This window comes from Carettochelys insculpta, chromosome 4, assembly GCF_033958435.1.
Source record: "Carettochelys insculpta isolate YL-2023 chromosome 4, ASM3395843v1, whole genome shotgun sequence".
NCBI lineage: Eukaryota > Metazoa > Chordata > Testudines > Carettochelyidae > Carettochelys > Carettochelys insculpta.
This window is the reverse complement of record NC_134140.1, coordinates 26552809-26841166: the sequence shown is the minus strand read 5'-3', so window position 1 is coordinate 26841166 and position 288358 is coordinate 26552809. Positions and strand designations below refer to the sequence as shown.

General features: G+C 44.0%; 1 protein-coding gene across 1 annotated transcript; it reads left to right on the top strand.

Moving 5' to 3' along the window:
• The first annotated feature begins 71204 nt into the window (after positions 1 to 71204).
• On the top strand, positions 71205 to 225471 carry SLC2A9 (solute carrier family 2 member 9). Its single transcript, XM_074992496.1, has 12 exons — positions 71205 to 71335; positions 76924 to 77022; positions 85948 to 86108; positions 93915 to 94039; positions 95622 to 95767; positions 119094 to 119226; positions 132604 to 132791; positions 140035 to 140145; positions 156795 to 156896; positions 160216 to 160291; positions 202643 to 202770; positions 221440 to 225471. Exons 1-12 carry the CDS (start codon positions 71285 to 71287, stop codon positions 221695 to 221697), a joined length of 1578 nt encoding a protein of 525 aa, XP_074848597.1. The 5' UTR covers positions 71205 to 71284; the 3' UTR covers positions 221698 to 225471.
• Positions 225472 to 288358: the final 62887 nt, after the last annotated feature.

The following is a 288358-nucleotide window of genomic DNA, read 5'->3' as shown; positions in this document are numbered from 1 at the left end:
CCTCTTTGCTTCCCAGCATGCCCTCAGCAAAACCTCAGGCAATGCCCAGGGAAACTTCTGGGTCATTGTGCTGAATAATTCATTGACTTCTTGCTGCTAGTTGAGGTTGAGATAAGAATGAGAGCTAGCATTGTTAAATTTTACATAGGCTCCTGTCTCATGGAATAACAAACAGAAAAGATCTCCTCTCAAGCCCAGCTCTGCATCCTGTCACAAAAGGAAAAGATCACAAGGGATTCAAGGCTGCCTTTGCAGATGCGAAAGAGCAGCATATATCCTATGTTCCTAAACTGCATGCTGCAGGGTTTCAGCAGCCCATGTGCAGGGACTAGGATGGGATTATTTTCTTCCCAATGTATGTTGGTTTTGAAGCCTCAGGAGAAAGCTCTGGCTGGCGATGACATGGAGCTTGTGGGGTGGGGCAGCAAAGCTGAGGTGGCAATGAGAATTCTCCCATTCAGTTCTTGTTCACATGCTCAGGATCAAACTCATTAGCATGAGTGGGGTTGGTAAGGAATTTGCCCCTCAGGACAGACTCAGATAATTTATTTCCCTTAATCCTTTCTCTGTTTCGTTAATGGTGCACCTCTGTTTCTCCCATTCTCTGCCTGTGGCACCAAATTGTCAACTTCCTTGTGGGTTGTAATATTTTCAGTCTGTTTTGGTCTTGGTCTCTAACGCCTGGAGGCTGATTTGGCCACAGCAACACTATCTGAAAATAACTAAAGTATTTGTAATGTCTTAACTTTTGGGGAAAAACTGATGATCTCATAACAAAAATCAGAGAGTGAGGTAATATCTTTGACTAGGCCAACTCCTGTTGATAAGAGGGAAGCTTTTGAGCTTTTACAGAGCTCTTCAGGTACATTTACTGCATATACACTCAATCTCTCGCCTGTATGCTAGAGCTTCACATCCCTTGTCAATAATGCTGAAGGCTTATTGGGCTTCATTAGTAGGAGCATTGCCAGCAGGTCTAGGGAAGGGATTATTCCCCTTCATTTGGCACTGACAAGGTCACATCTGGAGTACTAAGTCCAGTTCTTGACCCCCTCATGACAGAAAGGATGAGGATGCATTGAAAAGAGTACAGCAGAGGGAAACAAATGGTTAGGGAGCACATGACTTACAAGAGGCCTGTACATAAGGCCAAGAGTGAGGGTGGCATTTGATAGCAGCCTCCAACTACCTGAAGAGGGCCCCTAAAGAGGATAGAGAGTGACCGTTCTCAGTGGGAGATGACAGTGAGGAGCAATGGTTTCAAGATGCAGTTCGGGAGGCCTAAGTAGGCTATTAGAAAAACTAGTTCACTAGGAGAGTGGTAGTGACCTACTTGAATGGGTACCCAAGAGACAGGGTGGAATCTTCACCTCTGGAGATTGTCCAATTTTGACAAAGCCCTGCCTGGGATGATTTAATTGAAGTTGGCCCTGCGTTTAGCAGGGGGTTGGACTCAACGACCTTCTGAGGTATCTTCTAGCCCTCTGATTCTATAATCCAGCAGAAGTGTCCCTTCCCCCATCCCTATAATAACATTAGTGAGCATCAAACAAATCTTGGAAGCTAGGGTTACACTACAGGGGTCCTTCAAAAGAAGTTCTTTTGAAAGATCTCACACACACACAAGCAGATTGAAAAATCAATCCGCTGTTTTGATAGAGCAAACACTCTTCCAAAAGAACAGGCCAGGAAATGCAGCGGATTGAAAAATCCAGTGCCATGGAGGACTGCTCTTTTGAAGAAAGGGTCCCAGGGAGTCTACATGTGTTTTTTCAGAAAATCTTTTGGAAAAGGGGCTGTTGCTCATCTGGGAGCAGAAGAGGTGCTGCATTTTTCCAATTTAACATTGAAATTGCATTTAGTATGTGGACCCTCATGGACTTCTGAAAAGAGCCACAGCTTTACGGGGGGAGGGGGGAACTCTGTGTAAATGTAGCCTTAATGTATTCCTGGTTCAAAGGGCCAAGACTTGCTGGATATTGTCAGACAGGTACACAAGACCTCACCATTGGCTATTTTGTGATTCTGTGGCCAATGTGAACCTTACACTATAGAATGGTGGATCAGAATCTGTGGATTTGTTTGTTTCTGTAGCACTCAGGGAATGACATTTCAGAGGGTGGGAATGGGAGGTGGGGAGGTGTCTGAATTTAAATCTTGCTTACTGCAGATTGCACAGATCCTTGGCCAGAAGATCGCTCAAATGAATGACAACACAAGAATTTGGCTCAAAATGGCCAACTTTCATTTACAAGGTGTCTTTTTCACTAAAGTGATGTGCATCTCAAAATAAGCTATAGGTGTACAAGAACTGCCATTACATTTCTGTATCTGCACTCCTTCATCCCTGGTTAATGTGACTCAATTTGTTTTCACAGAATTTAATTGAGAAAATTTACCAATTGTAACTTTCTCTGTATTGTTGCTGTAGAGTCTTTTCAAGGATCTCTGCAGCTACATTATAAGTTCATCGGATCAGTCATGCTGATCTAAACAGATTGTTCTCCAGATATATCTATTATTTATGTAATTATGGTTCCATCTTTACAGTATGGATGATTAAGTCTCATCTGCATTCAAATTGTTAGATTTTCAATTCACTTTGTAGACACTGAGTTTATAAAGTGTTCTCTTTTAGTATATGGAGCATTGGCTTAAGGCCTGCTGAGAGCTCACTGGCCATATGGTACTGACACCTCCAATCTAGCTGTTTACTCATATAAGTGACCAAGAAAGCCATTCTATATTTAATGACTTTCATATGTAACCCTTCTGTTAACGCCAGATGCCTGCCAGAAGGGCCGGGTTCAACTCTTGTGGGGTTTTCCTATCAAGGATACAATCAACCGGCTCGAGCCCCCACCCAGTGGCCTGGGACAATTTCACCCCCGTGCTGGGTGCCTGTAAGGCAGTTCTCCCCCACCTCGCAAGCACAGAGTCTGAGATAGAAATGGCTTGTTTAATGACCGTAACCTACCCCAAGGTTACAGCGACAGATGCAGTATATCTCAGCACAGAAGAGACAAAACCCCTTTTACCCAGATACCATCCCCATATGCAGTAGAACCCAGTCTCTTGCTGGGGCTCTTGGCCCTTTTCCACACACACACAGTTACAGGGTGTACCCTCTGCGGTACATTCCCAAACTCAAAGCCCACATATACGTCACCAGGGCAATACTAGCTGTCCACTTGTCTGTAGCCTCCCCTTGCTGTCACCAGCCGCCCGCCGGTCGCTGTCGTCTGCCGCCGCCGCCGCTCCTACCGGCCGCCCGCCGTCGTCTGCCGCCGCCGCTCCTACCGGCTGCCTGCCGTCTACCGCCGCCGCTCCTACCGGCCGCCCGCTGGTCCTGCTGTTGTCCGCCAGTCCTAACCCCACTGCTTGGGACTGCCCTAAGGCAGAACCCAGTGATTTCAGCTCTGTGTGGCCTCAGCTGCCACTCTGTGATTTCAGCTCTTGGTATCTCTAGTGTGGGGTTTCACAAACACCCTAGTATCCAGCTCTATCTTTTAACAGGTGGGGAGGGTTAGTCAAGCCAGGCTTATAGCTATATGGCCAAGGCATAGGCAGGGCCAAGGCACTCAGCAAGCTGGCTCAACCCATACCCCTCCCCTGCTCTCTCACAATGCTTTAAACCAGGGAGCCCTGTGTAATCAATGTCTTACACAGCTAAGGCGACTGCCCTGTCCCCCCACAACAACCCAGAGCATTGGTGAGATCTCACAACTCCCACCTTAAGTGTCAGCTTAAATTGTGATTTTACAACTACATGTTTACAATAGACCAAATCTCATGGCTTACTTGCTACCCATTAGGCTTTGCCTGAAAAGGTATCACACATGCACACCTTTTGCATTCTCATGGAGATGACCTCTGGGAGACTCATTCCTCCCAGCCTTCAGCAGCACTGCATTCCTTCTGCCACATTCCCTACACATATATACTACCATCATGGCCACAAGGCTGGTCTGTGGTCATGAATAGGAGGGGAGGTTGCTTACAGCCCAGTGTATTGAGATACAATCCATGCTATGAGATGTTTGAGCCCCTCTAGATTATGGTGTTTAAGAAAGTGTATGATTGCACAAAGCTGCTAATGGAAGGTTGTGCATTTAGCTTCTGCAGATGCTAATATTTGACTGTTTTTGTTGAGCAACCTTAGGTAGTTCTATCAATTTTATATGAAAGTTAAATGTTTGATCACTTGACCAGCAACTCCTTTCCTTACTTGGCATGACATCACCAGGCCACAACATTGATTATCAATTAATATATTAACCCTCCACCAACATTCATAAGCAGAAAGATTCAATATCCTTCCTAGGGATGATGTCGGTAAGGGTTAATAAAATCTGAGACTAACTCTCAACATGAACTATGGAGGGCGCCACTTGACCAGGAAGAGTCTTGACACCAACATGGTTGATACAAACACACTTTTTACAAGGTCAGTATGGTTCATACAGTGCCACTTCCATTGTTCAGCCAAAATTGTGTGGCTTCATGTCCCAGATCTGAAAGTGTTTGCATAGAATCTACAAGAAATCCTAACAGGCTTGAGTTCTATTCCTCAATGTGAAATTGAGGAGTGGAAAGCAATGGGATTCTTCACTCAGGCTGGCCAACAATCCCAACCTGACTTCAGTTTTCCTGGCAGGGGAGACATAAGGTGAATGGCAAACAACCTTGCCAGTCCAGATGCTTCATTCGTACTTCAGTAGCTCATGCTTTCTTGTAGGCTCTTTGAGAGGAGGCATCTAGTATGGGTCACTACCCTCAAATCATCATTGCCTCTTCAGTAGAAAGGGGATCAGCAAGATGTGTTAGGTCTTTCTCCAAATCCAGTGTTTATATCAAGTCAATGTACCCTGTTTATACTACCAGCTTAAGGCTCTCTAGGCCGATAGCACGGCCATCCCATGCTCTAGTATGTGGGTCCCCTGTGGGTACCATATGTGTACCCAGCCTATCAATGTAATAAGTTTGTATTTAGCACACTTCCTGGCTGTTTTGGAGGGTGCAGCCTAATTACTCATAACAACAAAATGATCAGTAATTAAGAGCAGCAAACCTATCTCTATAGCCTTTCTGTAAATGACCAGGGTGACTAAGCAATGCCATTTGCAACAGGAAGTGGATACTGCTGTTGAGGTGTGTGCTTCCAATATGCCCTGATTCCAATGACCACGTTTTTAATTGGGGCAAAGCAAATAATCACCTATAGGTCCTGGCTAAAATTTGTCTGTAAGCATAGAGGTTATCTAGGCTGGATGGGTCACAGCCCTTCAGAGCCTAGAATATAGGTAAAGATTAGAATTAGCCCATAACTTAACAGAGGCTAAAAAAAGGACATACAAGCCTAATTTGCTCAAACAAGAAAGTGCTAGTGAAGATATGGCTGAATTTTGAACAAGCTGCCTCCGTGATTAACATGGAATCCTGCAAACAGAACTGAAACCATCTGCTCTTAGAAAAGAAAAGCACCTCTCAGTTGTCCTGTACTAGCACAAGCTGTTCCCTTGCCTGGAGGCAGGAAGGTTTCTCTGCTCCTACACTTCAACTAGGGGTAGAAAGGATGTACATCCTAGTCCTCGGAAGAGTTCACATGGCTAAAAAGGCGGTGGAAGCCCATATCATGCTGCCCTGTTATGCTCTGTCTTGCAGAAGTCTAATCTTTGTCCCTAAATAATGCAAAGGGATGAGACACCTGCATTTCAGAGGAGCCTAGCTGGAGGAGAGTAGCCTCAGGGCACTAGGGCATCCTTGAAAACCCCTTAAGGTAAGGAATCCTGAAGATCTGAGAGAGAGGAGTGGGGTGTTTTCTTGGAAGCCCAGGGCTGCATAGCTCCCAAGCATTCATGCAAACCTGCCAAGATCAACTCATTGCCAACCCCTGCACATGGACCACAAGGAATCCAGTTCGTTACGGACATGAATGGGATCAGACAGGCATTGGCATAGATCCATAACTTGGAGCCGTTACTGGCATTTCAACGATGCATTGGAAGGCAATGATGCACTGTTCGCATGCCATCTTTAGGATGGGCAAGGCTTTTAGCCAGAGTGTCTTTGCCAGTCTCAGATAATTATCTAGGTACAAGAGAGAGACTCCTGGCCCTCTGAAGAGCAGTGAGAGACTGTTTTGGCAGCCTGGCCAACCATCTTCACACATCTTAGTATAACAAATTATTTAAATGTACAAGATAAGTGTCAAGCATGCCCTGTTTTCCCTATTTAGTCATTCTCTGGCCTTTACCTAATATATTACCTCTTAAAAGCACTGTGCTTTGGGCTTGAGGGGGCAGCTTGACTTAAGCATGAATAGTGCTCAGAAGAACCTGTCTGTTCTAGTCACACACACCAAAGGCACCATACAGTGGTGAATGGTTCGTGAGTTAGGACTCCTGGATTTTGCTCCTAACACTGCACCTTCCTGACTGCATCACTTGCAGCAGGATCTTGAGACCAACATTTTTAGATTTATCCATCAAATTTTGAGTACCAAACTTTAAACGTGTTGACTTCAGTTGGAATCTTTGAGCCACACATCTGAAAATTGTGCTTTAAATTGAGACATCCCAAATTAGTGGACACTTAAACTTGGGTTTTTAATTGTTGTTGGGCCTCAATTTTCGCAGGTATAAAACAGGATGAGAAAGCTAACATGATGTGCATGAGTAATGCCATGTGTAAACAAACCTTTAAATCAGTGATGCAATCTCACCATCTGCATGCTAAGGGAGGCCTTTTGTAAAAGGCCCATGAAAGTCCATCTTTAGGAATGGTCAACAGGAAGCCGTGCCCCCTTACTATAACCCTCCCACATGCCCAATGCATGCAGACACAGCGGTCAGAGCACTCACTCAACATGTATGGGTGAATGCTAAACTCACTGCCTAAATTTTTCAGGGTAAAAATTGGTTAGGCCTCTGTTTCATCCCTCTGTACATACACTGCTGCCTCACTCTAGCAGACTCAGTGGGGTAGCCATGTTAGTTTGTAGCTTCAAACAATCAGTCCTGTAGCACATTAAAGACCAAATAAATTTATTAGGTAATGAGATCAACTTGTTAATCTTTAAGGTGCTACAGAACTGCTTGTATGTCTAGATATTTACACTGCTCACTTCCATCTATGTCCTAGAGCAAGTCACAAATGAGGGAAGGACAGTTTGCTACCTAAGTCACGTGTGGCCAGGCCCACTGATGGGTAGGGGGACAGTTGCCCCCAGGCTGTCATCTCAAAGGGGCCTGGAGTTCTGGTCACCACCACAGCGGAAGCTCTGGGCCCATTCAAAGGCTGTGGAGCACTATGTGTCGCTCCATGGGGGGCCCAGGACTGACTGCCCGTTCTGGGGTAGAGAGCTGGGCCTGCAGCACCAGTCGGTACTGCTCATGGCTGGAGCCATCCCATCCATTGGATGGCTTGGGGCAGCTGCCCCAGGCCCCTGTGCTTTTGGGAGAGCTACGTGGTGGCCACCGCGATCATTCTATGAGCAGGTCCCAGGAGATTACCAATGTGCGCCAGGCCAGGAAAAGTCAGCGGAACAGGCTGCCAGGCCACTTCAGCTCCTGCCGCTGAGATGAGGTGAAGGCAACTCCTACTGCCTCTGCACCAGACCCCCTGGTAATCCTGCAGGCTGTATTGCTTGGGGAGCAGGGAGCCACCTTGGGGTGGTGCAGGGGCAGGATGGGGTGTGGTGTCAGTGGAGCCAGAAGAAGGGTGGGGCTATGGGAGGGTTGCCCCTGGTGCCTTAGGGGGTGGCCCTGTAAGTGGAATATCACCTGACAGATGTGCTCAGAGCAGTGTTTAATTTGTGCCAGGGCTTGCCAAGGCTGAGCCCCAGCACTTCTTGGCTCGGAAACGCATTGCTGAGACCTCTGGATTTGCTGCACCAGTTACAAGTGTAATATAATTGCTTGAGCCACAGGACATAATTGCTTTACAGTTGGCACCTCTTCTATTAAAATTAAGCACTGGTTCAGAGTTCCCATTTGTAGATTGCTAAGCAGCAATTGGCACCTCCTTGCAGTCTGGGTACAGGTATCTACCTGCAAGTGAGGGTGGGGCTGTAGATACATCTGACATCTACCATTGACTAGTTTAGGTGCCCTCACCCATGGGGCTAATTTTTGTGTACTGTGCCATCTGTAAGGGGCCTGTCTCCTCCCATTTGTTCCAGGGAGCTAGGTTCATAACTCATCTGTATGATGGCAGTGTTGGTGCTAGATTTCACAGGTGCTGTAAAATCGATGCCATGATGTTCAGCATTGCAACACCTAAATCTCTTAGAGTCTCATCTTCGTGTCTCAAGAAAAGGAAACTTTTCCTCATAACTTAGATTTAAGTTGCTTTAAATTAATTCAAAAACCCAGGAGCAGGGCTGTGTGGATTGAATTATTGGTTGCGGGGTGGGTAGAAGTGAGGTAGAAATTCACACATGTGAAAGCACACAGGTAGAGCCTCACTGTGTGGGCTCTGCTACTGACTGACCCTCGAAAACTGGGACTGACAATAAGAGGCCTGAGGAAGGGCACAAGGGCTACGTCTACACGTGCAGCCAACATCGAAATAGCTTATTTCGATGTTGCGACATCGAAATAGTCTATTTCGATGAATAACGTCTACACGTCCTCCAGGGCCGGCAACGTCGATGTTCAACTTCGACGTTGCTCAGCCCAACATCGAAATAGGCGCAGCGAGGGAACGTCTACACGTCAAAGTAGCACACATCGAAATAGGGATGCCAGGCACAGCTGCAGACAGGGTCAACGGGCGGACTAGCGCTTCCGGGGCAACAGCTAGCCGCTCCCTTAAAGGGCCCCTCCCACATACACTCAGCCTGCACAGCACGCAGTCTGAGGAGCCATATAGGCACACAGACCCCGAGCGCCGCAGTCATGGACCCCCAGCAGCAGCAGCAGCAGCAGCAGCAGCAGCAGCTAGAGGTCCACCCAGCCCTCCCGGCAGGAGCAGGGCTTGCCCTGGCTCATGCCATGTTGGGGGCAGCTGAGCACCTTCTTGCCCCAGGGGAGGAGATGCCCCCAGGGCAGCAGGGCTCCGCCCCTACCGCTGCTGCACCCCGCTCCATCCCCCGCCTCACACGCCGGCGGCTGTGGAGCTACCCCACCAGCACCGACTGGTGGGAGCGGCTGGTGCTTGGGGAGTGGGACGACAACCACTGGCTCCGGAACTTCAGGATGACCCGCCAAACATTCCTGGAGCTCTGCCAGTGGCTCACCCCCGCATTCAGGCACCGGGACACTGCCATGCGGCGTGCCCTCCCTGTGGAGAAACGGGTCGGCATCGCTGTCTGGAAGCTGGCCACTCCGGACAGCTACCGATCCGTGGAGCAGCAGTTTGGTGTTGGAAAGGCCACCGTCGGGGCTGTCTTCATGGAGGTAAGAGAACCCACAGGGGGAGGCCAGGCCAGGGCAGGGGACCAGAGCAGGGCAGGGTAGGGCAGGGCAGGGCAGGGGGGCCAGGGCAGGGCAGGGTAGGGCAGGGCAGGGCAGGGGGGACAGGGCAGAGCAGGGCAGGGCAGGGTAGGGCAGGGCAGGGCAGGGGGGCCAGGGCAGGCCAGGGCAGGGGGGCCAGAGCAGGGCAGGGCAGGGCAGGGGGGCCAGGGCAGGCCAGGGCAGGGGGGCCAGAGCAGGGCAGGGCAGGGCAGAGCAGGTCAGGGCAGGGTAGGGCAGGGCAGGGCAGTGGGGCCAGAGCAGGGCAGGGGGGCCAGGGCAGGGCAGGGCAGGGCAGGGCAGGGCAGAGCAGGGCAGGGCAGGGCAGGGGGGCCAGAGCAGGGCAGGGCAGGGCAGGGCAGGGCAGGGCAGGGCAGGGCAGGGGGGCCAGGGCAGGTCAGGGCCACGCACACCCTGCTCACCCCTCATTGGGGCTGTCCCATGTGCTTTCTCTGCAGGTCGTGCGTGCCATCAACTCCATGCTCCTGCACAGGCTCGTGAGGCTGGGGGACCCACAGGCCACTGTCGCCGCCTTTGCCACCCTGGGCTTCCCCAAGTGCTTTGGGGCTCTGGATGGGACTCACATCCCCATCCGCGCCCCGGACCACAGTGGCGGCCGATACCTCAATCGGAAAGGCTACCATTCAGTCGTCCTGCAGGCCTTGGTGGACAGCCGGGGATGGTTCCAGGACATTTACGTGGGCTGGCCTGGCAGCACCCACGACGCCCGGGTTTTCCGCAACTTGGGCCTGTGCCGCCGGCTGGAGGCGGGGACCTACATCCCCCAGCGGGAGATCCCTCTGGGGGACACCACCATGCCCTTCTGCATCCTCGCGGATGTGGCCTACCTCCTCCGGCCGTGGCTCATGCGCCCCTACACGGGCCACTTCTCCGCCAGCCAGGAGCGCTTCAACGAGCGCCTGAACCGTGCGCGCCAGGTGGTGGAGCGCTCATTTGGCCGCCTCAAGGGATGCTGGCGATGTCTCCTGACCCGCCTGGATGCCAGCCCCAACAACATCCCCCAGACTGTGGGTGCCTGCTGCGCCCTGCACAACCTCGTGGAGAGCAAGGGGGAGAGCTTTCTTCAGGGCTGGGCCGCGGAGGCCGCCAGGGCACACGTACAGCCACCTGCTGCCCCCAGTCGGCAGGTGGACCCAGAGGGGACCCGGGTCCGGGAGGCCCTGCGGGCCCACTTCGACCAACAGGCCGCGGGGTGAACTCTGCCCAGGCCCCCTACTGCCCACCCCTTCCTCCCCCACACTCCTGCCCCAACGCCAACACCATGGAGCACCCCACCGCGCCCCCCCCACTTGTCCAGGAGAAATGACAGCACGAACTTGTGGGTGAACGTAAACGTTTTTTTTGTCTTAACGAATTTTTTTTTTTAAATAAATAAATATCTGACACAGAAACCAAAAAGAAGGAGGGACAAACGTTCAAGCAAATCAAGATGGGCACAAATAAAACAATACAACCACAAAGCAAATAAAAAAGTGTGCAACATCAACAAAAAAGCAAAGCAGGGAGGAGAACGGGGCGAACTATTTACAGAGGGGGGACGGGGCAAACAGGGGCACCAAAATAAAGCAGTCCAACAAAAGTATGTCCAACAAGGGGGGGGGCCACGTCCCGGGCCCCTCGCCCCTACAGCCCAGCACTGGGCGTGCCCGGCCGGGAGCTCCGCCGGGCCTGCAGTCTGGTCCGCGGCTGGGTGGGAGCGGGCTCCACTGGAAGGTAGCGGCGCCGGCGAGTCTCGGGTGGCTCCAGGGGTCCCTCGGCGCGGTGGCCCTCGCGGGGAGGTGGTGGGGCGACGGCGGACGGCCCGGCGACGGCTGGAGCAGCTGGTGGTGGGGCTGCAGGAGCGGGCATGGCGGGCGGTGGCTTGGCCGGCTCGGCATGGGGGGCCAGGTAGTCAACCAGCCGGTTGATGGTCTCCATATAGGCCCCCCATGCCTCCCTGCGCCAGGCCAGCGCCTGCTCCTGCAGCTGGAGGTGCTGCTCCGACACCTCCAGCTGCTGGCGGAGGATGGCCAGCAGCTGGGGGTCCGTGGCCGCTGCCGGTAGCAGGCGCGAGGTCCGCCGTCTGGCCCTCCGCAGGGCCGGTCGTTCCTCAGCCGAGGGGCTGCCCTGGAGCGAGGGTCCCGGAGGGCTCTCCGGGACAACCAAGGCCTCGCCGGCGCTCTCTTCCGGTCCTTCGGATGGTGCAGGTGCAGGTGCAGGACACAGGAGAGGAGGGGGGAAAGAAGAATGGAGACAGGCGTTAGTGTGGGCCCCGAGCCGTGGCCTTTGTCCCCCCCGCCCTATGCTGCAGGTTCCCCATCCCCGTCCCTGGGAGATGCTGCTGTGATGGATGGGGTTCAGGGGTCCCCCTGCCCTGCACCCCGTCCCCTGGTGGGAGCGACTCTCACTTCACCCCGCAGGGTCTGAGAGCAGGAGAGCTTTCTTAGGCCACAGATGGCCAGTTTCTGGCAGGAGTGACAGCACCAGCTGTCAGAAGAGACAGTCCTTCCAACCCATTGTGGGGAGAAGACCCCAAGGGGGGCCCCTCTGGGATGCAGCTTTCCCCCTCCTCTGGCTGGCTGCCTACCAGCTCTCTCTTCCCCTAGCCTCTACCTGTGGCCCCCGCCCTCGCCCCCCAATTCCAAGCCAGCTCGGCTCCTCCCTCCTGTTTGCTCAGGGCAGAGGTGTCACCTGCCAGCTGTAGCGCCAGGATCCTCCTTTGGCCCTGGGAGCTCCTCGGCTCTGGTGGCTCATATGTAGCCTGAGTCTCCCTTTGGCACTCCCCCCACTCCATCACATGCTGCTGCTGCGGGGTGTCCCACCCCCTCCGCCCGGGGGCCCCTCGAGGTTCCACTCCCCCCTGGCCCGGGGATGGGGCATGGCACTGTTATGCAGGGTGGCGGGGGGCAGGGGCTGATGGCTGCAGTGCTGTGAGGGCCATGGCCCTAGTGTCCTTGGGGCCATGGCCATGTGAGCGTGTGGGGGGCCCTGGACACATCTCTGTTCCCCCCGCCCCTCAAGCCCCGGGGTGTCCACCAGAGAGGGGTACCTACCTGTGGGTCTGCTTCCATGGTCCGGAGATCCCCGGGGGTCGGAGGCCCTGCTGCTGCTCCGGGATGGCAGGAGGAGGATCTGCAGGCTGGATTCTGCGGAGGAGGAGCCCCCCTCCTCCTCCTCCTCCTCCTCCTGCCGCGATGTCCCGGGGATGGCCTCCGGGGGGGGCCCCCGGGGTGCGGGGCTTGCCTCCGGGGCAGAGTCTGTCTGCAGGGCCTGCTCGGGCTCGTCAGCCGAGGTGTCAAGGGTGGCCGGAGGGGAGGAGGTGTGCCGGGAGCCCAGGATGTCCCTGAGCTCCCTGTAAAAGGGGCAAGTGACGGGGGCGGCCCCAGATCGGCTGGCCGCATCCCGGGCCCGGGCATAACCCTGCCGCAGCTCCTTGACCTTACTGCGGACATGGTCAGGAGTGCGGGCAGGGTGACCCCGGGCAGCCAGGCCGTCGGCCAGCCGAGCGAACGCATCTGCGTTCCGCCTCTTGCTCCCCATTACCTGGAGCACCTCCTCCTCGCTCCAGAGCCCCAGCAGGTCCCGCATCTCGGCCTCCGTCCAAGAGGGGCCCCGCTGCCGCTTCCCAGACTGCGTGGCCCTCTGGCTGCCCTGGCTGCTCTGGCTGCCCTTGGGGGGGGGTCCCCTGGGGGCACTGGGGGGGGCTGCTGGGCAGCCATGGCCGGTGTCAGGGGCTGAGGGCTGTGCAGGCTCGCCGCGGGTGCAGGCAGGAGCCTGCACGTTGCCTCAGCCTCCTGCAGTCAGGGCGGGGGAGGGGACCTTTAAAGGGCCGCTCCACGCAGCCACCAGTGAGCTGAGGGGCTGGAGAGAGCGTCTCTCAACCCCCCAGCTGATGGCCGCCATGGAGGACCCGGCAATTTCGACGTTGCGGGACGCGGATCGTCTACACTGTCCCTACTTCGACGTTGAACGTCGAAGTAGGGCGCTATTCCTATCTCCTCATGAGGTTAGCGACTTCGACGTCTCGCCGCCTAACGTCGAAGTTAACTTCGAAATAGCGCCCGACGCGTGTAGACGTAACGGGCGCTATTTCGAAGTTGGTGCCGCTACTTCGAAGTAGCGTGCACGTGTAGACGCAGCCAAGATGAGTCAGACATGGAAAGGAAGATGCAATAAGGGACGAATGGAATAAGTTATGAGAACTACAGGGAAACAAATGTCAGGACAAGGAATAGCAATTAAAGGTAACTCCTAAACTAGAAGTGAAATAGGTGGCAGGAAATAAGCTAGTTAACTTCAGGATGGGAATTGTTCTTGAGCTTCTGTTTACTAATCACAGTCACTATCTGACACCTCTAATTGGCTGCATAGTCAAAATGTCAAAAAATAAAAGCTTCTCAGCCTATATTTTTTTTAAACTGTAACTCCAACCCAATTTGAAATGCTGGGTTTAAATTTGTAGTATGAGCCATGCTTAAACTCTTCCACCAACATGGTTCTATATAGGGCAGATTAAGTGAAACATCTTACTAAAGGTGGTCCAATCTGTGTGGCACTCAAGCTAGAACACAGTTCTCAAATGCCAAAAATCTATTGTGACTGTATCCCCTTTTAACTCTGAATACCTTAATATATCTGGACCTGAGCATCAATCAACATTAGGAAGCTAAAGAGCTTTGTGGACCTGGGCTTCAATCCACGTATACAGTAGACTCCACTGAGATAAGTGCACTGATGCATTGATCAGTTTCCCAGCTACTGTCAGTAGCTCCAGTCAAGAGTCAGACTCTCAGCTGCCACCTCTGACAGGAGCAGGGAAACTGACAAGGGCACAAGCCCTGATCATTTTCCCAGCTCTGCAAGCAGAGGGAATCCAGGAGCCAGGCTGCTGCCTGGTCCCCGGCTCCCCTCCAATTGCTGGAGCCAGGAAACTGACGAGGGCTGGTGCCCTCATCAATTTCCTGGCTCCCCCAAGTTGCATGGGAAACTTATGTGGGGACTGTGGGAACACAACCCCCCCATAAGTACCAAAAACTCTTACAGTCAATTTCTCACAAGAGGGACAACCTCAAAATATATTTTCTGTACTTACATGATGACCAGATATTCATTACTTCTAAATGAGTAGAAGCTGCTTACCGTGATAAGACACCCATATTTTAGAGAGTGCCCCAGTTAGGGAATCTATCAGAGAACCAGCATGGCCTGGAATCATTTCATGAACTGAGGATTTAAGCATTTAGCATTAATACATTAACTTATTCCCATGGAATGTGAGACAGTTAAAAAGAACGCTTAAGTTATCAGTTCTACTAATTTTGAGGCTTAAATAGGAAAGATTGGAATGCAAAATAAGTTGTACATTTCTGAAGAAATTAAAGAAAAACCTATCTCAGTGATTTTTTTTAAATTTGACTTGTGTTAGACATGCCATGTATGAAAACAATCTGATTTTAGGGTCCATCTATCCCATGAAAATCTATCGCAAATCTGACTTGAGTCCTTGGGTGTCTTCAACAGCTGAGCTTTGCACATAGTCTGGACAGGGCTGGTGAAGTTCTTATTGTACACAATCATTTGGAACTGGACCCAAAAGAAAAAATACATGTGTCAGCCTATGGCCATGGCGTGAAATATTAGTCTCTTCCAAACATTCTGTCTGAAATATTATGTGGCTACAGATGTGTCCTCTCACTGTAATCTTGGTATTTGGTCTGAATAAATAGTCAGATTTGTTCTGTTTTTAATATGTGTGCCACAGTTTTAGGCCTCAGTAAAGTCTTGGCAGGACTCATCTGCTTAAACTTTGTGCAGTGAGTTTAGTCCCACTGAAGTCAATGAAAGCATTTAGTCTATAAATTTAAATACATATGTAAGTCTTTTCAGAAGCTGGGTCTTAAAGAGCTTCCGTCACCTTTGAGACTACTTCCACTTTACAAAAGGATTTTAGATTCGTAGATGCAGATTACTGATAATACCCCACCGTAGTTGGTCTTATCAGCCAGGTCTGTGCTAGAAATTTTGCTGGTACAGTAGTTGGTGTCAGTAGGGTTTTGTGTATGTTTCTAAACAATATTTCTATACTTGCAAAAACTCTAGTGCAGATGAATTTATATCCTCAAACTGCTTATCTCATTCAGGGAATGGTTTATTGGCATAGACCTACCTTTTCTAGTGTGGAACGTGCCTGAAATGTGCAAGTTTTTCTGGAAGTGTTCAGACTTCTGGTAAATGCTTAGTGTTGATCTTACTCTGCTGCTACTGAAATCAGTGATCATTTTACCATTGACTTCACCAGGACCAGTACTAAAGCAAGATGCTTTAGAGCAGTGGTTCCCAAACTTTCTGGCATCATGCCCCGCTTTTGATTTTTGAAAAACTCATGGCCCCCCACCTCTTAAACAAATTCAATTCATAATTTAAACACAAACTTGATATAAAAATGTTAGTTCAAATTAAAAATAAGCACAAATAGTTTTTCTTGGCCCCTTGCAGGTGCCTGGTGCAGCCCCAGTTGGCCAGCTGCCTGAGCCCCATGCCAGCCACTAGAACTGCCTGCACATGCCAGCCAGCCACCCACCTGCCTCAGACCTGCACTGCCAGAGCTGCCTGCCTGAGCCCCGCACCACCAGGGCCAGCCACCTGCCCACCCGAGCCACCTGCCCAAGCCCCACAATGCCTGGTCCAGCCACCCACCCACCAGTTTGAGCTGCCCAAGCCCCATGCTGCTCGGGCCAGCTGCCCATGATGCCCACCTGAGCCCTGTGAGTCCTGCAAGCTGACCAGCCTCCTGAGCCCTGAGAGCCACCCACACAAGCCCCTGCCCTCCCACAAAGCCAGGCATCACCAGCCCCCTGCACTTATCCCATCCCCCTTACCTGAGCCAGGCACCCCCAACCCCCATCTAACTCCATCCTCCTCCTCCCCTACAACCCACACTCACTCACCTTTGCATGTGGGTCTTTGCCAGCTGCCTGTTTTTTATAGCAGCTGCACCAGGTCACCCATATAAAATGGCAGGGCCTGAGAGCCAGAAGCAAGTGGTGGGAGGAATACTGGGTGGGGCAGGTTTGCCTCATGCCTCCCCTGGAATTTCTTCATGCCCCCAGTTTGGGGAACCATGCTTTAGAGAGTCCCAGAACAAATTGAATAAACCAATAATAAACCTGATAGTTCAATGTTGCTCCATTGAACTACTTTAAACTCCATTTGTTATTTTTATTCATTATAAACAGTTCATGTATTGAATTAATTTCAGATGGGAGCATATACTGATGGACTGGTAACCAGCATTTACATTTATCATGAGGAAAACTACCAGAGATTAAAGGTGCATGCCATGATTTGACTTGTTTTTTATGGCTGCAAAATACATGGGAGAAACTATTCTGGCTTGTGATAGAGCAGCTGAGCTCTTTGAGGCTTGACCATCCTGTCTCAGGTCTAATCCTACCATGAAAGCTACTTGGGTAGGCAAAGACCTAAGAGCAGCACCCCAAGGTTACATCACCTGCTTCCCAGGAAACTGAAGGGGCGAGTGAATTCCGTAAGTTATTACAAGCGGAAACAGTAGCCAGCAAGGAGTTTTCTTTTTCACCCGCCCTTTGGAAGAGGGACTGCAGCTGCATTGCATTGTTTAGTGTCACAGAAGGTCTCCCCCGCCCCCGCCGTTCACGGCCTCTGCACTATTGTAATGTTTGTACGAGGTGTGCCTGGTGAAGTCATTTAACAACCCTTAATTGGCCAATCATTACTGCCACAGCAAAATGTATGCAGCAGTTTTAGAGGTAAAATTATAAACGCAAAATGAGCTCACAACTAAAAATGTGTTAAATTTCCAGAGGCGTTTGGGGAGTGGTGGAACCAGTTCCTCAGAGGCAGAGGACAAACTGACACCTGATGCAAGTTTGAGGCTGAAGGGTCATGACCTGCTAATGGCCATGCTGAGCAGCCATACGTCAACAGGAAAGGCAACGGCGCAAAAATTTACATCTTGGCAAAGAAAGATCATTGTTTCCATCCACGCACCCAGTCTCTTACCTTGTTCCCATCAGGAAATGTTCCTCAGAGGCAGACACCAACACTCCCTCCACCCCTCACTGCCCAGCATATTTCCGGCATCTAGAAAAAGGAGGAAGCAGCTGGACTCTGGGGAGGGATCCTGACCTGAATGCTTTGGTTCATGAAACTGTTGAAAGCCTGTGGTGAGAACTTTGCTTTGAATCTAACATAGTTGGGAAAGTTAGACAGCAGTAAGTGTTCTCTTTTGCTCGTAGGCCTGCCAACCAGGAATGGAGGGGGCAAAGGGGCAGTTACCCCAGGGCTTGGTGATTCAAAAGGGCCTGGGCTCCTGAGCATCACTGCTACAACAGGAGTGATGGCAGCCAGAGCCCTGGACCCTTGAATTGCCATTGCAGTGCCATGCAGCACACTCCAGTCAGCTCTGAGAGAGGGGGTGTGGTGCTCTCTAGGCAGTGTGGAGGGCTGGTTGTCCCCGCCCCTTCTGGGAGAGTGGAGCCCCCCACTTCCCAGCAAGTGTCTGCCCTCACTGCCTGTAATCATTTCTGACACCTATGCCTCATTACTTCTACTCACCAAGAGTGTGTTCCTTGTCCATTCCATAAACACCTTTTACTACTTTATCTAAGCCTTGTGTTTATGCTGAACTGTTTGGATAACTAAGAAAATAAGGTGAGATTATTTCTCTAAAGGAACAACACCTAATATACATTTGTACTTTCCAGGACAGGACAGGACATAAAATTCTGGGGAGAGATCTAGGGCAAAAAGTGTGTTGGGGTCACCAGGCGACATAGCCAAGGCTGGTAAGAGCCAAGATATGACTGGCTGGCTGAAACCCACACTGACAGCTGGGTGTAAGAATGTCTAGAGGAATAACGTAATCCCTTTTGGAAGGGCATGTTCTCTGCTTCCACCGTGACACTAGGGCCAGAGGAGCTGTCAGCTTCTTCAGTTGCTCTGGGAACAGAGGAGCTCACTCCTGGCACAGCCATGGGGCCGGAGGTGCTCTGCACCACTGATTTCTTGGGGCAGGAGGAAGGGACATGACACTGCTTGCCCACCCTTGGCTGGAAATGACTGTAGGTGCTGGAGGCTGCTTTTTGAGGTATACACCATGAAGGCTACAGCAACAAAGTGTTATAAAGTACAACCTAGGTTACGAGACAGGGAGGACACTGCCTTACGCTGGTCTGGACCATACCTTCTGGTATATCAGGTCACCTGAATTTGATTCTCTAGTACCCTTAGAGAAGTATAAAAGAAGCATGGCATCTCTCAGCCATGTGTATTTGTCAGTAGATGCTACAAGGAGCTATGCTTGGTAAACACAATTAGGATGTAAACACAAACTATGAGAAGCGAGATTTTGTCATGTTGGTTTCTATTTCTCCAACAAACCCATGAGCTGGCAAGTCTATTGAGATGGTATGGTCTGGCTGACAGGGTAACAAACTGGAAATCCGGTCCTTCTGAACTCTGAACCTATGTCTGCAAGGATTTGTTGTGTGACTGAAGGAAAATGACTCATCCTTCTCTCACAAGCCCTGTTCCCAAAACTGGGGCAGTAATTTGGCTAGAAAGGAACAAAGTTTGAGTGCTTTGAGATCCATCAATGAATAAAACCTATATAGTCGCTAAATTACTGCATTAATATCCAATGACACTGATCTTAAACACAAAGGTCTATTCAGATCACACACATCTCCTTGATAATTCTGGAAAAATGCATTGCTTGGTAACCCCATAGGGACACACTTCTATCTGAGGAGGTATACTTTCTATTTCTCTTCCCCATGGGAGCCACCAAAACAAGGCCTTTTCTGGCTCTTATAAGTTTCTATTTCCAAAGTGATCTGAAGGAACAACACTAAGCTTTTTTAAACAAAAGTTGAAAGCTGTTGTTTTTCACCCAAACACAAAATCAGACAAGCCCTCCTTTTTTTTTTCTGTTTACTTTAGAACTTGTTCTGTGAAGCTTAACTTATTCTATGGTATCTGGAGAACTAGTAAAATATTTGTGGGACCTACGCTCCAGCCATTCTCTGTATTGGGGGATTGGTTGGCCCTTTATGCCACACCAACCTTTTCAGAACGGATCAACTTGATGCTCTTTTCCTTATCTGTTCCTCATATTGGTTTAGAGCAGGCGTGTCCAACCTGCGGCCTGCGGGCTGCATGCGGCCCTGGACAGCTAGTAATGCGTCCCCACAAGATCATAAACTTTTAACATTATTATGTGATTTATATACATTAACTATATTATATATTTTGTATGTGGCCCAAGACTATCTTCACTCAGTGCGGCCCAGGCAAGCCAAAAGGTTGGATACCCATGGTTTAGATAAATAGATAGACAGGAAGTAGGAGGCATTCAATTTCTTATGGAAAGTTAGTGCTCTATATGTTTAAGTACATATCATCAGACTGCTTCACAACTTTCTTTGTTTCATTCTAGCCAAGTTACTTATCTGGATGCACACTTTTTAAAGTAAACTAGAATGTCCTAGCATGTGGTTGCCTTCTCTAGTAAAGCAAAGTGTAATAGTTGATATCAGTATTTAATATTTCTCTTAATCCCGCACGACAAGTGAAGCAATTTATAAATTAAAGGAACTAACTCCTCTGGTCTGGCTATGGTCTGAAGAAGTGAGTCTGTCCCACGAAAGCTCACCTAATAAAATATTTTGCTAGTCTTTAAAGTGCTACTTGACTGCTTTTTGTTTTAACTCCTCTCTGATGTGGACAAAGGCTGCTGAAGGAATCCGAGAAAGATAATAGAAAACTTAATATCACTGCTGCAATATGTGCACACAGCAAAGGAGTCTTTCTCCTGAAACTGCTAGAAACAGTCCCAAGCAGCATGATTCAAAGGCTACATACATAGCAGGTCCAGCCTGTCAATTAGTCAGCCTGCATTCTGCTATCAGCAGAAGTAGTCAAGCTTCTCTTTCTCAAAGGAACTGTGAAGAGTCACCCAGCAGCAGATTGCAAAAACTTGTCCTGACCCTACAAGATGGCTTTGTTTATTGTGCTACATACAATATTGCAACATCCTGTAACCCTCACCTCCACCCAGTCGTTTGCAAAGCAGCTGTAGATAAATATTGGCAGTAACCTGAGTTCGGATAATTTTTTTCATTGCCTAGTTAAATGTCTCTTTTGAACATGAGATTCCAAGTCAACACTCTCTTGGTTTCATATCAAAACTTAATAGCACTTTCTTATTGCAAGTTCCAAGAAGCTGTCTTCACATTCCCCATACATAAACGTTTTTTTCCCCTCAACAGTATTTTCAGTTAGTCCAGTGGACTGTCAGGTCCTAAGGACCACCCTAGGGCTAACAAAATATTGCCCCAAACTATTGATGAAATACGATCTTTGTTACCATAACATTCAGTTTGTTTGTGTTCTACCCTCTTCTCCCACACTGAGTCTAGCTTGTCTAGATAGACAATATTGTTTCATTGTGCTTCCATCTGCCTATAGCCATCTCTTTTCTCTTATACTTTGACCCTACCTGAAAGAGCTTAAATTTTCTTTTTGCTCTAAGCTGGTATAGCACCTAGCACAATGGGATCCTGATCTGGGACTGGAGCCCCTTGATGCTACTTCAACACACAATATATACCAATCAGCTGTTGAAGCTAGTGTATTTACACAGGGTTATCTACCTAATGGCACACAGCATCATCCTGTAACAAAGCAGGAACAAGTAGTTAAAGTGTTTATGTAAAAATAATTGTTCAAGCCTCAGTTTTCTCAAATCACTTTTTGTTACCTTTAATTCCAAGTTAGCTTCCCTATGTTTAGTCAATATACAATCTTCAGACTCTCCCATAATGTTAATATGTTTTACATTTGGAGGACATAACTCACTATGGGTTAATAACTGTTGCAGCAGTTAATGTTTCAGAGTTGCTAGCTAGAGAGACCTGCTTCTATTTGCTCCATGTTTCCCATTCTTCGTGCTGTTCTTAAAAGCTTAGGGCTTGTCTACACTAGCTCCCTACTTCGAAGGGAACATGGTAAGTAGGGTGTCGGGAGATTATTAATGAAGTGCTGCACTGCATGTGCAGTACTTCTTTAAGCTAGTTCTCCCTGTGGCAACTTCAAAGTGTTAAACTTCAAAGTACCAGTGGATTAGCCACAGCTACTCATGAGCCAGCAGGGATGGTCTAGAAAGTGCTTGGTCCTGCCATGAGGGCAGGGGGCTGGACTCGATGGCCTCTCGAGGTCCCTTCCAGTCCTACTCTTCTATGATTCTATGAAGCTTAACACTTCGAAGTTGCTGCGGGGAGAATTAGCTTAAAGAAGTACTGCACATGCAGCACAGCACTTTATAAATAATCTCCCGGCACCCTACTTACCATCCTCCCTTTAAAGTAGGGAGCTGGTGTAGACAAGCCCTTAATGTTCCTTCTTCTAAAATCTTCTTGCGGGCTTCAATCAGGAAATAGACTTAGGTACAGTTACAGTTTTAGGTTGAGCCAGGTTCCCTCCTCCCCATTAATTGTGCCAAATCCATCCCTGTATAAGTGTACAACCTTAGCTGACTGAAACTGGACAGTCTCTACGTAAAAGAATAAACGCACACAAATCAGACAGCAGAAATGGCAATATACAAAAACCCATAGGAGAGCACTTCAATCTCCCAGGCCACACAGTAGCAGACTTAAAAGTAGCTATCCTACAGCAAAGAAATTTCAGGACCAGACTCCAAAGAGAAATTTCTGAGCTACAATTCATCTGCAAATTCGACGCCCTCAGCTCTGGCTTAAACAAAGACTGCAAATGGCTGGCTAAATACAGAAGCAGCTTCCCCTCCCTTGGTGTTCATACCTCCAGATCAACTGCTGGTAGTAAGCCTCACCCTTGCTGACTGAGCTAACCTTGTTATCCCCACCCTTGCTCTGGCTTATTTATACCTGGCCCTGCAGATTTCCAAGACCAGCATCTGATGAAGTGAGTCTGTGCTCACGAAAGCTCACGCTCAAAACTTTTCTGTTAGTCTATAAGGTGCCACAGGACCCTTTGTTGCTGTTACAACTGGGGTGTGAAGATTTTATTCCCCTGGTTAGGTTGCATGTTTCTGTATGTCCTGTCATAAGCTGAGGATGCCGCCTCAGTTTCTCCCTAGGCACAGCATCAGTGCATAGTTGTAATGGGCGTTTACGTGTGGTGACTTCTCACACCTAGACGATGGCCCTCCAGGTTCTTTGTAACCTAAGCAACCAGGTGACACATTTATTCCCCAGGAAATGGGACAAAGGAGGGAGGAGGGGTGTGGCTGGTTTGAATTGGAACTGGGCTGTTGAGTGGGACAGTCCTTTCTGGCTGGAGAGGGAAGAAGGAGGGCCAAGCCCCCATTTCAGGGACCCCCCTCTGGCCCTCTTCTCCGCAAAATGGATTATGCTGCCTGCTTGTGGTTTCTGTGCTGACAAGTCTGTTCTATACTGTTCTCATTGATTACGAAAACTTTCCCGCACAATGAGAGTCACACCTGACTGAGGATGGGGTGCAGGGTCTGGTGAACCCCACACTCTCTGACAAACAGCAACTGAAGCAAGGACTGCATTACTAATAAAGAAACTTAATTCAATGCCATCATCATGCTGGAGTATTCTCTGCGCCAGTAGTTCTCAGTCAGGGTACGTGTGTTGTTGGATGTATGCTGAGATCTTCCAGGGTGCTACAACACATCTACATATTTGTATAGTTTTACAATGGACTAGATAAAAAGCTCTAGTGAGGTCTGTACAAACTAAAATTTCATACAGACAAAACGAGCGTCCTTAGTTTTTGAGTAATACTGTGCTGTGAAACTTGTCTGATTTCCTAAGCAAGAATTCTTTTAAAGGAGGTGAAACTGAGTGTGGAAGACAAATCAAACTTCTGAGGGGGCTCCAGTAGCCTCAAAAGGTTGGTTCAGAGCCCCTCCTCTATGAAACACAAGTTCTCATCAAACGCTTCAGCAGAATACTAAGTGATTAGCATTATATCAACAACACAAACTCTAACTGGCTGGTCAATCTTGAAGATCAATCAAATTGTTGTACTTTCTACATTAAGCCATCTTTCTAAGGATTGAACATTTGGGATTGATCATGAAAATCATTACTGTGGCAAATTTGGAACTATCAGGCTGTTGCATAGGTACCCCGCATGCCCTTACTTCAATTTACCTCGACCTCACTTCCTCCTTTTGTTTATCACACTCCTTACTGTGCCTTGTTCTCAAAAGGGAATCTGAACTTCTCTGGGCAGGGACTCTGAGGCAATGTCTACATGGCACCCTAACCGTGAAATAAGCTACATGAAATAAACTATTTCGGTGTGTGGCACTGTAAATGGCACCACATGTCAAAATAAAGCACTATTTCAAGGCATCCCTGTACTCCTTGTGCAATGAGGTGGAATAGCAGGCCCATTATCTCAAACTGTTTTGAGTCAAGGCGTGTATTTTTTTAGACAGGCAGCCATCTCAGCATGCTGCTGCATCCCAAAACAGCACCTGCCATGTACACCTAGCATGACTGTTCATCTGTGTCTATATACATGTAGCACAGTGGGATTCAGTCCTGACTGGGGCCACTAGGCAAAACTGCAATGCAAATAATGGGGCATAAGGAACTTAGGTGTGTCACCTGTACTGGAGTTAATAGCAATTCCATTAAAGTCCCTGGGCTCTTAGCTTGCAAAGTTGCGGATGTTGGAGGCAATTTACTTGTGCTATTAAGAAAGGCATTGATGGGTCTAATGCAGTGTGCCCTCTGTTCCAGTGCCCAATTCAAAACCTGTAGACAGTCCTTCTAGCTGGATAGTGCTGCCTCAGTGGGAAGTGGCAAGGAACTTGCAGGTCTAGGCTTATGGTTTTGTGAAGTTTGTACACAAGAAGAAATAGTCAAAAAGACTCCTGAAAACCAGGAAGCAAAGAGAACCTACTAGGAAATACCATCACCTGATTCATGTTGTTAGTATCGCTCATGTGATTGGCATTATAAAAGTCAGGCTTTCACAGATGTATTTAATCCTGAAGACCAGTTCAGCTCTGGACCTTAAGGTAGGAATAATCAGAAATTTGAAAAAAAAACAAAACAAAACAAAAAACTTTAAATATGGGAACTACACTTTTTTCCTAATGTGACTACTGAGAATTTAAAATCTTTTTCATTTAAAAAATGAAGTTAGTTTAATCTTCTATCTATCTTGGCCCTGAATTCTCCAGCCAATTTTTTTGTGGTTATATAGTTCAGTTTCTTTCTATGTGGCAGACCCAGAAACAGGGAAGTCCGATTAGGCTGGTAATTTCAATAGGCCGGTAATTTCAATGTAATAAGTGAAATAAATAACTTTCTTTCTAAACAAAGCAGCAGCAATGTAGCACTTTAACAACTAACAATGATTTATTTGGTGATGAGCTTTCGTAGGATAGACCTCGTCTGTTTGTTAGTCTGTCAAGTCCTACATTTCTGCTGCTTTGTTCTGTTGGAGTACAGACTAACAGCTACCTCTCTGACTCTTTTTCTGTAATCCTATGCAGTTACAATAATTGTGCTGCCCCTATACTTTCAAATGTAGTAATCATAACTATTTGTTACACTGGCTACTTTAACTTTTAAGGGGAGTAGTTTAATATGGTGGGTTTTGCATTCCTTTTAACCCCTTTCCTGCCACTTGATTTTAGTTTCAGCTCCCAAATAGTTAATGAAGGATCCCGGGGAAATGCAAGTGGCTTTCTTCATTCATATTCTATTTCTGGTCATGTCCAGAAGACATAGGTCTATATCCTGCCGTGTCCCCTGAAGGAGCATGGATGTGGTAGTGGGGGCAAGACTACTCATGGTGGCTCAGATGTGTGCAGTGCTGCACATTTAGCCTGTTGGCAGGAGCAGAGGAGCACACTACTTAATGATTATTAGTTAGCTGGGGCATGGGACACACCTCCTCATCCATAGGTAATATGTGGCTTGAAATTTAGTTTGCAGAGTCTGGCTGTCTCAAAGGTTTTCTGTTCTGCTGTCTGTTAGACGTTTGAGGAACAGAAGCAGCTCCCCACGTATCTCCCCTTAGGTGCCAGAGGATTTTAACCCTTCCCCTGCAACGGCCCTTCCATTCATGGTCGGCAAAAGGTTTGTTTAGTTTAAAGAATTCTGTGGTCCAGAGATGCATGTTTACATTTGGAGATAAATATCTTTAAGTGTGAAGTTACCAGCCAGCTTGGGGAAGAATCAAATTCTTTCTTCTGTGGACAGAGGGACTGATTAATGGCATCACCACTCTCAGAGAAATCGCATGCTTTCTTAGAGAATAGCTTCTTTCTAAACTGTCTGAAAATAGAATATTTTACATAACAGCCACGTGCTCCTTGTTTGTAAGGGAAGAAGAAGAAAAAAATCCAGTGCATGCAGCATGAACTGAAACCTCTTTTCAGGCCAAAGTTTGTGTGTTTTTTTATATCCTAATTGTGTATTGACTAATGAAGTTAAGCTGTAAAGAAAGGATGGGATGATATCTGTGGGTATTCAAAAGGAGCACTGAGCCTTAAGATGAGTGCTACCAGGCAGGCAAAACTGGTGCCTGGATGTCTCTACACCAGCTGTAGACCGTGGCTCCAATCCCGTGCTTTACTGGGCACTACAGCCAACCCTAAATCCACCTAAGGATTCTGAAGGTTGATTCTGCAATGTAGAACTAAGGCTGGATCTACGCTCATCGCTGAACATCAAATGTTTGTTTGATCTTCCGGAGTGCTGTTTCATGTATGCAAGCAGCATGAATTAAAGAATGCCACTGGGAGGAACGCTCCAGTGGGGACAGAGACAAATATGGATGGCTGCAAAATAGATTTTGATATGCAATTGGCATACCTAAAATTGTATGGCAGCTGTTTATTTCAGGTAAGTGTAGACCCAGGCTAAGTAGTTACTTTCTGCAGGAGTTTCTTCCTACTCCTCTGGATGACAAGCAGGGAAAGTAGAAATAATCTGATTTGGTGGAGGAATACATAGGATGCAATAATTTTATTTAAAAAAACCCTCTAAGCTTTTATTCTCTGCTGATGTGCTGATGGTTCAGTCAAAGGTGGACTAACATTTTGGAGACAATCAGAAATATGAATGTAAACTTCATCTGGTTTTAAAGGTGAACCAAATAGTTTAAGATCTAAATTAAGGATTTGTTCTGAAAATTAGTTTTACTTTTTTACAACCATATCAAGGATTATTTTGAATTTTAAATAAAAAGGATGAAAAGTAAACCATACAGATTAAAGCATCTCTACAGTGCATAAAAGTAGCTGAAAAGGTGCAAAGTAAACTACACCGCCATAAATCTTTTTTAATCTGTGGTATTCATCTGTCTAGTTTTAGCATTTCTTCTAGAAACCACTTCTTTCTCAGTGTGGACTTCCCAGCGTTTAGCAACCCTTTCTACAGGTTGTCTATTAGGCAAATGGTAAAGCCTTATCATAATGTTGACGGACACAACTAAATGTAGATTCAGCAAGTTTGATTCCCAGGAGAGTACATGGAGACAATTTGAATTGTTATCCTTTTATTTTTAGGACATTACATAGCATTTTAATTCCAAGGTTGCCTCAGGTCATTTCCTGCAAATATATAACACAAAAACACTATATTAAAAGCACATTCAGGTAGCACAGCAGAGAGCTCAAAAATTAGGCAGCCTTACTTCTGCCGTTAACCCACAAACATTAGTTCAGTCCCTTTGTGTGCTGTGTTGTAACTAAAACTTGTGTCATCTGTGATCAGATTACTTTCAGACACACACACACACACACACACACACATCTCTCACAGGGCACAGACTGGCTGGCGCTAATTAACAAGTAGTTGTTCAGCATTTTGTGTTTTCCTTATAGTTTTTTGTGTAGCCCTGAGTCTTGTATATGGCACATGATGCAAATCTGACTGTGGTGACAGAATTAGTAAGTGCCTCGAGGACTTTTATGTGCTGTTCATCAGATAGGATCTAATGTTTGGAATACAGCACATTTTTTTCCACCGACTCCTTTCAGAGGGATGGTATATTAGTGCCATTGTTCAGCTAAGGAATAGAGGCATATACATTCAGATCAAAAGTAGCTGCTCACTTCAGGAACCCAATTTGTGATACTTAAACCCTTCTGCCACTAGCTGTTGAGAGCGTGAAGGCCTGGGTTCAGTATCTGGGGGTTGTTTTAATAAGACCAAATTGGCTCCAGTGCCTCCCAGTAACCTAGGAAAAACTTAACCTTCCCACTTAGAGGCAGTTCTTCCCTTCATTCAAGCATAGAATGTGAAGTAGAAATAGTTTAATAAAACAACCTAGCATTAGTCTAAGAAAACACATGCAGTATCCATAAATGAAGAAAACACCATGAGCAAGGCACCCTCCTTAGAGTCTGCTGAGCATCAAATTGAGTCCAGCTCCAAGTCACCTGGTGACTTTCCCTACACTTCCACCCTTCATTCACAGATGTATCTGACCAGCACAGACCCAGAGTTCATAGGTACATTAGCATGATGTCTACCTGCATTGTGCAAGCATGGGAGGAGAGGTGAGAGAGTGGTGCTCATTTCTCCTTCTGGGCACCTGCTCACACTGGCTGCCCTGCTGGCAACTTGCTCGTGGCTCCTGCCAGCCACCTCAGCATCCACCCACCTACTCACTTGCTTTTCCCGGCAGCCACCAGCCTGCTTGTTGTGGATTTGGCTCTGGACAAAAATCCAGTCCTGTTATGTGGTTTCAGCACTTGGCCAAAACATAGCCCAGCCATGAGATACCAACATCCACTGGAGTAAATTTAAAATAAGACTCCGTACCAAGCCTATTTTTAGCTCTACTCCCCACACTGGGGAGAAACCAGATGAACCAGAGACCCAGTGCCTTGAGGGCATGTAGCCTGCTGTTTTCAGAGTCCTCCCCTCACCTCTAAACCTCACAGACCCCTGGCCATGGAGCCTTGTCCACCCAAGGTTCTTCAAACACACAGTGTTTTCCCTCCTTTGCAAAAGTCATTTTTCTATATCTCCTGATAATTGCAACCCTCAGTGATCATATTTCACAAAGCCTGTATGTCATATTAACATAATTTGACTAGTGTTCTCTCTAATTTTTCTATCCATGGGCAAAATAAATTTTGCTGTGTGCACCAAGATTTGTGGATATGCACCACCAATAGAAACTCATACTGCCCAGTGTGGGTTGCTGTCAGCATTCTGCGAATCATCTGGGCAGTATCTGAATCTCTCCTGGGCAGCTCCCCAAGCACGCAGCTACAGGGACCACTGACCACACCACAGTCAAATTGAGCAAAATGCCACTGCTTCTCTGGAATCGGTTGAAAATCTGAGTGAACTCTATTTACATAGGCACATGTAGGATCTCTCCTCCACCCCAGCTAGCTCTAACACAAGCATTCCTTAAGATTCTGCTTACACCTGGAACCAGGCCCACTGATGGGCGATAGAGGGGCAAAGGGGGTAATTTCCCAAGGGCTTAGCAATTCAAAAGGGCCCAGAGCTCCTAGACACTCTCACTATTGGAGTCACAAGCCCCTTTTGAATTGCTGCTGCAGCACTGCTCTGTGTAGCTCTGAGGGCTGGGTGGGGAAGTCTGAGTGGTCCTAAGGAGCTGACTGCCTTAAGCTCCAGCCCTTCTGGGGGTACAGAGGCACCCCTTCCCCCAGAGACTGTAGTGTCTGTTAACCCCACTGCCTAGAAAGCTAACTTCTCAGAGCATATAGCAAAACACAGCCTATTAATTTCATTTGCAGCGACCAGGGCCCATTTCTGTAAATCACACTCCTAGATCTCAAGTTGAACACCGAGAAAACAAAATACACACAATCAGCAGCCGCCTGTGAAAAGTTTGGTTTCAGTGATTTGCCCAGCATTAGGTGGGAACTTGGCAGCAGAGGTAGGAACAGAATTCAATTCTCCAGGGCAGCATTCAACTATGCTAACCATGAAATAATCCCCTCTCCCTTCAACCCCTTGCATGCGCACACACTTGAACTATCTGAAACAAATAAATTAGAGATCAGGCAACCTCTTTCAGCAGGACAACCCTGATTTAGCCCCAGAATCAATCCATTCTGTGCATTAATGAAACGGGAATCCTGGGGAGAAAGTTTTCATTTCTATGATCACATGCTATCATAATGTGCATGCACAATGTGCTGATTTAAGGTTGCTCAGGAAATACCAGAATTAAGATTGCCTAACTGAGTGTGTTTTGATTTTTGCAGACTTAATGCTGTTTTAAGTGTGTGTGTAATTTCCTAGGTGGCTTTATATATTAAAAAAATTTGTGTGGCACCACACTGACATTCCTGGGGTTAGAACCTGTAGATTCTCTGCCAATTATTAGAATAACTGTAGGTTGTCATGTATGCCTGTAAAGGGTTAAATCCAGGGCTAGTAGGTTCAGTGTGGCAAGCAGCCAGGTGAGCCAACGAGAAGAGTAACCTGCTCAGCGTCTTTTTGTATGGACAGAGGGGAGAGACAGAAATGATTTACGTCTCAACCAAGCTTGGAATTTTCTGTAACATCCAGGCCTTGAGAGTAGGCTTAGAATAACAGATGTGAGTAGAAAGTCAGAGGAGATCAGGTTACAGTACTTTATCTTGGATTTGGTGTGGGACTTCTCAGCTGGCTGATATGCCCACCGTACCTTGTAACTTTTAAACTGAATTCCATGGAAGTAGTTCTCTTAGCTGTAATCTACCTTTCTTTTTTTTTCAGTTCTGTATCACCTAGCAACCAAGTATGCTTTATGAAGTATATCTTCTGTGTTTTTATTAAATCACCTTGCTAAGGCAATGATTTGATTCCTGTGTCCTGGAGAAGGTTCTGTGTGTATGAGTGCCTAAGACTGAAGGATCAGTTATCAGAGATTGCAGTTTATTTTTTTCCTGTCTGTTTTCAAGCCCTTTCCTAAAGGAGGGTTAAGAGTGGTGGTAGGGAAATATCCTAAGTGTGTTTTCCTGGGTTCTAAAGAGGTGGTTTCTTGAGTGGTGGCAGCTGTGATGTTGGGAAACTTTTAAGGAGAAGCCTGTAGAGGTGAGGTGTGTTAAGGTCATTTTGTGTGCTCCCACCTTCTGCACTCAGAGTGGAGAACAGCCTTGGCAATGAACCAACACTAGAGGTGATGAGTGAGACACCTTGCCACTGTCAAAACAAAAAGGCAGTCAAGTAGGACTTTAAAGGCTAACAAAATAATGTATTAGGTGAGCTTTTGTGGGACAGACCCACTTCTTCAGACCATAGCCATACCAGAACAGACTCAATATTTAAGGCACAGAGAACCAAAAACAGTAATCAAGGAGGACAAATCAGAAAAAAATGATCAAGGTGAGCAAATCAGAGAGTAAAGGAGTAGAAGGCCTGGGGGGGAGGTCAAGAAATAGATTAAGCCAAGTATGCAAATGAGCCCCTATAGTGACTCAGAAAATTCCCATCCCAGTTCAAACCATGTGTTAATGTGCTGAATTTGAATATAAAAGACAGCTCGGCTGTCTCCCTTTCCATAGTGGTGTGAAAGCTTTTCTTCAGTAACACGCAAACTCAAGTCACTAACAGAATGGCCCACTCCATTAAAATGTTGACTCACCAGTTTGTGGAGCTGGAGTGTTTTTGTGTCTGTTTTGTGCCCATTAACTCTTTGTCTAAGGGAGTTTGAAGTCAGTCCAATGTACAAAGCATCTGGGCATTTTTGGCACATGATGGTATATATGATGTTAGTTGAGGAACTTGAGAATGTGCCCAAGATTCTATAAATAACCTGGTTAGGTCCAGTGATGGTATTACCAGAAGAGATATGTGGACAAAGCTGGCAGCGGGCTTTGTTGCAAGGAAAGGTTCCAGGACTGGTAGCTGTTTGAGTCTTGCCATTCCCTTTGTACTGGCAATCTTAGGTTCCATTGCAGGCTGTGGAGGGAAGTGTGGTGTAGTATACAGACCTTCCAGCTGAGCACTCAATTTCAGTGTCCTTCCCTCCCCACTCCTCCGACATCAGCTAACTGGCTCCCAGTCTCCACATAGCCAATGGGGAACTGGCTCCTATTTTCCTGCAGCTTTGTGTCCTAGTCATATTTCCCTGGACTCTAAGTTCCAGTATTCTTGCCCAGCTAGTCTCATTGAGTGCCTCCACTCCATCCTCCAGACCCACCAAACTGTTCATCCCAGTACACTACTTTATTCTTCTGGGGTTCAGATTTTGTTCTCCTGGTGTCTGAATCTGACACTTCCCCCTCCATGCTGCCCGGATGCCATGGTTCAGGGGAAGGGGCAGAGATGGTTAGGGTCAGTGAAAACACAAGAGAAATAGCACCCTGCTCTCAGTTCCAGTGACCTAGTGCCAGCCAGGTCCAGCAATGATTACAGGCAAATTCCAGCTACACTCCTTGGTGGTGTCTACACAGCAGCATTATTTCACAGAAGATCTTATCTTATTTCAAAATAACGCTTCTAGTCACAAAATGCATCTTGAAATAGCTGAGCACGATTTTGAAATACTCATTGGACACACTAGCCGTGTCTACACGTGCACGATACTTCAAAGTAGCGGCACTAACTTCGAAATAGCACCCGTCACGGCTACATGCACCGGGCGCTATTTCGAAGTTAACTTCGACATTAGGCGGCGAGACGTCGAAGTTGCTAACCCCATGAGGGGATAGGAATAGCGCCCTACTTCGACGTTCAAAGTCGAAGTAGGGACCATGTAGTCGTTGCGCGTCCCGCAACTTCGAAATAGCGGGGTCTGCCATGGCGACCATCAGCTGAGGGGTTGAGAGACGCTCTCTCTCCAGCCCCTGCGGGGCTCTATGGTCACCGTGGGCAGCAGCCCTTAGCCCAGGGCTTCTGGCTGCTGCTGCGACAGCTGGGGATCCATGCTGCAGGCACAGGGTCTGCAACCAGTTGTCAGCTCTGTGTATCTTGTGTTGTTTAGTGCAACTGTGTCTGGGAGGGGCTCTTTAAGGGAGTGGCTTGCTGTTGAGTCCGCCCTGTGACCCTGTCTGCAGCTGTGCCTGGCACCCTTATTTCGATGTGTGCTACTTTGGCATGTAGACGTTCCCTCGCAGCGCCTATTTCGATGTGGTGCCGCGCAACGTCGAAGTTGAACATCGACGTTGCCAGCCCTGGAGGACGTGTAGACGTTACTCACTATTTCGATGTAGGCTTCACGTGTAGACGTAGCCACTATGGCTTAGTTTGAAATAGGGGCAGTGTAGACTGGGAATAGCAGCTTTTTCAAAATAGGCACTATTCCTCATAGAATGAGGTTTACAATTTCAAACTAAACAGTCCACTATTTTGAAATTGTTTTGAATAACTGTTGCATTGTATAGATGTATAGATGCTCACAAAGTTATTTCAAAATAGTGGCAGTTATTCCAAAATAACTTTGCTGTGTAGACATCTCTTCAGTCCTGGGCTGGAGCATGCTGAGTTGCTTTGTTGAAATAACACACATGCAATCTGGTCAGCTCTGGTAGTTCTCTGGGCTCATCTTTGGAAATGGATAAGCTGCTTAGGATGAAACTGAACAGTCCTAAGGCAGACACCACCACAGATTTCAGCCTCTGATAGGTCTGGGAAAGTAACAGAGCTGAACAACAAGAAGCATTGTGCAACTTTAAAGATTAATTCCAGTAGACTCCAGGTCAGTCCTGGAGGTTTGGCAACTTTTCTAAAAAAACCTCATTTGATTAAATCTCCAGGAACACATCCAACCAAAACTGGTGACCCTAAGCATGACCACCCTCCAACATAAGCAGAAGCTACCATATGTCCTCCGATAGACAATATGGAATACTTAGTTGTGGGTAGCATTTCACTGTTTCTCCATATAAAAGCAACATTTTTATTACAGTGACAGAAGTAGAAAGGGCACACTTTGTTAAACAAACTAGAACTGGCCATGGGATGGCAGTTCCATGTTAGAATACCTTCTTGAGGTTTCAGAAGTTGTATTTGAACCAAAGCAAAACCTTTTGACAACTCTTGCAAAACATTTAATTGTGTCAAGTAAGGTGGGAGAGGGTATGTGTGTGTGACTCCCCAACCCGAGTTACAGTAGAGGAATGAGACCCACATGCCAGTACAGTGCCCTAACCATCTAGCTATTTTGTTTCTCCTCTATGCCCCAGACCTCCCCCTGAAGCCCCCACTCAAAATAAAAACTTCCCCAACAAAAGTTTTGTGAAAAGAAATAGGTCTCTACTAACTGTTGGCATTGATAAAACAGCATATTTCTGTAAAAATATCCTTCAACTAGTTCTATGTTAAATCACTGAAAATGAGATAGTATTCTTCCCTCTTTTATTCTGAAAACAATCCCACATATGAAACAGGAGGTATATGCCATCTTCCCCCACATCTTAGGGGACTTCCAGCATCAAGTACATATTTCTTACTCTGCTCCCAAATTTCCCTTCCCACTAAACCTTTTATATAACTCACCTTCCCACTGCTGGTTCCCACCCCAACAGTCTAGTTAGGAAAACCATGTTCAGAGAGCAACTCAAGGACAAAGGATCTTTGTCCTTAGTATGAGGGAGAGTAATTCCACTGAGACCCCCTTGGTGATCTGCCCTACTTTAAAGTCTAAAATCTCTTCCTTCTCCCCAGCACTGTACCTGTCATTAATCCTGAGGTTCTATTGGGGTTGACTATCTCGTTTGCTAATCCCAAATTTAGACTGGGGAGAAGATATTCTATTTAATCAGAATAACTATTAGTAAGGATCAAAAATCTAATACCTGAGATCGGTTTAAACAGAGTTCTCGAAACATCTTATACAATTGCAAGAGTGTATCCAACTGCACCATGCAGTCAAGTAAAACAGTGTCTATGGGTATAATAGCATTTTACCATTCCTACTTGCTTTCTCCATATCCAAGACAAGAGAGGTTGTTATAGTGGCTTCAGTAGTTAAGGCCTACTAATGCTGACTGTGCTTTATTAAATGGCCTCAAGAGGCATGGATAATATTTTTACAAGAAACTGAAAGCGATAAATTGAGAGAGGATGCTGTTGGCTTTGTAGTTTCCCTGCAGGAAAAAAAAATCAGATTCAATTTCTACAATTTGAAGTTATTCCAATCTTTTAAACTAAGTCTTAAAGAGAATTGTTAACTGTGACTTTTGCTGGACTTTTTGGGCAAATGAAGACATTATTACAAATGAATTATGATCTCATCATAAATTCAGAATGTTCTGGCAACACGTGGAAGAGGACTGATATCAGTTCTGTATTGAGATGTAAAATATGCTGAAACAGATTTCACGCAGCAAATGGAAAAGTCTTGCAACAGTCTGTGTGACAAATGCCTCTAATTATCTGTATATTTAAATAGTTTTCACAAATAAACCTTCCTATAGGAGTTAATAAGCACCAGATGGGGGAGAGGACAGTTAAAGACCAAGGAAATGTGGTTGTGAAATTTCCTTAATATGGCAACGTAAGAAAAAAAACCAACTGTACTTAGGGAGTGTTCTTTACTGAAATTCTAGTTCCTGATCTGGGCTGTATGCAGGCTCATGAAGTTGTAATGTGTTCACCATTTTGTAATGCCCCCATACAACCAGCATAGGCAGGAAAAAACATTTAGTCGTATTCCTGATCCGATAAATACATAATGCATTATACAAAGAGGGGTGTTGGAACTATTTTCATAGTGGGGCTGCTGAGTACCTCTGTACCAAACTGTAAACCCTATGTATAATGGAAACCACTACAAGTTAGGGGGTGCTGTAGCACTCTCTATACTCTTAGGCTGTGTCTACACGTGCCCCAAACTTCGAAATGGCCATGCAAATGGCCATTTCGAAGTTTACTAATGAAGCGCTGAAATGCATATTCAGCGCTTCATTAGCATGCGGGCGGCAGCGGCGCTTCGAAATTGACGAGCCTTGCCGCCGCGCGGCACGTCCAGACGGGGCTCCTTTTCGAAAGGGCCCCGCCTACTTCGAAGTCCCCTTATTCCCATGAGCTCATGGGAATAAGGGGACTTCGAAGAAGGTGGCGTCCTTTCGAAAAGGAGCCCCGTCTGGACGCGCCGCGCGGTGGCAAGGCTCATCAATTTCGAAGCGCCGCTGCCGCCCGCATCCTAATGAAGCGCTGAATATGCATTTCAGCACTTCATTAGTAAACTTCGAAATGGCCATTTGCATGGCCATTTCGAAGTTTGGGGCACGTGTAGACACAGCCTTAGTGTTAGCACCTATGGGAACAGATCTGAGTGAGCAAGGCCCATGGTCAGGAGAGCTTAGGTGTGGGAGACCCAGGTTCAACAACCTACTTTGAATTGAGGAGCACTGATGAAGAACGAGGGCAGGCAGGAAAATCTTTCAAACTGTGAAAGTTTTCATGGGATATGAAAGCATTTGCTGACCAGGTCTAGAGCAAACCTCAATACCCTGCACTACACATGGAAGGAATAGTTCTTTCACCTTGCCTCTGCTAAGGTGAAAACTAGAGCAGTGGTTATATGACCAAACATTAGAACATTACTGTGCACACACTATTTAACTGGGGTGAGGATGAGAGAGAAGGAACCACATGTCGGATATTAGTCACAGCCCCTAATGCACAACTGGAATGTGGTCAGATTTTTCCACTGAAGTGAGAAGTGTACAGGCCTGTACAGGTCAACTCATAGTACAGACAGTCTTCATGTTTGTTTGTAGGTTGGACATGCCAAATCTTAAAGATTTAACCACCATCCATCAGCAGCAGTCACATTCTGTTTTCATTATTATGTTGAAGCAGAAATTGTGTTATGGTCTCTTGTATGCCAGGATCACAAGGGGAGCAGGCAGATTTGCCAGGCTTTTAGGAAGGGGGGCAGTATATGGTTGAAGGTGGGGGGGTTGGCCAGGAGAAGTGGCAGCTCCAAGCTCCTGGAAGGGGCAGGCTAGGGCTCCCTGCAGGAGCAATGGTGGTGGGCCAGAGCCTTGGGCCCTTTTGGCTAGTTGGTCCTGTAGAAATTCCCACCTCCAGCTGGCAGGCCTGGAATACTGGCATAGCTCCAGTAGAACCTCAGGATGATATCAGATTTACTGAGGACCTGAACCACCACTTTAGCCAGTTTTGGGCTCTGGCAATCCAAGCTCATGTATTAATCTGGTGAATTACCAGTCTATGTTCTAAACTTAATGCTTGAAAAGAATAGAGGGGCACTAGGCTAAGCTGGGAAACTTGGTCTTTGTTTCAGTATTGCCTTTGACTTACTGAATGGCCTTGTCTCTGAACCTCAGTTCCCTCATATTACTGAAATTGAGACCTCCCCATATGAACATACTTTGAGATCTATCAGATAAAGCCACTGGCCCTTTGCAGGTGGCTCTTTGGAATCCCACTGAAATCAGTGGGAACCTACATGGAGCTAGTTGCAAGCTTGAGGCCTGAGGTTTTTCACTGTCACTAATATTATATTGCTACTACTTATAAGACCAGAGCATTTTTAAGACTACTTAGCTCCAGCCTACTTAATATCTTGTAGTCTGACAGGCTAATGATAGACAGTAGGGTAATAAGTATAGCTTTTATAAGTAGCTGTTTCACTGAGTCACTCCTCTGTGGCACAGGCTTCCCCATTCAAAAGATCGGCATTTGCTAAGAGCAACCACAATTATTTCCTGTTCTACATATAAACTACCAGGTTAAATACTACATGCAGTAGCTGTTGAATATGGATTTACAAAGATAACTACTTGCTCACCCATATTTTGGAAACGGGTTGACCTATGAAGTGCTATGCAATCTCCCTTCCTGTTTCTTACTGGAATTAGATGGGTTCCAACAGCAGCTGTGTAGCTAATTAGATACTATAATGCAGGCAGTAAGTGCTTTACCAGAATTCATATTAGGTAAACAAAATCAGTTATGCTAAAACCTAACCTCATTCCTTAGGAAAATAACAGTTGGTGCCTCTAGTGGAAGGTGTGTGAATGCCTCCTGTTATGCTTAAAAGAAGCATGCAGGATCTTTTTCAGGGGGATAAGGCACCATGCCACATCTATTAAACAATCTCAGCAAAGCAGCGTATGCTTTCACACCCACCCGCACACACACACACACACATTCACACAGAGACCCTGCTGATATTATAGTTACCAGTTTGTTGCCCACCCTGATCTACTGGCCAGATAGATCAGGAATGGGATGGTGGGGGGTGTTGCGCCAAGTTTTCTGTCAGGACTGGTGCTCCACGTTGTACCAGGACAGAACCAAAGACTAAGGGTAGACACCCCATTCTTTATAGGGTTTTTCCCTCATAAGTCTGTTTCACTTTATCAGGCTTTACTCAGTCACTCAGCATTTCAAACACAGTTCCCAGCATTTCCAGCTGTCCTTCTGGGTGTTGCCTTGCATGCTGATAGCCCAAAGGTGTTGGTATCCTGGGAAAGTCCTTATCCATTTTTCATCAGAAAGGTGTGCCTGCCTCCAACTTTGAGGCAGTCAATCTGTCTTGTTTTCGTTTGTCCCAATTCCTGGTCTGCACCTCTGATACTCTAGATCAGTAATTCCCAAACTTTTCAGCATCACGCCTCTGTTTTGATTTTTGGGAAACTCTCATCCCCCCCACCTCTTCTTTACCATCATCCAACCCCCACTTTAACAAAAATTTCAATTTGTAATTTAAAATAAACACACAAGCTTGCTTTATAAAAATGTTTAAAATTAAAGCACAAATAATTTTTCTTGGCCCCTTGTGGTTGCCTGGTGCAGCCCCAGCTGGCCAGCTACCTGAACCCTGTGCCAGCCACCTGCTCGCCCGAGCCCCATGCTGCCACAGGGCAGCCACCCGCTCACCCACCAGTCACCAGGGCCAGCCGTCCACCTGCCCGCTGGCTTCTGGAGCCCTGCACTTCTGGGAACTGCCACCTGCCCTCTAGCCACTCACCTCAGCCACAGGCCAGCCATCCAAGCTGCCTGCCCAAGTCCCACACTGCCAAGGCCAGCTGCCCACCCACCATCCTGAGCTGCCCAATCCCCAAGCTGCCAGGGCCAGCCACCCATTTCCCGTGCTGCTGGGACCAGCCACCAGCCCCAGACGCCCAAGTCCTGCTCTGTTGGGACCAGCCATCTGAGCCCCACGAGTCCCACAAGCTGGCCGGCCACCCAAGCCTTATAAGCCCTATAAGCTGCCCACCCAAGCCCCTCCCCTCCCCTGCTACAAAGCCAGGCACCCCCAGCCTTCCGTCTAACCCTATCCTCCTCCCCCCCCCCCACAACCCACACTCACTCGTTTGCAGAAGGCCGGTAGCTCCATGTGAGTCTTTGCTGGCTGCCTGCTTTTTATAGCAGCTGCACCTGGTCACCCACATTAAATGGCAGGGGCTCAGAGCCAGAAGCAAAGGCCGGAACTTTCTTCAGGTGGGGGGGAGTGATGGGGGGAGGGGCTGGGTCACCTCACACCTGCCCCTGGAATTTTGGGAAACCATGAGCTAGGTATTTAAGGTCCTTTCATGTCCATTCTCGCTCACATGCCCAGGCACACATTTATATAATTGCAGCATGGTAAGAACAAAGAATGTGTTACACTTTAACATGTTACAGGTAATAAAGAATGTAGGTTCCCCAGCAGAAAGTCTGAAGAGTCCATAACAGTATAACAAAATCTACACAACTATAAGTCTATATTATCTATTACAAGTCTACACTCCTAGCCTAGTCTAGTCAAGGAGCTGGCTCAGCCATTAGCAACTGTCTTCCAAAACTCCTGGAAGGCAGGAGCTATTCCAGAGGAATAGAAGAGGGCAAATGTAGTGCCAGACTGTAAACAGGTAGTGTCCTGGGCTGCACGCTCCGCAAAAAGCATGTCACTCTGGGCATTCCAGAACTGCTTCTGGGTGCTGCACACTCCTCTGGCCGCCTCCCCACTCATCTCAGAGGGGTAGCTGTGTTTAGTCTGTAGCTCCACAAAACACAAGCAGTCCAGTAGCACCTTCAAAACTAACACCCACTTCAGACTGGAGTACATAATAATCCACGGTTTATGAGGGGCGAGGGAGAGTCACCTGTCATGAATAGAGCAGTGGGCGAAGTAAATTAAGTGGGATGGGTACCATTCTTGCAAATATCAAAGGTGGGGGAATTGCCTTTGTAATGCATAAGATAATTGACACATTTAACCTGGGACTGAACAAAGTTCAAACTTTAAGAAGAAACTTAACTGTCAGGATAGCTAAGAGCTAGAACAAATTGCCTGGGGAGGTTGTTTAATCTCCTTCACTGGAGGTCTTTAATTGCAGGTTAGATAAGCACCTGTGAGGAATGATCTGATTATTTGGTCCTGCCTGGAACTCAGGGGATTGGAATAGATGACCTATTGAGATTCCTTCCAGTCCTACCTGCACTCCTATCATTCTGTGGGGGATTTAAGGATACTGTAAGATACAGGTCAGAGAGATGTTAGAAACAGTTGCCATGTTTCTCCATAGTCCACAAGGTCGAACAAAATGAGGGGTGAATAAGAAAACCCTTATGTATTAGATGGTGGGTGTAGAATTCCTGGCTGTGTAAAACATGCTCTAGAAAACTGATGTCTCCACTGAGAGCATACTTTTCAATTTTGTAGTTCATTGACACTCAGGTCAGAAAACTGGTCCAGTTGAGACAATGCAGACAAATTTGCAGCCAAAGGCTTATTCCCCACCCCTGCTTCCCCCCAGCCAGCTATAGAACCCATAATTTCAGTGTAATGTTTGCTGCTCATGTTTTCTTACTGCTTTGTGTAGAAAATGAGCTGCGTCCTGTGGAGAGATCTCCGTGGTGATACTGGAAACTGGATCCCCTTCAATAACAATCGTTTTTCCCAGAAATGAAGCCTTTACTGGAGCATGCTGCATTTTTTTAAACATGTTTAATAGGAAATTTCCATCCACTATTCCCTGAACTCATTTGTCAGTCACGTGTTCTAAGCCCCAGCGCCATCCTCTCCAAAGGACAGGACCTACAGGATCACCTGGGGCACAGGGATCTGGAGCAGTGGCAACAGTGGTCAACCACCTTCACTTGCCATGGTGGTGGGAGCCTGCTCTGCTGTGCCTCACCAGCCTCTCCCAGCCCACTGTGAAAGTCTTCTGTATGGCAACAGGAAGCAGAGCACCACAGCCCCAGGGCACTCTTCTTCCTGCTGCTTCAGAGAAGCAGGCCACAAGGGGTCAGAAGGATGGAGATGGTCTCTGAGATTTCTGAAGTTTATTGATCTCAAGAACAAACTTGTGAATGTGGAAGAGATGGACCATCTCAGTAACAGGACCAAGGCACTGGACTTCATTGTTGTCAGAACAACCAACATCTCACAACTTTCAGAACAAAGGGCAAAATACTTTACTTCAGCAGAACCCTCCCCCCACGCACACGCACACGCACACACACACACAAAGGATTCAGGGGAGATGCCCCGAGGTAGAGAGAGGAAGACTAGGTAAACTGTCTGGGGAAGGAGAAAATATTTCTTAAATGAAGGTTAAAAAAATTACAATCAAATTTTCTGTACCTCATAATGCACAGAGAAGAAAAAAATTAGACCACTCATCTGGTTTTTGGTTAACTACTTTTGTGAGGTGCTAAGTTGTTTAGTCCAGTGATACCCAGTTTTCATACACTGTTTAGGTAAACTACAATTGTCCTTACTTCTACAAAAAGACTGAGGACGATGGAAATACTATCTTAATGTAGCACAAATGACTTCGTATGTGTGTAAACAAATTAGTAACTAAAATGAAGCCATGTATAAGGGGAGATGGTCAAAATCTGTCAGCATTTTTCAGTGAAGTGAAAATTCCAAAATGTCAAGAATCAAAGTTAATTTTATTGGAGGTTGGAGGGACTGGGAATAGGAACATTTGATGAAAAGCTTTTACACAGAATTTCTGAAAATCTTCATGGAAAGATCTGTTTTCTGCAACCAACTCTATGTATTACACATACACACTCCCAATTATACCCATCTAAAATGAAAGCAGAGAGGTATGGCACAAGCTAGAAGTGCATGAAATTTTTAGGCAAAAGTGTAGTGGATGGTGTGTACTTGTATGCATAGTTCATAAATTCAGAGGCTTATAGTCAGCAGAGGGACCATTAGATCATCTACTTTGAGTTCCTGTATAACTTGGAATTTCACTCAGCTGTTCTTGTACTGAGACCAATAATGTGTTTGATTAAAGTACATCTTCCCACAAGGCATTCAGTCTCAATATGAAAACAATAAATTGAGAGAGAGGCATTTTAAAAGCAATGAAGTGCAATGTGGCTTACTAATTTGGAGCAGTCAATCTCTGTGATTCTCTAAAATAAATCTATCACGTTTATCATCTTTTACTTTAGAGATATCTTATCCAAATAGGAGGTAATATTGTCTATTTAAAAAGCTAATATTGTATCCATAGCATGATGCTGAATGGAGAGAACATGGTCCCTGTCCAGAGAAACTTATCTAAGGGACTCAACTGTCAAGGACCTGAATACACTACCCACAGTTCAGCAAAGGTCTCGTATTTGAGTGGAATAGTGCACTCATCACCTTAGGGAGCCATTCCCCAGGGTTCTTTTGCAAACTTTGTACTGCTGGGTGAAGTCCTTTCTACCAAGAGCTGATTTCAATGTCTTGGGATCTCTACAGAAGCATGCCCCAGGTTAGACTTAAGGTGATGCAAAAAGACAAAATAGCCAGGGGCAGGGAGGGACATTCCTGACTTAACACATGACACTGTGTTGGCTCTGTTATTGCATGTTTATGTTTAATGTTAGTAGGGTGAGTGAGTAAGTCATAAACCCTTTACTGTTTTTCAAAGTAATATAAATTACTAAGCTATGGTCTGGTGTGGGCAGCCTTCAGCCAGAGAGTTTAAAAAAAGAAAATGGATCAGGGACCAAGTGTTAACAGGCTCATCAGCATAGCTGCAACTGTAAGGGGTGCTGAGATGCCAGCCATAACTGACTAGCTGGGAGTCACCATAGCAGAGCAGGAACTGTGAACTGGTACACCGCTCCCTAACAGACAGTCTCTGAAGGAGAAAGGGTACGTTTACACTACGGTTAAACACCCACAAAAGGCTTAGGCCAGCTGGCTCAGACTATGGGGCTATTTAATTGTATGGTGTAGACATCTGGCTCAGACTGGAGTCTTAGCACTAGAACCCTGTGATTGAGCCGTCCCGTCCATAGAATGAGGTGGATCGGCTGCCCGGGGCTGCACAGCATCTGGCCCAACCCTCCTATGGATGGGATGGTTACCTGGAGCAGGGCACAGGTGGTGAGGGCACCAACAACAGAGGATTGCCTCCCCTTGCCCCCGGACTCACCACATGGGCAGTGCAGTGGCATCCTGCTCTCCTGTGCCACAGCCTACTGAGCCCTGCTTCTCCATGGCAGTGGGAAGTGGCCTCCTCTCCCAGCTGCCCGTGGAGAAGCAGGGCTCAGCAGGCGGGGAAGATGTGGCAGAGTGGAACAGGCTGCCACTCAAGTCACTTGCCATCATGTCCTGCCCCAGGTATTCGCTGGCCAGGCTGGTCAGGGAGGGGGTAAGGAGGCAGGATGAGGGTGGAGTGGAGAAGGAGAGGGGCCTGTGGCATGGAATGAAGTTGCCCCAGGCCCTGTCCCACCTCAGGATGGCCCTGCTGTGAGGAAGGAGGGGCCTAGAGATTTGAGCTGCAGCCCAAGCTTAAACATCTATGATGCAATTAAACAGACCCTTAGCCTGAGTCAGCTGGCATATAAGCCAGCCCATTGGCACCTACTTTTAATGTAGACATTAGAGCATCCTAAAAGATGCTCTAACTCAGGCCAGTGCAGATTACCCCTCAGAATCAGGGAACTATAGCCCTCCTCTGTGCCAACTGGACCTCAGAGAGAGGAGAGAAGCTGGCCCACACAGCTTTTACACTTAATTCCAGTTGCCTGGTTAAATCAGAGGGAGTTCCCTCAAATAAGTCATTTGGGAAATAATTCCTTCTGGGGTCATCTGCCATTGGGGTGCAGGGGTGGTTGGGGGAAGGAAGCCTGGAGAGCAGCTCTCGCTTGCTAGCTGCCCTTCAGTAATTCCCATATTTCAGTAACTTGTGAATAAACCAGCAGGTGGAAATCAGATGTGAAGGAGGCATTTCAAATGAAAGTGTCTGTTGCTCCTGCCAAGAGCAATGTGAAAGGCTCCTTTAGAGAGCAAGGTTATATTCATCTTTTATCTACATTGGCAACAACATAATCCCCAAATGTGTAGGAGAATTACAGGGGCAGTTGCTAGGATTTTTCCTGGTAATGACACCTTTGTGTGTGTAAATGAAGAGGGAAATGATTAAGCAAAACTAATTGCCAAAGTAATGAAGGTAATCTATTAACCATGCCTGTTCAGAAGAAACAGGCTATGAAAATACATTGTACTAGCTTTTTCACAGAGGACAGACTAGGCCAATCTCTGAGCAGTACTATTTTTGTCCCTGTCATTACTACATTTGGCTGAAAAGATGAATGGAAAACAAAAAATATTTAGTTTTAAAATACTTCATGATTCTTTATTTACTGATCAACTCCACTCACTTTTTTACAATGAATATGCTGTATGTAAAAAGGCTGAGCATCTAGGAGCAAACTTGACCCTCTGAAATGAAAAGGTGAAGGTCCTCAACACCTTGCAGGACTAGAGCTTTACTATTTTCCTCCTCTTCCATCAGCATTTCTGGCCTGTTGTAGTAGGGACAAGGACACAAAGAACACTGTTCAGACACAAAGCTATTCTGGCTGCTGTGGGAAAACCTTGCAGTATATAGTCAGTGTTTTCACAGCTTGTTTCTTACAAATAGCCGTGATTACAGGGTGAATAGGAAATGTGATGGGCCAGATCACACTGGACAAAGGGATCCCTTGGATGCAGTACTATTGTCATTTTTCTATACTCACTATTCTAAACATTTAACACAGCAAATTTAAAGTGCACTTCCCAGGATTTCTTGTTCCCAGGTTGCTGTCAGGGAAGACTCAGTGGTGAGTTTTAAGGGCTCAGTCTATCAAGGTGCTGAGTGCTCTGGCATTGATCTAGTAAAGCATTTAAGCAGGGGTGAAAGTAACTGATGGTTACAGAAACCACAGTTCCTGTAAGAAATTTCAGTGTGGGATGGAGTGTGGGGGCGGTTCAGGCCAGGAGCCTGGGGCATGTGGAGAGCTCAGAGCAGAGGATGGCTGTGGGTCAGGGGATTCAGGGAAGGGGATAAGGATGTGGGGAGGGTGAATGTCAGGGCAGAGGGATGGCAGGTGGGGCTTGGACCTGGCTGGGCAGTGATGATGCTGCATGGCCTCCCAGTCGCCAGGGCTGGAGCCTGGTTGTGTCGTGGCCATGCTGCTTGGGGCAGTGAGTGATGGCTTGGGCCCAAGAGTGTATTGTGGCTGGCAGCATCCAGGACTCTGCCCCCAGCTGGCCACTCTTACATGTGTGCTACACAGGGGTGCACCAGCTTACTTGCCCTTGGCATTTGAGCATGTTTAATTTTAAACAAGTGAGTAGTTCCATTGACTTCCACAGGACTACTGTTCACCTTAAAAGCTAAGTACAGTACATGCTTAAATGCTGGGCTGTGTAAAGGAATTTTTCACACCAACCGCTGCATGTGGACCGGAGTGCATAGCACCTTACAGGCTCAAGTCCTAAAGACTGGATTTATCACTGAGGCCATTTTGCCAAATAGCAACAGCAAGTACTAAATGTGCACTTGGATAACTAGCTTCCCAGGTATCTGATTTATAGTCAGACATTCTGTGCAGCAAGAGATGGATTCTGCTCCCACTGATGTCAACAGCAAACTCTACAAACTATAGTGATGCTGGATCAGCAGTTCACTAATCTTCAGTTATAGATTTATGAGACAAGTTGTCCCTTTTGGTTTTCTCATTTGCATGCTGCCTAGGAGGCTGCACATCACTACAGCACTTTAAATAACTATCCAAGAGATCAATAGAGAGTATTGAATGCAGAAACTGAAGAGCTTTTTAAAGGCACAAAGGGGACTTAGCATCCCAACTTCTGCTCAAAACCCAGGAACCCCTGAGAGCTCACCCAGGGTTTCTGCCAGTTCATGCCTTTATTACTTTCACTTTCTCAATCTAGCTCACAAAAAAAGTTACTTTTGCTTTATTTGTTTGGTGTATCCTATTTCTTAGCAACAGCTGTGTTAATCAGGCACTGAGTTTTTTCATATTGCAACAAGGTGTGCTTTACTGCATCGTATCTCTTGTTTGAGATGGTTGTCATGTCCTCTAAACAAAACTACAATTTATCAACTTGACCTGTCAAACTCAAATACAAGGAATAAACTGTAGTAAAGCAGTGAAACTGTTACATAACCATTAAAAATGCCATTTTTAATGATGTGCGGTTTCCTATAGCTCTTCAACAGCAGCATGCTTGATCACACAAATTAATCTTTTCAGACTAAACAAAATGATTTAATCTGAGTAAGATGTATATAACGCAACCTCTGAAGACACTAGACCAGGGGTGAGTAAAGTGGGGGGCAGGTCCCTGTGGGGGTTGTGAAATTTTGTAAGGGGGGAGAGCAGCACAATCAGTTGCTGGGTCTCAGAATCCTCCATGTCATTAAAATGTTGAAATGTTACTGTTTTTTATGTCTAGGTATTCACACCTATCTTCTTACACATGCCAAGAGGTTTTTTTATATGCACATAACAGAACTTTCCACCATTTTGGATTAGACCACTTGGGGGAGCCCCTACTAACTGCAGGGATGAAAACTTGGGCCTGACAAAGTTTGCTCATCCCCTGCTCTCGATTGTAATATGCCTGGGTTGATAAGGCCAATAAAAGTACATGATGGGAGCCAAATGCTGTATGATATCAGGCAGAGAATGACTTGAGACTGTTTTTCCCTTTGAATTGCTAAACTGGCATCAACTCATTATCTTTGTAATTTTGATTAGTACAGTATTGACACTGACAGGAGCCTGCCGTTAAATTTAGGTGGCCCATGATAGATAGATTGACGATGCCTTTATTGTATTCCCTTTCATCTGAAACAGCTCTCCCCCAATGGATTGAAATTTTTACCAAAAGGAAAACAATTGATGGCTGGTTCATTGCTATTTCAAAGTCACTGGACTCTTGGGACTCTCAAACCTTTGCAAGATTATTCAGCAGTTTTTTAAATATTGCATAATACAATCCCTACCACCAGCAGCAAACTAAAACTGAGGTATTTGCATATGCTAATAGGTTCAGCTTACAAATAAACATGGGCTAAGTAATGGGGTTAAAATTAACTCCATAATATGACCATGGTAATACACCATAAAATTATAGCCATCGGCTTAATTTTAAAAAAACTAACAGCTGTCCCCTTTTTTAGATCTCATCAAATGATTGTAAATTTAATGTGGGGGGAAGAAACGGGGCAAAGGGGTAATCTTCCTCTGCTGAGGTAAAACCCACAAATCAGGCAGTCTTTCTCAGAATAAAATGTTCTTAAAGTGTGCTTAAAATGTGTTCCCTTGAGGAATCCACCTGGGCCTCCAGGAGAGACTGAAAATCTCCCTAGAAAAGGGATGAAAGAAATGGTTAACAAAAGTACAAATCTCAGTCTTTGACTTATTTCACAAACTTAAATGAAATTTTTTATTTTTATTTTGGACAAATGGTTAGATGTAGGGGCCATATTCCTGCTTGCTTTACTTACATGATTAACACCCCCTACTTCCCCATTCACATCAACCAGGCCAGGTCAAGTAACTCTGGGTACTGTCCTGTAGGAGTTCAGGTTAGGGAATGCATAGGAAACTTCCAGTATCCTGTTTCATAGAATGGCAGAGGCTTCATTTTTAGGTACAGGAATCCCTCAAAAGGCACAATTTTGAGTTGTGTTTAACTCGCATTAACACAAGTTAAGCACAATTCGAAATCCTGCTTCCCTCCCACCCCCAGTCCTGTGCAGCACTGGTTCAACTCCCCTGCCTCCCATAGTGTCAGGTCAACACCCGCCCCCCTGCCTGACTCCAGCTCACCACCCCCACGCATGCATGGCTCCAGCTCAACCCCCCACAGGGCCATGTGGCCTTGGTTCAACTCCACTCCCCAGCCCCCTTGCATGCCTAACCCACCACCAGGCTTAACCCTCCCCACCAGCCCTTCCCCCTGAACCCCAGGACCTACATTTCAAAACAAGCTCTAGTTGCTCCTGCTGCTTCCTTGACTGCAGAATGTGTGTTCCACCAGGGAAAAAAGCCATCACCCTCCCAACTTATGCAAAATTTGAGTTATGTGAAGGTGCATGGGAACGTAACCCTCACATAACTCAAGGGACTACAGTACTGGGGGGAAACGCCCATTGATTCCCTTTCTAACCGTGGGTGCTCAAGCCCTTTTAGATGTCCAAGAAGGACACAGCCCACTATGGCTGTGTCTACACAGCAGCTACACATTTCAGCTACATAGAAAACTGCAAGTCGAAAGAGCATGTCCAGACCCATAATGCCTATTTTGAAATAGTGCCATTGGATGCCATTATGGCTTATTTTGAAATAACGCTAGTCTGTGTCTTAACAGCACCTATTTCAAAATAGCTATTTTGTAATCAGTGTTATTCCTCCTGCAATGAGGTTTATAAAATTCAAAATAACGTGCCTGCTATTTTAAATTTATTTTGAAATAGCATGTGGATAGTGTCGATGCTTGCAAAGTTATTTCAAAATAATGACTTATTTTGGAATAACTTTACTGTGTAGACATAGCCTATGTGTGCACATAGGTTGTTTGTTTGAAAAAGCAGCTAACAAGAAAGAAAGGTTGTGACATAAGTGGAAAATTCCTACCTTGGTAATATTCTTCTCATGTAGATTGTGTAGGATTCCATGTTAGCAACAATTCACTTTAGCCAATGATTGATCATCATAACACTTTTGCATATTCTGGAATGTGCCTGCCAACCAAAGTCTAAGTTAAAATCTCAGGGGTAATTAAATTTGTCTGAAGCATAGTCATAAAGATCTAACTTTGTCACACTACACGCTTCCCATTAGATTGTAAATGTCATGCTTTGCTTAGCAGAGATACAGACTAACGTGGCTACCCCTCTTAGATGAAGTCCTATCAGGCTGATTTTTTTTAATGTGTTTGTGAACGTGGATGACCATTTGACCCTGGGATCAATAAAGACAATTCTAATTTCAATGAAGACAATTCTAGTTTTTTTTAATATTTAAACAAGTCTGTTTTACAGGTGTAAATCCCAGGGAAACCATATACAGAGGTTTTAGAGCCTTTTTAAAAGACTCCCAAAATGTTTTTGGGGATGGGAGTGAGGAAGTGATTTGTTTGTTTCTACTAGCAACAGCAGCATTCTAATACAGAGGGATAAAGTAAATGGACTTGGAGGAAAGAAAAGTAGAGGGGAACAATGGTACTTATTTTTGGCTTTTGGTGCTATGATGTCTGCACCACTTTGAGTTTCATTCTTGAGTTTTGTGATTTGGTGAATTCAAACCCTTAGATTGAAATCCTGACCCCACTGAAAGCAAAACTCCCATAGATTTCAATGGACAGGACAGTCATCCTTGAAGTAGGGCAGCTCCAGCTATGGTTTATGAAGGACTAGAGGTGAAAGTGAGCTAGTGCAAGCCAGAGAGATGCACCGGTAACACCAGGCTGCCAGCACCAGCCCATACCTGGCAGTGCTTTAACCTTGCTGCCCCTTTTCCTCCCTCCCTCTCTGCACTGCCCCCATTGTTGGCCCTGGCTTTGCTGCCCCTTTTGCCTGGTAGAGGGGGGAAAAAGGGGCAGCAAGGTGCAGCTGTGGTAGTGCTAGCAGATCTTACAGCAGAGCCATTAACAGATGAAGTAAAAAGGGCAGCTGGCCTTAGGCCCAGAGGTGGCTGGGAATCCCAGGCCCTTCAGATTGCTCCAGAAAGCCTGGGGCACCTGACTGCCAGCCATATAGGACAGGGGAGTGTGTGCGTGTGTGTGTGTGCGCGCACACACACACACACACATCTTCCCCTTCCAGGGCCTCCCCTCTTCTCAAACGCAGAGAGCACCAGTGAGGCCTGGCATCTACTTTCACCACAGTGAAGGACTTATTTCAGACTGCAATTTGTTTAAGCTCCGCTGCGGCTGATCCTGTGCCAAACTGCAATAAACGTGGGCTAAATTTAACAAGGAATGACTCACAACTGAGTTAGGTTCTATAGACTTGCAAGAGTTTAAATCTTTACAGTGCTGGAGTTGGCAACCATAAGTATGACAAGCACTTATGTGGTCCTATTGCTGCTGTACCTGTGCACCTTGCAAGCTGTTAGGAATGCTGCAAGAATACCCACCTGTGAGATGGGGAAGTGCTGGTTTCCCCACTTTACCAATGAGGAGCAGGCAGACTGAGTGACTTAGGGCTAATTTTCACTACAGTGCTGCAATTGATTTAGTGGGTCTGAAGACACAGTTTGTTGATGGGAGAGCATCTTCCACCAATATATACAACTCCGTAAGACAATCTAAGCTACCTTGACATTCGTTATGTAACTTACATAATTTACCTATCAAAATTTACATCAATTTACCTTGTTACCATAGACAAGACCTTACTTGAGATTGAACAAAAGTCCTGTGGGAGAGCAAAAAATTTAATCTGGGGTTTCCTGAATCCCTGGAACATCCTTAACCACTGGGTCATTCTTCTCTAAAACTCTCTCTTCCAATTGTTATCTGGCAAATAAACAGTAGCTAAAACATGTAACATTTAAAACCAAAAATGATTGGGAATCTCAAACCTAGACCATCACTTACTTAATATTCTTCCCTTTCTGTCAGTTTTGATCTAACACCCCAGCATGGTGTTATCAGGCACTGCTACTGGAGTTAGTGTATACTCAATAAGCCAGATAGTGGAGATAAGTGATTTGCAGTGAAACACTAAGCCTAGTGTCCTGGCTACAATCCAACACTGAGTTGCAATTACATCTGGCTACCTAAATTCCTCCTGTGAATTCATTGGGTAGTCTGTCTGGAAATCCTGCAATGTCCTTTGCTGTGCATTATTAAACAGCTGCATTCTAGTCCAGAAGTGGATGAAATGATCCTTGTCTACCTCTTTTACGTTAGGGCCTGCCCCCCACAACTCCTGTTGCTGCTCTTTATTTTTCAATAGTAGTGCCTAGAGGTCCCAACTAGACCAAAATCCCCTTGCACCAGGTGCTCTGTGAACATAAAGTAAAACACAGTCCCTGCCCTTGCAATTTTAAATGAGAAGGACCCAGAGTCAGAAAATCACTTAATCCCGTGCTCACATCCATCCTATTTAGCGCACAACGTAAGCATGCATCTTTAATTTTAAGTACATGCTCAACTTCAGTCAATTCAGTACTGCATTCAGTAGGGCTGTTTTCCTGAGATGGTTTGCGATGGGGAATTCAAGGCAGTAGACTACTCTCAGGAGTAGTTTAATAAATTCTAAGGGCAGAAGGTGTTAGGGGAGACCAGAGCAGCATTGCAAAATGTCCAGGTCAATGCCACTGACTGAAATACAAGCAAACTGTAATTATTCCATTTTATCTGACATGAATATAGGAACTTTTAAAAATCATAGAATACTAGGACTGGAAGGGACCTCAAGAGGCGTCGAGTCCAGCCCCCTGCCTCTATGGCAGGACCAAGTACTGCCTAAACCATCCCTGACAGACATCTATCTAACATGTTCTTAAATATCTCCAGCGATGGAGATTCCACAACCTCCCTTGGCAATTTATTCCACTGTTTGACCACCCTGACAGTTAGGAACTTTTTCCTAATGTCCAACCTAAACCTCCCTGGCTTCAGTTTAAATCCATTGCCTCTTTTTCTATCCTCAGAGGTCAAAAAGAACAAGTTTTCTCCCTCCTTCTTATGACACCCTTTTAGATACCTGAAAACTGCTATCGTCACCCCTCAATCTTCTCTTTTCCAAACTAAAGAAGCCCAGTTCTTTCAGCCTTTCTTCATAGGTCACAGTCTCTAGACCTTTAGTCATTCTTGTCTCTCTTTTCTGGACCCTCTCTAATTTCTCCACATCTTTCTTAAACTGCGGTGCCCAGAACTGGACACAATACTCCAGCTGAGGCCTAACCAGCGCAGAGTAGAGCAGAAGAATGACTTCTCGTGTCTTGTTCACAACATACCTGTTAACGCATCCCAGAATCATGTTTGCTTTTTTTGCAACAGCATCACACTCTTAACTCATATTTAGCTTGTGGTCCACTATAACCCCTAGATCCCTTTCTGCTGTAGTCATTCCTAGACAGTCTCTCCCCATTCTGTATGTGTGAAACTGATTGTTCCTTCCCAAGTGGAGCACTTTGCATTTGTCCTTATTAAACTTCATCCTGTTTATCCAGATCATTTTGAAATATGACCCTATCCTCCAAAGCAGTTGCAACTCCTCCCAGCTTGGTATCATCTGCAAACATAATAAGTGTACTTTCTATGCCAATATCTAAACCATTGATGAAGATATTGAAGAGAACCGGTCCTAACACAGGCCCTGGCGGAACCCCACTTGTTATACTTTTCCAGCAGGATTCAGAAACATTAAGAACTACTCTGTGAGTATGGTTAGCCAGACAGTTATGCACCCACCTTATTGTAGCCTCATCTAAATTGTATTTGCCTAGTTTTTTTGTAAGAATATCATGTGAGACCATTTCAAATGCTTTACTAAAGTCTAGGTATACCACATCTACCACTTCTTTCCTATCCACAAGGCTCATTATCCAATCAAAGAAAGCCATCCGATTAGTTTGACATGATTTGTTCTTTACAAATCCATGCTGGCTTTTCCCTATCACCTTACCACCCTCCAAGTGCTTGCAGATGATTTCCTTAATTACCTGTTCCATTATCTTTCCTGGCACAGAAGTTAAGCTGACTGGCCTGTAGTTTCCTGGGTTATTCTTATTCCCCTTTTTATAGATGGGCACTATATTTGCCCTTTTCCAGTCTTCTATTTTGCTGGTTTCCCTTCTTCCCTTCCTTAGAAGTGTGAACTCTATGATTTCATGATCACTTTCACCCAAGCTGCCTTCCACTTTCAAGTTCTCTACCAATTCCTCCCTATTTGTTAAAATCAAATCTAGAACAGCTTTCCGCCTGGTAGCTTTTTCAATGTTTTGGAATAAAAGATTGTCTCTAATGCAATCCAAGAATTTACTGGAAACTACAAGCCAGTCAGCCCTGCTGTATTAGTTTCCCAACATACCTCTGGATAGTTGAAGTCCCCCATCACCACCAAATCCAATAATTGGAGATGCACATCTCCTAGAGCTGGACGGGACCTTGGGAGGTCATCTAGTCCAGTCTCCTGCCCTCTTGGCAGGACCAAGTACCATCCCTGACATCCATTTGTCCCCATCCCTTAATGGCCTCCTTAAGGGTTGAGCTCACAGCCCTGGGTTTAGTAGGCCAATGATCAAACCACTGAGCTATATGTCCCCCTGTTGAAGAAAATACAATCAGTAATAAAACTGAGTTTATATATTGGTACCTGATTTTTTTCATTAGTATTCCATGTTATCAAATATTTCCATTGTCCAACCATCCTTCAGTCCCGTTTAGGTCGGATAAGGGTTCTACTGTACCAATTATCATTCTTATTGCCAAAATCAGCTAACAGACCTTTGTAACAGACTTAGCATAACTAGGCAGGCCAGGAAGGGAAGAGGGTGACCGCAAGAAGTGAGCATGATCTTGTTGCCTTACCTCTTGAAAGGGTTTTTTGAAACTGCTAAAGTTAAAAGAACAGGAAGTCTCGCTGTAGCTGTAGAGTGCTATGTGGAAATACAGCTGCAGGACTAACAGCTTAGAAGTGTTTGCTTAAGGGCTTTTCTTTGATATGTTCATGTAATTATAGGAGTTATTACCATAAAAGATGCAGATAGGTCTGAGACATTTGGATTTGTCCTTCTGGATATCTCTTGGCATCCCCAGTGACAAGTAGAAAACTGGCCACTTAAATCTCGTTGAATAATAACAGAGATAGCCATGTTCGTCTATATACTATCAAAACAAAAAAGCAGTCTAGTAGCACTTTAAAGACTAACAAAACAATGTATTAGGTGATGAGCTTTCCTAGGACAGACCTACTTCTTGGTGTCCAACACACTAGCCATTAGCCACAAGTGGCTATTTGGGCATTTTGAGTGTGGTTAGTTGGTTTGAACAATAAATATATATTCAGATTAATGTGGCTAGTTCTATAGCGGCTATTGCTTCACAACCACTTGGACACCATGGATCCAGTATGACCTACTGTCTAACAGACACCACAGAACTTCCCCTGAATTGCTCTTTGACCTAGAGCATAGCTTTTGAAAAAGGCATCTAAACAGAATTAAAAATTTCTAGAGAAAGAGAATTAACCCTTACCTTGGTAAATTGTTTGTGACTAATTACTCTTGCTGCTTAAACTATGCCTGAGACAAATTCAGACTGGATATAACTTCACCTTCCAGACACTGGATCTCATATCAAACCAAAAAGCAGTCAAGTAGCACTTTAAAGACTAACAAAATAATTTATTAGGTGATGAGCTTTCGTGGGACAGACCCACTTCTTCAGACCATAGTCATTCCAGAACAGACTCAATATTTAAGGCATAGAGAACCAAAAATAGTAATCAAGGTTGACAAATCAGAAAAAAAAATTATCAAGGTGACCAAAAACACAGACTAAAAACTACAAGACCTTTACCAAATATTCATAAACCTGAATTACCCACCAGGAGAAATAAAAAAACAAATCAACAGGGCCAGATGACTACCCAGAGACCAACTACTCCAAGATAGGCCCAAAAAAGCCAAGAACAGAGCACCACTAGTCATTACCTACAGCCCCCAACTCAAATCACTGCAATGCATTTTAAAGACCTACAATCTATCCTTAATCAGGATGCCACGCTCCAGAAGGCCGTAGGTGACAGGCCTGTTCTCTCCTACAGGCACCCTCTCAACCTTATGAGGATTCTGACCAACAGCCACAGTCTGTACCGCAGGAACACCAGTCCTGGGACTTTTCCTTGCAACAAAGCCCACTGCAAGCTTTGTCCACATATCTGTTCTGGAGATAACATCACTGGACCTAACTAGGTTAGTCACAGAATCTCGGGCACATTCTCATGTTCCTCAACTAACACCATATATGCCATCATGTGCCAATAATGCCCAGTTGCTTTGTATATTGGAAAGACTTCAAACTCCCTTAGACAAAGAGTTAATGGGCGCAAAACAGACATAAAAATACTCCTGATCCACAAACTGGTCAACTGACATTTTAATGGAGTGGGCCATTCTGTAATGACTTAAGAATTTGCATCTTACTGAAGAGGAATTTTCACACTACTGGAAAGAGAGGCTGCTGAACTCTTTTATATTCAAATTTGACATATTAACACATGGTTTGAACCAGGATTCGAATTTTCTGGGTCTTTATAGGGGCTCTTTTGCATACTTGCCTTAATCTAATTCTTGACTCCCCACCCCCACCCCTCTACTCTCTGATTTGCTCACCTTGATCATTTTTTTTCTGATTTGTCAACCTTGATTACTATTTTCGGTTCTCTGTGCCTTAAATATTGAGACTGTTCTGGTATAGCCATGGTCTAAAGAAGTGGGTCTGTCCCGCGAAAGCTCACCTAATAAATTATTTTGTTAGTCTTTAAAGTGCTACTTTACTGCTTTTTTGTTTTGATAGCATATAGACTAGCATGGCTTTCTCTCTGGATCTCATATGTTTGTCTGCTACACTTAAAAGCCTACTAACAAATATTTGTTCTCACCTAAGTAGATAGACTGTAATGAAGCCATTCCCTCCTTAACCGTTATTTAAGTGAAACACACTGAGTTGCTTGTATCAAATATAAGACTTTTGTTTTTTTTCCAACCCTTCAATAAGTCTCATTGCTCTTCTTAGAGCTCTCCCCACTTTATCAACTTCGTGGAGTCAGTGCTTGGTGGATCAGGCATGTTTGCCAAAAAAAAAAAAAAAGAGGCAGAGGGGCTTTAGATGAAAGATGCCACAATATGTAAACGGCCGATCAGTAATTTTTTTAAAAAATCTTCTCCCCTCCCACCCCGCTGTTAACAGACCATCAAGACAACAACAGAATGGAGAATAAAGAGAACAATGCTGGTGATATTAAAGAGAAACAGGCAGTGAAAAAGAAAGTGGTGAGTTTGGATTTTTTTGCATCTTGGCCTTCAAAATCTTTTATCATGACAACATTCACTTCTGGCATAAAGATACAGAAGATAATTGAAAATGAGCAGAACCATATCACTAATGCTCAGATCTGTAAAGGAATTTAGGCACTGCAGTGCTCAGCGTTGCAACACTTGATTATTTAGGAGCCTAAATCTCATTTTCAGAAAGGGATTTAGTCGCTTTGTAGCCAAGATGCTATTGACAGCCTGTCTCAAGAGCCTCAATCCCTTTCTTATAGGGAGATTTAGGTGCTTAAGGAGCTTAATTTGGGCCTAACTTCTTTACTTCTTTGGAGTGGAAGAGTCTTGTGATTCAGGCACAGTTGCAGGATTTGTGAGGGTGGCATTCAGTTTTTAGGCTATCTTGCACCCTTTACTGGTCTTGGCCATTTAGACTATAAACTTCCTGAGACTGGGATTATTTCTTACTGTGTATCTGTCCAGTATCTAACTTGCTGAGGCCCTGAACTGAGTTGTTACCATTATAGAGATTTTGGAGCAACCTGAATGCTGCATGGGGCAAATTGAATATTTCAGCATGTTTGATGTGGAGTTGCTGATACGACCCTTCAGCTGTATCTACACTAGCTATTTATTTTGAAAATAACTTTGAAATAAAGGCTCCTTTCAAAAAGCCCTACAGAGCATCTGCACACACTATGCACTACTTGGAAATCAGGATCTAAATATTAGGGCCGCATTTTGAAGTCGTCCTTCCATTCCTGTATTGGGAATAGCACCCTATTTTGAAGCGTATCTTTGAAATAGAATGTGCATAGCGGCTCCATGTTCTTCTCTTTCAAAATAGCAGGTCCACTATGGTGGCAGCCCACAGGAACATGGAGATGCTCTGCCTCTCCCAGGCGAGGCTCTATGGTCACTGCCGGCCACGTTTAAGTAAACATATTCCCAGCAACCTGTGGCAGGAAGCTGAGAGAATGCTAGTACCAGCGAGAACACGAGCTTTCAGCTGCATGCCTCCCCCCTGCCCCCCAATGATAGGGCAGAGACTGCCACCTCCTGCTGTGCCAGTGGCAAGTAGCCAGGAGCCCCATGCCCCCAGGGGCCCCCTGGTGAGTCCTCCAAAGACTCCCAGGATCTGAGCCAGATGGGGGCCCTCCTGGTCTGAAGACGAGCTCAAGGACCTCCTCAGCCTCTGCGGCGGAAGAGTAGGTCCTCCAGACTGGTGTGCACTGCTGCAATGTGCATGCATTCGACCAGCTCTCCAGGGGCCTCAGTGCTAGGAGGCACCAGAGCTGCATAAGGGACCAGGTGCAGCCCAAGGTCAAACAGCTGAGGTGAGCATACTTCCGCAGCCGAGATGCCACCAGCTGCTTGAGAGCACCTCCCACCTGGTGCCCACACTATGAAGACCTGGACTGCCTCCTGGAGCCCAAGCAGGTGCCACCCCCGGAGCATGTCCTGGACACAGCCACCCACCCCAACTGACACAGACTGCCACAGAGGAGGAGCGGGGACCCTCAGGTGCTACCACTCCACTGCCTGAGGGACCAGGATCAAGAGGCTGGGAGCAATTATGAGCATTCCAACAATGGGACCCTTGTCATCGCAATGCTCTCCAGATGGGCATCTCCAGACTTCATGGAGGGAGCAGCAGGTAGTTACTCTATGTTTGGGATGCCTCAGGGGCTGGGGAAGAGGCCCCATCCCTGTCATAGCTGGCAGGCAGCCACTCACCCACAGGACACCCAGCGCCCACCCCACTGCACAGCTCCACATTCTGCATGGCCGGGGAGGGAAGGGGTGGGTGGCCGACCAACCTCAAGGTGAGCCCCACCATGTGGGGCCCCATCCACATCCAGGATCCCATGGGGCCCCTAGGCCATCAGGGAGTGGAAGGGCAGGGTGGGGGTCTTAGGAGTGGGGGTCCCATCCCCCTGGAGTTAGGATGCAGGGCTAATGGGCCATGCCTCTGTCCTCTTCTGTCTCCACAGGTCTGCTGCCCCCAGCAGCTGACGGACAGGAGGCTGGCACTCCACACCATCCCGAGGCAATGCGGAATTGCCACTGGGCCAGATGCTGTCGCTGCCAGGGGATGAGGAGGCGGCAGCAAACCAGGCTGTCATGCGGAATATGATGGCCATGCTCCAAAACTGTCTGGCAATGGAGCAGGAGGTGTGGGTGCAGGTGGCCGCAGCCTGTGTGTTTCCAGGCAGTGGCCACCTGCCTCATCCCACCTCCCCTTCCTTCGCCAGCTCCCCCTGCAGCACTCTGGTGGTCCCCAATCCCACCAGACTTCTCCCCAGCTGACAAGCTGGAACTGGTGCGGTGGCTGGTGGTCAGTGGCCCTCCCCCTAGTACCAACCTTTGCAGCTCCCTCCTGACCTCCCCCACACATCCTGGTGAGGCCAAGACCACAACACCCTCCCCCTACCTTCTTGTGGTTCCAGCCCCACAGGGGGCCCAGGACCCAGGGCAGCAGAAGCAACTGCAGCCACCACAACTGCCAGCCCCCACACCCCAGTAGATGATTGAGTCCCACACCTCGGTGCCCTCCCCCCAGTGCCACTCCTGGATCCCTGTTTGTATATAGTTTGCCCCTTGTATATAGTTAACTGCACATTTGGAAGTTTATAATCTAAAGTTTATTTTTAGTTTAGTTTTCTATAGTAAAAGTTCAACTCCTATTCCCATGTCCCTATCGTGTGGTGTGGGAGCAGTGAGGAGTGGGGGAGTGCAGGAGGGGGTGTGTTTGGGAAGGGGGTCTTGGGGGAAGGGTCACTGTGGGCCCCGGGTGAAGGTCTCGGGTAGAGCCTCCCTGACCTGCACCCCATCCCTTTGCAGCTGGTGGCACAGGGCAGCAGGTGGCTGCTCATAGCCGGTGCTGGTCTGTGCAAACCAGTCCTGGAGGAAGGGTTCCTGTTTGCTCTTCATAATATTGTGGAGAGCACAGCAGGCCATGACAACTGTGGGCCCATTAGGGAGGCTGATCTGCAACCTTGTACGGAGGCACCAAAAGTGCCCTTTGAGATGCCTGAACGCCCACTCAGCTGTGTTCCTGGCCTGGTTCAGGCATGCATTGAACATGTCCTGGGATGGTTCGGTGCGGCTTGTGTAGGGCCTCATGAGCCACAGGCGTGGGGGGTATGTGGCATCAGCCCCAATGCAAGGGGACATATCTCCCAGCAGGAACTCTGCAGGGGGAGGTAGGTGTCCTCCTGCATCTGGCGCCCCAGCCACGAGTTCCTAAACACCCGGGTTTCATGGGCCCTGCCCGACCACCCATGCATACATCTATGAACCAGTCCCAGGCATCAACAATGGCCTGCAGGACCATGAAGTGGTACCCCTTTCTGTTCACAAAAGCATCTGTGCTGTGCTCTGGGGCACGGGTGGCTAAGTGTGTGCTGTCCAGCATGCCAAAACAGTTCGGGAAGCCCAGCTCCACAAAGCCAGTAAAGGAGACATCCAGGTCCCTGATGGCGACAGTCGTGCACCGGAGGATGATGTTTATCACCTGGATGGCCTGCATGGGGCAAGACAGGCACATCTGTGAGTGCATGGCTGTGTGCCCCTTGCTCAGTGGCCCCCTCCCCATGGCAGGTGTGTGGCCCATGCCAGGCTTACCTCAAGCCGGATTGCCCAGACAGTGGCCTTCCCTACCCAAAACTGATGGCCAACAGACCAGTGGCTGTCTGGGGTAGCCAGTTTTCAGACTGTGATCACTACCGTCTTCTGCAAAGGGAGCAGGGGCCGCATCTTCATGTCATGGTGCTGAAGGGCTGGGGCGAGCCAGCAGAACAGCTCCTCGCAGGTCTCCCTGGTCATTTGGAAGTTTTGCAGCCACTGGTGGTTGCTCCATTCCCGCAGCATGAAGCAGTCCCACCACTTGGTGCTGGTGGGGTACACCCAGCATCACAGAGTTGCAGGGTCAGGGTGCACTGAAGTAGCCCCTGGCAGACAGCCTGAAGGAGGGTGCCTATGTGAGTGAGCCTCCAGTGCTGCTGTAGAAGAGCTGCAAGCAGTGTGGCCATCAGGCTGGCCATGGCCCGCATGAGATCCCCCTCAGGGAGCTGCTGGGGAGGCATGGCATCCCTGGTGCAGCTCAGGTCCTGGCACAGGGTCTGCAGGGCTATGGCAAGCCTTGCAGCCTGGAGTACACGCAGGGTGTGTGTTGAGAGGGGCCCTTTAAGGCAGTGGCTGGCTGCTGGCTCCGGAAGGAATTAGCAGCCATGGCTGTGTAGACTCTCCCTTTCTAAATGCTGGGCCACCCTTTCAGAATAGGGGATCATGGCTTTCTGTGTATGGATGTGCTATTTTGAAGGATGATCTTTCAAAAAGTGCATTTCGAAACAAGTCCTTTCAAAATTGCAGGGTAGTGTAGACCTAGCCCTCAGTTTTGCTCCTCCCTTCCCTTTGTGCCATAGCCTAGGTTTCTCAATCTTCTAGAAATGCTGCATAACCCTTTTCTGACAGTATTTAAGAAGGAAGCATCCTGACCTGTCCTTGAATAAGGATGACAGGGGATTGTGTGAGGGAATGATTTAATGGCTTTGCATTTTTGAGGTATGGTAGTGTATTTTGCTGGGTTGCTGTTAATCTACTATGAATGGTAAGAGGCCAAAAATATTTCACGTGTCTGGGAAAGGCTTGTACAAAAACTCAGGCATGTGATCACAGTTTCAGGACAGCTGCACCTGTTTTTCCCACTCTGTGGTCCTCCAAGGGCACAGACTTTAATGTTTATAGCTCCCAGCCATCACCTGTCCTGTGCAGAGACCTTGTCACGTTCTCTGTGGACTGAGGGTTTAAGGCTGCACAGCTTCTTGGATTTTACATTTATATCCCCAACAAGGCAGGCTGCTTAGCACCAGCTCTGCACTGGGCTTTCTGAGGCCTATGACCAACGTATTGCCTACAGTTATGGGTTACGACACAGCTCCTTCTAAGCAAGCACTTTCACTTAAGGTAAAAGCCTTACAAAAAATTACTAAAACAGAGTTCCTATACCCATACTAAAAAGTCTACCATAAGTTATCTCCAACTGCAAGCAAGGGCTCTATAGTAGTTTTAGTCCTTCAAAACCCATTGCAGGGTTTTCCCTGTGGTAACAAGTTTGTATCCATCTCAGAACCATAACAAAAGAGGGAGCATCAGCTGATTCTTTATACACTTTGGCTGGGTCTACATGTGCCCCTTCCTTTCGAAAGGCTCATGTTAATGAGCAGGTTTGAAAGACGCTAATGAGGCACTGCAATGAATATGCAGCACCTTATTAGCATAATGGCAGCCATGGCGATTCGAAAGTGTGGCTTTTCAAATCGCGCACCGCCCGTGGAGATGGAACCTTCTGAAAGGACCCCCCCAGTTTTCAAAAGTCCTTCTTCCCATTACCTGATGATGATGATAGAAAGAAGGGCTTTTGAAAACTGGGGGGATCCTTTCAGAAGATCCCGTCTCCACGGGCGGCGCGCGATTCGAAAAGCCACACTTCGAATCGCCGTGGCCACCATTATGCTAATGAGGCATTGCATATTCCTTGCAGTGCCTCATTAGCATTGTTCGAACCCTCTCATTAACATGCCCCTTTCAAAAGGAAGGGGCATGTGGTGACACAGGGTTTGAGTCTTTGATTTTGGCCATCTGTAACAGAGAATCAGCAGAAAATAACCTCCTCCTCACAGTAGCTTCAAACGGTTGTGGGTTTTTCTCTGTTTTTTTTTTTTCATTAATGCAGCTGAGTAATTTTCATTAACTTCTACCTAGTGATTCCTCAGGAAATCCACTTAACACTTGTTGTCCCCAAAGTCCATACTGGTCTAGCCCACTTTCAGTATAGCCTTTTTGAATTTATAGGTTTTACATCCAGTTGCATCTCTCTCCAGAAAGATCACATACAATCCTGGCCCACAATAATACATAAGCTTTAAACTTTAATACTGTCTTTCAGGATATTGCAGGAAGTGTTCTCTCCTGTTCCCTTCAAAGTGGAGGAGAGTGTCTGGAGGGGAGAGAGAGGAGAGAAATGAGGCAGGAAGGAGTGCTCAAGTCAGAAATACCCACCCATCCACACCCTACATATATCAGACTGCACCAAAACTGTTGCTTTGCCACTAAGAATGTAAAACGTACGAATAAAGTGCACCAAAATAATCAGGGTGTTTGCTCACTTCTTTCAATCCTAAAACGGAATTCTTCTACTCCAGAGGCCAGATTCTCCACTGATGTGAATTTTGCATAGTCACTAATCCCTGTGCAAAGCAATTGTATTCATTTATACCTGAGTAGAAATGTATAAAAGACACATTAATGGAACAATCAAATTCCAGAAGTCCAAACCCTTCTTAGATTGTTCTAAAATCAGGACACTTCAAAAGTTGCCTTTCATACTTTATTCCCACCAACAAACTAAGAGTTTTGGTACTTATGGGATAAAGACTGCCAGTGTCAGAAGTGGAAACAGTACAAACTCATGGCAATAATTGTACATGGCTGGGAACAGCTCCAAAACCTATTTTTAATGATTGCCATGGAAACATCATTGTTGACTAGAAGGTGAATTACATAAAATTCTCCCTAATTCATAATCAACTAATTTAGGGTGGATATATTACAAAAGCATTTGTCCTAACTTGACTTTTTCCTTGATCACGTCTAACAACTATTTGTGATATTCTACTAATACATGCCTGTCACATTTGTTTGCCTGTTGGCCTGTGAACATATATGAATGCAGCATAGATCAAAAATCTCAGCACAACTGAAGCATGTTTCCATGTCACACTTTCAGGCAACTGGAAATTTATTGCACTGGATAAAATCCTGTTGGTCTTATCTGAGCAGAACTCCCACTTTGTTCTAACAGGGGATCTTTTCCATATGAGAGCAGAGTCTGAACAACAGGATTGTACCTGAGATGAACCCCATAGCCCCTCCACACAGCTTTATGGAAAAGGGGCTATGAATACAAATATGCATAACCTAGGGATAACTCAGGAATGCTTGGGCCAAGATACGTCTTGTAACCTATTGTATTCAATGATATCTGCTGGAGCTGTAAATCCTATTTTTTGTGCATGTTGATCTATGTGAAGTTGGAAATATGAGGTGTCTTTTCGTAGTTTTTTAAAGGTGCTAATAATAGCCGTTACTGGAGTTCCCCCAACAACCCAGAGGGCAGGATTATCTTAAAGACTGAGAAATCAATAGGATGACCTATAAATTGCTTTATTTTTCCTATGGGGGGGTGGTGGGGAGGAGGCTTAAACAAAAGATTCCTGCTGGGGGGAAAAGCCTATTTAAACCATAAGAATCTGATATCCAGGAAGAGAGTTTCTTGGCTGTGAGTATTCATTGCAGCTTGATGAGTACGCTTAGGTGACCATTTGCATTGCTCTTGTGTTTGTCCATTACAAGTTTGATAAAATAATTTGAGGACTTGCTAATATGCAAATCCTTGCAGAGCAATATGACTAGTGAAGAGATCTTCATATCAACAACTTTATTACAAGACATGAAATCAGTTGAGAAAAATATGGACAGCACCAGGGCAATGGCTGAGAACAGCTGGAGCTGTATCCTGAATCAAGGATATGGCTCCAGACTGCTCCTGCAGTCACTGTGTTTTTCACAGACAAGTTCCTGCCATTAAGAAGATGCTGGTGGTATTCTGAATGAGGCAAAAAACACCCCACCGCCGGAAAAAAAAAAACCAAAACCAGTCCTGTAGCACCTAAAGACTAATGGTTTTATTGGGTAATGAGCTTTCATGGGTAAGATCCATTTCATCAATCTTCATCAAATTATTTACCTAATAAATAAAATGGTTACTCTTTAAGGTGCTACAGGACTGCTTTTTTTTAGGTGAAGCTACAGACTAACATGGCTAACCCTCTGATATTGGATGAGGCAGTGCAAATTAATTGTATTAAAAACTTGACCACTACAATCCTGATTGATACAAAATTCTGTGCAAAGTAGGCAGTGTGCACACCATGCTCTTTCTACGTTCGGAAGTGACGTGGCAATCATGAGGGAAAGTGCTCGTAAAGCTTCTTTGTGACAAAGCTCAAACATTAGTTTACTTTGTCGATCACAAGCATCGCCTGTCTGGTGGTCTGACAAATTACTTGTGGCTGCCGAGACTTTCACACCTTGCAACTATATTCACCAAACTGAATGAAGCTAATTTGCCTTTACAAGGAAGAAATGTGAATGTTTTCACCATAGAAGATAAACATTTGGTCACTATTGCTGAAACTGGAATTTTGAGCATCACCTGAGGAAGTAAAGAATTTTGATGGCTTTCCTATGTTGACTGACTTTTTGACTGAAGCCAGTTCTATTCCTGATGAGGATATTTGCAGTGATCTTTGTACAGCTCTTATGTGACTTATGCTCCTCTCTTTAGAATACTTTCTTCCCACAAATGACTAATTATTAGGTGAGAAATCCATTTTTAACAGCCAAGCCAGTTGTCTTAACTGCTCAAGATTATGAGAATCTGATCAACATGAATTCTGATTAGCAGCTCAAAGAATTTCAACAAACTTCTAATTAATTTTCAGAGCAACGTCATTCAAGAATATCCAAATGTTGTGAAACATGCCGTTCACAAGCTCCTTCTCTTTGCTATAATTTGTGAAATTGAATTATTGTGTTACAACAAAAACAGAAAATAGGAACAGACTTAATGCTGCACCTAATGTAAAAATCCAGTTTTCCAGCATTATTCCTGCTACTAAATTGATTTGTAAATAAAACAAACATATTCTTCCCACGCATTTTTTTCATAATTTAATCCAGTAACAGTGTCAGTTTATTTTACTTATTTTCCAATAGCTTTCTAAAAAAAATTAGACACATACAAAAAATTTCAAAAATTATTTGGGTACCTACTGAATTAAACCACAATATTTTAAGGCAGGACAATTTTTAGGACAAGGGTGAGCAAGGGTGAGTAAACTTTCTAGGTCAGGTCCCACTTTCCATCCCTGCAATAAGCAGAGGTCCCTAACCTGTCTAACCAAAATTTCCATCAGTTTGGATTATGTTCACAAAAGAAATCCCTTTCAGCATGTGTAAGGAAATATGCAGAATGTAAAAACTTTAATTGGCATATAATGTGAATCAACAGCAAACAGTAACATTTCCACATTTTTTAGGTTAATGAGCCTGAGACCCAGCTGCCCCCCTCAGCAGGAGCCCACCCTCCACTTTGTGCACCCCTGTTCTGGGAAACTCTGGTCTGGAGTGTCTGGATTTTAACTTTTGGCAGTCTCATGATAGAAGTAGGACATCTTCAAGTCACCCTCCTATTTGTGAATCCATTGACAGTTGATTAGCCCAATTCTGGATCCACAGCACTTATCGGAGAAGAGGTAGGTGTTAGTAGCTGTTGGAGTGGCATGGGGCAGTTTGATACTCTGCCTCTCCTCATCCACACTGCAGCAGGACCTCTCAAATTGTGCCACTGGTCTTCAGTGGGGATGGTCTTCGGCAAGGCTCTCCCAAGTGTCAACACTGATGCTGCACTTTCATATGTGCCTTCTTCATCACTTTGTATTGCATCAGCTGGCCCCCAAATGCTCCTCTGTCCTTCAATTTGGAAAACAAATCTGTTTTGGGAGGTGCTCATCAGACATCTGAACCACATGAGAGGTCCAACGAAGTTGTTAATAAATAATGGCTTCCCTGCTGGTCATGTTCAACTCTTCCAGCACACTAGTGTTTGTGCAGCTATCCTCCCAAGAAACATTTAGGATTCTCCTGAGGCAGCACTGATATTGTTCAAGTGCCTTCAAATTATGCTTGTATATTGTCCAGGTTTCACATGCGTATAGTAGCATTGAACCAACCACTGCATGGTATACAAGGAGCTTTGTCCTGAGACGTCCCAGTTCTTGAAGACTCTTTGTCTCAGGCAGGTGAAAGTGGAGCTTGCATGTCTCCGAGGATGCTGGATTTCTGCATCAACACTGACTTTAGTGGAAAGATGACTTCCAACGTGTGGGAGGTGCTCCACATTTTCCAGCAGTACTCCACTGATTTTTGTCCTGTTGGTGGCTCCGAGCACCTTGGACTTCTTGATGTTCAGTGTGAGGACAAGATTCTCATATTCTTCAGTGAAGACATTTAAGGGCTGTGGGAGAGACAGAAACAATCATATTGTCAGCCATGTACTGGAGCTCCATCACTGAGGTTGTATAAGGCTTGCTTTTAGCCTCCAGGCTCCTGCGATCGTCTATAAAATGAATGGGAAGCTTTTCAATATTCATACCATCTGGAGGCTTGCCATCAATGAGGTGAAGGGTCATGCCTATGAAGATACAGAACAGTGATGGGGCAATGACACAGCCTTGCTTGACTCCTGTTTTGACCTCCAAGGGTCACTTTGGGAACCTGTTGTTGCTCAATACTGTGGCAGTCATGTTGTCGTGACACAGCCTTAAAATGCTAACAGATTTTTTGGGGCAGCCCATCTTTGAGAGGATGGTCCCACAGGGTGCTACAACTGAATCAAATGCTTTGGTTAGGTCAATGAAACTCTTAAGTCTTGGCTGTGTTCACAACATTTTTCTTGCCGTTCCTGGGCAGTGAAGATTGTGTCTGCTATTCCTCGGAATGATCAGAAGCCACATTGGGATTCTGGGAGAATTTCTTGTGAGAGGCAGGAGTCAGTTTGTAAAAATTTGAACTAAGATTTTCCCCGATGTTGCCAGAAGCGAGAAGCCATGATAGTTTCCACAGTCTGACTCGTCTCCCTTCTTGAAAAGACTGACAATCGGTGTGTCTCTGAAATCTTGTGGCATCTGCTTTAACTAAAGCACTTGTAAATATCTAACAAAGTTAATTTGCTCAACAATGGTAGTTTCTTATGTAGATAGCAGGGATTTACAGTTTATAAAACTATGGGAACACACTGACTTGATATTAAGATTTAAAAAAGCTGGACATGCAATTGAGGGCTAATTTTCATATAGTCAGGTATAAAACTATCTAGTGTACCCAAACCAGTCCATTGATGTGAACCTGCAATCATTTTAGCAGTGAACCACAGAATCACAAAAATGTAGGGTTCAAGAAGCCATATAGTCACTCCCTTCCCCCATGCTGAGGCTATCTGAGAGATACCTCGACCAGGAGTCAGCAACTTGCAGCTCTGGAGCCAAATGTGGCTCTTTAAGGACTCCTCTGTGGCTCCTGCCACTATAATTGCAAAGAAAAAAAAAACCCTTCTGCTTAGCTTCAATAAATGGTGAACATCTAAAAGGCCAACAATGAACAACTCACTCTAAATAGCAAGGCTACGTCTACACTAGCACACTACATCAAAGTAGCCTATCTCGACGTAAGAACATGGAAATAGGCTACCTCGACGCGTATCATCTACACATCCTCCAGAGTTGGTGCCATTGACGTTCAACGTCAAAGTAGCAATGGAAAACGTCGAAAGGAGCCGCCCTGGAAGGAAATGCTGAGCTTCCACACACACAAGCTCTCCCTGTCAAAATAAGGGGCCAGCAAAGCCCCAAGCCGCTCCCTTAAAGGGCCCCTCCCAGACACACTTGCCCTGCACAGCACGAGCTCCACAGAGCCAACAACTGGTTGCAGACCCCATGCACACAGCATGGACCCCCCAGCTGCAGCTGCAGCAGCAGCAGCAGCAGCAGCAGCCAGAAGCCCTGGACTAAGGGCTGCTGCACGTGGCGACCACAGAGCCCCGCAGGAGCTGAACAGAGCATCTCTCAACCCCTCAGCTGATGGCTGCCATGGAGGACCCTGCTATTTCGACGTAGCGGGACGCAGATCGTCTACCCACGCCCTACTTTGATGTTGAACGTCGAAGTGGGGCACTAGTCTCATCTTCAGAAAGGAATAGCAATTTTGACATCTCACTGCCTAATGTCGATTTCAACATCGAAATAGCTCATGGCACGTATAGACGCGACGCGTACTATTTTGTCATTATGCCAACTACTTCGAAGTAGCCGGCTAGTGTAGACGCACCCCAAATGTTAGATAATGCCCCCTTCTATGTGCAGTGCATCGGGGGACATCATACTGCATCTGTGTTTTGAGGGTGGTGCTAGTAAAGTCTTGATTTTGAAAAAGAAGCTTGTGGTGTTCCTGCTGGGAAGGGCAACATGCATTTTAAGAAAAAATAAATTATGCCAATTGAATTATGCCAATTGTGCCAATTATGCCAATTGAAGCCAGTGGTACAAACACACAGCTGGAGCATGAGGACATACTGTATAAAAAAGTTTGAACGTATTACAGTAAACATGAACTGATTTACAAATCTTTGTGTGGGTAGTAGTAGTAGTAGTAGCATCCTTCAGCCAATGTAGAATATGGATCGCGCCCTTCGTTGTTCCATTTGGGATCATCATTTGCAGAGTCGACTGTGACTGTGAAGGCCCACACGAGAGTGACAGTCCTTGCTGCATCTGTTGCATGTGTAATGGGTGTCTGGCAGGTCCTTACTGTGCTTTCTGTGGGCTCGCTTCTCCTCTGCTAGCTGTCTGATCCTCATCTCACCCTTCTGAAGGCCCTTGTGTAGTTCCTGCCTCCATCTGCTGCGATTGTCTGCCAGCTCCTACCAACTGTCCGGCTTGATGTCTACCTCCCTGAAGTCCCTCTTGCAAACATCTTTGTAGCACAACTCGGGGCATCCGGGAGGTCTTTTGCCAGAGGCTAGCTCGCCATACAGGATGTCTTTTGGGATCCTTCCATCATTCATCCTGTGGACGTGGCCAAGCCAGCGGAGCCGCCGCTGCCTGAGGAGGGTGTGCATGGTTGGGATTCCAACTTGCTCAAGGACAGCGGTGTTGGACACTCTGTCCTTCCATGATATTCCAAGGATGTGCCTGAGGCAGCGCAAGTGGAAGACGTTCAGCCTCTTTTCCTGGCGGGTGTACAGGATCCAAGACTCGCTGCTGTAAAGGAGGGTGCTGAGGATGCAGGCTCTGTAGACTTGCATTTTGGCGTGGGTGTACAACTTGATGTTATTCCACACTCTCTCGCTGAGTCTGGACAGAGTTGTGGCTGCTTTTCCAATCCTATTTTGCTCAGAATCCAACGACAGGGTGTCAGTGATGGTGGACCCGAAGTACACGAACTTGTGGATGACCTCTAACGAATAGTTGTGTGGGTACTGTTCTTAAAATAGCGGCTACAAAAAGTATTGTTTGATATTACTTATTGAAGACTCTCTTGTATTCACATGCATCACAGCTTTTCAATTACTGAGATTTTACTAACTTTTTTTTTTTTAAAAGGTGGTTCTTGCCATTTTGGTTGTTGACCCCTGACCTAGATCATTACTGACTGAGGTTTGTCTAATCTTTACAAAGTTCAGTGATGGCAGTTTCACAAGCCCTTCTGATAACCAATTTCAATACACCTATTTTCATCAGTAGACGGCTTTCCCCATTTTGTAGCCTAAATCTGTTTGCAGTTTAACAAGCCAAAGTGCACCCTGTTCCCCTTGTAAAGTGCAGTGCTAATCAAAAATACAGCAGTTAAAATAGAGCCTTAAAGGCCACAGACTAATAGCCCAAAGTTTTGACTTCACAGAGGGGGAAAACACCTATTGGTACCTGGTGGTACAATATCATCTTTGATTCTTCATGTTTTAAGCCCTCTGATGACCACCAAACACTGTACCACTACCAAACATCAGGGCTCTATCTATACTTACCAAAATTTTCAAAATGGCCATGCTAATGGCCAGATTGAAGAATATCAATAAGGTGCTTAAATCCACATTCAGTGCCTCCTAGCATGCCACCAGCCACGGCACTTTGAAATTGCTGAGTTTTTCTCCTGCGCAGCTTGTCTACATGGAGGGGTGGGGGTCCTTTGAGGAATAAGGGGATTTCAGTGTTGATGGGGTCCTTTTGAAAAGGACCCCCATGTAGACAAGCCACATGGGAGCAAAATGCGGCAATTTCAAAGTGCCGTGGCTGGTGGCATGCTAACAAGGTGCTGAATATGCATTTCAGTGCCTCATTTGTATGCTTCAACCTGGCCATTCACATGGCCATTTTGAAGTTTTTGGTGAGTGTTGATGTGGCCCAGGGGTTCTCTCTCTCAAGGTTAAGCTGCTTGTACGTTTAACAAGGCAGCAATTCAGTACCTCCCCCTACATCATGGCTGTGTCTACACGTGCCCCAAACTTCGAAATGGCCATGCAAATGGCCATTTTGAAGTTTACTAATGAAGCGCTGAAATGCATATTCAGCGCTTCATTAGCATGCGGGCGGCAGCGGCGCTTCGAAATTGACGAGCCTTGCAGCCGCGCGGCGCATCCAGACGGGGCTCCTTTTCGAAAGGACGCCACCTTCTTCGAAGTCCCCTTATTCCCATGAGCTCATGAATATGCATGTCAGCGCTTCATTAGTAAACTTCGAAATGGCCATTTGCATGGCCATTTCGAAGTTTGGGGCACGTGTAGACACAGCCCATTACTGCAGTGACTCTAGAGCTAACAATAATGGAACACGCACATGTATCAGAACAGCTGCTTTTATGTTTTGGCATGTGCTAATGTTGGTCCTTGCCAGGACTGATACTCAAGAACAACTGCATGGTCACGCTTCACCCCCAACAACCTCTAAAAAAAACAGACAAAGTTAAGCTCCACTTCTGCAGCTGCCCCATTCAGACTGTTGCACAAGGGAGAGGCTGACAATGGTGAAACTGCAGGAGCTGATTTCAAGGAGGTGTAGTTGCCCCTTGAACTCTCCTAGATTTCTTCTCCCCACCACCACCCTGGGGCACAAGGTGTCCCCTCCTCAACTGCATCTTGTCAGGACACTTCCTCTATGCCGAGCGGCGGGGTAGCAGGGTTAGTCTGGATCTGCCCTCCCAAGGAGGAGTGCTGGGGCCCTTCAGGACCTGGCTATTTGCTCACACTAGCTTATGCCCCTATAAATCCGTTGGGCTTGAAGCGGCCCCAGGGCTCCTCCTTGTTTCATCCTCGACAGTGGTCACCGCTCGCAGAAACCACCAGGCAGCCCAGTGTGATCCGGGCCCTCCCCTGCCATCCTCTCCGCCGCTGCGGGGGCACCGGCGCGTGGAGTCCCCCCCGTCCCTGCGCCACACGCTTGGCACCGCGGCCTTGCCACTGCCCTGCGGCGGGGGCGGCGGCCATGAGCTGCGGGTGGCCCCGGCTGGAAGGGCCAAGGCCGCGCTGAACTCCCCGCGGCTCCCGCCGCCTAACACAGCCGGCTAGGGCTGCCCAGGGGGTGCCGCCGCCGCGCTCCGCGGGCTAACGCCAAGGGGCCGCCTCGCAGCCGGCGGCGCAAAGGCAGCGGCCCCGGGCCCAAGCGCCTCCCGCCGCGGAGAGAGCCCAGCCCACGCAGCGCCACGTGGCCGCTAGCGGGACTGTCTGCCCGCCTGGGGGGAAATGAAACAAGCCAGCGAGCGGCGCCTGCCCTATCACCCGGCGGGGGGCTCCGGCGCCAGCGCACCCTGCTCGGTGCGGAGTTTGCGCGTCGCCTCCCGCGCTTGGCGCAGGTGGGGCGCACGGAGCGGCCGCAGCCTCCGTGCTCAGTGCGGCGCTGAGGCGGCGCCCCCCGCTGGGCCCGAACGCCCCCGGAAATGGCCAATGCGGTGCCCCTGCTACCCGGCGCCGGCAGGAGAGAGAAGAACGTAAGTCGCTCCACGTGGCTGCTGGCGGAATCGGGGCTGGGCTGGGAGTGTGAGAGGACGCAGTGATTCTGCCCCTCCCAGAGGAGCTGCGCTGTGTCCTGGCAAGATGATGTAAGATTTTCATGGACTTCCTCTGCCAACGGCACTGGGACCAGAGGGCAGCTGCTGGCACAAAGTCTCTTAGGTATTAAAGAAAAACAAAGGGTGGGGTGGGGTGGCCTTGACTTCTATCTTAGCGGAACAAGAAGAAGTCCTGTGGCACCTTATAAACTATCAGATATTTTGGATAATAAGCTTCCGTGGGCAAACACCCACATCGGGTCTTTGCCCGTGAAAGCTTATGCTCCAAAATATCTGTTAGTCTGTAAGGTGCCACAGGACTTCTTGTTTTTGAAGATACAGACTAACTCAGCTACCCCTCTGGTACTTAATAAGTAGGATGCACAGAGCCTGGCACAGGTAACTATCTCCACTTGGAGTTAAAAAACAAACCAAACCAAGCAACAAAAATTAAGCTTAGCTCTTCCTGTAGGAAGGTTGTGTTCCTGTTTTCATAGGGAGGCTGGTCTGCTACGCAGCTGTGAGACTAGAGAGCTCAGCCTTCTGTCCTTACCAGAGCAGTCCACTGAGCAGAAATCAGAGGCACCTGGGGAAGGGCGTGAAAGGCTGTCGCTATTACGGAGTATCAGAGCTCAGAGCAAGAGGAGGAGAATTACTTTTATGGCTTCAGGACAAAGATGGCAACTTAAGCACTTTGGAATAGGCTTTGGAGGGAGGTTGTGAAATCCTCATCATTGGAAGTTTCTGAGAACAGGTTGGACACTCACCTGATATGGATGGTCTAGGTCAGGGGTCAGCAGCCCCCATCATGAGTGCCAAGAATGGCACGTGAGCAGATTTTCATCCACCCAAGGGGCAGGAGCTCAGCCTCTCCTCCCACTCTTACTCCCACCCTCCACAGCTGGGAGGTTGCTCAAAGCCTGTGAATTAATAACATTATGCTACCAACCACCACCACCTAAATGGTAAAGCTCTGCATCTTAATATACTTATAAATGAAGCTGTTGTAAGTGGGACTGTTGGTGGCCTTTAAAAGTACCACCCACACTGGGACCATACAGAGAGGTCAACAGGCCAAATTTTGGCACTCTGCCTCAGAAAGGAGGTTGACCCTGGCCTGGGTGTACATGGGATCTTATGCCATCAGATAGTCAAGGGACATATACATGAAACATGTCACAGGACACTGACAGCACCAAAACACATGAACAGGACTACCAACAAGGGACACAGTCAGGAAAGTAGCCCAAATCCTTAAGTGGCAGAGGGTATCTTCAGTAGAAAGCCTACCCAGACTCTGGGGGGCAATCCCTACCCATGTACATAGCTGCTGTACCACAACTGACTGCATAACTTCCCATGGGCATACCCAAACACTTATTCTGTACTGCTTAAAAACTCACTCACCTAAATCTGGGTCAGTGCTGGTTATATACCATGTTTATCTTGTGACTTTCTAACAAAACCTGTAATTTTTGAGAATCCAATGTGACCCCAGATGTGCAAAACCTTTCCTTTCAGCCTGTGCACTGTGAATTTTGATTTCACCAGTTAGCTTTAGTAAGCACAAGAGGGTTGGACTAGATGAATTACATTTTATTTCTTACTAAGATTGCTTGTATTAAAAGGATAAACCCATCAGAGCAAGAATAGGAGCAGAAAGCAGTTGAAATTCTTAGTTCTGTTTACTTCTGTTTCTTGCTTTCCTGAAATTTGAACAAATCAGTAATAGATGAAGTGGAGAGGCAGATCACAGAAAAAGTGGAGCCTGCTGCTTTAAAATTGTGGAGTAAGCCATTTTGAGTTTTGGGGAACTTCCTACAGTGGTTTGTATGCTTGGTAAGAGATGCAGCTGGGGACACAAAATGACACACAAACCTTGTGCAGAAGTGACCATTCTCATGTAAAAAGGATGAAGTAGTGGTGTTTTCAGAATTGGCAGCATTTCTGTGACTTGTATGCTGGGGTCTTCCACTTACGTGGGGTTAAAAAGTATCTAGTCTCTTGCTGCAAACCTCATCCATTCACAGAGTTTTGGAATACACTACCTAGATCAGAGAGTCCAATAATCATTCAAAGATTGGCACACTTGTGGTTATGAGCCTTGGATATTGGCTACAGCCCCCCGCCCGACCTCAAATGAATGCCTCCCCTTCCTCCAGAGACAGGTGCCCCCAGGCCACCCTCCATGCCCCATTCTAACTGGATATGTCAGCAACTCACCAGAACCACTGCCAGTGGAGTCAGGCCTCCAGGTCTGAAGGAGCGACGTGGCTCCATGCAGGAGCTGCAGGAACAGCAAAGCTGTGCAGGGGCAGAAGGAGTGTCATAGCTGCGCTGGGACAGAAGGAGCCACATGGCTTCCAGGTGGAGCTGCAGGAGCCACACCGGGGAAACTGCTCCAGGGGCCACCTCTGCCCCCGCTGCTGCTAACTTCTCATCCCACCTAGTGGTGGAGCACATGCGTAGAGTGGGTGGAGAGGCACTCCATGTGTTATGTCCCCCAGTGCCCCATTCACCACATCTGGTAAATGGGGAGTGTATTGGACACCATGGACCTGTGCTCAGGATGAGGGGAATGTCCAGCTGGCTCTGCTCTGTCAATGTTTTCTTTGCTACTTGCCCTCTAGTCTGCCTTTCTCAATATTTGAAGCAGATTGAGTGGTTCAGTAGCACTGGTATGAAAGGTGGCAAGCAGAAGGTATTCAGGTGTTTCTGCTGATGGCTATAAAGAGCCTGTATTTCCAAAATTGTCCCTTCTGATTAAAACTGAATAACGTGCTTTTCTTTTGATGTTTTCTTCCAGAAAATTTTGCCCTGCCATCTGACTCTCCCACAGTTTGTAAGACCCCACCTCTCTGCTGTACCCCCTCATGGTCAGATCCCAACCTGCGGCCAGCTTCTGCACCCACTCCAGCCCCGACTCTCCAGTTGCCAGCCTGCTCATGCACCCTCCCTCCCACCTGACAAGATGCCACATCCCAAACCCACTTTCTGGCAGCCCCTTTGCACACTTTGCCTCATTTTTGACCCTACTCCAGAGTCTAGAGGGGCCCACGAAATGTACTTGCCTTGACTCCCTTAGACTCTGGGGCTGAGTTGTGAAGGGAATGTCTCTTTGTTTTGTTTGTTTATTTGTTTGTTTGTTTGTTTTTGTGCGAGGGCCAGATCAGTGAGGTTGTTTTTGTTGTTTTTTGTTTTGATTTTTGTTTTTTTCCTTTTTGCTTCTCAATTGTGTGACCCCAGCCTGATTTATCTATTGGTCAGTGGCTACCTCTAAAAGGTTCTGAACCCCTCCAGGACATTATTTCTAAACTAGCTCCATTTTCAGGTGCCCATCCATTTCTGGGAGGAATAGAGACTATAATGATGATTGTCTTTAGTAAATAATATACAAATGAGTCAGCTTCAGGAATGAAAATACAGGATAAAAAGGTTCCCAAGTCCCATTTTCAACAGGACTCAAACATTTTGGAGACTAAAGCCTGTTGAGTTTCCATTACCATAAGTACTCAGGACAAATTTTTGAGGTATCCACATTCCACAAATGTAAGGGGCAATGAAGATGAGCTGTCATTCAGCATTCCAAAGTGACTCTCCCATCAAGCCTTGGATTTCCATGGGAAATTCTATGGAGCATAGACTCATGTAAGGTGCACGTCGCTTCTCTGATTCCACCCTGGTACCCATGCAGAGTGCATGTTCCATGCTAGTTATCTTTGACACAGAGATGGACAAAATGGATGATGTTGGGGAAATAGGGAAAACCTTTAAATCTCAAACCTACCACTGTCCTTAAAAGGTCAGATTTCACAGGCTTAATTGGAGCAATTTGAGATGTTTTTTGTGGTGTCTGTCTCAACTTGTGAATATGAGAACATATGAATGTACTAGGTGCAAACTATTCACTGGGATGCAAAACTTTGAAGTCTGGCAGAAATTCTAACTGCAGAAGTACACTACCCTCTGCACAGCTGTTGGGAGGGCAAATGTGAAACGGCAAATTGCTAACACAAGTAGTGAATGGAAAGACAAAGTATTGGCATGAGTTGACAATTACTGGCAGGGACATAATGGGAGATATAATAGACTGTCCGGCTAACAGCAAGTGATGTGTTTGTAACTAATATCAGTAACTAGAATATTACTCTCAGGCCTTCAAAATCCAGTTGATATTAGAAATTAGGAAGCGGTACTAAAAGGTCCCCTGTTCATGGGGTCTTTCAGAGTAATTGCTGGGCTGGTCATGTATGTGATGTAGATCTGACCTATAATTAAGACCTTACCTGATCTTCAAATAATTGCAATTGTGTCGCAGAAAAGTAATCATGGGCCTTTACTAATAGTGTTAATTTGGAAAAGCCACAGTGGAGCTATTTGTTTAAGAAAAATTGCTAGAACAATATCAATGCCCAACTATTATGCCTGCAAACTTTTTGATGACCAGATAATTTGGTACAAATATAGGCCTGTAACCAGGGCAGGGTGAGTAGGGTTGCAGCCCAGGGTGCAAAGCTCTTGTGATGGGGAAGCAGAATAATGACTTTACCTATAGTCTAGAACAGGGTCAGCAACCCCCAGCATGGGTTTCTAGGAGTGGCATGCGAGCCATTTTTACCCTCACATGTGGCAAGAGCTCAGCCCCACCACTCCTTCTCCATGTAGCCGGGAGCTTGCTCAAAGCCGTGGTGCCTGTGGATTAGCCAGAGACCAATTTATGCTACCAATCATCACCTAATTTGTTAGTTATTAATATCCTGTCTAATAAATAGTAGAAAACTTGTACCTTGCATGGATTTTGAATTAATCTGATTTAAAAATACAGGTACAAATGTGACAACTTCATATCAATTTTAGGGATGTAAAATCCTGTTTAATGAGTTACCAGGTGGAACACTAGATTTAACCAATTAACCATTAAATGGGTTGTGCGGGGGGAAGACTGGGTAGGGTGCTCCAGCCACCCTTGCCTGCAGCATGCTGGAGACCACGGATGCTTCAGCCTGGCTGGAGTGTCCCTAACCGCAGTGCTTCTCTGGGTGGGAGCTGCTCCAGAGCAGCTGGCACAGCCCCCCATCTGAAGTGGCCTGGCCTGGCCTGGGGTAGGAGCTTTCCAGCCTGGCTCATGCAGCACCCGTCCACAGCAGTCCCGGGTGTCCTGCAGGCAGGGATGCTCCAGCTGGGCCAGAGTGGCCTGGGTCCCCTGTGTGCTGCTCCAGCCTGGCTGAGCTGGAGCAGCCTCCCCAGCGTGTCTTCCCTCTTCTCCTGGCCCCACTGCAGTGGCCCCATGGGGCTGAAGCAACACCCTGCAACCCCTGTAACCGGTAAGTCTTATCCACTTAGGATCAGGCTTACCAGTTAACACCCCTAATCAACATTACTTTTGGTCGAATTACAAGAGAATGTTTCCAAGCTGTGAGCTTTTGTCTTGAGGCTGTACTTGATCATCTGCAGGACCCTGTCATTAATTACAGCGGTATCTTAAAAAAATACACCCATGATTCCTACTTTTTTTTTTGTCCCCCCAGGACTGGTCTGGAAGCCTTATTATTGCGTCTTTAGCTGGAGCATTTGGATCTTCATTTCTTTATGGTTATAATCTCTCAGTAGTGAATGCACCAACCGTGGTAAGTGATTGAATGCTTTTAAACTATAATTCCAGTAGAGGGTGGTGTTGCCCAAAAATTATGCAAACTATTTGAAATACTTGTTTGTAAGACTGTATAGTGGGAGAGAAAAGAGAGAACTTTTGAAAGGCTTTTGTTCCCCATAACTAATTTTTTTCTTTACAAAATTTAATTTGTGTCCTGAAATGAGTAAATTCATTTCATATGAGTTTGTTCTGTGTGGTAAAATAATCCCAGGAACACGCTGTGTATTTGCAGCTATTGATTATGTACCAACTTTTGATCACATTTTTTTAAGAATTGTAGAGAATTCTGGTCTCAGAGGCAGATAACAGATTTTTTTTTTCTTGCTTTGCTTTTAACTAGTGGGGGCATTCTATTGTTTTCCTTACTGATACCTTGTTTACAGTCCATGCAGTAAAACTTCTGCGTTGGCCATTTATAATCTGTGACAGGAAGTTCTGCTGATGGAATATATGAAATGACTCATAGTATTTTTTTAATTTTGTTGTGAATACTATTACCGATTAAGATTTAAATGTTTTGTTCAAAGTACACACATAATTAATTGTTCTCTGCTCTTATTCTTTTTTTACTATCACAAAATAATAAGAGATCAGTCAGTGAAATTGAGAGTGACATATTCTAAAGACCTTTTTTATAATCTATAATTAAGCAATGGAATTCATTGCTGGAAGAGATTGTTGACGCCATTGGCCTGATCTTGCCAATAGTAAGGGGAGATTTTCCACTAAATTCAGTTGGCCAGGGTTTTACCCCACCAGCTTAGTCAGATTCAGTATTTATGATATTTATAACAGCAACGAAGGGTCCTGTGGCACCTTATAGACTAACAGAAAAGTTTTGAGCATGAGTTTTCGTGAGCACAGACTCACTTCATCAGATGCTGGTCTTGGAAATCTGCAGGGCCAGGTATAAATAAGCCAGAGCAAGGGTGGGGATAACAAGGTTAGCTCAGTCAGCAAGGGTGAGGCTTACTACCAGCAGTTGATCTGGAGATGTGAACACCAAGGGAGGGGAAGCTGCTTCTGTATTTAGCCAGCCATTCACAGTCTTTATTTAAGCCTGAGCTGAGGGCGTCGAGTTTGCAGATGAATTGTAGCTCAGAAATTTCTCTTTGGAGTCTTGTCTTGAAATTTCTTTGCTGCAGGATAGCTACTTTTAAGTCTGCTACTGTGTGGCCCGGGAGATTGAAGTGCTCTCCTACGGGTTTTTGTATATTGCCATTTCTGATATCTGATTTGTGTGCGTTTATTCTTTTATGTAGAGACTGTCCAGTTTCTCCAATGTATATAGCAGAGGGGCATTGCTGGCACATGATGGCATAAATTATATTGGTAGATGTGCAGCTGAATGAACTCACGATGGTGTGGGTGATCTGGTTAGGTCCTGTAATGGTGTTGCTGGTGTAGATATGTGGCCAGCTCATATAATGGCAATTCTTCTGTGGTAAAAGTGTGGGGACCTATAGGAAGCTGAATAATGTCTTCCCTTTTTCTTTCCAGCCCACTCCACTGTTCCTTTCTATGCTGCCTCCATCCTTTCCTAGATACAGCCCCTCTGTATTTGAGAAAGTGTCTTAACTAACTCCTATGCTGTGTCCAGCTTGTGTCTTTTTTTTTTTTTTGTACATGCTATGCTTGTATCTGCTGAGAAACAGAAAACTGAAAGCCCAGAACTTTCAAGAAGAAGGAGCTGGTAGCTAGGCTGGACAGACTGCAGCCCTTAACTCATTTTTGAGTAAGGCCAGGTCTACAATAGGAAACTTAAGTTGATTTCAGATACACAATTCTAGCTATGGCAATTGAGTAGCTAGAATATACTTGTCTGAAATTCATTTACCTGTCCATCCTCACTGAGGAAGGTCAACAGGAGAGTTTGTCCCATCCACCTCCCGTGGTCCTCATGTGTCACAAGGAGTACAGGGGTCAATGTGGACCCCTGATAGGTTGGTTTAACACATCCCTACCAGATATCATAATCATAAACATAGCTTTAATGCATGTGTAGCATATTTGCAATGAGAAGTAATTGTAACTGTTATTTTTAAATGAAAACTTAAGTATTGATGATTTTAAAAAACTAAGGTTTAAATTAAAATGATTTTTTAATTTGATTTTTATCCATTCTGATCACTTTGCTAAATGAGCAGGGACTCATAAATGAATTTTAGAGATAAGCAATAATGCATTTAAATTTTTTCTGTAGGACTCTGCTACTGTATCATACAAGTATGATTGTGTTTTGTGGCATTTGAAACATATGCGTAGAGTTTAGCAACTTACTATGATTTTAAAAAGTAGTAAGCATTCTTCTGTCATGAAATATGCTTTTTCCAGACAGGTAGGGTTGATGAATATTATGGGCTGCTATTACTGATGCAATTCAGGGACCAGAAAGTTGCAAACTGCACAATTGATCAGAGGAGTTGTGTGTAACTTGTTAGTAAGCACCGCGTCACTTTAAAAATGTGATCCTTGAGGACATGAAAATAGTCTGACTTGCACTGCAAAGATCCTTCTTGGGAAAAGACACAGGTTGGGGCCTGTGTGTGACAAGAACAGTGAATGTCAGAACGGAAATGAGTCAAGAGGTGTCACTGATTCATGCACAGTGAGAAAAAAAATCACATCAGCTCTTGCCAGTCGGTTAGCAAGGAGAAAGACTAGGAAGTAAGCAGTAAAACGCGAAATAGCCTGAAACTGTCCTTGTGTAAGCCAGTTCAGTTTTGGAAATATCACACAGTTTAGTCAAACCAAAGTTAGTTCAGTCTCAGAGGTCTCCATTAAGATAAAACTAAACAGAGGATCTAGTTTTAAAGTTTGCCACATCTCAAAGGATTTTCTACCACCTTGGACAGGAGTAAAAACGTCCTGAGCAAATGCCCGTCCTGGTTTAAATAATGTTATGACAGAGTGTGTGGAAGCAGCCAATGGTAAGGAGTGTTAAAGTGATGACTCATATGGCAAGTTAGGTAATCAGAAAGCACACACTTTCTCAACTTAAACATTCTAATCATTATGTCTATAAATTTTGTTTTTCCTTCTGAGAACGGGGCTTATTACTTCAGTCAAGCAGAGCAGAAGAAAGTGGTGGCAGGACCCATAGATTGCTAGCATGTGTTATACTATTATTTATTTGTAATAATGAAACAAAGTGACAACACTGCTGTCCTGAAATTCCTCCTATTCAGGACATGGGCCCAGAGCAAAAAGAAAGGAGTGGGGGAACCAGCTCTAGAAAACAAAGATAGAAAACGGGGGATGCATTAGAGAGGAGCAGGGAGCCAAGCATTAGAGATGTCTGAAACAAGATATTGAAGATACAGGAGACAGGAAGGAAGCGGGTAATAATCCTAAATAGTTGGGAGTAAAAGACAAGATATTATCAGCTAGGTACAGGCGGTGGCCACACTTGGCCAAAACTTTGAAATGGCCAAATTGAAGAATACTAATGAGGCACTGAACTGAATATCCAGCACCTCATTAGCATGAGGATTCTTCTGGCCGCAGCACTTGGAAAGCGTTGCTTTTGAACCCTCGTGACTCAGCGTGGCTACACGTAGGTCCTTTTTGAAAGGACCCCGCACATTTTGAAATCCCCTTATTCCCCTCAGCTGAGAGGAATAAGGGGATTTCAAAACGTGCGGGGTCCTTTCGAACAGGACCCCTGTGTAGCTGTGCCAAGCCGCACGTGTTCAAAAGCAGCGCTTTTGAATTGCTGTGGCCAGAAGCGCACAAATGCTAATGAGGTGCTGAATATTCTATTCAGCACCTCATTAGTATTCTTTGATTTGGCCATTAACATCATTTGGCCATTTCAAAGTTTTGGCCAAGTGTGGCCACAGCGTCAGTGTCTAGAGCTGGAAGTCTATTGCATTGTTTGTAGAACGGGTTATTTGGGAGGAGTCAGGTTTTTTCAATAGATAGGAGATTTTCATCCTTAAACTAAAGTGAACCTGTTTACTTGACTGTTAACCTTTCTATAAAATTACTGCTTTTTAAATAGAGGTTGCACCTCTCTGGTCTGGTGTGGTCAGGATCTGGTCCATCCTGAATGAGAGAATTTGCTGGATCAGGGGAGGTTTCCTGCCATGGCCCCAAAACATCGGTTTGGTTTTCACCCACCGCCACCTCTTTGCTCACCTGGTGTGGGGCTCTGGCTTCAGCCCCTGCACTGCTGCCATGGGGCTTCAGCTCTGGCCAAGGCTCCTTGGCACTTCAAAGGGGTTCTCGCTGATCCTGTGTCTGGAGCTCCAGGCTCAGCCAGGGCTCCATGGGTCAGCCGTGGGGTTCTCTCCAGTCGTGGGGTTCTCTCCATTTCTCTCAGGCTGCAGTTGGGCTCAGATCTGCCTCCTGCATGGGGCTCCAGCCCTGGTCCTGGGCTTCAGGAGGGCTCCAGCTGTCTGGCGCTGCTACAGTGCTCCAGCCACAGACTGGACTCCCCCAGTCTGCAGCAGGGCTCCAGCCTCTGGCCCTGTGCTGCTTTAGGCTGCTACAGAGCTCTGGCAGCCTGCTCTTCCTTTCCTGGCTCTCTTGTCCATGATCATCCATGGTTCCGCTTGACAACGGATGTTGCTGGATGAGAGAGGTCCATTGTTTGGAGGTACATCCTGTAGAGGCGCTTAGAAGCTGCTGTTCAGGGTGGATAATAATGAATGAGTTTTTAAAAAATTAAAAATCAAATTAATGCATAATGTATTATACCTATTTGTTGGTGCATGGTATTAGAACCGCATCCCAGCTTTTTTATTTATTTAATTTTAAAGGAAGATTTAAGGTCACAGGGTTTGTGGAGAAAAGCTAGAAAAGGTTCCCTGAGTCCAGCCAAAGACCTCAAATCACCAGATCCCAAATACAGAAATCCCTGAGTGTATTTTTATTTGTGACTTTGAGAAGCCATTCTCTTTTTATGGGTAGGCAGCTGATTCTTCAGTTTTGAATTCTTGCAAATTGATAGGGTTTCCCCCTAGAGCCCAGACAGAGATCAGGATCCCACAAAAGACATGACACTGAGTCTTCTCTCTGACACCCCCATGTCCTCATGCTCACCCTGACACCCTCACACTGGGATCCCTCACCACACCCAGGATAACCAAAAGCAAAACCCAGTGGCCCCACACTTCTGACTGCAGAAGCACATCAGTTTGGCTGGCTCCCTGGCCAGCCCAGGTCATGTGGTAGTGGAAGCAGCCAGCATAGCTTCCTGGACTGAGCAGAGCCTTCTGTGGGTCCCCGTCAGCTGCACAGGCCTGATTTAATAACTGTTGCAAAATATGTCAGGAGCGGGTTTGGGAAAGTGCTCAGGCCATTGATGTCCCATGTGCTCAGAGTCTGAGACCCCTACTGTAGAGTCAGTGTGATGAATACTGCTACAAACGTGATTGAGAGCTCTTTTTTGTTTAGCATATCAGCAGATTAAATCATCACTGGGATTTGTAGCCTATTACTATCTATTTTTTAAATTCTTGACCAGTTTGACTTTATGAATTATATCTGGTATACAGCTACATTATGACATGTGTCCATGCCATGAACAGTGGTAGAACACTGTGATATTAGACTTTGCCAATCACCACACTTAGTCTATGACTAATTTGCATGCAGCAGTTTTATTGGTTGTGTGAGGGAGACTGCACACATGGTGGATTACTTGATTCAAATGCCAAATTTCTTTCCATTCCATCTGATTAGCTTGTGCTGCCCCTGCAGTATTTGCCCCATGCATGGCAACTGCCACTTACCCTCATAGGAAGATCTGTCGATCTATTATTCTTCAGATATTTACAACCATTTTCATTTGTTGTATCTGTGGCATACCCTACTAAAGTCAGTGTAAAGATTCCCATTCACATCAGTGGGTTTTGGTCCATGTTCATCATACACTTCTTTTGAAATGCAACAAGAACACAGTAATAGCTTGGCCCTGGGAGACGATGGGCCCTCTGTGTGTTACGCCATGGCACAGTCCAGACTAGTGCATGGCTTTGTCCCCTCTGGTTAGCAGTTTGGGTGCTTTACTATGCTTTCGATTGGCTCATAGCGTTTCAATGTGCAAGCCGCACCTTGCATTTCTATGGCTACGTCTACACGAGCACACTACGTCGAAGTAGCCTATTTCGAAGTTAGGACATCGAAATAGGCTACTTCGACGCGTATCGTCTACACGTCCTCCAGGGCTGGTGCCGTTGACGTTCAGCGTCGAAGTAGCGACGGGGTACATTGAAAGGAGCCACCCCGGAAGGACATGCAGAGCTTCCACACACACAAGCTCTCCCTGTCGAAATAAGGGGCCAGCAAAGCCCCAAGCCGCTCCCTTAAAGGGCCCCTCCCAGACACACTTGCCCTGCACAGCACAAGATCCACAGAGCTGACAACTGGTTGCAGACCCTGTGCATGCAGCACGGACCCCCAGCTGCAGCAGCAGCAGCCAGAAGCCTTGGGCTAAGGGCTGCTGTACGCGGTGACCATAGAGTCCCACAGGGACTGGACAGAGCATCTCTCAACCCCTCAGCTGATGGCTGCCATGGAGGACCCTGCTATTTCGAAGTAGCAAGACACGGATCATCTACACATGCCCTACTTCGACGTTAAATGTCGAAGTGGGGCGCTATTCCCATCTTTGGATGGGAATAGCGATTTCGACGTCTCACCACCTAACGTTGATTTTAATGTCGAAATAGCACATGGCGTGTGTAGACGCAATGCGTGCTATTTCAACATGGTGCTGGCTACTTCGAAGTAGCCGGCTAGTGTCGACGGACCCTATGTGTAACTGCAGCTCACCGGTCACACCTGGATTACGATTTGGCTTTCACAAGCATCGGTTATTCTTCAGGCTGACCCCCAACATATCCTTAATTCTAGATTTCCCCCACAAAATGTATGTCTTATACTACCCAGCTTTTGTCTGGACAATCAAAATATATGAAATCTATATGTGTTACACACCCAACTTGCCACTCCAAATGTGGCACTCTAGACTTGATTAGGTAAAACAACAAAACAAGTTTATTAACCACAAAGAAAGACTTAAGTGAGTACAAGTTACAATTCATGAAAGTCAGAAATGGGAATAAGAAAAAATGAAGGCAAAACACAACTGGTGCCTAACTTAACCTGTGTTAAATTCAAATTAAAGTTTTCTCACCATGTGCTTTCAGCAAAGTCAACGAATGAACTTCCTAGTTCAGGATCTCATCTTCAGTCCAGCACCACCTGATTTTGTGCTTTTGGGTACAGTGAATTGATGGACAGAGAGAGAGAGGAGTACCTTGAGGTGTTCATCTCTTCTTTTAATAGTTTCAGTTCCCATCTTGGAAAACCTTTCCAACTGAGAATCAGGAATCAAAGAGTCAAAGTGGAAGGATATTCCCTGATGTGTTTTTTCACCTATTTGAACTTCCTTTGTCTTCTCTTCTTGCTTGATGACTCTGTTTACTACTTGATGCAGATTTAAGTAGAACATACATTACTTTTTTAGGACAGACCAGTTTGCCAGCTTCTGGTTGGGCAACATTTAGAACTTACGTTAATAACACCATACAGAGGAATCTTTTAACTTGACACACGTGTTTCACCAGGGCAAGGCTAAGCAGCAAATTATGCGTTTTCAAATGATACCTCACAAGGTGCACTTTGTACAGAAATTATTACAGTAGTGTGTTTGGTTATGGACATGGGTACGTTTGGTTACACCTATAGATCTTTTTTTATTCCATTGGGACTTAATGATGCTTAGCGACTCTTAGGATCAGGTCTACAGTATATTAAAAATCCCTTTTGCCTCTGAAATAAATTGATATTGCTGGATAGTTTGCATGGACAGGAAGGACAAGGTGTAATTTTTTGTACAATAAAAATTATTACTAGAGCTGGTCTAAAAGCTTTTTTTTTGTCATTTTTTGTCAGAAAATGTAGTTCAATGAAAGTTGAAATACTTCACAAAATTATATTGATTTTGGGAAAAAAACTTCATTTTGGAGCAAAAACCTGGAGTGGTGGGTTTAGAATTCAAGTAATACTGAAAAGTCCCACTTTGAAATTTTTCAGAATAAAATATTTTGATTTGTACTGAAAATTTTAAATTCTGTTTTTGATGCTAGACATAGTTATACATATATATCTACCTACCTACATACAATGTTATATAATATAAAATATTGTAAACGTTTGTTATAATTAGAATTCCAATTAAAAATGAAATATTTCAGATGAGCAGAAACAAATTTTCTTTCATGGAGAATTTGAAATATCATGGTTTAATTCTGAAGTGTTCATCAGATATGCTGATCCTCGGCCACTGTCTCCCAGTGTATGATGTCAGTATCAAGTCTCTTTAAAAACACCTGCAAGATAAACATAGGCATTTCTTTTGGGCTCCCTGTTTTGCTTCTCCTTTGGTGAGTTAGGCCTTTAGCAGTTGTTTTGGTAGGCATATATCTGGCATGTGTGCACAGGACCCACGCCACCTGAGTTGAGTGGGTCCTTAATTCTGAAGAGGTTGGCTTCTGTGAGAACATTGATTTCAGTGCAACAATCCTTCCACTTTGTGTTAAGGATCTGCCAAAGAAAGTACTGGTGCTGGCACTCCAGATTTTTCAGGTGTGTTTTTATAGCTTATCCAAGTCTCATGGTCCAGCAGCTACACTTGACTCATAACAGTGTATAAGTCAACCTGTTTCAAAAACTGAAACTGCATATTTTTAATTTTATTACAAATCTTTTAGGATTAAGGTGAAAAAAATACTGATGGGTGTTGCAGAGGTCTGTTCAAGAAGCTGCTGTACAGAAAGCTACTATTTTGTTATTTAGTATGATTGTTTAAATCCTGTTTATTACAGTGTCCTTACTTGTCAAGTAAGCTGCTTGCACATATACCATTGTTGTATCTTTTTACTTTCAGTACATCAAGAAGTTTTACAATGAAAGTTGGGAACGAAGATATGGCCACACAATAGATGGAGGAAATCTTACACTCCTCTGGTCTGTAACTGTGTCTATTTTCTCCATTGGTGGACTGGTGGGTGCAGTAATTACCACACCAATTGTGAAGTTCTTTGGCCGGTAGGTATATTACAAAACTCTGAGTCTGACATCTTATTTATCCATTTTATGTAAAAGATTTTTATTGATGTCAACTTAATAAATTCACTTCTCAACTTAAAGACCTTCAAATTAGGAAAATCACATTGAATAGCTTCTAAATTTTATGTGATGTGTTGGTGTTGCCTCATAGGATACAAAGAGATGTTTACTGTGGTTAGCATTCATAACTCCAAATTAGTAGCTTTCACCAAAGGTGGTAGTTGAATCACAGGGATTGTCTCCTTTGGTGTAACATGCACAGATTCTGCTTCATAGGACCATTGCTGAGTGTTTGTCCCTGGGTAAACACTGACAAAAGGGTAGCATATTCCTAAATTCCATGGCTACTGTAAAGTGGAATACTTCATTCTTTTCTGGGTCTATTTCAGGGGAGAATGGAGACCCAAAACTCAGATAATTTATTACAAGAGTTGTTTAAAAAAATTCCTTTGAGGTTTTGGGCTGTCTCAAATAAAAAAAAAAAATCTGGGTATTCGTTGTTTTTAATGAAGCCCCTCCCCCAAAATGTAGAAAATGTTTGTTTAAAAATATGCAAAAAAAAGCTGCAAGATAGTTTCCCTATTTCTTTTTTTTTTCTTTTTTTTTATCCTGGAAGTATTGCAGTTTGAGCTAATTACCTTTTAGCCATAAATAAAAAGTATATTTCTTCATTTTAAAATGCCTTTTATATTTGTGGGTTCCAACTTGAGGCTCCTTGCTCTCTTCTCTATAAAATAGTGGTTTCCAATCTGTTGTCCAGGGACCCAGGGGATCTGTAGACAAAGTCTAAGATTTCCAGAGGGGTATCCACTGTCATTCAATATTTTAGGGATCTGAAAGTGAAAAAAGATTGGAAACCACTGCAATAGACTAAGCAAGGATATTGTTGGGCTACTGGATGAGACTGCAGTGGTAAATATTCGCCACACCTGTGTAATGATGAAAGCTGATGTCCTGGAACAGAATCTGATGCTTACCAGTTTTAAGAGGACATGGACTAGGGAGAGAAAGTGGTTTGTCTCATGATCTGGTCATGAAGCTGAAGCTGTTGAAAAATAGCCAAGAATGTGAAGCCTTGTGGTTTTGTAGGATCTACCTTTGTAGTGTATTGGCAGAGTTGTGCTCTGCTGTGCAGCTCACAACACAATCCTACTCAATGTGGCTTCAGGTGTAAGGTTAGCGTCATAAAGAAGTGGGGAACTTGAAAAACTGGGAGGAAGGCAGTAAATTCTGAAATGAGAGGGGTTGGGGGCAGGGGTGTCCTTATACCAGAATGCTATTTTTTCGTATTTAGGAGGGGTTTTAAAGCTTGAGGATTAACTCTAAAATACTTTAAAAAATAGAAAGAACATCTGAGTATTTCTTTAAATGCTTTAAGATGGCTCCCAGATTACTTGCTACTGGCAAATTATATTCTACTAAATGTCACCACAGAGGCTGTAATATAGTGATATGTGTAAAAAAAGTTACCCCCATTGTTCTGCTTCGTCTTGTCTTTTAACTTTTATTTTCCTCCATTTTTTACCATCTCTCCTTGATTCTAGCTTTCTCCCTTGACTTACTCTACCCCTTACACCCCTACAATCCAATTTCCCACTTGCCTCAAATCATCTGTCTTCTACACTTTTCTACAGTCTGTCAGTTTTTCTCCTTTTTCTTTTCCATTTTTCACCTCACTCAGTATGTCCTGTGATTATTCCAACATTCATGCAGGAATACCTGTTCTCCGGCCCTCCAAATCCTGTGTCCACTGTTTTTCTTTCCCACCTCCAGTAATACATTAATTCTTTGCCTCTCCCCACAAATCAATTCACCAATCTCATTTTTTTCAACATCCTTTTCCCTCAGTTTAGCTATTCCTTAGCTTCCTGTCTAACTTATCAGTTCTCACCATTACCATATTCTCCATGTGAGAGTCAGAAACTTCGTATGTAATGGCTGCATCTACACTTCCCTCCCTTTCAGAATGGGCATGTAAATGTGGCTGATTGAAAATGCAAATGTGTGAATTTGCATATTCAGTGATTCATTTGCATAATGACAACCACTTGCTGTTGAAATGCAAAATGGCTGTGTAGATGGGGTTCCCTTGAAAGGAAGCCCCACTTGCAAAGCATACTGCTTCCTAATATTTTTCAGCCATTATGCAAATAACATTGAATATGCAAATTAGTACATGTTTGTTTGCATTTTTATCAGCTACATTTACATGCCCTTCCAAAAAGGAGGGGTAGTGTAGACGCAGCCTCCGTGTCATTGAATGTTCTACTCTGTATTTTTATAAATATGAAATATGAGAATTCACCTCAGCACAAGCTTACAATTGGTTGAGAAGTGGAGAGACATTTTTGTGATTAGCAAATGTGCACCCACTAAGGTTTACAGTATTGAAAAGTTGTGGATATTATATAAGCATTTGCACAAATGCCATTTTCATAGAAGCAGATACATTTCTAGGCTCTGGGCTTAAAACCTAAATGGTTTTACCCTTCTGTCCGTAGAATATGGAAATGAAAGTAATGAAAATAGTTATGCCATGAAGCTGCTGCATGAGCACAGAATAAAGATTTGCAGGTAAAAGAAACTGTACCTTCAACAACTGCTGAAGGATCAAGACTGTTTATCACAATGAGTCTCAGAGAGGTAGCCTTGTAACTTCAAAAATAACAAGTATTCCCGTGGCACCTTAGAGACTAACAAATGTATTGAGTCATGAGCTTTTGTGGATAAAACCCACTTCATTCTATCACAGTCCTTTTGGATAGTTGACATTCAGGATAGGTCTGAAACTTAAGTATTCAATTACAGTACTTAAAAAGGGCAACAAACCAGTGACAAAGCAAAAAAAAGCCCTGTCTGCATAGTACAGTGTGTACATGTGTTGGTGTAGATAGTTAAACTGACTTTAATTTACACTGAATTGGAACAGTGAGAGAGAGGGAACCAAAATATTGTCCAGAAATAATGTCCATGTTTTAAAATAGCTTACATTTCTCCGAAGCAGAAAAAAACTCTCCAAAAGTATCTAAAAGACTTAAGAGCGTAAGTCATATTCACAGGGCTCTAAAGTGCCTTGCGTGTAAATGATCATGCAATGATAGAGTTCCTGATTGAGTAATGATGGGAAGGGAAACAGCAGAATAAAGACTATGGATTTCAAGAAGGCAGACTTAACAAAGTCAGGGAGTTGACAGATAAGACCCCATGGGAAACAAACCCGAAGGAAAAAGCAGTTCAAGAGACTACAAATTTTCAGACATTGTTGAGGTCACAAGAGCAAACAATTCCACTGATAGGGTGGTGTCTTGCAATATTTCTAGTTTTCCTATCTTAACCAATACATCTTCAATTATCTTCAGAAAAGAGCCCTATAGGGAAATTCAAGCAATAAACCAACACAGGCTTATGGATGCAAAATTAGGCCAAGGCACAAAATGATATTAAATCCTGGCAATTATAGACCGATAAGTTTAACATCAGTACCAGGTAAATTAGTAGAAACACTAGTAAAGAGTAAAATTGCAAGGCACATAGAAGAGCACGAATTGTTGGGCAAAAGTCAGCATGGTTTCTGCAGAGGGAAGTCGTGTCTGTCTAATCTATTAGAATTCTTTGAAGGGGTTAATAAACATGCGGACAAGGGGCACCCAGTGGACATAATATACCTAGATTTCCAGAAAGCCTTTGACACGGTCCCACACCAAAGGCTTTTATGTAAATTAGGTGGTCATGGGATAGGAGGAAAGGTCCTTTCATGGATCGGGAATTGGTTAAAAGACAGAAAACAAAGGGTTGGAATAAATGGTAAATTTTCACAATGGAGGAGGGTAACTAGTGGTGTTCCCCAGGGCTCAGTCCTGGGACCGATCCTGTTCAACTTGTTCATCAATGATCTAGAAAATGAGGTAAGCAGTGAGGTGGCAAAGTTTGCAGATGACACCAAGTTGTTCAGGACAGTCAAAAGCAAAAGGGATTGTGAAGAACTACAAAAAGATCTCAGCAAACTGAGTGATTGGGCAGCAAAATGGCAAATGAAATTTAATGTGGGTAAGTGTAAGGTAATGCATGTTGGAAAAAATAACCCAAATTACACGTACTACATGATGGGGTCAAATTTAGCTACGACAGATCAGGAAAGGGATCTTGGAGTTATAGTGGATAGTTCTCTGAAGACATCCACGCAGTGTGCAGCGGCAGTTAGTAAGGCAAATAGGATGTTAGGAATTATTAAAAAAGGGATCGATAATAAGACAAAAGATATCATACTTCCCCTATATAAAACTATGGTACGCCCACATCTCGAGTACTGCGTGCAGATGTGGTCTCCTCACCTCAAAAAATATATATTGGCATTAGAAAAGGTTCAGAAAAGGGCGACTAAGATGATTAGGGGCTTGGAAAGGGTCCCATATGGGGAGAGGCTAGAGAGACTGGGACTTTTCAGTTTGGAAAAGAGGCGATTGAGGGGCGATATGATAGAGGTATATAAAATCATGAATGGTGTGGAGAAAGTGAATATAGAAAAATTATTTACCTTTTCCCATAATACAAGAACTAGGGGACACCAAATGAAATTGATGGGTAGTAGGTTCAAAACTAATAAAAGGAAATTTTTCTTCACACAGCGCACAGTCAACCTGTGGAACTCCTTGCCCGAGGAGGCTGTGAAGGCCAGGACTCTATTAGGGTTTAAAAAAGAGCTTGATAAATTTTTGCAGGTCAGGTCCATAAATGGCTATTAGCCAGGGATAAAGTATGGTGCCCTAGCCTTCATAACAAGGGCAGGAGATGGATGGCAGGAGATAAATCACTTGTCTTCTGTTCTCCTTCTCTGGGGCACCTGGCATTGGCCACCGTCGGCAGATGGGATGCTGGGCTTGATGGACCTTTGGTCTGACCCAGTATGGCCATTCTTATGTTCTTATGTTATGTTCTTATCAGCTAAAGCCATAAAGGGTAGCACGTAGGAAGAACAAGGAGAGGTAGTTTCTTACTCAGTGGGGAGGGAAATATCATAACAGAAAATGTTGAAATGGCAAAAGTGCTAAATTTCTCTTTTGTTTAAGTTTGAACGAAAACGTTTGTAGCACTCAGACATATTACATAGTTAATACCAGTGGAAATGAAGTAGAATCTGAGTCTAGAACAGGGACAGAACAAGTAAAATATTAGCCAAGTTATATGTCTTCAATTCACCAAGACCCCAAATACTTATGGAGCTGACTGAGAAGATGTGAGCCATTAGGTATTATCCTCAAAAAGTCATGACATACTGGAGAAATTCCAGACGACTGGAAGAGAGCAAGTATACATCCACAAAAGGGGAGATGAGGACATGATGGGCAATTACAGGCCAATCAGCTTAATTTAAGTAACCAGGCAGATAATGGAGCAAACAATCAAGCAATCAGTTTGCAAACACCTACAAGATAATAAGATGATAAATAACTATTACATGATTTATTCTTGACAAATCGTGTCAAACCAGCCTACTAGCTTTCTTTGACAGGGTGACAAATCTAGATGATATATATCTTGACTACAGAAAGGTTTGTATTACTCTTCCTCATAACCTTCACAGAAGCAAACTAGGAAAACAGTAACTCCACTTTGACTATATCATGGAAGAGTGCGGCCCTTGACCTCTTACCAAATTCTTAGTGTCCTTACCTCCCTTAAATGTTCTTGCCCATCCCTACTCTGAGAGTGTCTACACTACAAAGTGCTATGTCTACACTACCGTATTGGGTCTCAGAGCCTGGGTCAGTTAACCTAGGTATGTGGGACTCAGGCAGCAGGGCTAAAAATATCAGGATAGGCATTTGGGTTCTAAGCCTTTTGCTGGATTTCAAAACCTGTGCTCCAGCTGAAGCCAGAACTCCTTACTGCTACTTTTAGTCTTTAAGAATCTGTATATGTCTTTAAGGAAAAGAAGCCATTTGCAGCCTTTTTTCTTGAGACAGTCGGTGATGGAGACATCCGGTCAAGTGGTAGTGATTATCTCAGGGTTGGGAGTCCTTTTTTATTTAATTCTTCAGCAGGGAATAATCACTGTAGAATTCTCTCAGTAGAGCTATTGATTTCAAGTCTTTAACGTTCTTATTATGCATACTTGGCAAAATCTGCCTTTATACATCTTACAGAAGTAAGTGAAGCAAAGAATCAAAGGATCCAAGACATTCTTCATGGTGCCATTTCTATAGGCTGAGAGAGATCAACAGTGTTTTGATCCAGTACTCAAAAGATATAGAAAGAGGGAGCATGGGCTGCAAAGAATAATATGGATAAAACTATATTAAAACAATAGAGAGAGATGGCTTTTATAGTTGTGCGAGTGGAAAGACAGATTTTTTATTTTCAGATTTGGTTTGGAAATATGGAAATGCAGTTTCTTGCATTTTAACAGCTCCAGGTGAAAGCTCCCAAATCTGGCATTCCTTCATCCGTCAACATCTGTTGTCCAGTAGGGCCATGGGTCTTGCAGGACCAGAGAGTCCTGGGACTGGGAGAATGAAGGGCCAGCCACATCAGCAGCAGGAGCCCAGAGCAGGGCAGATGCAGCTGGTCTGGCAGCAAGGCGGGGTGGGGAGGGAGAGGGGAAGCAGCCAGGAAGCCTAGGCTGGGAGCAGAAGCAGCAGCAGGGAGCAGTGGTCCAGGCTGGTAAGCTGGAAGCCCAGGCTCACATCAGCTCATTACAGGAAAACAGTGGCCTGCAGAAGCCGTGGCTGGGGCTGTGTGCAAAGCCCCTGGCCAGGGAGCAGTGACTCATTACTGGGGCCCATCAGGAAGCTACAGCCAGGGCTGCTTTGTGAAGCTTCAATTGGGGCTGGACAGGAAGCTGCAGCCCAGGGAGGTTGGGGGTGGGAGCCAGGAGCTGGGAAGCCTGCAGGAGTGAGAGGGGACCAGGAAGCCATGTCAACAGCAGGGAGGGGAGCCCAGGAACAGGAGCTGAGGCCAGGGCAGGGGAGGGGCAGAACCGACCACTGCTGGTCCAGCAAAATCCCTGGTCTGGTGCTGGACCAGGGAGGTTGAATCTGTACTTAATTATTTCATCTAGTGATAGTGAATTTGGGGCAGGGAGGATGAAAGTGGGTAACAAATTTTAAATGATAGAGGATTCCCACATTTTTTTATGAAAAGAGGTTGATCTTACAAATGAACTAAAACCTAGATGATTTGCCCAGCTATGCATGAGGTTACTCTCCTTTTATATACCTGTAATACCATGACCTAGGGACAAAATTTGTAAACCTGGTGACATCCATGACGTTTTTCTAGATTTTCCATTCTGTAGTCAAGAACTGAGTTTGTCCACGTTGCATACCACTACATGCTGAGGTTTTGCAAACACAGACCTTTTGAAAACTTTGTAAATTTTACCATCTCTGCTAACTTTCAACCTGTTCACATTTGAAGTATATCCTGTTTCTTTTGTGATTCATAATAGTTACCCTGCTACATATGTCCAACTATCCAGAACATGGTAATCTTAAGGATATATTGTGTTGCTCTCGGGAAGCATAAGAAAGAAAATCTTAATGCCTTTGAGATTTGAACCTTTATTTTATGTCCAGGTCTGTATTTTATCAGATGTCTTTAGCTGCAGTGTTTTGAAACTGTAATGCTTAATGTGTATGACCCTGTAGTGGTTAAGTGCTGTGTTTTTAATGATTTTCAATTTTATATACAATTTACGTATTTTTAATAAATGTCTATTAATACAATTAATTAAAATGGTATGTACAAATTTAATATGCATACAACTCATACATTTTTTCCTTTCAGAAAACATACATTGCTGATCAATAATGTATTTGCAGTAATGGCTGCATTGTTAATGGCTCTCGGTCAGTTAGCAGGATCATTTGAAATGCTCATTTTGGGCCGCATTGTGATGGGTATTCATGCAGGTGAGCTTTACATTATGCTGTATATACATAGTCCATACTGTGCATCCTTTGCCATCCTAACATCAAGGAGCAATTTCTATGCATAACACCATAGAATTCAATGGGAACAATCAGTATGACTAAGGATGGCAGAATCTAACCCTTAATGGAAAAAACATGATCTGTCTATTCAAGCTGGTTACTATTTTTCATTTTGGTGTTGTTAGTTGCAATGTCAGTGTGAATAAAGTAAAACTAAAGGCATAGAACATTACTATCCATTTTGAATAAAATGTTAGTCTGCTGGCTGCTGACATTTGTCTTGAAAGATCAAAGCGTAGTCAGTGTTGAGTGACTTTTTTTTTTTTGCCCCCACATTTTGTAGTGTTTTTTCCTCTAAGTCATGCATGCTCTTAAAAGTCCATCAGAATTGTGAGCATGTTTAAGGGGAACATATTTCTCTTTTGACACAGCAAAGATACATTCTATAGAGTGAAAAAGTTATATTTAATATTCTCTAGTTGAAGAACTGCTAACCAGGTTGGTTGGGTACTTTTATTTATCTGGTCCATGCTATTGATAAAATGACAAGAGACTGGTACGGTGCATGGTTACACATTCCTCCTTCCTTCTCCCATGCTGCTGGTGATGGTTTCCTCTGGTGGTGCTGGTGATGTTGTTGTCTTTCAGACATCAGAATTTCTAATTGTGCAACCCATTAATACTACTAACAGAATTGCTATGAGAGACATAGCAGCATGTGGGGTTTCCACTGTTAAATCTAGTTTTGCGGTTTCAGTTTCTTGCTACATTGCATGCACATCTCCTTCACCACACACACTTCTGCAATAAACATAACATGAAGGAAGGGTGGAACCAGTGCAGCATTAGCATCCTTTCCTTTGCTTTTCTTTGGCATGGAGCAAACAATGACCCCTTGATGCCCAGAGAATTGAGTGAGGGAAAACTCAGGCCAGGCAATCATCCCATGATTACTGTTCCATGCTGCCCCCACCTGTAGCTGCCTTTTTGAAAGGGAGGTCAGTGCTATTTTAACTCACTCTTTCTGAGCATGTATGTATCCCATCATAGCATCAAACAACCAGATGGAACCTCAAGAGGATATCTAGTCCAGTCTTCTACACTCACGGCAGGACCAAGCACTATCTAGACCAGCTTAGTTCTTTCCTTCTTACCAGTTCTTTTGGGGGGCAGTCAAAAGGACAGTTTCTACATCCTGCCTGCTTTGGATGTCTGGTTGAGTAAGACAGTCTCCCTCCACCTTTCCTCCCCACATGACCATTTGTGGTAATTTCTGTAGAATGGACATTGCAGCAGTAGACCTATGACCTACATGCTTAATTTCAGATACGTAATTGAAGTTATTAGCTCCCTTGGTGATGTGAAGTTACAAGGATACTAATGCATGTGTATGCGTGTGCATGCACACTCACACACTCACACACACACACACACTGCATGCATAGATTCTGTTCTGTTCCATATTGGCTTTTATGCTACCCTCCTCATCCTGGTGCCTGAGATTCAGTGTAAAATCCATTGTAGTTACAGCGATTTCTCTGCTGTTCCCCTTCTTTCACAGGCGTCTCTCTCAGTGCACTTCCCATCTACTTGAGTGAAATCTCACCTAAGGCGATTCGGGGTTCTCTGGGCCAGGTTACCTCAATCTTCATCTGTATTGGAGTTTTCACCGGTCAGGTTTTGGGGCTGCCAGAAATACTTGGAAATGTGAGTATGTGGTGGATGTTGTCCTATTGTGTAGTGCATTTAAAAAGTGACATTGAGGATTGTGACTGTTCCTTCTGTAGGTAGAAAACCACACTACTGTGGTGTGCAGAGGACCATTTTAGAATACAATGACTTCAGTGTCTTCTTTCTTGAAAGTTTGTGTGTGTGTCATGTGTATGTACTTCATTGTCATGAGAGAAGCAAGTAAGGGAGCTGTGGTAGCCAGAGTTTTTATATTGCCACCATTGCAATTAGCAAAGGTATTTGAACTGCATCTCCCTTGCTATAAAAAAGAGACAGCTGCCCTAGCATCCTTTGAGAGGACTTCAGGACTTGGGAACATGTTCCCTGTGTTGATCCAAAACAGCCCAGTTTTGGTGATTTAGCCACCATGCTACAAAAGAAGGTTTGATAGGCTTTTAAGAGAGGGCTGAAGAAATCCTTCACAGGGTAATGAAGGGGTGAGAGTAGTTTTTGTTGGAGGCTGCCTAGCTGGGTTGCTGTTGGAATATTTATTATAATACTGCTGGGTTTTTGTTGCACTACTAATTTGTATGCGAGTGCCATAGAGCCTTGTGTAGGTTCCTTTTTGTTTAAACCTAAAAAAATAATTCTCCTCAGAACAGTTACAGCATGGGCAGCAGCAGGAGATCTCTGTGGCCTCACTTATGTCTCCCAGTGGTGATTTGGAGGGCCTGCATTTAAAACAGTTGTTAATGAGGTAGAAGAAGAATGTGGCCTGAAGTAGTCAGTCATTTTGGGTATGCAGGAATCATTTTCAAGAAAATAATTACAAGAGAAATCTCCAGTCTGACAACAGCAGATTAAACAGCACAAAGTGACTGGAGTTAAGGGTTCCTTCTCTTCCTTTTCTCGACTAGAAATTGCTGGATTTTCCTAGAATTGTTTACATGTTTGTATTTCTTAAGATACAATAAAGGTGCCTGGAGTTTTTCAATAGGGGCTTCTTAACTGACTTCAGAAAATTAGATAAGTAAGTGACAAAGAGGATATCCGGTGACACTAAACAGCATGCAAATGTTTCTAAAATAAATCTTCGTACTGGGTAGTGGTAACATTGTCATACAGTCCTCATCATGGATTACTAGGAGAAAAGGTATGGCTACTTCTGGCGGACTACTGAAATGAGAGTGTCCACTCCATCCTGTTAGAGCCAGGATAACTCCTTGAATAGCTGAGATTATCCTAGTGGCCACTGGATGTCTCCATTACACTGGAGACAGGAAACTGATGCTTATTCTGATTGGTACTTAGCAGCGCTTTTCATGCAGAGATTCACTTTCAAAGTAGTGTGTAGCAAATGCACACACTAATCCTATTACAGTGATACCTGAACTAAGAACTCTCTCTGACGGACAGATCCATCGCCATAATCTTGAGGCGTGAGGGGAATGTGTCCTCCACATACAAAAATATCAAGTGCCCTGTAATGTCTGCTTTTATCCACTGCAGGACTCCTATACCATTTTCTTACGTGGTAGCACTTCTGGGAAGTACTGTCCTTTGCCCCATTCTTCATCCTGATCTTAAATGATCATTTAAACAGCTCCTAAGGATAATACTATGATTCAGTTTGCCCACTGGTTAAAGATCAAATTTATTAGTCAGCACATTGTGGGTGTTCTCCAAAAACTGATGTCAGACTCTCCATAGACCCAACCTGTGGGGAGCCCAAGCTTTTGCTGTTTCATGAGGTCCACACTGCTATTTTTAGTGCACTAGTTCACATGGACCTGGCACAAGTCCATCTGTGTGTCGAACCTGAAGGGCATGCTACCCTCTATAACACAGATGTACCCACTGAGGTCTGTGTCAACACTTGTACTGACTTCAGTGGGGCTGTGATTTTACTCTCCTTCAGCTTTTACATGCTGTTTCTGTTGAAGTCAGTGGGCGTTCCACATCTCTAAAGGCTGCTGAACTAGGGTAGCTATAGAATAGCTGCATACACTATAGCTGTGTCTACACTAGCCGGCTATTTCGAAATAGCCACTCTAGCTTCGGAATAGCGCCCAGCATGACTACACACGCTGGATGCTATTTCAAAGTTGAAATCGACATAAGATGGCGAGACGTCAAAATCGCTATCCCCATCAGAAGGGCTGGAGGGGGTAGGCCGCATCCGCCACGAGGCAGAGGGGCACGGTGGTGTCCCCCAGAAGAGTGATCTCCCGCTGGGGGATGTAGGTCCCTGCCTCTAGCTGGCGGCACAGGCCCAAGTTCCTAAAAACCCGGGAGTTGTGGGTGCTGCCAGGCCAGCCAACATATATGTCCAAGAAGCGGCCTCAGCTGTCCTGGAGGACCAACGAGTGGTAGTCCTTCCTATTCATGAAGTGTCCTCCACTGTGCTCCAGGGCGTGGATGGGGATGTGGGTCCCATCCAGTGCCCCGAAACAGTTAGGGAACCCCATGCTGGCAAACCCCATGATGGCCGCATCCAGGTCCCTGAGCTGCACGAGCCTGTGGAGCAGCAGAGCATTCAGCGTATGGACCACCTGCAGGGGGAAGACGTGAGCACCCATGAGGGGTGTGCAGCATGTGCTTGGCCCTCCCCTAGGGTTTCCCGTTCCCCCCAGGCTCCCCTCCAGGGTCCCCCCTCCCCCCATGGTTCCCCCCCTCCCTCCAGGTTCCCCTTACCTCCATGACGACAGCCCCAACGGTGGCCTTGCCCACACCAAACTGCTGTCCTGTGGATCGGTAGCTGTCTGGAGTGGCCAGCTTCCAGACAGTGATGCCGACCCGTTTCTGGACAGTGAGGGCACGCCGCATAGGAATGCCGGCTCATCCGGAAATTCCAGAGCTTGCGGTCGTCATCCCACTCCCCAAGCACCAGCCGCTCTCACCACTCTGTGCTGGTGAGGTACTTCCATAGCCGGCAGCATGCCCGGTGGGGGGAGGCTGGGAGGGCTACATGGTGGTCTGCGGTGGCTCCTTCATCCCCTGAGGACAGCTCATCTTCTAGGAGATGCTGGGTGGCCTCCCACATGGCACCAAGCAGGGCAGCTACTGCCCCAGGGGCGGCCTTGTGGGCTTCTGGCTGCTGCTGCTTGGGGTCTATGATGTGTGCACGGTGTCTGCGAGTGGTTGTGGGCTCTGCGGACCAGTGCTGTGCAAGCTGAGTGTGCCTGGGAGGGGCCCTTTAAGGAAGCGGCTTGCTGTTGCCCTGGAAGGGCTAGTCCGCCCTGTGACCCTGTCCGCCCCCTTATTCTGATTGGTTGGGCCTGCTTTCGTGTGTAGACGCTCCCCTGTGGGGCCTATTTTGGTTTAGTGCTTTCCTACATCGACATTGAACGTCGACGGCACCAGCCCTGGAGGATGCATGGACACTACGCATCGAAATAGTTTATTTCAATTTTGTTATGTTGAATAAGCTATTTCGATGTAGCGTCCCAGTGTAGATGTAGCTTAAGTGTTATGAATGCATAGCTTCTAAAGAAGAGAGGTGTCAAGCTTGTTAATGCGTGACATCCTGTGGCACCTTAAAGACCAATACGTTTATTTGGGCTGAAGCTTTTGTGGACAAAACCCCACTTTGTCAGATGCATCTGATGAAGTGGGTTTTTGCCCATGCCCAGATAAATCTGTTAGTCTTTCAGGTCCCCAGGACTCCTCATTGTTTTGGCGGATACAGACTAACACTGCTATCCCTCTGATATATATTACTGTGTTCTCCTTTTGAGTCTTTGAAAAATATAGAAGGTGGTCCACATCCATTTACCTAAAGCAATGTCTTAAAGCATAAAGCCTCATAAACATAGTGCTCAGAGTACTGTTTTTTGATCAAGTTGCCTCTCAAAAACGGGTGCAAGATATTTGCAAGTCAACTCTGGTTTAGATACCCATTTCCCAATGTGTTCACATTAAGAGTTCTGTTTGTTTATCACGTGACATATGCCTATCATATGGTTGCCACCTTGCTTTCTTTTTTTCCCTTAAATTTGAGTGTGATGTATTTTACACAGAATTTGAAAAGTGTTCAATTTTTCCCACAGACTATACAATGAGTTTTGGAGAAAATCATGGTGGTTGTGAATGGATTTTACTGGCACTGAAGGGAAATTCTGGAACGTACGAATGTCTTAATTTAAAAACATCCTAGTAGATAGTGCCATTGATTGTAAAGTAGGGAAAACTTAAATGTATAGGAATTTGCAAGTACAAGATCTACAAGCAATTTATAAACCAGAAAAAGAAACCCAATTAATAGTATCTTGATGAAACCTGCAAATCTCATCAAGGGTCATGTCCCTTGTGCTGGTTGTCCTAAATTATGGAAAACTAAATTCTTTATTCAGTTAATCTATGATAAATTGGCTTTGTTTACTCTTATAATTTGTTTAAAAACTGACATACGACTTTTTATTTTTGTTTCTATCAGGGATGGTTGAAAGTTATATTTGTTATGAATTTGGTTTCTTTTTCTATTCATGAATATCTTAATAGTTGAACCTTGACTTCTTTGCATGCATTTGTTATTCATAAGCATTCTCTGAACAGATTGAAAAAATAACCTTTTAAACTATAGTATTATACGTTGTTCTGTCTGTTATTCGTTTGTGTTCACAGTTAGTAAGCTACATCAGATGACATTGTTTCTGTTTCTTGAAAACAGTATTAGAACTTTTTAAAATAATAAAAGAGTAGAGAACAAATAAGACATCCAGTATAACCTTTCAGCTCCATAATAATTTGTATGGCTTTGAGACTGTGCTTATGAAGTTTTGCAGATGATACCAAGCTGGGAGAGGTTGTAAGTTCTTTGGAGGATAGGGTCAGACTCCAAAATGATCTAGATAAACTGGAGAAATGGTCTGAGTAAAATAGGATGAAGTTCAATGAGGACAAATGGAAACTGACTGTTCCTCTCTGAGTACTTTACAAGTGACTCACTAGCATGGAGTACTGCAGAAAGTGATCTAGGGGTCATAGTGGGCCATAAGATCAGTATGAGTCAACAGTGTAACATTGCAAAAAAATCAGAGATGATTCTGGGATGCAGGAGTGTTGTGAGCAAGAAACAAAGAGTAATTCTTTGCTCTACTCTACACTGATTAGGCTTCAGTTGTAGGACTGTGTCCAGTTTTGAGCACCACATGTTAGGAAAGAAGCGGAGAAATTAACTATAGCATCTGCTCAAGACACTCCCTACAAAAGCACAAGAAGAAATCTACACAGACACACTCCTAAAGCCCCAACAAGGTTTATTCTATCTATTGCCTAAGGTCCATAAACCTGGAAATCCCGGACACCCCATTATCTCAGGCATTGGCTCTCTCGCTACTGGACTGCCTGCATATATGGACTCTCTACTCAGACCCTACGCTACCAGCACTCCCAGTTACCTTCAAGACATCACCGACTTCCTGAGAAATTGGTGAGGCTCCAGAGAAGATCAAGTAAAATCATTAGAGGTCTAGAAAATACGACCTATGAAGGAAGATTAATAGAAATGGGTTTGTTTAGTTTGGAAAAGAAAAGGCTGAGAGGGGACATGATAGAAGTACCTATAAGGAGGAGAGAGAAAAATTGTTCTCCTTAGTTTCTGATGATACGGCAAGAATCAATGGGGTTAAATTGTACCAAGGGAGATGTAGGTTGGACATTTAGGAAAAAATTCAACTGTCAAGGTGGTTAAGTACTGGAATAAATTGCCTAAGGTGGTTGTAGACCCTCCATTATTGGAGATGTTTAAGAACAGGTTAGATACATATCTTAGAGGGATGATGTAGATGGTGCTTGGTCCTGCCATAATGGAAGAGGACTGGACTTGATGACCTCATGAGGTCCCTTCCAGTTCTAGTATTCTATGATTCTATATTAAAATGTGTAAATATTTCAGGCATTTTAATGACATCAGTGGTTGTCTGAACGCTTGTTATTATGAATAAGACTCCTATACAAACGAGTGAGTAGAATAAAGGCTTAGATTTGCCAATCAGATATTTCAGTATTCCCAGTAACTCAGTGTATGTCGACTTGATCCACAACCCATTAAAATGAAAATGTTGCCAATCTCCTTTGTGGCAGAGTATGACACTGTCTTTTAAGTGTGGAAATGCCAATGGATGCTGGAACAGTGAAGGTGCAATACTTGTAACTAATGGAGCTATAACTCTCCCTGATAAAACATTTTCATCTCATTGGATTCACATTCTCTGGGTTCTGTGGGTTCAGACGTGGGGAAATGCCAGGTTAGAGTTAGGGCAGGAGAGAGTGAGTCCTCACCTCAAAATAAAAATAACATGCAGCTAGGATTTTTCTGTTTCCTGTATTCATGTTGGGTTATGTGAATTCTTGTTTGGGGACATACTAGCCATACTTCAGACATACATATATATGTATGTATTTTATTTTTTTCTCTTGCGTATTGCCTAGAGCAGGGTTGGCAGCCTGCAGCTCTGAAGCCACATGTGGCTCTTGAAGGAGTCATTTGCAGCTCCCTGCCCTGCCACACCACCACTGAAATAGTAGAACTAAATGTAATTGGTTTAATGGCCGGCAAGGTGATAGGAGGGATCCATCCATTAAACCAATTAAATTTAGTTCCATTATCTCAGCGGTGGCAGGGCAGGGAGCTGCGCATGCTGCAGGTGGGGGAAGTGCTAAGCCTGCGAGAGAGCTCGGGGGTCATGCAGACCCCTGCTTGAGTCACACAGCCATGCTGGAAAGGAGGGAGAGGAGGAGGCAGCAGTGGCGGGAGCTGTGGAAGAGCAGCAGCATCATCGCATGGAGCTGACCAAGCGTATGTGCCACTGCAACAAGCACCTGCAGTTCAAGCTGTATGAGATCTTCTGCAAGAAGGGTGAGGAGCTGCCCCAAGTGCAGCTCGAGGAGCTCATAATCTGTAGGGGGTTAATTCTGGGGATGGGGTGGGTTTGGGGCTGAAGGGAGTTAATCTTGGGGATGAGGGAGAGGGTTTGTGGGCCAAGGGGAATAGAGTCTGAGAATGGGGGGATGGACGTGGAGGGTTGATGCAAACGTTTCTTCTTCCAGTTTAAGAGCTATCCCCAGGCACAGCATTTTCCTTGTCCTGATTTGCTGTCCAGTCCAGGGGTGAAAGTAACTTAAACTTTCTAACCGTACAAGTCATTATGTGTGCTTTTCTTAAAGTAGGTGTTACAGGTCATATAGTTTGACATTATTTATTAAGGACTGTCTCGTATTCACATGCATTGCAGCTCTTGAACTATTGGTTTTGTAACTGAATTTGAAAAAATGGCTTTTCTTGCTAATTTGATTGCAGACTCCTGGACTAGAGTGTCCTGGTGCAAATATTATTTACATGGAATGTAGAATCTCTGTAGGTTCTGCATAGCTTTCGCCACTAGTACAGAGGCAATACTGTTTCTGTTATTTTGTCCTTGTTATATAGGAGAGGAGCTGATGTATCAGCATATTGCTGATACTATTACAACATCTTGCAGAAGGATTCTTAGCTATTTCTGTGTCTTATCTTGCAATACAGACCTTGTAGTGTGTGAATGGAACGTATTAGAAGGAATGTGAAGGACACTGTGATGGCAGATTGTTGAGATTAAATAGAGGTATCTTTGGATTCTGAGATGTTTTCATTGCTTTTAACTCTAAAGCTAGCTAAAAATAGTATGGAATCTGTAGATAGCATCCTCTTTGAGTATAATATTTTTAAAAAGATTAACAGATCTCTGGATACCAAGATCAACAGTCATAATGCTGGTTCTCTACCGTACCTGTTGTGCCAATATTCCCCAATTATTCCAAGTCCTCTTCCCTCCCTTAATTTTGGATAAACATTCGTTTGAACTTCAAGGCTCTGATTCTGACTTCCCTTACACTAGTACAGGTGTAAATAATAGTCTGTTATAGGTCCATGCAAGCCAGTGGAGGTACCTTGGAGCAAAACTGGTTAGAGACCAGAACTGGGCACAGAATATAAGTTACTTTAAAGATATGTACACTAGTGATGTGCTTCTCTGTATCATCCTGGTTGCTATGTTGTAATGTGCTAATAAATCCAACATCATGCTTCAGTCTTCTGTAACCTGAAGCCATTACTTCTTTAGGAAGCCATAGCAACTGTAAATGTCAATTTATACTGTCCCACGAGAATGTAATTGTATTATTGTCAGTAACATGGGAGATATAATATTGCCACTGGCTCCAAAATTATTTAATTTTGTGCATTCTTGGCTTTTTAGCATGTGCAACTTTTAATATGTTATTTTGTGGATAAGGATATTTTGTATAGGAAAGAATATTTCAGATCTGTCACTTCTTCCTAAAGCACTGCCTATCAGATCTTTTTATCCTCTAGTTCCTATGATTTTGTCATTAGATCATGTAGTTCATTTTCCTGTCATGACTGTTCTATGCAGAATATCTGGTAGTGTTTTATCAAGTCTGTTTTTAAAAGTCCAAGTTTACACACCACTTCTTTTGGGAGATTTTCCAACATCTCACATTGGTACATCCCATTGTCAGATGGATTTATCAAATGTTTCCCTCTTCTTTATTTTGTCCCATTGATCCCAGATATAGCTCTATGAGCAAACCTTTCACATTCCTGGGGTATGCATGAGATTTGTGAATTGTCTCTATCACATGTCTGCAGCATTTCTTTTTCATGATTTGCCATGAAATTTTGCGTGCCAGGTGTCTGCCTCAAGACATGTTTTCATAAAAAATTTCAGCCATTTAAGAGAACAACGCTGGGGGGAAATCCATTGTTTTTTCCACATAAAAAAGTTCTGATAACTTTTTTTTTCTTTTTAATCCCTGATCAGCTTTTGATCCCATACTTGGAAGCAGGGGCATGAAATTGACATGAAGGTGGCCTTTGTGACAGGGATGTGCTTTATGCCATCCTTGTAAAAATCTGTCCAACTTATGTCTTTTTTTTTCTTCAAATCACAGATTGCATATGCTCAAGAGAAACCTCTTTGATTTTAGCATTAGAGTCCATCCTCCCTGAGCATTTTGGTGGTAGTAATACGGGCATTGTAGTGCTAAGAGAAGCGCAAGAGGAAATTAATTATTGTAATTCTCACATCAGAGCACAGGCTGCATAATAACCATGGTTTGGAGCTGCACACTGAACAATGAGGGGAAAAACAAAATATCGAATAGCTGCTTTTTTTCCAGCAAAACTGGGCTTGTGTCAGAAAAACCTGCAGAGCATCTACATGCAGCATGTGCTTTGTTGACAGTCTGTCAAAAAACTTGGCACATCGTCCGGCAGCGTTCTAGCTTTCCATGTTGAGGTACAGCTCCTTTCTTGTGTAGATGCTCCAGGGCCCTTTTGTCAACAGACAGGTTTTCCAGTTCACTGGGCATACCTGTTTGCAGAGCTTCCGGTCAGCCATCTGTCAAGAGAGGGCTGGGTAGTCTGACTGCTCTCTGTCAACAGAGCGAATTGCTCTTTCAATCTGCTTCTATATGTAGATGCAATCTGTCAACAGGAATTCTGCCAGGAAATCCCTTCCAACAGTAACTTCTGTCAACAGATGCTTCTCATGTAGAGAGAGCCTGTGAGTCTCTCCCAGTCACAGTTGTAATCCAAGTTACATGTATGTATTCCTCTGCATAGATGGGTTAGACTCCAAGGCATTTAAAGTAGAAACATGTATGCATGTTTGCACTTGCAGCTGGGGTGGTCCATTCTTTGACAACTGTGTAAATAAGGAGTAACTCCATTTTGGGAAACGGAATTACACCAGCACAAAACCGAAATAAATAGGATCTGCCTTGGACCTGAGTTTCAAATTCATTTTTAGATATTAACATGGTAAATTTGCCATGGCTATGTTGTGCTTTGAAGCTGTCACTGAAGCAGTGGGAGCAAGTGCAATTTTTGTTGTTTGTTTTTGATTCCCTTAGGGGAAAAAAGAACTCTATTCAGTTTTTTGAGGAACTGGCAGGAATCTTTGGCTGGTCCTACACTAAAAAAATTCTGCCAGTATAATAATGTCGGATAGTGATGTGATTCTTCGACATTCTTGTACTGGCAAAAAGCCTTCAGCGGAAAAAAAAAAGTCCCTTTGCCCATATGCCATAGTTCATTCAGGGAACCAGTATAAATTATACTGGCAATTAAACTGTTTTTCTGATATAAATTGCATTTCCTCTAGGGCAGTTTGCCCTATAGCAGGAAAAGCATTGTGTAGACTAAAGCCAGGTCTACACTAGGAAGCAAAATCTATTTTAGATGCACAAATCCAGCTACAAAAAATGTGCAACTGGAGTCAGTGTATTTAAAATCAGTTTTTTCCCACTGTCCACACAATAGGTGGTTGATGGGAGAAACTCTTCCATTGATTTTTTTTTTTTCCCCTTACTCCTTGTGACTGCCAGGAGTACTGGGTTTGACAGTTCAATTTAGTGCCTCCCCACTAGGCTTGCTGAATCATACCATCATAGGGTTGGAAGAGATCTCAAGAGGCTATCAAGTCCAACACCCCCACCCCCTCTGAAAACAGGACCAATCCCAACAAAATCATCCCAGCCAGGGCTTTGTCAAGCCTGAACTTAAAGACCTCTAGGGAAGGAGAGTCTACCAGCTCCCTAGATAGCCCATTCCATAACTTCACCACTCTCCTAGTGAAATAGAAGCATGTCAATCTTTCCATAAGTATAGACGTACCCTAAGCCTTTGTGACAAGTGAAAAACGCTTTGCATCAAATGGGACTGAACTGACCTGATTTCTCCTCTCTTGATGTTCACAACTCCACATTAACTGCTGATAATGGGCCGCATCCTCTGTGGCTGAATAGGCCTTGTCAGCTCTGGCCCTCCCCTTGACTGAGACTCCCTCTTTAAACCTTCCTCTGAAAACCCCCACTCATGCATCTGATGAAGCGGGTCTTTGCTCACGAAAGCTTATGCTCCAAAATATCTGTTAGTCTGTAAGGTGCCACAGGACTTCTTGTTGTGTTTAGTTGTACATTTTATATCAAAATGCCAAGAGAACTTTACTAGCTCTCTTTCTAGACTCATTCGTTACTAGATCCCCCAAAGTGACACATTAGAAGTGGGAGATAATTGTTTTTAGAACTATTTACATATGAAACTCTCTTGTTTTGCTGGTTGCCATGTCTTATACTTTTTAAGTGCTGCTTCTGATTCACTGAAATATGTTGCACAGCAGCTACTTTATAATTTTCCATTTCGTTGAAGGCACAATAACCCATCCCAAAACTATGCTACGTTGCTTCTCAAAGCCTTATTGTTGGATCTACTTTTCAGACTTCTCCTTCTTAAGACTTTGTGCTTGACTCAGACTCAAAGGCTGCTTAGTAACTAATGGTGCATTCTAAATTTAGTTAAAGCTGTAAAGAATTGTTCACAGGGAGAGACAGCCTGCAGGTAGAGACTAAAGACATGATCTTGCTGAGATATGATGGCTGACTCACTGCTGAATATTAGCATGATTACATGGGGAATAATCCATCTACCTCTAGTGCTTTGTATCCTTTAATGTTGTGTATTTATATATATATATATATATATATAATATATACACACACATGCGCACACGGGGGCAGGGGGGAGAGAGAGAGTGTGTGTGTGTCATATATATGCAGATTTCCTGCCATTGAAATACTTACGGCAGTAGTCAAAGTTATTTCTTTGGGAAGGAATCATTCTGATATTACTTCATAACACAGTATTAAAAGATGTTAGGTTCCAGTCCTGCGGTGGAACTTGCATGGATAAATTCCTGGTGCCTCCTGAAGCCTCATTTAAGTTAAGCTTCTTCAGAGAGATCTGTCAACAAAGAGGCATACTAATTGCACATGAATGTTACACTTTCATGCCAGAGTGCTGTTTTAAACTGGAATCTTTTATTAAAAGGGTGGGTTTTTTAGTTTTGTGTTTGGGGTTTTGTTTGTTTTGTCAGAATCCAACACACACACAGAAGCAGGGATGCATTAAACCCAGTGTTGGAGCATCTTTAGTGAGCATCAGTCTCTTCTGAGGCCACATTTGGCTCCCCAGAGCTATGCCCCTTTCATCTCTTCAGCACAGTTTCAAACCTTAAAGGAATCATGGGCAGGCAAATGTAACCCCAGTGTTCTCTCCAGATCTTATGTCAGAAAAAGTTACACTTATGCTTATAGAAAGAGAGTCTGAGTGCTGCATAAGCAACCTCCATAGCGTCTCTCTACCCATAATTAAAATTTTGAAGAATAACAGAGTTAAATCTAGGCCCTCATTCAGCAAATTGCTTACACATGTACCTGACTCTGAGCACATGAATAATAGTCCCATTGCCTTCAGTAGGATTACTGCCCTGAACCAGGGCTTAAGTGACTGTATTACAATGCACATAAACTCCAGCTATCAGCAAGACATTGAAATCCTACGTCACTTTGAATAGTAAGGAGAATTAGTCCAAGAATAGACTTGGGTCATCTTGATGATTTAAAAAAAAAAACAAAAAACAAAAACTTTTTATTCTAGGGTTAGAAATAAACTACCAATAGACAACATAGGATGAGATCTTGTGCTCTGGCTCAAAGTAACAAAGCACAGAACTCACAGCCTGGTGGTGGTAAGTGGAGACTAATGGGGCTTTAAGATGCTTTTTGTGACCTCCTGATCATTATGTGCATCATCAACTTTCAGCCTGCACTTCAGGGTTTTCTTGACGAGGAATAGATTTAAATGTGATTAGGCACTTTTCTGAGCAGAGGGCTCAACTTTATAAAGCTGTGTCAACATTGCATTACGGGTGATCTCGCTGCTATTAATGGGCACCCAACTCTACCCCTTCCAGATGTCAGAGAGCTGGATGGGGGCAGCAAGTGTTAAAGGCAAACTGTTCTCTTTGAGGCATGCCTTTGGGAGCTGAATTTTATTTATCTTGCAGCGACGAATGTGATCTACCTCTCTGTGGCACATAAGGGCAGAGGATGTAGTTTTTCTTAAGCCATTTTCTTGTCATATAGCTAAGCATTTCAACCTAATTACAAGCTGTGAGTTGCTGAGCTGGAACTCAGAAGCCACCCAGTGCAAGACTAAAGAAGCCTTTGGTCCATGACCTGACAACACAGTGTCCCTGCTAGGAGCCTGCAGGTTAATGAATGTTGCTGTAGGATTTTATAGTAAGACCCGTGTGCATTTCTTTCTCTGTTAAATTTATTGTTGTAGCACTGGAATTATACACAGGATTTTATCAAACCTGTGTCAGAAGGCTGTGGGGTAAAACTACCCCATGGGAACACTAGCACAGCTTCTCTGCAACCAGCCCTTTGAATGCTGACTTTGATTCATGTAGCCCCAAATATTAAAAAATTACGCTGGGGCACTTTGATTCTAGCATGTTTACAAACTGTCTGTATTTGCCTGTTGTCACCTGCGTGGGGCTAAATAATTAATTAAATAACACAAGACATTGCAGCAGTGAATCTTCCCATTGCAATTAAATGCTCTTATTTAAAATATATTTATATATATATTTTTTTTTAAAAAGTCGAATATGTTGCAAGACTGAGTTCCAAAGAGTTTAGGAGTACTTCATGACTGACCACTTCTTTGTAACATGCTCAAATTCTTGACCCTGTGCTGCATTTTTTAAGCCTGAAAAATAGAGAAGATAATTCGGCTGCATAGGGACTGAGCCCTGTAGGTGAAATATCATCAAGCATTATGTTGGTACTGCGCAGGTATCAGTGAGAAGGTAAAGAAGTGATACTGATTTCTCTCTCTTGTTCATGCCAGAACATCTGCTAATGCCTACAAGTCCTTTAGTAAATAGTGAGTCTTTAAAATATGTTAAACTGTGTCTTCCTTTCATGCCAAAAAAACCCCACTAATTATTCTATATTCCTGGAATATTTAGACTCTTTTTTAGTTACAAAGGCTAGTAGCTTTTTTTCCTGATATTTGCATTTGCTGTCTGCATAACGGTATTGTGGCAGATAGGACATCCTGCAATGATGATGGAATATATTTTCTAATATTACTTTCCAAAAAAGTGCATTTATTTTAAATATTTCTCATTAATATGTCAACTGTTGAAAATCATTCCCTTCTACCAAACACATGCAGTGTTTGTGTGATTTTGTTAAAAAAAAATTATTTAATCCTAACAGAAATGGTGGAAATGATGCAGTAGTCACTTGTAGAGTGCTACATCTTTAAAGGTGAAGTGTAGAACAGCTGTTATTTCAAGAGCATGGAAATTAGTTTGAGAATAACAAGCCAATGAGTTCTCTGTACCTTGCCCAGTAGAGTAGAGCTGGGTGAAAATTTTCATCCAAAACTATGTTTTGGTAAAATTGCAGATTCGGAAACACCAAATATTTTGCAATTTGTTGTTGGTTTTATCAGCTTGTTTGTGTTGGGAGTCGGGGAGGCAAGGGAAACAAAAGAGTCAAATCAGTTTGATGTCTTTGCAGTGAACCTTTTCCATTCAAAACTACTGTTTTGGTATTTGTTTTATTTAAAAAAAATTGAAATGGCAAAACATTTTTTCTACTGTTTTTTAATTTTTGATTAGCTAACATTTTTGAGGAAAAAATGTTTTGGTTAGATTTAAAGTCACATTTGTTTATAGAGTTGCCTGGAATTTTTAAAGAATTATTCACACTGCTCTACTAGTGAGCAAAATGTCTGGGAATCTGAATACCGTTGTTTAATGTTGCATTTTTCACCCTTTTTTTTTTTCTACCATACTTTGGTAGGGCCAAATCCAAACCCTGATAAAATTGGTAGAAAGACTTCCACAGAATGTAGTGAGTTTTGATTGAAGATTGAAATGTCACTGTCTCCAAACTCTTGGTATCCATATGCTGGCAGTTGTCTTGATAGAAACTGTTAACACTTTGGAAAGCTCAGGCTGGAGACAAGCATCAGAGAGAACTGGGACACCAGTAGGGGAAATATTAAGTCTACAAAAGAGAGAATATTTTATTTCAACTGCTGTGTCCAGTGCCTTAATAGACTGGCAGCAAAAGTAGCAATTGCATGTCAGGTTCTGTTCATTCCCTTCATCATGGGACGGAAGCATGCTGAAGTGCAAATGGGAGATTCAGAGAATTTAGCTGACAAACTAATAAATTTCTATGGAGCACGTGCTAACCGAGGTTTCCAGAATACTTTGCCAGTTTTTGGTTTTTTCCTGCAAAAGAATTTTTTTGCTCGGGTTCTAGAGACGAACTAGAACAATTCCAGAGTGATTTCAAGAAATTCGGTAGGATGGAGTGAGAGACCTGAGATACAAAGACATTTACAAAAAACAAACAAACAAACAAACAAAACCACAACCCCACAAACATGAGAGAGTGACAGAGAGAGAATGTTGGGGGTGGGTTCAAGGAACCTAGAATTGAGGGCCTAAATCATGAGGGAAGTGAATAAAAGCAGAATGTGATTTTGAAGTATTTTAGCGCCTGACTCAAAGACCATTGAAATTAATAGAAAGTTTCACAGATTCTTAGTGCCAGGATATTTCTGAACACACGTGCAAGAGGAAAACAACAGATTGCTCAATTTCCAAAATCATTAGCGTACTGGGGAAGTCAGTAGACTTGGCAGGTCTGTGTGAGCTATAAAGTCGATGTACATTCAAATGTGTTGTTAGGAGATGAGGACACCTTTATTATTGCTTTAAATAAGGACTGTGTCTAAGGTCTTTTTTCCCTTTTTGTAAATAAGAAGTAAAATACTTCTATAAAGGAAACAAAAGAAGATCAATATCTTGTACAGTAGAATAGATTTTTATGGTACTGTACTGGCTTGAAATTTATTGTAAGGACAGAATTCATTCTCGTTCGTAGCTTTTCACAATAATATTTTTAAAGGCTTATTTAGAGAAAAAAGTGAAAAACTGAAAAGCCATAGAATATGGATTTAGTAAGGGGTAAAGGTTTATCACAAATAAGACTTCATAGGCTGGCAGCACATTAATAGTAATCTACAAAAGCAATCAGCTTTTTTTCTCCTCCCATGCACAGTGTTCTTAGCACTGTGGAAAAATGTGCAAGAAATCTAAGGTACTAATCAAGAGTCCTATTCCTATGCATCACTTTCACAAACTAAATATAATTTTAGAATTTTTCTGTACTTTCCTACTTTTCACAGTGTTTTGGGAAGACATGATGGGCTCTAAATAGAAATAAGATGAGGGTTTGACTGTTAAAAAATGAGGAAATGATCTCATAATAACTGCGAACGAAGCAAAAGAGTAATTTACAGTAGCTGTTTATTTTGTTGTATCATCTTTTTGTTTTATACAGTTTTGTTATTCCATTAAGAAGTGGCCATCTTATTGTCAGTCTTAGATCAGTTAAAATATCTGTCTTGTTTCATTATGCAAAAATGTAAATAGACTATTGCTTGTTCCATCTCAGCTAATGTCTACGTTGTTAGGTATGGATGTGATTCCGTTGCTCCTGTACACATTTTTGTGCTAGTTTAGCACAAGTGTCAATGGTAACATAGTTGTGCTGACTACAAACCTGCCTGAAAGTGGGGTAATTACTTGGCAGGGCTTTGCTGTGCCTCTCCTACTGCTCCCTAAACCTCACTGCTCTTTATACTTGTGGTGGCTCAATGAGCTTTTGCATTAGTACGTGTATAGGAGGCAGGGGAATCCCATCTCCTAGTTGATAGAGTAGAAGTTGCTATTTATAGCCGAACAATTCATGATACTCCCAATGTAAATAAATTCCTTTCTTCCTGAGTGCTTGAGACTAAAAAATAGGCCTTGCAGCATTTATAGTGAAGGGTGCTGTTCAGTGTCCCCTGTTAGCTGAGAGCTTGGGTGACCACCCAGGAGAGATTCACGTACTGCCCAACTGATTAACAGAGCACCCACAGTGCCCCCAGCCAATAGCATGTGTTCCTACTTGTTAGCCGGTGGCCAGGTAATGTACGGTGAGGTACCAACTATGCCCTTGTTATCATCCAAGTTTAAAACTACAAGAGCAGAGAGCTCGTCGCTGCAAGCAGCCAAGACAGGCTGACGGACTCCCCTGGGTCCTAAGCAACCCAGTTTTTTACTGTTAGAGCAGGCAGCTCCTAGCACTCTTACCTATGGCCAGGCTGTTGTAACCAAATGGTTAAAGTTCTTTTGTTGTGCCGGCTGTGTTGCAGTGACAAAAGGGTTAACAAAATAGTTAGGCTTGAATCTTAACTAGTTACAAGTTTATTAAGCTACAGTTATAAGCGTGTGGTTACAAAAGGTTATTGTTTACTTCTTATATGCTAGCAAAGTACAGGTGTTAACAAGTTACGTTACAATCCAATACAAAGATATCTGTTACCATCTAACACAATGATATCTTGATACTAGTTACAGAGCTCTAATTCTTTAGCTGTGCACAAAAAAAAGTCAGAGACCTAGCATGGGTGTATCTTACCCTCTCTGCGTCTCCTCGATACCAGCGTAGCCAAGCCGGATCGGTCACTCAATTCCGACGGAAAGACGAATACGAGGTTGGGCGTCCCCAGCTGTGGACCTCGGGAGGCAATCACCTGACCCGACCAGCAGGAAGTTGGTCGAATGCACTCAAAGTTAGAGTTCTGCTGGACCCATCTTTTATACCCCTTTTGGGTTACGTATTCTCTTTCTTATCTATGGTGCCAGATCATACTGGTTTGTCTTTGTGACTCCAGTTTGTTACAAGGGCATTTCTACTTAGTTTGCACTTGTAAGACAAGAGATAAACAATTTAGGAGTACAGGACATTCTTTTGTGCGGGCGGGGCACGTCCCCTTCTGAGTGATTGTGTGTGTGCATCATATTGATCAATGCCAGCTGGGGTGATTTCTTGAGGGTTCACCCCCCCTCTCTCATGTTGACAGTCTGGCCTGTTAGCCTTCTAGCTGTACTTTCTGCTTCTCAGGGTCACGATAAGCCAGCATATCTGGGCCTCAATGAGGGCATCAAAGACTGTGCTGTCAGCAGCCATTTCCGTGCCCTGTGTGCTCCTCAGTGGGGGGGGGCAACGAGCAAGCTGGCTTGTAAAGGGGAGACTCTGTCTGGCTACACTACTGGTGGTGCAGATTTGCCTTGGTGCACATAACAAAATTTATTCTGCTCATGGATAGGAAAAATTACAGGGAACACTGGTGCCGTTTCAGAAAAATACTGAGAAACGAACAGCATCGATGGCTGAGAGTAGAACTAGTTGGAGAATCACCCCCCCCACGCGCATGCGCGCACACACACCCTGTGGAAATTTTTGACTTCTCAGCAGAAAATCCAAGTGAGAACATTTTGATTCAGAAATGCCACTGTAGTGCCTCAAGGGAGTTGTTTGGGTATCCTATATTCTTGTTCTCTGGGGGATGGACTCCTGCCTGAGTTATGTCTCTCAGGATGCATCATGGTCTCCCCGGTTGCTAGACCCATGGCTGCAGTGTATTATGGGAGATGATGTATTTTGGGGGATCCAGCCAGTACAGGAAATGCAGTTAGGGGGCGCCCAAACTACACCACTCTGATGGCAATCTGAATCAACCTTTTTTTTGTGGCGGAGGTGCCTGGGTGGTGGTTGAGTTTTTAATGAAACGTCAGAATTTTCCACAGGAAGCACCTGCTTATACTGAAAAAAGTATTTTGTTAAAACCCTAATTTTCCATTCACAAAGAAAGAAAAATGGCATGTTGAAAGATGGGCTCTGATACTGATGAAGAAATAAATTCCAGAGCACTTAGAGAGGCAGTGTGAGCACTTGATAATGCAAGGTGCTGAGCATTGCCTCAATCCAGCAACGCCCGTATAAATACATGCTGGAAGCACAAGGAGCCCTTCTTCTTTGCTCATCAGCTTTCAGGATCAAATCTGTAATTAGGGTGGAAGAAATGAAATGAAATCCCCAGTAACAGGCAGAATGAAAATCATATTCTATGATCCTGTTAAAATGAGACAACTGGTAAGGTTGTTATTCCAATATTATTTCCAAAATTAGAACGTAAGAAATTTTAGAAACAGAAATTTAGCAAGGGTCCATTTTGGTTTTCTGAGTTAATGTTAATCCTGTTTTTCTTGTTTAATTTTTTTTCCACGATAGCCTAAATATTTCCATTCTTTCTTCAAAGGAAAACCCAGATTTCCCTTGATAGAATTTCTTTAATTCGCCTTCCTCAGAAACCCTACTTTTGAAGTACTTTGCCCTGGGTTCTCCATGTGCTCCTACTTTTAAATAATGACAGTGTTCAGTGTTGTGATCAAAGTTCAGTGACTTTCAAAGACTATTATGGGAAGAAAAGTTTAAATGTAAAATCCATGAAGGTGGTCGTTTTTCATGATGTCTCCATACATTATATTTTTTCAGTTGATTTTTGCCTTGATGGCATGCCAGTATGTAATATGTATATATTTGTAAACGAAGTCTAATATTAAACCCAGAAGACCTGAGTTTAGTATGCTAGGTTTCCACTTTCTTTTAAATGTATCCTTCTAGGTAGTGTTATGTACAGTGGTATGAATTCCTGATTATACTGATAGAGATGTGAAAAACTTTCTAGGCTAATTTCTGTCTTGTCTAGCTCCTTGCCAATGTAGGGTTCTTTCATATAGCAGTCCTCATGCAGGTTGTCCTTGCCTGGTGGGACATCTCTCTTATGACACTATTCCAGTCTGACAGACTTCATTCTTAGAATTTCCCCCCATCCCCAATAGCCAGTTTATGTTATTCCTTTGCTAAATTTCACTCCATTATTAATAGTTATCCCTTCCCATTTCCTCAAACAAATGTAGACAATTCTACCCTTGCATTGGTGTACAAATAAAAATATAAAACGCCAGACCGGATCAGACCTGAGGTCCATCCAGTCCAATACTTTCCCTCTGACATTGGTCAGCACCAGATGCATCAGAAAGTATAGGAGCTATTCAGTGGACAGATGTGGGATAATCATCCAATCACATAGTCTCAGCCTGGTTTTTAATAGTTAGAGATCACCTTAATCTCTGAAGCATGAGATTTAATAGTTCTTCAAAAATGTTTGTTAACATTCATGATATTTATGAATACTCTTATCCATATGTGTTCATTCTCTTTCTGAACCTTGCTAAGATCCAGTGATTTCCTGTGACAATGAAATTCTCATTGATAACGTGGAGTTGCTCAGATAGTCATGAGTGTCATGTAAATACCTGGACATATAAAATAGCTAGTTTGGTGATGGGAGGAAAATGTTTGTTTGTTTCTTCAAGTGCAGTGTAGTAGAGAAATCTTTCATTTGATGTGATTCTGTTCCTTTTTTATTGTTTGCTATCTAGGAATCTGTAAAGAATTTCACTAAAACCACAGTAAAATTTCTTTAAAAAGTGTATCTGACTGTAACAAATGTGTTTTAATAACTGCAATGTTTAATACAGACTGTCAGTTTCATAATGGCTTACGTAATGCATTAAGAAATTATGAGCCTTATTACTGGGGAAAGTCCAAGATAAATAGCATGTGATCATTTTTCAAATTCTTGGTGAATGTCATGCATGCATAATGCTGTTTAAATGTTGTAATAAAATAATAATATCAGAGTTAAGGCAGTTTTCTTCTTCATTCTGCCAGCAAGTTGCAAATAAACTTGGAAGTACAGATTAGATTAAAAGGTTTTCAGTTAATATGCCTCTCTGTTGTTTTCTCAGCCTTAAAAAGAGACACAAAAAGAAAAAATACAATGCTTTACACAGTTTACTGTATTTTAAAAAGAGTGTAAAGAAATTACTTTAAAAAAAGCGATAGAATCTGTTGAGCTGCAAAAAGGAATGAAATCAGTAAAAAGGAATTTTACTGACTACTTCATTTTTCCCTTTAGCAATACTAGGTCAAAGGAGAGGGAATAGTGACCCTGTACTTCTGCTGTTTAAACCATTTCTTTTAGAAAAGAATTTTTTCTAAATGCAAAACATTCTATAATATTAAATAATATCCTATATTTCTATGATTTTAATCATACCAATATCTGCTGCCTTAGTGCTGTGCTCTTGTGTTTTAGAGCAAGGCAATAATAAATATTTATAGAATTTAGCCAGATTATGATTTCTGGGTAAGGGAAGGGTAAGGATTATGATGAATTGTGCTTGTGTGCCCTCTACTGGATGGAATTAGAACTGCTCAACTGAACACAGATGCCTGATACACTCATCCCTCGTTTAAGGAGTACTTTACTTATGAGTACTCGCTAAAATGAGGAACATATACCTACCTTAATTCACTACATGAGTGAACTTCCCCCATTTATATGAGTGGGGTCCCTGGCCAGGGGGTGGGGAGACCTGCAGCCCTACAGCTGGCTCAGCTCCAGCCACGGGGTCCCTGGCTGGGGGCGGGGAGAGCCGCAGCTGGAGTCTTCTCCCTCCCTTCCCTCAGACATGCAGCTGTCTGACAGCCCTTCAGCTGGGGGATGAGAGGGAGAAGGCTGTTAGCCTGGTTGCCTCCCCTGCAATGGCAGGAACATGAAACTGACCCCCCACCCTCCCTCCCCGCAGACCTCACCCTTGGCCAGGTTTTAACTGCCATCCCCTGAGCCCCAAATTGCCTCCAGGCTTACACCCCCCAGCAGCCACAAACTGCCTCCAGCCTTACACCCCCCAGCAGCCACAAACTGCCCCCAGCATTAGACTCTCCCTGCAGGCCCAAACTTCCCCCAGTCTTAGACTCTCCCTGCAGGCCCAAACTCCCCCCAGTCTTAGAGCCCCCCCCCATCCCTCAACAACCCCGGCCTTAGACATTCCTCCTCCCGCAGACTCTTCACTGGGGCTGCTAGGCTGGGTGGCTCCCCCAGCACTCTTCCTCCCAGCAATTAACTCAAGTGTTAAGGTTTCAGCACCTAGGCCTAAGGTAATTGCTGTCTCTAGCGATAGAGATAGCTGCCATCTCCAGCAGTTATCACTGTTGATAGATATCTGCCTGAGGCATCAGCATTAAGAAACTGCAAATGGCTTCTTTAACAGCCACATGAAGCTGGGAACTGCCCAGCTGGTGACCTTTAACAAATCTAAGGGGACCCATGTTTGGGTTCTGACCCATAGGTTGGAAATCCCTGCTCTACATACGTACACTACATCCTATTTCTGGTGCCAAACTATTCAAATACATCAGAAAAGTACCTAAACTGAATTTGTTTATGTCAAGTTGCAAACACTTTACGTGTAATTTAATGGGAATTTAGTGTCGCTTTTATGAGTTTTCACCAACAAGCAGAAATTTGGGAACTAATTGTGCTCGTACAGTGAGGGATGAGTATACTGCTAAGGCAAAATTTCCTTTAGGTGAAAGAGGTTTAGTGTGAAATCCAAACCTCATTGAAGTCATTGGGCATCCTGGTGCTTTGAGGCAGGAGGATCTAAGATCCACTCATAGAGCCAGAGAAGTTTGGAATGATCACAGTGTACAACATAGGGGCAACCATGAAATTCTGGTCACCAAACAATTTGCTACAGTATTATCTTGGTTCTATATACGGCACATGAATTCAGACTCTGGATTTAATCATAATTTAAGTCAGAAGTGCCCCATTCTGAGCCCTGTGCTCTGATTATTAGAAATAAAGAAAATGCATTGGAGAAGTAGAATTTTTCCTAAACATATTTTTTGTCCTCTTTATGGATGTTGAATGTGCTGTAGCTAGCCTCAATGATCTTTGAAGAAGTCAATACATCTAAGGTGCCATGAGCAGCTGTCTGTAACTATATCTCCACTGTAATTGCTTCCTAAAGCTGACAAATAATATAGGCCACGTCTACACTAGAAGCATCTGTCTACAGAAGTTACTGTCAGAGGGGATGTTCCAGCAAAACTTCTGTCAACAGATTGCATCTACACATAACAACAGATCAATCTTTTAATCTGTTCTGTCAACAAAAGTGCTCCCTGGAGTGTCAAGTGTTCTACACAGCTTTTTTGTTGACAGTTTCTGTTGACAAAACGCATTTTGTGTGTAGGTGCTCTGCGATTTTTGTCAACAAAACCTCACTTTTTTTTCTACAAAACTCTCTAGTATAGACAAAGCCATAGTGATTGGGTTTCATTGCGACCATTTTAACTCTATAAATCTTGAGTATCTTTGTTTGTGGTTTGTAATATTAAAGAAAAGCAAAAGTATGCCATACATTTGACCTACCCTAAACACCTTTCCTGCTCCCTGCCCCACTCCTCTTTTTCACTGTTGCACAGTCAGTTGATTTTTTTAAATATATGTTCCCTCTTCCTCTTTTGTTCCCCCCTCCTCCTTGCTGCAGAGGCTATACTCAAATCATTGGCTAAACTGAAATGAAGTTATCTCAAAAGTTACTCTCTCAATGTAGTTTTTCATCTGGCTTCACTAAAGGGAAACCTCACTAAATGTCATGTTTGCATCTATTTGTAGGAATCTCGCTGGCCCTACTTATTTGGAGTAATTGTTGTCCCATCGCTGATCCAAGTTGGGATTTTACCTTTCCTTCCTGAAAGTCCCCATTACCTCCTACTTGAAAAGCATGACAGAAATGGAGCAGAAAAAGGTACAGGGTGTTATCATTAAACATTTGCCACAAAGTATTAATGTTTATATTAAAGAGACACTCGCTGGCAAGTAATTTTGAACATTTTGTTTTCTGTAGCTGAAAAGCTGCATATTATCTTAGTAGGTATTTTTTCATCAGTTTCTGTATAGGTGCTGTCTTGACTGATAATTGGAGTCCTCTAATTAACCACAGAACAGGTACAGCGTGGACAATGTTGGTAGAAGTTTATTCCCTTAGCCCTGTCACCCTGTCTCACTCCTTACCTGACGGATGTATCTTTACATTGACTGCCTAGGCTCTCTACCAAAACCACCAACAAGGGCATTAGTATAATGCAGGGCTTTGTGCACTAGTAGCTGGATTGAAGCTGCACATTTAGGTAACTGTATAGCGTCTAAATGGCAATGTTTACAACGAATCTTAACCATATATATTTAATATAAATATGACAGTCTCTACGTAAAAGAATAAACGCACACAAATCAGATAGCAGAAATGGCAATATACAAAAACCTGTAGGAAAGCACTTCAATCTCCCAGGCCACACAGTAGCAGACTTAAAAGTAGCTATCCTACAGCAAAGAAATTTCAGGACAAGACTCCAAAGAGAAATTTCTGAGCTACAATTCATCTGCAAATTCGATGCCCTCAGCTCAGGCTTAAACAAAGACTGCGAATGGCTGGCTAAATACAGAAGCAGCTTCCCCTCCCTTGGTGTTCACACCTCCAGATCAACTGCTGGTAGTAAGCCTCACCCCTGCTGACTGAGCTAACTGTGTTATCCCCACCCTTGCTGTGGTTTATTTATACCTGGCCCTGCAGATTTCCAAGACCAGCATCTGATGAAGTGAGTCTATGCTTACAAAAGCTCACGCTCAAAACTTTTCTGTTAGTCTATAAGGTGCCACAGGACCCTTCATTGCTGTTACAGATCCAGACTAACACGGCTACCCCTCTGATATATTTAATAGTAACAGAGAGGGAGCTGTGCTAGTGTATTAACTATCAAAACAAAAAGCAGTCAAGTAGCACTTTAAAGACTAGCAACATAATTTATTAGGTGAGCTTTCATGGGACAGACCCGCTTCTTCAGACCATAGCCATGTCAGAACAGATTCAATAATTATTTTGCTAGTCTTTAAAGTGCTACTTGACTTTTTTTTGTTTTGATATATATTTAAAGGTGAAAAGCTTTAATACCATCTTATCACATAGTGGGATTATCCAGTTGCACACTCCAAAATCATCATCCTTTCTGGTGCACAAACAAAGCTGCATGTGGGCAGCCAGAGCTCAGAAGAGGTGCGCTTAACATTGGGCCAGATCAATGCTAAGCTTTATAATAGTAATTTTAAGATGGGAATAAAGACATTTAGATGGACAGATCTTTTTGAAAATCCAACATATGCTTATGGCGTAATCAGGATGGCTATGCAAGTACGCAGAACATCTGCCCCAGACCTAGGCAGAAGCTCTTGACAAATAGAAGGAGCTCACAGACTCTGGAATCTTGCAGGGACTGAAGGAATCAACATTGTCCTATTTGTGGACTGTTCTTATCTCAGATTTAAAAGAGCTGGCGATTCAATGACATGGAAAATGCTTTTTCCAGAAGGAAAGAGCTGCAGAAGGTCTGCCTGCCAACTGTAGTGAAATTGAATGACAGGGATAGGAAGGAAGTGGGTGCAAGATGAGCCAAGAAGGTAAGGGAAAGATGGAGAAAAGGGCCAAGATTGTCAAACGCGGGTGTCTAATGTTAAGGTCCTAAGCCCTTGTTTAAACTCCTAAATAATTGAATTGAATCAGTAACCATTGATTTCTATCAAAGCTGCAAGGTACTCACCCACTTCTTAAAAATCAAGTCACTTTGTAGGTGTCTAAACTAGATATAGGTGCCTCGTTTTAGGCTCCTGGTTTTTAGAAGTCTTGGCCAAGTCTTTGAAGCAAGCTGGAATAGGTCTAGGGAGATTTTTAAGGCAAGAGAGAAATTTTGAGGTGAGGTCTGAAAAAGAATCTGGTGAGCCTGTTGGGGTGAGGTGGGGTGTGTGTGGTAAGCAATTACATTAGAAAAAGATTGTTTTTGAGGTGATGTGTACTAGTGCGTGCTTCGTAAACTACGTTCTGTGTGCACGAAATGTCATGATCCAGGATCAATATCAAACCCAGAACTCCTTGTGAGCCACAAGGATCAAGGAATGTCAGTGGGAGGAGTACGCCTTTTGACATTCTGCAGTGGAGACAAGGACCAATGTCGATGGTTGCAAATCATTTTTTTTAAAATTGCATTGCAGCCGTCAACATTCTCGGTAAGTGTTGATGTAGCCTTTGTTTCTGGCATGAATACTGTTCTATATGCTATTCCATTCTGCATAAATCATATCAATCTTGTTGCTTTAGTATTGGCATATTTTCCAGTAGCACTTTAAGTGACATTACTAACATCTATTGTGTGAGCTTCATTGTTGTGTTCTCTTTCTCTTTCTCTCTCTCTCTCTCTCTGTCTCTCTCTCATCCCCTCTCTAGGCGAAGATAGCTGCATGTAGTGGAATGTTTTGTTTTTAGCAGGGTTTTGCTGTTTTTCTTTTTCTTTTTTAAGATATACGTGTGGTTTGTAAATATTTAAATGCTTTTAGGTTTTATTATCACTGTTTTGTTTTAATTCATGCTTCTTCCACCTGAACAACAGTCTCTCTGTATCCTTACATGCAGTAATTAAAATCAGTAAATGCACCTAATAAATAGGAATATGTACATTCCAGTTTCCAAAATTAAAAATTTTCTTATGTTTGTGACTGTGGGGAGGGGTGATCTTGCTGGATGCAGCTGCCCAGCCAAGAAGAACAGAGGCGAGATTATTTTGAGGTCACCTTTTCTAGATCCCTCCCCACGTGGGGTGAGCACAGAGGATCCTAAAAAGGACTGCTCAGTCACAGGTGCAGCTCCTGAAATTCTCAACCTGCCTCAGTCCTTGACTAAGACAACTGAATCACACACCCGCTGCCTGTGAGTCTGTTTGTCTGACTAGGAACGTCCGGAGCTCACTATCATGTTCTGATCACCACTGGACTTCTGACTTGTGCAAGTGCTGTTTTCTCAAAACTGGAAGATGCCTGTGCAGAACTTCTTTTAGGGCTCATTTATACTAGCCCCCTCCTTCGAAGGGAGCATGTAAACGAGCCCAGTCGGTTAATAGCAATGAGGTGCATGGGTACTTGGACGTTCCCGCAGCTACACTGCTTGCCGGTGCTTCAAAGTTAACAACTTCAAAGTTCATGCAATGAGAATTATGCTAATGAGGTGCTGCATATGCAGTGCAGTAATTTATAGCTGCCGTTAAATATACATTTACATGAGAGTATGTAACATTACTGGGATATTCTTGATTGTAAGGTGACTAGAGTAATGTGTCTGAATCATTTGACTTTTAGGTTTCCTCCCTGAGATCTGCACAGATTATATTACTAATATCAGAAATAGGTGAGCCTGTCTTTTGACCAAATCTTTTTCTTCTTCCAGGTAAACGCATCCTATGTAACTATTATACGTTTTATTGTAGTTTAGGAGAAACACAAAAAATGTGTTCATGAAAGAAGTGCAGTTTTTAAGTCAGAAGTGTGTTTGTTTCTATTAAACACATACAGCTCTTTTTAAAGCTCAGAGCATAAGGTACGGGAAATTTAATGTTCCAAAGTACTGTATACTAGAAGCACAACAGAATATTGTAATCAATGAGTACCACAAATTCTACCTTTCTTTTTAATGCCATTTTTTCCACCCTTATTTGAATTGTCTGAGCTGTCATAGGAAACCAGACTGCAGCCGCCTGAAGTTCTCTTGCCCCATACATTGGTGTAAATGAGGAGTAGCACTTGTGAGTGTAAGAAAAGGGAGAACTAACAGAGGCAGAGAGAACAGGATGTGACAGGAAGGGAAGTCTGGAGAGAGTTGACTGAAGAGGGAGACACTTGGCAATGAGGCCCCATTTGGATTTCTCTTGGTATCACTCAGATACAATAGTGATTGGGGAAAGACAGACAGACAAACAAATAAATAATAGTAATTTTAATGTGATAGAAGACATTTGTCAGCTCTAGGCATTGGAGTGCTCTTTAGTTAAACCATTAAAGAAACCTTTCTAATTATGCTCTCTAATTGCAAAAAGTAGCCCTGAACAAATAATTAGTTTCAGTGCAGCTGTGATAATGTATTCTATAAATGATGAAGGAATTCAGTGAGCATTCTGACTTGCAAAAAAACATATTACTGTGTGTTAAGTGTCAAATAACTTCACACATCATGTCACATTAGCACCTACTGGTAACATAAAATTAATTCTCTCATAGGTTCAGTCATACACTAAAACACCCACACTTGTAGAGGAAAGAAATATTGCAAGTACTTAAAACTGCTTCAGTAGTGTAACGCTGCAGATCTTGTTGGTAAGAGGTCCAAAACATGTATTTTTGAAGTTTTAAAGGGATGGATTTGAGTTGACATTCAGAAGGAGCAAGTCTATTTTGGGGTAAAAAACGTAAGAGGCTAATTTTGGACAAAGCTAGTGAAACTATTTCTATGGGAGATGTTGTGAAGCCAAATTCATAGTGGGCACAGATGGTTACAAATTCATTGACTTAAATGAAATGGGGGTTGAGCTGGGGTCGCGTGACCGTGTGGAGGGTTGAGCCAAGCCAGGGCTGCCTACACGTATGGCAAATTATTATTATTACTGTTATCCTACCCCTTAGAAACCCTAGTCATGGACCAGGAACCTGTTGGGCCAAGTGCTGTACAAAAAGAACAAGGAGTTTACAATAGAAGGTGAGATAACAAATGGATACAATTGGGGAGTACTAGGAAACAATGAGACTATATTGATCAGATGATGGGCAGTATTCAAGTGTCACCAAGTTTTTGTCAGCATATCAGCTAAAGAGAGATTTGAGGAGGGATCTGAATGTAGGTACTGAAATAACTTTTTATGTATATTTATGTGGAAGCACCTCTGAAGTGCTGGAGTAGACTTCCAAAGGAGATTGCAGAATCCCTCTCACTGGAGATTTTTAAAGGGAGTTCTCTGTGAACGATAGTCTAGGGCTGCATCTACACTAGCAAGTTCTGTTGAAAGATTTTTCGAAAGAGCGGCGCTCTTTCGAAAGAGCCTATGGAGCGCCTACATACAAAAAGCATTCTTTTGAAAGTAAATCGAAAGAATGTGGTGCTCCTTTCGAAAACACTCTTCCTTTCCTGTTTCAGGAAGAGCGCCCCCTTTTGAAAGCTTCTTTTGAGAGAAGAGTGTGTAGATGCTCCATAGGGCCCTTCCTTCAACAGAACAGTCTTCATTTTCCATCCCTGGCTTGTTTTTTTGAATGAGTGGGGGCTGTGTGGATGCTCTCTTTCAAAAGAGCAGATCACTCTTTTGATCCGTTTTTTTTGTGTGTGGACGTACTCTTTTTTCAAAAAGAGATCTTCCAGAAGAGCTTCTTTCTGAAGATCTCTGTAGTGTAGACTTAGCCTAGGTCAGGGGTTTGCAACCTGTGGCTCTGGAGCCACATGCAGCTCTTGAAGGACTGCTTTGTGGCTCCTGGTGCTATGATTGCAAAGTTTAAAAATAAAAAAAAAATCCTGATTATATTCGATAAATGGTGAACGTCTAAAAGCCCCAGTAATGAACAATTCAGATCTAAGTAGCAAACAATGTGATCTTGAAACATTGGATAACTCCCCCTCTAACATATGCAGTGCATTGTGGGATATGGTACTGTATCTGAAATTTGATCATATTGCCAATAAAGTCTTGATTTTGAAAAGGAAAAGGAAGCTTGCAACATTCCTGCCGTGAACGGCAACACACATTTTAAGGAAGAAAACTGAAATTAAGCATAAAGTAAAATTGGCATACTTAAAGTGGGTTGGAATGGCTTCAAAAAAGAGGAAAGTTGAAGATGAAAACTGAGAATCTGTAACTGAATGGACCCAATCCTTCACATTTATATCGAGTTTGGCTGGGTTGCCTTTATATCTCCTTTACAGTGAGAAATTCAACAACAGCAAAAAATGCAACCTCGAGGCATTTTCTCAAAAAACACACTACTTTAGCTGAACAGTATCCACCTGAAAATGCCAGAATAAAGATGTGGAGGAGCTTCTACGGAAAGCAGAACAAAATAAGAATATGTTCCCTAAATGGGTGAAATCACCAAGTAGCATAGTAGTGGCTAGTTTTGTGGCAACTCAAGAGATCTTGAAATGAGGAAAGCTGTTCACGGATGGTGAATAGATATGAGAGTGCTTTATCAAAGTATCAGAGCATCTGTACAGTGATTTTTAAAAACAAAGATGAAATTGTCTCCAAAGACAGTGAGGGATAGAAATGTCCACAGATACCACCAGCCAGAAGATTAAGGACATTAATACAGCCCTGGGCATCTCTCTTGCTTGTCATGAGTCAAGTGATGTCACTGACATTGCACAAGTTGTCCTTCTTGGCAGATATGTGAATTCCGAAGGACCCCACGCAAGGGGAGAAGATGTTTTTTCAGATCCCATCAACTGCCTGAAAATAAAAGAAATAAACACCAGCCATATCATCTCAGCCATGACTGATGGGTCACCAAGGCTACGTCTACACGTGCAGCCAACATCGAAATAGCTTATTTCGATGTTGCGACATCGAAATAGTCTATTTCGATGAATAACGTCTACACGTCCTCCAGGGCCGGCAATGTCGATGTTCAACTTCGACGTTGCTCAGCCCAACATCGAAATAGGCGCAGCGAGGGAACGTCTACACATCAAAGTAGCACACATCGAAATAGGGATGCCAGGCACAGCTGCAGACAGGGTCACAGGGCGGACTCAACAGCCAGCCGCTCCCTTAAAGGGCCCCTCCCAGACACAGTTGCACTAAACAACACAAGATACACAGAGCTGACAACTGGTTGCAGACCCTGTGCCTGCAGCATAGATCCCCAGCTGCCGCAGAAGCAGCCAGAAGCCCTGGGCTAAGGGCTGCTGCCCACAGTGACCACAGAGCCCCGCAGGGGCTGGAGAGAGAGCATCTCTCAACCCCCCAGCTGATGGCCGCCATGGAGGACCCAGCAATTTCAACGTTGCGGGACGCGGATCGTCTACACGGTCCCTACTTCGACGTTGAACGTCGAAGTAGGGCACTATTCCTATCTCCTCATGAGGTTAGCGACTTCGACGTCTCGCCGCCTAACGTCGAAGTTAACTTCGAAATAGCGCCCAACGCGTGTAGACGCGACGGGCGCTATTTCGAAGTTGGTGCCGCTATTTCGAAGTAGCGTGCACGTGTAGACGCAGCTATAGTATGAAAGCGGCACACCAGGAAGTTTTCTCTCTTGCAGAAGATGCTGGATCATAATGTGGTATCATTTCACAGCATAATTCAAGAATCACTCTGTGCACAAATGTTTCCACCTGAGATCACAGAAGTGATGACCGTGGTAATGCCAATCATCAACAAAATAAGTGAATCAGGCTAGGGTTACAGTTCTGTGTGCACAGCATGAAAAACTGAAAACAAAACCATGTCAAGGTTGAACCACAAATATTAAATGAAAACTCAGTGCAAGCACTATGATCATAATCCTGCAAGGAGCTTCATGCAGGCACAGGTCCCGTGTGTGTGGGAGAAGTACCAAATTAGTTGGCTGCCTTAGCTTGTAACTTTAGTTATGGTTAATAAATCAACATACAAAGTCCCAGATTTATTCTTAAACTTTGCCACAGTGATATGTGAAAATACGAATTTTCACTTGGCCAGATATTGTGCTACAAAACCAAAATGGTAACAAGGTTCACAAAACTGTGTGAGGAAATATCTTTACATTCCAGATTCATAGGTTTGTGAAACTGCATAAACTTCTTTGGAACATGATGTACAATCAAAACCCTTAGGGTATATCTATATTACAGTGATTCTTCGAAAGAAGCTCTTCTGGAAGATCTCTTCTGAAAAATTCACATGCACGTGCGCGTGTGCTCACACACACACACACACGCACACACAAATAGCAGATAAAAAAAATCAGTGCTTTTTTTCTACACAAAAAGGTGCCAGAACTGAAGCCCCAAACCACCTCTCCCGGCTTAACCCCCTTCCCAGCAACAAACTGCAGCCACAAACTGCTCCCCCTACACTCCCACCCGCAGCTCAACCTGCCCGCATGGCCCCAGCTCAACCTGCCTTCAGCCCCCTGGCCCTGGCTCAATCCCCTGTATTGTTGCACGACCCCAGCTCAACCCCCTTTCCCCACCCCCCGCAGCCCTAACCCACCCCAGGCTTAACCCCCTCTGCCCCCTCCCACGGCCCCAACCCACCCCATGGCTTAACCGTCCCCAACTGTTCCCCCATCCCGCCCCAACCAGGACTTACATTTGAAAAAGAGCTCCATGTGCTCTTGCTGCTTTGCTGGCTGTGCAGCGCTCCCCGCGTAAAGCCACAGGAGCAGCTCCCTAACCTGCATGCTGAAAGAACAGGAGTCAATTTAATTGGTTCAGTGGTCCAGCTGGCTGTTAAACCAGTTAAATCGAGTCCTGCTCTATCCTCTGCGGGCAGGGAGCCAGAAGTGGAGCAGTGGCAGTGGCGCCTTTTAAAAGTGGCCCTGGGAAAAAAGGTGGCAGAACGCAGTTCCACTGCATTCTGCTGGAAAAAAATCGATCCACTCTTTTGATAAGGGGCATCCACGCAGCCCCGGCTATTTCAAAAGAACGGGCCAGGGGTTGAAAAATACAGCACCATGAAGACTGCTCTTTCGAAAAAAGGGCTCCCGGGGCAGCTACGCACTTTTTTTTTTTCCAAAAGAATCTTTCGGAAAAAGGCGCTCTTATCCAACCTGTGTCTCTTCTAGGGTTCCGAAGGTAGTACTCTTTGTGCAGATGGGAACCTTGACTGAGGCTGCCAATAGAGCTGTGAGTTTGTGATGTTGGACTTCATGGTGATGCACCAAGAAGTGCCAGACTAACAACTAGATTCAGATGCCAGTTTGTTTCACACAGTGCTGTCATATATTAAGGACCTTTCATCTTCCATGCTGTGGGATGAATTTGAACTAGTGGTTTAGAATGGAAAGTTTCCATGTCCTATGAACAATTAAAGTACTAGCCTTTGAGTGCAATATACCTGGCACATGTTTGCTGAATTTAAGTGATGTGAGAGTCTGAGTTTTCCACCACTTCTCCAGGTAGATTCTTTCTTAGTCAAATGTTTGAAAAATCCTAATAAGTGTTATTAATTTGTATAATTATATTTCTGACATTATTGGAAGAAGGGGTGAGAGGAAATTCCAGGAAAAGTGTTGAACAACAAGAAATCTTACTAAATCTTCTGGAAAAGATACAGCGATGTACAAGTGTTCTGTATACTGTGCATTAATGCAGGGAAATATAAATAGTAACAGAAGAAAGCCGTGCTAGTCTACATACTATCAAAAAAAAAGCAGTCAATATTGATTCTGTTCTTGTATGGCTCTGGTCTGAAGAAGTGGGTCTGTCCCGGGAAAGCTCACTTAATAAATTATTGTGTTAGTCTTTAAAGTGCTACTTGACTGCTTTTTTGTTTTGGAAATATTAATGTGTTAGCACTCATTGGTTTATTGATCTTTCAAGTATTTGTGAAGTTTTGCTGTTGGCAATTATATTTCTGGTCTTAACTGCAAGAAGGGAAAGGAAAGGAAAACAGATCTTTTTTTTTTTTCCTACCTAGTACTTGATTAATCGTTTTCTATACTAAAAATTTTTGACTTCCTACTCCCTTAAAAATATATCAAATCCCCTGTGCAAACGAGACAGATTGGTTCTTTTTTATTTGACTGCACCTGTATTTTGACTCTATACCCTACAGGAATGATGACGTTTCTGAGAGCAGGAAAAATAAAGAAAATTGTGTACTGACCTGATTTACACTGACAGAAAAAAAATAAAACAGATGCATTAAAATATGTGGGAATCATTTTAAAGTAAAACCCTTTGATGTTGTACTCCTTATTACCTTCTTTATGTGACGTTCTTCAGTATTAAAAACAAAGGATATAATATGAAGTAATGAAATATACTGTACCTAGATTTACTTCTACTTTTACAGCTCATACTGAACTCTAAATACAGCACAGTCCTTTAAGTAAGAATTAAGTATGTAATTTAAAAAGTATAATTCAATGAATAGTAATTTGTCTATGATAAAAAAATCAGGTTCTTGCTCTCAACCCAAAAAACTCGGATTCTAAAACCTGTGTTCGTTAACCTACCTTTGCTTAGAAGCCCTGCATAAATAGATTAATCAAAGCAGTGTGCCAGAAGGTTTGAAAAATAATAGTCTGGGTGAACCAAAGGAAAAGCTGAGCTGCAGAGGGAAAAGCCCTTTAGGTTTAATGCTCTTGTGGCAGCTCCTTTTCCTCTGAATAAAGGAGGATCCTGTATGAATGCCAATGGAGCATAGAGAGGTCTCTTGAGAATGCAGCTCTCAATGCAGTTAGGGTGCTCTAGGTTAAACCTAAAGACCTAAAATTTTCAAAAGTGATTACTGTTTTTGTTTGCCTCCATTTTGGGTACCCAGCTTTACACACCATCTTTTCAGGCAGTTATCAGCAACCACCCCTAAAAGCTTGGCTCTTTAAAGGGTCTGAGTATACTACAGTTAAAGATCCACCATGGCTGGGCATGTCAGCTGACTCAGGCTTCTGGGGCTCAGCTACGGGAATGTAAAATAGCAGTGTAGATCCTCAGAGTGGGTTCCAGGCTCTGGGATACCTCAGTGGGGGAAGGTCCAAGATTCCAGACTCTAGCCTGAGCCAGAATGACTACACCACAATTTTAGAGCCTCAGGGCTCAAGGGCCACAAGTCTTCATCTGCTGACAGAAGTGCATTTTCTGGTGTTTAGTAGCAGTGTGGACAAACCCTAAGAGGTCTGAAGATGGGTATCCAGAATTGTTGGACAATAATGAATGCTGTTTGGGCAAATCCTTAATTCCAGCGAGAACTGAATTGGTAGCTAGTGCAGGTCCTAGAACATTGATATTGTAGGTTTTTGTGTTTGATTTGTGTGACTTATCCCTAATAACATTGAAACTCCACAGTATTGCCCCCCCCCCCCCGAACACCCAGATAATGCTGCAATCCATCTATTGCAGATCTTAAGTGGAATGTGGGCATTCCAGTCATCATTAGTCAGTGTATCTGGCTTTTCTAAGTCCTTTGTGTTGTCTAAAAGAGTGCCTGTGCACTTTATACCTGCATAGATAATACTTTGCAAAGCTGTGAACAAGCCCAAAGTACACTTTTTTTCTTTCTCAGTAAAATTGGAGCAATGCTATCACTTTTCTTTCTAATAAAATAATAATAGCTGGTATTATTTCCTTAAAAGGAGGATTTTTAGGTGACCTGCTGCATAAATAAATCATTCTCGCCTCCTGCAGTGTTCAGAAAGGCCTAGTTAAAAGAACCTTTTTAATGCAATGGATTCTCTGTAGCAGAAATAATTTCAAGATGTCAGCTATTTAAATATATGTTATGAAGCCAAACCCCAGGATACATTCTTGGAAATTTTAATAAAAATATCAGCAATTTATAGCACACCCGTAGGGTGACTTCAAAATTAAGGACTTTTTGAAAAGTGACTAATGCTTCTGGAAATGTTTTGTGTGTGAATGCAGTTAGAAACTTGTATTGTTCACAGTGAAAAGTTAATGCAGTAAATCATTATGTTATTGCACCTATGTGGCTTGGGGGTTTGGGGTTTTCTTTTTTGTTGTTGTTTTTTAGCTGATGCATGTTAATGAAATATAAACACCAACTTAAGGAGAGAGGTATGAATTAGAGTCCCCGTTTTTTATGTATGGGACCTGGGAAAATACTTACCACTTTGGATAATTCTTTCCAACCATTTAATATACCAATAAGTTGGATCCTTGGCTGGAATCAGTCTGCATAAATTAAGAAAAAGAAGTTATTTTTTTAGGAAAGATGGCATTTTTCAGTCCCAAATGTGCATCCTTCGCTGGTTATAATAATTGCACCTTTCTGCTTTTTCCTCATCTTTTGAAACAATCTCTTGATCTTATTGCTCCTTGCATTAGGTAGTTGGGTTTTTCCACAAGTGCTTTGTGTGATCTAACACTGCTGTCTTTGAAGGCGATGGTAGAACTTCACTTACCCTTCATGAAACTGAGTTAGGTTAGTTGTTCTGAAGATTGTGGTGATAGGTGCTGCAGAAATACCATAGATATAATAGATACATAGATCACTGTTGCAATCAACAACTGTGTGAATTCTAGATTCCTTCAAAGGTTTTTTTTCTCTTCTTTTAATGTAAAGAATCTGTATTGTTTTATAACATAAAAGGAAGGGATGGAGGTAGAAAACTGGCACACAGATGTTTATGCAACATAGCCAAGAGTGTTTATATGTTACACATAAAATGACCTTTTATTTTAATTTTAAAGAAGTGTTAATGTCATTGGGGCAGGGGAAGGGGGAGGTTGTCAGTAATTTCCTCCAGTGCATCCACTGATCAAAATTGTATTCCTGTCTGAGAGATAGAGGGTGAGTTTTTAGGTCAGTAAACTTCCAAGTCTCTTGGGAGTTGATGGGAACAAGATTATATTATATTACATGACATAACATTATACTATATTCTTTCCCTTAAAAGGTTAACTCCTTGAGGCAAAGAACCCTGACTTCTTTACTTATCTGTCAAGCACCATGTAAATCTGTGGATCTGTAGGTGAAATCATTTCTCTTCCTATATGTCTTTGAATCCACAACTTTCTTTTAAAATCACCTCTTAAAATGTCCCACTTCTCTCTTTTCTATGCATTGTAATGTCATTTTCACTGCTGCTTTTGGTCTTCTGACTAAAACCTTGCCCATGCCACCAGAATTGTCTGCTGTTGCTGAGTGTCGTCAACAGATACTCAGTAGTTTGGCTATAAAGGTAGTCAGGGCCAAATGAGGTGAAATCCTGGTTACATTTTTCTTCAGTTTACATCCTCCATTGTCATTTGTGTTGTTTCAACTCCGTCAAGTATTTTGGCACAGCATGGGAATGAACCCCAAGTAAAGGAAAGTGGCTTATCTTGCAAGATGCTGACTGCCCCAATTGTCAAGGCCTTCAGCTGGAGTAGAGTAGCCGAGCAGCTTGCAGGTCAAAGCCACAAAATTGCATTCCATTGTAGTACTTATGATGAGACAGGCCAGGCTCAATGAGGAGGGAACCGAATAGCTGCATGAAGAGTTGGAAGACATTCCAAATGTTTTCAGATGTTCTCGAACCTCTGTGAAACTCACCTGTTTGAGTTCCTTTTTTAAAAAAGTGTATTAGGTTTCCCACTGAGATATGTGATTGTACTTTGCAGCATTCCAGATCTTCCTTGGCAAAGATGATGTCTCTCATGAAGTAGAAGAAGTTTTGTCAGAGAGTCAAGCACAGGAAAGTATTAAAGTGGTGTCTACCCTTCAACTTCTGAGGAACCATTCTGTGCGCTGGCAGGTCATTACTGTGATCATCACCATGGCTTGCTACCAATTATGTGGGCTAAATGCTGTAAGTATTCCTTTTCCATGCGCTGCCTCTCAAAGGGTCGTGCCTTTTGTTAATCAGTATTTAGATGTTCTCATACTTTGCAAACGTCATAATTTTTCATTTCTCTTCTATTCCTTATGGCTGTTTTCATTTGTGTTACAGTAACATTTCAAGGCCCAACTGGCAAAGAGGTTAGAGCTAGTAAACTTTTTGAACAAATGGTATTTTTGCTGAAAAACACAGATAAAAATTTGTGATGCTATTAGAGAAATTAACATGAATTTGCCTGTAAAAAGGTCCCATTGGCAGCCTCCCCTTAAGCGTTAACCTATTGGTCAGAGCTCTCACTTAATGGGTGGGAGAAGTGGGTTCATTCCCACCTGTCTGATGTAGAACAAGGTCCTGAACTTGGGTTTCTTATGTTATGGGAGAGGGGGCCCTAACCATCAGGGTATGAGGTATTCCGCTATTGAGCTTCTGACTCTGTGTTTGGAGCTGTTTTGAATAGTTAAATAGCCATTGGAACAAGGACCTGAAGATGGCTCTGCCATAGCCAAGGTGCATACCCTAACTGCGATACTTTTGTGTGTGGGGGGGGGTGTCTCCACCCACTCCCCCAATGACTATTCATTGCCATTCTGAGCGGCAATTCTCAGTCATTCATATTCACAGTTTGGGCATTTGGTTCAGCCTGATGCCATGTTTTTTAACTGCCAGTGAAGTGAGAAGTCAATTATTTGTCCAGCTCTAATTAGGGTCCCTCGTGGGTTACATTTTCACATATGTTTTAGGCGTGTAGAAACCTAAGTCCCTTTGATTTTCAGTGACATTCCTGCTCTTAGTAGCATAAGTCCCATCTGCACTGAAGCTAGGAGTGAGGTACCTGCCTAGGTAGACGGACTCATATTAGCGGTGCCCACATGTGGGTTCAAAAATTGCAGCTGTTGCAGTCCTGGCATAGGCTCAGGATAGCCACCTGAGCTAGTTTGCAATCGGCAGAGTGGGCTTGTGCACAGATGGCTTGCTAAGCCTCCCCTAGTGCTGCAACATCAACTTTGCTATTTTAAGCATAGTTATGCAAGTTTGTCTACCCAGGCTGGGAAACTCACTCCTAGCTACCTTAAAAATCGCTTGGGCACTTTAGAAAACATTACCTGAAGTGATTTGTCTAAGATCATGCTGCAGAATAATGAACTGGAAATGTAACCCAGATGACAGAAAAACTTTCCAAAATATGCTAGAAAGAAGTCTAAAAGATTTCCTTCAATTTTTAGGAGAAACTGTTTAAATAATAAAAAAAAAAAAAAAAAAACCTGGCCCAATAGGTACTGTTTTCTTCTAACTGCAAGAGTTCAGTACTAATGACAGGGCTTTTTTGTGCCTTGTTGTGGATATTTTGCTATGAAATGAAATGGAATTATCTTGTCGCCCATTTTTTGTTGCCAGTTATCAACTCAATTTATAAATGACACCTACAGTAAGTAACACAGACTACTGAAGTTATGCGCTTGCATTCTTAAAAAATCCACAGATATATTTTCTGGGATAAGAGGAAAAAATTGTGACTTTTGGCATATCTGAAAAAACAAAAATTGGCCAGCTCTAATGAAATATGGTGTGTTTTTAAAGCAAAACATCATGTCTTTTATAATCGGATATAATTTTTTAATAAACTATTGTACATGTTCTAAAACTAGTGCAGAATTCATTTTTGGCAGGCATACCTTGAAACCACGTTCTGTATAAAAGTATTAATTAGCAGTGCAAGCGGTTCTAGGAATTGGTATTTATCTCATTTTTGTTTTGTTTTTTCCATGTAATTCTGTCAATTTTATGTAAAATTGGTTACGCAAACTGATTTTTGAATTACAACTTGAAACACATTTTCTAGTTAAATAATGATTGTGGTAAAACCTGTGATGCCTGCAAGAAAGATGCTGTGTAACAGAAATTGTCTAAAATACATGCTGAACTGTTGCTTTTCTTGCTTTGTTATGCCACTCAGAACTTCACACAATGCTGAAAAGAAGATAAAGTATCTGGACAAGCTTGCTGTTGCTTTTCTTTAACTGATGTTAAATTTATATCCTTACATACTCTTTTTCTGCAAAATCACATCATCACCAAATTAGCTTTCTGATAGATTTATGGGCTCCTATGTTCAACAACAGAGTTTTCTCCCAAGAGTTTTTTTTTTTACGTAATTACACTGCTTGCTTCAGGCATATTTCACAATAATACCCCCAGTATGTTCATTTACTTTTTGTAAGAGATAGCTCTCCTGAATTCCATATTTAGGACTGAATTTAGCAAAGGTATTTAAGCAAAATCCTAGATTTAAATGGATGAATACTTCTAATGGCATCTTAAAGTTGGAAACATGCTTAAAGACTTTGCTAAATAAGGACCTTACTTCTGTACTTATGCACACCTTAGTTCTTTGCCAGTATAAACAACCACTGCAATCTTGAAAATATAATCAGTGACTTAGCTAGGGATTGCTAAATACATCTTAAAACATCTCTTGGCACATAGTGTCCTCAGACGTAGGCACGTGCTGGAATCCTGGTATCTAGTGAACTTGACATTTTAATGTCTACTGGAATCCACAGAGGGCACAAAGAACAAGTAAGTTCTTCTTTCTTGTGGGATCTAAAAGTAAAACAGTACAATTATGTGATATTTTCCATGGTGTATACTTTTTCCCTGAGATTGAGCCTGATCCAAATCCCATTGAAACCAATGCAAATAACTCTAACTAAATTCATGGATTTTGTATTAGGCCTCCTGTTGGGACAGTAGAACTGAAAGAGAAAAATCATATTGCCTCTTTGGCAGGAAAATATATGTCTGCCCTCTCCTGATGCAAATTTCTGAGACAGTGTTGTTTTAAGTTTAATTCTCCCTCAAAATTTTAAGTAACACTGAGTATAACCTTTTATTTCTCAGCCAGGCAATCATTATTCATACAAACTACTGTGTATTTATGGAAGTTGAAATCTATTTATTTTATTCACACTATTTTCACACTAGGAATCCCACTATTTTCAGCAGGACTATCTGCTAATCAGGATTCGGCCTGTAATCAGTCATCTTGCATGAGCAAATATTTCACCTGCTCTGTTGCAAACAGATAATAAATTCATTTTTGTGCAGACACAGTATTTAAGTGGATTCACATTTTTCAAATTTAATTTGATCTGAAAGTTTGTTATAATATGAAAATTTCTCAGAATAGTACACTCTAAGATCCAGAGAGGTCGCTGTGTTAGTCTGTAGCTTCGAGAACAACAAGAAGTCTTGTGGCACCTTATAGACTAACAGATATTTTGGAGCATAAGCTTTCGTGGACAAAGACCGGCTTCATCAGATGCATGAGTGGGTCTTTGCCCATGAAAGCTTATGCTCCAAAATATCTGTTAGTCTATAAGGTGCCACAAGACTTCTTGTTGTTCTCTAAGATCCAGTTGGCCTATGGTGGCCTACTCACCAGCCAGGGCTTGCCATATGTCTTACCCAGATGGCTATCACAAGGAAAAGCTTGGACTGATTCTTCCACATTTATCCAAGTGGTTCAGATTGTTCCCAAGGGAAGTTACCAAGTGGCTGGCTTCTGTAATTGTCCAGCTGGTATCTTGTGCGGTATATCTAGCAGTTACTCCCTTGTAAGTCTTTATCTTGTAATAAAAGTTCTCATCATATAATTCCAACAAGTACATTATTTTCTACATGCACCAGAAACTATTATGAAGGGGTTTTTCTGTGGAAAACAAAAAACAATGTAGATGAGGCACAGGTCACTGGTGAATATGTAACAGAGAGTAAGCCGTGCTGGTCTGTACACTAGCAAAACAAAAAGCAGTCAAGTAGCACTTTAAAGACTAGCAAAATAGTTTATAGGTGAGCTTTCGTGGGACAGACCCACTTCTTCAGACCATAGCCAGACCAGAACAGACTCAATATTTAAGACACAGAGAACCAACAACAGTAAGCAAGGAGGACAAATCGGAAAAAGATAATCAAGGTGAGCAAATCAGAGAGTGGAGGGGTGGGGAGGAAGATCAAGAATTAGATTGAGTCAAATATGCAGACGAGCCCCTGTAGTGACTCAGATGGGAACTCAGATGGGAACTTTCTGAGTCACTACAGGGGCTCGTCTGCATACTTGACTCAATCTAATTCTTGATCTTCCCCCCCCACCCCTCCACTCTCTGATTTGCTCACCTTGATTATCTTTTTCCGATTTGTCCTCCTTGTTTACTGTTTTTGGTTCTCTGTGTCTTAAATATTGAGTCTGTTCTGGTCTGGATATGGTCTGAAGAAGTGGGTCTGTCCCACGAAAGCTCACCTAATAAACTATTTTGCTAGTCTTTAAAGTGCTATTTGACTGCTTTTTGTTTTGATGGTGAATATGTGTTAAGGTTTCCCTCTGTGCTAATCCACAGAGATGAGTTGAGGCAGCCCCTAACTAGAGATCCCAGGCTCTTTATCTCAAGCTGTAGTATTTCAAGCTCATGCTTTTAGCTCTGGAAGTCCCACAGTTCAGTTTCCAATGTGTTGGCCACAGGGAGGATTAATTTAAATAATTGATTTAAAGAGCACTTTAAATCAAGGTGAAGAATAATTGATTTAAACCAAGTTACTAAAAATGCTAAAACTGGCTGTGTTTAGAGCGCCCTTTGTTTTTGAGTAAGTCCCATGGAACTCACTGGCACTTCTGTTTTTTGAGTTAGCAAATATTGGTTCTCTTGCAAATGCTGAGTTATGCTGAAGTATAAAATAGGAAATAGATCTACAGCCACAGACCATAGGGGGATGTCATGATGTTTCAGAATAAGGAACATGTAATATGTAATTTAAGAAAATGACACTCAATGGTAACTGGCAAGTCTAAATTACTCTTACTGCAGCTGTCTGTATTGCATACTTCAGGGATAGATTCTAAACCTAGTTAATTAATTTAAGCAAGGCATAAGAATTAACTAAGCTAACGCTATCAAACACAGCAAAAAGCTTTGGGAATTTACTTGTCAAATAACACTTACACTAAAAAGCCTTAGAGGGAGCCTTGAAAAATGATGCATTCTCAGATACATTTCTCTCATATGCCCAGAAGCCATGACAGTTCTTCTGTAGAAAAGGTGTGAGGGAATATATAGCAAGCTGTGAGTGTGCTAAATAATGTCTTTCCTTCTGCTTTCTGCCTCACTCTACTGTACCTTTCTGTGCTACCTCCATCCTTTCTTATATATTGTCTCTGTCTTTACAGCAATGCCTTAACCAGCTCTTGTGCTGTGGTTGTTTGAGGTCATTACCAAAATACAAATAATAAAATCATATCCAGTTTATGTCTTTCTTTGCATGTTACTTTATAGTCTGCTGAGAAACAAAAATTGAAAGCTCAGAACTTTCAAGAAACCAGAACCAATAGTTAGGCTGGACAGACTAGAGCCATTAATTCATTTTTATGAGACTGGTAAGCATATGTGTAACATGTTTCTGATGAGATGTAATTGTAACTGTTCTTTTTAAAATGAGTAATTTCAGTGTTTTATTTGATGATTTTTAGAAATCTGATGTTAATAAAAAAAATCCAGTCTTCTTTTTAAATCATTGACTTTTCTTTGTCCCAGCTGGCCAAGATGGCAGCTATCACATCCAAGACTTGCAAGTCTGGGCTCTGGTATTCCATACTGCCATTCATCTTCTGTAACCATTTGAACTTGAGCAGAGTAGGTGCAACATGCTAGCTTTCTGAGTTGATTGTGCTATACTCCCTATTTGCAGTTTGTCATACACAGATGTAATATTACAGGTGACCTATTACATAAGGCATTCAGAAGTACAGAATTAGACCCAATATCTTCCTTCAGCTTTTATAATTTGTTTTTTATGTTTTAGGCATTCTGGCTGTGTCTACACGTGCCACTTCTTCCAGAAGCGGCATGATAATGAGCCATCCTGAAGAGGCTAATGAGACACGGATGTGAATTTCCTGTGCCTCATTAGCATATGGGCACGTTATTCGGACTCCAGAAGAAGCTCTTCCAGACTCCAAAATACACGTGCAGACATGCGGCCTGTGGTGATCTTCCAGAAGGAAACTTTCCTTCCGAAGCGCCCTCTTCCTCAACATTTTGAGGAAGAATGCAGGCTGCACACCTGGACGTGCATTTTGGAGTCCGGAAGAGCTTCTTCCAGACTCTGAATCACGTGCCCGTATGCTAATGAGGCACGGAAAATTTACATCTACGCCTCATTAGCATCTTTCGGACAGCTCATTACCATGCCGCTTGTGGAAGAAGTAGCATGTGTAGACACAGCCTCTTTGCTTCAAGTTCTTGATTTGTGAGTATGGGAACAAAAAGTATATGTCCATCGTGTGCCCTAAATCAAGATTTATAGTCATTTTAACACTCTTAGGCTGCGTCTACACGTGCACGCTACTTCGAAGTAGCGGCAGTAACTTCGAAATAGCGCCCGTCACGTCTACACGTGTTGGGCGCTATTTCGAAGTTGAAATCGACGTTAGGCGGCGAGACGTCGAAGTCGCTAACCCCATGAGCGGATGGGAATAGCGCCCTACTTCGACGTTCAACATCGAAGTAGGGACGTGTAGACGATCCGCGTCCCGCAACATCGAAATAGCGGGGTCCTCCATGGCGGCCATCAGCTGGGGGGTTGAGAGATACTCTCTCTCCAGCCCTTGCGGGGCTCTGTGGTCACCGTGGGCAGCAGCCCTTAGCCCAGGGCTTCTGGCTGCTGCTGCTGCAGCTAGGGGTCCGTGCTGCATATACAGGGTCTGCAACTAGTTGTTGGCTCTGTGTATCTTGCACTGTTTAATGAAAGTGTGTCTGGGAGGGGCCCTTTAAGGGAGCGGCTTGCTGTTGAGTCCGCCCCGTGACCCTGTCTGCAGCTGTGCCTGGCTCCCTTATTTCGATGTGTGCTACTTTGCCGTGTAGACGTTCCCTCGTTGTGCCTATTTCGATGTTGGGCTGAGCAATGTCGAAGTTGAACATCGACGTTGCCAGCCCTGGAGGACGTGTAGACGTTATTCATCGAAATAGCCTATTTCGATGTCGCAACATCGAAATAAGCTATTTCGAAGTTGGGTGCACGTGTAGACGTAGCTTTAATGTATCATGCAATATTATTTGGCTTTTAATAAAGTATTTTATTTTTATATTCAATATAATGTTAAAGTCCCCCCTTTTTCAAACCGTAACAGCTCATAATGAGGTGCTTATTTTGTTTTCTAATACAGATCTGGTACTACACAAACAGCATCTTCAGTGAAGCTGGGATAAGCCATAAATTGATTCCATATGTTACCTTGAGCACTGGCATTATTGAGATGATAGCTGCTGTTTCTTCCGTAAGTTGAATGCTAAATTAGAAATGTGTATGTTGGATGGTAAATAACCTCCTTAAAATTACATATTTAATATTGAAATAAATAAACACTTCTTATGTATTATTCCTTTATTCACATTAAAATGCTTAATCAGCAACTGCATATTGATGATTAAGTTCAACAGCTTGAAAACCCCACAGCTGAGTCTAGTTCTGCAGCCTTCTTCCCATGACTCTGTAGGGCAGGAGTGGGGAGTGGTTCACCGGGGTTAGCTGCTGGCAGGGTGCCAAACAGTTTGTTTACCTGGGTGTCCACTGGCACAGAGTCCTGCTGCTTCCCGTGTCGTGGTTCACCATTCCCAGCCAATGGGAGCTGCAGGGTTCTGTGCCTGCAGACACTCAGGTAAACAGAGATTTTCAGGAAGAAGGGGCCTCCCGAAGGAGGACTTCCTTCTGGAAGATCCCCCAGGTGCCACATCTCTACATGCTGTTTGGGAGTCCGAAAGAACTCCTTCCAGACTCCAAATCATGTGACCCTATGCTAACGAGGTGCCAGGAATTTACATCCATGCCTCATTAGCATATTCCGGGCTGTTTATTAGCATGGCTTGTGTAGAAACAGCCTCGGAGATCTTAAATGTCACAAAGGCCTTCGTTGGATTTTTGTATCTTCTCACACATGTATTTTTAGATTTGTGAAGATCTCAGTTTCACAATAACTGAGGCGTTATTTTAGAATTTTTTAAGATAAACATAGAAATGTGATTTGGCTAATATTTTTACGTGAGGAGGGTGATGGTTTGGATTTTGTTGTTTTTTGGTTTTGGTCAAGAATTAAAAATTATATGGAGATGGTTTCATGGCAGAAAAGCCATCCTATAAACAGGGTCTTTTGTCTTTCCAATGGGATCCATGATCTCAATTTGTAGGGCATGTTCAGAACACATTGTTATATCTGATAAGAAATGACTGTGTCTGGGTTAGGGTCTGGTATCTGTGATTTCTTCAGTAAATTTCTGATGGCCAGGAGATTATTTTTAATCCCCTTCTTTGGTGTTCAGTCTGTTTGCTGTGCCTCTGGAAATACTTATGTATGGAGAGCTCTGACTTTTCAAACATGCTCTGTTGAGGTACATTGAAACATTGCTTTATAGTCTTAATTTTTCAAGAATCCTCAGATACATTTTGTTGTTGCTGTTTAAAGGGACTCCAAGCTTGAATTTTATATTGCAGTTTAAAAGTGTTGTACCTTCTCTTCTTACATAGAACTCCTAAGGTTGCTGTAGTTCTGTAAGATTGAAAGGGAATGCTTTTCTTTTCTTTTCTTTTCTTTTCTTTTCTTCCCAAAGTTCTTTGTTTTGTGCACTTGCCAGCATTTTCTATATTGATAGTTTCACAGTTTTATTAATGGCAAACTGCATGACTCTCTTGCAGTGCTCTGGGAGGGAGTTCATAAACACAGTTCTACCCAGGAATCTGCAAGCATCTACTCTGTTTACAATTAGCAACAAAGCTGAAACCAGGTCACCATCAGGAATAGAGCCTAAGACCAAAGCTCAATTCCCTATCAAATGAGACTATGAATTTTCTCCATTGTTGAATAGCAATTGTAGGTTTTTATCCTCTTTGTGGCCTAGCCATTAGAGGGTCCATGATGTAGTTAGGCAGTAGTTTTTACAGGCAGCATGCTGTTTTTGTAAAAAGCAGAGTTTTCAGCAAGAGAAAAGACGAACCTCACTATCTATTCTTGATGAAGACTCTAAAAAAAAAAATTACATTCACGGGTTACAGAATTTCAGATTTCAGAAAGTGTCCCTTTTAACTTATCTTCTGGAATAATAGCCCAGTAATAGTAATAGTTTGACAAAATCATGAGGAAAAACAAATATACAATAACTATAATATTAATTTGCCCCTTTATAGCATGGTCTCTTCAGAGCATTTAAAAACATTATCTTAATTGTAGGTAGTCCGTCGTGTCCCACAATGATGTCTTGAGCTGGCACAGGCTCATCGGTTGTGGACTCGCATGTGGCTGAGAAGTCCAAGCTTTGAATGGCATGGGCGTTCACAGTGGGGGTAAGGGAATTGTCCTGACTCTGTTGGTGAGGCTGCTGCTGTTGCTTTCTTCCTCTCACGAGCGTCAATGAGGTGTACACGTCGCTGCTCTTCAAAGTTGTCATATGCATGTTGTACGAGAGCATGCCAGCCTGTTCGGTCTTTTGCATGCTACTCTAGCTGATCTGGTTTTAAACCAGCATGAGCAATGTTGATCTTCACGCAGTCTTTATATCCCTTGCGATGCCTACCTTATTCCTTTTGCCCTGGGAAAGTTCACCGTAGAGGAGTTGCTTAGGGATTCTTGACTCCTCCATTCGTATGACAGCAAAGCTGGGCTTTCAGAATCATGGCTTCGATGCTCGTGGTTCCTGCTCTGTCCAGGACTTCCAGGTTCGTAACTCTGTCCTGCCATTGAATGTGCAGTATTGACCTCAGGCTGCGTGTGTGGAAGTGCTCCAGCAGTTTTATATGTTTTCTGTACAAGGTCCAGGTTTCACAGCCCTACAGGAGACTGGTCAGGACTACAGCCTTGTACACTTTCAGTTTAGTGGACTGTCAGATATAGTGCTGATTCAACACTCACGCTCTCAGATGTCCTACTGCCTGTCTGGCCTGGCAGATTCTGGCATTGATTACTTTGTCAAGGGAGCCATCATTGGCTATCACACTGCCAAGGTACTTGAACTCCTCTACTGTTTTTAACTCTGTTCCTTCAGTAAAGATTGAAGTGGGGAGAACAACAGAGCAGGCTGAAACAGTACCTCAGTCTTTCCTAGGCTGATGGTCAAACCAAAGAGGTGAGTGGCATCAGCAAACTTGTTGACGATGAGCTGGAGATCAGATTTCTTGTGTGCCATAAGTGTGCAGTCATCAGCAAAAAGGACTTCAAGGATGAGCCCCTCAAGCATCTTGGTATTAGCATTCAGACGACAAAGGTCAAAAAGTGACCCATTAAGTCTGTATTATATGTAGACTCCATGGTCCAGGTCTCTAACTGCATGGCTGAGGACGCACATGAAAAAGAGTTGAATAACACTGGAGCCGGCATGCACCTTTGCTTTACACCATTGGATAACTCACATGGATCTGAGGACTCGCCATTTGAAAGAACAAAGCCAGTCATGTCATTGTGGAGTAGGTGTATGAAGTTAATGAATCTTCTCGGGCAGCCAAGTTTTGCCAGGATAATCCTCAGGGCTTCTCTGTTGATGGTGACAAACACCTTGGTCAGATCTATAAAGACAGCGTACAGATCCAAGTTCTGCTCTATGCACTTTTCCTGGACCTGATGAACAGCAAAGATTATGTCAATGGTGCTGCAGCCTGGGCAAAAACCACATGGTGCCTCTGGTAGGTTCTCCTCTGAGATGCTGGTGATCAGACTGTTGAGGATCACTGGAGCCAAGATCTTCCCAGCAGTACAGAGAAGGGAGATGCCCTGGTAATTTCCACAGTCAGCTTTGTTGCCTTTGTTCATGAAGAGCGAGATGATTGTGGCATCCTTAAAGTCTTTGGGCATGTCTTCTTCTTCCCAGATGCTGATCAAGATGTTGTGAAAGGCTACAAGTGACACTGGTCCTGCCACTTTGAAAATTTCTGCAGGGATACTGTCCATCCCAGGGACTTTGCCAGAGCTGGTCTGGCTGATTGCCTTTTTGACCTCATCCATTGTAGGCGGCAGGTCAAGACTGTCTATTGTGGGTTTCTGAGGGATCTGGTCTGGGGCCACAGGGTCAACAATGGAGGGCCTGTTGAGAAGGTTGCTGAAGTACTCTCTCCACCTATTGTTGATGCTGTTCTTCTCCCTCAGAAGGGTCATGCCATCTGCAGACAGGAGAGGTGTAGTACTTGGCTTTGAAGGTTCATATATAGCTTTGACAACACTGAAGAACATCTTGGAGTTCTTGATGTCAGGGTAGTGTTGGACTTCATCAGCTTTACTCTCCCACCACTCATCTTGTATTTTGCGAAGGGCCGTTTTCACCTGGCTCTGAAGGTGTTTGAAACGCTCACATTTGGAGATAGAGGACTGATTGTTTTGCCATAGCAGAAATGCATTCTGTTTTTCCGCTAAGATCTTCATTATGGCCTTGTCATTTTCATCAAACCAGTCCTGGTGAACTCTCTTTTTCAGTCCTAGTGTTGACTTGGCTGACTCCGTCACCAGGGTTTTGAACTGGTCCCACTTTTGTGTTGGGCCTCCAGTCAGAGGTCCATGGGACATCAGCACTTCGTCAAGGCAGGCTGCAAATTTCTCCTGATGACCAGTATGTTGCAGCTTCCTGATGTTGAAGGAGGGTCTGACAATCTTGAGCTTCATGTGGTGCAGTGGTGTGATGTGCAGCATAAGGACTGATCTGACAAGTGTATGATCAGTCCAGCACTCAGCTCCCCACATGGCCCTGGTGATCTTAACATCTCGAATGTCCCGCCTGCGACTGATGACATAGACAATCAGGTGCCACTGTTCTGATCTCAGGTGCATCCATGTGGTCTTGTATTTATCAGCTTGCCTGAAGAGAGTGTTGGTAATCGTCGTGTCATTTTCTGCACACAACCTCTGCAGAAGGTGGCCATTGGCATTCATGTTACCAACACCATGATGCCCCAGCACCCCTTTCCGGGTCCTACAGTCCTTGCCGACCCTGGCATTGAAGTCACCCAACAGGAGAAGCTTGTCACTAGGAGGAGTTGCTTTCACAAGATGGTCAAAGGTCCTCATAGAAACTTTCTTTTGCTTGTCATTGCTAGTCAGTGTGGGGTCGTAAGCGCGGATGACTGTAACATGGCGAGAGGTGTTGAGGGGGAAGCGGAGCGTGATCAGGCACTCACTGATGCAAGTTGGTATGTCAGGAAGCTGGTGCAGTAGTGATGTCTTGATGGTGAGTCCCACTCCATGGATTCTGTCTTCATTTTCTGGCCCGCCTTTCCAGAAGAAGGTGTAACCTCTTTTTGGTTTGCAGATGGATTCTTCCTCTGCCAGTCTGGTCTTGCTCAGGGTGGCTATGTCAATGTTATAACATGCCAGTTCTCTTGCTATGAGGGCCATTCTTCTCTCAGGCGTCATAGCATTCTCCCAATCCAAGAGGGTGCGAACGTTCCATGCTGAAAATATCATCTTTCTTTTCACTGTTTTTTGACCACTGTGAGGGTAAAACTGCCAGCTGCGGCATGCTGGCCATTTTGGTTGGGACAAGAAATTTTTGGGACACCTTTTCTAGTCCCTTTCCTCATTTTGAAGGTGAGCAGTGCTGTTCCTGAAAAGGCCTGCTCAGTCACCTGGGATGCTGCCAAACTCCTCTGTTGTCCCAGGGTCAGAGTCGAGCGACCAGAGTCCACAGTCCACCTACATGCAGGTTTGGAGCTACGACTCCCAGTGGTCATCTCCACCTGTCGCTTCGCCCCTCCACCTTCGCCGCAGGACTTTGATGTAGACAGAAGTGATGGGAATGTGCAAAGAACCTACGCGGGAGAAAGTTTAAAGTGGAAAAGCCATTGTACAGGAGCAGTTCCACTCTTTCGACCTCAGAAGCCTGGTTCCAGTGGTACGAAAAGTCATCACGGCTGGGACTTCCTAGGCTGCAGTGGATGACCATGCCGTCTTTGGTGCTTTATCATGCCCTTTGCTCTCCACAGAGCATTGCAGAACTGCCTTCCTGGTCATTGGATCTATCTCAATAATTCATAGCCATGACATTAATCTATTTGCTTGCTATTAGCAAGCATTAATGATAGGCCTGTCTCTCTTTCTTTAGAATAGAAATCCCAATGGTCACATAAGGAAACAAGAACTTGAAAATTGAAATGCAAATATTGCTTCAAACACCACTGTTCCCAATCTGAAGCCCAGACTGAAACTCCTATCTAGTATGATTCATGAAAAATCTACCACAATACCACTTTGTGGTCCATCCCTTGTGCTCCAGCCATTACAGTGAGTATATGCTGGCTAAGTACTTGAATGAAAGACCAGAGGAAAATTTAAATGTTCCAGGAACTGATCAAAGTGATTCGTTCTATTACAATGTTATGGAGAACTGTGTTGCTGAAGTTGCTGTTTATTTTTTAAGAGGTGGCCAAGACCACGGTTTGGTCACCAAAGATCCCCATGGATCCCCATGGATTTTCTTTTAAGAAAATAGTAAGGGTGATAACCCTAGACTTTTCATATAGACTTCTGTTCATATACAAACTCTGGTTGCCATGTTCTCCCTATCTAAATGTCCATTCATATTTTCAGTTGCTTAGAGAGTCTTCATTTGGTAAGCTGTCAATTATCTATTAATTCAAAGATCTAGTTGTGCAATGCATGCTCACATTAGTAACTTCATTCAGAGAAGCAACTGAATTCATTTTGTTTGTGAACCACTTTGGAATCTTTGGGAATGAAAGATACTATAAAATTTAAGTAGCTTTTTTACAATTATTATTTACTAATAAATACAGGCTGCAATGAAAAAATATCCTTTGCTAATATTACTGTTTTTAGAAAATTTACAACAGTTCCCTACAAAATATTCTCTGTTGCTTTTTTCCTGCAAAGTGCCTGTGAAAAGACGTACAGCCTTTTAAAACAACATTTTGCCCTTAATAAAATTAACCATGGAATAAAAAACTGTTAATTTTATCCAAGAGCAACATGTATGCAGAACATCATTATAATTTTTTCTAGCTATGAATAATGTCCATGCAAGCAAACATCTGGTTTTATAAATTGACTGTCTTGTTAATTTTGTTTACCTTGCCTGGCATTTCAATAGCATCAATTTTTAGATTAATAAATTTTCAGTGTTTCACTTAATCCTATGAAAGCTCTCCCAAATATGTGTAGTAAGTGATAGCCAAAGAATACTCAGTGATTTAATCAATGTGTAAAGTACTGTATTCCTCTGGTCACAAAGAAGAATTTACTAATTAATCTGTATTCATGAGCTCTTCCTCATTTTGCAGTTTTCATATGTAACTGTGATCCTTATTAAGCAAATTTTTGAAGCTAAAAATACTTAGACAAGAATTGCACCACAATTTCAAGAGCATTAGGCATTATCTGTATGTGTATAGTGGTTGTCATTTTCTACATGGGGAATCGGGATGCATTAATGGAAAGCCACATTACGATAACTTTTTCTCACCCTGAGTTGGACCTGCATTGAAGTCAATGCCACTATTTCTGGAGTAAGATACTACTCTTTGGTTACATTTACACTAGAAGCATCTGTCAACAGATGTTTCTGTTAAAAGAGACTTTCCAACAAAACGTCTGTCGTCAGAGTGTGGCTGTACACTAAAGCAGATCAAAAGAGTGATCTGCTGTGTGGACAGAGAGCGGCCAGACTTTCCAGCCCTCTCTTGACAGAAAAGTGGACTGGAAGCTCAGCAAACAAGGCTGCCCGGTGAACTGGAAGCTCTGTCTGTGGAGAGAAGGCTCCTGCAGAGCATCCACACAGCTTTTTTGTTGACAGAATTTGTCGACAAAGACACTCTTCCTCATCTGGGAGAGGCAGGAGATTGTCGACAAAAGTGCCAAATTTGTTGACAATAACGCACTGTAACCCAGTTTTATCGACATAACTCTCTAGTGTAACCATAGCCAGTGTGAATAGGTGTAATCTAGGCCACTGCGTCTCTTTAGAGGAAGTGGTATTACTAGTATTTGATTGATGAGGAGGTCTGATGGTGTTCTTGGCTGGCGATGATGTCTTGTGTCTATGTACCAACACCACTCTTATGGCTCAGAAGACCGGTCTCTTTTTCCGTCTTGATAACAAGAGTTGGAAGTACCACACTGCTGTGTTTGGAAGAAATATTTGTTTCTCAGATCACATTATCTCAGATCATGTGAAAATTTTTGAGGGGTATGTTTGATTATTATTCAGTTCATATGTAAGTCACCTATTATGAAGCACCCAAGCACTATCCATTAATAACCTCTGAAATCTAACACAAAGAACCAACCAGTCCAAATTCTAGTAGTCTAACTAAGTCTGTGCTGTCAATTTCTTCACTAAAAACACCTACCCACCTCCAAATGACAAAAGCTTTAGTGGCACAAAGCATTTGTGGGGACAGCGTTTTTGTCAGGAGGAGCCATGCTCCCAGCAGTGATGCTGCTGTTCCCCACTGGCGGTGGTTTTATTTTATCACCAGAAGAGCTCTCTCCAGATGAAAAAGTGGGTCTGTCCCATGAAATCTCATCACCTTATAAATTATTTTGTTCGTCTTTAAAGTGCTACATGACTGCTGTTTTGTTCTGATGATAAAGTGCAGCCATACAATGCGCCTTACAGCGGTGCAGCGGCACAGTCGCACTGTTGTAAGGTGTGCGGTGTAGATATACTCTGTGAAAGTAATCCAGTACAAGGCAAAAAACAGCATTTTCTTCAACCACCTCTTCACCGGAAGAGGTCACTTCCCAAAAGCATAGTTTAATGGGATGAAAGGAAGGACATGCTAAAATAGCACTGAGCTCTTAGGCAGTGTTTTGCATCTGCAGCTCTCCTAGGAGAGAAGCATCATTATCCCAGTTTTTCAGATGGTGAAACTGAGACAGAGAGGTGAAACAGCTTGCTCCAGGTGATTCAGTCAGTCAGCATGAGTCCCAGGAATAGAATTCAGGTCTCCAGAGTCTTGTGCCAGTTTCTTGGACCGTGGACCATTTGCTGTTACAAATAGTTCTTGTATTCAGGGTTAGGAAGTCAGAGGGAGCTTCCAAAACCCTTGCAGGTATTCCGACTGAAACAGAGAGGAATTCAACATGCCTGAAAGATATCCAGCAAGGGGAATCCAATGGGCCTCCTGCAGGGGTTCCCCTGCCGAGGGTCTTTCAACTGATCCAAACTCAATTAATAGTTTAGTGCCATCAGTTACTGACAGACTTTGTAAGCAGGGGCAGCAGGTTTGTAGAATTTTTCATGGTGTCCAGAGCAATTCCAAGTCCCATCTACCCACCCCTGCCTTCTAAGTTGATAATTAAAATAACGCAAACATGGACTGGAAATGGTCCTTCTCCCCCTCCACTCAGTGCACAACACTGGAGTTCCCTACACGCAGGTCGCTTCCCCACCTGGGCTGTGCTGAGGCATCTGCAGCTGTGTTCTCCTCCCTTTCCTTGTGCACCCCCTGGGCTGCTTGAGGTGAAGGAGCAGCTGTCCAGTTTAGGAATGAGCAGCAAAGGCAGATGCTTTCTGCATCCAGATGGGTGAGTTTCCCCATGTGGTTGCAGGGTGGGGCTGGGGGTTTCAGGAGTTAGGAGCGCAGGAGGTGCAAGGGGTAGGAGTGAAGGGGCACAGGCGCAGAAGGGAGGTGCAGGGGTAGGAGTGCAGGAGTTGGGGCACAGATGGGAGATACAGCATTGGGAAAGGGAGCATAGTGCAGAGAGGAAGGTGCAGAGCTGGGGGAGTGGAGTGTGAGGAGCTGTGTTGGACCAGGAGCAATGGGAGGTACCACGACCGTGGGGGCCAGAGACAGCAAAATTCAAATTTGCCCAGGGTGCTCTTTCTTTTAAGGCCAGTCCTGTGCAAGACACTCACCTAAGAAGCCCTCTCAGGTAGCCAGCTGGTCAGGCACACTACAGGAAGACCCCTTGTCCTCACTCCAGCGGGGAGGGGCTGAGAGAGGGAGGCTGCCAATAACGTCACATCTTCCTGCTTCCTGACACATAGGTAGAGAAGCCAGGGATCACCCGCAGTGACCTACTGATCATTTGCAGGTCCTTCACAGCTCTGCATGAAGCAGCTTTCAACCTCTGAGAAACCTGGGTCTCTGAATATTGGTGGAGCTGAGCACTGAGCTGTGAATATTTATAGGTTTAGGGCACCAGCAGCCCATATAATTCACCACATATGCCTCTAAGCCTACATCTATACTGCTGTGGAAGATTGACCTGCTCAGGGTTGATCTTCCAGCGTTTTGTTTCATGCATGCGTAGAATGACACTTTCTGGGGTTATGGTCGACCCTGGAACACCTCACAAGCAGCAAGGATTAAGGAAGGTCAACGAGAGATACACTCCCATCAACCTTCTTCCCTATAAATAGCCATAGCAGTCAACCTCTGATAAGTCGATTTTAGCTATGCAATTGGTGGCGTATCTAAGAGTGCATATAAGCGGTCATCTGCTACGTCTAGAGTAGACATAGCCTAAGGTGCTGAAAGATTTTTCTCAACCAGTTGTCAAAAGAGAACATAAGAACTTACCACCCCAGTTGATGCAAGAGACAAGCAGGACATAGATTTATTAATGTGTGTTTGTGTTGATATGCCCAATGTGGGTCCCTCAGGCTAAACTAAATCATTGTTAGGCGCCTAAATAAAAATGGCCTGATTCTTTGTTTCTTTCTGTAATAGCATGCTTTGTTCTGGAGAAGAAATGAGTGTGCTGTGAATAAAGGGGCACAGTATAAGTAAAACTGTAAATTACAGTCCATACATCTCTCTGATTTCTCTATTATTATACTTGGATGCAGGTGACAGTACTCTGAATGATGAGTAGACATGAGTGATGTAGATTTGATTATCTGCTTAATCTTACTGCTTAAGATGGAAATAAAACAGAACTGGTATGTCCCGTTAATCACTGAGTCTGAATGTAAAGAGAAGCTCTTACTCAGGGCAGTATCACTAGACCAGGGGTGTCCAAAAGAAATTTAAAGATCGCCACAGCCCCGCCACCCCCGCGCAGCCAGGCACTACCCTCCAAACTGCTGGTGACTCATCAGAGGCCCTCACTGCCATGTGAGTTGCTCCCCTGCCGCTGGAGGCCTCCCCTACCGCCATTGCCAGAGGGACCCCCTCACCACTGGAGGCTTCCCTAACATGGGAGCCATCACTGCGCCTAGGTTCGTACTGCAGGACCCAGCTCCGCTGCTGCCACCATGTGCTTGTGCCACCGAGTGGTGGTGCACGTGCACGGAGCGGGTGGAGGGCACTTCACTTGTGCTGCTCGGACGCGTTACTTTGCTACACAACAGTGTCCAGTTCGCCACATGTGAGCTACGTCTACACGTGAAGCCTACATCGAAGTAGCCTATTTCGATGCGGAGACATCGAAATAGGCTATTTCGATGAATAACGTCTACACGTCCTCCAGGGCTGGCAACGTCGATGTTGAACATCGACGTTGTGCAGCACCACATCGAAATAGGCGCAGCGAGGGAACGTCTACACGCCAAAGTAGCACACATCGAAATAAGGGTGCCAGGCACAGCTGCAGACAGGGTCACAGGGCGGACTCAACAGCAAGCTGCTACCTTAAAGGGCCCCTCCCAGACACACTTGCACTAAACAGCACAAGATCCACAGAGCCGAAAACTGGTTGCAGACCCTGTGCATGCAGCACGGACCCCCAGCTGCAGCAGCAGCAGCCAGAAGCCCTGGGCTAAGGGCTGCTGCACACGGTGACCATAGATCCCCGCAGGGGCTGGAGAGAGAGCGTCTCTCAACCCCTCAGCTGATGGCCGCCGTGGAGGACCCCGCAATTTCGATGTTGCGGGATGCGCAACGACTACACGTTCCCTACTTCGACGTTGAACGTCGAAGTAGGGTGCTATTCCTATCCCCTCATGGGGTTAGCGACTTCGACGTCTCGCCGCCTAATGTCGATGTTAACATCAAAATAGCACCCAACACGTGTAGCCGTGACGGGCGCTATTTCGAAGTTAGTGCCGCTACTTCGAAGTAGCGTGCACCTGTAGACACGGCTGTGGTGAACAGAAAGCATATTGGACACTGTGGCACTAGACTATGGGGAAAAAAGTCCTAAAAATAATGACAGTTTTAATATTGAAAAGTAGTACAGACTGTTTAATAAAACATCTTTAGCTATTATGAGAATATAATTGGGAGTTTTCCTAACACAACTTGGGGGTTGGGGAAGATTTGAAATGAAGTATTCAGGAACCTGAACATATAAGAACGACAGAATTGGGTCCTGTTTTCAATTCTACTCTCTTATTTTTCTTATATAATCGTTTTCACCACATAAACATGTTCACATTTTTTGAATATGCTCTGATTTTTATTATGTTAATGGCAGTCTGCTGTTGACTCAAGTGGAAGTGATCGGCAATTGTTTGTTTAACTCTATATTCAAAGGAGTTTTCAGTCAGAAGGTAGTTGCATGTGATTTGCGAATACACACCATAGTTCACTTATCATTAACTGAGTATTGCTACCTGAAAAAGGTTACATCAGTGAGATTTTAAGGTTGAAATCAAGAACTTCAAAGTTACATTAATCACAGAAAATGTAACTCCAGTGGTGATGTGTGCTCTTGATCTCACAGTCAAAGACTCGTAGACTATTAGAACTGGATGAGATCTCAAGAGGTCAGAAAGTCCAATCCTCTGCCCCCATAGCAGGACCTGGCACCATCTAAATCAAGGGTCAGCAACCCCTGGCTCAGGTGCCAAGAGTGGCACATGAGCCAATTTTCATTGGCATGCAAGGTGGGAGCTCCACCTCTCCTCTCCTCTCCCATGCAGCCAGAAACTTGCTCAAAGCCATGCTGCCTGTGGATTTAAAAAAAAAAGCTAATGCTATCAACCACCTCCTAAATAGTAAAGTTCTGCATCTTCATTTATTTATTAATTAAGTAAATAGGACTGTTAGTGACTTTAAAAAGCATCACCGGCAATCAGAGCGTACAGAGAGGTCAAAAGGTGAAATTTTGGCATTCCATCCTGGAAAGGTTGCTGACCCCTGGTCTAGATCATCACTGATCAATGGTGGAAATTCAACAACCTCCCTAGGCAGTTTATTCCAGTGTTTAGCCAGCCTGACAATTAGGAAGTTTTTCTTAATGTCCAACCTAAGCCTCCCTTGCTGTAACATAAGCCCCTTGTTTTTTGTCCTGTCATCAGAGGTCAAAGAGAAAATTTTTTATCCCTGCTCCTTGTAACGGCCTCAGAAACTGCTATCATCTCCCCTCTCAGTCCTCTCTTTTCCAAACTAAACAGAAGCTAAACAAACTAAACAAAGAGAGCAGAGGGCGGGAGAGCCCAAACCCACAGTGGGGACGTAAGCTGAGCCAGCCTGCGTGCTAGCTCTGCCTTTTAAATGCAGAACGGCAGGGTTGGGGAGCAGTTAACTGAGTAACTGAGAGAAATTTTGGCAGTTGCTTAGTTACCAGATTTCTTGCTCTTCAACATTTCTTTGACATTAACAAGCCTGTTAGTGCATCCCAGAATCATGTTTCTTTTCTTTTTTTTTTGCAAGTGTCACATTGAGTCATATTTAGCTTGTGGTCCAGTATTACTCCCCTAGATCCCTTTCTGCAATACTCTATCCTAGATGGTTACTTCACATTTTGTATATGTGAAACTGAGACTGCTTCTACATATGCCATCTACTGTTGGAGGTGGCATGGTAATGAGGAAATTCGAAGCAAGCTAATGAGATGCTAATGTGCATATTCAGCACCTCATTAGCATAATTTTGGCCACGTGAATTTCCAAGTGTGGACTTTGAATTGCTGATTGACAGTGTAGATTTACACAGCTTCAAAATCAGTGCCCCACTTCTACATTCCCTTACTCCAGTCTAGTTTTGTGGGAGTAAGGGAATGTTGAAGTAGGGCGCTTATTTCAAAGCTGCCCCCTTCTACACTGTCAGTCTGCAATTCGAAGTCTGCACTTAGAAATTCATGCGGATGCCATTATGCTAATGAGACACTGAATATGCACATTAGCACCTCATTAGCCTGCTTCAAATTGCCTCATTACCATGCTACCCAACGGAAGGTGGCATGTGTAGAAGCAGCCACATAGTGTTCCTTCCTATGTGGAGCACTTTGCATTTGTCCTCATTAAACTTCATGCTGTTTATCTCGGACCATTTTTCTCCTGTTTATCCACATAATTTTGAGTTACAACGCTATCCTCTGAGCTTGGTATCATCAAAAACTTTATAAGTTCTATCCCATTATCTAAACTGTGGAGAAGATAATAAATAAAACTGGTCCCAAAACTGACCCTTTCAGAACCTCACTTGTTATTGCCCTTGCAGCATGACTCTGAACCATTAAAAATTACTCTCTGAGAACTGTAAGCCAGCCAGATATGCCCCCACCTTGTAGTAGCACCATCTAGGTTGCATTTCTGTAGTTTATTGATAAGGTCATGTAAGACCATATTAAATGTTTTACTGAAATCTAGCTGTATCACATCTACCACTCCCCTGTTATCCTCATGACTTTTTATCTTATCAAATAAGCAGAATAAAGTGCTATAGCTTGTATTATTTGGCAGGAAAACAATTGCACTTTTTCTGTATAGGTGAACACCTGAAAATTTCCTTTTATGCAGCATGCAGGCGTTTAAGGTACAAAAAGATTTCTGTCAGTGTTTACTGGTTTCAGAAATATTCTTAACCCATATAAATGGTAAATGCAGAACCATAAATCCTTTTAAACAGATAGAAACATTTTTCATACTGAATAAGTCAAAAACATGAATGTGGGTTTTGCTAATTCTTTATCAGTGGAACATGTAATAACTTCTTTGAAAATCAATAACATATGTAATTTTTCCTTTTTATTTATTTGTTGAGACCTTTTCTTCATTAGTTTTCTGTTTCAGCTGAGCTTTTGGTGATCAATAAGATAAGGAGAATGGGAAATTCTGGAAGTGTTACAATTTTATAAATATAAATAATGAATATATAGTGTGAATAAACTTTGTACGTCAGACTGTGATGACATGGCTTTGATGTAGCTTTTGATGTAGTTGTGTTTTGCTTCATTTCCATTTTTTTCACTGGTGTTGAAGAAGAAATATTAGGAAAGAGTCAAATGATTTGTGAGTGAAGAGAACAGTAAACTCTTATACCAAATATAAGAATGTGTGATGGCCTTGCTCTGGGTATGAAGTCTTTGCTCGTAACCCTAATTTCCTTTGTGTCACAGAGATTCTTATACCCTTTCTCTATTCCAGTTCAAAAACAGAATGTTGTGTAATAGAGAAGATTGCCCATTGGCAATCACCACAACCTCCTGTATTAAAGTTAAGAAAACTAGTTATGTGAAATGCAGTGCAAAACATCCAGTCAACAAAACTTGCAGAATGCATAGTCTTCATCCAGCCCTGTTCAACGTGCTCCTCATCGCTAATGACGATAAACAAGTGTTCCACCAGGACAAGGTTATCCAGGTTCATAAGTGATTTCAAGACTGGTCCCTTACTTGTAGATCAGGGTAGACAGCATATGACAAAAGTGTTCAACACTTCATATGTATATTCATGTGAAACTTATGGAGGTGTTTAGAATGTTTAAATTTTATTTATTGTGGCTGTTACTAATTAGACTCAAAGGGGGACAAAAATTTAAAACATAACTTGAAATTATACCTTTTCATTCCCAAATCATTATAGTAATAAAATACACAAAATTTTAAATACATATCCAAATCAGTTTATTCTGCTATACTTCCTTTCTTACCTGTTATATACTTCCTCTTATAGCTTCAGTAGCCTAATATGAATTATTTAATGTTTAAGGTATTTAGAGGTAAACAAAATCATTTTGTCATCATGAGTGTTTGGCTGGTGGCCCATGGAAAAGTTTGTGTTGAGCAGGGTGGACCACTGACCAAAAAGTTTGAGAATCACTGCCTGCCTATGATACAGCTTTTCATGGAATACCACGTACCAGCATTTGACTGAAAACAACCGCAGATCCCCATGTAGTCTACTATTCATTTCGTTTGTCCATTTCACCTTTCACATTGGGGATGTTTGAACAGAGGCTTTACATCAAAGGGAGCTATTTACCTTCCAAATAAATTTTTAGTTCAGATTTGTGAACCTGTCTGAAATAGCTGCCTTTGCCACATATCTTTTAGATTTCAAGTATCTTTATCCTTTCTTCATGAGAAAATTATTTTAATTAATAATTACTGGTGGGAGTAGTATATTAGAAAACATCCTAATGTATCTGGTCTAAAATGTGTATGCCACTTATCTACTTAGAGCATATGTATGAACATAGGAAAATCAAATGATTTTCATACTAACCTGTTTTAGAGGTCTTTTTATTATATTCTTTAGCAAACATACTCTGATTTTATGTGATTTTTTTTAAAGAAAAATTGAGTTTCTTTGTCTGCAAAGTAGTCAACATCAATAAATGTTTCTGTATATCTGTACCTCATTTGAATAAGATTTTGTGGTTTGTAGCTTGATATTCTCTTTATCAGATCATACAAATTAAAGTGACTGTTACGTGAGAAAAATTAAACACACATTTGATATTCACAGCACTAATGGAAATTCAGCATATGCCACTGATGTTTACGACAATCAATTAGAGCTTTTGCATTCTTCCATCTATAATCTCAAGAGTCTGTACAGGGAAAAAACAAATATTTGTTGTCTCTATCTTTAACGAGCAATGCTGAATATTACAATTAACTGTTTTCCACAATATGTCAGGGGATGTGATCTGATGGTAATTATGAACACACTCTAGCTGAAAATTAATAAAATGAAGTAGGTTACTACAAATGGTTTTTGTGTAGCATCTGTCACACTATAGTGCTTTACTGTAAGAATTTCTTTTGTTCACAAAGGTCTGTTCATCGTTCAGAATAGTAAAATACCATTTCTTCTTATTTAGGGTTTAGCTGTTGAACGGCTTGGGCGCAGACCTCTACTTATCGGAGGTTTTGGTATGATGATCATCTTCTTTGTGACACTTACAGTGTCCCTTACTTTACAGGTATGTTGTATTCTTATTTTTTTATTTCAAATGTCAGCTATATAGTACTTCTTGGCTTCAGCTTCTGTAGATCATTCCAACTCTTGATTAACTAAAAAGGATGATCTATTCTGAAATGGACATGTGAAGTTCTCTCTTCTACTTATTTATAAAGTCAATAATTTCAGTATGTGTTTGTCGTAATGTGATCTGGAAGATTGTGTCATTCATTTATTGGCAAGTTAGAGTTTAATTCTTGCAAATCAGAGAGGATAATATTGCCCTTGGTTGAGTAGTGCTGTATTCAGTACTTCATACTTTTTGTTGTGATACTGTATGTATCTTCTTGAAATTTCTTGCGTTTTCTGGGAGCATTCTGTTTAGTGGTGATTTTTCTTTGTAGCAAAAAAGGTTAAACTCAAACAGATGACTCTCAGGGGAGAAAAACATTCCAATGTGGCAGTAGCTTTGAAATTCAGTTCAACTATTTTGACACAGAAGGTGAAGATTTGTTATATGTTGGAAAGCAGCACTTGGCATGACGATGCAGGGTTAGCATATATTTTGCAAATGATTATGTCAAATGTTTGGAAGAAGGTTATTAAACAAACTGTAACACAGAAAGGAAATTAACAAGTCTTGTGGCATCTTATAGACTAACAGATATTTTGGAGCATAAGCTTTCATGGGCAAAGACCCACTTCATCAGATGCATGAGTGCGGGGGTGGTGGTTTCAGAGGGGTATTTAAAGAGTGGGGTCCCAGTAAGAGGAAGGGCCAGAGCTGACAAGGTCCATTCAGCAAGGTGGAGATGGCCCAGTGTCAACAGCACTTCTCAAAAGAGGAAAAAACAAGTCAGATCAGACAGGGGGATGTGAGCCTTTGTCAGAGTCTAATGGGGAGATGTTAGCACCAAGAGCAGAGAAACTGCCTTTGTAAGCTGCGAGTCACTCCCAGTCTCTGTTTAATCCATGGTTAATGGAGTCAAATTTGCAAATAAGTTGCAGCTCAGAGATTTCTCTCTCCATTTGATTAGTTAAATTTTTTTGTTGCAGAACTGTCACCAGTTTGTCTGACTTTTTTATTCTCTGTATGCATTATGTACAGATTTCTTTTCTTCCTGGGGACTGTAAAGTTGAGGTCTGACAGGTTGGAACAGCCTGCTTTGAGTGATCTTTCAGGAAGTTGTTCTGCTGACTATAGTCAAGATGTCTCTTTTTGGTAGAGTAGCTAAAAGGAGCCTCATAGCAAGAACCAGTGGCTGGCAACTGAAGCCAGACAAATTCAAATTCGGAATAAGGCAGAAATTTTAATAGTTAGGGTGATAAACCAGTGTAATACAGTACCACGGGAAGCTGTGGATTCTCCATCTTGTGATATCTTCAGACAAACACTGGATTCCTCTCTGGTAGAAGGGCTTTAGCCAAAGGCAAGTAATTGAGCTAGTGCAAGGGTAAATAGGTAAAATGTAAGGGCTTTTGTTGTACAGCAGGTCAGATTAGATGATCTAATGGTACTGTCTGGCTTTAAACACTATGAATGTATAAAATGTCTGAATGACAGTTACCATATTGTCACCTGTATTGTACAGTAAAACTGTACTTCGCAGACTAGGTCATAAAACCCAGGTTGTTAGTGCAACCATAATGCACACAAGATACAAGGTTGCAAGTTTTGTTATGAGGTGACTGAAAAGTAGGCTTTTGCAAATCCTCTAATACATAATGTGACATGTTTAAACTAATTGAACTAGGTCTTCAGGTCTTCTAAATCAGCAGTGTTCCTTTGACTGTGAGATCTCAGAGGATAAATTGTATCTGGTTCTGAATTTCACCTGTCTCCTCTCTGTAGAAAGGACTAAGAACTTGTTTGGATCCAACCTTTGGAGCTTGAGCTCATCCCAGAAAAATGTACGGCTTTATGAATTCATACTAGTGCGCAGGAAATCCTTTACATATTATTATACTTTGTGAGTTAGTGAGTAAATGGGAAAAAAACAAGTTAAAAGCAAACCAATCACTCAATATAGTACTTTTCTGTTTGCCATGGGGGAGAATTAGCCTTATGAAGTGCTTCATGTGCTCCCTTCAAAGTAGGGGGCAAATGTAGACATAGCCTAAGTCTGTCAATTAATGCACATTAATGCCTGCAATTAATGCAGGGGAGATTTAATGTGTTAACTTTTAATTGACAGCCCTAGAAAAAAGCAATTACTGGCCCCATGGTTTCAAGGCAGGGTTGGGAGACGCCAGAAGCCCCATGGCTAGGAGCTGGCTGGGGCGCTGAGACCCGCTGGCAGCCCTACAGCCTCAGGGATACTAGCTGGGGCTGGGAGAACCCTGGCAGCCTCACCATTAATTTCCGTATCACATGATTAATCGTGATCTTTTTTTAATCACTGGACAGCCCTAATTGTTACCTTCCTCTATGTTCTTCTTTTTAATCTTAGCCAATTCCTTTGGATTATTTTTTACCTGTGTTACTGTTGGGTTACTTAGTTTTCTGTAAACAAAATGATCTCGAGCTGAAATTGACTGTTGCAGGTTGAAGTGCAGACATAGCCCACGACTTATAAAAGCAGGTACAATCAACGGTCTTATTTCAGTGGCTGCCCTTTACCATAAAAAACTTTCTTTCACTGCAGAATGATACCCTTTGGGTTTTTGTCCACAATTTCAGCATGTGGCTGAAAATCCCAACCTACTTGACCACAATCACTGTCCATTGTTTGAAGCTTAGTACATAAGAACAGCCATACTGGGTCAGACCAACAGTTCACCTGGACCAGTATCCTGGCTTCTGACAGGGGCTTGTGCCAGATACTTCAGAGAGAATGAATGGAACAGGTAACCATCAGGTGACCCATCCCCTGTCACACATTCCCAGCTTCAGGCAAACAGAACTCCCAGTCCTACTGAGGTATTTAGTCTGTCCTTTACACAGATTAACTTTGTCATTTAAAAAAAACCAGCCATACTGGCCTTCATTAGTATGACAGAGACATCTGGAAGTAGGTGACTAAACAGAATTTGTGCAACTTGTAGAAAATCTTTCACATCTTGGCTGAGTTGCAGCATAAAAAGTTCTGAGCTTATGACTTAAGTGTAGCAGAACTTTTGACATTTCAGAGTATGGATTTCAAATTTTAAATTTAACTCCAATATTAATACAAATTATCTCATATTTCAGGAATAATAATTTCTAAGATTAGCCCTTGGCCTAAGATCTAATCTATGAAAAGAATGTAAATACTATTTTTTTATTCTGTGTGATGCATTTGACATAAGTAACACTAGTATGGATTATTTTTGTGTTTTGTTTTTTGTTTTGTTTTTTGCAGAATCATGCATACTGGCTCCCCTATCTCAGTATATTTTGCATTCTTGCAATAATCGCATCATTTTGCATTGGCCCGGGTAAGTAATTTTTTCATGTTTATGTCATTTTCCACGCAACAAACACTAAAATATGCACGTTGAAGTGGCATTACGTTAGATTTTGCTGTGGAAGGAATGGAAGGAATTTGTGTGTGCGCGTCTTGCATAAGAAGATCAATGTTAGCCTCCTGTTGATAATCCTTCTGGTTCCTTGTTTCTTGTCAATTTTACATAGACTGCAAGAATTTGAGCCTGATGTTCTTCCTAGAAGCATAGAACACTAGAACTGGAAGGGACCTCGAGAGGTCATCAAGTCCAGTTACCTGCCCTCTTGGCAGAACCAAGCACTGTCTAGACCATCTCTGATAGATGTCTCTCTAACTTCCTCTTAAATATGTCCAGTGATGGGGATTCTGCAACCTCCCTGGGCAATTTATTCCAGTATTTAGCCACCCTGACAGTTAGGAGGTTTTTCCTAATGTCCAAACTAAACTTCCCTTGCTGCAGTGCTATCCTCAGGGGCCAAGGAGAACAATTTTTCTCTCTCCTCCTTGTCATCCTCTTCTTGGTACTTGAAAACCACTATCATGTGCCCTCTAAGTCTTCTCTTTTCTAAACTAAATAAGCCCAGTTCTTTCAGTTTTCTCTCATAGCTCATGCTCCTAGACCTTTAATCATTCTTGCAGCTCTTCTCTGGAACTTCTTCAGTTTCTCCACATCTTTCTTGAAATGTGGTGTCCAGAACCAGACACAATAATCCAGTAGAAGCCTAATCAGTGCTGAATAGAGTGGAAGAATGACTTCCCATGTCTTGCTCACAACACTCCTGTTACTGCATCCCAGAATCATGTTTGATTTTGTTTGCAACCACATCACACTGTTGACTCATATTTAGCTTGTGGTCCACAATGACCCCTAGATCCCTTTCTGCAGTACTCCTTCCTAGACAGTCACTTCCCATTCTGTGTGTATGAAGACATAAAAGCAGTCCAGTAGCACTTTAAAGACTAACAAAGTAATTTATTAGGTGATGAGCTTTCATGGGACAGACCCACTTCTTCAGACCATAGCCATACCAGAACAGACTCAATATTTAAGACACAGAGAACCAACAACAGGAATCAAGGTTGACAAATCAGAAAAACATTATCAAGGTGAGCAAATCAGAGAGTAGAGGGGCAGAAGGACAGGGGGTGGGGGGGAGGAGTCAAGAATTAGATTAAGCCAAGTGTGGCAGGGACAGGGTGAAAGAAGCCTAAACAAGCAGAAGGGCCTGCAGGGCAATCAGAGGCAGCTGGGTGGGAAACAGCTCAGCCAAACTGAAGCAAGCTGGTCCCAATGACTGAACCAATGAGAGGCCTTTGAAACCCTCCACAGTGGGAAGGGCAGGGGGAGAGAATGAGAGGAGAGCAGAGAGAGTTAGAGGAGAGCGGAGAGAGAACAGGTTTGAGAGGAGCAGAGGAGAACAATGGGAACACCGGAGATTACAGAGAGAGCGGGAGCTTCTACAAAAGCAAGAAAGAAGGCCTGGGACTGCTATGGCCTGGAGAAGGTACTAGGGGGAATCGTCTGGGGAAGTTGGCCAGGGAGGAGAGTTGCTGTGCCAAGGACCAAGGGAGTCAGTTCCTCCCACTGACAGCTGCACAGGGTCTCTGGGCCACAACCTGGCACAAGTGGGTGGGGGCCGGGTTCCCCCCAGGCCACCCCTTGCCCCAGTGAGGGCAACAGGGCCCTTAAGGGGCCTAGTGGACTGGTCAGAGGACAGAGGCCCAGGAACTAGACTGACTTTGTCACACAAGTATGCAAAAGAGCCCCTATAATGACCTAAAAATTCCTATCCCAGTTCAAACCATGTGTTAATGTGTCAAATTTGAATATAAAAGAGAGTTCAGCAGCCTCTCTTTCCAAAGTGTTGTGAAAATTCCTCTTCAGTAAGATGCAGTCTTCCAGGTCATGAACTGAATGGCCCACTCCATTAAAGTGGTGACTGACCAGTTTGTGGATCAGGAGTGTTTTTATGTCTGTTTTATGCCCATTAATTCTTTGTCTAAGAGAGTTTGAAGTCTGTCCAATATACAAAGCATCTGGGCATTGTTGGCACATGATGGCATATATGATGTTAGTTGAGGAACATGAGAATGTGCCCGTGATTCTGTGAATAACCTGGTTAGGTCCAGTGATGGTCTGTCCAGAACAAATATGTGGACAAAGTTGGCAACAGGCTTTGTTGCAAGGAAAAGTTCCAGGACTGGTGTTCCTGCGGTATAGACTGTGGTTATAGGTAAGAATCCTCATAAGGTTGGGAGGTTGTCTGTAGGAGAGAACAGGCCTGTCACCTAGGGTTTCTACTACTGCTGCTACTACTACTACTACTACGACTACCACATAACTGTGTGGGAGCCAGGGAGCAGCAGTGAATACAAGTCCCATGAAGATTGCTCTTTCTACCTTCACCCAGTCCTGGCATTGAAACCCATGATGCAAATCATCATGCAATCCCCTGGTACTTTTGTAAGGGCAAGTTTCAATTCTGACCAAGTACTTCATTTCCAAAACAAAATTCTCAGCAAAATATTTTTAATCGTGGGAGCTCAAGCAACAACCTTAAACTTCTTGTCAATTTCCCTTTTAAATATGCAGAAATAGCTTAACACCTGTATGTAAGTATGAACATGTAACCTCTACTTATTTTCCTGCTGAAAAGCTCCATAAATAAATTTGCAGCTATTTAGGCCAACCTTAAAAAATATTCACCAGTTTTGAAAACTTAAAATGTGCATTGCAGTTTAACCTTTTACAATAAATCCTCCATTTTTTCTCTTTTTTGCCTTTGTTCCCAGTGACAGATTCTGGGGTTTTTTTCCACTTACCTTTTATCCCTCCTTTGCTGTGAGTCGAGATTTTCCAATGCACAGTCTGAAATTTCTTCTGTTCATTATCACAGACTGCTTCTTATCAAAAATCTTTAAAATTGCATCACTCTTCTTGCTGCTGTGTTTTCTGTTTATCTTTCTAAAGGAAGAAAACATGATCCTGTATTTTCTCTATAACCAATCTATTGACCATTCCCATACAGTCAAATACGCAAATTGCTGGTAGAAATATAGTCACTCGTGATAGATCCTGTCAACACATTAGATAAGTCTGGGAATATTCTAGCTTTATAAATGTGTGTCTTGATGAGCTAGGGATTATATTCCTGACTCAGTAGGAACACTAAAATATTTCCTCGGGAACTACAGTTACTGGGGTATAATTAATGAACTTCCCTAAGACAGGTAATAAGTCTGGAGACATTTCATCCCCTGGGGGAAATTGCATATAATGATTTGGCATCGTTTAAGAGGCAATAAAAAACTGAAAATCATCTAACGCAGTGGTGTCCAATACGCTCCCCCTTCGCCAGAGCGTGGCGGTGTGTAGCTCAGGAGAGCTGCACATGTAAAGCGCCCCTCTGGCCGCTCTGCGCACGTGTCCCACCACATGGTGGGACAAGTGCATAGCAGCAGCATTGGAGGTGGCTCCTCTGGCCCCAGATGGCTCCAGCTGCACCCCAGGGCGGCTCATGCAGTGCAGATGCAGCCGCATTTCATGGCAGCTCACGTGGCACAACTGCAGTCATGTTCCGTGGTGGCTTCCATGAGTAATCGGGGCGGGGGGAGGGGGCATGTGCCTGGCTGTGTGGGCAGCGGTGGGTGGTGGGGTGGCGTCTGGTGGTGGGGGGGTGGTGATCCCTTACATCCCTTTTGGACACCAGTGACCCAACGTTACGACCCTGACTGAGAAGGGAGGTTATTCTCACACTTCATCCAAGAAGTGTTATAAAACTATGATTGAGAGAGACAGGCGCAGTCCTGAGATATTTTTGGAACCTGCCGGAATCTCCATGTGGAGGCTGGGAGATATCTGGTCGACATGACTATAAGCTATTCGTTGTTTATGTGAGCTATTTTCTTGTTAGTGGTTTTGAGAAGTGATTGCTCACTGGTTAACCCTGTCGTTGCTTCTGAGAGGACAAGACAGCAAGTGCTGAACTAGAGTCAAACCTGCTGATGTAATCCCAGTGAACCAGAGGGGTTTGCAATTTATATTCTCAGTCTGGAGGGAGTGAATTAGGGGGGGATCCTGCTCCAAGTATTGAGATAATCCCATTAAAATCATTGGCAGCACTTCAGCTGAGTTTCATGAGGCCACATTTACCGACAGCGACACTGCCCCTGTGATCAGTTATCCTTTGTCTAAACAGGCCCAGAATTTGTGTGCTGCTTTCATCTCAGCAAAGGACCATTTTTCTTTCAGAAATTGAAACTAGCTTCCATTATTAGCCATATTTCATACTAAAAGAAACCCTAGCACATACAGTTAATCTAAAAAAAGTATAACTGAAAAGTAGAACGTCCACATCTGTCCATATCATGGGACAGAGGCATAACCAGCATTTTAATGAAATTACCAGATCTACTTTGAGAAAGACAGACAAATGTGGTTGCAAGCCAGATAATGAGGTTTCTTTCAGTTCTCATAATTTTAGCTTGAGTATGCCCTTATGCACAGCCCTGATTATGGGCTGCCACATAAGCTATGGGAGGGATCATGCCATAGCAAATTCCCTTCCTGATTTTCCTTTGTCTAGTTGGGGCTGGTGGGAAGTAGCAATTTGCTGCCAGCTTTCCCAACAGTAGGCAATGGCATCTCCTTCTCTCCCATATCTGTGCACGGCAGTGTTTTAGAAAATAGAGCCCAAGTTCCAGCCATCCCTGATCCCTTCCTCTTGGCCCATGAGGTCGTAAGCAGGCATGTGGCAGTCTGTTCTTTTCTCTCTCCTTGCTCAGATTTGAGTCTGGGGAGCCTTTGCGAAGGTATAATGGAGATTCCGGCTCTTTGTGATCTTTCATGACTGTGTTATCCAAATAGCACTTAAGATTTCAGATCCAGCTCTGCTGTTTGCTATGTGCCAAAGTCATCCATAATTTAAGTGTATGAGAGTCACTTTAACTTCAGTGGTAGTTATATGTGTTTTTGTGGGAGCTGACACTGAATCTATACCTGAAGGCCTAAACAGGAAAAAATAACAAGAATGAGCTGATTGTACAGCCCATATACTGAGTGGCGCCTATTTCTGTGAGTAGTTTCATTGAAATCAACTGGACTACTCACTGAGCAAAGTCCTACCCTGTTGCAGTGAGGGTAGCAGAGTCAAGTTCTAAAGAGTTTTCACTTGGCTTTTTTATTTAAAAAGTAGTAAACTGACCGAGCATTGCCTGGGTGTTTACATGAAATAAGGTTCCCCACTTCTCCCTACCAGCCGTAGCGCCATTCCCAACTTTTTTGCCCAGCCCAGCAGGAGTGTGGCAGCTGGAGCTGGGGCCATGGCGTTTGTCCCAGGCCCTGACCTGATGGCAGTGGGGGACCAGCCCTGCACTTATTTGCCTGGCCCTGGCACATTGTTGGGATTGTGATCATGGAAAAGAACAGCGGCCCTGGCACAGCAACGGGCGAAGGACTGTTTTCCCCAGCCCCACAGTGAGTGGCCGGGGAGCCTGACTTGGTGGTTTTACTGGCACCAGCATGAGTTGGGAGGGAAGGGCCAGGATTAATGGCCACTGCATCTTGTGGGGAATTGTGAGGGGCAGCAGGCTCCTGCTGCATGGTGCTATGGTTCAGCTCTGGGGGTGGGGATGCGGAAGAGGGGCAAGCTGTTCCCTGCACACAGTGCCCCCAGGTGAGTCTGTGAGGTATCTGAGAGGTAGCCGTGTTAGTCTGTAGCTTCGAGAACAACAAGAAGTCTAGTGGCACCTTATAGACCAACAGATATTTTGGAGCATAAGCTTTCATGGGCAAAGACTCACTTCATCAGATGCATGAGTGGTGGGGGGTTTCAGAGGGGTATTTAAAGAGTGGGATCCCAGTAAAAGGGAGGGCCGGAGTTGACAAAGTCTATTCAGCAAGGTAGAAATGTCCTAGTATCAATAGTACTCATCAAAAGAGGAAAAAAACAAGTCAGATCAGACAGGGGGATGTGAGCCTTTGTCAGAGTCTAAGGGGGAGATATTAATGCCCAGGGCAGAGAAACTGGTTTTGTAAGCTGCAAGCCACTCCCAGTCTCTATTTAATCCTTGGTTAATGGAGTCAAATTTGCAAATGAATTGCAACCTCAGAGATTTCTCTGTCCATTTGATTTTTGAAATTTCTTTGTTTCAGAAGTGTCTGTGACGTATGTCGTTCCTCCTTTTCCATGTTCTAGGAAATCCTGGGATTCCAGGCATTTCCCACTTTCCAGGCACGACCAAACCCTGACCTTGGCTTACATTAGGATAAGAGGAAGCTGCGTACCAAATTTTGTGATCTTTGCTTTTTATGGTTTAAGAAGAGTTCTAGACCAAATGTGGCACAGACATACAGGTGCACTCTCAAATATACAGTAGATGGATTCCAGCCTTGTTTTTGTAGTCTGGCCTTGAGGTGGGAAGTGGCTGCTCGTTTTAAAAGCTTAGTGTAGTTAAACAGCATGGCACTGTTATACTACAAAATATTCACTGAATTGTCATATTGCCCTAAATTATTTGATTGAACAACATAATGAGAGATTCAGAGGCAACTTCCTCTCCTGTGTTGTGCTACCATACAAGGAGGAAAGGCTTATAAAGAGAATGCTCCTCCACACATAAGCAACAACAGCTAAGTATTAAAATAAAGGGGCCAAGATATGGTGATGGTCAATACACATGGTCTGGTGGATAATGATGATTGTCCAACCTTAGACCATTAGCATGTATACTAATAGCAGCAGCAACCACTAGGTAGGAGTGGGTCATGCATATAGTCACAGCAGCAGAAAATAAAACCATGCTTGCTGTTTTCTGTGGTCCATCCAGTGGAACCTATGCTAACTGGGAACACTTCTCACACATGGACACATAGGAAAGTGGCTGTGCTCATGCTGCCATACAAGCCAAGTCAGGATTTGCCCCATATTGCATATTTGAAGGGTTTGCAGATGTTTTCCAGGCAGAAGTCCCAAGCATTGAAACTGTGTTAACTGCAGGTATATTGATGAGTAGGTGATTGTTGATATCCCTCAGCTTACAATAGAAATACGAACAAAAAAGGCTAAAATGTATTTCGTCACATTTTTCAGCGAGGTTCTATCCAAAAGTGCTTACGTTTCTCACTGACCAAAGCCTGAGGTTTAATAGTAATTTAAGAACTTAAAACAAAAAATATACTTTGGGGAAAAAAAGACTTTTGTAGGTGGGGCTGGGGGAGATGGGAGGATACTGCTTTTAAGCACTTATTTCATTTTAGTCTTTTCTGGCATTTCATGTGATTACAAATATCTGAATGCATGAGTATTTCTGGTTAAGGAAACAGAAGAGCACAAATTAGTAAAGAGCAGTCTACACAAGAAGCAGGAGCTGCAAGAATTCATTGTCTCTTGCCCACACATTTCAGCTGGAATATTTGATAAGTTTGATCTGTGCTTCATGTGATTAAAAAGATAGATACAGAACCAAGGGATTTGTTCTGGAGATGAAATAAAACAAATGGTAGAGGGAGATTTGCTGGTGCTAACTTGGGTGACAACTCCTTGTTACCGCAGTCTGTTAGCTATTCCAGACAATTTTCTCAGGACTCTGCCAGCCCTTACTTTGCCTTACACCCAGTTCCTAGGCCACTGGAAAGAGTGGGGCCACCTGAGTTACCCAGCCCCTGTCACTGGACACTCACAGAAATTGCCAAGCTTGCTATCTCCAAAGAGACTTTTTGATTCAACTGAAACTTCATGCTTTGCTTAATATTACTCCACTGAAGTCTGCTTGTGGTAAAACAAAGTGAAGTTTATTAACAAAGATAATTCTAAGCGACACAAGTAAGAATTCTGGAAACTGAATTTGTTACAAATAAAACAGAAGTTTAGCATGCTCCAAGAGATGAAACATAATTTCAGCAAACTATAATCCTCTGACTAAAGCACATTTCTCACAAAGTTTTTCTGTAGAGCTTGCTGAGTCTTTTCCAAGCCTATGCAACTGTGAATTCCACTTAGGTGTGTGCACATGTGGTATACCAAAGCTTGCGAATTTTGCCTAGTAGTACCTGTAGGAGGCAGCCCTTTTGTCTGGTGCCCTTCACCCCTGCCCCAATGCCACCTCAGCCCCTCAGTTTCTTCTTACCATCCCTGGGCGGGGTTGGAGTGCTGTGTGGTTCCTAACTTTACGTCTTCTCGGTCTTAGTGATGTTTTCTAGTTGCCGGGAGTTAATTGTAGCATTAGTTAAATGGATAACTGCCCATTGTAGGGGGAGCAATTTCATCAGATTATTTTATATTGAAACCACAATGTTTCACAGAAAGATGGGGGAGGGAGAGAGACTTCCTGAATACAAAATTTCTGATTTCAATCTGAAAATGGATATTGCGACACAAAATCCACTTCCACAAAACATTGGAAAGGTATTGTTTTCATCCAGTGCAGAAGGAAAACAAACTAAAAATTCCTGCGAAACAGAATTGTCATTTTGCAGTCAGCTCTAGTGCTGGCTGTAGCTGCTTATTTGAATATTAAGTTTAATTAGTTAATGTAATTCCAAACTCAGTGTTGTCAGCCCATGAGGAGGTAAGCAATAAGCTGTAAAGCTTTCAGAATGGGCCGTATGAGTAGTATGAGAGTGTACACAAGGAACTATACCAGCAATTCAACACTTGTAATCAATTGCTAGAAATCAGCATAAAATGAATTACAAATATATAAATGTCAATGAAAAATGGATGTCCAGTTTAAACATCAGGCCAGATATTTCCTGACTTGTCAAAAGCCAATATTGTATTTAATTGTCATAGTTCTTTGTCCAGTTTTGTTTAGTATTCCGAATGGTTTAGCATTGTGTTTGTGATTATGTTGCATGCCTGCTGTTTATTCACTGCTGTGTAGCTAGTACAACCTTTTAGTAAAAATACCTCCCGGCTACACTTCCTGAAATTAGGGAAATATATTTTAGAGCAAAATCTTGCTGCTTTAGCAAACTGGAGAAAAAAAAAACTCAGAGATTTATTTTTTCATTCGAAAAAACTAGTATTGACCTATGGCCACTACAAGTGAATGTAATCATTCTATCTGTCCTTTGACCATTGAAATGGCATTTAAACTACAATGAAAAGTATTAACCTTTTGATAAACAAAACCAGACATGCACATTTAATATTCCTGGTTTTGTAGAATGGTATCGAAAATCTGTTTGCTGTGATAGGGAAGAAATCTGCCCCTGAATGAGGAACAATGAGCCATAATAATTGGTGAACCTTCAGAGATCTGAAGTGTTGATTCTGTCTATGTTACATAAAGCTTATCCTAGACATCTTTGCTCTGGTAATTACATAGGTTTGTATCCAGTTCACGTATGGAATTAAGAGTTCGTTCAGTTCTCTCTTTGCCTTTGGTAGTTTAATCGTATCTAGGAGGATGACTTCGGCTAAGTTGAAAAGTCTTCAATCAGGTTAAGAAACTGATCTTAAGTGCTCACGGTGACAGCATGCTTAGAAAAAGACAGGTGTTAAAATACTAAATAACAGAGAAACAGAGAAAAGATTCTTTGTGTGTCTGAGTGAGCTTCTCCATGGGCATTTAACGTGCCTTTCTGATCCATGTCTTTTTAAATTCAATTATTTATGGAGAATTAATTGTATTTATTTCAGTGCTATTTTTATGTAATTGTTGTAACCTCGTGAGTCTGACTCTGTAGTATCACGTGGAAAATCTGAGCTGAGGAGAAGATCCGTTTCTGAATGCTAGGGCCCAGAATAGCTGAGGACATGCAGCAATTCTAGTTTTGAAATGTTATTTTTTTTCCTTTCCTCAAATGCTTCTCCCTAAAATAAGGGAAGACTGAACTAGTTATAATTGTGGGCTTTCTTCCCTTTTCCATCTAGATATACGTGGCCAAAATAAACCCTCTGATTACCACCTTTCTCTGGCTACCCTATAACAGGCATCTTCTACCAAGAAACCTGTATCTTCTTAGATGGTTATTGGATTCATTCATTTAAGAACTAGATTCTGCCATCATTGCTAACATTGGTTAGTGCCTCATTGAAATCAATGGGATTACTCGTAAAGACTCTTCAGTGTTACTAGGGATGGCTGCATCTCTAAGCAATCCTTACACAGTTGTTTCAGTCTTAACTCTACCACTTTTGTACTCATGTAGCGCGCTTCTCCACAAGTAATGATTCTGCTTGCAGTGCCCCAGGTTCTCTGAACCTTCCTCTGATTGAGTAGCACTTACTGCAGGAAAAAATCCCATGTATTTCACATAGCATAAGGCATCATTCAGTGTGAATAGGGGTATCAGAATCTGATCCAATGATAATACTTGTGGGGTAAGGGATTACTCAGCATGAATAAGGGTCATCAGTCCCGGAAGTACTAATTTAGCAGATGTTCTGTCAGCAGAAAAGAGAAGATGTACCCTAATGATGTAGTGACAGAAAAAAAAAACCTGCTTTTAAAAACTCCAGCAGTTTAATTTAACAATAATCTTGTAGCTCCAGGCTTGTTTCCCAAAGGTTACTTTTACTGCTGCTTGCATTAATATACTGGGCTAAGACATACTAGCAAACTAGACTGTCTCCAAACAAGATTTGACTTTAATCTTTTGTCTCTCTCTGTAGCTTGTGCCTTATCTTACGGTTTTGTAAGTTCCACGATTACTGGAACTTCAGGAAAGTAATTCATGATTGAATTTAAATGCAAGATAGCTATGTAATAAATTATGGTAGTTGCACATTTGGCATGTTGTAAACAGGAGGAAATTCAGAGGAAATAGTTGCTGCACCCTGAGGTTGCGATTTAGATTTTAAATCAGTCTGGACTCTTATTCTGAATGTCAACACAAAGCTGTATTGACAGTGGAACTGGTTGTGAGAAAAGCGTCACTTTTTGAAAGCCAGGAGGTTTGTTCAACATGATCATGCAGGAAAAATTGTTACTGAGTCCACAGCAAATGGTGGGGGGTTACATCATTCACACTTACATGCAGCCAAAGGATTGACATGAAATGCGGTATCAGGATTATCTTCTGAACTCCTTCCAGGCAGTGGGCATTCTTAACATAAGAGGGCAGATTAAGACCTCTTTAGAGGAAGTGATGTTTCATATTCCTTTCTGTTCAATAAATAAATAAATAAAATGCATCAGTAAGGTTTTTTGTAATTACAGTACCTTTTCATGTGTTTGACATTTAGATCTAAAGATGTGCTAGCAGACAAGTAGTTAAGCAGAAAATACACTCATCCCTCGCTGTACGAGCACAATTAGTTTCTAACTTTTTGCTTGGCAAAAACTTGTAAGAGGGATACTAAATTCCTATTAAAATAGGTGTAAAAGTCTCTGATTGGTTCCAAGTGCTTGGAGTGGCAGCAGGTGGCACTGCTTTTGAAAGGTGAGTGAACGTGGAGTTGTGGGGGGTGGGGGTTAAAGGCTGGGGGGCAGTTTGGAGCCATGAGTGGGAGGGAGGGCTAAAACCTGCAGGGAGCTCAAATAGAGGAGGTGGGGGCATGTTTCTCCTAGCTGCAGCAGAGGTATGGGGGGCCAGGGGAGTTCTGAATGGAACTGGATGGGGTGGCTGTTGAGAGCAGGCTGGGGGGGTTGCGTGGGGAGCTGTGGGCTGGGGGAATGTTGGGACTGGGTGTGGGGAGGTGCCCGCGGAGTTGCTATGGGGGAATGGTGGGAATGGGCCCTGTGGGTCTCCCCCTGCGCCGGCCAGGGACCCCGGGGCTGGCTCAGCTCCAGCTGCGGGGCTCCCCGTGCCCCAGCCAGGGACCTTGCAGCAGGCTCTGCTCTGGCCGCGGGGCTGCAGGTCAACCCACACCACAGCCAGGGACCCCACGGCCGGCTCGTATGAGCAGGGGAAGTTCACTTGGATAGTGAACAGTGGTAAGTATATGCATCCCTCATTTTAGCGAGTACTCGTAAGTAGAGTACTTGTTAAACGAGGGATGAGTGTAGTCCAGACATTTTACAGTCTTTTATAGTCCAGTTCAGAAGTAAGTTACACATTAATTGAACTCAAAAAATTACTATTCAAATGTGAATGAAGCAAACCATAAAAAATGTGCGGGGGGAAGGGTTTTCTCAAGACTCCAGATCCCCATTACTTACTAGCATTCATCTGTTGTACAGAGCTAAAGGTGTCTGAGATACATTACAAATGTTGGATTGGATCCCTGCTTTGAAGGTTGTATAAGAGCTTGCAGTCTAATTACATCAATTTGCTTCACAACCGTAGTTGCAAGTAATGTAAATTTTTGCAGCATGTACTCACACAGAGATGAACTGAGAGAGTGGCCAGGTTTGGGTTTTGCATAACCAATACCAGGTGAGGTTTGAGTCCAGGTTCCATTTGAACTGGACTGGCAAAGGTCAAGGGCTCCAGTTGAAGGGTTCTCATTGTTTTGTTTCCTTAGGCAGTGGCTCTCAGTCATTCCAATCTATTTGTCATAGGTACATCCAGATTTCATGTCACTTAAAAACTACTTGCTCACAGTATGAAACATAAAAATACGCGATTCACAGCACACCATTACTGAAAAATCACTTACTTTCTCATTTTTACCATACAGTTATAGAATAAATCCACTGGAATATAAATATTATACTTACATTTCAGTCTATAATGTAGAGAGTGCTATAGGTCATTGTCTGTATGAAATTTTCGTTTGTACTGATGTTGCTAGTGCTTTTGATGTACTCTGTTGTAAAACAGGCAAATATCTATTCTAGATTAATTGATGAACACCCTGAAAGAGCTCTGCTTATTCCCAGGGTCACATATATTGTTGGCTGAGGACCACAATCTAGGGACAGATTTTGGTGGTTTGAACTGTGCAGAAAAAAATACCAAGGGTAGGACTGGATTTTGCTACATCTTATCTTTCAGCATGAGGAAGGTATTCAGATAAACTGTGACCCCTCACAGTATTAAATCAGTGACATCTCAAAATTAATATACTTTTGGTTTGAATGTGCACTTAAAAGTTATCTACATTGAGCCTACAGTGTAAGCCATTTAACTTTCATAGGGTGCGTCTACACTAGGAACTAACTTCAAAGTTAACTTCCCAGTTAGGCGCGAGTTTGAAGTACCCTGCAGAGAGTCTACACACCCATTTTCTCTTACTTCAAAGTTACCTTTGAAATAAGGGAGCCCAACTTCAAAGTCCTTACTCCATTACCGGGAATGGAGTAGTGCCCTGCTTCGAAGTTAAACAAGTAGGGTATGTGTAGATGCTCAACTTAGAAGTCTGTTACTTGGAAGTAAGCGACTTTGAAGTTATTTTTGTAGGGTAGATGTGGCCATAGAGTTCATCAGGGATGGATTTTGGTCCCTCGCAATTAGTAGAAGTTTCAGAAAAAGATGAGGTCTACAATAACTGAAAGGTTGTAATCACCTCTATCTGTCAGATATGGAGAACTACTAGAGATAATACTTAGGGGTCTCACCAGCAGGTAGCAGTCTGAAATTCCCCTTTTTAACAATGGACTGTGAAAAATAAGTGTCTTAATTTTGAATTAAAATTGTAACTTTCAAATTGTGATAACTGAAATACTTGAAGAGAATATTAACTTTGTTCCAAGACCTTTAGAAATCTATTGCTCAGTTGGAAAAAATGCACCCATGTACTTCTATCTCACCTATCCCTAAAAGATTATGGTGAAGATTTTCAAAAGTTGCCTAGTAGTTTAAACACCCTGCCTACTCCCATTATAGCTATTGGGTATTAGGTGTTCAAATTCGATTGGTGGCTTTGCAAATTACAGCCTACAACTAATATGGTAAAAATAGTTTTCCTATGTAGATTTTGAATAAGCAATGTGTTAATATTTGCCATACTACATTATTAATGTACTATTAAGATCAGGCCTTGGATGAGAAGAATGTGTTTATCATCCCTTTTCTAATCAATGATGCATACTAATCTAAAATTCCTATTTATAATTAATAAAAAACTATGTTAATAATTAAGCCTGCCTTTTACCATATGTATATTTCTGTGGCTGTATTTAATTTGCTGTACTTCAAAACCCAGATTTCTTTTTGTCTGTTAATCTAAAACATCAGTCTAATTATCATTTGTGTCCATGCAAATTCTGCAATTACCAATATCCGAAAACATCCAAAAATTTCCCTACAACACTTGCTAAAACCAGTTAAAACACAAATATATTTACTATATAACCTAAGGTTATCTCCTAACTTACTTCTAGCTTATTTCACTTCTTTTCACTTATATTTTACTTGGCCTTATTGTTATCAAGCCAAGATTTAGGCCCCAAAACCTATTCTTTACTTGATTTTCAGCCTATTTCTACACTTAAGCAAAAATTATCTCAATAGTCTGTACTTGGATTTAAGGATTAAAATCCTGTGACATTGCATCTGACAAAGCAGGTCTTTGCCCATGTAAGCTTATGCTCCAAAATGTATGTTAGTCTACAAGGTGCCACAGGACTTCTCATTGTTTTTAAGGATTAAAATGTAATGAGTTTTCCAGTGCATTGCTAAATGGCCCTAAGGACAAGAATGTATTTTCATGGGAATGTATTTCCTACAAGAAAGACCAAATAAATAAGCAGCAAGTAATACACTGTGCAGAACGAGTCATGTGGGGAGGCCCAGCACTCATCCTGAAATGTGAGAGTATGGTAAGGGATTGACAGAGTATGTTTGAACAAGAATCAGGTTTTGAGGATTCACATCTGGCTTGTGCTAACCACTTCACTCTTGGATTGACTGGATATCCTAAAGCAATCTGCAATGATCTGCACTGCCCTTCCCCAGCACCCCAACCTCCACCCCAACTGCCTGTGACTTTGTATATCTATAGAGTGTTTACCTTTTGGTTAGGGCCGTGCATCTTACATTTGCTCACTCAGACGTGTTCCCATAGAATGTGCATCCAGCAAGATTTCCTCCAGAATCCAGTAAAAGATTCAGTTTGCATGAACATCCGCAGTGTAGATGCCATCCAGATCTTTTCAGAGTGTTGTGTAAATCTATCCTCCCTTCTGATGACCTATTTCCCCATCCTGGGCTGTGTCTACACATGCCACTTCTTCTGGAAGCAGCATGGTAATGAGCCATCTGGAAGATGCTAATGAGGCACAGATATAAATTTCCCACACCTCATAAGTATATGGGCACGTGGTTTGGAGTCTGGAAGAAGCTCTTCCGGACTCCAAAATACACGTGCAGATACTCGGCTCACGGGGATCTGCCGGAAGGAGGGGTTCCTTCCGCAAGATCCCTGTGGACCACACATCTGCACGTGTATTTTGGAGTCTGGAAGAGCTTCTTCCAGACTCCGAACCACATGCCCATATGCTAAGGAGGTGCAAAAAGTTTACATCCGCACCTCATTAGCATCTTCCGGATGGCTCATTACCATGCCACTGCCAGAAGAAGTGGCACATGTAGACACAGCCCTGGAGACAAATGAACCTTTCATCAGTAGAAACAACAAGAAGTCCTGTGGCACCTCATAGACTAACAGCTATTTTGGAGCATAAGCGTCCATGGGCAAAGGCCCGCTTTGTCTTTGCCCACAAATACTTATGCTGCAAAATACCTGTTAGTCTATGAGGTGCGTCAAAACTTTTTGTTGTTTTTGAAGATACCGACTAACTCAGCTACCCCTCTGATACCTCCATCAGTAGGAAATCTTATAATCATAGAATCAGAACAATAGAGCTGGAAGAGACCTAAAAAAGCCATCGAGTCCCCCTGCTCTAAGCAGGGCAAAACTCATCAGATCAGCCCCACCAGGGCTTTGTCGAGCTGAGACATAAACACCTCCAGGGATGGAGACTCCACTACTTTCCTGGGTAGACCATTCCAATGCTTCACCACCCTCCTAGTGAAAAAGTTTTTCCTAATGTTCAACCTGGACCTTTCCAACCACAACTTGAGACCATTGTTCTGTGTTCTGCCATCTGTGACCACTGTGAACAGCCTCTCTCCAGCGTCTTTGCAGTCTCCCTTCAGGAAGTTGAAGGCGGTTATCAAGTCCCCCCTCAGTCTTCTCTGCTGCAGACTAAACAGTCCCAATTCCCTCAACCTTTCTTCATAAGTCATATACTCCAGCCCCCTAATTATTTTCGTTGCCCTCCACTGGACCCTCTTCAGTGTATCCACATCCTTCCTGTAACTGGGGGCTCAGAACTGGACACAGTACTCCAGATGCGGCCTCACCAAAGCCGAATAAAGAGGAATAATCACTTCTCTGGATCTACTGGCAACGTCCCTCTTGATGCAACCTGATATGCCATTAGCTTTCTTGGCTACAACCGCACACTGTTGACTCATGTCCAGCTTCTCGTCCACTACAACTCCCAGGTTCATTTTTGCAGAACGACTACTGAGCCAGTCGGACCCCAGCCTGTAACAATGCTTGGGATTCTTCCGGCCCAAGTGCAGGACTCTGCACTTGTCCTTATTGAATCTCATCAGATTTCTTGCAGCCCAGTCTTCCAATTTGTCTAAGACAGTCTGGACCCTGTCATTACCCTCCAGCGTATCTACCTCTCCCCCTTGCTTAGTGTCATCCACAAACTTGCAGAGGGTGCAATCCAACCCCTCATCCAGGTCATTGATAAATACGTTGAACACAACAGGACCCAGAACCGGACCTTGGGGCACTCCACTAGAAACCGACCGACATCGAGCCGTTGATCACTACCCTCTGGGCCCAACCTTCTAGCCAGCTTTCTATCCATCTTACCGTCCATTTATCCAATCCACATTCCTTTAACTTTCCAACAAGAATATTGTGGGAGACTGTATGGAAAGCTTTGCTAAAGTCAAGATAAATCACATCCATTGATTTTTTTCCCCTATCCACAGAGCCAGTTACCGCATCGTAGAAACTAATCAGAAACTAAATCCTCTGGCAGGCCCCAAGCTGCTGATATCCCTTTTCTGGATGAAACATCCTTGTGACTGGGGGTGAGGCCACAAGTTCTCTGTTCTTTCTGTCCTCCTTCCAGTGGCAGTGTTCTTCCTGACAGTTGAGCACAGCGAAGCATCTCTGCGGCGCTGCTCAAATTATGTGCCATTATGGGTCACCTACACTGCTTTCTCCCAGAATTCACTGTACATTTGTGAACTCTCAGGCTGTGTCTACACTTGCATTCCTCTTTCAAAAGAGGTATACAAATGAGGGGAATTGAAAATGCAAATGAGGTTCAGATTTGCATATCTGACACCTAATTTGCATATTCTTATTTTGAAATAGCTTCTTTCGAAAAAAGAAAACCAGTGTAGGGTTTTTCATGGGAAGAAGGATTCTTTCGAAGATGGGGTTTACTTTCGAAAGAGCAGTGTCTACACTGGTTTTCTTCTTTCAAAAGAAGCTATTTCAAGACTATGCAAAGGAGGTGCCAGATATGCAAATCTGCACCTCATTTGCCTTTTTGATTCTCCTCATTTGCATACCTCTTTTGAAAGAGGAATGCAAGTGTAGACACAGCCTCAGAGTTCAGAGAAGTCTAAAGAATTTGGGCAGTCACTAACAAGGAAAAAGCTTCAGGATCTTGCTTATTTAAAATATTGACAGAAAATGTAGCTCCTATGATTCCCACTTTAGTTGGAGTTTGGCCCATACTTTATAAATCCTTTGGAATTCTTTAGGATGAAAGCACCTACTATAAATGTAAGCCAATATAGTTTATTACTTTTATTATAATTTTTATTGTTAAAATATTTTACCAGGCAAGCCTTATATCAAATCTTTAACACAATTTTGGATGGGAGAGAGTTCACAGCCAACGACATTTATTGCTAATGGACTGTCATCTTGAATTCTTGACAGAGAATTTATGCCTGGCTAATTTTTCTTTGAGTAGATTAGCAAGCCTAATTGAGCTGGATTTGTAAAAGATTGTGATATTGCTATGACTATAAGTATATTGTGCATTTATGCCACAAGTTGTCACACCAGTGGTTCATTAATTCCAGTGGAAATAATCTTTCCTGGAATTGCAGGCTGTTGCAAGATAGAGATGTAATAGGTAATGCAACTATTTAATAGGGTCTAAAGGGATAACTGAGAATATTCCTTATTCCTTAAAGTCCATTTGCTCATAATAAACTAAGGAGTAGTTGAAATAATTATCAGACTGTAAAGCTTAAAAGCATAAAAGTAGAAGTGTACAATTGTGATGGGGAGGTAAAGAACAATATCTCCATTTGATAAACAGCACCAAAATAGATAATTATTTAGATCCAGCTTTTTGTGGATTTTCCAACCATATTGATGTTAAATTTGTGGGCATTTCATTGTGTTATTGTTAATAATGCTACAATTAATTTCTGATGTGGCATTTTTTTTAATAACGTTTTCTGTTTGTTTTTGAAAATGTGGGCTTCTACCTAGGTTCTGTATTTGTACAATGCCTAGCACAATGGGGCTCTGGCCTATGTTTGCTGCTTCTTGTTGCTAACAATACAGTACTAAATAATAATAATAATAATAATAATAATAATAAACAGGTTTTTTTTAAATTATTGTGTTGCCCTTCTTCTAATCTTCTGTTATGTACTAGGAGTCTTTTAATATTACTGAAAGAATCAATCACACAATGGTAATGCACCTAACATTCCAACTGAGGTCATTAGGATTATTTATGTACTAGTTTTTTATTTGACTCCTAAAATTCAAAAACAGCTGAATCTTCTCAGTGCACAACACAAATTGACACATTCTGCTGTGTTCATCATTTTCAGGCTTGAGGGTGTTCTGGGTAAGGTATTCTGGTTAAGAATGGCTATTCTAATGCAGCGAGGCTACAGGTCTCAAAGTACTAAGGACTTGATCTAGCAAAACTGAAGTCAAAGAACAAATTCCAGTTGATTTTCTTGGGAGTTTGACCTGGGCCCAAGCTTCTGAATGTCTTGTCTTGGCATTTATTACATCATATGTAAAACTTAAGTTGTGTTCGTCAAAGATTGCCTTTGCTTTGATTATTCCAAAATCACAGTCTGAAGTGTAAAGAGGAGCTCTGTCCAAAATATTTATATCTCCCATGTCATCATGCATTGGTTCTGAAATATAATTTACTGTTGATAGTCAGTGCATTAGAACAGAGAAGAGATTTTATTTCAAGTCACCAGCGAGAAATACTTGTTAATGACAGCATAGTAAGAGATGAGCAGATCTGGAGAGAACAACAAACTTATTGGAGGGTATTAAAGGTGAGAACAGGGAGTTACAATTTGGTGCAGTGGTATAAATGGAACTGGTAGAATTCTCTGAAGAGAGGTGGGTGATATGAACAAAATGACTGGCAAAGAAGACTCTTCTACCAACTGCATTTTGAATAACTAGAGGTAATGTGTAGTTGTTGTGGAGACCAGAGAGAAGTTTACAGTAATTAAAACAAAAACTGATGACTTAAGATAAGGATTTCAGCTCTGTGGAAAGAGAGAAAAAAGAACAGATCTTTTAATGCTGTGTAGGAAGAAGCACCGAATTTTGAACATGGCATAGAAATATGGGGGGAGGGAGAAGATGAAGTCTAAGTTGAATCATGCCCGAAGATTACAGGTCTTGGTGACAATGAGCAAGTTAGTGTTGCCAGCAGTGGCAGAGGTTGAGGGACAGTAGAATGTTGGGGAGCAAAGATCAGGAACCACAGTATGTTAAAGTGACAGGTCCCCATGAGGTCAGATGCGTTTATTGGGAGAAGGGGATTATAAGCATCACGAAAGCTGACATTTTAATCAGGTTCAAATTCTTAGGTTGCAGGTGATACTTCTTTTTTTTTTTTAAACAATTTGCAGAGAAGAAGATGCAGCCATTAAATTACAGTTCTGAAAATTCTGCTTGAAAGGACTACCTTTTGGAACTGAGCATTTATCAAAACACAGTAATTAGTATTCAAGGAAGGACGAACTTTTATTCAGTGGAGAACAAATCATCAGATGATTCAGATTAATAGTATTCTTAACTTTTGCAAATTAAAAGAAAATACAAGGAATATGTGGGTTTCTTAAAAAATAAGATCACCCTAATGGGCATGAAAAGATTATTCTATTTTCTTCCTAAGGGTTTTGTATCTGTACTTAATTATACACTTAAATCACTTGGGAGGAAAGTACATGAAAATTAAAAACCTTCAATTTGGTGGTATTGTACAAGAGATCAATTTGTACTTTTATTCTGCACCAGCAGTTTCTTTATTTACAGTGAGACAAGTTTTGTTAATTCAGCTTATGTGCCCACAATATTAATAATGCCAGAACTGACTTTCTATATCAGTGGTGGGCAGAGTGTTGTCCACAGCCCACTGGGGTTCTGTGTGTGGTTCCATGTACCATTGCCCCTGTGGAGGGTTGCCAGATTCCACCAGCTTCTGTCCATGTAGTTTTTTTTCCTACCAGTAATGTGACAGGCATGTGAAGCAATGGTCCTTGAAGTGAGGTGTATACTGACTGCACTCAAGATTGACTGTGAGAACCATGCGCCCCCTTTGCATCCAGTCAACATGCTGCTACAGTTCAGTCAGCACACTCCATAAAATTCTAGATGTGCAAGCTCAGTTAACAAAACTACCCAATCCCAGGAGAGTGTCTTGGTTACAACAACCTTGTGGCCCACTGAGATGGAGGAGGACTGCTCATGCCACCTACTCACTAGCTTAGATTGCCCATCACTTTTCTATGCTAGTTGAGGATCTGCTGCTCTGATTTCTTGTGTCTGAATCATTGGCAACTAAGATCAGTTGACGTGTCCCCTGACGTATTGTTGAGGGGCTGGAGACAAGGCCCTGTAGTGTGAAATTCACTTCCACTGGCAGTTCGGAGTCTGAATTTCTTGACCTTTGGGTCATGGCACAGCCTTTCTTTTCTCCTCTCCATTAAAGCTCCAGATGCCTGTCTTGTTAACATCAAGTCCATGCTTGCTGTGTGTGGTTCGCTTTCTTCTTCATGTGCTGAGTAGATGAGGGTTGCACCTGTTCTTCTTCGAGTGTCCCCGTGGGTGCTCCACATTAGGTGTCGGGCTCGCCCGGCGCCGCAGATCGGATCTTCCAAGCAGTTTCTGCCGGACCGCGCATGCGCCGGTGCGCGCCGCTCCCCCGCACGCTCCCGGCCATGTGCGCGATCCGGTCCCCGCCAGTTCCTCTTAACCGCCGTCGGCTGCAGATGGAATCCAACTAGGCTAAGGCCAAGTAGTGTATTCAACGACTTTATCTGTTTTTTCTTAAAGTTTTTTTCAGGCACTTAGGCTACTATAAGCTAGCCGGTAGTTATTTTGTAAAAAAAAAACAAAAAAACAAACAACAACGAACAAGCTAGGAGTGGGACAGCTCAGCCAGTCCCAGTAACAAGCGCCGGAGGCCAGGAGCTAGGGCTATCAGCCCTCCTGCTAAGGCAGGCCATCGGACGGGGAAAACGGCACAAAGAAGGTGCTAAGTACCCACTTAAAAACTCAAAGACTCATCAACAATGTCCTCTTCAGGCTTTAAAAAAAAAAAAAAAAAAAATGCTGCTTCTTGATAAGGCCCTCCAGCCAGAAGCGCCGGTGCGGCCGCAGCAGGAGGGACCCTCCGGGGCCCTTAAAAGGAAAGCTGCCTCCCTCACTCCATCAGCGCAGAAACGGAGGAAAGTATCTCCAGCCCGATCCCTGCCGGCAGCAACAGCGAGCGGGACGGGAGGAGCAAGCAGCCCCCAGCTGCAGCAACAGCTGATCGGCGGCGGCACGGAGAGCCACGTGGAAACGGCTCAGCCTCCGATACTCAGCCAGCCGCCCCGCACCGCAGGCAGGGCGGCGGCTAAGCAAACGCCGGTACCGGCGGCACCGCAGGCAGCGGCACCGACCCCCGGGGAACCGGCGGTGCAGAGCGCGCAGGCACGCAGCCTGCCAGCACCGGAGGACACCGCACATGCGGCATCGCCCTCGAGCGTGCCGAGCTCGGTGCGGACGGGGCCGGAATCCCCTGTATGCTCCCCAGCCCGATCCCTGCCGGCAGCAACAGCGAGCGGGACGGGAGGAGCGAGCAGCCCCCAGCCGCAGCAACAGCTGATCGGCGGCGGCACGGAGAGCCACGTGGAAGCGGCTCAGCCTCTAATAATCAGCCAGCCGCCCCGCACCACAGGCAGGGCGGCGGCTAAACAAGCGCTGGTACCGGCGGCACCGTGGGCAGCGGCACCGACCCCCGGGGAATCGGCGGTGCAGAGCGCGCAGGCACGTAGCCTGCCGGCACTGGAGGACACTGCACGTGCGGCACCGCCCTTGAGCGTGCCGAGCTCGGAGCGGACGCCGGAATGCCCTGTATGCCCCCCAGCCCGATCCCTGCCGGCAGCAACAACGAGCGGGCCGGGAGGAGCGAGCAGCCCCCAGCCGCAGCAACAGCTGATCGGCGGCGGCACGGAGAGCCACGTGCAAGCGGCTCACCCTTCGATAATCAGCCAGCCGCCCCGCACCGCAGGCAGGGCGGCGGCTAAACAAGCGCCGGTACCACCGACCCCCGGAAAACCGGCGGTGCAGAGCGCGCAGGCACGCAGCCTGCCGGCACTGAAGGACACCGCATGTGCGGCACCGACTTCGAGTGTGCCGAGCTCGGTGCGGACGGGGCCGGGATCCCCTGTATGTCAGGGGCGGAGTTACCTCCTCAAGGGAGGGGGAAGACTGCACACAAGAGGAGGCATTGCAGCCCCTCTCCGCACAGGGCTGTGGAGTTGCTTTCTCACAGCCCTCCGCTATGTTGCAGACTCCAACTAGAAGGCAGGGGTCCCCCCCCCCTTGGCCTACCCGGAGCCCCCTTCTCCATTTTCTACAACCAGCCTCACCCTGGCTGGGACCACCTCCACCCTTCCTGGGATTTGAACCGCTGGACTATTAGGCAAAGTCGCTCTCTCCGGGGTCTCGACGGTCTCCCTCCCCCAGACGCAAAGGGTATGCACCAAGGGAGTGGTCTAGGTCACCTTCCCAAGACCAGTGCTTATACTGCCGTGGTCGCCCCTACCACGCAGGGCATAGACACCATCGGCAATCTACTAGGGAAAGATCCCTACGAACGATCTCGTACCCCCGAGGGCAATTGCGACCGGGGACAGAGACTTAAGCATCTCAGGGGGGACTGGTTATGGAACCCCGAGATTTTTCCTCGCACACCTCTAGTGAGAGGGTGTACTATCATCAGCAGGAACCGGAAGGGTCCAGAGAGACGTACCCCAGCGGTTCCTCGCTTTCCTCCCCAGATGAGGCTACGGCCCCGGGGGGGCGTCCATCCTCCGGACGATCTCAAACAGTTCCAAGAGCTGTTTTACGAGGGTGGCCTTCACGCAAGGCTTCCAGACAGCAAAGGTGCAAGAGCAACACCATAAGCTCCTCAAAAATCTGAGACCTCCAGCCTCCTCCAAAATAGCAATACCGCTGATGACGCAATCTTGGAGTCTGCCACTATGATATGGCAGACTCCTGTGACTATTCCGCCTGTCCACAAAAGAGCAAAAAAAAAAAAAAAAAAAAATACTTCGTGCCCACGAAGGGCATGGAGTTCCTGTTCAGCCACCCACAACCAAATTCTTCGGTGGTGGAGTCGTCGCAACGTGGGGGAATAAACAAACATGCCAAAAAGCTAGAGCTGTTGGGCAGAAAGGTCTACTCCTCCTCCACGCTACTGTTGCCAATGGCAAATTACGCAGCGCATCTAGCGAACCATAATTTCAACAACCACATTAGGTTGACCTCCCTCATGGACTCGCTTCCAGAGGGCACGAAACCAGTGCTCAAGGCCATCATCCGACCATTTTATAACCAGTGGCAAAGGATCACCACAGACAAATGGGTGCTGGAGATCATAGCCACGGGGTACGCCATCCCCTCCCAGTTGCTCCCACCGCCATGACCTCCATCCGGGGCCCCACCTCCAGGAGACCTCCCATGTAGCGAGGCTCAAGCAGGAGGTAGACCATCTCATGCTCGTAGGGGCAGTGGAAAGAGTGCCGGAGCAACTGCAAGGGAGAGGGTTCTACTCGAGGTACTTCCTCACGGGGAGGTCCATCTTAGATTTTCGAGGCCTCACTGGTACCTGCGCAAGCAACGTTTTCGGATGATCACAAACGCCTCCATCCTTACGGCACTAGACGATGGAGATTGGTTCGCAGCCCTCGACTTACAAGGTCCTACCGTTTGGGCTCTCCTCAGCCCCCAGAGTCTTCACCAAGACCTTGGCAGTGGTGTCAGCCTACCTGCACAGACAGGGGGTATTTATATTCCAGTATCTGAATGACTGCCTACTCAAAGGGGCCTCAAAGGAGGAGGTACTACGCATAATATGTGTCACAGCAGGCACGTTCTCTTCGCTCGGCCTGCTTATCAATCTGACAAAATCAAAGACAGACCCCACACAGGACATAGAGTTCGTAGGGGCACGCATAAATTCTATTACAGCGAGGGCGTATCTACCAGAGACTCGCTTTCGGGCCATCGGCTCCCTCGCGCAAGGCTTCACCTTCAGCCCTATGGTGCCGGTTCTGACGTGCTTACAGCCGCTGGGCCACATGGCAGCAGCGACATTTCGTAGAACAGAACGCCAGGTTACACATGCGCAGCATGCAGCATTGGCTGGCGAGCGTATACAAACCGGCAGCACACACTGTTCACAGGATGGCGTCGCCCACAACGGAGGTGCGCAAATCCCTGCAATGGTGGGTAAACCCCGAGAACCTGCTAACAAGGGTACCCTTCCACCAACCACACGTATTGGTTTTTCTTACTACAGATGCCCCCCTCATAGGGTGGGGAGCACACATGGGCGAAGAGGTGACGCAAGGGCTGTGGTCCTCTATGGAGCAGTCACTGCACACAAATATACTGGAGCTCAAAGCAGTGTTCAACGCCTGCAGACACTTTCGAGACCAACTGAAAGGCAAGGTAGCCGGGATCAGTACAGACGATACCTCCACCATGTTTTATATAAATCGGCAAGGAGGAGCTTGGTCCCGTGCCTTATGTGTAGAAGCAGTCTGGTTGTGGAACTGCTGCATCGCCAACAATGTAACCTTGAAAGCCTCGTACTTACCAGGCGCTCGCAATGTGAAGGCAGACCAGCTGAGCAGGCGTTTCGCACTCACGCACGAGTGGCAGATCCGTCCCGATCTGCTGCAACCGATTTTTCCACGCATGGGGTTTTTCCCCAGATAGACCCTGTTTGCTACTCAGCACAACAAGAAGTGCCCACGATTCTGCTCCAGGGCAGGACTGGGACGGGGGTCCCTGAGGGACGCCTTCGCGATCTCATGGAGGGGCCCCCTGCTTTACGCTTTCCCTCCCACAGTGCTCATCCACAAAGTGTTGCAGAAAGCCAGGAGGGAAGGAACCTGAATGATCCCGATAGTCCCAACGTGGGATCGACAGCAATGGTTCCCCCTATTCCTGCGCATGTCGGACCGGCCACCGATGTCCCCTCCGGTGGCGCGGGATCTGCTCACGCAAGCCCAGGGGTCCATAGTGCATCCGCACCCCCAAAGCCTGCGACTACAAACGTGGTTAATCCATGGCTCAGCTCCCTAGAGAGCACATGTACGGAGGAAGTGCAGCAAGTCCTAGAAAGTAGCAGGAGGACTTCCACCAGGAAGACCTTCAAGCAGAAATGGACTCGCTTTACGGCATGGTGTTCTACCAAACAGCTAGCCCCCTTTCGGTGCCTATGGCTGTGATATTAGAGTATTTACTGGACCTCAAGAGAGGAGGACTCTCGCTATCCTCGTTTCAGGTCCACCTGGCCGCCATTTTGGTGTTCAGACACGAAGAGGAAGGGCACATGGTGTTCGCCCATCCCATGGTTACCAGGTTCTTCAAAGGGCTGGTAAGCCTATACCCCCCTCAGAAACCGCTTCCACCTCTGTGGAACTCGGACCTGGTGCTTAATGCGAAAAGGGGACCACCGTTTGAGCCTTTGGCCACGGTTTCCCTCCGCCTCCTTATGATGAAGACGACCTTTCTTCTCGCAATCACGTCAGCTCGCAGGGTGAGCGAGCTTGAGGCAGTTATGGCAACGCCGTCCTGCGCTGTTTTTCCAGGGAGGCGGTAACCATACGGCTGCATCCAGCCTTTGTTCCTAAAGTTTCTTTCTGAGTTTCATACTAACGAACCTATTGTTTACCCTTGTTTATCCAAAGCCTCATAACTCTAACAAAGAGGCGCGCCTACACCTCCTGGACGTGAGCAGGCGCTAGCTTTCTATATGGACAGGACCAAGTCCTTCCGGAGAACGGATAGGCTCCTAGTCTCTATCGCTCCCAAATCAAAAGGAGAATGTCTCTCTTCGCAGAGAATCTCTAAGCACATCGTATCTTGCATAAAAATGTGCTACAAACTCAAAAAGACTCCTTTACTGGCCACGCCAGGGCTCATTCCACTAGGGCGGTGGCAGCATCAACAGCCTTTTTTCAAGGGCGTTGCGCTAAAAGACATTTGCAGAGTGGCGACCTGGTCATCCTGTGACACCTTCGCCAAACATTACGCCCTTCACAGGGTATTCCAAGAGGATACCCGTCTCTCGGCAGCGGTCCTCTCGGGGACAAGCTGCACATAATCCGATTACCCACCTCCTATCTTGGGTTACTGCTGGGTAGTCACCTAATGTGGAGCACCCACGGGGACACTCGAAGAAGAAAGAAAGGTTACTCACCGTAGTAACGGTGGTTCTTCGAGATGTGTCCCCGTGGGTGCTCCACTACCCGCCCATCCTCCCCGCTCCGGATCTCTGTTTAGTGTTTTGCAGGAGCATCCGAGGCGGTTGGTCAAGGAACTGGCGGGGACCGGATCGCGCACATGGCCGGGAGCGCGCGGGGGAGCGGCGCGCACCGGCGCATGCGCGGTCCGGCAGAAACTGCTTGGAAGATCCGATCTGCGGCGCCGGGCGAGCCCGACACCTAATGTGGAGCACCCACGGGGACACATCTCGAAGAACCACCGTTACTACGGTGAGTAACCTTTCTTTGCCAGATGAAGCTGCCCAGATTGTGTCCATCTTGTCGCTCACAAACCCAAAACTGCAAGCTTTTACTGTTTCATCTCCACTGCAATCTGTGCTGTCTTCCACGCTTCATATTTGTTCTAAATATTCCACATACGCAACTGGGTGATTGTCCTGGATGAGAGAGAGGTCCTCTGTAGGGTATCGTCCTTTCTGCTTTCCCTACCATGCTCCATACTTAATCTGTGCAGATTGCCAACTCCTCCCAAGACTTGTGTAGCTTTAGGGTTTGTGAGCTCAATCCTTGAGGGGTCCATTTAGGGATCTGGGGCAAATAGATTTAAGAAAAAGGGAGGATGATGCTTGGTCCTGCCAAGAGGGCAGGGGACTGGACTCGACCTCCCAAGGTCCCTTCCAGTTCTATGAGATATACATGTTTGTAGGTTTTCTTTGCAGATATTTCTGTAACTTTGGGTTTTTTTTACAGATGGAGTTGTCAACCCTAAGCCAACATCTTTTACCTTGGGGAATGATGACCCAAATTTGTCTGGTCTCTACCTGTTGACTGTCCAGTTTGGGTTACCCTTCCAGGAGCTGTAACTCCTGTTGGCATATTTCTCCAGGTCATTGAGACACGTTTGTGTTGCTTACATCTAATAAACAATAGGTTTAGAACATCCCAAATATTTTCCAAATATCTAGACCAGTATTGAATAATTGACAGCAGGTTCACAATTGCCAGTTTCTCACCTGCTGGGGAGAAAGCACGTAAGGAAAAATGTCTCTCAAGATGGTTTCAGAGGACTCTTCCAAAGTACCTTCAATCAGCTAATCTTTTAAAACTAACTTCTTCCGAACACATAGGTTATAATAATCCCTATTATATCGTCACCTATCTAACTTTCAATAAACTTGTAATATCAGAGGCTTCTAGAGTCAAGATTTCCCAACCACCATTATTTTCAGTCTTATTGTGCACTTGTGTCCCCACATTCTGATTAGCATAGACTTCTAGATTTGACCTTCTATCCAAAAGCCAACCTCCAAAGTAATTCTTAACTATATGGTGTTTGATTTTATTAAATCATGGTGGCTGAATATACCTAATAAAGCTGGAATTAACTTGGTCATATTCTGGGTTATATATACCTCCCAGGGCAACAAGGGGAATGGGTAGCACTGACAGTCCAAGTTCTAGCAGAAGCCTGAACATCTACCCTGCTAGTTTTGGTCCAATAGCCTGAGCCCAAGTCAATCGACTCAAATGCTGTGACTTTGCATCCTGAGGTTTTTATTGTAGCGTTGACGAACCCTTATTCCATCTCATGGCCCAGATAGATGCAGGATCAAAAATGCCCTATTATACCTCCCTGAAATTTCATAATTCTTGTATACAGGCACAACCAAAATGTAGCAAAATTCGGCTTAAGGAATATCATTCTCCTTGGTGATTAAAAAAAGATGGCATTTCTACCATTCCCTTTGGCACTATTCACCAAAGCACTAGATTTCCTTGCTAGTCAGTTTAATTTGATTTCATAATTTCATCCCACAAATCCTACCTTACTCCATTGACTTCAGTGCCAAAATAAGACCTGAGTAAAAGCAGAATAAGACTTTCAAGATTTTGTTTCACTTTGCATCTTCTCCATGATAAAAAATTTGCTCCTGTATTTTAAAGCCCTTGAAAGAGAGATTTAGGTTTTACATTACATCCATCAACTCCTACTAAGTAGCATTTATCTGAAAAGTACCAATTATCTCAATATTAAAGACTGAACAATTTTATACTTATAAGGCAGTTTTATTGTAGATTCATAGTTATATATTTTATTAAAATGCATGTAGATACATATTCAAAATTCTCATACATTTTTATACCATTTGCATGCATAATTCACAATTTGGAATAGTAAGTGAGCCTTTGCGATGAGTTACATTGACTGCAATTGTGCCAAGTGTGTATGGAAATAAATGTTGCACAGAAATATACAAACATTTGTCAGATTGTGCACGCGCGTGCGCGTGCGCACACACTCTCTCTCTCTCGCTCATGGACTCATGCACGCATCTTGGGATGTTTATAAATCTGACCCTGAATATAACACAGCAGAAATAAGAGACTTGTAACTTATAGAGGTGGTACCAGGCTAACAGGTATGTTAGTCTTTCCTTAAGATATCACAGTCTGTTAAGTTCCTCCTCCTATTATATTCATAGCAACTCTGTAAAGGAAAAAGTAATAAACGTGAATCATCACAGTAATTATCATCAGTGCATTAGCTCTGTAAATTCATGTTCAAGAGCTGCCTTGCTGAGAAACTCCTACAGGAAAGATTCCTAATGTACATTTTTTTTTAAAATGTAATAAATATGAAAAAAATAGCTGTTTTGTTGAAAAAGACGTGTACAGCCTTCTGATAGTAACACTCAGGGCTGCCTCATTCTCTGTGGGAAAGTACATCATTCACAATGTCCTGAATCCCTAACAACTGCCCATAACAATACATACACTGGAAGCTGAAAGATTCCATAGTCGTGCGTTTCAGGACAGCTGTGGCAACTCTGTGAATGGTCAGACTAGATGCTTTTATTATATATTTCCAATAACATAAAACATATTTGAACATAGCCCAATAATTTTCAGTTCACATGAGTGATTGGAAAGCATAGTATTTGAATGAGGGCACTTGTGTATGGAATAACTGATAAAGACAAACTTTATCACTACAGTCCAAGGAAACTCTGAAACCTGGCTGCCTATGCTGTCTGTTCGCATTTTTTCTGTACAAGTTCAACTGTCAAGATGATTCATATGGATGGTGTGAATACCATATTGGCAGCTCTCTCAATTTTTCAGGTTCATTTTGCATAAACTTCCAAAATGTGAATGCGGAGTCTAAACTTTTGTGGCATGCAAGTGTAGTAGCAGATATCGGTTAAGAAATACTAATTAACATTTAAAAGCAACATCCACCCTAAAAAAAAATCTCATATTTTACAAACACTGATAAAGTCTCATTTTCCCCACCTACGACATAACTGTGACAAATACTGCAACTGCAAACAACACCTCTGGATTTACATATTGGTGTGGGCTAGCAACTTTCTGCATCTCCATTGGGTAGGGTTATTGCTGCTCCTACAGGAACCAAAAACTGTACCTGGAAAAATGGGGGGGTCATGAATCACTTAGACTGTAAATGCCTCCGGAGATGTAGCACTCCATGGGAATGGTTTGCGTGTGCTGGTTCAAACTGAGTTTTTTCAGAGGCCATCAGACAAAAAAAAGTGTTAGGAATCAACGTCTGGTGCACAGCCAATCTCCAGGCAATCTAACAATTGCAGCTAGGCTGCTTGGTTGGCTATGCTGCCTGAATTATGGGAAAAGTCAGCACACCAGCTCTTTGGCCCAGTAGCTGACGCAGTTCAGTTGAAGCGGTGCTAAAAGCATTTGCCCATGACTCTGATCGCTCCTGCCTTGTTTTAGCCTTGCATCACTCTGGGTAACTGGTTCTGACCATGGTCTCCAAATGCTGCCTTGGACAGTGACTCTGGGCTCTGGCATTTGGCTCCAGTGCTGACCCGGGGCTCTGATTTCTGGCTAGTGAATCTTGTTCTAATCATTAGGGGCTGTTTCCTGTGCTAACCACTAAGCATAGCTGCCCATATCGGAGTCATGTAACAGGAAGAGCTTTTGCAAGAAAAGCGCTTGAACTGACTCACAACCTCCTTTGTGAGCCAATGAGCAGACAGGACTTTCTATCCAAGGATGTCCCCAACCCTTGTAGAAGGGGTGGAAGCACTTTGGGTTATAGGGCGACTTAAGACTGGTTGGTTATTCCTGGTATGTTCAGTGTGTATTAACATCTGTTTATTGTTTAATTTTGTTTTCTATGCGGGGGCTGGGAGCAGGGGAGTGCTGGCTGGGGCTGAGACCGAGGGAGTGCTGGGACCGGGGGACTGCCAGCTGGAGCAGCGCTGGCAACTCAGGGGCCAGGGACCCCGCTGGGGCAACTATAGCAGTGATGGCCAGGAGTGCCTTCCAGTCTGTTTTGCTCTCAGAGCAAGTGGCATATTTGTGCCAATTATCTGAGTGTTCCGGTTGAAGAATACTGGATACAAGGGAGTTTACTGTATGTTCATTGTGTAACCTGTCAATTCATATTCCCAAACTGTTACATTAAATGCTACTTATATGTACAGTACCTTTGCTGGGTCACACCTCTGACATCCTGCTGTCCATCTGTATCTCACTGCCTTTTACCCTAGATTACCCAACCCTTGGTTTCATATCGCAGTCCATTGGGTCCTGAACCAGATTCCTTTTTTCAAGGATTATTATTTCATGGTGCCCACTGATATGTCCATTGGCTCAGTCCCTGTTCCACGTCACTCTGGTTTGTAGAGAATCCTTCATCATAACTGGCTGTGTATTTGTACGTGTTCATGGAAGACACTTTCATCCCTGACTCATCTCCTAGTGCAGCACAAGCCCTGTGATATTTTAGGGCTTTACATCACAGAACATGTCTTATCACAGCCTGCTGGTTTTTCTCAGACCTGTCCTATCCTTTGGCTCGGTCAGACTTCCCGTCGCATGCTGAGAGGCTGATTCATTCTCTCATGCAATCGCTGACATCATCTCACTGCAGTGGCATATGTTCCCTACATTGTCTAGTCAATGCCTTCCAGAAACATTTGTCTATACCCCTTGAAGCATAGAACCACTTGTCTGCGCCATCTCTCATCTCCCCTTTCCCCCCACCCCTCAAAAAAAAATGCTTTTTGGAGAGGCTCCACAGTTCCACTCTCCTTTTTTGTGACATCTAGAAAATCTTGGAGGTGGCTTTAATTAAATTAGCTGAGATTCTTTTTTAATTACATTTAAGAGCTCTGTGATGCTGGTAGCTAATGTAAAGCACAGGCTTATTGATGGTGTGTTTGCATCCAGAAAGCACATATGATATATCAAGCATAAATCATGTCAAACCAACCTGATTGCTTTCTTTGACACGGTCACAAGCCTTGGGGATTGCAGGAAGTGGTAGACATGGTGTATCTTGACTTTATTAAAGCTTTCGGTATTGTTTCACATGATCATCTCATAAATTAACAGGGAAAATATAACCTAGAAGGAGCTACTATAAGGTGGACACAAAACAGGTTGGGAAACTGTTCCCAGAGAATAGTTCTCAGTGCTTCACAGTCATGGGGTATGGGTATACAGAGTGGGGTTCTGCACAGATCAGTTCTGGGTCTAATTCTTCTCAGTATTCATCAGTGATTTAGATACTGGCATAAAGAGCACAGTTGTAAAATTTGTGAATGATACAAAGCTGGCAAATGCTTTGGAGGGTAGGATTAAAATCCAGAATAATCTGGACAAACTGGAGAAATGGTCTGAGATAAACAGAATGAAATTCAACAGGTACAAATGCCAAGCAGACTATCTGAGAAGGAACAATCAGTTTCACACATACAAAATGGGAAATGACTGCCTAGGAAGAACTGCCGAATGGAATCTAGGGGTCATAGTGAACCACAACTAAATGTGAGTCGGCAATGTGAAACTGTTGCCAAAAAAACCAACTACTTCACTTTGGGATGTATTATCAGGAGTTTTGTAAGCAAGACCTGAGAAATACAGTAAACCCTTGATTTTTAGGAACCCAATTTAGTAGACTTCAGGAACAACAGATGTCTTCTGCTTCCCCCACCCCCCGTTGTTCTTGAAGTCTGCTGGGGTCTGTAAAATCCCCCCTCAAAAAAAAAAAAGAGACTTTAGACTTACTGCTGCCACAGCCTGGAGGACCTGCCACCTCCTCTGCCAGCGCTGCCATGTACTCCTCCAACCGGGGTGGGGTGCATACACAGGCAGACTGGCACTTGTGTACATGCCCTATTCCTGGTGGAAGGAGCGCATGGGTGCTCCAGCAGCAGCTCCTCCAGGCTGCGTGGTGGCCCCTCCAGTTGCATGGGTGAGGCGGTTCCAGTCACATCGCACTGCACTAGGGCAGCTCCAGATGTGCCAGCGGGGTCCCTGCCATGCAGTGGGGCCCAGTGATGGTGGCTCTGGTAAGTGGCAGGGTTTTTTTGAGTGGGGGGCCTGGGGCTGGGGGAGACTGGCAGGGGTTGGTGGGCAGTAAACCCTCACATTCAGTGGACTTTCGGGAATAGCGGACACCCCTCCCTCCTTTCTTCCCTCCCATTAATCCATTAAATTGGGGGTTTACTGTAATTGTTCTGAACTGATTAGGCCTCTCAGCTGGAGTATTGTCTCCTATGAACTATAAGGGAAGATTGGAAAAAAAAATGTTCTTCTTCGAGTGTCCCCGTGGGTGCTCCACATTAGGTGTCGGGCTCGCCCGGCGCCGCAGATCGGATCTTCCAAGCAGTTTCTGCCGGACCGCGCATGCGCCGGTGCGCGCCACTCCCCCGCGCGCTCCCGGCCACGTGCGCAATCCGGTCCCCGCCAGTTCCTCTTAACCGCCGTCGGCTGCAGACGGAATCCGACTAGGCTAAGGCCAAATAGCGTATTCAACGACTTTATCTGTTTTTCTTTCAAAGTTTTTTTCAGATACTTAGGCTACTATGAGTTAGCCGGTTGTTATTTTGCAAAAAAAAAAAAAAAAAAAAGAGAGAACGAACAACAACAAACAAACTACAAGCGGGACAGCTTCAGCCAGTCCCAGTAACAAGCGCCGGAGGCCAGGAGCTACGGCCATCAGCCCTCCTGCTGAGGCAGGCCATCGGACGGGGAAAACAGCACAGGGAAGGTGCTAAGTACCCACTTAATAAAACTCAAAGACTCACCAACAATGTCCTCTTCAGGCTTTAAAAAATGTGAGTCCTGCCGAGAGGCGATTAAGGAGAGACAGGGAGATGCGGCTTAAAATGCTGCTTTGGATAAGGCCCTCCAGCCAGACGTGCCGGAGCGGCCGCAGCAGGAGAGACCCTCCGGGGCCCATAAAAGGAAAGCTGCCTCCCTCACTCCATCAGCGCAGAAACGGAGGAAAGTCTCCCCAGCCCGATCCCTGCCGGCAGCAACAGCGAGCGGGACGGGAGGAGTGCACAGCCCCCAGCCGCAGCAACAGCTGATCGGCGGCGGCAGGGAGAGCCATGTGGAAGCGGCTCAGCCTCCGATGATCAGCCAGCCGCCCCGCACCGCAGGCAGGGCAGCGGCTTAAAACTGCTTTTCATAAGGCCCTCCAGCCAGACGTGCCGGAGCGGCCGCAGCAGGAGGGACCCTGCGGGGCCCATAAAAGGAAAGCTGCCAAAAACGGAGGAAAGCCTCCCCAGCCCGATCCCTGCCGGCAACAATAGCGAGCGGGACGGGAGGAGCGAGCAGCCCCCAGCCGCAGCAACAGCTGATCGGCGGCGGCACGGAGAGCCACGTGAAAGCAGCTCAGCCTCCGATAATCAGCCAGCCGCCCCGCGCCGCAGGCAGGGCGGCAGCTAAACAAGCGCCGGTACCGGCGGCACCGCAGGCAGCGGCACCGACCCCCGGGGAACCGGCGGTGCAGAGCGCGCAGGCACGCAGCCTGCAGGCACCGGAGCACACCGCACCTGCGGCACCGCCCTCCAGCGTGCCGAGCTCGGTGCGCACGGGGCCGGAATCCCCTGTACGTCAGGGGGCAGAGTTACCTCCTCAAGGGAAGGGGAAGGCTGCACACAAGAGGAGGCATTGCAGCCCCTCTCCGCATAGGGCTGTGCAGTTGCTTTCTCACAGCCCTCCGCTTATGTTACAAACTCCAACCAGAAGGCAGGGGTCCCCCCTAGCCTACCTGGAGCCCCCTTCTCCATTTTTTGCAACCAGCCTCACCCTGGCTGGGACCACCTTCACCCTTCCTGGGGTTTGAACCGCTGGACTATTATGCAAAATCGCTCTCTCCAGCCCTCCCCCAGACGCAGAGGGTATGCACCAAGGGAGTGGTCTAGGTCACCTTCCCAAGAACAGTGCCTATACTGCCATGGTCGCCCCTACCGTGCGGGGCATAGACACCATTGGCTATCTACCAGGGAAAGATCCCCACAAACGATCTCGTACCCCCGAGGGCAATTGCGACCGGGGACAGAGACTCAAGCATCTCAGGGGGGACTGGTTATGGAACCCCGAGATTTTCCCTCGCAAACCTCTAGTGAGAGGGTGCACCATCACCAGCAGGAACCGGAAGGGTCCACAGAGACGTATCCCGGTGGTTCCTCGCTCTCCTCCCCGGATGAGGCTACGGCCCCGGGGGAGTCCATCCTCCGGACGATCTCAAACAGTTCCAAGAGCTGTTTTACGAGGGTGGCCTTCACGCAAGGCATCCAGACAGCTAAGGTGCAAGAGAAACACCATAAGCTCCTCAAAAATCTGAGACCTCCGGCCTCCTCCAAAATAGCAATACCGCTTAATGACGCAATCTTGGAGTCTGCCACTATGATATGGCAGACTCCTGCGACTATTCCGCCTGTCCACAAGAGAGCGGAAAAAAAAAAAAAAACTTTGTGCCGACAAAGGGCACGGAGATCCTGTTCAGCCACCCACAACCAAATTCCTTGGTGGTGGAGTCGTCGCAATGTGGGGGAACAGACAAACATGCCAAAAAGCTAGAGCTGTTGGGCAGAAAGGTCTACTCCTCCTCCACTCTACTGTTGCGAATGGCAAATTACGCAGCGCATCTAGCGAACCATAATTTCGATAACCACATTAGGTTAACCTCCCTCATGGACTCGCTTCCAGAGGGCAAGAAACCAGTGCTCAAGGCCATCATGCAAGAAGGCTACGCGGCCTCGAGGACGGGAGTTCAGATCGCCCTGGATGTTGCGGACTCAGCAACAGCGTCCCCAGTACCACAGGGGTTACGAGCAAGGGCGACATCAACAGCACCAGCAGTACAGAACTCCCAGGCGTCGTTCCCAACACAGCCGTGCGTCCTCGGGGCAGGGCCAAAGGCCACAAGTTTGACACACAGATCCAGGGCTGCGCCATCACTACCGTCGCAAGGTCATCCGAAGCGGTTATTCCACCATCGCCTCTGACCATTCTATAACCAGTGGCGAAGGATCACCACAGACAAATGGGTGCTGGAGATCATAGCCACGGGGTACGCCATCCCCTTCCAGTCGCTCCCACCGCCATGACCTCCACCCAGGCCCCACCTCCAGGAGGCCTCCCACGTGGCGAGGCTCAAGCAGGAGGTAGACCATTTCATGCTCATAGGGGCAGTGGAAAGAGTGCCGGAGCAACTGCAAGGGAGAGGGTTCTACTCCAGGTACTTCCTCACGGGGAAAAAGACAGGAGGCGGGAGGTCCATCTTAGATTTTCGAGGCCTCAACCGGTACCTGCGCAAGCAACGCTTTCGGATGATCACAATCGCCTCCATCCTTACGGCACTAGACGATGGAGATTGGTTCGCAGCCCTAGACTTATAAGACACGTATTTCACATAACTATTCATCCGGCTCACCTACGATTCCTCTGGTTTCTCATGGTAGGCAAAGAACATTTTCAATACAAGATCCTACCGTTTGGCCTCTCCTTGGCCCCCAGAGTCTTCACCAAGCCCTTGGCAGTGGTGTCAGCCTACCTGCACAGACAGGGGGTATTTATATTCCAGTATCCGGATGACTGCCTACTCAAAGGGGCCTCGAAGGAGGAGGTACTACGCATGATACGCGTCACAACAGGCACGTTCTCTCGCTCGGCCTGGTTATCAATCTGACAAAATCAAAGATAGACCCCTCGCAGGACATACAGTTCGTAGGGGCACGCATAAATTCTATTACAGCGAGGGCGTATCTACCAGAGACTCCCTTTCGGGCCGTCGGCTCCCTCGTGCAAGTCTTCACCTTCAGCCCTACGGTGCTGGTTCTGACGTGCTTACAGCTGCTGGGCCACATGGCAGCAGCGGCGTTCGTACAACAGAATGCCAGGTTACACATGCGCAGCATGCAGCACTGGCTGGCGAGCGTATACAACCCGGCAGCACACACTGTTCACAGGGTGGCGCCGCCCACAACAGAGGTGCGCAAATCCCTGCAATGGTGGGTAAACCCCGAGAATCTGCTAACAGGGGTACCCTTCCACCAACCACACATATTGGTTTTTCTTACTACAGACGCCTCCCTCATAGGGTGGGGAGCACACATGGGCGAAGAGGTGACGCAAGGGCTGTGGTCCTCCATGGAGCAGTCACTGCACACAAATATACTGGAGCTCAGAGCAGTGTTCAACACCTGCAGACACTTTTGAGACCGTATAAAAGGCAAAGTAGTCGGGATCAGTATAGACAATACCTCCATCATGTTTTATATGAATCGACAAGGAGGAGCTCGGTCCCGTGCCTTGTGTGCAGAAGCAGTCCGGTCGTGAAACTGCTGCATCGCCAACAATCTAACCCTGGAAGCCTCGTACTTCCCAGGCGTTCACAATGTGAAGGCAGACCAGCTGAGCAGGCGTTTCGCACTCACGCATGAGTGGCAGATCCGTCCCGATCTGCTGCAACCAATTTTTCATGCATGGGGTTTTTCCCCAGATAGACCTGTTTGCTACTAAGCACAACAAGAAGTGCCCACGATTCTGCTCCAGGGCAGGACTGGGACAGGGGTCCCTGAGGGACGCCTTCGCGATCTCTTGGAGGGGCCCCCTGCTTTACGCTTTCCCTCCCACAGTGCTCATCCACAAGGTGTTGCAGAAAGCCAGGAGGGAAGGAGCCTGAATGATCCCGGTAGTCCCAACGTGGGATCAACAGCAGTGGTTCCCCCTACTCCTGCGCATGTCGGACCGGCCACCGATGCCCCTTCCGGTGGCGCGGGATCTGCTCACGCAAGCCCAGGGGTCCATAGTGCATCCGCACCCCCAAGGCCTGCGACTACAAACATGGTTAATCCATGGCTCAGCTCCCTAGAGAGCACATGTACGGAGGAAGTGCAGCAAGTCCTAGAAAGTAGCAGGAAGACTTCCACCAGGAAGACCTACAAGCAGAAATGGACTCGCTTTACGGCATGGTGTTCTACCAAACAGCTAGCCCCCCTTTCGGTGCCTATGGCTGTGATATTGGAGTATTTACTGGACCTCAAGAGAGGAGGACTCTCGCTATCCTCGTTTAAGGTCCACCTTGCCGCCTTTTTGGCATTCAGACACGGAGAGACAGGGCACACGGTGTTCGCCCATCCCATGGTTACCAGGTTCCTTAAAGGGCTGGTAAACCTATACCCCCCCGCTCGGAAACCGCTTCCACCTTCGTGGAACTTGGACCTGGTGCTTAATGCGAAAAGCGAAAAGCCTTTGGCCACGGTTTCCCTCTGCCTCCTTATGATAAAGACTACCTCTCTTCTCGCAATCATGTCAGCTCGCAAGGTGAGCGAGCTTGCGGCAGTTATGGCAACGCCACCCTGCGCTGTTTTTTCCAAGGAGGCGGTAACCATACGGCTGCATCCAGCCTTTGTTCCTAAAGTTTCTTCTGAGTTTCATACTAACGAACCTATTGTTTACCCTCGTTTTATCCAAAGCCTCATAACTCTGACAAAGATGCGCGCCTACACCTCCTGGACGTGAGGAGGCGCTAGCTTTCTATATAGAAAGGACCAAGTCCTTCCAGAGAATGGATAGACTCCTAGTCTCTGTCGCTCCCAAATCAAAAGGAGAATGTCTCTCTTCGCAGAGAATCTCGAAGCACATCGTATCTTGCATTAAAAAGTGCTACAAACTCAAAAAGACTCCTTTCCTGGCCATGCCCAGAGCTCATTCCACTAGGGCGGTGGCAGCATCAACAGCCCTTTTTCAAGGGCGTTGCGCTAAAAGACATTTGCAGAGTGGCGACCTGGTCATCCTGTGACACCTTCGCCAAACATTACGCCCTTCACAGGGTATTCCAAGAGGATACCTGTCTCTCGACAGCGGTCCTCTCGGGGACAAGCTGCACATACTCCGATTACCCACCTCCTATCTTGGGTTACTGCTGGGTAGTCACCTAATGTGGAGCACCCACGGGGACACTCGAAGAAGAAAGAAAGGTTACTCACCGTAGTAACGGTGGTTCTTCGAGATGTGTCCCCGTGGGTGCTCCACTACCCGCCCATCCTCCCCGCTTCGGATCTCTGTTTAGTGTTTTGCAGGAGCATCCGAGGCGGTTGGTCAAGGAACTGGCGGGGACCGGATCGCGCACGTGGCCGGGAGCGCGCGGGGGAGTGGCGCGCACCGGCGCATGCGCGGTCCGGCAGAAACTGCTTGGAAGATCCGATCTGCGGCGCCGGGCAAGCCCGACACCTAATGTGGAGCACCCACGGGGACACATCTCGAAGAACCACCGTTACTACGGTGAGTAACCTTTCTTTTTGTTCAGTCTGCAAAAGAGAAGACTGTGAGAGGGTGTTAGACCCAGAGCAGGAGCCTCCCTATCAGATTGGAGAGCAGGCAGATCACAGAGCGTGCTGGTACATAACACCCGAAATACCCTTTATTGCTTACAGAATGAACCTCACACATTCACACCACACCCATACTACACCTGAGGCTGTAGTCAGAAATCCCAGTGGCCAGCCAAGGCTCAGTCCAATCTCAAGGTGCTTGGGGTCTGCAAATACCATTCCACATCCCAAACAAGGTTCTGGAGCAATAAACAATTCCAAATTGCAAATGCATGAAGCCGCCATTTATAATCCATTTTATGATATCATTAGTCTTTTGTCTCTGTTGCCTGGGCCTTTTACCCACAGAAGTCCACAGAGATAGTCCTGGGTGGGTCGCCAAGATCCAAGGCATGCCATTTCCTCCTTTTCTTATACGTTTCTGTAGCAGTCCAGATGGTGTTGAGGATAGGACAAGAAGCAATGGGTTTAGATGGCAACAAATGGAGGGTTAGGGTGGACGTTAGGAAAAACTTCCTAACTGTCAGGGTGGTTTAGCACTGGAATAAACTGCCTAGGAACATTGTGGACTCTCCAGCACTGGAGGTTTTTTTAAGAGCATGTTAGACAAACACCTGTCAGGGACAGTCTTGATAAAAAATAATTCTGACTGGAGGTGCAGAGGACTGGACCACATGAGCTCGTGAGGTCCTTTCCAATACAGTGATTCTGTGATTTTTTTTCCAGAGCCTACTTCTGAACTAGCATAGATATCATAAAGCATAAATGTTATGGAAAAATGTTATGTTTCTGTCCTCTTGTTCTCTTTCTTATTGCCATTGGCTTTTTTCCCCCCTCTTATGCACTGTGTATTTTCCCAAATAGATCTATCTAGAACATCATTTTGATTATGCTGACAAGAACAGCGACACCTCTGTAGACTGTCCTACAGCAAAGGCACAACAGAATAAATGTTTATAAATAGATCCTCATTCCGTGGTTTCTACACATGCAGTACTTCACGTCCTTGCTCCACAGGGCAAATGCTCTGGCAAACTGCTTCCCCACATGGCATGTCAAGATCTGAAACAGATGCTGACAAAACAGATGCAGTTGTTATCTTGCCTACCAGAACCTAAAGTTGAGGCCATGTCCCAAGAGTACAGAAATCGCTCTGTGCAAGCTTCCAAGGGGTGAGAGACAGTGTGTTGCCTGTGCTTCAGCATCAACACTATAAGAGAGATTCCTATGGAGCCATTAAATATAGCACCTCATTATACATCTTCAAAGTGCTGTATAGAAAAGCCAGTGCACTCAACTAAATACTCGTAGAGGTGAATACAGGTTGTAGCTGTGGAATATGGAGAGGACAGGTAGCTTTAAAATAATAGCACTTAGTGGCTTGGGACCTCAATTCCCCATCTGTTAGCAGGGGGCAACATTACAGCCTTTTTGTCCCCTTTGTACTGTTCATTTAAACTTTAGCCAGTAAGCTCTTTGGGTCAGGGACTATCTTTTACTGGGTTAATGTACAGACCAAATATTGTAAGGCCTCCAGTTCAGTCAGGGCTTTCAGGCACTGTTGTAAGAGCAATAAAGTATAATAATCATTAATATTATGTTTGCTGAATATTACTGATAGGTACTATGAGTTTTTTGTTGCATCCTGTTTCCCTCTTCCCACATGCCTATTGTTTCATTAGACTTTAAGCTCTTTGGGACAGAGACAGGTCTTTGTGCTGTATGTTACTAAGGTCCTTGTCCAATGTCTTTTATATGTCCTTTTATACATCTTCAAGATGTTATGTTTTGGTGCTTGTAGTATGTCTGGTACTACAGGTTGACCCTCTCTAATTTGGCACCCTCTGGACTGGACAGCTGCCAAACAAGAACTACAGGAGGTCATTGTTGTCCAGCAACATTACCAACACCTCCACTGCTTACTGGGCTCTTGGAAGATGTTTAGGGGTAAATTACAGCTAAATAACAGCACAGAACACTGAGCACCAGGACTGGTGTCTGTAATCAAACTTTATGGGACTGCGGAAAACTTGGCTGCACCCATGATAAGTGGTCACTGGGTAACTAGAATCATGCTGGATTATGGATGATGCCAGATGAGAGAGTTCTGGATTACAGAGGTTCAACCTGTACATGTATTTTAAGGATTGTGCTGGAAAGCACTAGTTGCTATGTTGTAGCAGTCTATTTTTAAAGGACTGACAGGCATGTTCAGTGCTATGCAACTGCCAAATGAATACAGAATCTCCACCCAAGGAGCTAACAATTTTAAGGGCTGGGATAAATCAGATAAAAACGCACTGGGTGGCAACGCAGTGAATGGATATAATATATAAATGGGTTATTTTTAATTGGTGTGTGTTATGGAAAAATGGATTGTCAAAAGGGATTAGCATTAGAACATTTTTTCATATGAAGTTTGTGTGTGTGTGTGTGTGTGTGTGTGTGTAATAAATAACGACTGCATAATACATAGAGTAATAAGCATTTGCCTTTTTATCATTTCAAACTTCTTCGTTACAAATACATGAATAATTTTTCAGTACTGTTATTTAATATCTCATCTTTCTTTTTAAAGTACATTTCTAAATCTCCTGTTCAGATGTTAATGTTTACGATAAAATCTGTTATGAAAAGCTTTCAATCTGCAGTATTTTGACTGTTTTAGTAAAAGCAGGAGTTAAACTGTTCCCAGGCTGTCAACTTAAAAATAAATTGGTAAACACCTGGGGCTGCATTGTCCATTCTGTTACTAGTTTTATGTCACTGTAACTCCACCCAGGAGCAATAGTCCTCTAAAGCTTGCATAATAGAGGGGAAAGCCAAGCTTTTTAAAATTAAAATTTCAATAAAGCATGTGGACTAATAAATACTAGTGCTCAAGGCTTCCTGTTATAATTTCACACCCGAGTAGAGACAGAGAGCCACACCAGACATTGATTGATGTCACAGGTCTCAGTGTTTGTGAATGTCTGCTATTTCCATATTAATTACTACCACAGCTTCTGGCCTGAAAGTTTATTAAACCACCTATTTCTTGGCTGTTCCATTTCAGGTGGGATTCCATTTGTCTTGACTGGAGAGTTTTTTCAGCCGTCTCAAAAGCCTGCGGCATTTATGATAGCGGGGACAGTCAACTGGCTGTCCAACTTCACAGTGGGCCTTCTTTTCCCTTTCATTCAGGTACATGCCATGCACACTTAACAGTATGATAGTTGAATTAATAGTATGTCATCAGGTGATGAACTTCCTTGGTCATGAAGTGGAATGAAACCCACCCCTTGTTTTGATGCATTTCAGGGTGTCAGTTGTAATGCCTATTACAGTGAAGCCCCACTTAATAGAAAGTGGGGAGGAAAATATTATTATGTTATGGTCATATGAAGAGTAGCATATTTCTGATGGAGAAAATGGGAATTTAGAGAAGGAGAGTTTTATGCTTGCATTAAATTCAATTTTAGACTCCCATTGACTTCAGTCAATTGAGATTTTGGATAGAAGCATAGAAATATAGAAATGTCAAGTGCAAAGGGACCTTGCTACCAAGTATATCTAGAAGACCATCCCTGACAGGAGTTTCTTGAACACTTTCTGTAAAATCCTCAGTGATGGTGTGTCCACAAACTCACTTGGAAACCTATTTCTGATTTTTGTCTGTCCTTACAATTCTTTTCCTGATGTCTAATCTACATCTTCCTTCCTGCTGATTAAGCCCATAACTACTTGTCCTGCCTTCAGTGGGCATGGAGAACAGTTGTTCACCATTCTCTACATAAGAATGTTTAGGATACTGGAAGACTATTTTAAAATTCCCCACCAGTCTTTTCTCAAGACTAACCTTTTTTATTTTTTTTAACCTTTCTTCATAGATGAGAGTTCCTAACCCTTCTATTATTTTTGTTTCTGTCATCTGGACTCTCCCCAGTGTGTAAACATCAAGCCTTTTGCCCTCTTTTTCAGCCATATACTTGTTGCAGTACATCAGTGAATCTCCCACTGCTGACAATAAATATTCCCTTTCTCCAGGGGTGAATTTATTGTTCAGACACTAAATGTTTCTTAAATGTCAGTCAAAAGAGAGAAACCAGTTCTTAGCTTCTCCTAAAACATTTACCTCAGAGATTGTTTTCTGTTGCTTGCATAAGAGGTACACTCATCCCTCGCTATATGAGCACAATTGGTTCCCAACTTGCTGCTCATGGGCAAAAACTCATAAGAGGGACACTAAATTACCATTAAATACATATTAAAGGATTGGTTCCAAGTGCTTCTAACTTGGCGCAGGAGTGGCAGGATGTGGCGCTGCTTTTGAAAGATAAGTGATTCTTGGGTTAGGGAAAGGCGGGTTGGGGAGGGTTAAAGGCTGGGGGGCAGTTTGGGGCCATGAGTGAGAGGGAGGGTTAAAACCTGGTGGTGGCTTCAGTGGAGGAGGTGGCAGCTTGTTCCTCTGGGCTGCACCAGGGGTGGTTTGGCGGGGGCGGCGTGCAGCAGGCTGGGGGGTTCGGGAACCACATGGGTGTTGGGTCAGGCCAGAGAGTGTGGGGCGTGCTGCAGACCAGGAGAGTGGTGGGAGTGGGCTGGGCCAGAGGGTGCGGGGGAGCTGCAGGCCAGTGGGAAGGGCATTGAGAGTGGGCTAAGCCAGGCCAGAGGGTGAGAGGGCAGCTGTGGAGGATGGCTGGAGGCACCTTACCACATGGCTGCGGGCACACAGCCACAACTACCCTGTCACACAGCAGGAGCCGCTTTGCCATGCACAGCTGGAGTTACCAGCAGCTCCAGTGGAGGAAGTGGCGGGTCCTCTGGGCTGCACCCACGGTCATTCCTTAACTTACCTGGGGGGGTGGGTTAGGGGCCAGGCCAGGTGTGTATTGGGAGTGGAACAGGTCATGGGCTGGGGGTGGCTGCAGGCTCGCGTGGGGTTCAAGCTGTGGCTGGTTGGGGCTGCAGAGCTGGCGGTGGGTTGGAGCCGTGAGGTCGGGGGTAAGTTTCATATCAGCAAGGAGAGTTCACTCGTCTAGTGAACAAAGGTAAGTATATGTGTCCCTCATATTAGCAAGTGCTTGTAAGTAAAGTACTCGTTTAATGAGGAATGAGCGTATTCCCACCCAGGCTTTACATGTGGGTGGTATGGCAAGCGCTCCTGCCCAGGTCATTTGCTGAGTCTCCTGCATGACAAGCTAGGATGCAGCTAGTTAATCACAGATGGAGACTAAACCTAGCTTACTTAGAGGGCCATCCTCCCCTATAATAGATAACATGGTAAAAGTGGGGTCCCTAGTTACAAACCCAAAGTAATGACTACCTAATTGCCTGTTAACATTTTGAGCAGACACAGAGAAAATGTTTTAGGGAAAATAAATCAGAAGCTTTTCAAATCTATTGTCCAGAGAACTGTTCTGAAGAGCCTGAGGCCAATTTAACAAGTCCTTTCTGGGCAATGAGATTTGGAATAAGTAGTTGTTTCTTGGTTGGTTGGTTGGTTGGTTTTCACATTTCTGAAAATTGTGTTTTGTATCTATTGATAACTGAAAAAAGTACTTGACCTATAACATGTACTGGTTTTTGTTAGACATTTATGCTCCGGGAGAAGTAGGCTATAGGGTATCTTTTACCAACTAGCGCTGGTTAAATTTATCTGCAAGGGTTTTAATTTAAATGAGAGATCTGGAAATTTATAAACTCTGGCACTGCTAATCTAAGCTTGCATTTAAAGTGAGGAGGGGAAGTCTTTAGCCTTTTGACTGTTAAAGTCACCTTCAAAATATAAACCAAATACCAATATTCCAATCCTTTGAACCTTTTCTGCTCTTTAGAGATGAGTGAATAATTAATGTTTTGGTTTATGGTTAATGGTTTGGGTGAGTGAGCTAAGCTGAAAAAGTCTGAGAACTAAATATTTAGCTTTTGTGGGGGTGTGATGATTTTTGTTTGGGTGGTTGGTTGTGTTTTCTCACCAAAACAAGAAACAAACAAATGATCTTGGTTGAATGAAAATACATTTTTGAAATAATTCTAAATGGCATTTTCTAAATGAAACCAATCAGTTTCAAACTAAGTGGTTCATTTTGAAAATGTTGCAATGACTTTTTTAAAAAACAACTTTCTATGTTGCATTCATGCTTTTTATCTTAATAATGAAGTTGTCTTGCATAAACTCATGGACATTGCAGCCAAGAGAGACTATCATGGTCATCTAATCTGATCTCCTGCACTTTGCAGGCCATGAACTTCATCCACACACTCCTGTAATAGTAAAAATGGTGTGGTACTTACAACTGTAGCAAGTACACCTGCTAATTGTCTCTCAAGAAAAAGCAAGCAGATACCCATGGCCAACCTATTTTTGATGGGAAACACACAGTCAGGCCAAAAAATGGGGCAAGCTGAAAATACCCTGGTCAAAAGCGGGAGAGGTGTGGGTCTCTACTCAGCAGCTGGAGAGATAGAGAACTGCCATCAGTGTGTGCCCAGGCTGGACCATTGAGAGGAAACGGTTGCATTTCCCCTGAATTGTAACAGCTGCAATGCGCAATACTGCCAGGGGGTGCTCTGTTATGGAAATGCCATCACATAGTCATTCTTTTTTGAGGAAAAGGAAGAGAGTGCAGTTCAGTTTAGTAGAAGAAGAAATGAAAATGGGGTCACATTAGGTTCCTAATATACTTTGGTCACGGAACATTACAAATATACAAGGTGGTCAGGTTTCCAGCTGTTAATGAAGGGGAGACTATTTTGCCCTCAGGCTTTTTTAACATTTCAGGATAAAAGGAACAGAATGAAAGATGCTCACTGCATTTTTATCATTGCATAGTTCCACGGTTTTTAACTGAGAGCGCACCTCTTACTATTTATTACATTTGCTAAGGTCAGCTTGGATGATGCTCTTGCTGTCGTTCTTTGACATTACAATCTCTGGAAGGACTTTCTTCATGTTCATTCCTTTGAAACGCGCTCTCTTTGGAAATCTGCTGGGAGGCCTGTGTTTGATGACCCTCAAAGCAGAATGCCAGGTGTACTAATTTGTTTTCCTTCTTGATTTTTTTTGCTGTCTCTGTTCATGCTTGACAAGCTGAATGCCAATGTCATTTCAGTAGTGGCAGTAGTGGTCCATTTACCTTTGTTCATGGTGTTAATATCATTTCCAGATGGGGTTCTCAGAAGCACTGAATATTGGCCCAACTCTGCTTCTCCAGGTGTTACTGGAGCAGAATTCTGACCACAATGAAAACTTGGGAAATAATTGGGTGAACAACGACTCACTCTTCCAGTGGTAGGCCCTTTATAGGTTGAGCTGCATCTTCACCAGCAGTTTCCCAACAAGCACAAATTCAGACTCACCTTGCTAAGCTTGTCATTTCTAACAGGATCCCAGCTGCGGCTGGGGAGGGGTTGCTGGGGCTGGCAGCTGGGGAGCCGGAGCAGGGAGAACACGGGGTTGGGAAACCTGAGCAGGGGCTAAGGCCAGCAGGGCATCTGAATTGACTACCACTGATCGGGCACAGTCCCTGGTCCAGGACCACTCGGGTCCTGAGGGTATTGGACCAAAGAGGGTGAATCTGTAAAATAATCAGATTTCAGTTTATGCTATGTCAGAAAAATCAATTTATAGGCAGTGAAATAAAGGCAGCAAAAATAAACTATTTTCATCACGAATTTTCCCTTAGTGTTCATTATTTAAAACTCAGCTAAATATTGGTTTTGAATTTAATGTGTAAATACTTTAGGCCAAACTTTTAAACTCCAGGCTTCTAGTGAATATCTGAGAACTTTGAGTCTAATCCTGCACCTATCAGAATAAGTGACAAAGTTCCATTAACTTCAGTGGAATAGGATCAGACCCAGAGTAACTAAATATGTAGCCTTATTTTCAAAGCACTAAGCTGCCACTGCTGACTTCTACAGGTGGGCTGTGTCTACGCTACCACTCTTTTGGAAGGGACATGTAAATACAGTGATTGGAAATGCTAATGAGGCGCTGATATAAATATTCAGTGCCTCATTTGTATAATGGTAGCTACTCGCTTCATTGAAAGTGCTGCTTTCGAAATGCAAAATAGCTGTGCAGATGGGGTTCCTTCGAAAGGAATCCCCATTTTTGAAAGCACCCTTCCTAGCCCCTATGCAAAGGAAGCACTGCATATTCATAATACTGCCTCATTAGCACTTCCGATCAAGTGTATTTATGTTCCCCTTTGAAAGGGAGAGGTAGTGTAGATGCACCCATGGTGTTGGTTAAAAATAGATTTTCTTGGAAATTGTCAACAGTGTTTTTCCTTAAAAATATTGATTGAGCTAAACAAAACTGTTTATGGGAAGGAGTGGTGTTTGGGTCAAAATAATTTATTGAATTTAAAAAAAAAAATTGGAATTTAAATTATCAAACCAAAATGTTTCCATTGACCAAATCAAAAAACTGAAAAAATATTTTGAAGATTTCAACTTTTTGTCCCAAATTAGACAGGAAGTGTTTTTAAAATCTCAAATTCTCATGGGACAGGAAGATTTTACTTCACAAAGGAGAAGTATCTTAATGATGCTTAACATTATGCTGATGTTTACTAAATTTTGGTAAAACATAAAGTAAACAATGTTTATTCATTGTGGGCCAAAAGTTGTCTAATTTGTACAAAACTGTGATGCTCTGGAATAAAATGCAGCTGTGAGCCACTTAAAGAAAAGAATGGTTTTTGAAAGAGCATATAGGGAATTTAGGTTACCCTGGAAATAAATTTTCTTTTTTACAACTGAAAAAGTTCAAACAGGTCATGAAATCCTTCACACTATTAGAATGCAGAACAGAAAAGTCAAAAACTCTTCAACTTTATTTTCAGCAGCTGCTATTAAAGCTGTGCCCCACTTACTCTGAGAACAATAGAAGCAGGCTGATACTTTTAAACTATTATCAAGGGCCCTTATCGAAGTCTGAAATTTAATATACTCTCTTTGGCCATTTCTATTTAGTATGAGGTCACAAACCCAGTGGAAGTGGCTTTAAGTTGCACAGACTTTGTTTGAAGTCTATAAAATTGATCTGTCCTTGAAAAAGTGATTTAATGAGAGCTGGCAGATGAACATTTATACAACCTACACATTTAGGCATAATTTGACAGCTGTCAGAAAGCAGTGGAATGGGGAGGGGCTTGAATATGATGGGGAGATGCATTGGGTCTTTATAAAGCGCAGTGGCTCCTGGGGCTTGAAAATCAGTCCAGAACTCAAAGGTGTAGACACCATGTCCCCTGCTCTCACTCAAATGCAGAGCTGTCGAAACTTTCTATTGTGCGTGGGGTGGCATTTCTCTTCTGGGCATTGAATGATGCTGGCTGACCATTCTTCAGCATCTTTGTTTGTCAGTAGTTTGCAGCCACTTTTTCTCCCCATTCTTCCTTTCAGCCTCTAGCACACCTGTGGCAGAACTAGCCAAATCTGACCCTTAGTTTCTTTTCTACTATTAGTAAGAGCTTAAGAGGGATCTGCGCAATTCTTCAGCCGCCACACAGCTGTGCTCAGACTGGACTTTCAGGTGGATGCTAGTTTGTAAATCCCATTAGTTGCAAAAAATTTGTTTCATCTCTTCTCACCAAGAATTTGAAAATAAACAGGGTGGGGAAGGGGAGAGAATTGTCAGTGGAGGAATTTCCTGTTTATTAAATCGCATTTAATAGATTTCTGTGACTTTAAGGCTGAAGAGACCATTGTGACCATCCATTCTGGCCTGCTGAATAACAGTCCATCAAATTTCACTCAAGTATTTCTGCATTTAACTTAGTTTGTGGTTGAACAAGAGCATATCTTTAGGAAAAACCTGTAATCTTGATTCCAAAGGATGAAAAATTTCCCTTGGTTACCTATTGCAACAATTGATTCCCTTCAACATTAAAAATGTGCATCTTATTTTCAGCTTCAACTTTTCTGACTTAGTCTTCCAGCCCTTGCCTCTTGTTATGTGTCTGCTTGATTAAAGCAGCTGCTTACTTGTCATAAAAATGTCTTTTTAAATAATGGAATCTTTAATTCATGCCCTTGGGGGGATTTGGGGTTTGTTTTTTTGCAGAAGACGTTAGCAGCAGTATACTTAAAACATTCTTGCAGCCTTCTGCACTGGAAGTGCCAGACTGGGGACCAGCCTTGACACTTCCCACGAGACTCATACTGTCCCACAAGAGACAAAAAGGGGGCAGATAAATTGCTCCCAGCACCATCCCTTGCAGCAAGGACAAGGCACTGTGATATTTGTGTAGTGCTTTGAATACAGAAGGATGGAAGTAAGAGCTCAGTGTCCATGGTCTGGCAAGCTAAGACACTTTGATTAAATCAGTGGAGCTGAAACAACTGTCATGCAGTATGGGCAGGGATGCTGGAGTGTAAGAAATATGGTACAGTTTGATTTGGTGTCCAGTTTTAAGAAGGCTCCTCAGCCAGCAACATGAATGGGTTAGTCCTGTGGGGGGGCAGTTTGGGGCTTAGGTGCTTTAATCCTGGGGGTGGGGGGGTGGGTTTTGGACTGAGAGAGGTTAAGACTGGGATGGGGCATGTGTTTGAGGGATGAGGTAAAGCTTGAGTATAGGGGGTGGATTTGAGGGTCGAGGTGAGTAAAGCCTGGAGATGGGGGGTAGGTTTGGGGGATAGAGCCTGAGAATTGGGTTCTGCAAAATTCTTTTGAGTTTAAAAGGGTTCTGTGGCCAAATAAAATTGGGAAACACTGCATTAGCCAGTCTATTGTACCAGAGAATTAAAATCAAACACGAAATGTGATTGAACAAGCATAGGCCTCTACAAATCATTATGTACCTAGCCATCATTTTGGCAACTTAAGTTAAATATCCTTTTTTTCTAACTTCTATTATATGTTTAACCTATTCCCTCCAGCACCACATATCCTAAAAATACTGGATTGTCACCCAAAGGGTCACTTGTGTACTTACACTTTTTCTGTGCAGTTTAATTCCAAATGAACGCCATGTGCATGAAACCTTCAGGAAGAAGGCCCTGATCCAAAGCCTCTGGTGAGCAAGGGAGATTTTCCACAGACTTCAGAAGGCTTTGGCTTAGGAGCTGTGTTTAATGGATGTGAATTAATCAGAGTTGGCCTCTAGCCGTAATACTAGATCTCCGTACACATGCAGGTATTCTGGTGATGCTTTGAACCGGATTGGAGCTAAACCTTTCATCTTAGCTGTGTCTTAATACTGGCACCTACCAAAGACTTGGATTGAAACAGACCTGACACTTGGGCAAGTTTTTACACAAGAAGTTAAGACCATTATAAACTCACATGCCAGGTGATGTGCCTTTGCATGCATCTGACACACCACCGGTGAGAGATTTTCCTGGAGGTGGTAGGGATGGCAAAGTCTGCATGAGCTACAGTGTATAGTACTAAAGCCAAGGGTTCAATTTATCTCTGGTACTGCCACCAGATTCTATAGGAATCTCTGAGCCAAACCCTGATTTCAGTTATACCCGTCTCAGTGTGGATCAGACACCTCCCCCCTCCCCAGATTATGAGATTGGCTTAAATATCATGAGAATTTTAAAATAACCAACTGTTGGAGGGTTATTTATCTCCTGATTCCTGGGCCTTTTAGATGCTCTCAGGTCATGTTATGAAACGTTCCGCTGAAACCAGGTGGTTTAAACGAAAGCTGAATTTGTCAACTACTGACATGCCCTTGGCTGGGGCTTTAAAAAAATAGTCTCACAGACTCCTGATGAAATCCTGAGTGTTGGCAACACTGCCTTCGGCAGTAAAATGTTAAATGCAGACAAACATTCTGCAACTCTTTTGCACCATGGACTGGGCCCTGCTGGGGAGGGGGTTTGCTGGTGGTTTGCCTTGGAGATGGGGCACAAGTACCAATCCCTGTTTGCAGAACGCACTGTTGGTCCTTATGCATTAGACCAACAGTTCTGTTTGTGGCTGGCTGGGAACAGCTGGGAGGTTCTATCCTATGTGGAATAGCTACTGCTGCTTCAGGTGCAGGAGGAAGAGTTTCAGGCAAGGGGTGAGTCAGGCTGCGTCTACATTACGAGATAAAATAGAATTTAAAGACGTTAGTTCGACATTATAACGTCACTGTCTTAACTGTAAATGTATCGATTTAGTCTGCCCTAGTATCAATAACAAAATGTCGATATTAATGGACAGGTATAGCATCAATCTGGGGTTTAAAATGCGTGGAAGCACCATGTCTTTCATATGAATGCATTAGCCTCCACAAGTGTCCCGTATGTATCTCACAAAGCTAGGTGCTGCACCTGGCTCCCAGCTCCTTGCTACTAGCGAGAGCCGGGAAACTGACCAGGGCTGTGGCGCTGTCAGTTTCCTGGGTCCCACAGCCTGGGGAAGCTGGGCAATTGACCGGGGCTGCTGTGCTGTCAGTTTCCCATGTTTCCTAGGCTGCAGGGACTGGGGAAACTGACAGCGCTGCTGCATTGGCTCCTGGTTCAGAATGTGGGGCTGAGGGAACTGTGGGATAGTTCCCACAATGCTCTGCTGTACCAGTCGATGTTTGGTGATTTCAGTGTGGAAGCAATATGTCAGATTTGTTGGGAGCCTATGGGAAGTGAGAATACTCAAAATCGAATTTAAAAAAAAACCCAACATTCTAAAATTGATTTTTAATACATTTGAATTTATCTTGTAGTGGAGACGTCACTTGAGAGAGCACACCTGTGACTCAGAGGTGGATCCTGCATAGCCCTCATCTCCTCGTCTCGAGTACTGCGTGCAGATGTGGTCTCCTCACCTCAAAAAAGATATATTGGCATTAGAAAAGGTTCAGAAAAGGGCGACTAAGATGATTAGGGGCTTGGAAAGGGTCCCATATGGGGAGAGGCTAGAGAGACTGGGACTTTTCAGTTTGGAAAAGAGGCGATTGAGGGGCGATATGATAGAGGTATATAAAATCATGAATGGTGTGGAGAAAGTGAATATAGAAAAATTATTTACCTTTTCCCATAATACAAGAACTAGGGGACACCAAATGAAATTGATGGGTAGTAGGTTCAAAACTAATAAAAGGAAATTTTTCTTCACACAGCGCACAGTCAACCTGTGGAACTCCTTGCCCGAGGAGGCTGTGAAGGCCAGGACTCTATTAGGGTTTAAAAAAGAGCTTGATAAATTTTTGCAGGTCAGGTCCATAAATGGCTATTAGCCAGGGATAAAGTATGGTGCCCTAGCCTTCATAACAAGGGCAGGAGATGGATGGCAGGAGATAAATCACTTGTCTTCTGTTCTCCTTCTCTGGGGCACCTCGCATTGGCCACCGTCGGCAGATGGGATGCTGGGCTTGATGGACCTTTGGTCTGACCCAGTATGGCCATTCTTATGTTCTTATGTTCTTATGTTCTTAAGGGTATTCACTGCAGGGTCTGTTTTAAAAAATCTGCTTTATTCATCATAGTCCAGATGGATTATTGCACAGTAAGAACTGCCTGTACCATGAAGTGCTAGCCGTTCTGTTCTCCCTACAACTAAGATGCAGTGAGGCTTGACATGTGTTCAATTTTCAAATGTTTCCCTTTTCAGCCCATGTGTATCTTCATTTCTACTGGTGAAGTGGCACTTTCACATCATTATATATTTCATTAGCACCCTGCATGCACCACCATATTGTTTCTGCCTCGCTTTTCTACACTTGAGAGTCCCTTGTTTAGTCCCTGAGATTCATTTCCCCAGTAGGGTTCCTTTTGGATTATTCCTACAAATGTGTAAGATCACACTTTTAATGTTTTCAATTATGCTGTACAATAATTTGAATAATAGGGCATAGTGACAAAAAAGTACATCTCAAGGCTTCTCTGCCCAGAGTATTTTCTTCACCAAGTAATTTTATGCTTTTAAAAGTAAGCGTATTTGGTATTTTAAAAATATGTCTATAATTAAAGTGACAATCTTTTAGAAAGCCAATTAGCTTTTTTCACTTTATGTGAAGGTTAGACAAGGAAAGGCTCATGAGGGTTACTCTACTGTATGTACAGAATAAAACTGCATCACGTGTTAAAGGCAGTTAACTGCAGCAGGCAGGGAGCCTACCTGAAGGTCCCATTAGGCTGCTGGCTGGGAGCCACTCAGGTAAGTACCTCCGAGGCAGAACTAACTACTGAGACCCCGGCCCCAACCTCACCCCAATTCCCTACCCCCCCCACCACACACACACAACCTCCTCCTTCACCCGAACTCTCACTCAGAGCTCCAGTCTCCCCCGTACCTCAGTCTCCACATGCTCCCTTCTGCACCTAAGATCCATCCCACACCCTTCATCCCCTACATAGAAAAGTGCAGCCGTGGACCACTTACCAAAACCTTGGAGTGACCAGCAAAAAATACTGCCTACCCCTGTGATAGTCTTCACGACTGGCTACTTTTAGATAAAGATTGGCTGTTTTTCTGAAAACGTGTTCTTGGATTCCTGGTGGGAAGTATACAGAAGGTCATATTAGATTATCAGCGTGGTCTGTTTTGGCCTTAAAGTCAATGAATCTGTGAATTTAAATGTAAGTTGTTTCAGAGTACATGGGGTCTTGATTATAGGTCATTAATTTTGCCCCTGTAAAATCTAACAGAAGATTAAGAAACTGAAGTGTAGGGTAACAGTCCCTAAGTAAAATTCCCCAAGCAAGTAATAGGATAATTTGATAGTTATTATGAAACACTGCTATTCTGGAGCTGACAGAAATATTAAATACTGACTTTTGGTTTTGGATTAAATTACCATAGAGAATAATCTCAAAAAAGCTCACAGTGCAGTTAAACAACAGATCAACGCCACAGAGAAGATTCTTTTTCCTAATGAGAAGAATTTGGAGGCCTGTTTCAGAAGTGTTCATTCATTTACTTAGTCTCCTGTCTGTTTGAAAACGCCTGCTGCCAAGTGGTCATTTTATCTGCCTTCATAATTATCATATCACCACTTAACTAAGACTTGCAGGAAAATTGACTGAATAAGGAATCAATTGACAGTTTATTAAATGCTCTGGCAAGGAACTGTGCTCAACTAATTGCACATTTTCCTAGGCTATGATATTTATAGAATGTAACCTATTAACCTAAACAGCTGCACATTTTAGACAGTTTTTGAAAGCTTTACATTTTCAAACCAAAATTTTTCAACACAGAAATCATAGCAACAACTTATTTTAATACTGAATCTTTTTTCAATTCATTTAACTTTTTAGATTAAAAAATGGACTCTCTAATACTTGATCCATGTGGGTGGATGCTGCAGTTGAAATAAATGACTTTTGATAATGGCAATAATCAATGCTGTCTTTTTCAGCATTGTGGGGAGTAGCACCTATACTTTGTATTTCTGTACACAAAAATAACTCTATACAGGCTTGTAACATGTTTGTATCTTTTATCCTTTTGAGAGGGTACATTGACTGCACACTGCCATTTCAGCCAAATGCATATAAATTATGCAAATCAGTGTCTAAATCAGGCTTTGCAATGTAGCACATTTTGGGCTTAATCCTGGGAGGCATTTGATTGCCCTCAAGTGCTGTTCACTTCAGTGAAAAAAATAGGTGCAGTCAGGATGAGGCCCTTAATGCCCTGCATATATAATAAACAAAGTCCCCTAATTTTTCATTTTTCTGCTCTTAGTTGCAGAAAATGTAGAGGAAAATAGATCTTCTTTAGACTTCAGAGAAACAGACAGTAGGGATGGTGGAAAAAAATAAGAAACGAGACCTTTTGATCACGTGAAGTTTTATACCTAAAGGCTGCATCTACACATGCCCCTTCTTCCAGAAGGGGCGTGGTAAGGAGCAGCCTGAAAGATACTAATGAGGTGAAGATGTAAATTTCCTGCACCTCCTTAACATATAACCACATGATTCGAGTCTGGAAGAAGCTCTTCCAGACTCCCAAATACATGTGCAGACATGCAGCCCATGGGAATCTTGCAGAAGGAAACCCTCCTTCCGGAACCCCTTCTTCCTCAAAATTTTGGAGGAAGAGGAGACTTCCAGAAGAAGCGTTTCCTTCCGGAACATCCCTGTGGACCATGCGTCTGCACGTGTATTTGGGAGTCCGGAAGAGCTTCTTCTGGACTCCGACTCACATGGCCCAAGGTTAATGAGGTGCAGGAAATTTACATCCATGCCTTATTAGTATCTTCCAGGCTGCTCATTAGCAGGCATGTGTAGACGCAGCCAAAGTGTCTGTTCTTCTCATGCATTTTCAACCTTCTCTTGACAGACTAAAAACCTTAAAAATGAACTTTTTGGTTTGGTTGCTTTTTTGGACAAAAAGGTTGGTTGAGGGAGAAGGCAGGAGTTTGGTCTTCTGATGAAAAGTCAATATTTCCTGTGAATGGAGAGAAAATATTTTTTTTACAAAACCTCCAGTTTTTTCAAACTCTGAGGTGAATACGCTGAAGCCAGTGTCATCTTCACATGTTTAAAAGAACTACATCAAGTGGAAAAAGATCAGTGGTGAAAATAAGCCAGTGCCCCTGGCTGGCCAGCATGGGTGCTCCCAGTGCTCTCACGCAGGCTGCCAGGGCAGGCGAAAGGGCAGGCAGACAGGCAGTTGGGTGTCCCCCCCCACACACATACCAGTCAGGTCCTGCCCCAGTCCTGAGCCCCTCCCCACATTTTGGAAGGGCAGGGCTGGAGGGGGTGCAGCTGCACATGCCAAGATGCTGCTGCTCTTCTTCCCCTTCCTTTGACTGCTGGGGCGCAAGGGAAAAGCACACAGCTTCTGTGCATTTCCCTCAGTCCCCACTGCTCAGGGGAGGAGCAGAGGAGGAATTCATGCAAGTTATGGACTTTCCCCTTGCTCCCTAATTGTCAGGGGAAGAAAAGCAGCAGTGTCCCAGTACATGCAGATACACCCACCCCTGCCCTCTCAAAATGGTGCCCTCAGCCTTACATGCACCCCTGCCATGAGCCTCCACCACCACCTCCCGCCTCCCTTCCTTGACTCCTGCACCCTTCATAACATACCCCAACCCTGACTCCTTCAGCACCCACACTTCCCGTGCCCTGAGCACCTCTTCACCCCACCAGCTCAGACTACTGAACCCCCACACCCCAACCCACTGCCCTAAGCCTCCCACACACCCAAGCTCCTGTCCCGACTCCTGTACCCACACACACACATCCCCACTCTCTGCCGTGAGGGTCCCCCCACCCTCCAGCGCTCCATCCCACATAAATTTCTTTCCGGTACTGTCATATCACAGCCCCCTTCCCTCTGTCCTGGAGGGTGCAATACAACCCTACGTGTAGGAAACTTTACTTTCACTCTGAAAACGATCCTCATCCCCTCCCCCAAAAAATTGCCAGTGAGTACAATGTACAAAAGTGAGTTTCTGTGCCTCACCCTGTCACTGTTAAACCTTTGTAATCATGCAAACCTTTTTTTCAGGCATGTAAACTTTATTGATGTGACTCAGTGAATGTAGTGTGGTGAATAAAAATCTGGAAGAGAAGATCCATGAGGCCAAATCCAGAGCAGTGTATCTGTGATTCTCATTAAAAATGAGGAGGCAAACAGAGGCTCATGCTCACTTTTTACTTGTACAAGTTCCCACTGAAGTCAAACTGAGCAAAAGGCCATAGAATTTGACTCCTAACTAATTGCAGACAACTAGCGCTTCACTGGATTTGGGCCATATCTACCAACGAACCACTGATATAAATACAGTACAAAGAAGGCAGATTACACACAGCCGAAATTAAATTATGGAGGTGGGATTCATTCTTATACACACCAAAATACACTATATAAATAAGAGAATATAAGTAATTTCAACAGGATGAGGACATGGCATGTTACCTATCCCAGCTGCTCTATTAATGGACATTTTTCCTGTAGCAGCCATCACTCTAGCTGCTAAGTACTCACATTTTATCTATGTAGTATCTTACCTTTTGCTTCACATAAGATTTGCCATGATTTTCCATTCCCAGTGAGTTCATTTGCCTATCAAAACCATATCCTCCCTCTGGCACCAGTGATGGGGCAGCTTGTGATGGTAGGAAACCAGACTCAACAGCCCTCGGGCTCACCTCCACTGTGTTTTATTTTTCTCCTGGTTCAGGGTTTCAGCCAGCCTGTGGCAGGGATCACAAAGAGATTTTATTTTCGATCAATGTATTACATGAGGGTTGTTTTTTAGTCTGCCTCTGAAGCATCAGAAATGGCCACAGTTGCAGCTGGGATATTGGGCAGTGTAGCTAAGGGCTCTGAGGTGGCAGCAAGCATTCTCTCTGGCTTGGTGGGCTGGTTCTTGCTCTCATGCTCAGGGCCTAACATCTCTGCAGCATATGGGTGTGTGCAACTTGACAGGATTAACTGGGTATACCTCAATCACCCTACCATTGTGATGGGCCCCAAGCCCTCAGTCCTACCTGTTTTCTGCCTGTGGCAAGAGGTGCATTTGTCAAAATTAGTTACAGGTTTGTGGCTGCCAGCCTAATAAGTGCAACCCAAGATTAGTTTTTAGGCACAGTGGAAAAGGTATGTTTTATGGAGAGATTTAAAAGAGGATGGCAGATAAGTAAATTACGTGATACTTCCGATTCTGAGCCTGCCTGTGCCTGAGTTACCCCTGAGCCCCAGCCTGCTTATACATGATAAATCATCCCGGAGCCGGAGGGTGTGAAGAGTTAGCAAAACCAGTTAATCACTTGCAAGTCTTTTCGTAGGCAGTCTGCCATTCAGCCACAGTTCAGCCAATCCACAAACCAAAACCCACCCTTGTGGTAATCCAAAGCAGGTCAATTGACTTTTAAAAGAAGTCTGTCCAATCTGTTCTATAGCACTGCCTGGCTGAAAGCTCACTCATTGTCAGTAGCTTCATCTCACTGCTCCTGTTCCAGCTGGCCCATTGCTCCGCTTCTGGTTTCAGCCAGGCCTGTTTCCAGCGTAGTCAGCCCCTGCTTCATTCTGCGGCAGCTGGTGGCTCTGACATACACAAAAGTGCAATCTTATTAGATGATTCCAAATGCTACAAACTCCAGTTCAAAAATACAGTTCTCAAACTGACAGGCTAATATATGGAGACATTGCATAGTTATTTTTCATGACTACTAAATGTATTTGCTTCTGTGGGTTCATAAGCTTGGAAGTCAGATCTGCTTCCTCAAAAGAACATGTCCCCTCAGTGTATGTATACGTATTTTTATTAGCACTGTATTTTTCAGTAGTACTGGTTTACTAGGATTTAAGTGATGTTTGGGAAGAAAATTGCTGATTCATTCATTCATTCATTCATTCCAGGTTTCTGTGTATTACAAAAGTGAGTAAAAGGGTTGACCCAGATGATTGATTAGCCATGGAAACATTGGGACTAGCTAAATTGGTAAATGAGCCACATTACTGACAGCAACAGCCAAAGAAATCCTCCTGTACAGTATCGGAATTACACTCAACTGGTGAAGGTGATCTAGTTCTGTATCTGACGAGATCTGTTTAGCTGATGGCAACTGAATGGGATGTGTAGAAGAATGTTCGGCATAGTACAAAGATATAACAGTCTAGAATCTAGATGTTGGACAGCTAACAAGGGAAAGAATAAACTACAGGGTTGGAGAAAGTCAGAGTTTCATAAAGATTGTGTGACATTTTCACCCATTCCAGTACACATAACGAACAGCTGTAAATGTAAATATGTCTGTGTATGTAGACCTCTGTACTCACTTTTTGTAGGCTTCACAGCAAAGGTATGTTTTTTTGGAGGAGGATGAATGAGAAAAGGGTAGAGGCCTGGGCCCAAATACATCTACTGGATTTAGGCCAAGTGACATTGAGGTTCACAGTGCTTAACTTTTAGATATGTAGAACCACCACTGGAACCACACTGCTCTACGAGGGTTATTTAGGCTAGATTCTCTACACAGTGAATGGGCGAAGGGGACAGAGGAATTGACATTTTACAATGTGCTCCGCAAAAGCCAGCAGACTAGGCAGGGAGCTTCTCGAGACAAGCAATAGAAGATGCTGACAAGAGAGGTGCATAGAGGGAGATAGGCATCTTAAAGGTTTTCAAGGAAGTGTCTCTCTGCTTCTGATCTGCAGCTAGGAACCCCCTCATAGAGTCACTTGGCTTCAGTGTGTAAATCAGCTCTATTCAGAATGAGTTGGGCACGTGCCTCGCTCCTCACAAAGCATCTTTAGGAGGTAGCCGCCTTACAACTTTTAGCCTAGTGATTAATGCACTCACCTGGGATGTGGGAGACCCAGCCTCACTTCTGCCTCCTCAGGAGGGACAAAGGGTTTGAATGGGGATTTCTCATCTGTAAGGAGAATGTTTTAACCACTGACCTATGGGTTATTCTGATGTGGGGGTTCCCTCCATCTCTTCTGCTGAAGCTGTTCCACGGGGGATAAATATGTAAGTAGACGAGGGAGACTGAAAATGACTCTGAAGTCTGGCAGCTAGGGAGGTGGGTGACTGAGGAACCAGTGCCCCTGCTCCAATCAGTCTTTGCCGTACAACTTGCCTTCTAGCAACCTCCGTCATAGAAAAAAGTGTGGGTGTCAGAGTAAAGGTAATACCAAGTTCCCACTGTATTCTTTACTCATTTCCACATGACAGGTATCATGGAAAATCTGCATTATTTGTGTAGTTACTTTTATTAGATCTACAACCAATGGCTTGGTTTTAAACTTTGCCCCAGTAATAAAAATCGGACAGAGATTTGTTCTGGGGACCAAATACATCTGCCAAGCATACAAAGTCACATAAAAACATAGAAGATAGACATGTTTCAAAGCTCCAGTTGATATCCTGAGACCACTGATTCAGTGGCTGTTTTGTATCCGAGACATAGCCAAGTTAGTCTGTATCTTCATGAACAAGAAGTCCTGTGGCACCTTATACACTAACAGATATTTTGGAGCATAAGCTTTTGTCGGCAAATACCCACTTCATCAGATGTTTTGCCACTCCATAGGGCCAGAATATCACAAGCTGTATACCCAGTTTAAAGGAACTATACTTTGCAATATCGTGGCTCAAATATTACAAAATATTTTGAGAAATGGTGTTATAAAAACAGTCTAACAAAGGTTATATAACAACCAGCAGTATAGAAATTGTCATTTTGATTATATGCAAGTCCTACAAGCTGGCTAAAGTTTTCATGATATATTACTGAAGTTATCACTTTTTTTGCACAGTAAAGAATTTGCAGCAATAAAATCTGAAGGATGTAAACTTGGATTGTATTTCATATCACTAATCTTATCGAGACATCTTTTCTGTATAATATCTTCCTATAACTTTAGAAACGGGAAAAAAATCGGTCTTCAGCTTTTTAATCTCAGAACTTTCATTTGGCTTCCTTAGGGCTTTGGCAGATTCCTAATGTTGTCCTAACCTATGTACAAAGGGGTGCTCCTTAAAATATCAGCCAGCGTTTTCAAACATCGAAGTGTAAATACATACTTGGGCACCTAAGCAACTGGCCTGATTTTTAAAGGTGATGAGCAGCTGCTGGTCCCATTGAAGTCATACAGGTGATTCTACCATCACCTGACTGAGAGTGCAAGAAGGAGCATCCTTAGGCTCCCTTGATCTGACCCATAAGTAAGGGCCTTAGAAAGGTTGATGGAAGCTCTTTACATCCCTCCCTTCCTCATGAAGTAACTGAAAAAATTAGCTTGTTTAAACAGTTAATGACTTGCTTTGCTAAAGTGCAATTATTGCAGTCTATTATTTGTACTTTGTCAAAAAATTGCTCCAGGTCTCTCCCTAGAAATGTCATTCACCTAGGCTGCTGTTCTGTTTCATGTACCATTTCTTTCAAACTGGGCCCAAGCATTACTCTTGTTCATAAGATTCTTGCCTCTCTAATATCTGTAATGCTGATTTTGTTTTCTGTTTACAGGCTGGACTGCAGACCTTTTGCTTCCTGGTGTTTGTTGTTGTCTGCCTTGCTGGAGCTATTTACCTGTTTTTTGTCCTGCCTGAAACAAAAAATAAGACCCTTAATGAAATCAGCCAGGCATTTGCCAAAAGGACTAGGGTGACTTTAGAAGGGCGGGAGATGAACCAGCTCTCATCAGGACCAAAATCAAGTGAAGAACACGAACATAACTTTTCTTCTACACTGGACAATGGTGAAACTAAAACCAGAATAATCTAAGAATTTTTGTTCTTTGTAGGGAAAAATAATCCACGTGCTCTGCTGGTTTGGAAGACATGGTAGGTCTAGCGGTTCAGCATTTGTGTTATTAAAAACCACACATACAAAGGAGCATTAATTCAGGGCAATATGGGCATAGAGTAAATCAGTGCTAGCTGGGAAGATTCTGGAAGTAAGGTGGTATATGAAGGATAGTGACATCTGGACGGGATAAAACGCAGAGTTTCCAGGAAACCTATCGTGGGACTCATCAGGTGGATGGAGGGGGATAGGATCAGGAGTAGGAGACGGAAACCAGATTCTCACTGGCAACTAGGCAGAAGGATCCTGAGCAAGGACTGGCTGCTCAGCATGCAGATAAAACCAGCAGCTGCGTGCCAGCGGCAGAGATTGTATAAGAGTCAGTGGACATGGGGAGAGAGAGGCAAGAGGAGAGGGACACTCATGCTTTCCCAAGTTTAGAATCATAGGGTTGGAAGAGATCTCAGGGAATCATTGAGTGCAGCCCCCTTCTAAAAGCAGGACCAATCTGCTGTTAAAGTTGCACATCAAAGTGAAAGGGATGCTCTAATGGTATTGTTTCCATCATCATTCTTCATTTTTAGCAGCTTTTCCTCCTTGCAAAAACCTTTCTCACTCCCACTTTCCCGAGAAGATGGAAATGACAGTTTGTTTCCACAATTACTAACATACTTTCACCCTCCATCCCAGAAGCAGTGGCAACAGGGCTAGCTGGCTGACACTGCATTTCTATTTTATCAAGGAAATAGCTGTGAAGCATTTGTTCAGAAAACAAAAATTCCGCATATTTTGAATTAGTGGGGTTATGAAGCAAAATAATCAAACATAGAGCTAGCTGGAGTATAACAATCTGAGAAAGTGGGTTTTAATCCAGGAAAGCTCGTGACCTAATAAATTTGTCAAGCTCTACAGTGCCACACCACTGCTTGTTATTTTAAAAGCACAAGTCCTATTTTCAAAAGTGATTTAGGAACCTAAGTCTCACTGAAGGCCAATGGAACCAGTGCTCTGCAGTGCCTTAGTCAGTTTTGAAAACAGGGCCTAGGCCCCTAGCTTTTAGGTACTTTTTAAAATGTTATCCAACGTCCATTTAATTTCATCACAGAAAAATAACAGGGATTTCTGGGCTGTGATGACAGTGAACCCTGTGGCACATCTTAGAGTAACAAATTGATTTCGGCATAAGCTTTCATGGGCCGCACCCCTCTGTATATTTTATTGTTTTTAAAAACTCTTCTCAAACGTTTGCATCAGAGGCTTTTTCAGGTTTTAACCTAACATGGTTTTACTCATCACCTAAAAATCAGACAACCATGAATAGCTACATCAGTGTGAAATCCAGTATAGAAAACTTTATCTTTTCCTGTTACCAAACAGTGAAATTGTTTTCTTGTGTAATTAGGCTTTAATAATGGTTAATATGTGCAGTATGTACATGAACATACAAATCAGAGTATGAGATGAGAGGGAGAAGGGGGGTAAGGTAATATCTTTCCTGGGATCAACTTCTAGTGGTAAGAGACATTTATTTTGAGTTCACACAGAGCTCCTCAAGTCTGGGAAACGTACTCAGCCTCACAGCTAATAGAAGACAAAACAGCAGTTTTAACAAAATGATTTATTAGATGATGAGCTTTTGTGGGACAGACCCACTTCTTCAGATCTATAGCGCTGCTCATCTTCTAACCACTTCGCATTAATCCTGGTTGATGTTGACATTTGGTAACGTGAAGCTCAGTGTCCCCCTCATACCAGTTTAACCCTTCTGTCAAGGCAAACATTCACTAACAATCTTGATTTGAGCTCAGCTACACACAAAGGTGAAAGTAAGCCAGGGTGGGGCACCACTGAGTGCCCAGGCTCTGCATGCTGCCAGCCACCTACACCACTAAGATTCCCTTTCCATTCTACCTGCCTCCCCAACAGCAGCCTAAACCATCCCTCCGTGATCCTGGCCCCATGGCCGGATAGCTGCTGGGCGTGATCCAGCACCCACCTCCCTCGGGCAGCATGCCCACAGCATAGCCAGGCTCCAGCCCAGGATCTGGCAGCCAGACAATGTGGTCACCCCATCTGGAGCTCCAGCAGCCAGGCAGCACAGTGGCCACACTCCCCCCGCCCACACACACACCTCCTTCCCTGCCTCCTGCAGACACACACATCACATGCCCACCCTTAGCCACCCAAACCCCCAGCCTTGAGCTCCCCCATGCATGCCCCAAGCCCCCTGCACTCCCATCTCACACAGTAGTTTTTTTACAGATACCAACATATTGCAACCCCAGCCTCCCGTCCGGAACAGTGCAATACAACAGTGCGTCTAAGAAATGTTACTTTCACCCCCGGTTATGAAGGCTCTTTCAGTTCCAACTTAAGACCCAAATGTTGTTCACCCCTCTCCTCCCAACAAAGCGTGCATCAGTGACGCTTGGGCAGAGGATCACACAGAGAGGTTAGGTGGAAGGTCCACTTGCAGCTAAGGGGCTTTTATAATACTAGCAACTATGGTGCCTATATCCTCCATATGTGAATATGCTGTAACATACGGTTTCACTGCTCCCCCACTCCCTTGCTACAACCTAGATATGCACTAGAGCAGAAAGAGGCATTATAGAAGTCTCCATGGCACATAAGGAGTTTAAAGTCCCTTTATGTAGTTATTTTCCTCCCCCACCTGACCCCCCGCCACCACCACCCTGTTTCCTCATGAGAGCTGAATCACATCAATTCTGTGGAGCTCGAAGCCTTCTGGGCTCATAGGACAGGGGGCTGTGGAGGTGCATTTAGACACCCATTGATTTGTTCTAAACCTGTCAGTAAGAGAGCGGTAGAGTGAAAGTAAGGTCAGCGTTCAAGAATATTAGTTCAAATAGTCCATGCACTGCCTTGGGGATGTGGTTATAATATATTCAAGCTTGGCGTCTGAGAACACCCGAGATTTGCATAACTCCCTCAGCTCCAACCCCAAGGATTGTTTGAAGGGTTTCAACATATTGTGTGGCAGTATTCCACACACGTGCATGCGCTCTTATAACCAGCATTCATCTGATGGAACATAATAGGCTGGCAGATTTTCCCTGGTTTTTATATATTAAACTCTCTGGAGCCAAACTTGTCAATGAATGGTCGACTTGTGCCATGATCCGTTTCACTAGACAGTAAATTAAGAATAAGAAAATGCTGGACTACATGTCTTTGTTTTTAAAGCAGTATTAAATAGGGATTGTAATGCGTGTGATTGATCAGTGATTTCTATGTATGATGAGAGCCAGATACATTATGAGAATGAAACCAACAGGATGCTAGGTTCTCTTTCATTTCTGACCATGATTGAGCAATTATCCAAATATGAATGTAAGGTATCATTGCTCTGTTTTTGGTTGTGTAATCCATGTGAATTTTTCATGTGATTTATCATTAAAATCTTCTACACAGAGAGGCTGGGCTAATCTAAATTATTCTGCAAACTTCACAGCTGGTTAGGTTAGAGCTCATCAGAAAACACACATTTTTTGGACCTGTTTGTATGTTGATCAGTCCTTTGGTACAACGTGCTGCTTCTTTTAGTATCAATAAATGCATGTTTGGATTAAAATTGAAGATATAAATCTAGGTATTAATGGCAAATAAATGTTCAGCGAACACGTAACAGACTAAAAGTATGCAATTAAGGTAAGCATTTTTCTGACAGATTTTGTACAGAAACTGTCATTTGATTTAGACAATTTTATGGCTGTTAGAGATCTATGAAATTCACTTAAATGCCTATTTTTTTTTCCCAAAGATGTGCAAAAATTTGAGATCTTCAGTTTCCACAATTAAACTTTAAAATGTCATTCGGTGCACATAAACCAAGCTACGATTTGTCTGACCAAATTTGTTTGTTTTATATATATGGTTCTAACATTAATATATCACTTCAGTTATGGTTCTTTTTAAAGGCATGGGCCAATGTGGTAATAACAAAATAGTTTAAATAAATAGACTGGGCTAGTTTTGGGCTATTGTTTTTTGACTGTGGACTACTGATTCAGTTGAAGTCTGATAATTCCATTGTTGCTAATTTCTAAATTATGTAAAAGAAAAAACGCCTGGAGTTTTCAGTTGCCTAAGTAGCCCCTAGAATGGAATCATGAATAAAGCTGTCTACCAAAATCTGAAATTGCACACTAGTCGAGCAGAGTTTCTGATCAGAAGAGTGAGCTCTAATTCTATCTTTTGGGTCCACAATTTGAGACACATTAGGGGAGACTGATTTTTAGAGAGGCTGTGACCTCATCACTTTCTATAAATGAAGCCGCTTTGAGGTCCGGTTTACACTAGACCTGAAAGTCAATTTCAGATTCGCAATTCTAGCTACAGCAATTGCAGAGCTAGACGATGTATCTGAAATTGACTTTTGTGACTGTCTTCACTAAGGAAGGTTGATGGGAGCATTTTGACTGCCGATACCAGACAAATTTTGTATGTCTTTACCAAACATGCAAAAATTGAACTCCAGAAGATCTTCTGGAAGTTTAAACAAACCCTGAGGCTCATCAGGTTACTAAAATTACTAGTCAGTTATTTTTGAAAATTTTTGCTTAAAGACCCTTGTGCTCCCATTAGAGTTCAAGTGGTCAAAAATAAAAACAAATGTCTAAAATCCTTTGAACAATTTGAATGGCACTGGTAATCTTCTTACTGTATTTCAACTTTCATCCCTGAGGTGGAAAATGAGCATATGTCCATTATGTCTGATTATGCAAAGTGCTAAGTTTTCCCTGGAAGGAGCTGAGCTGCTAAAAATATGCACTTGTTCATTAAAGTCAGCCACTGTAGCAGAGGACTGGAGGGTAGCAATTTAAATATCTTGTATGCCATTCTTTTGCAGAGTTGCATGAGTTTCTCAAAATGATATTGGCTTTTTCCCCAAGTTGTTAATGTTAATTTAGATTGAACACAGAACTGTTATGAGTTACACAATTGATTGCAAAAATATATTTGCCTTCATTGTTCAACCACTAATTTCTTATGGTGTTATGCCACTCGCTGACCTCACTTAAGTAAGTCATTTCCAAGTTCCTTACAGTCTACTGAAATATTTTTAGCCAACTAATCGTTGACACCCTTTTCCAGGTAATGGATAAACATATTAAAGTACCTGTCCAAGACCAGATTTGGGGGAAAGTAACCTTTTCTGTTTTGTCATTTTGAAAATTGTCCATTTATTCCTAGTCTTTGCTTTCTATTTCCTAATCTGTTTTAATCCAGGACAGCACTTTGCCTCTCACCCAATGAGCATGTACTTTCCATAATAGCTTCTTTTGAGGGATTCTGTCAAAAATCCTTTAACAGTCTAAATAAGCGTTAACCGATTCTCCATCAGGTCTTTCACTGACATATGCTAAAAATTCAGTTGTTTGGGCAGGAATTTCCTTTGCAAAAGCCCTGCTAGTTTCTCCTTGTCCTGCTACAAATAGTTTTAAAATTCTATTTAATTATATTTATCATAGAACTGGAAAGAACCTTGAGAGGTCATTGAGTCTTGTTCCCATATGCACAGCAGAGCCTATTGCCCCCTCCCTAACATTTTTTTTTAAATCTAACCAACCCTGGACCTTGAAAAGGCACCCCCAAGGATTGAACTGACAGGCCTGGGGTGAAACAGCCAATGCACTAACCACTGAGCTATCCCTCCCCATAAGGTCACAACTATCTTGGTGCTGAATTAAGGCTCACTACTCTATAGCGCAATGTATCATGCCCCAAGAACTTCTCTTAAGTATTTATGACACTATATAAATCAATGAGAGTCTGTCACCTGCTATGGTGGGGTCACTTCCAGTCAGCCTGTCTCAAAAATGATTAGAGAGAAAGGATAGATCTGGGAGACCGTTAATGAAAATGATTAGATGATATCTTTAGGTGGAGAGAGAGTTAAGGAGATGAATAAGAAGGGACATTAGAGGTGAGCCACATGAACAAAGGAATAAACTGAAGATGACAAATTTAGTAAGTAAACCCTCAAAATGCACGATTTCGAGTTGCACTTAACTTGCATTAGTGCAAGTTAAGCGCAGCTCAAAATCCCACTGCCCCGGCCTTGGCTCAACTCTCCCAATCCTGTGTGGCCCCAGTTCAACCCCCGCCCCCCAGCCCCACTCAACACCCCCACACAGCTCCAGCTCACCCCTTGTGCCCGGCTCTGACTCCAGCTCACCACTCCTGACATGCAGCTCCCGCTCAACCCCCTCAGCTCACAACCCGCAGCCCCACCACAGTTCAAACCCCACCTCACAGCCTGGCTAACCACCCAAGTACAGCTCCAGCTCACCACCCTCTGCTTGCGACTCTAGCTTAACCCCCCCAGCCCTGTTCAACCGCCCTCTCCCAGCAGGGTTCCAGATCAACTCCACCCCCCTACCCCACTGCAGCCCTAACCCACCCCAGGTTTAACCGCCCCCCCCAACTCCCTCCTATAGCCCCAACCCACCTACATGATTAACCATCCCCAGCGGCCCCACCCCCAACCCCAGGACTTACCTTTCCAAAGGAGCTCCAGGGGCTCCTGCTGCTTCCCCAGCTGCAGAACTTGTGTTCTGCTGGGGAAAAAACCTGACCCCAACTTATGTGACATTCAAATTATGTGAGGGTGCGTGGGAACTGAACTGTTGCATAAATCAAGACACTACTGTACTGATAGGAATAATGACTAACTTGTGAAACTAGTTGCCACCCAAGATATCATTGAAGTCAAGAATTTAGAGGAAAGATTGGAGGTTTAGATCAATAAGGACCACATCCACATCTACATTTACTACAGTGAAATATTGGAAGGGATACAATGTATGTTAATTATACTAAGCAGCTTTTAAGTTAATCCAACTCTACTGATAAGCAAAGTAATACATATTACAGTCAATGGGAAAAATATTGATTTTTCAATCTGAAAACGTGGCAGTAATGGAGAGATGATCGTTTTGGAAGGCAGAACTGTTCATAATTCTAGAACACCTTTTTTACATTTAGAAAAAATTGCAACATCCTGGATACTCTAAATGTCATTATGCTACCAGAATTTTGGGAGCATTTTAAATAAGATGTTTAGAAAGGGTAAAGAGGGTGACCTAGCTAATTACAGATCTGTCAGTCTGACAAGATAATGGAGTGGCTGATATGGGACTTGATTACAAAACTGAAGGAAGATATTACAATAACACCAATCAACAGAGGTTTATGAAAAATATCTAATGTCAAACTAACTTAATATAATTTTGATAGGATTACAAGCTTGGTTGATAAAGAGAACATTTTTGATTGAATAAACTTTTGTGAGGCATTCTGCCTTCCAAAACTATCATCTCTCCATTACCACCACGTTCTCAGACCACATGACATTTTCATTTGTAAAATAGAATGATATAAAATCAACATGGTATGCACTAAATGAAATAAAGGCTGACTAAATACTATAATACTTAGTCCTGCCATGACTGCAGAGGATTGGAGTAGATGACCTGTCGAGATCCCTTCCATTCTGACCCACATCAGCAGCTCAAAACCAGTACGCTACCAATGTGTCCTGCTAACTTATTAAACTGTGTTTCTCCATATTGGTACTGCTTGTTGTACATTCATTCACTAACTTGCACAAATCTATGCAATTGTAATTGGGAAACTTCATCAAGCAGGTGAGTCTCTAGAAGGTCTCGCTACTTAGCACATTTATCAAAGACCTGGAGAAGAAAACAAAAATTAACTGATAAATAGTAACAGAGAGGGAGCTATGCTAGTCTATATACTATCAAAACAAAAAGCAGTCAAGTAGCACTTTAAAGACTAGCAAAATAATTTATAGGTGAGCTTTTGTGGGACAGACCCACTTCTTCAGTCTGTTCTGGTATGGCTATGGTCTGAAGAAGTGGGTCTGTCCCATGAAAGCTCACTTAATTATTTTGCTAGTCTTTAAAGTGCTACTTGACTGCTTTTTGTTTTTATAACTGATAAAGCGTATGGATGACACAAAAATTCAGGAGGAGCTATAAATAGCAAGAACAGTTCACTGATACATATAGCTGTAAGCAAATAATACATTTTAATACAGCTAAATGGAAATGTATATATCTAGAACAGTGTTTCTCAAGGATTCCATAAGAATATTCCTCTGTGGCTCCCTACCCTGCCACTTCTGAAACAGTAGAACTAAATTTAATTGGTTTAATGGCCAGCAGGAGGGATCTGGCCGTTAAACCAACTGAATTCAGTTCCATTATTTCAGCAACAGCAGGGGAGGGAGCTGCAGAGAGCCCCTCATTCCCCCCACTACCCAACTGGCCACACCCCTCCAGGGGGTGTGGCTCAGCTCACCCCTGCCAGCAGAACACCTCCACACCAGCCTTCCTTCCACTGGGTGTACATGCCGCACAGCATAGGGTCCCCAGCCAGCGCCATGGATGAGTTAGTCCCAGCGGCCAGTTTGGGGCTGAGGTGGGTAAAGCCTGGGAATGGGGTTCTTCAAAATTCTTTCAAATTTAAAAGGGTTCCATGGCCAAATAAAATTGGGAAACACTGATCTAGAAAGAAAAGGTGTAGACAGTAAAATACAGGATCACGGATTCTGTCCTAAGAAGTAGTAACTCTGAGAAAAAATTTAGGGATTGTGGTAAATCAGCTGAAAGTGAACATCAAGCGCAACACTGTGGTTGAAAGGGCTAGCTGTTCTCAGCCTATTTACCACTGTGCACTGCATCCACTACTACCTGTAAAGCCCCGAGGATGTTTTTTTAGGTTACGGCTGTGTGCTGATTTGGCCATTGGCTGTAAGTTGAGAACCAATGGTTGATCTGTGAATGCATTAAACTGGAGACTCTTGACTAGGAGTAGAGAAATTATTTTAATCCTGCATTTAACACTAGGTACAACTACTAACAGAATATTGTGTCCAAATTCTGAGGTCCACAATTCAAGAAGAAAATTGATAAATTGGAAAGGGTTCGGAGAAGAGTCATGAGAACAAATAATGGATTAGAAAACATGCTTTATAAGTGATAGAGGAGCTCAATCTCTTTAGCTTAATGAAGAGAAGGGGAAGGGATGACTTATAAGGTATCTATGGGAAACAAATATTTGACAATCAGCTCTTCAGTCTACCAGAGAAAGGTATAACATGCTCCAAGACTGGAAGTTGAAGCTAAACAAATTAAGACAGGAAATCAGGCACATATTTTTAAACAATGGGGGTAATTAACCTTTGGAATAAAGATCAGTTGATTCTCCATCACTGGCAATCTTTAAATCAAGATTTTTTTTTCTAAAATGCGTGTGCTAGGAATTATTTTGGGGAACTTCTACAGCCTGTGTTATACAAGAAATCGGACTAGGTGACCACAACTGTCTATACTGGACTTGAAATTTATTAAGATTTGCTTCCAGTCAGAAGATAAGAGAAAATGTTAAAAGCTTTTACACAGTTTCCTCTTAAATATGTCACAAATTATGCCAGTAAGTAGCAATTACACTCGTCTTTAATAGTCTTGTGAAAATAAGCATTTTGTGTTACCCTACTGAAATGATATGGCCTGATTGAAGTCAAAGGGAATTTTGCCATTAGTTTCAGTAGAGGTCGGGATTTCACCTGGAAACTTTATGTTCCAGTCCTACACAGTCATGAGAGTTCTACCACCAGCGTCAATGAGATGACTAGTCCTTACTGACCTGAGTAAAGTCAGTAAAGGTATGCAGGACTGTGATCGTATTCAGCAAATTGGAAGTGCAGTCAAGTTCCTCAGCAACTTAATCATCTTATTCTGTTTGTTTTTTGAATTCTTTTTTCTCTTTAAGCTCTTCAGAGCCAGCCCTATTTTTGTGCTATACTTTTAGCACTAGATTTTTTTCCTAAGCTAAGTGTGGCAAGGAGGCAAAACACTTTTGCATTATAACAATACAAAATACTAATCCTATTTCACATTTATGTAGTGCCTTCCAGCCCAATGGTTACCATCATGTCTTACTAAGAGTCAAGCAAAGTGGTACCCGTGCAACTTCACTGAAATCAATATTTTTTGCTATTTTTCTTGAGAGCAAGGACTAAATAGCAGGCAGGTGGAGCTTTCCTTTCTCTGCTAAAATCTGAGGGAGAACTTCCCTCCAGAACTTTGAGGAACAATACCCTCTCTCAATTCCACCTCCTCTCTGGGTTGAAAAATGTGACACCTACTAGGGAAAAATGTTCTTGGCTTTTGGATGCAGAATCCAGCGGTCAAACATTTTTATCCTCAAGAGTTTCATGATAACTTACTTTCACTCGATGGGCCAAATTTAGCTGTTGTATACCGTAATTCCATAATAGCTTCAGCAGTGGTGCTTCAGACCTGCAGTGTGAGTAAATATAGCTCTGTTTTACACATAGTATGTACATTTACTGAATATTACCATTTTGATCACTACTATGGACCAAGAATCAAAGAGGTTATTCTGGTGGACTGGGGCACATCTCTTATTTTCCTAATAGTTCATGCACTATACTGCATTTTAGAAATGAAGGTGACCTAGTTCTACCCGCTAAAATATTTTAAATTTGCACTCCTAAAAATTGCTAGTGAGGGAGAATGTCCTGCAACCCTTGAAAGTTGTTTCAATGATTACTTACCTGCATTGTTTTGTCTAGTTTCAACTACAAGCCATTGAATCTTGGTATACCTTTGTCTGCTAGGCGTCTGTTTTCCATACAGGTATTTATAGGGTTATATACTTTATAGCCATTCCATTGCCTGCTTCCTGAGCTAAACTACACAAAGGCATGTTTGCAAACACTTTGGCTACATCTACATGGGCAGTCTCGCTCAACAAAACTAGGCTTTTGTCAACGAAACTCGCTGAGCATCTACACAGGTAAAACTCTTTGTCAAGAGTTTGTCGATAAAACTCAGCTGGCAATGTTACATTTCTCCCCAGTTAGGTATAATGCCTCTGTCAACAGTGTTTTGTCAAAAGAATGCCTGTGTAGACAGTTCTGTCAACAGAAAAAGCTTCCGGTTCCCCAGGCAGCCCTGTTTAGAGAGTTTCTGGTCAGCTGTTCTATCGACAGAGGGCAGGGCAGTCTGGTTGCTCTCTGTTGACAGAGCAGCTTGTTCTTTCGAGCCACTTTTACATGTGGACATGATCTGTCTACAGAGGCTGCCCATGTATACTAAGCCTTTAAGAATCCTTTTGGCTCATCTCTATTTCCTATTCATCAATATCCTTCCTGAACTGTACACACCTGAAATGGGCACAGGATTTCTGCAAGTTGCACCAGTGCCAAATACAGAGGTTTACTTGAGATTTCCCCTCTTTATGCAGCCTGAGATCTCATTCACCCTTTTTGACCACAGCAACACACTGTGAACTCATGTTCAACTACTTGTTCACTGTTGACACCCACATCTTTTTCAGAGTCACTTTTTCCCAGGGTAGAGACTCCCCCACCCTGTAAGTATGGCAGAGATTCATTGTTCCTAGACGTAGATATTTATATGTAACCAAGTTAAAATATACATTATTTGCCTTCACACAGCTCACCAAGGGATCTGGGCTTGCTCTGTCTCAGTGACCAGTCCTCTTCAATATTAGCTTTGTGTCATCTGCATATTTTACGTGATTATTTTACATTTTCATCCATGTCACTGATAAAAATATTAACCATCACATGGCTAAGGGACTGCACCAAAAACTTCGCTCCTCGATGATGACCCTCCATTTATAATTAACATTTTGGGACCTATCAGTTAGCTAGTTTTATAGCACAGTTTAGAGGCAGGGAAATTGTTGAGAAAACACTGCACAGATTGTCAGAAGGTCTGTTACTGACTTTGCCACCAATTCCTGTGTGTGATCTTGGACAAGTCACTTCCTCTCACCATTTCGTTTTCCCATCTATAACCTGGATATAGTGCACATATTTAATTTTTCCTCAGTAAATCTATGAACACAGAGTAGAATGCCAGGATCAGAGCAATGCAGCTGTGAACAGTCAAGGTTCCTGGTGTTTTGCAGAGAAGGAAAGTAACAACATTTTCCATGATCCCTTGAAGTGACCCACAATGTCAATGCTTAAGGCTAGAAGAGTGGGGAAAAAAACCTGCTAAGAACACTCCAGCTACATAGGAGACGCATTTCTTTCTCCAGAAGGAACAGCCTGTATTCTAGCTCCCTCAATCTCTTATTCCTTCTCCATCACTAATTAAGACCATTGGGCACTGTCTTCTTGCTGGTCACAACAAAATAGACAATTCCTGAATTTTTAGGGACTTCATCCCTAAATAATCAATTTCTGTCTGCTACAAGAGGATGCAGCATGTACCGTTGCCTCTCTAGTGAAGAATGATAATCTTTACATAGGCTTTATTTTAACCTGGAATTTTGTAGTGGGGACCTTGACTCTCCAGACAGAATTTGGCCTGTGTGGTGGAGCCCTCTCCAGCTGAGGCCCTGGCCTGGACCAAGACCCTGTAGTGGAGTGCCGCATTACAAAATAAGTGATGAAAACACAAACTCTTCACATTTGCTTATATTTTCTAATGCATAGGGTGCAGATAATTGGACTGAAACTTGTTCATGCCACAGAAATAGGTCACAACTGTGGTACTGACCTTAGTGGGGAAAAAAGTCACAATGGAAATCAATGCAAACAGGATCAGAACCTTAATTAGCTTCTAGAATATAAACAACTAAACATTGATTTGGAAGATCCTACAGTAATCACATCTGAAATCACTACACTACACTGTACTATTAACTAAGCTAGCAAAACAAACACTGCAAAATAACCACGTCCTTAGCTAACAAGTCGAGGCAAAAATGACCCTTGCTGATTATCTAGAATGGGTATCTGCAATTCCTTTCAAATCCATGATATCGACTGGACCTCTGGATGCTGCCAATCTGCTCGCTAGGAGGGCAGCTTGGTAAGACAAAAGCATGAAATCTAGCCATCAGCCACTGAGAGTTATGAAAGCATCAAAGTGTGTACTGGTGATGTGACAGGCAAATTTAGTCTTCCTAAACAAATCATGATAGTATAGATCCAAGTGATAAATAACACACTGAAAACAAATAGTACAGTAGCTTGGGCACTGTTGTACACATTGCATACAATGTGTATATTCCAAATTCGATCATCTGCACATGATAAACGTATGCTGCGGGTTTGCAGAATATACTTTCACTTGCTACGGTCGTAACCTTTCACTGAAGACTCCAAACCTACTTCTAACGGTTAAATGCGTAAATAATTAAAAGTACAAATAACTTAAGGTGCTGTGAATAGGACATATTACAGAGTGTTTCCAAAAATACTTACATAGACTATCATTGTAGATAGATAGCAACCCCTGCCACATTCTAAAGCAGAGTGTTGAACAACATAATAAAAATAAACAGACACACTATCTGTGACCAATGTTCCCATTACTGAAGGCACACTATGAAATACCAGATGCACTATTGAGAACTGACTCAAAGTTGTCCATGGAGGACACTGCTTTCACCTGTAACACACAAGTACGTTTTGTTTTCCTTCTTCCTCCATTATCCTTATTTTTATGTCCTGGAGTCAGCTATTGCTCATAGTATTATTACTATATTACAGCAATAACTAAAAGGCCTTAGGTTGCAATTACTTGATTTAAATTCCCATTGAACTACTCTATTCTTCTCTAATAAGAGCCTTTCTACCAAACCTAGCAAATTACCCTGATGTAGATGTGACCTAAAGTGAAAAACAAACCCATATATCATCCTCTATGTTCTCTGACATTACCTCCTTTGTCAGAAATATCATGATTGCTGGAGCAACTGTTTTATCATCACATTCAAAGAAGAACAGTTTACAGAGCTGAGATATAGGTGTAATTTCCTGGGCATTTGAAAATATGCTCAGGCACCTTGGTTTAAGTTGTGTTGTCAAGAACCCAGGTCCAGCATGTGGGTCAAGGCCAGGGCCTGAGTTGGACAGGGTTCCAGAATGCAGGCCAAATTCACTCTGGAGAGTCAAGGTCAGAAGCAGCAGTCCATACTATAGGATGAGGTCAGACATGGGGGTCAGTTAGCTGTACGATGTCAGAGCCAAGCGAGTCAGATGAAGTAGGGCTAGTGGAACAGGTGAGTTGACAGACCAAGGCCAGTGGTGAGGCCAGGTAATGGGAACAGAGCAAGACATCAGGCCTGTGCTACTGGGTCTAGTTACATCAGCAAAGCAGAGATCCGCTGAATAGCACAGACAATCTCCAGCTGTTTTCACTAGCCTTTAAACAACATGCCTGGGCCAATTAGAGAATATAGTAGGCTCCTGCCACTCAGCACCTGTGTGGGCAGGACTTCCAGGGGTATTTGATGCATAGGGCTCAGACAGGTAGTCCTCCTTTCACCAGAGGTGTGGGACCCCAGCAGCCTCCCACAGTTCCTTGCCTCAGGGAAGTATAGTAAATAATTTCTTTCTACCTAAAAGTGGACAGTCCTTAGACAGTCTGGTTAGAATGTGTAGATCTTTATATCTTAGCTCATTTGTCATGAAATTTCAGGTAAGTGACTTAAGAATAGATCATTGTCAATATAACTGTGGATTCAACGTTCCTACACTTGCACCAATCTAAGGGATATGAAAATGTACCTCCTTCTAATTTACCAAGTGAACAGCCATTTTTCAGCCCCATAATCCTATGAGCCCAAGTCATCTGACCTGGGCCAGCCACAAGTTGTTCTTGTAAATCCCTTTGTAGACATCTTTGGTGGGACTGATTGGGCCTCGGGGCATGTCTGCAGCCTGTATTAGACTCAGAACTATTTGATTTGGCAAAATAAAGCTCAGCCTTGAAGTGAAGTCATGCTGCTAAGAATATAATTTGGTGCACTGACTGCAAAGGGAGCCTTTGGTTTGCACCTATGTAAGTATCTTTATGCCAGTATAAATGCATTCACATTGGTGTATTGCACTGATTAAACTAGATCTGTTTTTAAAATTTACAGATAAATTTGCACAAATTACCCAAATTATGTTATTTGTATTGCAGGTATAGTTGCAAGTGGGACTGCTAGAGCAATGCTCATGGAATATGAATATATCATTAAGTGACCCACAAGCCCTGGTGTCAAATCAGGTGGGCTCAGTTCTCTACATACTTCAGATTTGAATATTTGCTACCTTACCTTAGTGGAAATTCCAGCTAAGAAAAGGGAAGCTAGGTTTGGAACAATACTGGTTTCTGTGGCAACTTGTCTTCCACAAGGAATCCAATTGAGTCTAATTTCCAGTAGAGAAGAATTTCTTCTGGGGGGAAAAAAAAATCTGAGCACAACTAATGGATGTTCCAGAGCTGAGTTACACCAAGAAACACACACCACCACTAGACCTGCTGCAGGTCTGCAGCAATGCTTCAGCAGTGTTACATCTCAGAAGAGGGTATATCAAAGACTTAACTATTTATTAAATATTTTTTATATAATCCTTTTTGCTGACTAAAACTTTACCTATTAAACCAGGGTCTCCCAGAACTAAAAAGCATGAGCTGCTATTTCATGAGCTAAAGCTCCCAAGCGAAGATGTGTAGGAGACTCATTCTCTGTGGATCAGGACAGAGGGGGGATATATAATACAAACTCAGCCGTGGGTTCTATTTAATCCATTCTGTCATGTCACCCCAGGAAGAACATGGTTAGGAGGGTAGTTGTACATTTTGGAAATTAAAACAGTTCCTTTGTGGGTGAGAAGCCCTGCATTCTGGTGCGCATAGGGTTAAGTAGCAAAAAAGTAGAATGCTTCCGATATTAGAAAAACATTATAGAACATCTATCCCAGATCCTCAGATGGCATAACTGATGTTTATTTGTCAAATTAAATTGAACACTTTAATAGCAATCACAAAAAAGTAGCAAATAAAATAAAATAAACCTAATGCCTGCTAACTTGTCTGGCCATGCTGTGCTAGTTATGTTAATATGAATTATAATAGTAAAGGTTATTTTGGCACCAAATTAGGTGAGAGATCTGGGAACAAAGAAATTAGCTAACAATTACTAGCAGAAAATAAAATCTAAATGAACATGACTTATCTAGTGCTTTTCACCTACAAGGATCCCCATAAACTTCACAAATTTTGCCAAGTGATTTTCTAAACAGGAGCTGCATTCTCCCCTGGATATTTGCACAGAATGCCCATTAACATCAGAGGAAACTGTGCATGAGGGTTTAGAGCCTATGATATTTGTCACTTACTCAACATCTCAAATCACTGCACAAACACTAATTCAAGGTGAACATCAAAGGGAGAAAAATTAAAGATGGAAAAGAGACCCAATCTCATAGTACTCCACACTGTGTTATCTCTCAGAAAACATTTCAACTAACACTTCCTAGAATACCACTCTAGAATCCGGGGCAGAGCTTTCTCACAAGCAAGGACCTTGGCTGTGGAATTTGGTTCCACCAGAATGCATGAGAACTCCTAGCCTGATTGTGTTGAGGACAGGATGTGACATTTGTTTTTACAGAGCATATAGACCTTCTACTCTGGTCATGACTCTCTTTATTCTAGTCATATTTTTGAAGGTTTCTGAGAAATGGGGAATGCTGTATCTCCTTAATCTTCAGTTTACTGGGTACACTCTACTCTTGGGTCTCTTCAAAGAACTGGTGTTACAATTGGCTGAGTTATATCAATATGTTCTATTCTGTCTTGTTTAATTCTTTTGAATTGATGTGGAATTCACCCACATACACCACCTTATCAGTACTTGAAAAATAGATACATGTTTTCATGTAATGTGGAAAATGACTAAGAAAGCTTGGAACCCACCTACTACACTCCAGCTCTGCTCACAGGGCAAATTATCGATTGAACACTGATTTATTATTCTGAAAGGAAATACAGTTTCCCAAGGTCTCCAAACTGTATCTTTCAACTGCATTTCTGTTTAGTCACTGGGTATAATCCATAATGCCCATCTTCTTTTGCTATCGATGACCAGCCATCCCTTACTGCTGTAGCATTCTACCACTCAGCAGTATTTGCTGGTAACGTACGAATTAATCTAGGTGCCTACAAATGTAGATCATGTTCAGCGATCCCTGTAAGCAGAGTGCTTGGACGGGTTCCGAGGACAGATTCGAGTGCCACCAGTTGATTAGTAGATCACCTACACACACACACACACACACACACACCCCCCACAGATGACAGCTTGTGTTTCTATTGTTGGTGTACATATCTAAATGCCTTGGTGCGCATAAAATTTATTCTGCTCATGGATGGTAAAAATTAGAAGGACCACTGATTACATTTGTACTTGCTCAGTTCACATTACCCTGTCATGCTGGAGTGCTCTGATGTAATGCATCTCAGTTACAACTTACTTCTCTCACTTTTTGGTACTTATGTGCTTAACTGGAAACTGCTAAGGTTGACAGTAATGAGCTCGTGGATGGCTGCAAACACTCCCCACTTGTCAGTAAGTGTTGCCAGGAGCAGATATATAGTTTCATTAAACCGATGGCCGGAAGTCATATAGGAGTGTTGAGGAACATTCTAGATATAATTGTCCAGTAAAGCTGAAGGCAAGACAAGATACGGTGCACACCACTGGTAGCTTCATGTACAGTATGTGTAATTACACACACACACACACACACACACACACACACACGACTGACTGTAATCTCCTTGCCCGGTGTTCTTTGCCCCCATACCTACCTGGGTCCCCCAGGTCAAAACCATGTCTCCTGGTTCCTCATGTTCCTGAGGCAACATGTTGGGGGGCATGTATCCCCACCCAAACTATGAGGATTCATGCTCAACTATGGCCAACAGCAGCAGCCTCTCTGCACTGTGTGGTAGAGAAGGGACAGAAGCTGCTTCTAACTGTGGGGAGGTAGGTGTGAACGGGTGACCTGGGCCATGTCTCTGAAGAACTCCTTTCTTCCCCCCAGCCCCTGCTCCTCTTTGACTGGAAGCTATTTGCCCCTTCCTGGCAGCACAGTGTCAAAACAACTTATACCTCCAGATTGCTGCCAGCCACCAACATCATCCAGCCACTTCCTGACCCCCAGCTACAGCCTGGGCAGGAAGTGGTGAAGCCATAAGGATGTGTTGTGCACCAGGACTCAGATAACCTGACTGCAGGGACTTCCATGAACCCAGCCAGAGAGGTGGCTCAGCAGACAAGGGTGCCTTGGGGACAGAGTAGTCCTGTACTCTGAGGGCAGGACCCAGAGTGGAGCAGGTGAAGAGGGTGCTGAGCCCCTGCCCAAGGGGCTGCTGTGGAATCTGCAGGGCTGGGACACAAGCAGTCTGGAAACAACTCCCCTGCCCCCCAGCCACCATTCCAGAGCTTTAGCTGAGGGCCATGAGACTTCCTCATGTCAGAGCTGTGTGCACAGGTTATCTCAGTAAAGTGCAATGGGCAGTGAAGCCAAAAATACATAATTATTTGCCTTCACTGAGGAAGAAGGAAAGGATTGTTCTGGTATAAAGTCTCTGCTCAGTCCGGTATAATGTAGATGTAAGTTCTGTAGCTTACAAGACTTGAAATCAGAGATGACGCACTTTCTGTAAGCTTCGTTTTGCAGCAGCTGCTAGGTCTACGAGTTAGTAAGAGATTGTTTATAGGTGCCCTAAGTCTGTAGGAAATACTGACTGTTCCTTTGTAAAAGAAGCTGCTCTCTTTGACGTGAGTTTTCCTGTGTGTGTGAGTGAGGAAAGTAAATGTGGACATGTGGGTAACAGAACCTGTCCCGGAAGTCAGCCTGTCTGGATGACCAACAGCCCCTCATGGTCAGAGAAGAATAATAGGACTCAGCAAAAGAACCCACACAAAAAATAGAAAAAGGCCCCATCAAGAGAAGATCCAGTTCCCATCTGCTGTTAGCTGATGGCTCATTGTCACATGGTATCCTGGGACAGTGGGGCAGGACAAGAGCTATGGGCTGAAACATATAAAAATGGGTGCAAAGCTATGAGGGGTTCTTCTTGCCCTCACTACTCTTCAGGATTTAGTCTCAGATGGCTGTGTAAGCAGGAAGTGACCCAGGGCCCGGGCCATAGCCCTGGCTCCCCTTTCCCTCTCCCCAAAATGGGTAGTACTGAGTAATCCTTGCCCTCTTGCTGAGAAGAGAGCAAGCTAGCAAGGGGGTCATGCAAAAATTTTACCACCCTGGATTCAGACTGCAGGCAGACACACCAGACCCACTATGCCTTGGTTTTCTCCGCTGTGTCTATGCAATTGTTCACCTGTGTAAGTGTGAGTGTGGGTAGGAGTGTGCTTCAAAGCTAATTCCCCTTTTCCTTTAATCCACCAGAAGCACATAATAAAATACATATGAGTGTAATGCTGGGATGGTCTCCACTGAAAATAAGGTAACAGTTCTGGCATTCTTAAAAGTCTGCACACAAGAGAGATAGAGAACGTGCATATGTACTAAAGCAAGGATGTGGAGATCAAGAAAGAGTTAAGGTATTATAAAAAGCTTTTCATGAACTAGCAGAGCATCGTGACCATGGTATCACTAAATGAAGATTCCCAACTGTTTCTGCAATGCAGACTCCAAATAACTGGGTCGGGCACTGGGGGCAGAAATTCTCCCCAAGGATGGAGGTCTTGTAATCAGTTCATTCCCTTTGTCAGAGTCCCTGGTGTAAAGAAAGTAAGCAAGCAAACAGGAGCCTCAAATATGGATTCTCAGGTAAGTGTTCATGCAGAACAATCAATGATGCTGAAAAACTTCAGAGGAAATATTGACTTCTCATTTCCTGGAGGAAAGCTCATTCCCACTGCATAATTTCCCACCAGCTGCTAGTGCCACATTGTTATGGTGAGGCTTGCTATAGTTTGAGGAAATTCTGTAATGTATTGGGGGATGAAGACAGCCATCAAGTTGTAATATGTTTATAGATGCTCTCTCATGAATGCCTGAAGTTTGTATGAATTTGCCACACTTCTCAGTACTCTTGATAAGTTCAATGAAGGGAGAGTTCCCCCTTTTCAATGTAGTAAATTTAAATGTACAAAAGGAGAAGCACCTAAGAACTTCACATTCTTCATCTTAAATTAAAAGGAAGAACCAACAAATCAGGTAATCAATTATGTTTTTCTATTTCAAAAGGGGCAAACGTTGGGAAATTGAGGGAATTAGAAAAGTCAGCTGGAAAAGCTCAATGATGCAAGTATGGTGGAGGTTTGATATCTTCTTTAAATTTACTATGGAATAAACCTTTCTAATCCACAGCTCCCTCACCTGACAACATCCATAATCTGGCATGATTTTAATTAGCTGGATGACCACTTATCATGGGTGTGACCAAGTTTCCTGTGGTCCCATGAAGTTTCTTTACACCCATCAGTCCTGGCCCTCACTGCTCTGTGCTGTTACTGAGCTCCATTTACCCCTAAATGTCTAAGGGCCCTGTAAGTAGTTGAAATGTTGCTAATGTGCTAGACAAAAACATTGACCTACCATGTTCCAGCAAATTCTATTGTCTGGCACTGAGGGTTCTGGGGAAAAAAAAGAGGATCAACCTATATTTAAAAAACGCTGTCTTCAATGTGCATGCCGAACCAGGGAAAAAAAATGAAGGGAAATACTATTCATCCTGTAGGGGCTGGAGCATTTCAAATGTTATTAGGAATAAGCAAAGCAAGTTACAACACTGAGGTCACAAAACTGTGGGAATGCAGTAAGAATTGATACCTCAAACTGAATTAGATCTTGCTAAGGAAATTAAAATAGAGGGTTTTTTAAAGATATAATAGAGACTAAGGAAGGGCGAGATTAGGCTGTCATGCAGTGTGGACAGGGAAGAGACTGGAGATAATCTAGATCTGGTCCAAAAATCAAATACAAATGCTTTGCCTCAGTTCTCAGTAAAGATGAGAATATGGAACATGGCTTTGAAGGCAGAAAGGCTGATGGAAATGAGCTGTGGTAATTTCCATTTCTATCAATTGAAGCAGAATTAAATCTTAAGCAGTTTAATGTGTTCAAATTAGGGACACGGAATAATTTCCATCCTAGAATGGAGAAAGAACTGGCACGTGAACTGCAAGTCTAGTTACGAGGATTTTTTAAAAATAAATGCATCTATTTGGGAGTAGTACCATCTGACTGGAAGACGGATAACATTGTATTTACATTTAAGAAAGGGGTGGGGAAGTGATCTGAGCAATAACTCTATTATCTGGCATGTTGCAAGACTGAGGGGGAGCTGGTTAATCTAATATTCTGGTTAATTGAGAGTTACACTTTACCAATGAAATTTTCACAAAAGTAGAATGCAATAAAAATATAAAATTCTATACAAATACACATCAATCCAGTAGCAGTTCCGCACTGCAGAATGGTTGGATTCTTGAAGGACTTGGGTGCATACAGATAAAGTTTTCTAGATGAGGGTGCACAAAGTGGGCAGGTGAGCCCCCTTGGGGGGAGGGGGTAAAATTTCCTAAGGGGAGCACAGCACAACCAGCTGCTGGGTCTCAGGCTCATCCATCCTATTGAAATGTTGAAATATGTTACTGTTTTATGTCTGTGTATTCATATTTATATGTCAATTAATAAAGCTTTTACTTTCTACCTACTTGTTTGTTTACACATGCCAAGAATTTTTTCTTCCTTATACGAATATAACTGAAATTTCCACTGGTTTGGATTACCCATTAGATAGATTGGAGGGGCCCAGCTAATTACAAGGATGAAAAGTGGGGCCCAATGTAAAAAGTTTGCTAACCCCATTTCTAGAGACAATAGGTTCTTATATTACTTTTCACTCTGGGCATTGCATGGTGTACACCCAAGTCACTGAAAATATACTTAACCTTATACTGAACATACTTAAAACTATAGTGAACATAATTCAAATCTTTGGCAACTCAAAAGGCACTTCAGGATCTTGCAGTGCCTCAGGGTCATCGTTATTATCAATTACCATTGTAGATGTAGAAGGTGTAGGGGATTGGACTGAATCTATAATGGCCCTTTAACATTCCCTGGAAGCTGCTTTTTTGAATAAATCTCTGGTTTCAGTTTGATCGTTTGTTTTCTGCTTATTTGTGTGAAATTAGAGTCAGAATATGCAGTTGCATAACACATTAGATGGTATGTTAGTCCCATTTACTAGAGTGAAATTTTGAACGGGAAGATATGAGAAACAACGGTTAACTGAGTGCCAGATAACAGAAATTTTATAGCTGTAGGAAAGTTTTTAGAACATATTATGAAGGAGAAAATAATGAAACTCAGAGCTAACCAGAAAAGGGAGAATAAGGCAGTATGGGCTAAAACGTAGATTGTGCCAGACTAATCTGAGATCTTTCTTTGAGGAAAATTAAAAAAAACAGTTAAGATCAGGACAATACAACAGAGCTAATACTCATTCAGTAAAGCATTTGAGACAGTACCACATGGTAAATTATTAGATTGCCTTAGAGAAGATGGTGATTAGTGCAAGATTTGTAAGGTGGGTGAAGGAGAAAGGCAGCTGATTATGCTAAAGGAGATATGGGGGACTGGAGGAAGGTTACTAGAAGTTCCTCCAGGATCTGTGTCAGGACCAGTCTTATTCAAAATCTTTATTAATGATGTTGGCACAAGAAGTTGGAGTGTGCTAATGAAGGCTGGTTATACAAAGCTGGGAGGCGTGAGTACAGCGAATTATCACGTTATCCATGAAGAGCTGAATAACCTTGAACGCTGAAGTAAAAGAAATGGGACGAAATTCATTACTAGAGTGTAAGGTCATGCACTTTGGATCTAATAAGAATTTTCTGCTATAAGCTGGGGTTGCTCATTAGCTGGAAGAGATGGAGAAGAGACTTGGGTGTACTGGTGAGTCAGAGCAGGTCTATGAGCCACCAGTGTAATCCATGTGAAAAAAGGCAAATGCAATCCTGGGTTGCACTGGGGGCCAGGGGGACATTTCTAACTTGAATAAAGAAATACTGGAATACTATGTACAATTCTAGTCATGTGTTCAAGAAAGATGTATTCAAGCTGGAATGGATGCAGAGAAGAGCTGTAGGGTGATCAGGGAAATTGAGAGCCTAACTGATGAGAGGGAGCTACAAGAGCCTGGTTTGTTTAATAAAAGGAAAGTGGAGGGGGGTTAGGACTGTCTTCTATACATGCGTCAGGAGGTTAAACACGAGGGAGGATAAAGAGCTATGTAAGCTCAAGGACAACACTGGGCCAGGCCTAAATGGACATAAACTGGCCATGAAGTAGGTTAGGCTGGAAATCAGGAGCAAGGAACAGCCTCCCAATGGGAATTATGGGATCCAAAGACAGTTTTGAGAGAGAACTAGACTAATTTATGTATGGGGTTTGTATGATTGGCTTGCTTGCTCCAGGTCCAACTGATTCCCACCTGTACCATGTATTTTCTGTCTGTGGCACATGATCATTTAGTCTCCCGAGGGCTGTCCATATGGGTTAAATAAAGCTTCTGGGTTTAGTGCACTGGTGCCAGATGTTTGGTGGCTTGTGATATAAGCAGAAAGACATGAGATCATTCTGGCCTTAAATTCTATAACACTTCTAGAAGAGTATGGAATGGGCTAAGAATGGGATAAAGACAAGAAAGTTAAGCAGCAATGCCATTGCTGTCTGGAGCATTTGGGGCATAAACTCAAAACAAGTTTTAAAAGCACTAAAAAAAACAAAAAACCCTATACTCTCATTTATAGAGGAGAGAAAGAAGCAGGGAATCTTGGCGTCACAAAATGGGATTTGAGAAAAAAAAATATGGAGGGAATTACCATAAGTGTTCCATTGCATCCTAAACAAGGTTAAAAATCTAAGAAGTCTGTGCAGAAAAACCGTGGAACTCACTACACTGACTACTGGTCCATCTTCCAACCAGCTGACATCTTCATACCCATCATCTGAGCTACTTTTCAACAGCCACCTGGTTTCTTAAAATCACCACCCAAAAAATGTTCCCCGTTTTTTGTTTTTTTAAAACACTTGATTATAAGCCTGGGAATATTCAGCCATAGCTCAGTGCAATTTAAGGTTTAGTGACCGAGATTCCCTGGCATGGTGCAGCCATTTTGTACCGACAGACTCTGGCTTTAAATCTGTCTAAGCTCCTTATAAGTCTGAGGTGGTCCCTCCTCAAAGGATCCCTGAACTTGGGCTGCACCCTCCCTCAAAGCCCAAATATCTACATCTCAATTAAACAGCCCAGAAGCCAAGTCAGCTGGCATGGGCCAGTAGCAGATTTTTAAACTGCAGAGTTTTCCCAAGTGCAATAATTCCTCAAGATATGCACATTTCAGATGTGTGTATCTCATGTTCATGTGAGAGGGTCTGGTGGGGGGAGGGGGACAGAGCCATGGGGGAGCAGGGAGACTCACATTCCTGTGTCTGGAAGCTGGCAGAGCCAGCTGCGGGGTCCCCAGCCCAGGGGTGGGAGACCTGCAGCCCTGCATCTGGGCTCCCAGCCCATACCCCAGATGAGACTGCTGCTTGGTTCCCCTCTCCTCTGCTTGCTGGACCCAGGATGAGCTGGTCAGTTTCCCAGTCCCACAAGGAGCTGGGAACCAGGCTGCTCCCTGCTTCCCGGCTCCCCACTACTCTGGGAGCCAGTAAACAGACCAGCCCCAGTGGGCTGGTCAGTTTTTCAGCTCCTGCAAGCTCAGGGAATCTCCCCTCGACTTGCATGAAAATTCAAGTTACGTCAAGTTACGGGAATGCAGCCCTCATGTAACTTGAGGGTTTACTGTACCTGGGCAACATGTTTACTGTAATCTTCTTCCTATGGAGCTGGTCAGCTTTGCTGGCTGGCTGCAGAGAGATGGCTGATCCATGGTCCAGCCGCCTTCTCCACCTCCTTTTGAGTTGCTTGCAATACTCAAGATTCCAGCAAGTATCAATCCCTGCTCCTGGAAGAGATGACCTCTCTGCCCCCATTTCCAGGAATGCGAGTAGCCTTAGCACAGGGAGCATGAAAGCAGACAGCTGATAATGTTCTGCTTCCCCTGTACTACTGCATAGGGACCAGTGAAACTCATTTCTATCTGCATCAATTTGTGAAGACCCATCCCTCTCAGCTATGGCTTTCAGTCTCTTGCAACACTCACCATCATGCCTGGTCTCCCTTGAGGTGCGTCTTCCTTGCCTAGTCTGCAAGGGTCATCTGCACTTGGGTTAGGCTAGCCCAAGTGTGAAGAGACATGCTGCAAATCTATACCTGAGTCACAGTGTCCTCACTGGTGCTGCTTTACCCTTTCCCCATGTCACTAGTAATTCTAGGGTCCTATCCCAGGTTATTTGTGCTGATTTTCACCCCATAAATTGCAGAACTCAGCTGTCCTCCTGGCCCCTCAAAAGGTAGCATTGGAAGGCAGGGGAAGACTGCCAGCCTGAGTCCTAACTGCGAAGTGAGCGAGTCTGCAGCTTGAGTGACAGTAGAACTGGGACTCTAGTCTACATACCCAGCCAGCTTATCTACCCCAGATGAAAACATCATTGGGTTCAGGAATCCTTCCACAAAGATCTAGTTGCAGTATCTTGGCCTTAAAGGCTTTTCTTTTGCCCCAACGGATGACATCCAGCATCTAAAGCACGTGTTTTGGTTAGGTTTCTGTGATTTTTTTATTTATACTTGTGAATGAGTGTACTTTATATCACATCTGGGTAACAACTCCGATTTGTCTGCCTTCGGATTTGTTTTCATCCCTCTGAGAATGGCTCAAACCTCATGCTAAACCAATGAGCCACCACTTACTTAACCATGTACTAGCTCCACCAACTCCAGTTTACTGTATATCATTCATGCTATAAACAGGTGTAATGCTATCCCGCCCGCGTTTGGAAACTGCCTTCCACAATTATAAATTTGCCTTAGGGCTGGGTGGGGGGGAAAGAAAAGAAAAAAAAAAATCAGACCATGAAATGGTGGTTGCTCGGTGTCTCTGCACAAGTAAAGAAATATAGTACACTTAGGGTTAATTCTGTTAAGACTGGAGTGCCTTCTGAAATTGAACTTTTAGAATAGATCATGCTAAAATAGCTCCCCCCAATGTGTGATCATTACAAATGTCTATCATGAAGCCTTTTGTCCGTATTATCTTCACTCCTGCACTGCGACACTTCCATTAGTAGTTATCATTGTCTTAAGAAATTGTTTTACTCCATCTTTTAAGAACTTGACTAAAATAACTTAAATACTTTGTCTTTATTTCCGACACTATTTTTCAACTATTTCCAATGCAACCCTAGATCACTTTTGGTCCAAAAATTCTGCTTCCAAAAAACTAAAGTGAGAAACCTCATAAAACTAAGTTTAAAGTTGTGACAAGCTGATAAAAAGCAGGTATACTTCATTTAAAAGCTTCCACCTTCATTCTTCTCCTAAGACGCTAATTTATAGGTTAGAGTAGCGTGGCCACTTTACAACCCTCTGGATTAGGTAAAACACTCGGCGGTTTAGTGCAATATTACATGTGTGGAGGCAGTTTCAATTCTTGTCAACTGTAAGTCTGGAAGTCTAAGACAGTCATAGTGGAATAATAAATTAGTTTTCAGACACACAAGTAACTCTACAACTCAACATTTTCCTGGTTTCGGCTGAAACAGTGGTGCTGGCACAAATCTGATTGCTGGATCATGGCTTAACAAATAAGACGGACTCAGGAACTGAAGACAATAATGTCAACATTTTAGAATTCAGTAACTACCATTTTTTGTGTGGAAGTTACTGATCCCATGGCACTTTCTAAGTGCAGGCAGACTACTTCGGTATCTTTTCAAATCAATAGCCACTTTCCAGACCACAGATTTTCCAGCACAGTGGTAAGGAAATCTCTACCTCTCAGGATAACTTGATACCCGTTGGACTCATTTGGGATTAAAGTTATTAGATAAAACACAATTTATTTACCAAAGCATAATAGTGACTTTGACAGAGATGGACATCTGGTTAAATGGGGAGCTGGGTCGTGGATCTAGGCTCAAGTCATGGCAAAGCCCAAGTTCGGCACTGAGGCTCCTACACAGTGAATGAGGAAAGAGGGGCATCGTAGCAATTCACAAAAGCCCATTCGCTAGGCAGGGAGCCACTTGGCCTGAGCAATAGTAGATACGGACCAAAAGGGTATATATTAAGCCCTGCCCATCTCCTGGAGGGAGGTGCTTAAGTCCAGGCTGCAGGGAGGCATCTGCCTCTGTTAATAAGTCTCACTGATGAACTCTCTCTCCTGGAGTTCGGCACCTGCACCATTTTGGCAAAACCTGGGGGAGGGAGGAGGAGGCATTCCTCCCCTATTACACTAACCCCTGGGCTCTGGGGCTCTTGCTTAGAGTGTGTGACAACCCTCCCCCCACTTCAAGTCCCACCTCCATTTAGAGAGAAGGGATTTGCACAGGGATCCGGTCCCAAAGGGAACTTTTACTGCAAACCTTGGGCACTAAGTGAGTTCAGGCCCTTATAAGCTTCAGTGCAAGTCCCCTGATGGTGGGTGGGGAGGTGGACAGTTTCAAAGTTTCACCTCTACTTTGGCAGAGGTGGTGGCCAGAGCTCTGGGCCTCTTTGAAGTGCTGCAGCAGGAATGCTCCAGCTGCATGAGTCTGTGAGGGACCATGTGGGAGGGGAGAGCACTAGCACTGACAGCTCAGCTCCACCCCTTCTCATCTTGACCCTGCCCCTTCTGGAGCACAGAGCTGGGCCCCACTCCCACCTTGCCCTGGGGCCCATGGCGGCTGTCAGTGCTGCTGGCTTAGTGAGAGACCCTGTGTATTGTGGTGGCCCCTAAACTGGGACCCCTAAATCTCTACAAGCACCTATTCCTTTTGGGCCCTAAATTTTCAAAGGCACCTGGTATTTGGCAATTAGGCTTCTAAGTGCTATAAGTTACTTTTGGAGATCACACTTAAGCTACAAAAATCACATGGGCACTTTTGAAGAAGTGACCCTTAATACCCCACTACCACTTTGTAAAACAGAAATAGCAGCTTCTCCCCCTCAGAGAGACTCTGGAAGAATATATTTGTTAATGTTTGGGAAAAGAGGTGAGGAGGACTATAGAAATATCTGGCCATATAATCTCTCAAAAGCACTCAAGTCAGACAAAGCTGATGTGGTTTCTGGAAGAAAAAAACTTTTCATTTCCCCTTTTTAAAGCAGTTATAAATGCCAAAAACAACATGTATCAGAGAGGTAGCCATGTAAGTCTGTATCTGCAAAAACAAGGTGTCCTGTGGCACCTCATAGACTAACAGATATTTTGGAGCATAGGCTTGTGTGGGCAAAGACCATGAAGCTTTGCTCATGAAAGCTTATGTGGCAAAATATCTGTTAGTTTATAAGGTGCCACAGGACACTCAGAACAATAGGAAAAGAATCTGTGTCTTTACATCAGATAGATGATAGATTCCCTGAAGTGAACTCAGGGAATCCATGAGCAACAGATTTACTGCTATCAATACTATTATTTTCATGCCAAACCTTATTCTAAAGCTTTCCAATAAAACAGGCAAAAAACAGAATTAAAAAAAAAAACCCAAACACACCACCCCACACCCAGGAGGAAGACAAGAAAATCTGTTATTTGTCTGTTCTGCTAGAGATGGACAGTAACTGACCAGGTAACAATAACACAGTTGAAAATATCTATGCAGAAATATGCTCTTTTCATTTTCTCCGAAATGCTTCACAGCAGGAATGAAGGCTGGCTCCATGTGTCTAGGTGGAATCTTGGGGCGGTGGGGATAGATCAAGCCCCCACCCAGAATTTGATGCAAATAAACCCTGCTCCAGTACAGGATTGTGCAGACAGGATTCCATTTGCCCAAGCACTCTCTGGAGACAAAGAAGGGAAACTTCATTAAGAGAAAAAAAAACCTGGAAGCTGGGGGCGGGGTGCAGAAGTAGAGGGAAATCAGCATTAACATATTTGACGCAAGGTTGAAGCACACAATAAGTCTATAGTACTCCTTCCCACTGCCTCCCCACCAGTCTCTCTCAAATGTGCAAGAGTTCCCTGGCCACCCACCACAAATCCATTCTGCAGACTCATGGCTACGTCCACACGTGCAGCCAACATCGAAATAGCTTATTTCGATGTTGCGACATCGAAATAGTCTATTTCGATGAATAACGTCTACACGTCCTCCAGGGCCGGCAACGTCGATGTTCAACTTCGACGTTGCTCAGCCCAACATCAAAATAGGCGCAGCAAGGGAACGTCTACACGTCAAAGTAGCACACATCGAAATAGGGATGCCAGGCACAGCTGCAGACAGGGTCACAGGGCGGACTCAACAGCCAGCCGCTCCCTTAAAGGGCCCCTCCCAGACACAGTTGCACTAAACAACACAAGATACACAGAGCTGACAACTGGTTGCAGACCCTGTGCCTGCAGCATAGATCCCCAGCTGCCGCAGAAGCAGCCAGAAGCCCTGGGCTAAGGGCTGCTGCCCACGGTGACCATAGAGCCCCACAGGGGCTGGAGAGAGAGCATCTCTCAACCCCCCAGCTGATGGCCGCCATGGAGGACCCAGCAATTTCGACGTTGCGGGACGCGGATCGTCTACACGGTCCCTACTTCGACGTTGAACGTCGAAGTAGGGCGCTATTCCTATCTCCTCATGAGGTTAGCGACTTCGACGTCTCGCCGCCTAACATCGAAGTTAACTTCGAAATAGCGCCCGACGCGTGTAGACGCGACGGGCGCTATTTTGAAGTTGGTGCCGCTACTTCGAAGTAGCGTGCACATGTAGACGCAGCTCATAAGGGCAGCACCCTCTGCAAGTTTGGCTTTGACCCGGTTGAAGCTACTTTCCACATTACACAGTGAGGTGCCACCACCCAGCCCAGACTTATAACTCAGCTCAGTTTCCATGTTGAGTAGTGGAGGACCTCACTGAAGTCAACTTCACTCTGCTACTGTTACTCTGATTTCTGCTGAGGAAGCCTCACTGTGCTATCTTCTGTCAAGAAGTCTTCTGTGCACCACAGGATCCTTAGCAAGGGGAAGATGAGAGCATCCAAGACACTGGCTTAGAATCCTTCCCCTTTCAGAGGTCAGGCTTTCTCTCTCCACCAAAGACCAATCTCAAAGTTACAGCAACTTCCAAGAATTGTGGGTAAGAAAGATGCATCAGTGAGGCTGTTGATAGAAGCCCTTTTACCTTTCCACCAACAGAAGGCGCAAAGAGCTCCTTCTGCCTTGAAGATTCTTCTTACAGGCTGACACTATGTTCTGCAGTTTGAATGTATTAAACAAACCACATTGATCAGCAGCAAAACAGGAGCAAAAGTTCTGGCAGTGGACTGTTCAGGCAAATGTTAATTGCCACGACCTTTCTAGCCTTTTTGGGTACTTTATCTACTTTCCTTCCTTGTCTCAAAAAAGAAAAAAAAAAAAAAAAAAAGAATTCATAGAATCCTAGGGCTGGAAGAGGCCTCAGGAGGTCAGAGAGTCCAGCCCCCAGCCCTAAAACAATTAAATTGTAGATCACAGGGCTTTCCTACCACATGTCATCAGTTGCCCTATCATGCTTCCATGGATTTATTATATATCATAACAATCAGCTGTCACTGGTGAAAAGTAACATGAACTGATGCACCTAGAGAGAAAAGAAATCTATGCAGGTTATGAAATAGGAATTCTTAACAGATGAGTTCATTATTCATTTGGTATCCTACTCTCTGGTAAAGAACCCATGTAGGTGCTGATTTATTGCAGCTTTTCAGAAAACTAAATCTGAACAAGCATACTGTATGAACAAACTATTCACACTGCTGTTTCAGATCAATTAGTGTCAACATACGCAGTTCTCTGGAAAAATCAATCCTGTTTCAAGTGAATCCTTACTCCAATCATGTTCAGCCTGAGAAGCTGTAGCTTAGAAAAACAAAGGTTCAAGTTTGGATTTGCCAACAGCTTTTGCAGCCCATGGGAGACTCCCAAGAATTAATCAGGGAATTCAAAAACTGGGGAACATTTTAAATTGTTTAGCCAGGACCCTGGGTTATACCCCTCCTGTTAAGAAAAAACAGGAATTAAGATAACATTGAAAAGGACTTTGTTAAATATTTTCACCAATAATACAGCTTTCAAATGAATGCTTCTGTTGGATCATTAGAATGCAGATAATAGTGTAATTCTAATTAAGAATGCTTTCTTTAATTTGTAAAGCAGAACCAGAGATAGAGTTAAGCCATGGACACTGTAGTCTTCCCCAAAAGATTTTTCCAACAGAAGGCATAAACGCCAAGAGCTCCCTTCACATTGTGGTACCCGAGACACAGGGTGAAACTGTCTAAACTCAGAGCTGTTCTGTCCAGAGAGCCACACAGACCCAAAAACCCAAAGTGGGGTACTTGCCTACATTAGCAGACCGTGGGGCCCTGCTACTCACTATTATATCACTAGAAGTACATGTAAGGAACGTGCCAGCAGGAACCCAATGCTGCTGAAGGCTGGGAGGAATGTGTCCCCCAGAGATCATTTGCATGAGAATGAAAAGATGTGCACACGTGATACCTGGCAAACAAAGACGGATGGGTAGCAAGGAAGCAATGAGATTTTGTCTATTGTAAACACGTTGTTGTTTAAAAAAAAAAAATCACAATTTATGCTAACACTCTGTATAAGAATTGTGAAATCTCACCAATGCTCCAAGTCATTGTGGGGGACAGGGCAGTTGTCATAACTGCATAGACACCAGGTCCCTGGTTTAAAGCATTGTAAAGCAGAAGGGGAGGGATATGGGTTGAACCAGCTAGCTGAGCGCCTTGGCCCTGCCTAATCCTTGCCCATATAGCTATAAGCCTGGTTTGACTGGCCCTCCCCACCTGTTAAAAGATAGAGCTGGATACTAGTGGTTTTTATGAGACTCCAGTTTGGCAGATATTAAGAGCTGAAATCACAGGGTGGCAGTTGAGGCCACTAAGAGCTGAAATCACAAGGTTTGCCTCAGGCCAAACCCACAGTGGACGGATGGACAGTGCGACCAGCAGCCAGCCGGTAGGAGGAGCAGTGACTGGCACAAGGCTGGTAGGAGCAGCAGCAGCAGGCGACCAGTGGATGGCTGGTAAGAGGAGCAGCAGACATCATGACCGGGGGTGGGGATGGCCAGTAGGAGGAGCAGCGGCAGACGGTGCGACTGGCAGACGGCTGGTAGGAGCAAGCAGAACACTGGACCAGCACAAAGGTGGCATTATCTCAGGTTCCATGAGGGGAATGCATCAGCGGGAGGTGGCAGTGCCCGCATGGACTGGACCAAGTTGTAAGTGCAGCATTTGAATTGGGGGTGCAGAGAAAGTTGGTTGTGTGGATTGGCTGTTTACTGTATTGGACTGGTGAGTCTGAGAGGCCAAGGACATTGCTCAATGCATTTGAGCTGGGACAGTTATTTGAGGACTGCTTATGAACTCTGGGTGTGGTGTTTTCCCAAGCTTATGCTAATTGACCTGCCTCTTTCATTAAAAGTTTTGTTTCTACACTCAGACTCTGTGCTTGCGAGTGGGAGAAGCATTGCCTCTCCAAGGCGCCCAGGGGTGTGTGAATTTCCCAGGCTACTGGGTGGGGGCTCAAGCCGGTTCTGTGCGAGATGGATGAAAAGGAACCCCCTAGATGTTGAACCCGACCCTGGTTGCTGCCAACTCCTTCTGGCAGAAGGGTTACACACATATGTGGGGCAGAGGCATTACAGCATTGCAAAAATGCTCTGCAGACCTACTCCTTTAGGAACAGTTCACCCCACGAAGCAGGAAAGGACAGTGAGAGAGGGTACGTGGGTTGGCCTAACTAGGAGTTAGGATGCTCAAAGTATGCCAGTTCAGCACACGTGACACATCACCTATGACATATTAACTAGAATGCTACCGCCTGATTCTGCATCATTGAATCAATGGAAGTTTTGTTCTCTCTCAGCATTTCCAAAGTTTTTAAGCATTCAGTTTACTTACAAGTGTGCAATACTGATTTTGAAATGTATTAGATCAGGACCACTTTAATATATGCCCCTCTGGTACTCTCATATTTTTTATATAATAATCTTTAGTCTCATTCTGCTGTTTGCATTGTAGCAAAAAATCTTTTCAGTGGGCTAGTTTTATGTCTCTCTCATTTTCTAAATCAGACTCCTGTGTCATCCTATCCAACAATGAATAGAAGACGAATTTGAAACATTAAGATTAGCTCTTTTTACGGAAAAGCATTTACAGTTCTCTTCACCTATTGAACAAGTATAATAGAACCTGCTGATCACTGAGTTTGGTCAATATCTCTAAAATGCAGTTTGCTTAAGTAACAGCCTCTTACAAAAGCATGTACCTGTATGCTATGATACTGCTTCAGGAAAAAAACTGACTGACTGTGAAATCCTTAAAGTACATCACATACAATGCAACATGGATGGTTACATGGTCCCTCACACAAGACAGCAGTCAACCCAGCAGTCAAAAGAGATGTCAGTGTCATCATAGGCCTCACCCACAAAGATTACATAACAAGGCCAAACAACTCTTCTTCACCTTCTATGAAGAACTCAGGGCTGATTCTATGTCAAACCACCCCAGAATTTAAGGACAACTTTGAATTCTTCCTCAAACAACAAGTGAAACTCTATAACCTCACCCCCGTTCGCTCCCCGAGAACTCACCCCAGGGACCGTCTACATGTTTTCCAAGATAAAAAACAAGGGGACACAGGCAGACCTGTTATGTGCCCCTATAGCACTCAGGGTGTATCTACACTAGGAACTAACTTCGAAGTTAGGCACTGCATCCAAATAGCCAGCAGACGGCCTACACACACATTTTTCCTTACTTTGAAGTTAACTTTGAAGTAGGGAGCCCAACTTCCAAGTCCTTACTCCATTCCTGGGAATGCAGTAGTGCCCTACTTTGATGTTTAACTTCAAAGAAGGACGTGTGTGGACATTCAACTCCAAAAGTCACTTACTTCAAAGTTGTACTTTAAAGTAAGCAACTCTGAAGTTATTTTTGTAGTGTAGACACAGCCTTAGAGAAGCACTGAGATCCCTAGAAACCACTCTCAAGCCACTCAGACAACGGGATGGCTTCATCCTGGACACAAGTGACTTCCTCTATAAACTCCTCAACTTTAAAAATTTCCCTTTATATGCCAGAATCTCTCACAATGATGGCAATGCTGCCTGCCTTGAAAATCTACAAGACAGTGGAAACTCAGGTATCCACCCAAAACCAGAGGTGTTGGTTTATATATCTGTACAGTCAGAGTGCTAAGAGCCATTGAGCTAAACCAGAGGTGGGGAACCCTTAGCCCCACGGTCCAGATCCAGACTGTGGCTTGTCTGGATCTGAACCCCGAGGCTCAGGTCTCCCCATCCATAACATCTGGCCCCGGCAGCACAGAGGGTTTGGAGCCAGATCCAGACAGTGGGCTCTGCCGAGGCTGGGGGGCAGGAAGCAGTGCTGGTGCTACTGTTCCCCCAGGCAGAGGATGGGAGATGCACCAGTAAATAGCCTCTGTAGGCTGCCCAGAGGTTTCCAACTACTGCTCTGATTGGCTGGATTTCCAGTTCCGGTGCCTGGGAGCAGGGAGCATAGAGCCACATGCATGTCCAGGGGTCAGCAGGTAAGCTACACCCCTGGTCGTAGAACTCATGCCCTGCTAAGGGGCTTGCTGCTGCTGGCAGGGGAAGGAGTATCCCCCCAGGAGCTAAGATATTCAGGGAGAACCACTTCAGCTGGCTCTCCCCCGAATTACCCACCCATGCCCATAGCCTTCACCAGCAGCTACGATACAAGGGCGCCTGCTGCCACCACAAGCAAGTCTCCCCATCAGATACACGGGTGCTTGCTGCCATAGTCATTGAACCCATGTTGGCAATATCAATAGAGAGTCAGGAAACCAAAAATTCTATTTTTCCTACACCTTTGTATCTTCTTTCTTCTCACTTTAAAATACAATCCGAGCCCCTGTATTATTTTCAAGGGTCACATGTAATGATGGGAGATGGGACACTCAGTGGATGGCCAGTTGAGAATACTGTCACTGCAGCAGTGTTGGCAATGTAATATGGGGGGAAAAACAAAAATTATTTTTTCCTAGACTTTTCTATCTTTTTTTATTCTAACTTTGAAGTTCCCTACATTATTTCCAGGGATCAGAGGGGAATGAGGAACATGCAGTGTGGGAAGATGTCACAACCAGCAAGCACACCCAGAATGCTATGGGGAGGAGGGAACTGTGAGATAGGTTCCCACGATGCACTATTGCAATGGTCAATGTTAGCCAATTTGAGTGTGACAGCAATAAGTTGACTTTGTGAGAACACGCGGAAAATGAAGATGGTCAAATTCAACCTATAAATTCCAGAATTACAAAAATCAATATTAATGAATTCAAATTTATCTTGTAGTATAGACACAGCCAATGATTCCCTGCCTTTCAGTGTTTGGCAATCCCTCGATGAAAGTCACAATGGTATGCTTGTATTTCATATGGATGATGAAATACTTCATAGTCCATTAATAACCAAGGAGGTTGAGCAACATGAACTGGGCATAAACATTTTTAAATTGGGAGGCCCCTATAACTTCTACCTAAGAGTCCAATAAGAATTGGCAAAAATTGATAGCCAGCCAATGTTTATATTTTAAAAATCTTGGAGTATAATGAAAACTTCAGAAAATTGGAAGAGTACTAACATTGTGCCAATGTGCAAAAAAGAAGGCAAGTGGGATAACCCAGGTAACTAAAGGCTAGTTATTGGATGTTAATCCCAGGTGGGGAAAAAATGAAATAAAATAAGAGAATTTCAATGGGGGGGTATCTGTTTTCTTTTCCCCTACAAGAAATATAGGTGCCAGAAACACCCTAATTAAGGAAAAATGCTCAGGCCAGGCAATCACAACCAACAGTTCCTCAAAGGATTAAATTTAATAAGAACTCAAGGGACTAAAACATAATTAATACTCAGTCATTGTCAGATCAAATGTCATTCTTTGAGAAGATTACAGGCTTGCTTGATAAAGTTCTCTGTGCCTTAGTTGCCCTGTCTGTAAAATGGGGGTAATGTTACCGACATCCTTTCAGATCTATCGAAGAAAGGGCTCTAGTCAGTGGTATTTATTATTATTATATTACAGCCAAATGCATAGTTATATATCTAGGAACCAGAAATTCAGGTTGGTATAAAGGAGTATAACTTGGAAAGCAGGGTCTCTGAAAATGATCTAGGGATCCTAGTGGACAAGCAACTAAACACTAGCTCCCAGTGTGAAACTCTGGCAGAAAGAGCTAATGTGATCCTTGGATGTATAAACCAGGGAGTAGAGTGCAGGAGTAGGAAACTGATTTTACTTCTTTATAGGGCATCAGACACCCCATTGCTGGCACACTACATGCAGTTCTGATGCCAACATTATAGGAAGAATATTGAAAACCCAGAGAAAGTGCAGAAAAAAAGCCACAGAAGTGACTTGAGGGCTAAAAAAAGTGTTTTAGAGACAGCTCTTAAGAGTTCTGTCTGTTCAACTTATCAGAAACATGATGGAGAGATGACTCGAGTGCCTTCATAGGACAAATAATGCTGGGTACTAACGCCTCTAATCTAGCAGAGAAACATCACAAGAACCAGTGACTGGACACTGAAGCCAAACAAATTCCAACTTGAAATAAGGCACAGACTTAAATGTGAGGGCGATTCACCATTGGAACGAACTCCACAGCTACCATTAGCAATCTGTCTCCTGCTGTCTTCAGATCAAAGCTGGAAGCTCTGTGAGTCTTACGCCTCACCCAAACACAAGTTACTGAATTTCATACAGGAAGTATAACGAACGGCCTGTGTTAGAGGATGGAACAGACTAGAGGATCTCATGCCCCTTTTAGTGTTAAGCTCTGAATAAGCATTTTCATGGCCTGCTAAACCCAGGGTTGTGAGTTCAATTTTTGAGGGGGCCATTTAGGGGGTCAGGGCAAATAGGTTAAAAAAAAGGGAGGGGATGGTGCTTGGTCCTGCCAAGAGGAACTGAACTCGATGACCTCCTGAGGTCCCTTCCAGTTCTACCAGATGTGTATGCCCATGCGCGTGTATCCTTCTTGTTCCTTTGCCTTTCGATGGGAATAGGAAGGGGCCCCTGGAATGCCATGTATATTGTCATACTGCCACCTAGTGGTCAGATATGTAAGCAACATAAGAATTCCCTGCATGAGCAGATCAGAGGTCCCACTTTCAAACCTGGTTTGCCTCCAAGATTAGCCTATCCCAAACGCTACAAAAGAAGGTTCTCCCCACCCCCAAACCCTTAAAAAGTATTTCCCATAACTGATCAGATTGTCGGAGTAGGATGGCAAATAGCCCATGTAATAAAAATGATAGGGGGAATAAGTTGTTTTACAGCCCCACTGCCTTGTGGGTTATCCTGGGAAAGAGCAAAGCTAAGGTAGTAAACCCTGACAGAAAATCCGGAGGGGAGTCCTAAGGCAGTTCTGTGCCAGCTTCTGGCATTGACCCAGCAACTCCTGCAGCTGAGTTGGTACCAGACGTAGAGGTTATCGTCTCCTTTGGACTATATCAGTAAAGCCGAGAGGGAAACACTGGCGTCTGGGCAGCCCAGGGTCCCAAAAAAAATTGCCCAGGCTCGCACCTGGAGAGGTACTCCAGCATTGCTTAACAGCGTTGAACCAACACAGGAGGTAATAGATACTGGTTATAAGCTCTTGCTCAATTGGCGTAGAGAACGAGTGCCAGAGGTTGCCTTCGATGGTGGGAGAGATCATCGCATTTCACTGGACAGTCATCACCCACCTCAAGCTGGGCAGCCCCCAGCCAGTAGGGTACTGTCCCACCACAGTTCACCTGCCTCACTGGGTGCGTGAGGCTTAAGCTTCCCAAACCTGACAAGTGACTGAAATTTGAGCACCAGGCAAACCAATACGAAAATGAACAAGAAAAGGCAATCAAAGTTTTAAGCTTGCTTGCTGGAATGCGCGGACCATGCTGACTGGTTTGACTGAAGATCTTCAGGACATCAGCAATACCCGAAAGACCACTGTCACCAATGAGGAACTGAAGAGGCTCCTAGCTGACATTGCTGCTCTGCAAGAGACGTGACTTACAGATTCGGGATCTCTAAAGAAAAAGGACTACACCTTTTTCTAGCAGGGTAAAGCCCAAGAAGAACACAGGGAGCACGGTGTTGGCTTTGCCATCAGAAACACCCTTCTACAAATGGTGGAATTAGTCATGGGTGGATCAGAAAGACTCCTTCAGGTCATACTTCAAACTTGCGCCGGTTCTGTCCGCCTGATCAGCACTTATGCTCTAACCCTGTACGTCACACCAGAAGTAAAAAAGACAAGTTCTATGACATGCTCAGTGCTGCCATAGTGCAAATGCCTGCTCACGAACAACTGTACGTTTTGGGTGACTTCAATGCAAGAGTTGGAGCCGATTGTGACTCATGGCCTTCCTTCTTAGGCCACTTCAGTGTGGGAAACATGAAAGAAAATGGACAGCGTCTTCTCGAACTTTGCACATACCACAATCTGTGCATCACAAACACATTTTTCCAAACCAAGCCACAGCACAGAGTGTCATGGACATACCCACGCTCAAAACACTGGCACCAACTAGATGTGGTCATCACTAGACGTGAACCTCAAAAATGTCCTTCTGACACGCAGCTAGCATAGTGCCGACTGCGATACAGATCACTCGCTAGTTTGCTCCAAACTCAAGGTGAGACCCAGGAAGCTGTACCACTCTAAACCAACTGGAAGGCCCCGCACTGATGCCAGAAACACAGCAAACTCAGAGAGAGCCGAAAAGTTCAGAGTGACCTTCGAGGAGAATCTGCGCGGCAGCCCTGGGGGGTGCCGATGTGACATCCAGATGGCAGCATCTGAGGGATACAATTTACAACACGGCCTTGTCGGTGTTTGGGAGAGCAAGAAACACAAATGACTGGTTTGAAGCTAATGCCGATGAGATTATTCCAGTCATTGAAAGAAGCGTGCTGCACTCCTGGAGTACAAAAAACACTCACCGAGCCAGAGTACCCTGCAAGCACTTAGAGCAGCCAGAAAAACAGTACAGCAGACTACCAGGTGCTGTGCCAACAACTACTGGCTCGAGCTATGCAGCAGCATCCAGACCAGTGCTGACTCTGATAATCTCAGGGGAATGTACGAGGGCATCAAGAAGGCATTAGGACCCACCCAGAACAAGATGGCACCTCTGAAATCCAAATCTGGTGAAGTCATCACTGACAAAGGCAAACAGATGGAGCGCTGGGTCGACCACCACTCCGAGCTGTACTCACACAAGAGCATTGTGGATGATACAGCCCTCGATGCTGTTGAGCTCCTACCAGTAATGGACGAACTGGATCAAGAACCAACTGTGGATGAACTGAAGAGAGCCATCAACAACATTGCAGTAGGAAAGGCCCCAGGCCAGGATGGTATACTACCAGAGTTAATCAAGTGTGCCATGGACACCCTCCTGGAACCCCTACATGAGCTACTGTGCCTGTGCTGGAGAGAGGGAGAGGTTCCACAGGATATGCGCGATGCTAATATTGTAACCTTGTATAAGAACAAAAAGGAGACAGAAGCAACTGCAACAATTACCGTGGAATCTCCCTCCTAAGCATAACTGGTAAACTGTTCGCTTGCGTCATCCTCAGCAGACTCCAGAAGATTGCTGAGAGGGTGTATCCCGAATCACAGTGTGGATTCCGTACAGAGAGATCTACCATTGACATGGTCTTCTCTCTGAGGCAGCTGCAGGAGAAATGCAGGGCGCAGAGGAAGCCACTCTATATTGCCTTCATCCACCTGACCAAGGCCTTTGACTTGGTCAGCAGGGATGGACTGTTCAAACTGCTCCACAAGATAGGCTGTCCACCAAGGTTACTCAAGATGATCCAGTCTTTCCACGAAGACATGAGAGGAACCATCCAATATGACGGCACATTATCGGATATTTTCAGCATCAGGAGCGGAGTCAAACAAGGATGCGTCCTTGCTCCGACATTTTTTCAGGATCTTCTTTGCACTCCTTCTGAAGCACACCTTTGGATGTTCAACAGAGGGCATCTTTTTGCACACAAGATCTGATGGGAAACTGTTTAATCTTGCAAGGCTGAAAGCTAAATCTCAGGTGCGAGAAGTCCTCATCAGAGATATGCTGTTCGCAGATGACACTGCTGTAGTGTCACACACAGAAGATCAGCTTCAGAAACTGCTGGATCAGTTCTTCAAAACATGCAAGGACTTCTGGCTTTCCATCAGCCAAAAGACGACAAACGTCCTTGGTCAGGACGTTGCTGAACCTCCATCAATCAGCACTGACAACTGTACGTTAGAGGTTGTCCACGAGTTCATTTACCTCAGGTCCACCACCACTGACACACCGTCATTGGAGACTAAGCTAAATAGGAGGATCAGAAAAGCAGCCACAATTCTGTTCAGACTCAGCGAGAGAGTGTGGAATAACATCAAGTTGTACACCCACACCAAAATGGAAGTCTACAGAGCCTGCATCCTCAGCACCCTCCTTTACGGCAGCAAGTCTTGGACTCTGTAAGTCCGCCAGGAAAAGAAGCTGAACGTCTTCCACTTGCTCTGCCTCAGGCACATCCTTGGAATATCATGGAAGGACAGAGTGTCCAACACCACCATTCTTGAGCAAGCTGGAATCCCAACCATGCACACCCTCCTCAGGCAGAGGCAGCTCCGCTGGCTTGGCCACGTCCACAGGATGAATGATGGAAGGATCCCAAAAGACATCCTGTATGGCGAGCTAGCCTCTGGCAAAAAGACCTCCCGGATGCCCCAGTTGCGCTACAAAGATGTTTGCAAGAGGGACCTCAGGGAGGTAGACATCGAGCCGGACAGCTGGGAGGAGCTGGCAGATGATCGCAGCAGATGAAGGCAGGAACTACACAAGGGCCTTCAGAAGGGTGAGATGAAGATCGGACAGCTAGCAGAGGAGAAGCGAGCCCACAGAAAGCACAGTAAGGACCTGCCAGACACCCATTACACATGCAACAGATGCAGCAAGGACTGTCGCTCTCGTGTGGGCCTTCACAGTCACAGTCGACGCTGCAAATGATGATCCCAAATGGAACTACGAAGGGCACGATCCATAGTCTACATAGACTGACTGATGCCTACTACTACTAGGTTTACATGAAAGAGAGATTTAAATGCACTGCTCGGCCCCACAATTCCACTAACAAATGATTTGCCTATGAAGACAATAACAGCAGTTAACATCTTTACTGTTAGAAGGAATATATAGCTCAATAATTCCAGTGCTAAGTACAATCTAAACATTCTTGCTCAAAGTCATTGATAATAATGATACATAGGGCCTCACTAGAAAATGGTGACTGAATTAAATCATGAAGGTTAAACCAAAAGTTATAAATAGGCGAAATATACAGACGTGCTTTGAATGTTAAATGTAGGTGATTGTCTACAGAATTATTTACAAAGCAAATGGAAATCAGCTTCTATGAAACCCAGCAAAGAATTCTTCATTCATACCAAATACAATCAGCTGTGGGTAAAACACTCAGACACAACATCTGACTGACATAAGAACTAAAAAACAGGATATAAGACTTCATGGATGTTAGAAAAAATATGCAATGCCAGAACATGCAAACTGCATCCCAATTACCCAAGCATGTGAAAAGGAAGCAGCAACAGGCAATTGTGGCACAGAATACAGAACATCCAGTAAACAACCATCCACAAATCAGCATGACACCGAGTTTGTCTATAACACAGTGTCTACGTACAAGTTCGCGGGAACTGCTGCCACTTACACACATTGATTTTGGCTCTTTGTTTTTTTTGGAAAGTATACTAGATCTGGTGAAACTGGAAGGAGTGAGGAGAATTCTCCTCAGATCATAGCGACTTCAGGACCCTTACCCAAATGTGAGGGCCGGGGGGGAAGGTGTAATTGGTTTGTTCCTATTTGTTTCTAATAATATGCTGCTCTAAAGTCATACAAACTGTAAATTAAGAAGTAGTTTAATGTAACGTAGCACATACTGCATTGTATGTTTTACCATGACATAGAAAGTAAAAAAGAGCTAGAAGTTTTCATTTATCTAGAGAGTTATTGTAGTGCAAGCTTTTACTCCAGTGATTTTATTGATAAGTTTCAAGGAAAAAAATAACTATTGGTTCATGACAGAAAATCATTACATAGCAGCCAGAAGGAAATAATGATGGACTAGACAGAAAGGAGGATCCAAGCACTAGGTTAGGAGACCAGTGTTCTAGACCCATGCAACCTGTGAGGCACTCCAATACTATGGCGATGGGATCCATGTCAGTGCCTAAGAGGTGATTCTTGCATGGATTTGCCCACTGGCTAAGTAGATTAAAATTGAACAGAGTTCCCCGTTTCTGGTAGTTATATGCAACTGGGGGCTCTGCTGCTATTTGGTGAACTGACATTACCTATTCCTATGGGACAGGGAAGAGAATCAAGTCAAAGGAATAATCAATATTCAGAGCCTGTGACGCCATCTATCTGACCAAACAAAAACTGTGCATACATGGTGTAGAACTCTGAAGAGTAACATTCCCAGTCTCCCAGCTTACTTCCCATCCTTCTATGATGGGTGAGGCAGGAAAAGGTGACTGACAAGGTCCTTTCATTCCCTTGGAATCTTGATAGGTAAAAGGAAGCCAGGGCAGAGTCTCCCTGTTAATGGGACACCTGAACAGACAGAAGCTAGGTTTAAATAAAAACAGAATCCCCCATACAAAGTTGCACCAGGTTTATTAAATTTGGATGGCATTCTGTGTATACACAAGCCTTTCCCCACTGGACAGTTTTTCTTCTCTCATCAGATGCTACAGCTTTACTTACCTTTCAGGAAAGGCTTGGATCTCCTTCCACTCTCCAGCCAGGCACTAGATCCTTCTCTAGGTTCCCCTGCTTGATTGGTCACTATTGCACCCCCCAGTGCAGAGGCGGACAGAGGGGAAAATTATAAAACTGACAGCAATCAGACATGCAGCACCAGCCCCTGCTATCATGCTGACCAATACTGTCTTGTTTACTTACACTCCATCAAGCTATAGCCCTCTGTTGTCTCATCTTCTACTTGAACTGTAAGCCCATTGGGTCAGATTTTTCTTTTTATTCTGTATTTGTATAACCTAGCATAAGGGGATCCTGGTCCATGACAAGGGCTCCTAAGCACTTCAGTAATAAAAATAAATTAATAAAATCCACCAATTGCCACCAGGAGAAAAATAACATTCTCTTTTCAAAGCATTTGATTTACTACCCAGCCTAACATTTTTGTGAAATCCCATGTATGGCAACTGTTGCTATCCTTCGCAGTTGGAAAGACTGGTGATTCATGGAGTCTTTTCAATGACATGTTATCTGTGACAGTGCTGTAACTTATCAGTTAATGATATACAGTAATGTTAGGTAAAACTTCACACATTCTTTATCCCTCCTGCCATACTGTAGGCTGTATAAATGAAGAAGCTTCACTGTTGCATGCAAATTTTGGAATTAATTAGCAGCTAATTGGGGCAGGAACTTCCAATAGCTTTCTGGAAATACCTGAAGCTGAGGGATTACAGTTTGGTTTTTAGAGCTATTTCAATACCTTTTTCAAATTCACTGTCTGGAAAAACTTCCTTGATTGCTTTTACATTTGTTTCTGACACGCAGACATGATTCAGCACTATGTTACTCCAATTTTATACCAGTCGGACTCTATTGAAATTAACAGCGGTAAACTGAAGTAATGCAATGGTAAATAGGACCAGAAGTGCCATTATATGAACCAGTGCCACCAAGGACCCTGGGGCAAGGTGGGAGGGGGCCCTGGCTCCAGGCCTTAGATGGGTTCAGGAAAATGGTGAAAAGAATGGGGCCTAAGGCATTTGATGCCCTCCACTCCCTCCCAGCCGTGCCCATCCAGAGCTGTGCTGTTATGACAATTCAAATGGGTCTGGGGGCAACAGCTCCCTTCCCCCCTTCCATTGGTGGGCCTTCACCATTCTGTCTGGAATAGTGGGTGCAGCACTAGAATCTGGTAACCCCATCACAAACAAATTATTTGAGAAGTAGAGGATGTCTAGAGACAGTTGAAGCATGAGGAAATTCTCATATGACAAAAGAATGGAAAACCTGGAATTAGAAAAGAGAGACAGACAATAGGGGACATGGTCAGAGTACAAAATAATGACAGGTCAAGGGACAGAGAAGGTGCTTTAATTCTTTAAGCACTGTACCACAAGAACAAGGGGCAGTTCAGTGAAATTAGCAAATGACAAATTTAAAACTGATCAAGGAAAATATTTTCTCAAGCAACAAATCATTAGACCAAGCCACAGGATGTTTTTGAGACCCATGGTTTAGCAAGATCCAAAAGGACTGGATATCTATATGGTTATCAAAAACATTCAGAGATGTTATTGTCAAGCTAAAAAAAGTATATTGGAAGAAAAGTCTCCTACAGGGTTTGATTTGATTAGCTATCTCCTCACTGAATACTATAGCTGGAAGGGACCCCAAGGGGTCATCAAGTCCAGTTTCCTCCCTCACAACAGGATCAAGCAGCATCTAGACCATCCATGACAGATGTCAGTCTAACCTGCTCTTACATACCACCAGTGATGGATCTGACATAACACCCCATCCCCCACCCCCAGGCAATTTACTCCGGTGCTTAACCACATTGACTGTTACGAAGTTTGTCCTAAAGTCCATATTCTTTGACTTTGCCTGATGGCTCTCCTTACAAAATTTCCTATTCTGCCTGATCCTGTTTATTGCACTCCATGACCTTCCCATTCCCTCACCCACCCACATCTTCCTATCTCACCCTTTTGTTCTGATTAGAGAATGGAAAATACCATTCACTTATTCCCAGTGCTTTCAGTAGTCTTCCAGAATGAGCAATCTACTTGCTTTGTTGGCCTCCTTCCTTTTGCTTGCATCATGAGATAGTCCCCTGAGAAACAGGAGCTTCTGAATGGATTGGTTTGCTTTGTCCTGAAGGCCACAGGAGTGTCCCTCTATAAATGTGTTCTAGAACATGTAGTCCCATAGTGCTGCATGTACTAGGCTACATTTAAGAGAGGAACAACAACTGGTAACTGAAAAATTGTACCCAAATATATGGCAACATTATGGAATGCCCTAAAGCCAGGACATCTAGTCCCTTGCTTAGAGAGATACAAGGAGTATGAAACAGCCATAGCAACCGATCCATAACACATCTCTGTGTATGGCTGTGAATGCAAGCACAGGAGTTTCTTTTGCTCCAGTGGTCCTTGATCACCACAAACTCCCTGATGCCGTTATAGCACAACTTGCAGGCTGCTATGCGCTTTATCAATGAACTAGGTATGTGCTCCTCCAATCCTGGACCAAAGACAGCTTAAAGCCACTTCTGCATACCTCCCAAACTTCAACTAGAGCAGCACTTTTCAGCCAAACCTCAAAGGCCAGGCCAGAATTTTCTAGCAGAGTTCTAGGACACGACCCTGGTTCTGATTTCATGGCCCATTCAATAAAAGGAGATTCATATTTAAAATCTTTGAGAACAATTTCTTCGTATTCCGTGTCAGAGAAGTGAATCCCAGGGGCGTTTATACACTAACCACTTGGGCAGATAAAGAGAAATTGTGAAAATCAGTACTTAAGGTCCTTGAGCAACATGATCCTTTGCAGTGTGCGTACAATCAGCTTCCAAGACAAGGAACAGTTTCAGTTGCTCAGAAGTACAAAATGGATTTTTTTTATGAGTCCAAAACCAAAATAAGTAAAAACAAGAATTCTCCCAAGTCAGAGACAATACAGCCATCCACATTCAGAAAAGCCTGGTAAGAGATGTGGCTTTTTGCCCTGCCCTAAATACTATCAGGTCTTGTACTGCATATGGTGAAACCTCAATGGAAATGAATTCCAAAGAGAGCAACTCTGCCATGAGAACATTCTGTTCCTGTCCTCACTGGGGACTCTTACCATGAGCCACTCAGCTGCTATGAAACAGCTGTCATGATTCTTAGGAAAAGCAGCGTAACCCAGAAAGCTTTATAGATCTAACTCAGTGCTTTGAATTGTACTCAGGCAAACTGTACCCAGTTATCCCAAGAAGCTTGCTAAGTTGTGGAAAGACCAGTAAGAATATAAGAATGGCCATACTGCGTCAGATCAATGGCCCATTTAGCCTAGGACCTTGTCTTCTGTCAGTAGCCAGTGCCAGGTGCTTCTGAAGGAATGAACAGAACAATTTAAAGTGAGCTGCCCCTTTTGATCATCCCGATTTCTGGCAGGTTTAAAGGACATTGCTGACTTCACTAACAGCCGCTGATAGACCAATCCTCCACAAGTTTGTCTAGTTCTCTCTTTGAACTCAGTTATGTTTTTGGGCTTCATGACATCCCATAGGAATAAATTCCACAGATTGAGTGCTCATGGTGTGAAGAGAAACTTCCTTTTGTTTATTTTAAGCTTGCTGTCTATTAATTTCATCACATGACCCCTTGTTCTTGTGAAGAGGTTAAACAAAACAGAAGTGAAAACCTCCACACTTCCCTATTCATTCCCTCATGCATCTTAGGATATTACAAAAGAGAAGTTACTCACTGTCATGATCATGAGGGTTAGCCAGCAGCCTGGGAGTAGAAGGGTTACCTCCTTAGCCAGTTGGGGTTGGCCTATAGGAACGTAAGTAAGAATTGAATTTTGGCTCCTCCCTCTTCTGTTCTCTGTTCCTCCTTCTTCTTTCCAGCCATGAGGGAGAGAGACACAGAATATCTCCCTCCAAGAACAGGCCCTCCAATCTTCTGTAAGTAGGGTAAAGTTTAGATAGATCTGTTAGGCTTTATTGTTTTATGGTTTGGGAAGTGGGATCTGACATTTGTGCACTTTTTAGAAATGTTCTTTTACTCGTCTTGTAACTAAGTTCTAGGCCCATGGTGGAGACTCCCCATGTGTTTTACTTTGTGACTCTTCCATCTAGCCATGAGGCTTCCAACACAAATATTGTTGTAATAATAAAAGTTCTTTTTCTTTTTATTAACTTGGTATTGGTTAATGTTTGTGTCCTGGTTTTTACTTTTGCGGCTGAGATTTCCCAAATAGTCTCTCCCTGGTTTCCTTATTATTACTCGGGTGGTGGCAGCAAATTTTACCCCCAAAGCTAAGGTTTTTAGGATTTTGGGGGCGGGGGGGGGAGTTTATACCAAAACCTAGTAAATAAGGTTTTAGAGGTACTTTTGCTGGCCCCCACTTCTGCATTTATCTTGCTAAAGTGGGGAAGGAGCCATGACACTCACCTTGGTGCAGTAACGTGGGTGCTCCACCTTAGGTGTCAGGCTTGTCCTGGCACCACAGATCGGAGACCTTGATAGCTGTTTCTGCCAGACCGCACTCCTCTGCTCCTCTTCACCCTCTTTTCATCATGCGTGTGGTCCAGTTCCTCGAAACCGGTCTGGATCTGAAACAAGAATCCAAAGTGTGGAGGAAGGGTGGGTGGTGGAGCACCCATGGGGACACATCTCAAAGAACCATCGCTACTGCATGAAAGTGAGTAACTTCTCTTTCCTCTTCGAGTGTCCCCGTGGGTGCTCCATCTTAGATGACTGAGTAGCAGTGGTCCCCACCCTCGGGAAACTAGGAGGGGGGTACTGGATTCAGGTCTTGTCCAGGACAGACAGAACCGCTGTGGACAAGGAGGTATCCTCAGTCATCTGTCGTTAGACAGGGTAGTGCTTCATGAACGTGTCTTAAGATGTCCAGGTCGCTGCCCTGCAGACATTGTGAAGGGGGACTCCCCTGAAGAAAGTGGTCGATGCTACCATCACTCTTGTTGAATGTGCCCTCTGTTGGCATGGCAAGGACATGCCCCTCAGTGACTAGCAGGTTGTGATGCAGGACGTGATAAGGTTAGAGAGTCTTTGCGAGGAAATCGCCTCGTGTTTAGAGCAATGGGCCATGGACACCATCAGCCTCTCAGTTTTCTTGGTCCTGTCAATGTAGATGGCCAAGGCTCTTCTAATGTCCAAGAAACGAAACTGTACTTCCTGTGCTGAGGCACGTGGCTTAGGGTAGGATGCTGGAAGCACTATTGGCTCGTTGACATGAAATTCAGAGACGACCTTAGGAATGAAGCAGGGATGTAACCTGAGTGTCACCCTGTCCTTGTTGAAGATCATATATGGCGGGGTTGCCATGAGGGCCGATAGCTCGCTCACCCGTCGTGCTGACGTGATTGCAAGAAGGAAGGCTGTCTTTTGTGCCAGCAATTTGAATGAAGTTGTGGTCAAGGATTCAAATGGGCCTCTCAACAGTGTCTAAGACCAGATCCAGGCTCCAAGGGGGTGCTACTGGCTGCCTTGGTGGATACATGTTCGCTAGGCCTTTGAGGAATCGTGCTGTCACTGGGTGTGCAAAGACCGACATACCACCTACCGTATGTCTGAAGGCTGACATAGCAGCCAAATGTACCTTTAAGGGCGCCAACACTAAACCTTGACTTTTTAGCTTTAGTAAGTAGTCAAGTATCAAGTGAATTTGTGTCTCATCCAGTATTAGTTGTCTGGTCGAGCACCACGTGATGAATTGTCACCATTTTTCACAATACGTCTTTCGTGTGTTTACTTGTCTACGCTGAATGAGGACAGCTTTCACTTTGTTACACAGGGAAGCGGTGTAATCTCATATTTAATTGCAATAGGGCTTGCTTTGGCTCTCTCTTCCCTTTTCACGAAGCAAGTTACACCTGATTGTCCCATATCTATCACCGGGGGCATTTTCCGAACAACAGACTGACACAAGTTTGGGGCTGAGCCGTATATTGTAAAAACTGGGAATTTAACAAACACACAGAGAATATTATAAAACGAATACCATACACCCTAACCCAGAAGAAAAGGAGATAGAATAGCCCTTTTACAACAAGAAATAATAATACTTAAGATTAGGCGACGGGGGCTTACGATCTCAAACCCTTTGGTCACACAGGGCCTCTGCGGAGAAACTGTGAGGTGGTCTTCACCGAAGTGCTTAGAAGGTTTCAATTGCCAGCAGTAGCCCTCTCTTAGAGAACTTCTGATCCACTGTCCTTCAGCAGCGGCAGTTCCCCAGTGGTCCATCCTTCTGACTCTCACTGCTGCCCAATAGTGCCAGCCTCACAGGGTCCAGCAGGGGGCCCTCACCACACCTCTGGTTCAGCTTGGCTGCTGACAGCAGGAAGCACAAGACCACTGTTCTTAGAACACTGAGGTGGAACTCTAGATCATGATGCGATGAACCCCTCCCTTCGGGGCGGAGTTTTTAATTCAAGGTGGGAAAAATCCCCTTGAGTGCCACGCACACCAGGTTGTTTACCACTACCAGACACCTTACGTGCCGAGTGCAAACCTGCGTCGTGTGCACAGCAGATTTCCCCTCCTCCCCCGCCACCTTTGGCAGGAAACTAAGAGTCCACTCACTTGCTGTATACAAAATGGAACCCATTCAGACCCCATCTTGAATTTCACTGCCCATGCTAACAACTTGGTCTGAACAATGGTCCTCCACCACATTGAACCAGCGATCAACCAAGCCGTGAGGTGTAGGGTGTGTGGCTAGAGTGGAGGATTGTTCCCTTCTCCTGAGTCAGTAGATGTACAGGAGAGGCTAGGAGATCAGGCTCTTGTAGAGACATTCTGTGTAGAATTGGAAACCAATGCTGGTGCACCCATGCCAATGCTCTGAATATAAGCTTGGCTCCATCCCCACTGACCTTCTGTAAGACTCTGGGGATCAACACTGTTGGTGGGAATGCATAGAGCAGTGGACCCCTCCAGTTGATCAGGAACACATTGCCTAGGGAGTGCAGTCCCAGGTCCACTCTGGAACAGTATAGCTCGCACTGGCAATTGTCATGCATCGCGAACAGGTCTACAGCTGTAAACCCCCACCGATGAAACACCATGAGCAGGATGTCTCTGTGGATCTCCCACTCATGATCTGGTGCAAAGTGTCTGCTCAGTGCATCCACTTCCATGTTGTTGACCCCTGGTAAATAGCATGCAATTAGCGTTATCCCATTGCAGATGCACCAGTTCCAGATGCGGACAGCTTCCGCACAGAGGGAGCGAGAATGGGCTCCCCCTTGGCGGGGGATGTAGTACATTGTAGCAATATTGTCCGTGAGGACTTTCACGGACATGCCGCGAATGCTCGGTAGAAAAAGTTTGCAGGCATTGCACACCATCCTGAGTTCTAGTAGGTTTATGTGCATGGTCGACTCCGCTGTGGACCACTGACCTTGCATGGACTGTCCATTGAGGTGTGGTCCCCAGCCCAACAAGGAGGCGTGTGTTGTCATGAGAGCCTTGGGCTGTGGTCATTGAAAGAGGACTCCTGCCAACAAATTGTTTGGCACCATCCACCATTGTAGAGAACGGCACACATTGGTTGGCACCGTCACTCATTTGAGTGGGTTTCGGTATACTTGTCTGTAAATCACTGCTATCCAGAGCTGGAAGCATCAGAAATGCAACCATGCATTCTACACCATGTATGTAGTGGCGGCCATGTGACCATGAGGCATAAGTACATTGTGATCTGCACCTGTGGACCCAACGACACCATGTGAACAAGGTCCTGAATGGCTTGAAAGGAGAGAGGTAGCAGATACATGTGGGCGATGGTAGAGTTCAACCTTGCCCTGATAAATTCTATGTCCTGGGTCGGTTCCAGAGTCAACTTTTGCTCGTTTATCAGTAGGCCCAGAGCGAGAAAGCTGGCCCTGGTGACCTGGACCATTGTATAGACTTCCTCCAGGGAAGGTCCTTTTATGAGGCAGTTGTCTAGGTATGGAAAGATGACGACATCCAGGTGGCGCAGATGAGCTGCCACCACCAGAAGGGTTTTTGAGAATACACTGGGAGCCATAGCTAGGGTGAAGGGCAGCACCCGGTACTGAAAGTGGTCCTCCCCCACCACAAACCAAAGAAATCACCTGTGTGTGGGGTGGATGGTGACGTGAAAGTAAGTGTCTTGTATGTCAAGAGCTGTGAGCCAATCCCCTTGTTTGAGCACAGGAATTATGGAGGCCAATGTGACCATTTGAACCCTTGCCTTTGCAGATGGTGATTTAGATTGCGAAGATCCAGAATGGGTCTGCACCCTCTGGACTTCTTTTGCATGAGGAAGTAATGGGAGAAGAAGCCTCTTCCTCCGAACTCCTCCAGCACTGGCTCTATCGCCTGTATGGTGAGAAGGTGGTCTACCTCCTGCCGTAACATGAGTTTGTGTGAGGGGTCCTTGAAGAGGGGCATGCTTGGTGGAGTGGTGTCGGGGGGGCGTGCTGCGAAACAGAATCATGTAACCCGCAGACGCTATTTCTAGCATCCGTCTGTTGTAATTTTGGACCATTGGTTGAAAAAACGGTCGCAGGCAGTGGTGGAACAGTGTTCAAGAGGAGGATGAAGCTACTGGTTCAGGGGAGGTTTGGCTCTCAACAATGACACTATCAAACTCGTTGCCTTGGCTGTTGTTGCTGTTGGCCGCGAGTCTGCATTTGTCTGTGCCTGGGTGGTCTCCAAGAAGACCTGGGCTGCTCATATTGTCTGGGCTGGTACTGTCTCTGGAAAGGTTGGGAGTACCTTCTCTGGTAAGGCCCATATTACCTACATCTGAATGGCAGTGTGTACATACCCAAAAGTCTGGAAGGTAGTACATGAGTCCTTGAATGAAACACCGCATCCGTATTTTCGGCAAAGAGCTTCTGCTTATCCAAGGGCAGGTCCTCAACCTTAAACTGGAGCTCCTTGGGGACACCCCAAGATTGCAACCAAGAAGCCCTTCTCATGACTATGGCTGTGGCTGTGCAGCAAGCTGCTGTGTTGGCCACATCGCAGGCAATCTGAACACTAGCCCTGGAAGCTGCATAGCCTTCTTGTACTATGGCTTTTAACAGCAGTTGCTTTGAATCAGGCAAGTACTCCATAAGTGATGTAAGCTTGAAGTAGTTATCAAAGTTATGATTAGACAAGTGCGCAGCATAGTTTGCCACACACAACAACAGTGTGGAGGATGAATAAATTTTATGCCCGAATAAGTCCAGGCATTTTAAGTCTCTGTCCAGGGCCTTATATTGTGGGGTCTTCGCTCTCTGTAGTGAGGATTCCACTACCAAAAAAATTAGGCTGCAGCTGGGTAAACAAGTACTCCATGCCTGCAGAAGGGATGAAACACTTTTTGTCTACTCTTGTTAGTGGCCGGCGTAGAGGCCAGTGTTTGCCAGATATTGTCGGCCACCTCTACGATAGCCTCGCCCAGCGGGATGGCAATTTTGGTGGAGACAGGGGGCTTAAGTTCTTCAGCAACCCTTGCTTCTCCTCAGGCAACTCTGCTAACGGGATCCCCTGGGATTTTGCCACCATCCAAAACAAGTCCTGGAATTCACAAAGGTCATTGGGGGAGAGACGTCATATGGAATGACTGCCTCATCTGGCAAAGATGAAGATGGGTCATGTGGAGAGGCAGGGCCTGGAGGGAAGTCAGCCTCCAAAAACTGAGCTTCCTCTCCAGACAGTGGAGAGAATGGCTGGGTAGTCAGCAGAGGTGGAGGTACTGGAGAGGGGCTAGGAGACCAGGACACCAGTGAAATCCTCTCTGTTGGGTATTCCATTGGCTCCTGCATGTAGCGTTCCGAAGACTGATGCCGCTCAGTCTCTAAGCCTTGCACAGCATGGAGAATGGCAGCACCAAGGACCAGGTGAGTAGCGTTCATAACGTGTTCATAAGGTGAACGGGAATGAGAGCGCCTGCTATGCTGAGGAGGTGATCTGGATCTGTCACTACTGTGTCACCCTCTGGTCTGGATCTCATGCCAGTGGGGGGATTGCAGCCCCAACACTGGGGATGGTGACCTCATGCCATGGTAAGGAGACCTAGAGTAGCATCTCGGTGAAATCTGTGAGGTGACAGAAATAGGCAACAGAACGCTGATGCGGGAATCACTGCAATGGCTGCGGGAGGATTTACTCCTCACCTCTCCATGCTCCGTTGCTTGCATCGAGAATGGAGGACGCAGTTCTGTCGCGTGTGGCCCAGAACACGTCAGTGCCGTTGAGGTGTGTCACGGTGCCACGGTTGTCAGTGCCAGAGTCGTCAATGCCGAGGCTGAGTGCCTTGGTGCTGAGGTTGTTGGTGCCAGTGGCGCTCTAGGTTTTGCCAGTGCCATTGCTGGGACCAAAGCCTCCACTGCTGCTTCAGGGTGGTCAGGGGCTCTGGCGGTGCTGGGCTCTATCCCTTGTGTTGGAAAGGAAGGCTCTCCTTTGTCTTGGCCTTCTTATGAGCACCAGAGACCTTCGTTGAGCCGGTTTCAGCTTTGCTCATTGCACCCACAGATAGCCTGGTTAGTGATAGAGTGAGAGAGACTCTCAGGCACTTATGCACTACCTCCTTGGTAAACACACTCTATGCTTAGGATGGCCCTCCTGAGAGCACTCACCACTCTCCGGCGGAGCTGGTTGCAGCACCTTCTCAAACAGGAGCATGTGAAGACACATCTCCCTGTTTCTGCAGGCCCTTGCGGTTAACTTTGAACAAGGAGGGCACTTTGCATGTATGTGCCCTTCTCCCAAGCACCGGATACAGCATGAGTGGCCGTCAGAAGCAGGCATTGCCTCCCAGCAAGACTCATGCTTCTTAAACCTAAGCATGTTAACAAGTGCTAAATAGATTATCAAGTCAATAGATAAGGAGTCCTTGCTCTGGTAACAGAGTCAAACGATTAACAAGAACTAAGCATCAGCCCAGTGATGGCTAAACGCTAAACTGTCAATTAAGCAATAAAAATACTTGAACTAAAGTAACTTTACATTAACTGTTGGAGAAATAGTTGAAGAATTGAACCCAAGGGCAGAGCAGTTGAAAGCTCTGTTTGCAGCCGTTGGTGGCTGAGAGGAACTAGATCAAACCGGACCACGCACATGATGAAAAGAGTGCAAAGAGGAGCAGAGGAGATGTGCATGAGTGGTCCGGCAGAAACGGCTATCATGATCTCTGATCTGCAGCACCAGGGCAAGCCTGATACCTAAGGTGGAGCACCCACAGGGACACTGTAGGGGGAATAAAATAGAGGTTCTTCTTATTCACCTCTTTTCTAAGATGGGATCCCAGGCATCTTAATAGCCCTTCATATGTATGTCATGCCATAACTAATAATTTATTGCCCTTTTATAATTCTCATATATGCCCCAGATGGGGCAACCAGAATTGCAAAACATTCCAGGTTTTTTATTATCTATTCTATTTTTGTTTCTTAACATTTATTTACTGCCCCTGAACATTTAGCAGATGCTTTTAGTGATCTATGAGGATTCCAAAAATTTTTCTGGAGTGGCAACAGATGATTTAGGCCAGGGGTCCACAACCCCAATAGTGAGAAGAGACATTTTTTCAAATTTAGTTACAAAACCAACACTTCAAGAGCCACAAGGCACATGAATACGAGATGACCCTTAATAAATAACATCAAGCTGTACTTGTCATCACCCCTATTTTCAGAACAGCGCACACACAATGATTTGTACCAGTTAGAAAACTGTTATCCCCATTTTCAGGCTTTACCCTCAGCACTCAAATACGCTCCCTATCCCCAAGCTTTACCCTCCATCCCCAGACTTAACCCCCTATCAAAACCAAATCACCTCTGCATCCCCAGGTTTAACCCACCTCAGTCACCCTACCCCAACCTGCCCACTGAACCCAGATCTGACTTGCCCACCCTCTGCTCTCCCCCTCCATGAGCTCTGAGTCCCCCCACCCCCCAAAACATCTCAGGCCAGAAAGTGCCTGCAACTTTCCAACCTGCTCCCCACCCAGCAGCGCCAGACTCACCTGGTCCTAGGCCCATGCAGGGAGCTGACCTGGGTCCGCAGGGAGCTGACCTTGCACCACCAGATGCAGTGCCAGGCTCTGGCAGCTGCTGCAGAGCAAGGAGGAGCTGGGGGGTGTCTTGCTGCCCAGGTGGAAGTGCTGAGCCTGTGGGGAGGGAAGCTGCACTCACAGCAGGCCTCCCCTTCCCCGCCTCTTCCTCCTTAGCACAGCTGGGCAGCTCTGGCAAGGGAAGACTCAGCTTCTTCTCCCCCCTGCTCACTTCCCCCACCTGTGGCATGGGCAGCTCCCTGCACTGCCCCCACTGAAATAGCAGAACTAAACTGAATTGGTTTAACATCAGCCATTTAACCAATTCAATTTAGTTCCATTATTTCAGCAGGAAAAGCGCAGGGAGCCACAAGAGGAATCAGCTCCAGATGCTGCCGCTGCTGGAGCTGCAAACTTGCTGATCCCTGATTTAGGCCATTAGAACCTTTATTTTTTCCAATGGCTTTCACCTGATATATGTGCATCCCTCTAGTGAGATCCTTTAATATGGTTTCAGTCAACTTTAAATTTACCTTGAATAATTATGTAGATCACTTGCAAATTTTGCCACCTCACTGTTCAACTTGTTTTCCAGGTCATTCATGAAAGTTGACCAGTACAGGTCCCAGTAGAGGTCACTGGGGGAATCCCACCGTTCACCCTTCTCCATTGTGGAAACTGACCATTTATTCTGAAGCTTTGTTTGGCAGATTTCAAGACCTTCCTCTTATCCCATGGCTCCTTACTTTAAACCTTGTCATCTAAGTATGCTACATCAACTGAAACACCCTGTTCACATGCTTGGAAGTGCTCAAAAAATGAGGACCTTCATAAAAGTTTTGTTCACTCTTTTCCAACATATCCTATTCATCTATGGGTCCCATAATTCTATTCTTTACTATGATTTCAGCCAGTTTGCCTGGTACAGTAGTTGGATCTGTAATTGCCAGGATTGCCTCTGAAGCCTTTCTACCGTTTAATCATCTGGTATAAAGGCTGATTTAAACAGAATGCATACCACGTAATAATTCTGCAGCTTTGTTTTTGAGTTCCAGCAGAACTGTTGTGTGAATACCATCTGGTCCAAGGGACTTATTTATCAATTTGTTACAAAAGCTTCTCTTCCGCCACTTCTGCTTGGGAGTATCCTGGAAGACTGCTCAGACTTCATACAGAGTTGTAGGAGACTGACCATCTACGTGGCAGTGTCATTTTTAGTATACTACACCAAAGTTGAGGAACTGCCCAAGACTGAACACTGAGGTGATTTTAACACTGAATCACCCCCTAGCCTAAAAATCATACCCATGTACATTGACACCCCAAGATAGACACACTGTAAAGTTGATATAAAGCCATCTTTGACCCTCTCATCCTTTCTTCAGTCCTGCACTGCATGTAGGACAATCTAACCTCATAAATCAGAACTAGATAATTTCTGTGTTCCAGCAGAGATCGTACCAAGCTGCAAAATTCTATCACTCATTTTAAGTACACTGAGTAAAAGGTGGAAAACACACATACAAATCTGTCTTTTTCATCAGATGTCACCAAGACACGATCTGTTACTTTTATTGGGTTTCAGCCATGCAAATGCCTTTGCACAATTTATGAGGCATCCCCTTAAACAGGTTCAATTTTTTCCATTGAATGTGTTTAACCTGACAACCACGTCTGCTAAGTGAAATCTTTAACACGTGCCTGCTTTCCAAAGTAAAAACAAATATTGGTTTATTTTGGCTGAAAATATTTTAAGAAATGCTGTTAGGGTGACTTATTCAAGGTGCAGTTCAATTGGCTTCTCTCTCTATTCCCCTGTATGGTATGGGCTCTGTGGCTGTATTTTGAAAATATTTCAGATTTTAACTTCTGCCAAAAAAAATCAAAACAACATCCTGTAGGGGAAAATATTGCCAAAGATGTGCAATCACGAAGCAGAAACTGACAGGAAAGCCACAGCTATCCAAGCAGCACAGGTGCAAGTTATTCAACATATATACACTGGCATATGAGAAACTGTTGTTCATTGTGTTACAAGATAGTTGGAGACATTAAGATTTTAATAGACTTTTTTTCCTTATGGCCTAAGGTAGAAATTGTTTGCGTATATTGTGGTGCTCATCTCCTGCCCCTACCCAGCAGATCAGAGGAAAAATAGCAAGCAATCACCTTCATATTGGTCCTCTGGGTGCTTGTTTGGCTTCAAAAGCATTGAGCTGGAGATCAAGCTGGGACTAAGCAAAGTCAGTTTTGGTTAATGTTGCAGATTCACAATCTCTCCTCTATTTTGTTAATGGCTATTCCATTGTTGCTTCTCTAGGACTTGCTTCTGCAACTGAATAGGACAGCCTCCCTCAGGAGACTCTCATAGGAGGATATTTCATTATGTTTAATCAAACAGAAAATAACTTTCTGTAGTGACTGGTTGTCCCCTCATGCTTTATCCAAAATGAATGGAAAGGCACCAGGAAGGAATAGCCAAAGAAAACCTTTAAAAAAAAAAAAAGAGAATCAACTTTACAATGACAAACTCTCCTCTTCTTAACTGGTCTTCACTCTTAAATGAAGAGTGCTGCTACACTAAAGTTAGTGAGTTGATACAGTGCTGTCATCAAATTAATCAGTTTTGGTTTGATGTGCATGTCACTGAAGTGTTAAAACTATCGAAACATCCTGTGTAAGAGATATGTTGTATGAGTTATTGTAAAGCAGTAGGTTGTAGGATTTGATTTCTGTGCTGTTTCTCTCAGGGTAAGTCTATGCATACCTGGGGTGGTGATAGTTCCCAGCTCAAGGAAACACCTGTGCTAGCCCCAGTCACATTAATGCCCTAAAAATAATACAGTCACAGTGGCATCAGTGGAGAGAGGAGTTAACCACCCCAAATACGCACCTATTGAAAACACGAGGTATGGACTTGGGGTAGTCAGTCCTTCCCACTGCTCATTTCACTCAGCTATGCTATTTTTAGCACCCTAGCTAGAGCAGAACTAGTACAAGTATATGTCCTGGAGACAAGACTCATATCTCCAGTTCCAAGTGTACAAACCCCCTTAGATAAACTCACCACTTAAAAGGTAAATGGAGGCAAAAGTGGTTTTTAAAACCACCCGTTTTACCTTTCTGACTCATTAAACCTTACATATAAACAACCCTGTCAACACACTCCAAAATGACATTAGCCTTTTTTTGCAGCTGCACCACATTGTTAACTCTTATTTATGACCTTTCCCTTTAAAGTCCTACAGGACTGCTTTTTGTTTTATGAAGATACAAACTAACATGGCTACCTCTGAGACTTCTGATCTTCCATAATGCCCAGATCTTCTTCAGCAGTACTAGCACCTAGCCAGTTATTCCCCAATTAGTGCTCCTACATTTCATTTTTCCTTCCTTCAGGTAAAGTACTTTGCACTTCAAGTTTAGTTTTCTCTCATTGAATTCAGACTAACTCTCCAATTTGTCAAGGTCATTTTGAACGTTACTGCTTCCAGGAGGGTTGGGAACTTCTCCAAAGTTGATAATGTCTTCACATATATTGTGAGGACAGTCTCAACTCCATTATCAAAGTCATTAATGAAAATATTGTCCAGTACCAGACCCAGGACAGACCCCTGTGGAACACCCTTAGACGCGCTCTCCCCTCTCTCAAGTTTGACAGTGAACCATTGTTAAATACTCTTTGGGTATAGTCTTTCAACCAATTTTGCACAAATCTTCTAATGATTTCATCTAGTGTCCTTAGTTTGCATGTAAGAACATCATGTGGGACTGCCGCAGAAACCCCACTATCAAGACTATCATGCCCACAGTTTCCCTTCTATCTACTAGGATAGTAAACTGTCACAGTACAATATTGGGTTGGGTTGACATGATATGTTCTTGACAAATCCATGCTAGCCATTCCTTGTATCCCTATTATCCTGCAGGTGCTTACAAATTAATGTTTGCAGTATCTTTCAAGCTATTGATGTGATGCTGAATGTTTATATACAATTCTCCAAGCCTTCTATGTTTTCCTTTTAAAAGATGGGCAAACATTCTCCAGTTTTCTGGGACCTCATTCATCCTTTAGAAATTCTATGGTGGTAGTTGATAATAGTTCCAAGATTGCCACAGCTAATTCCTGAAGTATTCTAAAGTGAATTTCATCAGGCTATAGTGGCTTGAATACATTAAACTTATTTTTAGCCTGTTTTCCTTATTTTGGTTTGCCTTCCTTCCCCTTATTAAATATTGTTTTGATTCTCTGATCATCATTAACCTTTTTGAGAAGTACTGAAATGAGCGAGTATTAAACCCTCAGCCTTTTTACTGTCATCTGTTAGTGAGAAGGAGTGTTAATAAGTAGACCTGCACTCCCCTTCACCTTTCTTAAGTTCATGATTTCTTTATAATACTGTATTGCCTCTCATGTCCCTTGCTAACCCATTGTGTGCCTTAGCCTGATTTTGCACGTATATACGTTTGTGTTCTCCTCTTATGCTCATCTTTGGCAATTTGTTCACGTTTTTACTTCTTGTACAATTCATTTTTCAGATAATTAAAGAGCTCTTGATGGAGCCATCCTGTCCATTCCTTCACACTTGGAGAGTTTGCTGTTGTATGCATTATTTTCTTCTTTAAAAACTGACAGCTCTCCAGAACTTTTCTCATCTCCAATTTTCTGTCCATGGAATTTTACCTGCTAGCTCTCAGAGACTTCAGAAAAATCAAGTCATATTCACTGTCACTCATATTGCCTTCGTTCTTCCGATTTGCAACCAACTCCTCCTTTTAATCGGAATGCCTTGTGGTTTGGATATTCATTCTAGAAATGCCTCATGTCCCCTAAGCATACATGAATCTACACATCTCTATGCAAAAAAGAGATGAAAAGGGCAGCTCAGTCATCCCTCCAGCCAATACACTCCTTCATAAAGAGGCTGACAGGGAGAGAACTCAAACACAGTGCCATCCCGTCCTGTCTGCCTGTCCCATCCCCTCTAATCAATATTACTTTTTACTAGAGAAAGGCCAACACAGAATTAAGAACGTCTTCCAGGTCACTCTCATATTTACCACAGCATATATTTACATGCTTGTATGGACTAATCCTTATTTCACAAGCATTACACTTCCAGCTTGAGTCACTGGGATACGACAGAAAAATTGCACTTTGACTATCCTGTTAAAATGGAATCACAGTTGTTTGGGTCACCAGAATGGAACAAAGCATCCAGAGTCCACTAGTGAATCTTGCCCCTAATATATTATTTTGCAGAGATAAGCAGTCTGAATTTCATGGTTAGAAAATAGTTAACCTCGCAAGTATTTTTCCTTGCAACTGACTATGGAGATTAAATGTATAATTTGGGAAGCTTGATTTATTTTTCCTAAATTGGACAGTTTTTATAACAGGTTGTACAGATTCTTATTATTTGTCCATGAAACAGAACCTCATTGTTACCTATCTAGCAGGCTGTAGCTTCTTTTCATTCAAAGGTCAAAGACACTGATGTTGTCTAATACTCATTTTTCAAAAGGCAAAAATGCTTCTAAGTTATCTAGCTTCATTGCTGCAAGTGTCAAAATAATCTGTAGAGTTTAAGATCAATTGGCAAGGCTTGCTAAAAATTCTTTCAGTGAAGAAAATAGTTGGGCAAAACAATTTTGTATATTCCATTTCACTGTCATTGTCCAATAATCTACCTTTGGGTTTTCAAAGATGTACAGTCCCTAATGGATAACAAGATAATTTAAAAACAAGAAGTCCTGTGGCACCTTATAGACTAACAGATATTTTGGAGCATAAGCTTTCATGAGCAAAGACCTGCTTCGTCAGATGCCTGAGTGAGGGGGTTTCAGAGGAGGATGCATGCAACTCACGAAGCGGGTCTTTGCTCATGAAAGCTTATGTAACCCTTCTGCTGGAGGGAGTTGGCAGCAACCAGGGCCAGGTTCAACATCTAGGGGTTCCTTTTCATCCATCTCACACAGAACCAGCTTGAGCCCGCACCAGTAGCCTGGGAAATTCACACACCTCTGGGCACCTTGGAGAGGCAATGCTTCCCCACTGGCAAGCACAGAGTCTGAGTGTAGAAACAAAACTTTTAATGAAAGAGGCAGAAAGTTCAATTAGCATAAGCTTGGGAAAACACCACACCCAGGGTTCATAACCTGTCCTCAAGTAACTGTCCCAGCTCAAATGCACTGAGCAATGTCCTTGGCCTTTCAGACTCACCGGTCCAATACAGTAAACAGCCAATCCACACAACCAACTTTCTCCGTACCCCCAATTCAAATGCCCCACGTACAACTTGGTCCAGTCCGTGAGGGCACTGACACCTTCCGCTGATGCATTCCCTCATGGAACCTGAAACAATGTCACCTTTGTGCTGGTCCAGCGTTCTGCTTGCTCCCTGCCAGCTACCCTACCGGCCATCTACCAGTTGCACCTGCCATCCGTCCGTCCACTGCTCCTCCTACCAGCTGTGCTGTCTGATGTGGGTTTGGCCCGAGGCAAAACCCTGTGTTTTCAGCTCTCAGCATCTGCAAAGTAGAGTCTCATAAAAACATACAAACACTAGGATTCAGCTCTATCTTTTAAGAGGTGGGGAGGGCTAGTTAAACCAGGCTTATAGCTATACGGCCAAGGCTTAGGCAGGGCCAGAGCACTCAGCTGGTTCAACCCATACCTCTTCCCTTCTGCTTTACACTGCTTTAAACCAGGGGAGCCCTGCGCAATCCATGTCTTATGCAGTTATGACGACTGCCCTGTCCCCCACAACGACTTGGAGCATTGCTGAGATTTCACAATTCTTATACTGAGTGCTAGCATAAATTGTGATTTTACAACAACATGTTTACAAGAGACAAAAGCTCATTGCTTCCTTGCTACCCATCAGGCTTTGTTTGCAAGGTATCACATATGCACACCTTTGCATTCTCATGTAAATGATCTCTGGGAGATACATTCCTCCAAGCCTTCAGCAGCACTGAGCTTCTGCTGGCACATTCCTTACACTTATGCTCCAAAATATCTGTTAGTGTATTAGGCACCACACAACTTCTTGTTGTTTTTGAAGGTAATTAAGTATTTGAGAAACCTGCACTGGTCTTTTACGCTGGTGATTAAAGGATGTGTCAGTCCAAGTTCATAGGAACACTTCAGCTCATGATGGAAGAGTGCATTGTGTAGTTATGAAGACAATAGGCACACAACCCACATTTTCAAACACATATGTAAACACACACACACACACACACACACCCCTACCTGTGACATGGTTTGGCAGGAAATGCTGTACGTCATAATGACTGTTGTAGCTCACTAAATTCCAGAACTGAACAGGCACTGGATTACTCCTACATGTCCTGTAGGCCCCTGAACCAAATTAAAGAATGGGAGGAGAATATACGTTATGTTTTACCAACACTGCCACACAGGAGCAATGTTCATGGGTCTGGAGGATTAGGATAGGGAAATGGGAATCTGTAGGGAAATATGGGAGAAGCATGCAGCTCTGCACAGAGCCAGGAGCAGAAGTGGATCAAGGGGGAGAGGCATAGCAGTGCTTACTTAAAAACCCTGCAGAATTTCCCACCAAAGCTGTTGACTTTTGAGCCAAGATTGATAGACTTGTTCCCACCAAACCATAAATGGCAATGAATAAACAGTGAAGCCTTTAGGCATGCCATCTGCCTTCCCTGCCACAAGCAGTTATCTCCCTACAGTCCTTGTAAAGAGGTTTCTTCTCCTTTACTCACATCCCATGGCTGTCCCAAGGAAGAGTGACAATTTTGCAGTGACCAGAAGATGAAGAGGCCAGGTCCTGCCCTGGGTAAAAGCAGGGGAGAGAGGTGCTCATGAGCACCATAGAAGGGGAATGCAGCAGAGCAAGAAGCAGCACTGTGCTGTAATTTGCTCAGCATGATCTGCTCAAGAGACATACTCTTGTTACTATGCAGGAATAACAGAAGGCCCATGCACACACTACTGTGAACTGTCCCCCTTCCCCTGCCCACAATGTTTATTGACACACCTCTCACAATCATGCTTTTTTTCCTCCCTTTTCAGATAGCATTGCTTAAAAATGGGGGTGGGTTTCACTTAACGCCTATTGACTTCCATAGATCCAGAATTTTCCCCCCAGATGGATGGAGGAAGCAGATACATGCACACAGTGAGAAGATTTTGGTCCCTCCCCATGCATCTGCAATTTGATAATTGCTCTGGAGAGTGCACAAAGGCTCTGTACCCTTTTGCATGAAGCACTGATACACGACTGACCCCCTCTAAAGGCCAGGTATTTTATTTTGATAACTGACCTCCTTGATTTTGGAGTCAGTTTTCAGCACTGTTTTAAAAAACATAGAAAAAGGTTCTCAATACAAGTATGCATCAACTGCGGGTGGGTAGAAAGTGGTTTGATTGCAACAATAAAGAACACAACAAAAGCTGTGAGGATAACACACTGAACTAATTGCTTGTCAAAACAGAGGGAAAGTGCTGCATTCTATTTGCATCCCACTTGAGGAAAATTTTCTAAGCTCCTTTACCTCAGGAAAAAAATAGAACTTACAAAACCAACAGATCTTTTAGGGGTTGAATATTAGAGCAGTATTTACAGTGGTTTGCTGCTTTTTTACATAACAAGTTCCACATCTATACCACCTCTCCTAAGGACAACGTAAAAATTAAGGAGATCCTTGTGTAGTTTTTTTTTTTTTTAATTTGCTTAAAGAGTAAACATTCTACTGCTGATGATTTACCAGTCTTTGAAATGAACCTCATACTAGGCCCATGACTGAAGGCCCGCTCATTTGACTGAGGCTTATGCAGTTGTAATTTAATAGTGATAAATATTTCAACATAAGACATTTTTACCACTCTACAGATCAATAACTGATAGACATAACACGATAGAAACTGACGATAACCCTGCAATTTTGAAGCCCGCCTATCAAACTGAACTGGGATTACTAAACATACATCAAAGTGAAAGCCAAATATATTATACTTTTCAATTACCGCAGCATCTTAGTGCAACAAAAATGTTTGAATGGGTACTGAGGTGATTAGGTACCTCTTATAGACCTAGAAGTCTAATATAAAATACTTAGAAGCACGTGAAAGGAACTAACCAACACCATTTCTGCAGTCAAGGACTATATATGTCAGAAGTCTTTGACCAGGTCAATAATGTAGTGAATAAAGGAGATCCAAATGGATATTAATACACAGAGAGATTGGGAACGTCCAACCACTCTAACGAAAGGCACATTCAACGGAATACATGTTATGCAAATTAAAATAATGATAAAAGGAATGAGTTTCATCCAACATTCAGACTTTGGAACTCATTGCCACAAGTTATCACCGAAGCTAAAAGCTTAAGAGTCTGAAAGGATTAGAGATTTATACGGACAAAAATATCCAATTACAACAGTAATTTAAAAATACACAAGAGCTTTGGAAAGAAACTTGAGAGTTTTGAAGCAGAAACCACTGTACATACCAGGGGCTAGGAGGAAATGGTCTCCATGGTAACTTACCCCACAACTGCCTATGGCAGGGTTTCTTCCTCAGAAGGAGCTAGTTTTAATCATGGTGTGAGACAGGATAGTGGGCTGGAGGAAGCCCTGATTTAATCCACAACGGCAATTCCCAATATTCTATTAGGCTGTGTCTACACAGCCCCCTCCCTTCCCAAAGGGGCATGGTAATGAGCAAAGGGAGATATTTAAAGGAGGCATACATTTAAATATCATGTGCCTCATTTGCATATTCCTACTAGATTTTGCTTCCAGATAACCCCTTCCGGAAGCTACAGAGCCATGTAGATGGGGCCCTTCCGGAAGAAATCCCCCCGTTCCGAAAGTACTCTTATTTGTGAAACATTTGAGGTGCTGCTTTTGAAACATGAACTGGCTGAGTAGACGTGGGCACTTCGAAGTAAACCCCTGGAAATTCCTTTATTCCCAGATTATCTGGGGTGTATTTCAAAGTGCCCATGTCTACATGGCCAGTCTGCGTTTCGAAAGCACCACTTTCAAAGCACGACTGTCCGCTATTATGCTAATGAAGCACTGCATATTCATATCAGTGCCTCATTAAACAGTTCTGATCCCTGTCATTTACATGCCCCTTCCAAAAGGGAGGAGTAGTGTAGCCATGTCCTATGTCTTTTTGCCCTATGCTATACAGACTTCACAGGCAAGACCAGCATTTCTCAAATGGGGGGTCCTGACCCACAAGGGAGCTGCTGGAGAAGAGCCCAAGGCTATTTTAGTGGAGTCATGGTACTGCCCCTCTCCCCTTTATTTCTGTGCTGCTTTCAGAGCTGTGCAGCTGCAGAGTGGCAGCTTTTGAATGGGCGCTGAGCTCCGAAGGTAGCCCCATCACTAGCAGTGCAAAAGTACGGGTGGCAATACCATACTCTGTCACCTCTATTATTCCCTTGCTTCCTTCAGAGCTGAGTGGCCAGATATTGGAGACTAAATGACTGAGAGCCCGCTCTGCATGTAGCTGCACGTAGATAAGGTTGGGGATAGCATGCCATGCTGTCCTTCCTCCTGCACTGCTGCTGGTGGCTTTGCCTTCAGAGCTGAAGGCAGCACCAGCATGAGCAGCAGTGCAGAAGTAAGAGTAGTATTACTACAGACCCTCCTACAATATCCTGGAGTTCCCCTCCTCCTCCCCACACCCCATCCCCATTCTTTTTTGAGTCAGGACTCGTATAATTATAACACTGTGACATTTCAGATTTAATAGTAACAGAGAGGTAGCTGTGTTAGTCTGTACTCCAGTAAAACTAGAGAGCAGAAATGTAGCACTTTAAATCATGAAATATACAATTTTTTAAAACCTATGACCATTAAATTTACCCAACTGGATCATGAATTTGGTAGGACCCTACTGATCACATTCAAGAGACTACAGCTTTCCAAAACTAGATCCACCATATCCTAATCCAGAGGTTCTCAACCTGCGACCTTGCAGCCCATTCAATGCACAGCTACAGCACATGACACCCTCAGGGGGACACACAATATTGGATGCAACCTACATTACATATTGTGGACCATATATGTAGCACACAGTGGTAAATAGGTTGAGACCTACTGCCTTAACCCAAAGGCAAGCTGAGGAGGATAGGAATAGAGACCTGCAAGCAATAGAAAGATCCATCCTCAGGTTACATCTACACTACAGTGATCTGTCGACAGAAGTTACCCTCAAAAGATATTTTCTGACAAAACTGCTGTCGACAAATCGTGGCCACACATGAAAAAGGATTGCTCTGTTGATCCACTCTATTGACAGAAGGTGGCTGGACTGCCGTGTTGAGAGAGCAGCCAAATGGCCAACTAGATGCACAGCAGACGGGGCTGCCTGGTGACCTGGAAGCCCTGTCTATCGACAGAGGGCCCTCTGGAGCGTCCAAATGGTCTTCTTGTCAACAGGTACTGTTGAGCAAGGCATTCAACAAAAATGCTAAGTTCTCTCAAGAGTATGTCGACAGAATGCATTTAGTGTGGATGTTCCATGAGTTCGGTCAACGAAACCCCGGTTTTGGTCGACAAAACTATTGTAAACATAGCTTCAATGAGTAACAGAGAATGTGAAAACAAATATCTACATAACCAGTTAAAGTCAAATAGTACACTAAAAATACAGCATATATGAACAAGGTCCGATTGCTAAATCCTTAGACTGAGCCAAACTCCTACTGTCTTCAGAAGTGCTGCCCGAATAAGGATTCTGAGATTACG

Excerpts from the sequence above, each read along its gene's own strand:
- SLC2A9 (XM_074992496.1), top strand. The coding sequence starts at position 71,285 with ATGGCCAATGCGGTGCCCCTGCTACCCGGCGCCGGCAGGAGAGAGAAG. Across the intron at positions 77,023-85,947 it reads TAGTGAATGCACCAACCGTG|TACATCAAGAAGTTTTACAA; the intron begins GTAAGTGATTGA and ends TTTTACTTTCAG. Across the intron at positions 86,109-93,914 it reads ATTGTGAAGTTCTTTGGCCG|AAAACATACATTGCTGATCA; the intron begins GTAGGTATATTA and ends TTTTCCTTTCAG.